The 283,278-nt window shown below is 46.3% G+C and overlaps 7 protein-coding genes and 1 long non-coding RNA gene across 15 annotated transcripts; 5 read left to right on the forward strand and 3 right to left on the reverse strand.

Moving 5' to 3' along the window:
• Positions 1-2,307: 2,307 nt before the first annotated feature.
• B4GALT1 (beta-1,4-galactosyltransferase 1) lies at positions 2,308-32,242 on the forward strand. Its single transcript, XM_055699280.1, has 6 exons — positions 2,308-2,645; positions 15,180-15,415; positions 22,651-22,838; positions 24,235-24,357; positions 28,240-28,344; positions 28,948-32,242. Exons 1-6 carry the CDS (start codon positions 2,372-2,374, stop codon positions 29,081-29,083), a joined length of 1,062 nt encoding a protein of 353 aa, XP_055555255.1. The 5' UTR covers positions 2,308-2,371; the 3' UTR covers positions 29,084-32,242.
• A 16,185-nt stretch (positions 32,243-48,427) lies between these two features.
• Positions 48,428-57,166, reverse strand: LOC106631462 (uncharacterized). The gene is made up of 3 exons (XR_003561921.2): positions 57,028-57,166; positions 49,626-49,762; positions 48,428-48,957 (listed from the first exon to the last, which is right to left on the reverse strand). It is a non-coding gene; the product is annotated as an uncharacterized LOC106631462 (long non-coding RNA).
• A 3,178-nt stretch (positions 57,167-60,344) lies between these two features.
• Positions 60,345-72,920, forward strand: SMU1 (SMU1 DNA replication regulator and spliceosomal factor). 2 transcript variants are annotated; one of them, XM_055699537.1, is made up of 12 exons: positions 60,345-60,485; positions 60,806-61,016; positions 61,124-61,276; positions 61,809-61,919; positions 62,823-62,951; positions 63,983-64,102; positions 64,220-64,336; positions 64,536-64,663; positions 68,820-68,946; positions 70,154-70,321; positions 70,610-70,762; positions 71,414-72,920. In XM_055699537.1, exons 1-12 carry the CDS (start codon positions 60,364-60,366, stop codon positions 71,510-71,512), a joined length of 1,638 nt encoding a protein of 545 aa, XP_055555512.1. In that variant the 5' UTR covers positions 60,345-60,363; the 3' UTR covers positions 71,513-72,920. The 2 variants fall into 2 exon arrangements, with proteins under 2 accessions (XP_055555512.1, XP_055555513.1); XM_055699538.1 differs by having other exon boundaries at positions 60,353-60,481.
• Positions 72,921-79,524: 6,604 nt separating this feature from the next.
• Positions 79,525-87,865, reverse strand: DNAJA1 (DnaJ heat shock protein family (Hsp40) member A1). 2 transcript variants are annotated; one of them, XM_005432943.3, is made up of 8 exons: positions 87,623-87,865; positions 87,300-87,477; positions 86,068-86,172; positions 85,743-85,970; positions 84,220-84,334; positions 82,237-82,352; positions 81,549-81,649; positions 79,525-80,798 (listed from the first exon to the last, which is right to left on the reverse strand). In XM_005432943.3, exons 1-8 carry the CDS (start codon positions 87,752-87,754, stop codon positions 80,580-80,582), a joined length of 1,194 nt encoding a protein of 397 aa, XP_005433000.1. In that variant the 5' UTR covers positions 87,755-87,865; the 3' UTR covers positions 79,525-80,579. The 2 variants fall into 2 exon arrangements, with proteins under 2 accessions (XP_005433000.1, XP_055555276.1); XM_055699301.1 differs by lacking the exons at positions 87,300-87,477; positions 87,623-87,865 and adding an exon at positions 86,794-86,816.
• Positions 87,866-88,062: 197 nt separating this feature from the next.
• On the forward strand, positions 88,063-100,569 carry APTX (aprataxin). 4 transcript variants are annotated; one of them, XM_055698609.1, is made up of 8 exons: positions 88,063-88,202; positions 89,344-89,480; positions 90,443-90,489; positions 92,947-93,282; positions 95,856-95,915; positions 98,720-98,946; positions 99,799-99,902; positions 100,206-100,569. In XM_055698609.1, exons 2-8 carry the CDS (start codon positions 89,351-89,353, stop codon positions 100,358-100,360), a joined length of 1,059 nt encoding a protein of 352 aa, XP_055554584.1. In that variant the 5' UTR covers positions 88,063-88,202; positions 89,344-89,350; the 3' UTR covers positions 100,361-100,569. The 4 variants fall into 4 exon arrangements, with proteins under 4 accessions (XP_055554584.1, XP_055554586.1, XP_055554585.1 ...); XM_055698611.1 differs by lacking the exon at positions 88,063-88,202 and adding an exon at positions 88,252-88,437; XM_055698610.1 differs by lacking the exon at positions 88,063-88,202 and adding an exon at positions 88,495-88,634.
• Positions 100,570-105,056: 4,487 nt separating this feature from the next.
• ELP1 (elongator acetyltransferase complex subunit 1) lies at positions 105,057-136,888 on the reverse strand. Its single transcript, XM_055698608.1, has 36 exons — positions 136,659-136,888; positions 135,072-135,224; positions 133,266-133,347; positions 131,211-131,291; positions 130,783-130,868; positions 129,493-129,592; positions 128,510-128,600; positions 127,906-128,029; positions 127,157-127,247; positions 126,451-126,681; positions 125,977-126,147; positions 125,296-125,395; positions 124,465-124,647; positions 123,565-123,671; positions 122,958-123,061; positions 122,077-122,130; positions 121,887-121,992; positions 121,131-121,243; positions 120,330-120,403; positions 119,630-119,708; positions 119,285-119,364; positions 118,251-118,391; positions 117,093-117,178; positions 116,387-116,535; positions 115,420-115,543; positions 114,855-114,952; positions 113,457-113,658; positions 112,041-112,102; positions 111,497-111,559; positions 111,319-111,379; positions 110,408-110,521; positions 109,632-109,743; positions 108,346-108,473; positions 107,791-107,945; positions 106,713-106,791; positions 105,057-105,771 (listed from the first exon to the last, which is right to left on the reverse strand). Exons 1-36 carry the CDS (start codon positions 136,806-136,808, stop codon positions 105,704-105,706), a joined length of 4,002 nt encoding a protein of 1,333 aa, XP_055554583.1. The 5' UTR covers positions 136,809-136,888; the 3' UTR covers positions 105,057-105,703.
• Positions 136,889-137,047: 159 nt separating this feature from the next.
• Positions 137,048-158,635, forward strand: TBC1D2 (TBC1 domain family member 2). Of its 3 annotated transcripts, none has more exons than XM_005432941.4 (16): positions 137,048-137,405; positions 137,557-137,757; positions 139,202-139,380; positions 141,043-141,545; positions 142,207-142,339; positions 143,223-143,361; positions 145,452-145,588; positions 146,190-146,377; positions 147,459-147,845; positions 148,663-148,773; positions 149,651-149,838; positions 151,034-151,504; positions 152,639-152,759; positions 155,648-155,833; positions 156,475-156,596; positions 157,307-158,635. In XM_005432941.4, exons 4-16 carry the CDS (start codon positions 141,138-141,140, stop codon positions 157,506-157,508), a joined length of 2,793 nt encoding a protein of 930 aa, XP_005432998.2. In that variant the 5' UTR covers positions 137,048-137,405; positions 137,557-137,757; positions 139,202-139,380; positions 141,043-141,137; the 3' UTR covers positions 157,509-158,635. The 3 variants fall into 3 exon arrangements, with proteins under 3 accessions (XP_005432998.2, XP_027667461.2, XP_055555415.1); XM_027811660.2 differs by having other exon boundaries at positions 137,048-137,311; XM_055699440.1 differs by lacking the exon at positions 137,557-137,757 and having other exon boundaries at positions 137,048-137,311.
• A 6,156-nt stretch (positions 158,636-164,791) lies between these two features.
• On the forward strand, positions 164,792-227,103 carry CORO2A (coronin 2A). Its single transcript, XM_055699652.1, has 12 exons — positions 164,792-164,885; positions 204,753-204,953; positions 210,178-210,294; positions 214,928-215,077; positions 215,632-215,811; positions 216,488-216,604; positions 218,345-218,449; positions 218,786-218,882; positions 220,691-220,803; positions 221,916-222,006; positions 222,304-222,569; positions 223,992-227,103. The coding sequence occupies exons 2-12, from the start codon at positions 204,753-204,755 to the stop codon at positions 224,121-224,123; spliced, it is 1,569 nt and encodes a 522-aa protein (XP_055555627.1). The 5' UTR covers positions 164,792-164,885; the 3' UTR covers positions 224,124-227,103.
• Positions 227,104-283,278: the final 56,175 nt, after the last annotated feature.

The following is a 283,278-nucleotide window of genomic DNA, read 5'->3' on the forward strand; positions in this document are numbered from 1 at the left end:
GGTTTGCTCATTGAAGGACATAATTTATGAGTTGGTCCTTAGCTGAACGTTGACTGAGAATATCAGCAATGATGGTATTAGTGTCATGGACACCAGCATTGTCATCATGATGCTCACAACACCAGTTTTAACCAAAGCACAAAGTGATTATTGGACTGACTTGCAAAAGGTGTCAGAAAGAACTGAGAAACATGTAAGTCAACAGAAAAGAGGAAGCAGATACCTCTGGTCATGCACGTTGACTCAGGATAACTCTTTCTCCTTGAGCTTCCTCATGGTGAAAGCAATGCCCATCTTCCAAAGGAATTTTGAAGTGGTTAGTGGAAGCCACTTGGGGAGGGCAAAGAGACACTGAGACCTGAAGTCAACTCCTTAGCCTGCCAGAAAAAGGAAACTCCTTTGTCCCAGAGCAAGGTAGAGTTATCCAGATTCAAGATTGCTGCCGGAGATCACTGACCATTTCAGTATTTAAAGATGAGTGCAGACTCTCCCACTGAAGGCAACAGCCATACTCCCTGGGCACCGTCTCCCTGTTTCCGCTCTCTCAGCACAGCATCTCAAACCAAGGCCATTCACTGCAAGTTTTCACAACAGCCAGTAATAAAAAAGCACGTGTCCTTGCTTGTGTGTAGCACTGAACAGCTATAGTCCATGGGATCAGATGACAAAACATTTACCTGGTGAGGTCCAGCTGGTCCAAACCTTAACAGAAACCAAGAGGAATAGCCACTGCAGCATCTGATCTCACAGAAGAGTGCCCGCCTTGAGACTAAGAAACAGCAATGTTGTTGGACCTCAACAGATAGGACACAGTACACTTCTTCGAAGTCTACAGATGGCGTCTTAATCTGGAAGAGTGTCTGCGAGCAGTCATTGAATGAGCATTGAAGGAGCATCCAAACATGTCGAATGAGAGCCCAGCTCCACAGACCAGGACTCTGGCGGCCCACCAAGCAGCACCAGAGGCTGCTGAAATCAGCAGACCAAGAGAGCTGAGGGAAGTGGGAGTGGTGTGTGTGTTGGGAAGTAATTTTAACCAATGAGAAGAATGCAGATTCACTTCTTGCAGTCACTTTTCATGAGACAAAGTAAACAGTAACATGAAATAGTAGCATTAAGCACTACTGGCAGGAGTTACTCATTGCACTTGAAAACCACTTGAGTATCACCCGGTGTCCCTGAAGCACTCTGAGGTTCATGGGGCTAACCAGATACACACAAGTCCGCCAGACTACCAGCAGGATTTTGCCTGGTTGGCTGTCAGCCTGTTACCCAGTGAGTCACTGATGCCCGCTGTCTCCTCTCCAGCCAGCCGTGAACAAGGCGCCTGCAGCACCCACGAGAACAGCAACGTTAGTGCCTTACACCAAAGGGCAACGCTGAGCACTCCCACCATCTCTGCTGCTGGCCAAGACAAGGCTAATGGGGCAGCTCCAAGGAGGTTTCTTTCCAGGCTCATGGACCTGCCACTTGTAAGAATCACATGCAACTTTGAGGGATGTTGGATGGTGCCCAGACCTGCTTGCCCAGGCACTTCTAACTGGCTTGATGATGGACATGAGGAAACTCCCTCCTCAGAAACGTGGGACCGGGCACCAGAGGGGTGGAGATCCCCATGCGAGGCAGCTTTCAAGGCTCTGTGGGATAAAGCCACGGCTGACTTCACCTGCTACTGGCAATATCCTTGCTCCAAGCAGGACATTTGGCTGGAGACCTCCAGAGGGCCCTGCCACCAGCACTGCTGGGGTAACTCATGCAGTAAAAAGGTGGTCCTAGCCTGTTTCGCTTTGCAGAAAACGCGCTGAAACCATCTCCACCCAACGAACAGAAAACGGGGGTTTACGCTTGGTCGCGCCAAGAGAAGACCACCTGCAGCCTCCTAGGGGCATAAGCCCAAATGCCGCATGGACTACCAGGCAGCAGCTCGCAGCTGCCTCTTACGCCCTCTGCTAAAGCCGAGCGTTTCCGCACGCTGCTACAGAGACCCGCACGGACCTGCGGCCACGGTTACTACGCGGTGCTACGGAGTAGTGCTGCAAGGGCAGCGAGAGGAAGAGGGCTGCGCTCCGAGGGCCCGCCCCGCGGCGGTGCGGGGCAGGCGCCGCGTAGCCGCCGGTGGCGGAGGCGGGCGGGATGCCGGGGGCGCGGGATGCCGGGGGGGCGGGATGCCGGAGTCAGCCGGCGCGGGGGGCAGGGTGCCGACGGGGGGTCCCGCCGGTGCTCCCGCGGTGGCGGGCGGCTGTGGGCGGGGCGAGGGGCGCGGGGCCGGCCCCCCGCAGGCGGAGCCGCCGCGGCCCCCGCCCCGTCCGCGTCTCCCGTCGGCGGCGCGGCGCGGAGCGGAGCGGGCGGCGCTCCCCGCCAGCGCAGCGGCATGAAGGAGCCGTCGCTGCCCGGCACCTCGCTGCAGCGGGCCTGCCGCCTCCTCGTCGCCTTCTGCGCCCTCCACCTCTCGGCCACGCTGCTCTACTACCTGGCGGGCAGCGCCCTGGGGCCGCCGGGCAGTCCCGAGCCGCCGCCGCGCCGCCCGCCGCCCTCCAACCTCTCGCTGCCGCTTTCCCGACGACCACCGCCGCCCACTGCCCGGCCCCGGCCCCCCACCGCCTCGCCGCCGCCGGGCCCCTGCCCCGAGACCTCCCCGCTGCTCGGTGAGTGCCGCCCCGTCGGGGTTTTGGGGGCGGGGGGGGATGTCTCCGCTCCCTCCCCTCCTGCCGCCCGCTGCCCGCCGCCGTCCGCTGCGCTGGGGCCGGGGTGGCCGCCCCGACGGCAGCGCCTGCCGCCAGATCCCGCCGCCGCGCGGTGGGTCCCGGTGTCCCTCGCGGGGTGCCTGGCCCCGCGGGGCGGGGGCGGGTGTGACAGCGGCGCAGCTGCCCACGCGTGCGGCCGGCCGGCCGGCGCAGCCTCGCGGCGCCCGGCGGAGGGGGATTGTGGGAGAATCCCCGGGGAGCCGGCGTTTGGGGGACCGGGGGCGGATGCTCCCGCAAGGCAGGCAGCGGCGAGCGGAGCCTCGGCGCCTTCGGGGAGCGCGCCCTCCCCGTCCGGCTGGGTTTCTTTCTGGTCGCCGGCGAGGTTGGGTAATTTCCTCTGGGAACTCTACCCGAAATACTCGCGCAATCTCACAGGAAGGATCAGACGGGCTGTTTGTGCTGTGCCGGCTTTCGCAGCCTTTTGTGTACGCGGACCCGCTCGAGAAGCGGCACAGATTTGCAAAGTGCTGTGAGGCAGGGTCATGAATACAGTTGTTACGCATCCCGGCGGCGCTTCCCACGAATTTGGTCCTGTGATGCAGTATCCTGATACGTGGCAGCCTGGCGTCTGTTTTATCAGCACTGGAACTGTGCTCCCCACAGGCTTTTCCCAGGACTGCTTGGGTGCTGGGAGGCTGGCAGCTCTTTGCGGGTTTGCAGCCTGCTGGTGGTCTCATTTTTACATGATCACCTGTAGCTGTGTTGATCCACTGGCTTTGTCACAAAGCAGAGGTGGGGGCAAGGTGAATTTCATCTTTTCTCCTCCCCTTAAAAGGCTTTCACCCAACTTGCTGTCTGGAGTGGCTGCTCCTTGAACAGATCCTCCTGTGGTGTAGGTGGAGTTTGTTACCGTGACCTGCTGGCATCCCAGTTGTTAAGTCACCTGCGTACAAGCTCTTCGAGCCCTGGTGCCTGGGGATCAGCTCCCTCTTCATCAGCGTGTCACGTGTTAGCGTGGGCACCTTTATTAGCAGAGATCACCGTGGGGGAAGAGACTTTTGACAAGCTACCTGCAGTTTTCAATTTACAAAACAGAGACAGAAATCAATAGATTCTGTGGGTGCTTTCTGGTCACCTGTTTAGGAAGGCAGTTTTGAGGTCATCAGAAGGAACTGTGCTATGGCTTTTTGTTGGTTTTGATTAGTATCTTTCACTTCTTTGCCCCTAGATTACTTTAAGTTGAAAGTAGCTGTGCAAGCCTGCCCTCACAGAGTGGATGTGGAGCCCTTTATGAATATGGCTTTGCTTTAAATGTTCTCCACTTACACTGATCCTCTCAGGAGTGAGTCATGTGCTTTTGAAATGCCTGGAGTTTAGAGAAACACTGTTAGTGTCCCCAAGATTCAAAGCCTTACCTGAGTCAGCCACTGAAGGTTCAATTAAAATATTTTAGAATGGCATTGTAACATCTTCAGTGCAGTTTTCTGAATCTGCCAAAGGCTGAATGAGGCTAGTGGAAGTGGTTACAGATGTTAAGAGGGGTACAGGTCGGTAGCTTTTTACAGTGCAGCAGGCAAATGGTTTCTAGCAGTGCTACCTTCAGTACTTGTGGGGTGGTGCAGTCAGATGCAGGCTGGCAATGGTATGGCTTCAAGGTTTGTAGCCAGCATGTAGGTGAGAAACCTGATGGGTATTTATTTTTTTCCTGCTCTTCTCAGGTTTTGGTAGCGAACTGAAACATTCGTAAAACAATTCTGTTGTGTGTCAGATGCTGGCCAGAGCTGAGTTGGCCCTGATCAACATCTCGTGTACCTCTAAAGCGAGGGGGGTGTGTGTGTGGTGGTAAGAGAGGTGTACACTCCACAGACATTTCTGACAATTATGTTAACACACCCAGAACTAAAAAAATCCTCTTCTTTTTGTGCATAAAGCTTCTTATTGGTATGAACTTTACAAGCAGGAACCAGCAAGGACCTTCCTGTGATTCCCACCTTGGCAAAGCCATTGAGAGAAGTGCTTTGATGGGAACAGGTAGCACCAACTACCCTGTTCCCTCAGCATAAACCTAAATTTATTGAAACACACCTCATCTTTTTTTTTTTTTTCCTGCCCTCCCTCCCCCTTTGTGAAGCATGTGATGAATCACACAGGATATGTGTGACTGAGCTACTCAGGCTTTTTGAATGGTCTAATAGTCAGGTACTTGTTTCAGAGGCCCAGAGTTTTCTTCCTAGTGATATTTAGAGAGAGTAGTTTACAATCTGCTGTCTGGCTCTGCAGCAAATGCATTAGCTGAGTGAGGTTTAATCTCTACAAGAAGTTGCCAAATTTAAAACGCCTTTATGGTTCACTTGCCTTTATTTGTAATTTAAAGCATAAATCGGGGCTGTGAAATAATACTGTAATTTGATTTTGAATTAAAAGTCCTTAATAGCTATGAAACTCTCTAATACAAGGTAATATAAGCATTTTGTATTTATGCTTCAGTTTAGAGCTGTGTTCCAATGAGTATCTTAAATAGGGTGTCAAGAAGCAGCCCAAAAGCAAGTAAATCAAGATATATCCTGCAGGTGTCCATTCCCCAAACTTGTTGGTTTTTAGGAACTGTAGAACAGTAATAAAAAAAAAAAAAGTTAAAAAGTTGCTCTGTAGAAGTACTATATATATTAGCCCAAGTGCTTTCAAAACAGTCAAATGCTTTTCCTCTACCTTTTCCATGAGGCCTGTGTGTTTTGGTGATGGGGTAGTTCTGTGCCTTCTGTTTTCAGGAGGGAGTGCAGAAGGGGGCAGTTTCTTTGGTGGTAAGATCCGTCTCCAAAGCTTGTTTTCAAACAGCACGTATCTTTCAGTGCCAGAAGTCTGCAAAGTAGAATCTCATGGACAGGCTTATCTACAAGGATGTAATTTTCAAGTCCTGCATGATCGAGAGCACGTGTTAATTATGGAGGTTATTTTAGAATAGAGCTGTCTCCATAGCCATTTTTGAGCCCTGTTTAGATACCAGGTGTGGCCGGTAAGGGCTGAGCTCATGTGCTCAGCCCCATGAGCCATCCAACCTGGCCTTGAATGCTTCCAGGGAGATGACATCTGCAGCTTCTCTGGGCAACCTGTTCCAGTGCCTCACCGCCTTCACAGTAAAGAATTTCTTCCTAATAATGTGAAGCTACCCTCTTTTAGTTTAAAAGCATTACCCCTTGTCCTGTCACTACAGGCCCTACTAAAAAGTCTGTCCCCACCTTTCCTATAAGCCCCCTCTAGGTATTGGAAGGCTGCTATGAGGTCTCCCCCAGAGCCTTCCCCAGGCTGAACAATCCCAACTCTCTCAACCTGTCTTCATAGCAGAGGTGGTCCGGCCCTCTGATCATCTTTGTGGGCCTCCTCTGGGCTTCTCCAGCAGGTCTGTGTCCTCCTTATGCTGGGTCCCCAGAGCTGAATGCAGCACTCCAGGTGGGGTCTCAAGAGTAGAGGGGGAGAATCACCTCCTTTGACTTGATAGCCACGCTTCTTTTGATGCAGCCCAGGATTCAATTGGCTTTCTGGACTGCAAATGCACATTGTCAGGCTATGTCAGGCTTTTCGTCAGCCAACACCCCCAAGTCCTTCTCCTCAGGGGTCTTGGGCATGCAAGAAAAACAACTGTTTCTTCAAGATGCCAAAGTCCTGTACAGAAGCTGATGCTTCCCACTATTAGCGAGGCATGTTTGAAGAAACAGAGGATTGAGAGAAAGAAGCTCCTTTGGTGAGCTTGTGAGTGAGTGAGCAGCTGTCTCTCATTTGGAGGGTGGAGGATCTCTGGCATGGGCTTTCTCTTTCAATACACTGCTTCTGGTACCTGTGTTGTCAGTGCAAGCAGTTGCCGTAAACTGTAGATGCTGAAGATAAGCGATGAACGTATTCTGATGCTTTGAGGTCTGTTTGGAGGAGACAGAGGTAGCCTGTCAAATTGGTGGTGATGCTTAGTGTCGGTGTAACACAAGTTTTTAGAGGTTATGTGCTGCCTGAGGGGTCAGTGAATTCATGAACTAGCTTGAGGCCCTCTCATGTATGGATGTTGCGTGGGCTGGCGTTAGAGGATGCTTCAGCACTGGCAGCATCCTAGCAGAGTGTAATTTGGGGCAAGAAAATTAAAACTTAAGAGGTGCTGAAAACACCATTTTTAAAGACTTCTGGTGGTGACTGTGCTGGAGGGGTTTGGTAGGCTTGGTGTACCCGGGATCTGTGCCCACCTGCAATCATGGGCTCTTGTCTCCCTGGGGGGGGGGTTCTGCCCCAGCAGCTCAGGGTCTCTGAATCTGTGGGGTCACTTAAAATACCAAACGTTGGAGAAAGTGTATGCTTTATATGCAGGATCTCCCCCTCCTCTCAATCTGAACTTAGTATTGTCTGCTTTGCCTTTTTCTTTTTTTTTTTTTTTTTTTTAACCTTTCTGATACAGCTGCTATTTCCACTCCCTCCCACCTCCCCCACAACCTGGGTGCTGCGGGCCACAAGCTGGGGTTGTGCTGTGTCCCTTTGCTGCCTTGTTTCAAAAAAGTAAAACAGAAACTCAAAGAGAAGAGCATGGAGAGGGCTGGGGGAGGGGAAGGTAACACGTGGACTAGTTTGCTGGAAGTTAGTCTTTCTTGGCCTGAAAAGAGGGGTTGAGAAACTTCTCCAAAGAATATGTTTAAGATGTTTGGCAGGGAGCAGATGCGTGATCCTGGCAACACTGCCGACCGCTCTGCAGCTACCCGTGTGGTCAGGCGCACATCATACCTCTGAAGCACAGACTTTGTGGGCAGGGAGCAGCCTCTGTGGTGAGAGCATCCCTAGCATCCTCTTAGCTGTTCAAAGTGAAGGTCGAGGGCTATTAATGGGGCTTGCGAACTAACTTGGAAAGGTACTGTGCCTTCCTGGAGAGCAGCTGTTTCAGGGACACAGCACAACGGGCAGGATGCGCTAGGGAGAAAAGGAAAGTTTTCTGTCTCATGCATCTAGTGTTTTATAATGCGCTTGTTTCTCTGCCAGCATTGATCTGAAGCAACAGCTAGCTGCTTTGGAAATTTGTCCAAGTTTGTGTTTGGGAAGAGACAGACACTTGCAGCTTCCCAAACTGTGTTTGGATGCAGAATTCAGTTAAGCTCTCAGCAGATGGTGGAGGACATTGTCGCTGTGTTGAGCAACCCCCACCCAGGGTAGCAGCATGCTGGGGTGCACGGTCCTCAGTAGGGAGGTGCTCTGGATCTGGTGGCCTTGTGAGCAAGCCCGAGGCAGTGGGCTGCTGGACTCCACCACTCGCCTCCTCTCCTTGGTGGTGGACTGTCCTCTCCAGCCACCATCCTGCAGCTGCTGCTCCCCTCCCTCCCTCTTGCGCACTCTTCCCTGCAGAGCAAGAGGAGTTTTGGTTGCAGAGCTTTTGGCGACAGAACTGGTCAGTCTGCAGCAGTGCTGCACTGGTGGGACCAAAGATCTGGGGGTTTCTGGAACATGGGTAGAGCAGCGTCAGTGTCCAGCTTGTCCCTGTCTCTCTGGGCAGGAGAAGGTCTCACTACTCAGCGCTGTCCCCACTGGGACAGACTTTTCCCTTGTGCAAATCGGTGCTTAGAGGCCCTGCCTGGAAGGAGAGGTGCTTGGTGAGCCAGGTGTGCATTACCACCTCCGGACAGGCAAGTGGTGGCCGTGGCTCACCGGTGATGCTGTGGCACTGCAGATGCCTTTCCAGCTGCCTCCCAGCTGTGGCTGAGTTGCAGGAGCTCAGGGCAGTCCCCATGCCCCTGCAGGTGTTTGTCGGAAAGAGGGCTGCTTTTGTCACGTTGCCACGCTGGGGTGTCACTGGTCTCGCTTTGAGGGCACCTAAGTTACAAGTGTGTCTTGCTGAAGCAGGAAACAGCCCCGTAAAGACTTTACAGAATGGGTTTCCTCCAACCTGTGTGCGCCAGGGCAGCGGGGTTTCAGCAGCTGTTTCCCCAGGTGTGCGGGCTTCCGTCCTCACCTCCCGCGCTCCCCGCCGGCAGCAGCACCCCGTGCTTTTGGGGGTGCACAAGCGCTGGCGGAGTCTTGGCCAGACCGAGGAGCCTCTGCCCCACCTGGCACCCTGCACTCACCGCCCTGCCTGGGGAGCGCCCCGGCCCCGGGGCAGCGCTGGGATCCAGGTGCAGAGCCACCGGCAGGGTGGGATGGGGATGGGGGGGATGGGGGTGCCTTGCCATTTGGGGCTGCCGCGGACAGAGCCACGTCCCTGGAATGCCACTCAGCCTGGGAGAGCTTCTGTCCACCCGCCTCACAGCAGGGTCGGGGGGTTCCTGGCAGGGGGGCAACTCAACCTTTTTCTGATCCAGGCTTTTCTGTTTGTTTGTTTTGAGTTTGCTGTTTGAGGGCCTGGAATTTAATTTCACTGCGGCAGCGAGAAGGGCTAATCGCATGCAGATTGCGAGGCTCAAAGGGAGACAGTTCAAAGCCGCTTCAGTGGGCGTGGGCTGGATTTGAGCCACTGGTGAGGACTTTGCTTCTCCTAGAAGTGCCTTAACATGGAAACGACAACCTTTTTTTTCTTTTTTTTTTTTTGGAAGGTGCCATGTGCTAGTGTGAGACTTTGTGTTGGAACAGGCAGTGTTTGGGGTTGGATTAAGACTATTTTTTCTCTCAATATATTCACTCAGTTAATCATGCAAACCTGCCATCATGTAGACCAAGTGTAGCCAGCATATGTGATCCATCCTCTTTTTTTTTTTTTTTTTTTTTTTTTTTTTTTCTCCCAGCCTGTTTCCCCTTGGGGTCCACAGTTGCAGATGGCCAAATGCTGTGTGATGCCCAAGACAGAGCATATGCTGGTGTAGCCGGCTCAAGCCTTGTGTTGGCAGAGCTGACATCTGCCAGGGGATGCAACTTTGCAAGTGTAGAGCAGCTGAAGAAAACATCTCAGTCCTTGTGAAGGTGCTTTTTTCCTCACTGGGAGCCAGACCCAAGATATTTATTTTTTTTTCCTTCTAGAAACTATTATGGAGGGGGAGAGGGCTGAAGGCAGCAAGGGGCAGCAGCTGCCATCCAGTTTGCAAGAAACAGGGATGTCCCCCTGGCTGTTTTGGCTACTAGGTCATATGCCAGGACAGGGGTTTGCTCAGGGAACCCAGCTGGGCAAGTGGTGCTGGACCCCATCCAGTGGTCCTGTCCTCCCACCACAGGGCTGAACCCCAGCTCGAGCCTGGCGGGTGCTGCCTGCGTAGGCACTGGCACAGCTCTGAGGCTTAGCTGATTTTAATAGGAAATGCTTGCTTTGCTGAGCTGTGGGGTGCAGCTACCTGCCTGCTCTGGAGCTGCCACGTTGGTCCGGGGGCTGGAGCGAATGCTGCTCCACAGCCCCATGTGGGGGGACTTGCCCTGCGTTTCTGGGGTGGAGCTGGCTTTGTTTTTCCCAGCCAGGGCAGACTTGGTGTGGCCGATGGACCCTTCCCTTTTCTGCTGGGCCCCTGCAAAAGGAGGTTATTTGGGTTTTTTCCTGCCTGTGAGTTCTGCTTCTCCTTTCCAGCTTTCCTTTCGCCTGAGGTTTGTCTAAGCATGGCAGTGCGGCTGTGCACATGGCTGGATGGATAGAGAGCAGCACCCGGCTCTCGGCCAGGGCAATGGAAACATTCTTTTCTGCTCTGTTTGGGGAGAGATTTTTTCCACCCGCCGTGCTACATGCTTTTGCTTTCATTCTGACTAAATTATCTGAGATTTATGCCTGGCTTAAAGTGTGCAGGTAAGTTTTGCTGGTTCTCCCAGTGAAGTGCCTGGGAGGGTGATTCAGTCTGTTGGATCACCTCTCCCAGCCTCCTCATAAGCCCAGCTACCCTCCTTCTGGTGGGGCTGTACTGCCCTCCTGGGGAAGTGGGTTCCCCCTACCCTTCCCACCTGAACGCCCCCAGGACTGCCCATTGTAGCTGGTGCCCCATGTTGTGTCACCTGCTACCACCTTCTTGGATGGAGTGTGGCACTGTCCCGTTCACAGCCCCCCTGGGAATGCTACAGTACAGTTCTGGCTCTGTGGGGCATTGCTGCTTGAGTTTTCCCAACACTTCTAATATCTGTGGTCCAGAGAGGCTGTAGCAGCCTCTAGATTTATTCTAGCATCAGGCTGAGTGGACTCTGGGCTATTTTGTGCAAGGGTCCTCTCGTTTGGGTCAGCAGGATGAGCACTGGGGAGGATGCGTGCTGGCAGCCTCACGCAGCGGGAGGTTTAGCTGTTGTGGCAAGCGTGGCTGGCTGTTAGGAAGCAGGGGACCAGAAGATTGCTGAGGCAGTGGGCCAAGTTCACGATGCTGGAGCATTGCGCTGCCGCTGGCTTTTTGCAAGCCTCACCTTTTGCTTCGTGTGAGAAGCTGCTTCCTGTTTGTGTGCACCACGGTGTCCCCTGTCGCCTGTGCCTGCAGAGCGTTTTTCCTGTGCACCTTCCCTTTGAGCAGAAACGCTTCTGAGTGTTGGAGATGGGGGGCAGGAAGGGGCTGGCTTTTTTTCTGGTGTACCCTACCACTGCCAGCTAAAACCTCCTTTTTTACAGTCTCTGGAGTGTTAGGATGTGCTGCCATGCTTTGCTGTCCTTTGCAAGCTTCAAAGTGTTGCTTAATTCATGTTTTTAAGGTTTTCTTTTGTTAGAAGAGTGCAGTGGAGGCTCATGAAGCTGCTCTGTTGGAGCTTTGTAACTAAACCCAAAACGTGTCTGCCCACAAATCCGGGGCTGTATGCATGACTGGAGTTACAAGCCCACATAGCTCTCTTGATGCCTGGGTGTTTTTAGTAGCAGCTCAATATCCAGTGGCTTCTATGTCAGGCAGTCGCCCTGAACAGGAGTAGAAAATAGTGAATGGGCTGGAAAGTTTACCTAGTAAACATGGGTAGGGATAGGGTTTTGGCCATGGGATGGCTCTCGCAGCGAACTTCACGCACATTCTCAGCATTGGCAGATCATGTCCTGGGTCAGGATCGTTGGGAGATAACAGCCGTGGGACTGCTTGCTATCCAAGTAGTCAAATTTTGGTTGAAATTATTTGAAATTAGCAACCGGAACCGGTTGGAAAGCCTGCGTTTGCAGATTCAGCTTTAGCCCTGTCCTGCTTGGGAAGTGAACTGAAAGTGTCAATTTGCAGCGGGTGGTGTGTTGCTGCTCCTTTGTGTCAGCCATATGGCTTTGTGAAACATCGCGTGAGCCATTCTCTACTTGAGAACAGCCTAATCAGGTTTTTTACTTTTTTGCATTCTCACTGATGCCTGTGTGTGTATTAAGTGGGTGATTTGCATCAAGCCTGTCTGGGAAGCAGCTGCCTTGCTGTACATGTACGGTGCCAATGCCTAGGGTCTTCTCGCTGACCTGCACGGTGGCTGCATCCCTTGGGGCAGCATTTACAAGAAGGTGTGCTGCCTTAAAACTGATTTGATTAACTGGAGATCAGAGCAGTACAGATCATTTCTCACCAGTGTCCTTCAAGACCCTGAAACTGTTAAATCCCCGTCTTCAGCAGCTGGTTTTTATCATGAATGTGTTTTCCTCTCCCATCTTTTCCTTGCTGATGTTCCAGCCTCCTGATAGCAAACAAGAGCAAGTGCTGGCACAATGAGCGGTCCACGTTTGACCCTAGGGAACTGGCAGGTGGCAGCCTGCAAAAGAGCTGGGCTGGCAGTGTCCAAACACTTGTGGCTGTCCTGGCCCTACTGGAGCTTACACGTCACCAGCGGGAGATTTCCCCTGTAAATTCACCTAAATGGCGAACTTTCATTTCCTCCCCGCTTACTCCGCTCAAGACGTTAAAAGAGCCTTTGTTTGTTAAACCAGAAAGCATCCCCCAGGCCCATGGGGCTTGCAGCTGTTTCTGAGGAGCAGCGATGGGGAGCAGGGTGCGCAGCCTGCCCCGGCAGGAAAGGGCTTGCTTGTTGGGACGGCAGCCGCCCGGCGCCGGAGCAGGACAGGCTGGCAGGGCCCCGCCAAGGGATGTGCTGCTTCCTCCCACTGCTTCCTGCAGCGCCCTGCCAGCTCAGGCCGTGGCCGGTGACGGGTGCATGCGAGGCAGGAAAATAATGTCCCTGGGCACCCATGGCCGGTGTAATCCCGTCCGCTGGCCACAACCGGTTAGGTGAGCCATGCCTCGTGTAATGCCCTTTGCTGTTGTAAATGCACAGAAGTGTAGCATCATCCTGGCCTGTGAGTGCTGGTCTCCTCATGGAGGTGGTACTGGCAGGCAGAGGGGTGGGCAGGGGGAGGCAAGCGTGGAGGTGGGTTGAGGCCAGAGGCTGTTCTGGGAGAACGCTCGCCACCATGGTGGGAAGCAGTACCCAATTTCGGAGGAAGTGATGCATGCTCCCCCCCTCCTGCTCCAGCACCAGCCCCTCGCCCATCCCATTGGCACTGGGCTGACTGTGCTTGGCCCCCCTGTCCTGCCACTGGTCCTCGTCATCATGCCCATGCACGTTCCTTCCTGCCCCAGTTCCTCCCATTCTTGCCTCTTCCTCCTGCTGCAGAGTGCCCTCCAAGCTCTCCCTGCAAGCCGCTTTTCAACTGGAGAGGCTTTGGCCCTGGACCTGTGGCCGCAGGGCAGGTGTCTGCAGGACCCAGCTTGCACTGTGGGGCAGAGAGAGTAGGAAACCAGGCAGGCCCATCAGGGGTGGAGCTGGGAGCTGCCGAAGCGCTGAGAGCATTGGTGGACTGATCCCAGTGCCTGGAAGCTGAGAAACCACTGCTGCTTTCTCCTGTGAGAGGGAAACATGCAAACTTGCCCACTTAACCTGCACAAAATGTGGAGATGAGGAGGCCCTTTGCATCCTGCCTGTGATGCCTGTTTCTGGAAGGTCTTGCCTATACAGTGCAGGCAGTAAATCAGGCAGGAAAGCTTCCTCGCTGCCTCTGGGGTACACTGAGCACTTCTGCTTGGTCAGCTGGTCTCCTTCTTGCCATCTCTCCAGCCCGAGTGAGCACAGGTTTGTGGAGCAGCACAACCCAACTAAAGTAACTACTTCTAGGTAAATAACCAGCAAATGAGCTGTGAGCCTGGAGCATTATTTGTGCTTTTTTAGTAATTGCATGTTGGGGTATGCACAAGGTTGATCATGATGGCCACTGTCTTTTAGAGCACTAAAAATCGCTTGTTGTCCTCAAGGGGCTGCATAAGTGCAGTGCACACACCACGCATGCCCTGCAAGGGGCCCGGGAGTCTCTTCAGCAAATGCAAATCAGGGACAGTAGCTATAAGACATGTGTGCAGGTGTGTGTGTGTGTGCACACGTGTGTGTTCACATCCAGGTGGAAGAGAGGGGGAGGGTACAGCAGCCAGATATTTACTCAGTTATCCCCAGCTCAGTGTTTACGATGGAGATCACCTGCTTTATGCACAGGGGTGTCAGCATCCCCACCTGCAGCAGAGGTTTCAGTGGGAGCTGGGTGTGTGTGCAAAGCCTGGTTTATGAGCTTGCCATTGTTGCGAGCAGGACATGGCAGCCAGACAGGGCCTTCTGCAGGCAGCTACTGCGCTCATTAGGTTTTTGCAGCCAGTCTGTCCATCAGGGCTGGATTGGCTGGAAGCAAATACTGTGGAAAATCCAGCCTGGATGTTAAGAGAGGGCATCCGCAAAGGGGCTGTGGTCAGCGATGCTGTGTTTAGCTCTGGACCCATGTACAGCTGTATGGGAGGGAGGGCTGTGGAGCTGGTGTGGCAGGGCAGGGAAGCCCTGCCAGGCAAAGCGTGTTTATGCAAGATGCCTAAGCCGAAGTCTTGCAAAGTAGGTCTCATCGGCTGTATCAGCGGCAAGGGCTGTCACTGCCCTTCCTCCTCGAGCTCAGCCTTGAGCAGCTCAGAGGCTGCCATCCTCTCTGTGGTGCCAGGGGGTCCTCCTAGTTTCACACACCAGTGTTGGCACCAATTATTTTGGCTGTTTCAAAACCTGGCACTGGTGAAACAGTGCATGGGAACTGCCAGCCTGCATGCAAATCTGGATGTGGTTTTTTTAGCAGTTCTAATACAGGACTTCTAATAAACAATGGGTATGAATACAGAACACTGGAAGTATCTATAAGAGAGAAAAAAGAAAGGCAAGACGGGGTTTTTTTTCTCTTTGCACGTGGATAGTCTTGGTGTAACGCACAACATCAGTAGGAGGGCAGGACTAATTTTGGAGTGCCTGACTCTCATCCTGTCTGAGGTGGATGAGGGCACAGAGGGCAGTGCTCCTCTCTAGGCTGGTTTCATAGTGCAGATGCCAGTGGGACACAGCTGTTGGTTTGCCACGCAGATAGGAGGGTTTTCAAGACTCGTTTGGTGTCAGCGACTTGGTTGGGGTCTGATACCAAGAGGCTACAGCATCTGTGGCTTTGCTTTGAACAGTGGTATGTGGTTGCTCTTGAGTACAGCTGGACCAGCTTCAACACCTCCATGCACTGCTGGGATTTTGTTTGGATCCAAACCTCTGTTTTAAAAAGTCAAGCACGTAAAGGAAGTGTGCTCAGACAAATAGATTATGTGTGCTAATTTGCTTTGTGCTGTGCCTCTCTTCCAGTTGGTGCACTACGTGTGGAGTTTTCCCAACCTGTAAACCTGGAAGAAGTGGCAAGAAAAAACCCAGAGGTCAAAGCAGGAGGTCGTTTTGCTCCAAAGGACTGTATAGCACTTCAGAAAGTAGCAATAATCATACCGTTCAGGAACCGAGAGGAGCACCTGAAATACTGGCTCTATTACCTGCATCCAATTCTCCAAAGGCAGCAACTAGATTATGGAATTTATGTTATCAACCAGGTAAGATGCTAGAGACACAGGGCCTCATGACAGTATCCATGCTGAACTGCTCTCGTAACAGTGCCTGTGCCCCCTAAAACGGAGGAGGTGTTGCTTTATCCTCAGTGGCAGTGGGCTGGCAGGAAGGGATAAGGTTGCTTTAAAAAAAAAAAAACATAAAACAAACGCCGAAGCAAAAAAACAAAATAGCTAAGTGAAAATGAACATGAGCAATTTTGCTTCAGTGATTTTGATGGAAAACCTGAGGTGTCCCTTCTTCTGGTCAGGCATGATTCACACCAAAGAGCTCCTGCTTAAAGAAACCATTTGGTAAGGAGGGGGGAAAAAATCCCTAAGAGCACAACCCAACCTAATATCTCTTTCCAAATGTTCCTTTTTCCCAGCTGCTGCAGGAGTTGAATACAGAGATCTTTAAGGTGACAAGGTAGCATTAATGCCTCATCTGGCATTGGGTGTGCCATAAAGCGGTAGGATTTCACTTACTTTCTTGAGCAGCTTCCGTTCATGTTAGTAGTAGTGCACAAAGTGTTAGAATGGAGAAGGCAAAGCTGTGGCAGTGGAGCAGGTGAGTGATTGTCTCCAGGTGAATAGAACAGAAAAGAAACAATTAGTTGATGGGGAGGTGGTGGGGGGGTGGTGCTTTTTTTCCTTCATATCTGATGGCCTTAGACCTGTCTTTAAAAAAAAAAGGGGAGGGGGAGGGGGGCAAACAAGCTACCGTAACAGCGGTTAAGTAAGTCGGTGTTGTTCACACTTGGAAGAGCTTAAAATATGAAGGCATTTGCATTGGCTGTAGCGTGAAGGGGCAGATGCTGTTCTGAGAGCCCCAGCAGAGACCGCCGGCTGGACGGTCAGCACAGTTTCTCTCTCTTGGATATGCATTTCTGTGTCTTTTATCAGCTCTGTAGAAAGTGAGATGAAATAACATGCTTCTGTAAATGTAACTCTTTAGATTTGCGTATCAGCTGATGTATTTGGGCATATTGAACACTGTGAATATTTAAAATGGTCACCCAAGCGATAAATTTCCTTGCAGAATTGAAAGTAAGGGGAGACCTTTTGCTAGAGAGAAAACCAATACTCTGTTACTACTATTTCTCTTACTTTGCTCATTTCCAGGGTGCCAGAGATCTGGGCAAAAATGATATGTGGGGAATTAGTGGTAGCCCCCAAGCACGGCAGCAGCCAAGATGCTCCCATGTCTGTGGCCAGCTGTGCTTGTGGCTTGGCAGCTGCATTTGGTGAGGGCACAAGGTGTGTCTGCAGCATGCATACTGGCACGCTGTGCCCTGAAATTAAGCCCTGTAAGGACACCCTTCCCGTGTAATGCAAAGAGCAGCTGGTGCCATTGTGGTACAGCAGTGCAGGGCCAGCCTCAGCCCCTTGTACTTCAGGCTGCATTTCCTTGCACATGCAGTGTTTGCCTGTGCAAGTTACTGGTGCCACTAGGTTGCTGGAGCCACGGTCCCCACTGGTCACTGGGTTGCTGGTGGGTGAAGGTGGCAGTGCAGCGTGCCTCCCTTTTCCGAGCGTGGCTCAGAAGCGAGGGTGTGATGCCACTTCCAGCAGTGGTCTTGCTATGTGGGCTGCTGCTTTCCCAGCCAGGCGTAGCTCACTGGCTGGATCTGTGGAGGATGGGGGAGAGCTGCCCACCCACGGTCCAGGGGCAACGCTTGTGGGCAAGCAGCCATCTCCATTGCAAAAAGCCCCATGCAGCTGGGGCCGGTGTTTCCCCATCAGTGGTGTTCAAGGTTAAGGGAAAGCAAGAGGCATGATCACATGGAGCTGCGCTGGCACCTGTAAGGGCAGGCAGTGTCCGAAGCCCGGTTGGAGTTCCTGCTGCTGCTGCAATGGTGCATGCTGGCTTGCCTTGCCCTGTGTTGCTGGCTCCCCCTCTTCTCTGGTCCTGTCCTCCAGCAGTAGGGCTGTCTGTGTGCTCTGAAGTTAACCCTCACAAAAATTAGTGAGGGTTTTTTTTCAGATGCATCCCTTGTGCAAAGTGGGAGTGGGAGTGACATGCAATACACAGGGTGTATATGTCCCGGACATGTCCAGCAGTCAGATGTATGTTAGCAAGTAAGACTACTTGATTTGTAAAATAAACATGCTCCTACTGCATACCTCTAACAACCTGGAAGAGGCAGAGTGGTCAGTAGTAGTAAACCCACTGGATGCATCTCTCAAGGGTGAGAGGGAGCACTGACTAGAGAGAGTTGCAGAAAATTTATTAATTCTGCCAGAAGTACAGTAGGAAAAGTCTTATTTCTCTGCTGTCTTGACAATTGCTTTTCTCTTTTTCTTGTCTGTCTTTCCCTTTGCATCTGCCCTCTTTTTTTTTTTTATTTTATTTTTCCTTCTAGTGGGGAAATATTACCTTTACTTGTTAATCCTGTCTATATCAAAGCAATCACTGAAGCAAGGAGAATTACTGTGTGATCTGGTTCTTACACGCTGCCTACGTGCTCTTCTGTGCTCTGCATCTCATAGAAAGAAAGAGGAGCGCTGAGCCCTGCTACTGCTGCACTGGTAATGTCAAACTTCTTCCTTTCAGCGCAATGTATTTCCCTCACGAGTCTGTTGTGTCTCCACCATGCTGTTCTTGCGTGCCTGAATGCCTCAGAGTAGCACTCAGCTGAAGTCAGGGGGGATGATGTTTGTAAAAGGGCTGCTGTGTCACAGGAGCCAGTGGAAAATACATATTGTGTGCACCCTGTACATTCCACCCCCAGCAAAACCCAAACCCAACACATGGAGTAGGAGTTGTAGGATATTTGAGGTAAACCTGAGGTGAGGACACACAGCTGGGCGCGCTTTCTGTAGCACCTATTAGATGCCGTGCAAGCTTGACTTCAGCAAATGAGGAGGCCAAGTAAGTTTTCTCACTGTAGCTCAACCTGTGCAAATGCTCGTGCAGACAGACTGCAGTTTGGGAAAGGGAGGCTTAGCAGATTCCCTGAGAACTGTGCAGTTGTTCAGCTGTTTTCCACTGGCTCCTGGCGTTACCTGCAGCATCCTCAGCAGCAGTTTCCCAGAGTGTGTGTGTGTGCACGCGCGCGAGAGTGCAGAGTGGTTGGGGCATCACACTTCTTCCTGTTATTTTGCAGGGGTTATGAGGAACCCCCAGGTATGTGGGCAAAGGAGGGGGTTCTGCTTGGCTCCATCTCACCCTCGCAGTGGTGGGAGAGGCGAGTTTCCCCTCAAAATACCCTCTGAGAAAGAAACGGTGAAGTTTCTCCTGGTGTCTCTGTACGGCCTTGGAAATCTGTTTCTACCTGCTCAAGACCACTGGAGCGTGGACTTTTAGGTGGACATTGTGTATGTGGTTCAGGCTGTCTTGGTGGATCTCTGCCTTAGCTAACAACTTCCCGTTGGAGGCAAAGGCTCTTTCCTAGCCGGCCAGAAGCATGTATCCTCACCATTACCTCCCTGAGACCTGGTGAGTTTAGGATCCAGGTGAGAGATGCAGCCATGGGCCCTCTGCACTGCTGTGCTGTCTGCAGGAGGAAACACAAGCCGCCTACTATGCAGAGGTGGGAGGCAGGACAAAATTGGGACAGGTGGCTTCTTTCTGGTTTGCCAGCCCTTTAGCTTGAGGGACAGTTCCAAAACCCTCAGTTCTATCTGCCTGGCACTAAAAAAAAGGTAGCAGCATCCTTTGGTAGGTCTGTCTGAGCAAACCAGATTCAGCAAAGGTACAGGATGAGAAGTAAAAAAGCCTGGATGTTCTCTGGCTGAGGCTGTGAGAAGGAGTTGGTGTCAGACCCTGCAGGACTGAGGCAGCAGGTTGTCCCCCTTCAGCCAGTGTCTTGTGCACCAGGGAACGGGGCTGGACTTGAACATGCTGAGAGAGACAGGGAGAGTAAAATCAGGAGCCAGAAACTGGGTGCTGGCCGTGAGCCCTGAACTCGATCATGGGTTAAGTGTCAGGACAGGTGAATAGAAGAAAAAAAATGTCAGGAAAAAAACCTAAAAAAAAAAAAGACAAAAACCTGCTTGGACTACATCTTTTCTGGTTGAAAGCCTAGGAGATAAGCATGGAGTCTACATCTGCATCTTGGCTGCATTGTCAAAGCAGCAGTCCCCTGTGCACTGCCTAGCTTCTTCAGGATGCTGCGGTTCTGTCCAAGCAAGTACAAACCGATCCATTTCCTTGTGACAAATTACAGGGAACCTCCATGGGATGAGGAGCTGCCCAGCAGAGGTGAGGAGGGCTAGAGGTCTCTGCAGTTCTGCTTGTCTGCTCTTTCAAGGGTTGCCTGTGATACTGTGGCCTGCACTGACCTGGAAGGGGCAGTACCACAGAAAGACTTCCCCAAGTATGCTTCTTCTTTTTCTTTCAAAAAGTTGGGGATCAGTCAAAGATGGAAGCCTGCAGCACCTTTCTGAGTTTTGAGAGAGTTGAATCTCAGACAACGGAAAGCATGCCAGTGCTTCCACATTGCCTTAGGTAAAGAAACAGCTTTCTGCAAAAAGCAAAACCTCTTGTCAGTTGTTTTGGTTGTTTTTTTTTTTGTTGGGTACATGCTGTAAAGCCCTGTGTTCCTCCTGGGACAGAAAACCAGCCTCCTGCCCTCAAAGGAGTCACAATTGGTAGCAGCACTGCAGGGGTTTCTGTGTGAGCTACTTGCTTGCTGTAATGTTACTGAAAATGGCTTGGAGAAGGGTTTCTGTTTGCCTTTTTGTTGTGATTTCCACACGCACACGCAAGGTTTTTGGATGCCACAGCGTGAAGCTCTGTGGCCACCTGGGAGGAGAGTGGCAGTGCCCATGTGAAGGGTTTGGCATGTCTGGTCCCTCTCTGCACGCATGGGCTCTGCCAGCATCGGGTGGCTGGGGCACCAGGAGGGTCCCACGCTCTCGTGGCCCAGTCACTGTGCTGTGCTTTGGGGTTTTTCAGGGAGAGGTTTGAAAACTCAGCTCCTTGCAGCGTTGTTAAATCCCTAGCTGTCACCCAGAGGATCTGGAGGCTGCCTGAAGGCACGGATTAATTACAGCTGAGCCTCTGCCGGTAACAGAATGGGTGTGAAGTGCCCTTTGCCTTGAAATTTCATTACGAATAGAGCAGCCAAGCATGGTAAATGAGGACCCAGCAGGTCCTTTGAGGTGTGAGCACCTTGCATTTCGCACCAGCACAAGGAAAAGTTCCCTTTGGGACTATGGACCCAGGCTGGGGTTTGGTGCCGTGGGGCCTGAGGAGCGTTCAGCTGCTGCGGATGCACAGCCACCTTCACTGGGGGAACAAAACCCCCCGATCCCATAGCCTCAGCCGTGCCCTCTCCCCAGGCTCTCTGTCTGGCTTCCCTTCATTTTCTGCACTCAAGTTTTCCCTGCTCTTGCTTACGCATGATGGTGATCATCTTCCCACCACCTCAGTTACTGTGTGAACCCTTTTGTTTCAGGTGAGGATGCTGAGAATTTGCTCAGATCCTCCTCCACGAAATCTCGCTCCTCCCTGTGAAGTCATTTATGCCCGAGGCAGGTGATGAATGCTTTTGAAAACCTTGGTTTGACACTTGCTTGTTAAAACTTTCATTTGAAAAATATTTGTGGTTATTTCAAGAACCTGTGTTGGCTCTCTAGCTGCAGGCCCATTAACCAGTCTGGATTAAACAATGTCCAAAGTGATTATTTATTAACCGAGTAAAGCCATTTGGGAGGAGGTGATGTTTTAAGCTGCTGCTCCTTGAGCACAGTATTTTATCTGTCCTTGATTTGTGTCCCACACTGGGTGTGGGTACCACGGGGCTGGGGTTGGGGGGGGATGGTTTGCACAGCAGAGGAGTCCCTTGGCTCAACACTGCTCAGCGGGTGTGGAGGGGGAAAGGTGGGATGTGATAGAAGAAAAAAGTTTTATCAGTCTTGGTTGCCAGGCTGGAAAAAGAACCTTCAGCCTCTTTCAGCGATGTCCTATCAGTTTCCTTCTGCCTGCTCTGTTCCCTGCACACAGCGTGGCTTTGAAACTGCTGCTGCAAAGCTGGGTCCTGGATCGGCAATTCTTACTCTCAAACTGCTGCTATTCCCGGGTTTGGGGGTATGATCATGTTGGTTTTTGAAAGTACTCGAGCAGTTTGCAAGCCCATACTTGTGCTCAAAGCCACATGTGCTTTTGAAACGTTTCTGCCTAAGAGAGGCCAAATTTATTCTGTTCAGGTGCCTCATAGTTTGGGGAGGAAAGCAGAGATTTTCCTGCCTCGCTTTGTGCAGGTCCTCTCGTTAACTGTGCCTGCCCTGGGATAAGCGTGCCCTGCTGCAGTGTCAGCTCATTCCAGGTCCTTCCCATCATGGTGACAGCCCTCCTGGTTTTGTTTTCCCGGTGAGGCCCCCGGGACGGACGGTGGGCCATGCTGTGCTCTGGCTGGCCGAGGAGCAGCGGGGAAGGGGCTGTGCACCGCAGCAGAAGGCAGCACCCGGCGTGGGAGCCGCAGCCCTCGCAGGAAGCAGCTTGCACCAGCCTGCCATATGGCGAACAAGGCTGTGTGTCACAGCCACGTGCCGAACCAGCAGTGCCCTTCCAGGGCGCAGGGAGTGTCCCCTTGCCGTGCCTGCACAGCTGTCCCGGGCTGGGCATGGGAGCAGGAGCGTGCGTCAGAGCATCAGAGCTGACATCCTGGGTCCTGCAGCTGGGTTGCAGCAGGGCTTGGGAAGAGGTGCCTGAATCCTGGCCACAGAAAGAATTTGGTCCATGGTCCTTGTCCTGGCTGTAAGCTAAAGCACTGCCAAGGTTTCTGTCTGTAGCAAGGGTCCCTTTTTCCAGAGGAGCTTGTCTCTTTGCTTTTCTCTGCTGCTTCAGGAAGCCCTGGCTGCTTGCCCCAGTGGTCCGTACAATTTTTTATCACAAAATTCCATTCCAAAATGGCAGTGTGTGCAGTGGGATGGGGGTGCCACTCAGCATCAAACCTGCCTTCTTGGAACCTCCCACCGAGAGAGGGGGGGCTGAGCCGGGTCCAGCCTGCCCTCAGCCATTTTGGCCACCCTCACAGTTTGCAGCTGGCTCGAGTGGCATTCGGGGTGATGGCATCACCCTGTGGGCAGCATTCTTGGGAGGTGGGGGGTGGGGGGCTCACTGTGGACAATGTGTTGGTGCTGCGTGGGGAGCGCTCAGGATCAAGGTCAGTCCATCACAGGCACGCTAACCCAGTGTGGTGACACCGGCGTCCGGCAGCAGGTAAGAAGCTGCTGATGTCAATTCTTAAATTTAAGTCACTTACCTGTTTTTTTATTTGTTTTTAAATTAGGATGGAGAAGAAGAATTTAACCGTGCTAAACTGCTGAATGTAGGATTCGCAGAGGCTTTGAAAGAGTATGACTATGATTGCTTTGTGTTTAGTGACGTAGACCTCATCCCAATGGATGACAGGAATACCTACAAATGCTACAGCCAGCCACGGCACCTCTCTGTATCCATGGATAAGTTTGGATTTCGGTGAGACACCTTTTGGAGGGAGCACTTTGTTTCCTAATAGTGCCATTAGCCTAGCAGGCCAGGCACAGCGTTGTATATCCCCACCCACCACTGAGAGCATGGGGAAATGTCTCTTGCGAAAGCCTGTCTTGGCGTGTGCATCCCTGCAGGGAGCGGGTGGCAGGGAGCGGGATCAGCTGCAGGGGAGGAAGGGGGAGAAATGCAGCTGAGTAGTTTAATTAAAATTCACAGCTTCTGGAAAGTGAAATGTAGGGCAAGGAAAAGCTTAAGAGCCTGTCGTTTTTCAGATGCCTGTGTATCCCTTCTTGTGTTTCAGGCTGGGAGATGGAAGACAGCTAGTGTTTCCACCCAGTCTGAAAAGTGAGACACTCTCACACAGTGAGAATTATGTGCAGCTTTAAAAAGGCTGCATCAGACACTATTTTAAGAGCAAAATGAAATATTTTTGGCTGTTTGGTTTTGGTCCACTGAGGGACCTGCCCTGGTATCGGAGAGCGACACAGAACGAAGTGTCTCAAGCTGCTGTAAACAAAGATGTGACTTGCTTTTTTGTTTGCTTTGGTTTTCCTATCCCAAATGACCAACGCGGGGGTTAAAAGCACATCTTTAAAGTGAAAACCAGTCAAGACCCCATGGTGGCCAGTAGTGCTAAAGGTACAGCAGTGATGTTTGTGACAGGACCCCTGCATGTCTCCACTCCAGACCCAAGCCCTGCTCAGAGCAGGACTGTCACCAGCACCACAGCACCTGCAGTTTTTTCTTGCAGCTAGGGGAAGCTTAGAGCAGAAGTACAGGCCCCAGGGGTTTCTTCTGCTTGTTAAAACAGAGACAGGGTCTGCAGGAAGTCCTGCGTGGGCCCTGTCCTCATGCTGCGGGTCTGAATTTCATCTGTCCTTCATCCCCCAGTGAAGCATACCCTGTTTTGAGTGGGAGCTGGCTGGCTTTGCATGTGCAAGGTCATGCTGCCAGCTCAGTTTTGGGCTGTGAGCTTTCCTCAGAGGCACCTGGGAGCATGGAGGCGAGTGAGGCTGCAGAAGGAGCAGGCTCTGCAGCACCTCCAGTGCCTTGCTGAGCTCTTGCAGGGCACACGTGTCACCCATATGTCCTTTGGCAAGGTGATGTACATCTTAACCACCTGTCCTTTGAGGACAGAGTGCTTCATAGGGAAAGGCTGCAGCCATTGCCAGTTGCAAAATACTTCCCAACTGTCTTTGGGACCGAGCCACCAGCTCCCTCTGCCTTGGCCAAGTCCAGGGGGTGAAGTTGCAGGGAGGTGCCTTGCTGGGGGCACTGGCTCGCCCTGGGCTGGGCTGGAGGGCAGCAGCAAGCCCTTTTCAGGTGGGCGGACTGCTCCTTGGCTAGCACTTCTCTAACGTCCTTTTCTTCCTGCTTCCAGGTTGCCTTACAATCAGTATTTCGGAGGCGTGTCTGCCTTGAGCAAAGAGCAGTTCACAAAGATCAACGGCTTCCCAAACAATTACTGGGGCTGGGGTGGTGAAGATGATGACATTTATAACAGGTAAATAAATACCCTCTTGGCACCCAGAGTGCCTCCAGGGCAGGGATGAGCACAGGCCTGCCGCTCTGGCCCAGTTTGGGGGGGCGCAGGGTGCCTTTTCACCCCGACCGCAGGAGCCTCCCCGGGTGGGGTATGGAGGTGCTGTGTGGGTGTCCTGCTGGATCAGCAAAAGCATCTTCCTGCTAGGTGCTGGCACACCATTTTGCAGCTCCCAGAGTGTGCTGGGGAGAGGGTCCAGTGGGAAAAATCCCACTCCTGACCCACATATGCATTTCTCATTCACTGCACAGCCTTGCAAGCACCTAAGCCAGTGCACGGGTTGGGGTTGGAGCAGCATGCTTCTGGGTCTTCCAGCACTGGCCAGAAGGAAGGGGATTTGGGACGTGTGGTGGCGTGGAGAAGACCTTGACCCACCTAGGCCAGCACAGCCTGAGGCTTGCCTGGATCTGCAGCCTGGTAGCGGATCCCATTGTTCCCAGGAGAGCTTCATTTGTCGGGCTGTAAGTGGCTCAAAATAATGCCGTGAGCCGTTGTGTTGCTTCCTGGCTGGAAGAAAGCCAAGCAAGGCTCAGAACTGCAGGAGAGGAGGAAGGTGTTTGCACAGGGCAGACTTGGACTACCCCTGCCTGAAGACCAAGGCAGAGGGTGGACGTGCAGTTGTGCTGCCTTTACAGCTTTGTATTCATGTTACCGAAATCTTGGAATGAAGAACTTATCGAGACCAATGTGATGGAGATAAGCAGACACTTCTTTATTGATGGCCAGGTGCGTGAGTGAGTCCTCTCACGATCAACGCACACCAAGCTTCAAAATCAGACACCATATATAGAACTTACTCATACATATTCATTAAGTATTCATGCATAAACATAATACTTCCTGAAAATCATCAAGATACTCTCCTCCCATATCCGATTCTGTGCAGTAAAGATTAGAAAGATCTAGAAATGGGTCTGGGGTACTATTTGGGTAGTTGGTACATGAGTCGGTGGTCGCGATCTTCCACTGCCAGAATTACCTTTTACTTTCTTGGCAGGTATCTACGCGTTGTTCCAGTCTACCCTCCCCAGTTCCCATTAATTCTACATTTTGACGTCTCAATGCGTTCTCCTACGTAAATACTGTATCCAATCATCTTTAATCTTAAGTCTGTTATCTAAGTTCTCATCATTCCTACTAGGTGATTCTGACCTATTCTTTCGGCCTTGGTACAGGGCTGTACAAAGGATTTCATAGTAGCTGTCAGTTGTTGTGCAAATACAAAGCTCCACTAAAATGTTTCTTATAATTTTATATTCCTATTAAAATAACTCTATAAGATCAAATGTGTTTCAATATAATTAAATGTGGTTGCTAATTCTAACTAATAATGAATCTGTAACATTTCCTCCCTTTGAAAGTGTTGAAAATTATTTCAATACTTTCACATTACTTACATAGCATTTGTTTCAGCGTATTTTGGTGCTGGATTGTATCCTGGTGGAATAATCGGTACTTCTCTCATGATCATGCGATTAATTGCGATTCTATTGGTAAATTGTTTCTTCAGATAAGTATATAGCAACATGATCATCAGAAAGACAATTAGTAACAGAAACAAAGTTTTGATTATGGACTGTATCCAAGAGCTTAGATTCCATCCTAATTTGCTAAAAATTTTTCCTAGCCAATCTTCTGACATATTTTCTCGAATTGATTCCGTTTCTTTTTCAATTTTACCCAGTAACTCCAGATCATATTCCACATCTTGGGTGACGTTTGGAATGTGAATACAGCAGTAGTCCAGTTTATCTTTGAGATATCCACATAACCCATGTTCTTTAAGTAAAAGCATATCTAATGCCATTCTGTTTTGTAAGGTTATCCTGGAAGTCGCCTGTAACTGTATATTCAATTCCTTAAACCCTTTCTTGGTGATGTTTGCTAACTTTTCTACTTGACCTGTTAACTGATAAAGCCATTCTCTGTTTCTATATGATGCTATAGGATTCAAAAGTGATTCAAGAGCCCAGCAAATTTTTACTCCGGTTGATGGTTTGTTCCAAGTATCATCACCTGTTTCAGACCTCTTGGTTCATTTTAATTTCAAACTTTCCAAGGGTCCTTTAAATGGTGATCTTTTCCAAATTGGACACAATGTTGGCATGCCTAAAAGTAATTTGTTTCACCTTACCATCTAATGGTAAATGAGTTGTCCAGGTTCCGTCACTTAATGCCCAAACTAAGTGTCCTAGACTTTGAATAGTAGATTTTCTGCAACTGAACAGAGTTCCTCTTCTGGGTGTAAAGGCACTGGTTAAATTGAGAGTATTTTTAAGACCTCGGCAAAAACAACCATATTTTAGAGCAGCTGCCAAAGGAGGAATTATTTGAATTGTTAAGTCTGCATCACTGCAATCGTACACCTTTTCACATTTCCACTATGGCACTATTTTATTCTTCTCTCTCAATGAAGTTGCTTTATCATCGACTGAGGGTAAAACTGCAAAAGCTTTTCCATCCCAAGTAAAACACCAAGGAGTTCTGGCCATGTACTGGAATTGAGAAAATATGGCCGTGGACCATATTGAGTCCCATTGTTCTACATTGCGTACCTTGGCCAGTTCGGTTACACTTCCACTCCATGATACTTTTGCTCACATTGGTTTTAAGTTGTTCATCACAAGAACACCATCCCACAGTCTTGTATCTCCCTACTTTGATAAAAACATAATTTAACAGTTTTTCACAATCAGCCCTACTACCTGGAGATTTCCACTGTTTTCTGATAACCTTTATTTGTTCATACCATTGAGTCACTGGCCTTTGTTCACAGTAAGTGGTCTCGGTTTTGTGTTCCAAATTGGTCAGATTCATAGTTAAAATTCCCCCTAAAATAGGTTCACCCTGGAATAGATTGTGAGAGGACTCACTCATGCACCCGGCCGTTAATAAAGAAGTGTCTGCTTATCTGCATCACATTGGTGTCAGTAAGTTCTTCATTCCGAGATTTCGGTAACACTCCCAGGGCAGTCGCTGTGAGAAATCATCATGGGGAGCTTGGATTTGGGAAGCCCTCTTCACATTTCTCAATGGCAAAACTACTCTGCGTGGTCTTTTCTCGGGACTTTCTGAGCTCTTCTTGGCTTCAGGAAGGGTCTTCCTAGAGGTTCAGCACTTCTCTTTAATAAACCAAGCAAGGAACAACCTTCCAGTGGGGTAGGGCATTCAGAGCAAGGTGGCAGCCCTCTCTTTTTTTTGGGCACTCAGGTTTCAAGGAGCAGAAGATGCTATCTAGAAATGAAAAGGGAGATGCAAAGAGGAAGAAACAGGGTACTTTGCCAGCATCATGAGCTGCAGGTGCCTTGCAGAGAGCATGCAAACAAAGGCAGGCTGCCCCTTGCCTAGTGGGGCTGCTGGGGCTCTGACCGTGTGACCCCCAACATGCTGCTTCTCGATCTTTCACTTCAGTTTCTACCAGCACCACAGCTTTCACATCCTAAAAAATTAATGCTTTTCTGGCTCCTTTCCAGATGCATTAAAAACTAGATGCCTCCTTATTCAGATTCCAGTCTACAGACTGGAGCAAGGGGTGTTGGGCGTTGGAGGAGCTGGTGGTGCAGGTGAGGGTGCGGTGAATTAGCAGATCCTTGGTGGCAGCAGGGGGATGTCTCTCTTTCCCAGGCTGATGTACCTGCACAGAAAGGGACTGGCTTTCCCCATTTCTGGTGTCGGCAAGCCTGCAAACACACTAGGAAGGTATAAAAAAAAAAAAAAAAACCACCACCAAAACACAAATAACACGGCACAACCCCAGAAACCAATGGTCATTTGTGGAAGGTGTGGCAGAGCATCCCACATCTGTCACCTGTTACGGATGTTTAATGTACTTGCTATTTACAGGCTGGTGTTTAAAGGCATGGGGATATCCCGACCAGATGCCATCATTGGGAAGTGCAGGATGATTCGGCATTCACGGGACTGGAAGAACGAACCCAACCCCGAGAGGTGCGTCACCCCCTGTCCCATAGCATATTCGAGGGGCACCACCAGCCCTTGCTGCTCTAGCTGCTTGGCTTTCTCCTTGCTATGCAGAAAGCCTGCAGCTATCTCCTCCCCTGCTGACCTCTCTATCCTCTGTGTAAGCTGCCCCCTTTCCCCTCACCAATTTATTATCTTATTACACACCTTTCCCCCAAAATTTCACTGTGGCACAACACCTCTCGCTTTTTTTGTTTCCATTTTTGTTTTAAAGGCAGCAAATTAAGGTCCAATCAATTGTTTCCAGCTTGTCTTTGGTGTGTAAAAACTGCTCTAGAGCAGAGCTGGAAAAGGACCTGTGTGATTTAAAAGCTTGGCTGCTTTTTCCTGGCTAAAAATTGACCCATAGGGATGGCTTTTCCCACTGCTCAGGCTGGCCAAATCTGGGAGTTCGTGGGACCTGTACTGATAACACAGGTTGTTCTTAAAACACCGGAGATGCTGCCTGAGAGTCTATAAAAATTTCATGTGAAGTTCTGGTTGTTTAAACTTTTTTGTTTTTCTTTGTCGTCTCTCCTTCCTCCTCTGGGCTTGTTCCTCTCCTTCCCCCATCCACCCCCGCTTCTGCAGGTTTGACCGAATTGCTCACACAAGGGAGACAATGAGCTCTGACGGCTTAAACACACTATCCTACAAGGTGTTAAGAACTGACAAGTACCCTCTGTATACAAAGATCACAGTGGATATTGGCTCGCCAAAGAGCTAACATCAGAGACACAAGAGAGACCTTCCGGATGTTGGCCAGGACATCTGGCCTTACTGATGCTTTTTATCTACTGGTTTTATGATGGTTGCAATGAACAAAATACCAAAGCATCTCCAAATTGGTTGGACAACTGCTTTTTAATTCTTTTGAATTCCAAACTTGACTTTACACAATTTTCTAGCTCTCCATTGCTTTAAGTCCAAAAGCTGTACATAAGAGTTGTAAATATTTACTTTGCCAGAAAATGTTTAATCTGATCTATTCGCTACAGTGCTTCCCATGTTGAGTTAATTGCTGGACACAAATTTTACTGATTACAACTGTGATGCATTAGCAGTTAGTGCCCATGATATCTAATATTTTAAATGAGGTGTATGAAAACGTTCCTCTTAATTCATTCCTGGTTTTGCTTTTATGAAGGACTGTAAAATGCTGCTAAAATTTTACAAGTTTACACTTTGCATTAGATTTTATTCTTTTTTTTAAGTGGAGACAATACTTTTTTTTTCCATAGTGACCAAAACAAACATCTTCTCTGTGTGCAGAGCAAGTGTTGAACAATCAAGTCTGGATTCAATGAATGTTATTATTTCTTCTAGCCTCAAAAGAGGCTTTGAGTAGTGACCTGAGCCAGAGTTTGCCAGAACTTCCAGAGAGCTCTCTGCATGGGGTGGGAGCTACACAGATGGCACCTGCAAAAACCACTGGCTTCAGATAACCTTACTTACGGATGTGACAGTGACTTTTTGCTTCAGCCCAACACCACCTGGAGTTTTGGGGGAGGGCGGGGGGGCAGAGTGGGATGACTTGGTTTTATTTTTTTTCCTGAAATAAAGAATTAATTTAATTGTGCGATGAAATTATGGCCTTAAAATCTGCAGATTTGATTCACTTGTTAACAGTGGTAGAAAGTTACCACGCTATTGTCTGAAGCTTCCTAAAACCACAATTTTTCTTGCAAGATCATGCATAAAACTTGAATTCACTTATTACTTTTTTTGTTGTAACATTTTAATTACTTTCTAAAGTAATTTGTATATCATAAGCAGTATATTTAATACCAGATTAAACTAGGGTGCAGCATAATAGGGTATGATTCAAGGCTTCCTTTATCTTCAGAATAGTAGGCTTTTTATGTGTGTCATTATATATAAGCCATGTATTGTATTTGCTCTGCATATTTGTCCATGAAATCTCCTGCGGTGCTGAGATACTCACAGCAGGGCAGACATCCAGTCGATTTTCCTTTGCCTAAAGCCTGTTGCAATGTGTGTCCTCTATTGAGAAATTCACTTCTGATTTTCTCAGGCTTTGAAGGACATGCATGTTTTGGAGTACTACTTTTTTTCAGTGCACCAGGGCACCACCTGTACAGACACCCTGCTTTTCCTTCCTGTGACCTTATGATATGAAAGCCTCGAGCGCTGACGCCCTCGGAGCTGGTTTAAGTGATTTAAAGCTTTAAGCCAGAACTGAGAACTGAATTCCTTCTGGTGAGTATTTTGCCACCAGCTCTGACCACAGCAATTTGCACTTCCTTGGCCTGTGCTGAAGGCTGTTAAAATCAGGGATGCTCGTTGTATTGGGGATCATCTTCAGCACTGCCTTTTTTTTTTTCTTTTTTTCTTTTTTTTTTCCTTTTTATCTTTTTTGTTTTTGTTTTAGTGTTTGGTTTGGTTTTTTGTTGAGACCTGAAACTTTTGCTGAACCCTTGCACTGCAGGGGTGGGATCCTGCAGGCGCTGGGGGACAGTGCTTTTCTTCTTAGGTCAGCAGTGGCTCAAAGTATGCATGGAGACTGATGACTAGGGAGACACGCAGGTGCCTTTTCAGACTTGTTCACCCCCTTCGCTTAAAAGCTGTTGCCAGCCAGATGTGCTGCCACAGTCGTGCTGGGAGCTGAGCACGCATGGAGCAGGAGCAAAGCACAAAGAAGCAGACTTAAGAGCCACTCTCTTGTGCTTACCATTGCATTGAAAGACTCCTTTTTGGTACATCTGGCTCCAGCTGGTGCAGATAGAAGGGGGTACAAGAAGAGGATGTATTATGGAAGTCAGGTCAGATGTTGACCTGTAGAACGACGGCATAGCTGTAGTCTGTACCAGTTATGGAGACAGAGGCGAGGACTTTTTATTTTTTTCAAAGATGCCTTAGAAGCAGGTCTCCGCTCCCACAGGTGGCAGATAGCACCAAAACCCATCAAGGTTCCACTGGAAATGCCAGGTCTCTGCAGAAAGCACCTCAGTTTTGTGCGGAGCCTATTGTAAGCTGGGGAGTTGGGACCTTCAGCTGTAGTGGTGTCTATCTGCTAACAGGCTATGCAAAGGGGCTGCTCTTGTGATTCAGTGGTAGGTTTTTTAGGGGTTTTTTTCCTTGCCTTGGGATTCTCTGAAGATTAGAAGAAAGTCAGTGTAACAACTCGTTTTGCTGTATGCTGGGATAGTTGAATTTCACAGAGGGGGTCTGAGCACTTGTTTCTGGCTGCAATCAAAATTTCTACACATGTGCCTTGAAAGAGGGGAGAAATGGAAACTGGAAAACCAAGAAATCTGACAACCATTTTCAGCAGAGATACTAGTGCAAGAAACTTGCTTAGTTTCTCTTCTACTGCTAAAGTCACAAGCCATGTTAAAGCTGAAACTGTCTTTCATTGCTTATTTTGTCCTTTGGTGCTGACACCTGATTTCCAGATCTCATTGTTCCTGTGTAAACTGTATTGGTCAAACTCACAAAATGCTCGTGACTCGACCTGGCCATGAAATTTCTCCCCCTGAGACTTTCAGGGGCTTTTTCTACAAACACTTGTATTGCACAGAAGTGAATTTTGGCCATGACCTGTGGTGGGTGGTGTTTTTCCTCTCCTGTACTGGTAGCAACACTCAAAAGTGATAACTGTGTGTAGCGGTTGAAACCCAGAACAAAAACAGCTGCAAAGGAAACACTCAGGCTTGGTTTCTTTGCGGTGACAGTTTGCTTGTTAGGATGAGGGAGCATCCTGGTACGCAGCTTTTCTCCAGGATGTTACTTGCGTACAGAACTGCTTGTGGGTTTCCTGTAGATGGTTTTGCTTTTGCATTTTTTATCATTTATATATCAAAGGATGTATAATCTGACGTTCCTACTTCACTGTTGATGTCGAATAAAATATTTTCACATATGACACCTGGCAGCATTACTCTGAATTACCCCTCTGGCTGTGTAGGTTTCTGACTGATGGGGTGGACTGGGCCATGCCTTAGCTTACTTGCGTGAACTTCCTCCAGTTTGTACCCCCTTCTGCTTGCCTCCTGAGTGAATTTCTCTCTCTGTACTGCAAAATTTTTACTGGCATTAGAGAAACGGGTCCAAGAGTCCCCAGATGACACGAGAAAGCCTTAGGGTGGTTTGTTTACCTGTGGGTAGGGGGACAGCATGCAAACCCCGGCTGAAACCAGACAGGAGATGCAAGCCCTCACCCAGGCTGCCAGCTGCTTGGTGGAAACGGGCCACTGCTTGCTCCCTGGGTGCTTGTGGGTTTGACTACAGTGTGGAAATGGAGAAGTCATTCCTGGGAAGCTGATGCAAATGTTTGCCTATGTTCCTTGGCACTTTTTCATGAAAACATTTTCCGTGGAAGAGATCTTTCTGGCTGCAGGACTGTGGCTAAGGCCAGGCAGCTGGCATGAGGTCCCAGTGCTTTCCAGGGAGAGGTGGGCTTGTTCCTAGCTGAGGCCAGCTACCATTTTTCTGTGGCCTGAGATGGCATAGTGGGCAGGGCATCCCCAAGCCCCTGCAGTTGCTCAGAGGCATGTTCTGAAGACCATGTTGACAGAGGGCTCTGGAAGAGGGCACTGGCTTCTGCCGATTTCACCCCTCCAGGGCTGGCTGCTGGCACACTGGGAATGGTGCCCGGAGCATCATGGTATGGAAGTTGCTAACAGGCCAGGGTGCAGGAGAGGGCTTGGGCAGGGACACAGTGGGGGAGGGTAGGTGGTTCCTGTGGCTTCTTCTGTTGGCTTCTGGACCCTGAAAGGCATTGCACAGGAATTGTGGACATTTTCTTCTCGTGGTTCATCTATGGGCAGAAAAATGGACCAAGAGGAACATTCTACTTTCACCTGCTTCTCTCTCCAGAGTATTGTGCAGTTCTTCTCTTCTGCTTGGGTGGGTGAGGAATGGGCAGAGTCACACAACTCAGTGGCTGGAAGAAGCCCTGTGTGGAAATTTTGTCCCGTGCTGAAAGCAGCAGCTGAGAAGTGTCAGTAGGATTTTACTCTTCTCCACACTGGTTACCAAGGCTTCCCTGGACCAGATCAGCATGTGGCTTGTAAAGGATCCCTACTTGCTCTAGCAGAGCCGGCTTTCTGACCTCCAGCTCCACCTGCCTGCCAACGGCCAGGATAGGTGAGCAGAGGTCTCCTGACATTTATCCCACATGTCTGTCCTGCTACACCTTCCCATTCTCCAGCCCATGGGAAAAAAGTAACCCAACAAAGAAAAGACTGTTGTAAAAAGGCAGAAAAGGACTAAGCTGAAGGGTGCTGACCCCTTTCGCTCCCTTGGAAGGAGTCTGAAGTGGGTGTGCTTGCCCTTTGCTCTTGCTCTGCGTCTTAGCACAGCAGTGCAGACACTGGATCTGTTCTTATTTGCCTGCGTCCCGTTTGCAGGATCTGTGCACTCAAGGACAATGCACTCGTACAAGGCCTCTGTTTTCTATCTACCCAAGGCAGCAGCCCCCCGCTCCTGAAGCCTGTTTTCTTCTTCCATCCACTGCTCTCAATATTACTACCAGCAATGCAGATGGGCACACAGAGATGAGATCTGTGCAGAGTCGGAGGGGACTCGCTTCTGAAGCCTGCACTAGATCTTGCGGTGAGGAGCTGAGTGAGGAAAACAAGGGGCTGGGGTTAAGTCCAAAGCCTGGACCTGTGGACTCTTCCTGGTTACCTTCCTGCCCCTCACATGCTTGAAAATGATCTCCAAGAAGTCTTGCTTCATGACTTTTTGTAAGGATGGAGGTAATGCTGACAGACTGCTATTTCCCAGATCCTTCTCCTTGCCCTTCTTAAAGGTGGGCATAAGATCAGTCTTTTCAGTCAGCTTTTTCCCAGTTGCCATGATATTCCACCATGACTGACAGCAGTTTCATTCACACCAGCCAGCACTGTTAGCTCCTATGGGTGAGTGCCATCCATCCCAGTGGTTGCGAGTATATCTGGTTTCTGTAAGCGGTCCTTAAGGCTCATGTTTGACCCTCCCATCTCTTTCCCGAACTATGCTGGTGAATGCAGAGATCTGGGAGCAGGCTTTGCTTGTGAAGGCGCTGCAAAAATCCATTGATCGTTGCAGTCTTTTCCATATTGTCCAGCACCATGCTGTCTCCCCCACCCATCACTGGACATGCATTTTCCCCAACCTGTAGCATGCCTGTAGAGTCCTTGGCCTACCCTTGATAATCCTCACTAGTCTGAGCTGTAGGTGGTCTTGGACCTGCCTGATACCACCTTTCAGTATCGAAGCAAGCAATGTTTCTTTTGCTGCCTATTGTCTTTCCCACTCTAACATGCACCTTTTTTTTTTTTTTTTGCATCTTAGCACAAGAAGCTCCCTTTTTTGTCAAGCAGGACTTCTACTGAAATTCCATGTCTTCCTGCAGAAGGGAAGGCTTGGGACATTCAGGATGGGGACTGTGAGAAATGCCTTCCCCAGGATGGTGATGCAGCCCTGGGATGGCACACCAGGGTGGCAGGGAGTCTCCATCCTTAGGAGGTTTCAAGGGCTAGTCAGCAGTCCCCAGCAGTGTGACTGATACAGCAATAAACCAGGCCCTCAGGAGCACCAAGAGAGAGCCAGTGAGGCAGCAGGAGAGCGCAGTCCCTGTGAAAAAGGACACTGCTGCTTTGGTGGCCAGGAGCTAGGGCCATGGATGACGCCAGCAAGCCTGAAGAACCCTGCAAGGCACTGCCAGGGGAAAAGCATGGAGCCAAATGGTTGCCTTTGCTTTCCAAACCTGCTTTACACTGTGTTTCAAAAGCCAAAACTCAGCGTGGTATTTACCACTGCGAGCATCTGCCCAGCTGCAGGAGAGAAAGGGAGGAGCTGTGAAGCTTTCCACACTTGGGTCCGACTCATCCAGAGCTGGCAAAGGGATGCTGAGCCCATGTCTGGGAGCATTTCTTCCAGGCGTCTGTGGAGGTGCTGGCTGCTGGCATGCAGGACACTGCAATAAGAGCTCACTGACTGGGTTTTTTCACACCCTCCAACTTTCTCTTGAGAGGGAGAGAAACAGCTTGGTCCAAAAATGCAAAACATTGGCAGGCTCCCATGTGAAACAGAGACAGGCTGAAAAGTCATCCCTCCAGCAGCACCCCACCTATCAAATGCCCCAGTTTTCTTTTACCAAACCACAGTGTGGAATAGAAAAAAATCTCATTTGAAACAAAATTTAAAAAGGAAGGAAAAAAAAGTCATCATCACCGTATCTCTTTCCTATGGGATTTAGTGGCCACTCTAAAGGAAGTGCACTGACAAGTTCTCACAGGGAAGTGCCATGCTGATGAAGGGAGTCTGGTGTCACAGCATCACTCCAGGGGTAAAACATGTTCCAGGAGCAGACATCTCTCCAGCATAACTATTGTCCTCCCCAGAAATATTTCCAGAAATACTCTCAGAGATCTGTGAGCCCAGTGAAGTGTGTGATGTGCCAAAGAAAAGACTAGAAGAGAACTTCAGCTTTGAAGGGAAAAAGAGATTATTTTTCTGCTGGTGGTCCAATTTCTTTGCCTTTCCAGCTGCATATGACTGGGGCAGATGTGTTCTTACAGAAGCAGCAGTGCTGAGCTCAGCCCAGGCACTGAGGTCTGCTTGCAGTTGATGCATCCACTCACTAAGCATCAACACCTGAGGACATATGCTTGAGACAAGGAAGTGCAAAGGCTATGTGAGGACATCAACAGCACAAGTCAGATGGGGTCTGGAGCTGAAACAAGTCCACGGATACAGTTGTCTGAGAGTGTCTGAGCCCATTTCAGGTAGAAAACACTGACTTTCCACCGATGGCTGTAAACTCACTTTTTCACCCAGCTGCTAAAAGTTTGCACCACATGTTTTCCAGGTCTGGCCGGTTTTCCAAAGCTTGTTCTAAGCAGGAGTCTGACTACAGAGCACAGAGCTGAGGGGATGGGTCAGGTGTCTCTGGAGCAATAGGAAAGGGAAGACTACAGCTTCCAACTCACCTGTACAAACCCCTGGGTGACCTAATGTGAATTCAGATTTACCTCAGCTTTGAGCAAAGGCATTGAGCAAAAGCTCTTCAGAGATCCTTCCCTGCCTAAACCATTCTAAAACACCATCATTCCCTTAGAAAACACAGCTGCTGAGGCAGCAGTTGGCTGTGGTTTGGTTACCTCTAACCTGCATGAACACTGCGGTTCCTCTCACCAGGAATCCTACAGAAACAAGGTCCCAGCATGTCTTGTTGATATAATAATATATGGGCAGATAACATGGACAGTATGAGTGGAAACTGGGATTACTCAGGGAGGCCCACCTAGCAGCCCTCCAAGCTGTGATCTCACTGAAATGAGAATTTTTGGTGGACAAGAAGCCGGTTGATTGCAGAGGTGGTGTGAAATCGGTGAGAATACAAACCTGTAATATGTAAAGGGCAGCTGAACATCAGTGTCAGGGATGGCATCGGCAAACTGCAGGGCTGTGCCCAGCTGATGCAGCACTCTGCCTGGGAGTTTGCCCTCTGCAAAAGTAGCTGCTTTGAAAATCAGCACATCTAAGAAACACTGCCACTGGCCTGCCATTGAAGCGTTTTGCTAAGAAGTGCTCTGTCCCACAGGTGCTACATTATAATGCAGCCCAAAGTCATGGTTAGACACATGGAGTTGATACATAATAAAACTTCACTGAGGACTGGAGTATTAGATTGGAGAAATATCCACAAAACCTCTTGGTCAGATGCACTCACAGCACCATGCTCCATCCTGGGTGACACTGGCATCTCAACAGGGTTTTGTCAGTGCTTGCAACCACACAGATGGTAAGAATCTCCATCCTTGGAGATGTTCAAATGCCATCTGGACATGGACCTTGGTGACTGGCTCTGTGTGGCCTTGCTGGAGCAGGGGGGTTGGACCAGATGACTCTGCGGAGGTCCCTTCCAACCTCAGCTGCTCTGTGGCCATGTGTGGTCCCCAGGAGAGCAAGGCTGCATGGAGCAGACGCACTCATAGCCTGGAGTTGTCCTGCAGGAGTGGTTCTGGGGACAGCACCCTGCAGAAACACAACACATTCAGCATCCTGGCACTTCATAAAGGTGTCTTAGTTGCTAGACAGCTTTTAGCCCTTGTCCTCCACCCCCTTCACCGCGCAGCACAGCGGGTGTTGCTTTCCCACGCCACAGCAGACGCCTGACCCTGTTGCTCAGATGTGTTTCCCATTGCACAGCTGCTGCTCCTTTTCTTTGGTACACTTAACACAGGTTTTTCCCAGCTTTTGAGGCTGCACACCTAATCGACTGCCAGCAAGTTATTTATAGTCCCGTACCCTCTGCTTTTGACCTGTTCCAAAACGTCCAAGGCCTCTACTCCTCTACCGTTATCACACTTATATTGCACATTAATAATGAGACACCTGGTACTGCCAGCCAGTTCACACACCAGGCAGCCAGGACAAGCTGGCAACAAGCATGACAGGCCAGGCCAGGGTCCTGGTGTGGTGAGCATCCACTGTTTTAGTGTACTGCTCCCCTTCTGGGAACCATTAAGATGCATTTGCTGCTTTTTGTTCCCTTATCAGGATGCTTTTTGTTTCCAATCCTGTTCTCTGCCTTCTGAACACTATGTTTAATGGCTTCAGTATAGCCTGCTTTACGCTGGTGTATATCTGAGACCATCTGTGGTTTTGGGGTGGTCTGGAAAGCAGTATGACCCCTGTAACGAGCTAATGCAGGCGCTGTCCATGGCTGCCTGCCCTGTGGCTGCTCCTGACACTTGCTCCTGCAGGTGATATGGAGAAATAGTGTGAAATAGGGACAGTGGACATCGATTGTGACTGTATATGTCTGCCCAGGAATGTGTGTATGGTGACTGGTCATGGGTGTGGTGTCTGGTCACATAGCCACACAGCTTTGAGGAGACAACTACCCTTCTTCCTCTAACAAAGGGGCTATTTATAAAAAGGATGAGAAAAGGATGAGAGACATTCCAATGTTCTCTAGAGGAAGAGAGTGCTAAGTCTCCTTGCTGGAGAAGATCAGATGGTCACAAGGACATGAATCACCTACAAACCTGCAAGACCACCACATTCCAGGCAAAGGACTGATAAGCTAATTAACATACGAAGCGAGAGGAAGTGGGTTTAGGTGACGAATATGTAGAATATGTATAGGCGTTCATTGAATATTCATTTGTATTATTGTATAATTGTGAGATGGTTGGTCACTTCGGGCATGCACGCTTGTGGAGGAGCGATCCCCGGTGCATCTGCGCGCAATAAACATACCTACTTTATAACTTTTGAGTTATAGAGTTTAATTCCGTACGTCACAGGTGCTCCTGTACCCATGCATTCTCCATCCATACTAGTCAATATTTTCATTGCAGTCCCTTACAGAAAAAGAAAACTGTGGCACAGTATTTCCATGAAGGTAAAACAAGTAAAGGCAAGGGAACAGCTGGCCACTTATCCAAACGGCAGTTTGGTGCTTGGGATCAACAAAGAGGCTGCAAACTGCTATTGCAGTCAGCCATGAGGCACAACACTGTCAAACAAATTTTGGTTTCTTCTATTTTTCTGCCTTTAAAAAAATAAAACAGAACCCAAAACAGCACAGGACCATTGCTTCAGTCCAATGAAGGGAACCGTGTTTCTGTTAGGTAACTGGATTTCCTCAAAACATTTTTGACCTAGTATCACCCGATGCTTTGGTAAGATTGATGCCTCATGCAAAAGAGATAGAGCTTAAAAAGTAGTTTGGTGACTTCTCAAAGAGTAGCTGTCAGAAAACCTTTATGAAGTTTGCAGATGGCAGAAACATGGTGGCATAGCAAATAATTGCTCTCTGTTACAGGAGGCTCTGGATCTAAATAAATCATTACGGTCTGGTGAAATTAACTTTAATAAATAAATTACAGGAACACAACTTGAGGCCAGTAATGCCAGATGTGAGATCTGCCTTGCAAAGGACTGTTATAGAGACTGAAGTGTATCTGTGCGTAACACCATGAGCTCTTTGTGCTGCAGTTAATAGGGATGATGCAACCTCCAGCTGTAAGCAAGTGGGTAATGGCATTACAGAGGGACCTTGCTTCTGCGCAGAGACCTGGTAGGAAAAGCACTCAGTTTCTGCCTGTCCTTCTAGGGGAACAAGGAAACATGCATATTCAAAGAGGCTGCAGAAATGAGCAAGCAGTGATACAGCAGGAAGATTACCTTGTGCCACACATCTGAGAGGGAGAGAGCGTCTCTGAGCCCTGTCCAGAGGCACAGCGCAGCAAAAGGGAAGGCTCTGTCAGTCCCCTCTGGCCTTCAGTCTTTCCATCAATAAAGTTTCTGCTTTGCTCCTTTTTATTTTTTCCCCCTGACACTAGGTATGTCACTGGGGAGGAGGCATTGTCAACTCTGCAGGTAATGTCGGTGGCTCTGTGTTGCGACAGAGACTATAAACTAGGGCTCAGGCTGCAGAGGCGGTTACTTGCAGGGGTCTGGAAGAACATCCCCTTCCCTGGCTAGCTGCATTTCCATTTTAAATCCTCACAATTGTTTTTACCAGAGATTAAAACACTGAGCAAGCTTGGCACAGCAGTGAGTTTAAATAACCAGCCTGTGCAGGATGCTTAAACGGCACAGAGTGGATGAGCAACGCCGCACACACCTGCGAGCTGGGACAGATCTGCACAGCTGAAGCCTCTGAGCAGACAATTTCACCTTGAAGGGCTGAAATGTTTAATTTGTAATCTTGTCTGCACCGGCTCTTGCCAGATCTCAACACTCAGGGCATCCCCTTCGTTTCTGGGTACACAGCATGAGCCCTGTGACTTCAGTGTGCCAGGGACAGTGACATGCAGAATCGAACTCTACAACTCGAGGAGAGTTATAAAGCAGGTATGTTTATTGCGGCGCCGGGTGCAAGGGGGATCGCTCCTCCTCACTTGCACACCGTTTCAACAAGCAGCTGGGTATTTGTTATACAAAGTCATGCATATACATAAGGTTTCCAAAAATTCAGAATCTCGTCCCTCTGCCACGTCTTCAAGATGTACTTTTCACCTTCTTGGGCAGTTACCTAAAGTTCCTGTTTACCTTTGCATACATTAGCAGTCTTTGTTGTTTAGTTTCAGTTATCTACTAGAGTTCTTTATACGTCATCCATTATCTAACTTTTGTTCAAGTATATAACATCTGCTAGCTAATGACTAGCCCTTCCTTATTGTCCACTCTAAACATGTCAAGCTAATACGTGCCCACTGGGCTGGTTTTAATCTACGTCAGCATGATCCCCGGGCAGGGAAACCACCCTTTTCTGGGTGGGGTCCATTTGAGTAGGAAGTCCCTGATCTCCTGCTACCACAATTATTTTACCCTAGTTTGTTTTCTTCTGTATTTTTACAAAATTCTTCTGTATTATTACAAAAATGTAAATATGGAGCCTTCTGACCAGGACATGCAGCAGTTAGCACATCCTGGTCAGAAGGCTCCTTATTTACATTTTTGTTGAGTTTATGTACATCAGTACTAACCGTCCCTTCTCAAAGTGCTAAGCGCTACGCTCCAACCCTTCTCCTTCGCTCTTTCTGGGGTGTTAATGTTTCTGTTATCTATGCAGCTTCTGTCTGCAGCAAGAGTTTTAGGTTTTTCATGGTTATTGACAGCTAGGTGAAAGCCTTGCACCCACCTGCCCAAGTACTGCCTGTCCATCTTCTCTTCTGCAGGCTGTCCAGCCAGTGATCCTATTTTCTCTTACCATTTATTTGTCAAGCCACAGACCTGCACAGTCCTGGGAGAGCAACCATGGCTGTAGCAAATTCCTTACCACCTGTCAGTGACAGAATAGACTCTCTGCAAGCATCAGGTGTGAAAGCCGCAGCGTGAGGTCAGCGAAAGTGGATGCAGACATCGTTTTTTAGCAAACCAGTTTGTCCTGAACCCTGAGCCAAAAGCAATGCAGCTTTTTCTCTGTCCCTGGGAGGAGGGGACTAGACCCCGGACCTCAGATGTTTTCCAGCAGAACATTTATGCATGGCTTTCAGCAGTCTGCCAGAGAAGTGCCACGTGGCCAGAGAGATGTTAAACAGAGCTGATCCCGAGGGGACCAGTGGTGAGGATGGGGGAATCTCGGCAGCCAAGTGCCACACAGCCCAGGAGAGGCAAGAAAGCAGATAAACCCCCAAAAATCCTGCCGGGAGGACAGGCCAGGACAGCTGCACGGTGCTGTGAGGAGATGCTGAAAGCCGCATGTGCCAGTAGTGAAACGGATCACAAAGCCAGAGGGAAGTCCAGTAGACAGCTGCCGAGGAGAGGAGCTGGGGTGGCTCAACACACAGAGGGAAGTGGGGATGGATGCCACCCTACCGCCCCAACCCCTCCAGTCTATTTCTTTTTTCCCTCCATCTGCCCCAGGGCTGCCTCCCCAGCCCCCACCGCCAGAGCTGATGTTAATGCTACACCGGCTGCCCGGGGCAAGGGGAGGAGGGCTGCAGGGCCCCATCCTGACCCAGCTGGAGCCAGAGGAGCTGGCTTGGTGCAGCTGTCAAGTCGACTGACTTCTCCTTATCTCTGTTGTGATTATTTCCTCCCCCCTGCTGCATTCCTGAAATAGCAACATTCGTTTTGGAAATTCCTCTCCAGAGTGTTTCAGGCTGGAAATCTAGGGGGATGCAGGAGCAGGATGGGGACAGAGGTTGCACTTGCCCTGGTCGTGTGTGGCAGGCTGCCTGTGTTTACTCACGTTGGACCCACTGAGGCAGCGGGGGGGAGGGGGGGGGAAGCAATGCCCCCAGTCCCGCAGCTGCTAAGGATGTGGATTACGTTGTCCCATCACTTACAGTCCCTCTGTGGTTCAGCACTGCTGCAGTGCTGGCACAGCAGAGCAGCTAGCTCACTCCCGTCGCCCCTGCCCCCCCAAATCCCAGCCTCTGCCCTGGCTTCAGCACTGTGCAAGCCAAAGGGGACAGCTTCCTATAGCAGAAGGACCACAGCTCAGCAGAAGGTATCTGGTAACAGCACTGCCAAGCCCTTTGGCATGTTTTGCTCTGATGGCCAAGATATTCTCTTTCCTGTTATTGCCCACTAAGACATCCACAGCTGTGCTGTTCAACAAAAGTCATGCAATAACAGATGAGTGTAAGCATGGGTATTTTGGAGGGCTGCTAGTCCTGAAGGGGCTCTTGGCCTGTACTTGAGCACTCTGAGTGGGGCGGACCTGTCTTAGGGCTGAAAACTGCCTCCTGGGAAGTAAAAAATCAAGAGAGGGAAAGGGGATGTGGCATGGTTGTACACTTTTCACCCGCACAGCTGCTTGGAATTCTGGCCCCCTCAAGAACCGCAAATCAAGTACACCAGGAACATCCTGACCCAAGAGGATTCAGTGAAGGAAAGGGTTGTTGGCACCGAACTGAGCAGCTATGCTCTTAACCTTAGCCTGGTGCCAGCAGTAACTTCTGACTAGAGAGCAGATCACTGTCACAGATCAGGGGTTCATTGGCCATGTTTCTGGGAGCAAAAGACACTCAAATGTGCTTATGCACAGGACAGAGCAATGCCACAGAATATACAAAACATCTCCTCACCTCTGAAACCCTGGGCAGGCTGAAGGAGTGACATCCAGGTCTGTCACTCTGTGCATGCAATGAGTGCACACTTGTTGCCAGCAGTCTATATGCAGGTGTCTATATGTCAGGCAGCCTGGAAACACTGCTGTCGGGACCCCCAAAATCTGCCTGCTACAAAGCTGTGCTGCTTCCAGTGGGCTGTGGGCTTTTTCTTCAGCCACAGAGGGACTTCATGCACCAGGAAGGTCCTTAAAGTAAGGGCAAGTTCTTTTAACTGCAGATAGGCTCCGTTGAGTGAGCAAGAGAAGGGAAACAGCCTCTGCAGGATGCCTGAAAAGCCAGGCAGAATAGCAGTGGATCAGAGGCTGAAAACTCTTGGTCATGCCCACATGCTCACCTGCCTAAATATTGCATTATGCTGTGGGTCTGGAGTAATGTCTGTGTGCATCTCACCCTGGATCTACCCTACCTGGCAAAACATCACCCTGAGGATCATGTATGCCTCTGCTCATGTATGCATTTGTGCAAGGTCCTAGTATACAAAAGGGCAGCAGAGACATCTTGCACTAGATTACAGGGCAGAGAATAAAGCTGCTGAGCTAGGGAGCTGCCATTTTCATGGCTCCAGGCAAATCTGGGTAGTCGTGGAGGGTCAAACCCCCACATAGGAGGGCCAGTCCTGTGAGTCAACACATGGAAGAAAAGCAGCACCCTGCACAACACCAAAATCCTGTGGCAGAGAAAGCCTGAGTTGGAACGTTTTTTGAGCAGCCTCCAGGAAATTAGCCTCGCTTCACTGCAGAGATTTACAAACATACGGCGAGAGAGCTGATGAGGTCCTGGGACTGCGACTATGCTGGGGAGAGGAGCTCAGGCTGTCCTGGCCCCAGGGGCAGGCTCCGCTGTTGTGTGGGGGTCAGGGGTCCACTGCATCTGATGGTGAAAGGAGGCTGCTTGCAGGTTACAGGAGTTCGAAGCAGTTTGGCCACAGCCATGGACACAGGGAAGTGTGAAACCAGCAGTTTGAGGGCAATGGTCTCTCACAAGGGAGGTGTCAGCACGTTCATAGCAGAGAGGGACAGGGACGACACAGCCAAGAAGGCTGGCACGGGGTGGGGGGCAGCAGTGCCTTGGGGGATGGACGGGGGACAGGTTTTTCCACCTCACACTTAATTTGGGCTGGTGCTAGCAATCCTGCGATGCACCTGGAGGAAGCACACGACCTTTCTCAAAGGAGTTTCATGTTTCAAGCCCAGCTCTCTCCTGGCAGACCAGTATTTACACAGCACTTACTGGTCGCAAAACAGAGCACTTAAAGAAACACTGGGGGACTTCCCTACATCTTCACAGCACCATTTGTCACCCAGACCTGCTGTCTAGGTGGGGACAATGAACTGGTAATCTGAATCTGTTCACAGTGTCTGTGAGTGTGAATACTTCAGCTCTCTCCCAATCCTCATTCCCACCCCGAAGAAAACATACTTTGCCACACATCTAAGACTTAAGCCTGCCTTGAATGCCAGAAAGGTTGGCTGTGCTCCTATGACTAGTGATGCTATGCCTTTTCCTGGCCCAGGCAGGGGGAATACCCTCTCCATTTCTTATTGGCGTGGCTTTGGCTCTTTTCACATCCTGAACAGACACCCAATCTCTCCCGGCACACAAACCCCACACAGTAACCTCTGAGGATACTCGCTGGGTGCACAGCCTGGGCAGGGAGGTCCAGCATGGGTAAGTACATGTTGTGGTGAAGTCCTGCCTTTCCAGCCTTTTTCCTGACCTTCCTGTTCCCTCATTATACGCAGATGCTCACAGGCCAGGGCTGTGTGGTGAACCGCCTGGGAACTTTTATGCCCTCTGACTCCCAAGGATGCAGAAGGTAGTTTGCATTGCTGCTGCTAATGGTAACTGCAGCTCCCTCCCCTGTGCAGGGCTTCAGCTGCAGTGGGTCACATACAGAGCATGTAGTAGTGCTTGGCAATCCTTCTTCACACTGGTGGCTCCTGGTCTTGAGTTGCAGCTGCAAAGGGAAGGACCATGCTTCAGCTCTCTTGTTGCTTTTTTCCATGGGTCTGAGCCAGCGTGTTCCTGGACACAGCATTTTGTAGGCTTGCACAGCCCCAGCCAGCACATGGCAAGAGCACGAGCAGGCATGCTTGGAGGAAGCTAAGAGGAGCTTGGAAGCTAAGAGGAGCTTCAGGCTAAGCAGAGCATGCGTCCTTCAGGTGGGCATGGGCAATCCGCATTCTGCAAAAGGGATCCCCATACTTAGGTGGCAAAAAACCTGATTTGATCCTCTCTGACGGATTTCCTACTGGCAGGGTAGCTCAGGCCTTACACACACTCCCCTCCTCTGCCCCAGCACTGCCTGTTTGTACGCCATGCCCGGAGCGAAGCCGGGGAGAGGCAGCTCCGGGCGCTCCCGGCCACCGCGGCAGGGAGATGCTGACTCACGCCTGCGGGTTGCCATGGAAGCCGCAGCCATCACGCCTGCAATGCCGTCATGCTCCCTCCTGCCAAGCCAGCCCCTCCAGTCCCGGAAAAAGCCGGCCGTGGCTGCACCACCGCCCGGGGGGCACGGCTCCAGCCCGCCGCCCGCCGCCCGGACCGCGGGAGGGGGCTCAGCCGGCACTGCTGCCCCCCAGGGCTGCGGGCGACCCCCTGCTGCGCCGCCGGCCCCGCAGCAGCTGGGCAGTGCAGGGGGGCAAACGGGGCAGGTCTGGGCGCCAGGACCCCCTCCCCCCCCCACACCCCCCTCCTCTTTCGTCCCCAGCATGTTGTCCCGTAGGCGGGCTGGTTGTCCGGGGCGCAGCGCCAGCTCACCACCCGCCCCACCCCGTTCCAGGCACTCCTTGGCTCTCCATGCCGGTTTGTGCAAAGTGGGGAGCGAGGCGGTGACCCACAAATGCCTCGCGCTCCCCGTGTCAGGACTGCACCATCTGCACGTGTCAGCAACGGCACCAGCCTCGCTGGCTGCGTTACCCAACTCTTTCATTAGCACCGTTTCCTACGTGTCAGGGAATTCGCTCGCGTCCGGTGTTAACTAGTCCCTGTGCTCAGTCTCCATCTTTTTGAGCCGGTGGTCAATGGGTCGGTGGTCGCGATCCCCCCCCCCCCCCCCCCCTTCCGGAGTGACCTTTCCCCTGGTTTTGCTGAGCTCATCGCTCGTGATGAGCTTTCTAACAGCTCATGGATCTTGGGGAGCCGCTTCCTTTGTGAAATCCCTTTTCTTAAACAAAGGGATTTGCTGGTGCTTAACGAGGCGCTCGGCAGGACACACGACGTGCGTGTAACCTGAATTAACCCTGAACCACTCCCTCCCTCGCTCCAACCGTCTGAAAGTCAAAATGCTAACAATGAATTAAATTTTATTAATGATTTGATACCGCCCACACACATCCTCGGGGGCTGCGGGTCCTTGCCGCATCCCCGTGCAGTCAGACAGCACGTAGCTGCCTCCCCCTCCCCAAGGACCCTTCCCCAAGGACACCCCCACTCCCCACCCCCAAGGACCCAGTCCCACCGGGCACATGTTTTCGTGGCCTGGTGTCTCGGTGCTGTCCCTGCACGCCCAGAGAGGAGGATGCCCATGGGGAGGTGGATGTACACAATTACTTTACTGTCCTCTGGGCAAAGGGTTGCCGCAGGGGAAATGCTGTTTGGATGCAAGAAGCTGCTTGCTTCCCTGCGGGAGGAGCGTGTCCAAGGACCAGACAGCTGGTAGGGTCTCTGGTCCTGGGCATACCCCAAACCCAATTTGAGAAGTCTCAGAACAACCAGACCTGATGTTGGGGTTGGCGTGCTTTGAGCAGGCGATGTGTTAAAGAGCACTTCAGACCTCCCTTCTGATTTAAGTGTTCCTCTGATTTCCTGCTAGTATCAGCCAGGTGGTTAAGTCTTGCAGGAACTCTGAAGAATGTGTCCTGTGGATGATCCACATTCTCTACATTCAGGACCATAGTTTGCACAACACCCAGCTGAATCCCTCCCACTGCGGTGACTAAACGTGTAGGCCACTTGTGCCACCTCACTACTGCCAAGATGCAGGATACATCCCACTGAGTGACTGCTCTCTGGTGGCTGCTGAAGGTGCCAGTCACAACAAACCTACCAGGAGAGAGGGCCCCATGAGGGGCCATGATTTAGCCTGATGGCCTTCCCCAGAGAGACAAATGAGAGACAACAGCTAATGTCAGATGACATAACGTTTCACCACCCTATGCAGATGTGGCCAAGAAAGAAAAGTGGCTCACAGTGGCTGCAAAAGCCCAACATGCAGGTACCCCCTGCTTTAGGCCCTGAGGTGGATTGTTAATACCAGATCTATTTTGTCTTGGCTGCCTCTGGCAAGAACCCATGAATGATCTGCAAAGGCGAGCGCGCAGGAAGAGGCAAAAGGCCACAAAATATACTGCCAGGGGATGAGGCTGTGCAAAGGCAATGTAAGTACCTCCCACAGACAATTCATCTCAGATGTGGTCCCAGGGTAGATTGAAATCCCCACCCCCCCTGGCTTCTGGAGGAGCTGTTTCCTGCATGAGAACACAGGAGATGGGCAGAGGCAGCACTGGGTGAAGCCCTGTCCACGTTTCTCTGCCCTGTTTCCAGAACGGTGGTCAATGGAAAGTGGTCTGGCCCCAGCAGGGTCTGGCCCTTCATCTTGGTGTGGCTCCCATTGGTGTGTCCCAGGCTGAACCTGCAGCACCCCCCACCCCTCTACCCCACCACAGGTCCACCTCATGCACCAGACATGTCTGGGGCCAGAGACCCAGCCCAGCCTCTCCACCCATCCTCCAGACCTGCTCAGCCACTGTGTAATGTCTCCCTGAACCAGCATTTCTTCCTGCCGCACCTCCTACACTCCTGCTGTGCCCATGTGCCAGCCACTCTGCTCCAACTCACCAGAGCTTTATTCCCTGCTGGGAAGCTGATTTCTCCCTGGCCTGCCCCTGGTTCAGCCTTAGTCTCAGGAATCCTGACCCAGTCCAGCTCTGGGCTCCCAGGGATGCCCGAGCAGATGGAGGCACTGGGTGTTGTAATTCATTACTCATGTTGATCATGCATTCCTGTTTGACTGGCATCCCCAAAAACAAATGCCCGTCTGTGTTCACATTTAAACACAGAAATGTTCTTCAGACCTGGTGTTAATAAAGGTTACCGATTAGTGTTTGGGGGAACAAGAGAAAAACTGAAGAGGAGAAAAGGAGAGGCGGTTCTTGAAAAAGCAAATCTTTCTGTAATAAAAATGCCTGGATAGCTCTTGAGTCTTCTTGGATCCAAGTCCAGAGAGGAGACAGATGTTGCTGATGCTCTGCTGTATTAGCTGTTGGACCAAAATTTGTGCCTGGACCTGATGAAACCGAAATCCTTCCCTTATATCTTCTCCAAAGTATTCCATCTATGGTAATGTGAATGCACTAGACAAATGAGTTCAAAGAAGAAAAATCCTCCCCATTCTGACATGTCTGGACTAGGAATAATTACCTACAGGAAAAACTTCAGACCAAGGTCCTTATTCTAAGACAAAGTACCGTATCTTCCATCCCCCCACTGGGGCTGCTTGTAAGTGAGAGCAAACACAGAAGTCAGAACAAAGGGAGAAATTTAATTACTTTGTTTGGGGAATTTTGGTTGGGAAAATAAAAAAGAAAGGAGTTCCTTTGCTAGCAGAGGCTAGGGCTTCTTTTGTGAGCAGCTTCCATGTGGTTGTTGGTTGCACATGAGTAAGTGATTATCCTGTTTCAAGTAACGTCCAGGAAACTCTGAAAAAGCACCAGACATAATGACATTGCAATGTCTTAACAAATCAAATTTCTAACCCCTGCTGTCAGAGTTACAGTATTGCTGGGACTACAATACAGAGTAAGGGCAGAGCTATAAGGATCCTCCTTTAGGGGAAATAAGTAACTTCTGCTAATATTTAACTATGTGGGCTGCTGTTGCACCAACAGCTCAGGGTGGAGACTGCTCCAGCATTTCAGCAACCCCTGTTCCACCAACGTGAGATGGTACGATAGTCAGAAATCCACCCAGCAGAAACCACAGTGATATCGGCAAAAGCAGCACTGGAAACATGGTGTGGCTGAGGATCCCAGGGCTCCAGAGAAAACAATGCCTAGCAGAAGGGAAACAAAAGAACAAGCTGAAGACCAGCAGACAATGCCAAAACCCCTCCCATTTTGTCTCAGAAAGGAATAGGCTGTGTCACAAGACTCATTCTCGCCCTTGCCTTTGCAGCATGCCAGGTGTGATGGCCCCAGGAGGAAGCGGAAGGGACAGTGTTGCTGGCACCCTGCACCCCAGCGTGGCTCTCAGGGCTGCCCCATCCAGGCAACAAGTTATTTAGGCCATGTCAGCAAGCTGTATAGTGTTCACTACAGTGCCTAACACACAGCAAAACATCTTACTTGCTGTCTTCTGGCAGCATGTCTGCCCCCTTTGGTGTCCCTGCCAAAACACTTGGGTTTCTGCTGGTCTGAGAATCTGTGACCTCAGCAGGTCCACAGAGGCTTGCAATCTTTCTTGCACTCACCCATTTCTCCTTACTATAATGCATCATCTTGAAGTGCTTTTACATAGCAACACGAGAGCCTCCAGCACTACTCCACTGGGCTGGCCATGGTCCTCCTCATACAGCCCAGTAAGCAGTTTGCATTATTCACAGTAAGAATTACTTTTGGCCCATGTTCAAGCTCATGTTCACAGTTACTTCTGAGTCCTATTAAGCAGCTCCACCAGTCACTTCCCAGCTTGGACTGATGCTCAGGGTTATCCTTCCCTCACCTTTGTGCAGCAGGCACCACTGGCACTTGCTGGGTTTTGTGAGCATTCTGGTGATCCAGTCCTCCCATTTAGAGACATCCCTCTAGACTGGGGCTCTGCCTTTCACCATGTCACCCTCATAATAATTACATCCAGTACTGTAAAAAGAAAAAAGGATATTAGTTTACATGGAGATACATGTGTCTGTATTGATATAGTGAAAAAACATAAAACTGCTGCAGACTGAAACTGCATAGGTAACAGAAACATTAACACCTGAGAAAGAGGGGAGGGCTGAGCCACTTCGAGAAGGGACAGTTAGTACTGATGTATATAAGCTCAACAGAAATGTAAATAAGGAGCCTTCTGACCAGGACGTGTTAACTGCTAGAAGAAAACGAAGATAAAATAATTGTGGTAGTAGTAGATCAGTGACTTCCTACTCAAATGGTCCCCACCCCAAAAAGTGTGGATTCCCCTGCCCGAGATGATTAAAACCAGCCCAGTGGGCATGTATTAGCTTGACATGTTTAGAGGGGGCAATAAGGAAGGACTCATGGTTAGCTAGCAGATGTTTTAAGATTACAGAAACTAAATAACAAAGACTGCTAATGTATGCAAGAACTTCAGGTAACTGCCCAAGAAGGTGAAAAGTACATCTTGAAGAGGCGGCAGAGGGACGAGATTCTGAATTTTTGGAAACCTTATGTATATGCATGACTTTGTATAATAAATACCCAGCTGCTTGTTGAAACGGTGTGCAAGTGAGGAGGAGCGATCCCCCTTGCACCCGGCGCCGCAATAAACATACCTGCTTTATAACTCTCCTCGAGTTGTAGAGTTCGATTCTGCAAGTCAGTATATATATACACATACATAAACATGCAAAATTCTTGTTTTCTAAAACTTAATCTTTTGTCTGCAGATATGTGTTGTTGCACTTCTGTTTTTTAATATTCCCTGGCAAAGGAAGACTTTTATTAAAAGAAATAAAAATAGAATTATTAAATCTACAAAAGACAAGAACAACAGGAGCCGGAGTTTTCTTCAGGGTCTTGCCTGTAGGCCCCTTGTGACACAATAATTTCCCTGACTAGTCAAATGTTGAGTAGCAGGGTTTGTCCCAAGACATAATGCTGTTGGCAATTTATGTAAGCAACTGAAAGGCAATGAGGTTAATTATTTGTGAAATGGTTACCATAATAATTTTTGTAACGTTTGCTATCATGCACCCTGAAGCCAGCCTGTATCTGAGCAATGTCATCACTGGATGCACGCTAGGTGGTTGGTTGTTTTTTTTTCTAGTTTGTTTTCATTTTTACCCCACAAAGGTGTCCACAGAATTTCTCCAGATGAGGGATGGTTGCTTATCTGGGTCTTTTTGTTGCACTCATAAAGGCTCCAGTAAAAGCAAAGCAAACTGATGCCTGAAGCTGAAATGTGCCTTGAAAGAAGTCATACGCCTGTCACAGGGAAGCACAGCCAGCATAGGTTATTTGTTGTAACGTTTTTCTTGATTTAGGCATGTAAATGAGAGCACAGCACTGCCCTCGGAGAACAGTCAAGCATCTCAGTTGTGGAGAGGCCTTCTCTGATTCCTGGGGCACAGTTTTGGAGCGTGGGGTGCTCTGTCATAGTGGAGCTTACAAGAGGAACATTAGGGTGGAGATGGTCCAAGCCCAGTTTTCCACACTCCCCATGGCCCTGTGGGGCAGGGCGGGAAGACAGGCTCCCTTTCACACATGTACCACTGCAGAGGTACAAACCTCTTCATTAAATGCCAGTAACAATTCTCTAGGAGCATCTTTGGATACTCTGCCAAGTCCATGGCATCTGTGTGTTAGACTAGCGCCAGGACCTGGCCAACAAGTCCAAAAGACCCAAGATGGTGAAGGGTCTGACGCTGGGTGGCAACCTGCCCTTTTGGTATAAGCCTGGAGAAAGCTCTTCTGGGGCAGCAGTTAAAGGAAAAAAGCTCTGCACAGAAGAAGGTTGTCACCACAACAGTGCTCGAGCTACAGCAAATTTGTTTTCAACACATTCTTGTTTAGAGGAATGAGAACAAAAGCGAGGCAAACCTGCAAGAACAGCAGAATCATGGGAAAATTTATGTTGGGAGGGACCTCTGGAGGTGCCCAGCTCAAAACCCCTGCCAGCAAGGACAGCTTCAAGGCCTTGCACAGCCATGCTGGGAAATCACAAAGGTCTCCGATAGGTCTCCTTTCCTCATACTGTGATCACCAGACCCACAATCAGCACTCATTGCATGGTGTGCCTCTGCAGATACCCTCAGCACAGGCAAATACTGCGGGTGTGTTTATTGCCACTGTTACGAGCACAGGAATCCACCACTTGAGCCACCACAATTTGGATACAGGGTGAAGGTCTCCATCTTTGGGGGGCATCCTAGATATGGCTGCACAAAGCCACAGCTGTCCTGACCTTGTGCTGTGGAGAGACCTGCTGCACGCTGGGGCTGGAGACCTTCAGAGGGCCCTGTTGGCTCCTGTGCTGCTAGGTCCTGTGCAGCCCTGCATGTAGTCCTGGGCTCAGCCCTGTCCCCCAGCCATTCTGTGCACAGACCGGTAAGAGCACAAGGTGGTGTGCACACACCGCCTGAAACACAGCGGGAGCTGCCCCGGGGTGCTCTCCTCTACTACCCTAGGGCCATCTCCAGCCCTTGCCACCCATGAGCAGAGCTGCTTCAGCACACTCAGCCCTGGACTGAATGTGGGGTATGAACTGGAGACCCCAGAGTGTCCACCACCAGCACTGCTGGGGGTCCAAAACCAGTCAGGTGAGGCAAGTTAGTCATAAACTGCAGTGACTGAAGGTGCTTTAGTAAATTACTCAAGCGCAAAACATGGTCTGTACTACATAATTGCAATGAAATCACTAAGCCATGCCTATAGCTTCTCACATTGCAACAAATAAAAGGAAACCCTGATTAGGTGCAAATACCTGCTAAACTGTCTTTGTTACAAGACATGGGTACAAGCTGACCCACCCTGGCAGCTGTGGTGTTCCTGTCTTGGCTTAGAGGGTATTTTGCAGGCAAAGCCAACTCACGAGTTTTCCTTTTTCTGAATGTCCAGTAGCTCTCTTTTCTCTCTTCGCCAGGAGGAGCTGGGCTTCCCCTCACTCAACTTGGCGTCCCGGCTATAAAAACAGGAAGGGGGGGGGGGGGGGGGGGGGGATAGGGGGGGGTTCCTAGCAAGTATTTCCAAGACTCTCAAACTTTGCTTCAGCCCCTGTGAGCTGTGTGCTTCTCAGTGACAGGGACAGGATACTTGGGCATCTTATCCACCCACTCTGCTGCATGCTGGTATTACAGATATTAATTAACCCCTCCCCAAACAACTCAAACACAGTTTTAATGGGAAAATTCTGCTTATCTCCAAAGTGTGCCTTGTCCACGCTGTAGTTTGTTATGGTCAGGCTACACGCAGAGCAGCTCCCACAGTGCCATCCCCCCTGCACAAGCCCAGCAGCAGTACTGGCTGCTGGAGTGCTCTGTCGCAGTGGCAATCCCTCCTGTTAGCCCAGTGCTCCCTTGCCAGCTGGGGGAAAAGCCTGGCAGGTTTTCCCCCTGCCCAGGCTCCCACAGACGGGTGGGAGGAGTTGTGGCAGTCCTGCACCCACTTAACCTGGTAGAAAGCACCCTCCTCCAGCAGGATGCTGCCTCATTCAAAGGGACAGCAGCTGGTGCCCTGCACTGCATGCCCAAGGGACGTCCAGAGGCAGAGACACGCCAAACGAAGGGCAGGCAGCTCGGACATTTTGAGGCACTGAAACTGCTTTTGTTCAGTGTGTTAGGGAGGAACGGCCTGAAGAGAGAGCTCTTGCTCAGGCTGCTGGTGCCTGAAATCCCCGCCACCTGGATGCTTTCCTGCCATACTGCACAGGAAAGTACAGTGGCGAGCATGTAACATCAAATCCCAGCCCTCCGAGTCCACAACCTGGGCACAGATGAGCCTCGCCACACTGTCTGAGGGTTTGTTTTGCTCCAGAGCCAAGCCTCAGTCACAGGCAAAGGTGTTTCACACTGGTGACAGAGAAATGAGACTACTGCTCAGCAGAAAGCAGAAAGTGTCTTGCTGGTGCTGACGATTCCCTGGCAGGGATTGGGAGACTAGGGCTAGCCCTGAAGAAAGGCTGCCACCTGCCAAGCCATAAGCATCATTCCCTGACCCTTCCTTACTCCTGCTGCTCATGTTATCACATCTCACCTCATTTGTAAAAGCATCCAAGAGCCCAGCCCAAGATTGCCACTTGGAAATACAACACAGCCTGCAAGTTAAATATACTCATTCCTATTCAACGTCACCAGGAAGTGTCGTTATTCATGATTAGTCTCCAATTACAGAGAAATTCTTCTCACAGTTCTCCCCTGCCTGCAGTCCTTGAAAGGCAAATGCCTTGAATCAATTTTTACCTGTGAATAACAGCCCTTTCAGCCTAATTTCACTTTAACCTTGAAGCAGTTTTGACATGAGTCACACATTAAAATCATTCCAACAGGCTGCACAAGGTACCAGTTTCAAAAATAAATCCATAATGTGGTCTCCCCCTCCAAGATAATACAGCCTAAGTACCCCATGCCATGTTTTGCTTTCAGGAGGCTGCCTCTGCTCTGTATGCACCCAAATAAATGCCAGGCTGTCCTCATAACACAATTTGTTTAGGACTTCAACAGCCATGCAGGTGAGAAGCATAGTGGGCACCTCCATGAAAACTGTGCAGCTCTGCCTTTGGCTCTGTTGGTTTGATGCACCCCTGTGCCCTGCATGAGTGCATAGTTGCATGTGTGGCTTCTGCAGACACTCTGTGCTAATTGCATGCCGAAACACTATAGGGCTGGAACCCAAAAGCTGGCCTTGGTGGGAACTCCAGCAATGCCTGGCTATCTGCAAGTTGTGTTGGATCTCCCCTTGCTCCTCAGCTACTGCCCCTCACTGCACATGGCAGAAAATTGCCCTGCACAAGCCAGTGCTAGCATTACCTTTCCTGGCCTCCTCCTTCCAGCGTGCTCCTTCCCTAACCAGCCTTAGGTCAGCCATACTTCGTAGCCTGAGGAAGGTGCCAGTGCTTCCAAGATGCCCAAGCCAGAAGTCAGAGGGCTGAGATGAAGCTGGTAGGCAGTCTGTTAATAGACCTTTCACATGTGACTGCAGACCCCTTTGGATCCCAGGCACACAGGGGGAGCACCAGGCAAGCAGACACTCCCCACCACTAGCTGTTCACCTAAAACAGAGCTCAGGCCCCGCTGTGGCCAGATTTGGTCCTCATCCCTGCAGCAGTGGGCTAGGCTTGTTCTGAAAGAAGCTCAGGGACTACAGGTGGCCTGACACTGAATGTAGGTGCAGAAAATCTCCAACCACACTTAGGCCATCCTTTTACCTCTCAAAAGGTAGAGTGGCTCCAGCTCTAACCATACTCTGTGCAAGTCACCTCTTGCAGCAAGGCCACCTTCCAGGGAAAGAGCAGTTCCCATGACTCACCCTGGACACCCAGCCAAGAGAGGAGGAAGCCCCAGGCAGCTCTCAGGGTGCTTGCTGACCCATTGCACACACATCTGGTGGAAATTTCAACCCATCCCAAGAAAAGTTGAGAAAAAGCCCGTAGCTAATATCAACTGTGGGAGCATTCACTATGTTTTAGGAGGAAGGCCTGCTACCTGCTGTGATCTCAACAGTCTGGAGGAATGGGCCAGAAGCAACCTCATGAAGTTCAACACAGGAGAGGTGATCCTTCCTCACCACTTAGCGCCACTGAACACTCATCTACGCACTATATCCAGTTCAGGGCTACGTAGTACAAGGAAGACACCAACAAACGAGACAGTCCAGCAGTGACCATGAAAGTGATGGTGAGGCTGAAGCACAGGCTGTATGAAGAGAAGCTGAGGGAACTAGGCTTCCCCAGCCTGGGGAAGAGACAGCTGAGGGGTCCTCAAAGGAGTCATCCACTGCCTGAATGGTGGTTATGGAAAAAAACGAGCCAGACTCTTCTCAGAAGTAGAGAAGAACAGGACATGGGGCAACAGGTACATGCTGCAGGATGAGATATTCCAGCTGGGCATGAGAAAATTCCTTCACATGAGGGTGGTGGTGCATCTCACAGACCAGATCCCTGTCCTTGGAGGTGCACAGAACTGAACATAACAAGGCCCAGCACTGCCTGACCTAGCTTTGGACCAGGGAGTTAGACTACAGACCTCCAGAAATGCCTTCCTAACAAGACCTCCTGGTGATTCTGCATTACAGCGGGACAGAGGTAATATGGCTGGCTTTCCTTTACGGTTTTTCAGCTACTCACTACTCTGAAACATTCCTAGTGGCCAGGACAGATCTGAGACTGATCCAACAGATCTGTGCCTCTCCCTCACCATGCCTGGGCTGTTTTCTTCCTTGTGAAATTAGGGAGGGAGGATGTTTCTCCATGTGTTTCTTCATGATCTGGCAAAGCCTGAAACCTGTGTGTCCTAGCAGGTTTGCCTGGAAGAAAGGTCTGAAAATGCAGGGCTGAGCAGTCACTGCTGTACTGCATGATGCTGTGTACTTCCAGCCAGCCCAGGAAATGACACAGCCGCTGCAACTCAGACCTCCTAACACGGTTTTGGAGATCTTTTGTGCGACCTCTTCAAGGAGTATTTCTGCCTGTGGATCTACAGTTTTACTGATGCAGAGCAGTGACTGAGCAGCCAGAGGAATGAGACAAGAGAGGAAAATGACTGCAGGCATGTATTAAAGTATTCAGCTTGTCCAGCTGAAAGAGATTTCTGCCAAACAATTTTATAAGGAATGAGGCATTTTACAGGAAAAGCAGGGCCTCTCCTCTCATTTCCTTTCCCCTCTTCTCCATGAACTTCAAAGAAAAGAGGGGTCAAAACAGAGGCCAGGCAACTGGAACTGAGCTCCTGAGCCCTAGAGCCTAATTAGTCAAAGATACATTTCATTGGATATCTCAGAGACAGGCCTAAATTACCAATCCTCCCTGCCGTGCTGCCGAGGGTTGGATAAAGCCAGAATGTGGTCTGCTGTTCACAGGGCCCCAGCAGCACCAGGGCTTTTGAGGGGGGTCTTGGCCTCACTGGTGGCAAGGCTCTCCTAGCCCTCCTGGTCTTCTGTGGCCAGAGCTAAAACCCCCTTTCCAGGGCAGGGACTGTCCCCACCTCCTTGGTGCCTTTGCCCCAAGGCTGCTGGTGAAGGAGTTGTGCCAACTAAAACCTCCCAGTGCCACGTGGCTCTTGCCCCTAACTGCATCAGCTAAGGCTACCAAAGAGCCTTCAGCCATTTGCAACTGCCCTTGCAGCAGTTCTAGGCTGAGTTAAACCCCTCTCCTGCCTCCCCTCAGTCAGGTGAGCCGAGCCCAGCTCCTGCAAGGTCTGCCTCCAGGCTACATCCCCCGTGCCCCTTCTCACCTTGGAGCTGTTTGCTGGCCTCCTTCCAGCTTATTCACATCCCTCCCTTGACCTGCATCTCCTTGCCTGGCCCAGCATGCAGCCTGGCCTCACCAGCAATGAGAAACAAAGCCTGGTTTTGCACAAGTCTCTGGAACCACATGCCTATGTAAAGTCACATGTCTCCCTGCAAGATGTGGGTATTGGGGTGTTTTTTTTTTTCTTTTTCGGAACCTAAAAAAGTATTCTCAAGAACAGAGACAGACATGACACAGCCTGTTTCCGCTATGCAGCCTTTCTTAAGATGCTGGCCTCTGAGGGGTGCATCTTATTTTGAAACTACAGAACATGCACTTCGACGGAAGGACTAATTTCCGGCCTTGTGGTCTAAAAGCTGAGAAAAGCAAAACTAGAGCTGAGTCCGCAGCTCATGAGCAGAGAAAGGACATCAACACCATAAGCTTATGTGGCCTCCTTGTGCCGCAGCTCAGCTCTGGAGTGTAGGAAACTATGTCTTGCAGCTTGTGAGGCAGCAGACAAGTCACATATGAAGCCAGACAGCTGTCTGGCAGAAAAAGTGAGGTCCTCAATGGTGTACAGCTACCTTAAGCTGCGGGCTGTGATTCTGCACCCCGGCCAGCACCTGGATCCAGCAGCTCCCCAGCAGCTGCAGATGGGTGACTTGGTCAGTGTAAGGCATGGCTCACTCCTGGCTTGGTGCTCAAGCTGTTCTCCCAGCAAAGAAGGAAGAGAGCAGGAAAGATGCAGGAGGGTAGTGCAGAAAACCGACTACTTCTGAATCAGGAGGGATCTAGAAATTATTTTGTTTAAATTTCTGCCAGGAAAAAAGGTAAACTTCTTCCCTTAAAATTTTTAATTCCAAGGCACTTGCTCAGCTCACTTAAAGAGCAAGTCTGGGACTGACAAGTAGTGGGTTCAGCTCTTTTTTATGGCAGTTATCTGTGCTGCCTATCTGCAGCAAGAGTGTTTACCTCCCTTTGCATCCATTTCCCAGTGGAGCCAAAATATAAAATGGAAACACTTCCTTCTGTAATGTAATGCTCTGCCAGAGTTGGCATCCTGCAGGTGTTGGATGGAAGGACCTCTGGAGGTCTTCAGATGCAGGTCTACTGCCAGCACCAGATCATGCTGGCCACAGCTGTGTCTACTCACAAAGCCAAAGTCTGCTTCTTATGTGCTTGCGCAGCACGTAGTGCGTTGGGACTATTTTCTCGGATGAAGTTCATGGAGAGCTCTGACTCACCGCACAAGGAAGTTTAGCTGGAGTGTCCGTCTCCCTGTGCAGCTATCAGGGAAGGAAGGTCCGATGGGGTATACAGCACCAACATCTGTCCAGTCTGTTAGCATGTTCCTGTGCCAGTTTCACCTTTCAGAAAAATGCCACCCTGACGACTGTTATGGTTCAGGACCAGGCAGCCTGCCTATTTGGATTTTCCTGCTAGAAAAGCAGGCAGGAGGGCACCAACTGCATTTATTGACCTATTGAGCCAGATTCCTGCATGCTGCCAGCACAAAAATAGCAGCCCTCTCTGGATTTTATGTCTTTGCTTTGTTACAGTCTGGATCACACTTGTTTTCAAAACAACCTTCAACAGACATAAATACACCTGTCATCGGAAACAAATACGCCTGGAATGATTAACTGATACTTCCCGGCAGTAACCCCCATACCTCTGTAATAGCACTTAAAAAAATGAGCAGGGATCACAGAGGGGAAACAACAGCATGCAAGACATTAGCTATGTGCCTCACTCACTATTTTTTCAACTTTACACTAGTGGATTACTTTCTTAAGCACTCTGGGGACAGAGACAGCAAAGAACAGCTTTTGTTGGCAAAGGCAGGCAGTTTCTCACACATGGTTCTATTTTCCATGGCTCATCCAGCAAATTGTATGCTAAGCCTAAAAAAACAGCAAGGAACAAGTCCATCCAAGGGGGGGCTGAGTAGAGCAGATTTCACATCCCTGTGTGCTGGCAGTCTAGCAATGGTGTTGGGAACTTGACTAGGAGCTGGTGGGAAGCGTCCCATGCCAGGGAGACATGAGCAGCAAGATCCTCAGTGCTGCCCAGGGAGTGAAGAGCCCCGTTCCCGGCCAGGCCACCTAGGCCTACACGCAGCCAGGAGAGACACAGTCAGCATTATTAATCTTCCAGCATGAACTGAAACGTCAAGACTTTTGGTCTCGGCCAGAGTCCAGGCAGCACAGATGAACTGCCACAGCTACCCTTTGTGTGTTTAAAGGACAGCTGTCTCACGTCCCCCCTCACCACTGGAGGGCTCTGCCTGCTTCGTATTTTTCCAATTCTTAGTCCGTAATTAAGGCAGTCAAGACATCTATTAATTCCCTTACCAATGAAATATTACTTTATGCAGTGTCATTCTTTCACACACAACGACACTGTTGAAATACAGGGCTCACAATAGCTTAAGGCTTGCAAACAGAAGGTAAGATCCCTGGTTTGCATCTGCAAACCTGCTCGTGCAAAGCAGGCCAGGGAACTGTTCCACATCCATGCCGGGCCAGACCAGCAGTCCAACCTGTCTGTGCCACTGCAGGGAATCTCCTGAGATCCCGATGAGTGAAGGACAGTAGGTGGACTGCAGCTTTGTGGGAAGGCAGCTGGAAAACTCTTGAGGTCTGTATTCAGACTGTGAAATGCTCAAACGAGGGTTACGCTGGAGGCACAGACCATATTTCTAAGACACTAGAAGCTCTTCATAGACTGAAAAGCCAGCTTGCAGAGTCACTATGCAGGTTAACATACATTAGTGTGCTTGCCTTGACGTTACACTTACTGAGGTGGCTGCCCTGTTTCAAGTGCGGCTATTTTGAAGGACACAACATCCCCTCACTCCCTTTAGTTCCCATAACTAACACCCTCTCCTGAGAGAATACTGGTCCCAATCTTTTTGATGCTTTCTCCCTCAAGCGTTCTCTCAGCCTTCCTGGCCAGGCCAGCACTGTATTTGGTCATCAGTAATTCTCCTTCCATAAAGACTGTGTGAGGCTTGTGCTACGTCACGGGCCGTAAGACCAGCACCCGCTCCAGCCCACCCGCCTAACGGGCACAGGCAGGCTGCCGGGCCTCCAGCACTGCCGAGGCCGCGCTCCCCGCGCCCGCCGCTCCGGGGGCACCAGCTCGGCCCCGGTGGCTCCGGCCGCCCCCCAGCCTGCCCCGGCCCCCCAGGCCGAGCCCCAGGCCGCAGCGCCCCCCCGCGGTGAGGGCCCGCCACGGCCGCGGCGCCCCAGTGCGCACGCGCGCCACCCGCTCCCGCCCCGCGGCCCGCCACGTTCCGTACGCCTGGGCCGGGAGGGCGGGGCGGCCCCGAGCCATGTGGCGTGGACCGGAAGCGGAAGCGCGCAAGGTCGGAAGTCGTATTAGAGGAGGCGGCGGGTTCTCCCTGAGCGGTAGCGGCGGATCAAGATGTCGATCGAAATCGAGTCCTCCGAGTGTGTATGGCGGCGCCGGGGAGGGGTGCCGGCCCTGGCCCCGGCCCCGGTGTCGGTCCTGGTGGCGGGGTGGTGGCGGGAGAGGACGGGGAGGCCAGGCCGCCGCGGGGGCCGCTGCGGGGGCCGCTGCGGGGCGGTGCCGCCGTGGGGAAATGTCTGTCCCTGAGGTGTTCTGGGGATTGGGGGCCGTCGCGGGGTTGGCGGGAGGGCCCGCTTCTCCACGGCTGGGCGCCTGGGCGGGAGGAGGCTGCGGCAGCCGTGGAGGAGGACGGGGAGCGGTAACCGGTGGGGCTGGTGCCGTGACTGCCTGCGGTTCCCCTGCAGTGTGATCCGGCTAATCATGCAGTATCTGAAAGAGAACAGCCTCCACCGAGCCCTCGCTACCCTTCAGGAGGAAACCACTGTATCCCTCAACACTGTGGACAGTATTGAGAGCTTTGTGGCTGACATCAACAGTGGGCATTGGGACACAGTGCTGCAGGCCATACAGTCGCTGAAGCTGCCCGACAAGACTCTTATTGATCTCTACGAGCAAGTGAGTGAGGGCAGGCTGTGTATGGACTTTTCTGATCTGGCTGGAAGCTCCCGTCTGGGGTTTTCCACTTACCCTTGGCTAATGCAGATGCTTATCTCTTGATGCAGGTTGTGCTGGAGTTGATTGAGCTCCGGGAACTAGGTGCTGCCAGGTCTCTCCTGAGACAAACAGATCCCATGATCATGCTAAAACAAACACAGCCAGAGCGGTACATCCACCTCGAAAACCTTCTGGCCAGATCTTACTTTGATCCTCGTGAGGTATGTTACGCTCTTGCTAGAGACTTTGCAATGCTGCCTTGCATGGCCCCGAGCATTGGTCCAGGTTGCTAATGGCTTGTGGCATCTTTTCTTTTCCATACTGGGAGTGAGACTGCAGCTTCCCAGTTTGATGATTTTACAGGCTTTATGAAGGGTTTGGCAAATGATGTGTAACACTTGATGACAAGGCAGCAGAGTAGTGGTTTTGAAGTATACTTCAGGTGGAAATTTGGGGATTTATACGTGTATCCTGCCACAGGATCTGTGCCTTGCTTTTCCTGTCTTGTATGTGGAACAAAATGTGCGTTTTGTAAATTAAATTGCTGTTGTGTAATAACAAGGCGTTATTTCTGGTTAGGTCATTTTTAGTGAAAGCATATCCCAAATGTTTCAAGCATTCATGTTTAAAGAGAAGGGCAATTTTGAAGGCCTGATAAAACATTGATCTGGAAGGGGCTTCAGTTCAGAGCAAAGAATGTTTTAATGGAAAATAGTTTAGAAGAATCACTTAATAAAAATAATTTCTCTCTAGGCATACCCAGATGGAAGTAGCAAAGAGAAGCGGAGAGCTGCTATTGCACAAGCTTTAGCGGGAGAAGTCAGCGTGGTACCTCCATCTCGTCTTATGGCGTTGTTGGGACAGGTAATCATTGAAAAATGTTTTAGTAGCTATGTCAGTTTCTGTAGATCTTCGCTGTGTGAAACTGATTATGATGTAGTTCATTCTCATGGTCTATAAAAGTAAAGATTAGGTATTGCACATTTACATGTGATATAGTTAAAAACTGTATTTTCTCTATGTGGCATGGACTTAGCCATTGCAGGAAAAGTCAGCACTCCAGCAGTAGATTTTTTCCCATAGAATAAATACTTGGTGCATAGAGAAGGTTATTTTCAAAATACCTGCTAATATACACTGTTTCCATTGTTGTACTTACAACATCTTTGGTTCTGAAAGTGTAGTCATTGATACTTTCTGCAGACAGTGTTTCCTGTATTTTGCTGGTTTATGGTTTACATCTTACTTTTAAAGCTTTTAAGTACGCCAAGTAAATACTCTTGGCGTAACAGGTATGTCCTGTGACTGAAGACAGCTCTCTGATGAAGGGGTTGTATAACATTCCGTCTTTTGATTGAAGTTCACTTATGCCTTCCAAGAAAGCTTAGATGTCATTTTTAGTTTTAATGTATACAGTTCTAAGCAAATAGACAGTAGGTCAGCTAGTTTAAATCAACACGCAACTGAACCCACACTATGTATGTGCTGTATACTGCATACTGAAGGTAGAATGAGTAGGGTGGGCCTGAGTCATTCTCACTTTCAGAAAACATTTGGGGATAATGTTTTATTCTGTTTATGGTGATGAGTTAGGAAGAGTAATCTGCTAAGTCTTGTTTCAAGTAACTGCAGTCTATTTGTCTCAAACTGTACAGTTAGTAAGGGTACAAGAAACTGTTGCTGTATTGTGTTAATTAGAAGCAAGTTTTGATGAGGAGGATGTATGTTAACTGATACCTAATGATAAGGCTTTCAACTCCTCAAAAGGCACTGAAATGGCAGCAGCATCAGGGCCTGCTTCCTCCTGGTATGACGATTGACTTGTTCAGAGGCAAAGCAGCTGTGAAAGATGTGGAAGAAGAAAAGTTCCCCACACAGCTGAGCAGACATATTAAGGTGATGTTGTGTTTGCTTTTGTGTATTGCTGCAGCTTCTGCAGCTTGTTCCTTCCTGTGCTTTATGTTGGGAGAGAAGAGTAAACCTTCTGAATCCTGTTCTCTTTTTTTATAAATAATTTCCCTCTCTTTCCTGGCCTCCAAAACCGCTTAAGTTTTGATCATGAACTACTGCATACCAGGTCTACTACTGTGATCAGTATCTCCTTTTAAAGGATTTTCTTGTACATCTTTCAAAAGAGAAAGAAAACTGTGCTGTAGTGACATAGTTGTCCTGCAGAACTCACAATTTGCAATAGGCAGTTTCCTTCTGCGAAAGCTTTTCAACTTCACCAAGCAGTTCTGTAGAGTGAGAAGTGTTAGTTAGTTCACTGGCTCTACCAGTTCCCACAATGAACAGAAGATAATGTTTTTCAGAAGTCGTAATTAGAACTTGTGAAATCAGTTTGTTGCGTTCAGTAGCAGCTTTGTAAAAATGCTTTATTAGAAAATATTTTGTCTAGCAGCACTGATCTTTGGATTTTTTAGTTGATTAGTGAAAACTTTTCTATACTTAGTTGTCATGGTCACTTGTATTTAAAAAAATTTAAATAAAAAATTATATATAAAAATAGCAGATATTGTCTGTGAAAATTTTAGTGGAGAAACATCATTCCAAGTGAAGCAACTTGTACTACTTCAGAATTTTCTGATGTCTGCTAGGTGTATATGTTGGATGCTGGAAAAGAGTTTGTTAACATACACAACTCACTGCAAAATACAACAGTCCCAACTGTTTCTGTAAGCATGGAATGTTTGATGTAATTTGCACAGATATTATCAGATCAAAAAGAGTGGGGTTTTCTTCTTGTTTTTGGAGTGCTAGTATGTAGGTATTGACAGGTATTTTTATATCTTAACATTAAATTTGTGAATGCAGATCTCTAGAAAGTACTGTATTTTTGCCACCAGAATGAGACTACAGTTTTGTTTTAATGAGTTGCTGCTTTAAAATTGCTTATTAGGCTTATTTTATGTTCTTCTATAAAACAGTTTGGGCAGAAGTCACATGTGGAATGCGCTCGCTTTTCCCCAGATGGACAGTATTTGGTTACTGGCTCTGTTGATGGTTTCATTGAAGTATGGAACTTCACTACTGGAAAGATTAGGAAGGTAAGTTGCATCTAATTTCACACAGATAGCTCATTGGCTGCAGCATCTGGTTTTATTCCTTGAGATTATTTGTTTGCATTTCTCATTTTGACTGGTGGATCTTTTGCTTTCATTTAGGATCTGAAGTACCAGGCACAAGATAATTTTATGATGATGGATGATGCAGTGCTGTGCATGTGCTTCAGCAGAGATACAGAAATGCTGGCAACTGGAGCACAAGACGGCAAGATCAAGGTACCGATCTTCTTGTACATTATGTTGCTAAAGGTGTTGACCAGAGTCACTTGTGATTGCAATAACGTTGCAATTCCATATAAAACTAAATTAAATTTAGCATGGCTCAGAAACAGATACATATTATCTCTGTTTTTTAAGACTCTGTGATCTCATAACAAAGTAACCACCTCTGTTTCATTCGCTGTTTCCTCTCCAGGTGTGGAAAATCCAGAGCGGTCAGTGTCTGAGAAGATTTGAACGAGCACACAGTAAAGGTGTTACATGCCTCAGTTTCTCTAAAGACAGCAGCCAAATCCTTAGTGCTTCTTTTGATCAGACAATCAGGTAAATAAACTGGGAATGTGAGCTACAGTGTAGGAGAAAACAAAATTTTCATATTAAGCAGTTAAAGTTTTGAGTACAGGTTCATTTGATGTTGGATTCAATCTTTTTGCGTTGAGTTTTAATCCTAATAGGGGAGCGTGACTGCTGAGGGTTGGAAAGGAACAGTTTGAAAGTTTGGCCTTTTCACCTTGCTTAACTTGCATTATGCCAGGGCTAGAGGCCAAGTTCTTCTTCTGCTTTATTGTCATTTATGTTGATCTTGCACATTTTCTTTATGGGAGACTCCTAGCTTAACAGTAATCTCAATCTTCGAATAACATTTTTTATAATAAGCTTAGGGTAGAAAAGATCTGAGATAACAGTTTGATGTAAATTTTTTTTAAACAGGCTGATCATACTGACTAGCTTTAATAGATGACATGGTAGTTGGTTCCATCCAGTTTATTTTCCTTGTGAAGCACTATCGTGCGCTGCTCTTGTACTATCTGAAGAAATCTTCTGAGAGCAGCTTTAAGTATTTTGGTGTGTCTTCTCTCTTTCCTCCTGATAGTTGCTGAAGAGCACAAAATTTCCCAAAGTTCCCAAAGTGCACTTGAGAAGTTCCTACAAGGGACCTCCAGGAGCTGAAATTCTGAATGTATATAAGGAAAAACAACTTTTTTTCCCCTTGAGAAAGAAACAGTGCTTGGACAATGCTGAGAGAGTTGGGTCAGGCAGGGGGTGAATCTCAACCCTTGAAGACTTTCTTAGACCACGAGTGACTTGGAAGTTGATGCTGCTTTGAGGAGAGCGGTGGAACAGAGATCTTCTGAGGTCTCTTCCAGCCTATGTTATTCTGTGGTTCTCTGACATGTACCGCTGTTCTTGGAATCTGTTAGAGAAAAATCATGTGTCCAGATGGTTTATACATTTACGCTGGCGAAAGAAAAAAATTTTCAGTGATGAAAAACAGCCATAGAAATAGGATCATTTTTCTCTTCAGTCCCTAAAGGTAATTCCAGTTTCTCCACGCTGTCTCTGCGTTCTGCCTTTGGGCATGGGAATTCTTTCCCTTTTTTATGTGAATCATCCCTTGCTCTGTAGCACCAGCACCATGTCGGGCTATGAGCTGTGGGGTTTTTTTTTAAACCAATATGTAGTTCAATTTCCCAGTGTCTGTGGCATTCCTTTTGGGCAGTGAAACTGTTCAGGATGATGAAGACCCACAAGCTGAGATCTTGGCAACCCAGGAAGGGGAGTTGAGTCCTTCTACAGGCTTTGAGTTGCTTTGGAGCACAGTCCAGTTACCCTACCAACTTGCTGAACTACAGTTTTTAGCTCAGTTACAGTGGTTGGATAGGAGGTCTGTCTGTGAAAATCCAAGGAAGTACATCCATCTTAATGTGGATGGGCTAAACTGAACAAACTTCGCATTACCCGACACTTCCCATGTGCTAAGACTTACATGCGTACAGTTGCTGCAGCTTTTCTGGTGTGCAGATCATCTGTTGAGCAACAGCATGATAAAGCAATGGATTGCTGTGGGAGTATGAAGGTGGTTAGGCTTGCATCTGTGCTTTGAGAAAGCTCAAGTGTCTGGGCAACCTGTGTAAGGCAGACTAAACATAAATTATAAAGTATTTTAGAATGTACCTCTAGGGTGTTGCGACGGAGGGAAGACACAGTCACTCAATATGAGTGAGCAGCAGACTTCGTTTATTGTACCTTACAGTCACCTTTTATGCCTTCTTATAATTAGCTCATACATATTACAAAAGTTAAGCTCATTATTGGTTAGTTGCCTAAATACCAAGCCCGCCCCTTGTTTCTCTTCTGTAGTTTTCTGTTCCCACCTGCAACATTCTTTTCCCACCAAAATCTTCCTGTTACTGTGTAACAAGGACAGCCAAAGACAGTGTATTTTGCTTTACTTCAGATAAGCTGAGAGCGATGTGCATTTTTGTCCAGCCAGCTGGACTATGTCTATGTGACCCTTTTCAGCTAGCCAGTTATCCACACTAGGGGTCTTTAGTCTAGTAATCTTTACAAAGCACAACCAACCTTTTGGCTAGGGCAGCTTGCTCACAACCTTGTCCAGATGAGCTCTCAACTTCTCTGGGTGAAGACTGCACTGCTGCTCTTGGCACCTGTCCTAAGCCTGTGCAAGCCTCTTGGAGAAAATCCTGTTTGGATTTGGAAAGACATTTTGGTTTTGTGTTTTTTTTACTTTACAACCTGTGCCCTTTGCCTCAAGTCCTTTAGCTGTGTACCTCTGAGAAGAATCTGATTCCACTTACTCTGTAAAAGCTAGCTAGGTGATGATGTTAACCCAAGAGTTAGAAGTTTTTCAGGTATTTAGTAAAGATTGAGATAGCCTCTTTTTTATTATTATTTTTTTTTTTTAAATTAAGGATCATTGCAGGGTGAATAAAAGCAAGAATGAAAGTTCATTGTAACTTTCAATACTGGTTAATAGTGACAAAAATACTCAAATTCCGTTCTAATCTAAGCTACCAGATGAGTGGCAACCTTGTCAAACCCTTGTTCCTGCAGTTCTTAGCATCTGGAAAGCATTGCTTAACATTTGTGTAGTGCAGTAATGACGCTGCACCTATTTGGTGTCTTGTTAACTGAGTGGAATTTGCTTAGTGCTGGGCAGGTTTGGTTTCAGACAAAGCTCTTCTGTTGCTATGCAGACACATTGGTGCAGTTGAAAGCAGCTTAGATCAGTTCTGACTAGTTTAGTTGGTTTTCTTCTTTGGCGTTACTGTAACTTAATAATAACTTGTTTTGTTTAACTTTTTTGTCTACAAGGAAGACAGCAGTTAGATGCTCCTGAACTTTCACTTTTCTGGGGTGAACACACCTGGTCCTTTCAGCCTCTCCTTCTGCATCATGTGGTCCAGCCCTCTGGCCATCTGTGTCCAAAACTAGACACAGCCCTCTAGAAGGGGCTACACCTCTGCCAAGTAGGGAAGAACCTTGATCTGCAGACTGTGCCTCTACTAATGCATCTGGTGTGTGGCTGGGTTTCTGCAATGCCACAGCACACTGCTGGCTTTCACTTCATTCTCCCCAGGGCCTGCCATGTTCTTTAGTGCAGATCTCTGCAGCTGGTCAGCCCCCAGATGATTCTGATGCCTGAGATGGTTCTGCAATCTGTTCTCAATATCATGAGGTTTCTCTCAGTCCATCAGTCCAGTCCATCAAGGTTTCCAGCTTTCTAATCTGTCTTTTCAAAACTTGAGTTGCAGTATATGGGACTTACATTGGGAATCAGTTTGATCCACTGCTTGATAACTGTATGCTTTATGTTTAATTGAATGTAATATGTTTAATAGCTCTAGGCTCTTGCCTGTACTGTAGACCTCAGTGGTGCTGCTTTAGATGATAAAGAAGAAATGTGTGGATCTGTAGGCAGCTGCACAGTTGAATAGGCATTACAAAACATCTTAATGAGAAATGTTAATCTGTTTAAATTATGTTATATATGAACTATAGCATAAGCATTTTAATTGAAATTATGTAAGGTTGGATGTTGAATCAAGGACAGCAAGCTTCAAATGGAATAAGGAATTTCATTCTCAAGGCTGCAGACATGCTTGAAAACCCTATTTCGGTAGCCAGTAGATACTACAGTTTAAGGCTGATACAGATTAGCAGTATAATTTCCTTTTAGATGACTGAGCAAGCTCTTTGCAGAATTGCACAGTAAGAGGCAATGGCAGCAGCTTGTAAAAGAGAAAAAAATCTGGCTGAGTGTAAGAGAATTTTTCTTAAGTCATCTGGACAAGGCCTTAGTTAAGGCCCTGAGCCAGCTGACCTCAAAGTTTAAGAGTCTGTTGGACCAGAGACTTTCAAACTTAAATCTGTAATTTTTGGTTTTTTTCAGCTTCATAGTTTCCCCTTTCGTAGTCCTATCTTTTAATATATACAGTGTGTACTACATACAGGTACTTGAGGCTGAGGATTAATGGTATTTCCTTAAGCTTTTCAGAGTAACACATAATGCCTTTGATGGAAGGGGCTTGTGATAAAGACTTACAGCTTGTGGTTTTTTTAGCATTTTATTTTGTTGCCTGTCAAAGAGTATCACAGATTTAAAATACAGTGAAGCCAGGGGGTGTTTCAGACTACCTCGGTTGCTTACTCGTTTGTGACCTCTGTTGTGTGACAGGATTCATGGTTTAAAATCTGGGAAGACTTTAAAGGAATTCCGTGGACATTCTTCATTTGTTAATGAAGCTACTTTTACTCAGGATGGCCACTACATTATCAGTGCATCCTCTGATGGCACAGTGAAGGTAAGATAGCATTTACCCTTTGTAAATAACACATTCAGACTCATTCAATGTCTTTCTGCTTGTGAACTTTGCTGTAGATTGGTGTAAAGGAGAACTGATTAAGTTTCATATTTTGCTTACAGACTGCTGCAGAGCCTGTTTCTGCTGTATTGATGAAAGGAGAGCATCAGTGCAGTACTTACCTGCCTGCTCCTGCTTTATTCTAGAAACAGAATTGACTGTGACACCTCTTGTTCTAGAGTGTGGGAATTCCCTTGTCTGAAGCAATGGCTTTTCTTGCTTATGGTGTATGGCACCTGTCTGTTTACTGGTGCATAGGAGTGCCTCACCATGTAAATTGGGTAATACAGCATTAATGATACTGGTTGTAGAAGTGATAGGTTTGGCTTCTAGTCTTGGCAAAGAGTGGAATTACTCCATGTATAGTAGTTAAGAGGAATAAATCGTTGTATACAGGGCATTTCTGAGTACTAATAAATAAATTAATATAGAGACAGCTACATGAAGCAGGGGATCGATACAGGGCATTGATGCAGTGCATGGGGAGTGGGTAAACAGATCTGGTTTATATACGTGGCCTAGGAGAGAGTGATAGATTTTGCTCATATTAAATGGGGCGTTACTTCAAACTTGCACTCTTTGCTAGACTGCCCCAGTCATAGGGATAGCATAAGAATGTGGTATATTTCTATTGTACTAGTACATAAACAGCAAAAGTATTCCACAGAAGGTGAGTTACATTTAATTTTAAATATTAATCGGGCAGTTCCATTTGCTGTTTCTAACAGCTAGAACAGCCTAGTGTTAAGCCTGAAGCAGCTGTGAGCTAGAATGTCTCTCCCACTAATACCAGTGAGGCTTGCTTTTTCAGCAATTTTTCTTTTTTGGTGTCTGTCTTGTGTAAGGCAAATAGCATGTTGCAGAGGCTGCACATATATTCATAGATGCCAGCTAAAACCAGAAAGCCAGTCTGGACTCACCCCTCAGGGAATATGCTTAATGAAAGGGAGCCAGGCTGAATTTGGATAATGGAAATTCACTTTCAGTTCAATTATAGTGAAATTGTTCATGGTGTCCACATGTGAAAACAGATGTGATAAGTAATTTTTCCCTTCAGGAGCCTTAAAAAATCTGAATCCTGTTACTCTGAATCAGCTAATTTTTGTTTGATTTTTTTAAAGCTAATTGGTTTTATTTTTCATACTAGGTTTGGAATGTGAAGACAACAGAGTGCTCAAACACCTTCAAATCTCTTGGCAGTACTGCTGGGACAGACATTACAGTGAACAGTGTCATTCTGCTGCCTAAAAACCCAGAACACTTCGTTGTGTGCAACAGATCGAATACAGTTGTCATTATGAATATGCAAGGACAAGTATGTGATCTTACTGGTGTCCTTTCAAGTCTCTTTCTGTCATTTTAAGAGTTCCAAAAATGTAGTTAATAACATACCATTGGGTTAAACCTAATTTTTCCAGTTTACTTGCATGACAAACTATCATAAACCCAGGTTATAGAACAGCTTGATTGCAGAAAGCAATTGCAGCTATGGAGAGATGCTGTGTTCTAAACATAGTTAGTACTGCCTAAATATTTGCCCTGATCATAGTAATGATGTACTGCAGTTTAATCATGCCAAATATTTTGGGGGGTATCTTTACAGATTGTAAGAAGTTTTAGCTCTGGTAAGAGAGAAGGTGGTGACTTCGTCTGCTGTGCACTTTCACCTCGTGGTGAATGGATCTACTGTGTTGGTGAAGACTTCGTGCTCTATTGCTTTAGCACAGTGACTGGCAAGCTGGAGAGAACTCTGACTGTAAGTTCTTGGCTTTAAAACTCTGCAAAAGCTAAACACAAGGATGGTCTAATTGTTATTTACAGAGTCCATAAGGATAAGTCTCGTACCAAGGATTTTCACCTCTAGCAGCCATGATTGGTAATGAATGCATTCCAGAACACTTGGCTGTAGCATGTCTCTAGGTTTTTTTAGAACCATTTAAATTTTAAAAGTTATGAAGATGTTAACCTGCCATGCCAAGAGTGAATTGGTTCAAACTTACTTGAAATAGAGCATGTCTTGACCTGGGCTCCACCTGATGTAGAATCTGACCAATTTAAATCAGATTTAAAGCTGTCAAGCTTAAATTTGCCTTGGATTAAACTAAGGAGGAATAGCAGCTTGAATGTCCACATTTAATGGGGAATACTTAGATCTCATGGATTTCAGTGGATGTCAACCTTCACTGAACCTTCCCTTGCCTAGCAAAAAGCAACTGCTACATCACAAAAATTGTTTGCAACTGGAACTTAACATTGTGTGTGTGGGTACCTTCCTCTGCTTTTGCTGTATACACAAAGCATGCTGAACCTCAGTCCACCTTTCCCCGGGTTCTTGTTTGAAGAGGATATTTGGCTTGAATCTGCTAAAAGAAGAATCTCCTGATGCATCTTTCTGCTTATTTGCTAGGTTCATGAAAAAGATGTCATTGGCATTGCTCATCACCCCCACCAGAACCTGATTGCCACTTACAGTGAAGATGGCCTCCTCAAGCTCTGGAAGCCATAGCTTGATTTTACAAGGACTGAAGAAATGTGCCTGTTAGTTGCAGGTTATTGGTGTTTGTGCTTTAACAAGGTCTGAATGCACAGAGTGTGATATTTGCTCCATTTTCTGTTCAGGTTTCCAGAGAATGAAATTTTTACTACTTGATCTAAGGTTAGGTAGATTTATGCTTAAATATAGCATCAGTTAAATAGTTGTATTTTTTCCAGAGTTGCTGAAGCAACTTCAGTGACAGTTTTTTAACTGTCTCCTGAAATCTGTTCTCTTCCAACAGTAGTGTTTATAAAAGTTGAACAAGCTGGGAACTATACGCACTTACAAGTGGTTGCTGACTTCCTAGAATACAGTAAAATGCTTTTTTTGAGTGAATTAGCTGAAATGGGAAAGCTTTCTCTTTTCCATTGCTGAAACAAAATCAGAGTTTTCCTGGAATGCAGATGAGGCTTTTCTGTCCTCAGCTTGAAGGTAGAGTGTTTTCTAGTCCTGTTGGTTTTGCTGTGTTCAGATTTCACTGTAATTATTCCGGTATTTTATGTATGTATTAATATACATACATAATACATGTCACATAGCTTCCTCAGAATGAAACTATTCTTCCCCATCTCCTAGTACTTCCTGCTGTAAACCTGCCTAACATGGCAGTGAGATGTAGGGTGGTTTTTTGGGAGGCAGGTTGTTTGTTTAATTCCTAGTTTTTTTACTTCCTTAGATATGGCAATAAAGTTGTTTTTTAGGTAGCAAAGGGGGATTATTTTTTAGGTAGCAAAGAGGGATTATTTTTCCTGCCTGAAAAGACACAGGTGTTTCAGAAACATTTGACAGTAATACATCTGACAAGCTCCACTGGCAGGTAGTTAGTACTTTTGATACAGGAGAAGATCTTGACAATTTTTTTTTAATATTATTCACATTGCTTTCGGATTACACATAACTACTAATCCTCAATGTAAACTGTATCTTACGTTGTTCTTTAGAAGAAGAGTAGTTGTAGCAAATAGAACTGTCAGAATCCTGAATGTTTAAAGATTGAAATAAATTCTGCAGCTTAAAACTGAGAAAATCTGTCATTTCTTATGCTTTTTATTCAAGAGTTTGAGTTCCTTGCATCAAGTACTCAAAACAAAAACGCAAAATGTGCTATTACTTACAAACAGGCAATGGTAAAACTTAACTCTTGGGCTGCAGCTGTGATTTGTAAAATAGGTAGCAGGTGGCATAAAAGTACAATGGTAATCGTAAAAATGTTATTTTTTTTTTAAAATGTGTTGATCTTTTATAATGTAATCTAGGAAGACATGTTATCTCTGGAGAATCGGCCAGGTATTACACCACTGACCTGTATGTAGGACTTGAACAAGGCAACATCTAGTGCTGTAACTAATCATATTAAAGAGAACGTTATTCACCTGTGGGCCTTGCTTTATTCTTGAATTATTTTGCTTGAAGCTGTTGAGTTCTGTCATACATGGAGGAGTGCAGAACGCTTTGCTGGGGGGAGCGCCATGTAGTGAAAGTCTCATGGGTCAGTCAGTTCATGCTCCTGTTTCTGAACTGAGGATCAATGAGTTTCAGCCTTGCTTGGGCAGAATCCAGCTCCCTGTCTGTGTATTTTGCAGAATGTATGTGAAAGAGCTACTGCTATTGCAGCATAAAATGAGTGCCCTTAGGTTTTTGCAGTTACGCAAGTGGTGGATGTAAAGTCCTTTTTTTAATGTTAGTGGAACAGGTGCGTCTGTAGATGCAGGATATAGTCTTGCTCTGATATCACTACCTGCTTGCCGTCTGCAAGGGAAAATCAAACCCTCCCTTGAGTCCTAGACATAGACTGACCAACTGAAAACTGAAGACTTGATCTTAAAATGAAAAGATCCTTTGTGAATGTCTTTGTAAAGCAGCCAAATTCTCATGAGGTCTGAGGAGCCTAGGCATCTCCATGGGTGCCTGCCAGCCCCTATGAATCCATGATTCTGCATGTTGCTGAGGATTTTGAACCATGACCTCGGGTGAGGGGACCTGCCTCTGATTTATTTGCAGCTTGGTAACACCAGTGTTCAGTCTGTGATAAGAAGAGAAAGAAAATACGTTGTCGTGGTTTAACCCCAGCCAGCAACCAAGTACCAGACAGCCACTCGCTCACTCCCCCTCTCGCAGAGGGATGAGGAGGAGAATCAGAAAGGAATGTAAAACTCAAGAGCTGAGATAAGAACAATTTATTAGGTAAAGCAAAAGCCAGGCACCCAAGCAAAGCAGAGCAAGGAATCCATTCACCACTCCCATGGACAGGCAGGTGTTCGGCCATCCCCAGGGAAGCCGGGCTCCGTCACACATAACAGTTACTTGGGAAGACAAATGCCATAATGCTGGATGTCCCCCCCTTCCTGCTTCTTCCCCCAGTTTATATACTCAGCATGGCGTCACACGGTATGGAATATCCCTTTGGCTAGCTTGGGTCACCTGCCCTGGCTGTGTCCCCTCCCCATTTCCCGTGCCCCTCCAGCCCTCTCGCTGGCAGGGCCCAAGGAACTGAAAAGTCCTTGACTTGGTATAAACATCACCCAGCACCAACTCAAACCATCAGTGTGCTGTCAGCATTGTTCTCACATCAGAGCCAAAACACAGCACTGCACCAGCCACTAGGAAGAAAATGAACTCTATCCCTCTAAAATCCAGCTGAAACCAGGACAGAGATTTCTAGAAAAGGTGATGCTAAAGTCCGTTATAAATGCTCTTCAAGTACAGATTTTCTTCACTTTCTGTAGTGTCTACATGGGTTTTGAGGGGTCCTTCTTAAGCATGGTTGCTCCATCTCCAGTTCCTGTTGATGATGCAGGCTCCAGTGTGTTCACTGGATAGCTATAAATAAATCCTACAACCTTCTGTATTATGGTGACTTGTGAGAGACAGGGTGCGCAAACTTGGATCTGAAACCAGAGGGAAAAGCATAGGCTTTAGGTGAATCCTGAGGAGAAAGGTGGCTAAATGCTTTACTTCAGGGGCAGAGGAGGAATCAGATGGGGGAAATCCTTGGCTCCTGATGAAGCAAGATACAAGGAGATAGATGCTGCTGAACTTTTTTCATAACAATTTTACCAGGTGCTGCTTGCATTATGAAATGGGGTAATGAAGCACTCTTCAGTTTTTGTGTGTCCCTTAGCCTATAAAACTGCTCCTGGTGTAGAAACAACTGACACTGCCTCTGCTTTGTTGGGAAGGGAATGGCATTTGCTTGTCTTCCCAGCAGGCATGTGCTGCTGCCAACTAGTTAAGCCTTTCCTGTCTTCACAAATTAGAAGCTTTGTAAGCCAAATCAACAAAGAAGCATTCTTCCAAGTTTTTTTCACAGAACAACAGGATGTCTGAGGTTGGAAGGGTTGGAGGCTCCATCACCTCTGGGCAACCAGTGCCGGTGCTCAGTCACCCTCACAGTGAATAACTGTTTCCTGATGTTCAGAGGGAACCTCCTGTGTTTCAGTGTGTGCCCACTGCCTCTGGTCCAGTCACTGGGCATCACTGGAAAAAGCCTGGCTCCATCTTTTTGCATCATCACTTTGGGTATTTATACACCCCTTGAGCCTTCTGTTCTCCAGGCTGAACAGGCCCAGCTCTCAGCCTTTCCTCATAAAATAGATGTTCCAGTCCCTTCAGCCACTGGACTCTCTCCAGTATGTGCATGCCTCTTGTACTGGGGATCCCAAACCCAGTACTCCAGGTGTGGCCTCACCAGTGCTGAGTAGAGGAGAAAGATTACCTCTGTCAGCCTGCTGGCAACCAGGATACCATGAGCCTTCTTTCCAAAAACAGTACATTGCTGGCTCATGTTCCAATGTGCTGTCCACCAGGACACCCCAGGTTCCTTCCCTGCCCAGCTGCTTTTCAGCTGGGTAACTCCCAGCATGTACTGGTGCCTGGGATTATTCCTTGCACTTCCCATTGCTGAGCTTCAACAATGTTCCTGTCAGACCATTCCTCCAGCTTGCTGAGGCCCCTCTGGGTGGTAGCATGACTCTCTCTTGTATGAGGTACTTCTCCTAGTTTTGTGGTGTCTGCAGGCTCATGGAAGGTATATGCTGTCCTATCACCCAGATCATTACTTGAGATATTTAACAGGACTGCAGCCAGTACTGACCACTGGGATACACTGCTATTCACTGGCCTCCAACTAGACTTCGTTCCACTGATCACCACCCTCTGGGCCTGGCCATTCAGCCAGCTTTCAATCCACCTCAACCATCCCATACACCAAGCGCTTCTCTGTGAGTATCTTATGGGAGACTATGTCAAAGGCCCTACTGAACTCTAGGTAGACAATAGCCACTGCTTTCACCTCAGCTACCAGGCCAGTCATTCCATCATAAAAGTTTATCAGGTTGGTCAAGAATGACTTCCTCTTGGTGAAACTGTGCTGACTACTGTTGATGATGTTCTTGTTGATGTGTTTGGAAATGTTTTCCAGGTTTAGTTGTTCCATCACCCTCCTAGGGATTGAGGTCAGGCTGACAGGCGTTTAGTTCCCTGGACCTTCCTTGTATTTCTTGAAGACAGGAGTGACATTTGATTTCCACGTGTCTTTGGGCACTTTCCCCCATTACCATGATCAATCAAAGATTACCTGAGCGGCCTTGCAATGACATCTGCCAGCTGCCACAGCACTTGAGGGTACATCAGGGTCCATGGACTTAGGTATTATTTAAATATATCTATATCTATATATCTATATCTATATATCTATATCTATACCTAAGTATAACTTAGGTATATACAGGACTTAAGTCTTCCCTGACCTGATCCTCTTCCACCAAGGGTATATTTTCCTTGCTTCAGACTTTCCCCTTGGTCTCAGGGGCCTGAAGGCCAGTGTTGCTAGTGAGACTGAGGCGAAGAAGACATTCAGTACCTCAACCTTTTCTGTGTCCTATGTAATCAGGTGCCCCATCTCATTAAGCAATGAGCCCACATTTTCCCTAGCCTTTCCCACCTATGTATTTATGGAAGCACTTGTTGTCTTTGACATCCCTGGCCAGATACAACTCCAATTGAACTTCAGCTTTTATAACTTTACCTCTGGATGCTTGGACAACATCTTTGCGTTCCTCCCAACTTACCTATCCTTGCTTACGCTCTCTGCATGCTTCCTTCATGTGTTTGAAATAACCCAGCTGTTCCTCGTTCATCCACACAGACCTCCTGGCATCTCTTTGAGCACTATAATAGTGCCCATGTTACCTCGTAAGAGAACATGGAACCTGGCATTTATCTGTGGTTTGGGAAAAGGATGGCTTAAATCAAAACTTGCTTCTCCCAGTGTGACTTACTAATGATTTAAGCACCAATCAATCACAAATGGAAACAGGACCATGTCTTCCCGGATGAAGTTCCTAATGAAAAAGTTGTAGGACAAGTTGCTTGCTTGCTTGACCTTGTGTCACGCTGCAAGTTTAAAGCAGATTTGGGGTCACTGAGTTTACTCCCCTGGGTGGAGCAAACTTCTTGCATTACTGCCTGGTGGTGGGTACACAAAACAGAGGGAGAAGAGGACTGTTAGGGCTCCAGAGTCTTACAGGCAGAATCAAAAGCAGCAGGAGAAGCAAAGTAAGTGTTACCCAGCTCCATGCAGTGCTACAGGCTGGGGCAGAGCAGCTGGAAAGGGCCTGGTGGGAAAGGGCCTGGGGGTGCTGGGTGACGGCCGGCTGGGCAGGAGCCAGCAGTGTGCCCAGGGGGCCCAGGCGGCCAGCAGCACCCTGGCTGGTGTCCCCAGCAGTGTGGCCAGCAGGACCAGGGCAGTGACCGTCCCCCTGCACTGGGCACTGCTGAGGCCGCCCCTCGAACCCTGTGTTCAGGTCTGGGCCCCTCTCTGCAAGAGGGACGTAGAGGGGCTGCAGCGTGTCCAGAGACGGGCAGCGGGGCTGGGGAAGGGGCTGGGGCACAGGTCTTGTGGGGAGCCGCTGAGGGGGCTGGGGGTGTTTAGTCTGGAGGCTCAGGGGGGACCTTGCTGCTCTCTACAGCTGCCTGACAGGAGGCTGTGGGCAGGTGGGGGTTGGTCTCTTCTCCCAAGTAAGAAGCGGTAGGACAAGAGGAAAGGGCTGCAAGTTGCAGCAGGAGAGGTTGAGATTGGAGATTATGAAAACTTTCTTCACTGAAAGTGTGGTGAAGCATCTGAACAGGCTGCCCAGGGAGGTGGTGGAATCACCATCCCTGGAGGTGTTTTAAAAACATGTAGATGCGGTGCTTAGGGATGTGGTTTAGTGATGGGCTTGGCAGTGCTGGGCTAACAGCTGGACTCGATGATCTTGAAGGTCTTTTCCAACATAAATGATTCTGTAATTCCATGATTCTATGAAAGATGAAAGCAGGCTCTTAAGTGAGGCTGGAGTGGGCTTTCTCTGTTTCACAGCAAACCTGCTGAATAGTGGAACTGCTAGGTATCTAGGAAAACCCTAAGTTCTGCATGGCTGGCACACAGCAGAATGAATCACTGTAATAACAAGACTATGAGCTTAATGATATGAATTTGGTGTTGAAACTGAAGCACTGGAAGTAATTGCAAACATCAACCATCAGCTCAGGTTATGATAGGTTCGATTACTAGGCTGGTAGTTATGGAAACAGCTATTTTGTGCTACTGTTATCCTCAATTTCTGCAGCTTTCCATTCAGTTCATTCCCCAAAACAGGAAAATGTATCCCACATAAAGCAACAAGAAGTCAGAAAAAAATTGCCTTTTTCCAGTGCTGCAGAATATGATTTGCTGCTTGCTGTAGCTGTATGGTACTCAGAATATCATGGGAGAGCTAAAGTCTGGAAGAGGCCACCATAAATTGTACTCGGTGTCTTGCTTGAAGGTCTAAGAGCCAGCTCCTCCTTCTTGCTAGCTCTTGCCTTCACTTGCTAGTGCTTTTTGCTGAATGCTCTACTGCTGCATGTATTTCTTTGGGACATAGCTTTTTGTGTCAGTCACTAGCTCATTTCAAAACAGAATGATAAACTTGTCATGTTTCCTGATTCATTTGTAGTTAGCATCTTTCCCTGGGCTGTTCTGCCAAGGTTTCTGGAGGCTTTTAGTCAGCCTAGAAACTAGACCAGGCCCATCCTCTAGACCAGGCTGTGGCATCATCAAAGCATGAAGCAGAATTGGCCATCATAGTTGAGAGGAAGGTCAAGAACAGAAACATTACCTCAACTGTGCTGATGCAGTTGTGGATGTGGTGACTGGCTATGGAATGTTTTTTTATGTAATACATAGACATCTGAAGCAAAACCAGGTCCTGTCACCATCCTCAAGGCACTGCACTGAGCTTGGTTTGCCCTAGCTGTTTTGGTCAGTGGTTAAGGGAAAACAAACACGTGCCTACTGAACTGAAAACAAATGGCATATTTTAGCTGTTTTGTCTCAAGACAGTTGTGCAGGAGTTTCAGCCATAGCCAGAGGTAGCATTACTTTGTTACTCCCCCTGGGTCAGGTAAACTGTGCTACTGATAAAGCAAGGGGTTCTGCTGGTCACTTTTCTACAGCTCACTGATGAGCTCAAACAGAATTTACGAACACACTTTGCCTACAGGTGAGATGATGGGGCAAAAAAAAAAAAGGGGGGGGGAAAATCACCATTCTGTACCTGAAAGAGAATTACATTTGAGGTAAAAAAAACCCCCAGTGGTACCATCTGTCTTTATAAAATGAAACCTAACACACCTGAAAGAGCTAGAGATGTTTTCTAAGGAGACTTTCCACTTTTTCCAGGTTAGAACATGTATATTGTCACACAGCAGCTATTTCCAGGAAGAAAACCCAAGTTCTGTTTGTGACACTTTTGCTTCAAAACAGTATGAAAAGCATAAGCTCTGTTCCAAGCCAGGTGGTAGAACAAGACTAAACTAACACACTAGAGGTTAAATCTGGACCTGTCTTCTCAGCATATTTTCTGGAAGTTCTTTGCTAACATTTTTCTGTGAATAGCTGCCTAAAAAGAAGGGGGTGGTGTCTTTAAGCCAACATCTGGTCTAAGAAAAGAGGCAATGAACAATTTTGTAATTATATTGGAAATGCTTCATCTACAATAATTAGAACATTCATACAGCATTTTCAAGAGTCAGCTTAAAATAATGCACACAATATGTTAATTTCAGAACATTCTATATGCATCAATTGGTTGTATTCACTGTTTTTCTTCCTCTGCAGGTTCACATATGCCCACCAACAGGGCTGGTACTGCTTTCCATGACACACCACTGAGGGGTATCAGACTTCAGTAATCGAGGTGGAAATTAAGCTTCACACACCAGCAGGCTGACAGATTCCAAACCACATTCGATGAAGCCTGAAGGTTTTTACTCATGCACAGTAACAAAGGAAGCTCCTGCAGCAGCCAAGCAACACTGGCTCTATAGGCAGTATGGTGGCAGACAGCAGCCAAATAGCAGTCAGCAATGAACCAAAGCAAGCTTCACATCTAGCTCCAGGGTCAGGACTAAAGCTGGCAGAGGAAGGGACTATTTGACCTCAGGTGCAACAGCTTCAGAGAGCTTGTGGATCACGTGACTTTAATGGGCCTGTGAAGATCGACCACATTCCTTGTCAGCCTCCTGTACCATGTGGTTGCATTAGAGCCAGCTCCTATTTAACAAACACCAGTAGAAGCCTGAAACATTAACGTGTTATCCTAACTGGTACAAAACTTAACTATATCTTACCAAGAATTATAAGTACTTGTGCATACTTTGTTAACAGAGTATAAGATCTAGAATTCCTAAAAAGAGTATCACAGAATCTTAGTTTAAGCCTGGGCAATTGCACACATACAGGAATTACAAGGCTTGGAATTAAGGACAAGCAGGTAAGGAGTTTTCTTGACCAAGAGGCAGGGGTGAAGTGCAATCAAACTTCATTTGAGCTTGCATCCTGGAGCTTTATACAAATTGCAAAGTCAATTTAATTACTTTATTTCTTTATGCTTTTAGAAACAACTATGGCTGGATAGAACAACAAATAGCAGGAAGTGAGGGTGAACTGTTTGTAGTCCTTCACTCATCCACTAATGCATACAAAACAAGCTTCACAAGTTATTTACTGGCTCATTTACGATGTCTGACATTGAACACCACCTCTAGGGTGATGCTCGTCATCTTCATAGACTTCTCCATTATAGTGGTGTTTTCTTTTTTGAGATGGATCAAAGTCCACTAAATCCACTTGTTCCATTTCTTCCGTTTCTTCTATATCCTGCCTTGTAGGCAGAAGTTTTTCAAGTAAAGATAGCTTATCTGAGGACAGAAAACCACTCTCTGGGAAGTTCACCTGCAATCAACAAGAACTGGGGTTACTCAAGTCTGCCTGAATTGGCCCACTACAGGTCAAATACCTGCCAGGGTCAGCTTTATCATCACAGATTACGTAAACCCAGTGTTCTGAAGCTAAAACAACACCCTCCCCTCCCCCCCCCCCCGCCCTCCCAACACCCAAATCTGTCACTAAGCTATTTTTTAATGCCTGCAAGAAGTCAGCTACCAACTCTGGCAACTTCACCAAGTCTTATCCAACATTTATTCTGCCTCAGGCTTCCCTCTAAAATCACCCTAGAAGAGAAGTACAGGATATAACATTAGAGATAAACTCAGTCTCCTCTAAAACTGCAGCAGACAGAGCCTGCTGCCACAGGTCCCAGCATTAGCTTTTCTCCAGACAGAAAATTACCATTTTCCAGCCTACACCTTTGCTCCAGCACAGGGCAAGTTACTAATCCATCCCTCCTACAGAAGGATGGAAACTGAAGAAAACTGCCAAGCAAATGGAAATTTACAAGTTATCTGAAGAAATTCTTCTGGTACTTAATGTACTTTCAGCACAGAATGCTCCAGAAGTTTTCCCTCTTCTTCTGAACTGTAATTCTGTTTGGTGGGCTACATGCTCTCACCATTGTCAAAAATAAATACTAAGCCAGGACACCAGATAATCTGTATCTCTTCTGGATTGAGGTAATGCTTAGAGGTTAAATTTTGTAGATACTCAGTGCTGAACTGTGCCATGGAAGTAAGTTGATCCACTTACCCTGAATTCTATGATCAGACGTCCTTTTTCATATGGTCTGCGATAAATTGGCATACCTTCATTCAACACACACTTAATAGCCCCATGCTTGACAACCTGGCCTAAATAAAAAATAAAAGCACAAACAAAGAACACCAAAAAGCACCAAACCAAAAACCAGAAGAGATCCATGCAGGCAACAGAAGCAGCTTTATTTTTAAGTCCCTTCAACATTTATGTGACCACCTACACTGTGGTTAGCCAGCTACACCAATAAGTAGTAGTCTTAACAGGGGCTTACTGCCTGGTTAACTTCCAAGTAGGAAAGCAGGTTTCATGTTTACAGTAAGTTCTTGTAACCTTGTTATGCTTCCCAAAGGAAGCATACTTACAAATTTATTAAGTGCTCCATCAGTTCCAAGGCGGAAAAAGTGGTTTTCAGAGACCCATTGCCTTCAATTCTCATGAAGTATCCTCAGGATACAAGTATGTCCATGAGGTAAGGTCTGTTACTGTATCATGCAAAGAAAGTTACTGCTGACTGCTATCCAAAAATCCTGTTTTCTTTAAAGATTTGTACTGAAAAGATTAGGAAAGAAGGTTTGTACACATCCCTTGTACACCAAGGTGGGATGTTTCTGTTCCTTCAGGTTTCTGCTTACATTCAATGTATGCTTGGACTTCTACTAGAAAGCAAAATAAGACTTACCAGGATGGGAGGTAATTATAATAGTTCTATTATCCAGTGTTGTGATAGGCTTTTGAAAGCCACATAGTGCTTCAACCAGTTGAATATCCATAGACATAAGAAGGTCTTCATCTCGTCTAAGGCAGAACCAATCAAAAATAGTCACAGAGAGGAAGCAGCAGTGAAAGGATCATACCCAACTTCAGCATTTAACTTGGCAAGGGCAATAAAGCTGTAATTTTAATAGAAGCCCAGGCAATTAAAAGAATACTGAATATTGAGGCAGCACCTCAAGTCAGCAACTACAGCAATGACACTGATGCCCAGAGTTGTTATGATCAAGTCTAGCTATCCAGAGCCTAGAAGTGTTTACTGAAAAGAAGTAAATACAGTAAGGTTCACTTACATCCAGTTTCACTGCATTGTTCCTTCCCAATCTAGGAAAAAGTTCACTCAGCCTCCTAAACACTGCAACTGGGACAACCAAACCCTTTATGTAGGTTAATAGTTTAAGAACATCAGCTAGCTCTACATTATTCTATCACACTTGCTTTCTGAAGATCTGTTACTATGGAAGTTTGAACAGATGATGGCCACTCCGGGTTATGCCGGAAGTACCTTCTAGAAAGCACCAAGAAGCACCTGGAGGAGATAATGCCATTTTTTTAAATTGCCTATTCTGACTCCAGTATGGCAGTACTAGTGATATCCGTGTGCACTCCATGTTCAACGGGTACAAAACCCTCCAGACTATTCAAATAACTTCATGATTTCACTCATCCTGTTTTAAAGGTCTCTGGAAGGAGGCTTGCCTGAAAAGTTAATTTTAGACTCTGACAGAAGAGGAACATTCCGCTTGTTCCAGAGCATGACCTCAGCATAACCCCACAAGACCAGTAATATCAAGGATTATCTAAGGACACTAGAACTGAAGGTAGTGGGCAAAAGATGGACAAAAATAAGCCAGCAACAGGTAACCATACAAACAGTTTGGCTCAGATTGTCCCTTTGGCATAGCCTATTCAGTATCTGGTTTCACTAGAAGTTAAGAAAAAAAATAACCAGCTGAGTATGTTTATCTAAAGCAAACAGAAGTGATTCTTAACCTGTGAGCTCAGTGTTCTTTGGCACAGCATTCTGACACCACCGTCCAGAGCTCAGTACCATACATGACAATCAGGCAGACCACTTGCAGGTTTGCCAAGAACCTCTGGCTCACCATTCCTATTTACAAGTACAATGTCAGTGGCTGGTGTTGAGACAACTGCTTTCTCTAAATCCATTCATTCCATTACTACTGCTGTGAACAGCAGCAGTGAAGATACCAAGTGCAACACATTCTGCCAGATGACCAGCACTGCTTTTAATCAGACCAAAACATACTGGACAGACTCATTCCAGGAACAGTAACTCAAAACTAGGAGACTTGCAACACTAACTAGTACTGTCTGGTAACACTAAGTACTTTAGGTGTGGTCAATACCGCTTGAGTCACTTTTGCTTTCACAAGAAAGAACAGACAAGACTGATTACCCTGCCCAGTGCACTCAGGCAGGAAATGAAGCGAGGGAAACTACCTTTGGTCAGAGGGGTGCATGCTATATTCACCAAGTTTGTCGTAAGATCCCTGAGCAAAAGTGAACACACTAGAAGTCTTCTGTGTCTTGTGGGCAATGAACACATGTTAACTTTCTGAGCTAAATGATGGAATGCTATCCCAGAAAAATCAAGGAAATAATCACAAATATTGACATCTATTAAACAAAACCTCAGTGTTTCAAGAGCTCTTAAAATTCAAGATTTGTAAACTTAGCAACCATAACTGGTTTTGTTTGCTTTCCATCCCTTCCACTGCCAAGATTCACACATTATCTCAGCCACAGGTGATCTTTAGCCACATGATGCTATTCACTGATATCTCCAGTAGAAAAAAGGTGAGTGGTAACCAAGGAAGCACGTGGACAAGCATCTCATAAGTTAACACAACAGAATTACAGTTTTTACCTTGTAAATACAGAGTGGTCTTTTTGATCCAAGACAATAATTATATCCCCTGGCTCCAATCCTGGCTCTTGGTCCCCTTCACCATGGAAGGTTATTTTTTGACCATCCTTCATTCCTATCACAAAAAATAAACAAATATTTTTCACCGTTTTAAGTGAAACACAGCAATAAGAAATATTTTTGTAGGCACAAGCTGGTACTGGGAGAGCTGGATCTTTAAATTAGAAGATCAGGGCCTTCCCTTGAAGCATTCCTCATGTTTTTTTTTAATCTACTCACATGTCCAACAGATTTTAATGGTGTCAACCTGAACTATGTCTCAAGATCATTAAGCTTCACTCACTGTAGTGCAAAACAGCCACCTGCCGAAATAAAGTTCTTAAGGGAAATATTATCAAAACAGCTTCTGTTAAATGCACAAGTACTAAAATGAAAACAAATTCAGAGTACATTTTGAGAGTAAGTGACCAATCAGCTTTGCCAGTTTTATAAATGTATGTGGCAGAGCTACTTACGAAACATGATCTCTGTACCTGCCAAGTGCAAGCAGCACTCTCCCTAGGACTGTAACTGCCACGTAAGAAACCCATTTTGCCCATACAAAGGTCTTTACCATGAATTGTAGCTGCCTCATGCTAGCTCAGTCTGTTTTTCTGTAAGGAAGGGAAAAGAAACTTTTTTGTGACTTCACTATTTCAAATGTCAGCAATATATCCCTACTAGTCCTTGTATTTAATGTTACTGTAGGATTTTTCCTGTTAAAAATCCAGGCATTGCACAAGGTGTGCTTACACATAACAAGAATTGCAGGTGATTATCAGGTGCAAGACTGTAGAAGCCACGTGCTTATCAGTTTGCTCCACCTTGCAAGCTCCACTACTCCAGAAGACTTCTCCCACCAACTTTTGAGCAGCCTCCTCAACAGAACTGCATTTGTCACTCAAGACTGTTGCAGCCTCACATCACTGCAAGAGTTTGTGTAGAGTTCCATTTTGCCAAGCAAAGAGTACCTGCACTGAGCAGCACTGTCAGGGTTGCATAGCAAACAGAGTTCTAAGCATGAGGCTTAGCACTGTCTCTGCACCCTATTACTATAGCAGACCTGGTTCCCCTTCACACTGAAACACAGCAGAAGTGATCGGAGTCTGCAGGGTTTCCCCATTGGCAGGGAAAACTCTTTAGGCAAGCTTGGCCAGCAAGTGGTTGAGTTTTATTTTCATCATGCCAGCTACCTGATCAAGACTCATTTTTGAGCAATCTCCTAAGCACAACCTACTGCTTACAACGCAGCAACTTTCAGAATTCGTTTAGTTATGTACACAGGTATTAGAACATAGAAGTAATGAGACCTCCCTAAAACCAGGTTTCCTACTTTTTAAAGGCAGCAACAGGTGATTTTACCATACGTACATTCAGCAGTGTTACACACCAAATCAACACTACGCATTTATTAAACCATCTGGTTTAGTGCTGCAAAGTCAGTATATCCAAGTTCAATACTTCATCTTAGTAAGACACCTCACCTTTGTCAATGTGAACTTCCAGTATCTTCTTCTCTCTTACAATTTTTCTGCCAGTGCAGCTCTTACACCGGTCCTTGGGGCTGATACGCTCCCCATGCCCCTGACACTCCATACACACAGACTGGATTTGTTGCACCATTCCTGGCCCGATCTGGTGAATTCTGATCTGCATGCCTGTTCCCCTGCAATTAGGACAGCATTCTACTGCACCTTTCTTACCACCACGACCTGAAGAGAATAAAAGTTGGAGATGGATGGTTATGTGCTGCCAGAAAAAAACCCACCCCACAAGCTTCAGAAGGAACTTGTGTTCAATTTCAGTTACCTTCACATTTGTCACAGATAACATTCTTCTGCAGTGCAAGTTTCCTCGTTGCACCGTTGTACATATCTTCTAAACTTACTGACAACTGATGGACTACATTTTTGCCTGTAAAAGAGAATGTGTATTTACTCAAGTTTGAAAGCTTTGTCTCCAAATAACAGTAAGCTTCCCACATCACTATGCTCAAGTCACAATAAACCAAGTCTATGAGCTTTAATGTAGCTTTATCTTGTTTTGCTGTTATCAGTCAACAGCACCTTCGTACCTGATGTCAAAACGGTTCTAATGGTCTTGTCAAGACTCTTCCATAAAAGCACAAAAAACAGCAAACAAAATGCACAGAACTATAGACATTTAAGTTTTATGATGCAGGAATTCAGTTTTAACAAAGTGACTGAGCATGTCTCCTAAAAGGAAGTGGGCAATGCTGTCTAGAATTAGCAAAACAATTTTTTCCTCTTAGGAGGGGACTTTCTAGAAACTGACCTGAGCAACTGAAGTTTTACACTTCAGAATGAATTAGAACTTCAGCTACTGCAGGCTTAATTTTGTGAAGGACACCAAGTTCTGGCTTAATAGAAACACTTTGATATAACACTAACATTTTGATGCAAACCCATTGTTCTTCCTTTGTCACCAGGTCTACATTAAGAAGTGACAGGGTCAGCACTACTCTTACCCAGTTTAATTAACACTAGAATCTTTCCCAGAGTGATTAATCTAGACCTTAATTTCTGAGCAGCATTTTAGTGCAGCTTCCACTCAATTCCACTGGACAGCACAGGAAAATGGGCTGAATTCGATTTGGCTATCTTCCTTAGATATAGTTACCTGCAATTAAAGACCAAATTCACATTTAGACACTACGTAGGGTAGCCCAGTTCTAAAGTAATTTTAAGGTATGTCACTGCTCCATTTCCTATTCACCTTAATAGCAGCTAGGCTTACTCTGAGCCAAAGGCTTGCGAGACTCAAAATCTGTTTAGCTATTAATATGAGACAATACACAAGAGACCAGACTACTGCCGTACAAACCAAACGCTGTCCCCTGCTTGTTTCAGGTATTAGGAGCTAAAGATAATGTTTCCTCCGACTTTGAGTCCAATCCCATAACTTCATTTTAGCGCTACTTGAACTCTTACACCTACAGCATTGTCCTCGGAGACTTTAATCCCGTCTACCACAGCGATCATGCTGCACAACCCAGGAAAGCGTCAGAAGATGCACGTTACCTCGTCTCTCTCTCTGCATCCTCCCGCCACCGCCAAAGAACATATCGAATATGTCCATAGGTGACCCGAAACCACCACCAGAGCCACCCTCCTTGATGGCCTGCTCGCCTCCTTTGTCATACAGGTCCCTCTTCTTCGGGTCTGACAGTACTTCGTAAGCTTGGGAAATCTGCTTGAACTGCGGGAGACATACAGCGTGCCTCAGACACCCGGGCCTGGAGACCCCAAGCAGCCCCCCAGCGCGCCCGCGGCGCGCCAGGCCCCTCCCGCCAGCCCCTCGCCCTCCCCGCCAGCGCGGCCCCGACCCCCGGCCCGCCGCCCACCTTCTCGCCCTCATTGGGGTTCTTGTCAGGGTGGTACTTGAGCGCCAGTTTTCGGTAGGCTTTCTTTAGCTCCTCGGCGGAGGCGTTGGGCTTCACGCCCAGCACATCGTAGTAGGTAGTCTCCTTCACCATGGCGGAGGGCGACCCCTGAGCACCGAGCGGTCCCGCACCCCGCGGCGGCGGCTGCCCGCCCAGCGCCGATGGCGACTTTTCTGGAAAGTTCCGAGCGGGTCCCGCATCCGGGCGCTTTTTGAGTCGGCAGCGCCCCGCCCCGGACATTACGCCCCCACCGTCCGCCTCGCCCCCGGAGAGCAGGCAGCCAATAGAGGCGAGGAGGCGGAGAGCAGTTGGCCAATCAGAGCCGCACCTCGGCGGCATAGCTCGCCCGCCTCCGCCCCTCCCGGCGTGCACCGGCAGAACACGGCAGTGCGCAGGCACAGGGTAGTGGGCGCTAGGCGGCGAGCGGCGTCCGCCTGTCAGGGACGTGTGTGTGCGGGACAGGCCCTACCCCCAGCAGCTCTCGCCCTAGCGCTGCCGGCGCGTGGCCGTTTCTGGCAGGGAGGCACCGAACTGCGGCCCGGTACGCGGCAGCACCTATCCCGCCGCCTTTCTAGCCCTGCTCCGCGCCCCCCCCGCCGCGGGCCGGGTACCGCCGGGCCGGGGGTTACCGCGCAGGCCTGTCGGCGGTCCGGCTGGCCCCGCAAGGCGCGGGCTATAGGGCGCCTGCGCCGGGCCGCGCGGCGTGCCCGCCTGCTGGTCACACGGGGCCGCTCTGCAGCAGCTGATTGGCTGCGCCGCCCGGCGGCTGGCGCGCGGTAAGGGTGGGGGGCGGTGTTGCCACGGTGACGGGGCCCGGCTGCCCTTCTGGCCGGTGCCGCCGTGGGGGAGCGAGAGACGGCGGGGGCCGCGGGGGCTGCCCGGCGGCTGCGTGGTGCTGGTGCTCGTTCCTATGTGCCGGGCCCCCGCCCCGGTGGTAGGGCACCGGGGGTCAGCGGCGGCGCCCTGCGGCGAGGTGTGTCGGCCGCGGCGAGGGGGCCCGAGCCGGGCCGGGCAGGAGGTGCGGCCGGGGGGCCTGACCGCCCGTCGCGCCAATTGAGCGTGTGACGGTGCTGTGGTTCGCATAGAACGGAGGGTTGCTTCCCACCGGGACAGGTCCACCGCAAAGTCGGGAGGAGGAGCGCCTAGCGCCGAACACCAGGCAGGGGGGAGGCTGCGGGATCTTTGCTGCCCGGAGTCAAATTGGTTTAAACGTGAGGGCCCATTTTCGTATAATGGTCTGTCTGCAGACGGTCGCTGGATGTAGCTATCCCACTCTCTTGTCCTCTCTGTCTTCTACCGCTTTCTTTGTTTTGTAGGTAAGTTAATTTCCCAGATCAACTCTGATTCAGTGGGAAACAAATAACTTTTTTTGTGAGTAGGTTTTTCTGTCAGATGGAACTGCTGATCCAGTTTATTTTTTCCTATGTGATCTGTGGATGTGAGAATGTGTAGTGATGTAGAAGGAAGGAAAATAGGATTGCCCTTTCAACAGGAACTTGCTTTTAGGTTATGCTTGTATTAATACTGTGCCTTGCCTTCGATTTCATGAATGTGAGCCCGGTTAGCAGTAGTGACTTGGCTAATGAATGGGCTGTCAGCAGAATTCGTAGACCCTGTTCCCTAGGAGTGTGACCCATCAGGAAGCTGCATGTTAGTAACATACTGTTTGTTTTGCTGTATAGCACAGTGATGCGTGTGTGCTGGCTCGTGGGGAAAGAGAAATGCAGTCAGCGGCTGAAGCTGCCACACTTGGAAGCAGTGATAATTGGGCGTGGCCCAGAGACTGGGATAACGGATAAGAAGTGCTCACGGCAGCAAGGTAAAGTTTAGCTCAAATCCTGCTTTCTACATGCAGCAGCAACCAAACCTGTGAAGTATGTAAGATAAGCACTCGTACATTACTTACTACATACTCGTAAGATAAACTCGTGTTTATCAAGAAACATCATTCTTTTGTTTGGCTAAATTACATGAAGATAATGGACCAGTGTTTTGGCTTAATTCATAAGCCTGCTTTGGGCAGGGTCTAAGTGAGACGTTGCAGTTTTTCCTTGAAATCTAAGCAGGCTTTCCTTAGGCTTGACTTCTGCACTCACCAGTTTATGGTCTCCTTTCTCTGCATGGTCCATAGTGTTTTTTGATTCTTGAAGTCATCAAGCTTTTTTTATAAGCACTTAACGGAGACTGCTGGGTCCTAAAAATCGGACAAGACACCTAATGACTGGAAGTTCACCTTCATAAATTAAGGCATTGAACCTTAACATGAGTCCTCAAGCCCACAGTCAGGTTCCACTGCTTGCACTCTTTGTGAATGGCACTTCATCTCCCTAGGCTTCCACTAACTGATTTTTAGTATCATTTGTTATTTTACAGATGTGCCGGGAGAATATATCAAAATATCTGTGATCTCTAAAATACTCCCCTTCACACCTTCCCTGCCTTTTCTGCCCTCTGACACAGTTCTGCTCCATGCCTTGTCACAGAGGGCTGGTGAGGATAGAAGGACATGTAGAAGACTTCCACAGATTTCGTCTTTATTCTGAAGTAGTTTTGCTGATCTGTGATATGAAACACTCAGGTGTGACTCTATGGGTTGGTTCTGTTTTACCTGTGGTCCTGGAAGCGGGATGAAGCAGAAGTGTTCTTTGCATCTGTTCACAGAGATCAGAGTCAGAAGGTAGCAGATCTTAAAATACAGGAGCGTTTTTTGCAAGGGTGGCTTGGCAGAGTTCTGGCCTTTTTTTTTACACTGTTTTGTGACACTTTGTTCTTTCTTTCCAGTTCAGTTAAAAGCAGACTGTAACAAGGGGTATGTCACAGTTAAGCAGGTATGTTTTTAAATGGGTGTATGGTATTTCTGTTACTTATGGGGCTGGTTAGTGTACTGAAACTTCACAAATGTGGCAAAAGATGATTCTGATCGCCAGGTCTGAAGGGGCTGAAGCTGTTTCATGACCAAGGAGAGCAGAGCAAATGGACCTCAGAGGGAATCTGTCTGTCCTTTTTTCTTTTTTTTCGCGTGTACCTCAATGGAAAGACTATACTGTTCCTTCCAGATATCTTACCATCTCATCCAGACTTGCAGCATCAGGAAACACTGCTGTGAACCCTCAACCTGTTTTTCCAGGTGCTGCATTTGGGAGATTTTGGAGTTCTTTCTCTAAACTTGCTGATCTGCTTCCTGAGCCTTAAACTTCTAAAGCTGAGGCAGCCCTTCATTTAATGTCAAATTGATTCTTGTGTTAATGGGACTGGGCAGTTGTGGAAGGTTTTTGTTTTGGTGGCTGGTGGAGCCAAAGGTGTCATCATCTCTGGGAATGGATGGGATGTGAGACGGCACTGAAGGCATTCTCATGTTACTAACTGGATGGATGTAGGCCTGCTCTCATATACTTAGGAGGAGCAGTATCCCTGAGATAGTTCAAAGGAGAAGTTCTCTGACTTCAGGTGCTGAAGCATATATGTACACCTGCAGTATCGGCATGTGTGGACAACACATCAACGTGTTCTGTCTACTGAGGAGTAATGTTTTCTGTCAAAACACCTCCGGAGCTCAGTAAGCACAGGGACCTCACCAGTATCTGCTGAATCCGGCAAAGATTTCTCAGACAGTTTTTCACAGAAGCCAGCCTTAGCCACAATTTGAATACCATGTTACTGGAATCTCAGGGTGGGCAATACTTTCTGGTGGCAAGTGCTAGTATGGTTTTGCTGCCTGCTCTAGAGTTGCTTGGCAGGTGATACGTCTGCAACATATCACGGGGTTCCAGTGATCAGTTGTTTGTCAAACATATCGGCCCGGCGGATGTGCAGTGTAGCTGACTTGAGTGAAACCATGGAACTGTAGACTGAAAAGATCCTGGCTGGAATCAGGCAGGTGCTTCATTGTAGTGAATACCAATTGGTGAGAGGCACAGTCCCATCTTGTGAAGCAGGCAGGTATCACAGTGACAAAGCTAAAGAAACATTCTGTGACAGCGTTTATCAGTCACAGGGAAGAGCTTGTTTCTTAAAGCTTGTTCCGTGCATAAACATTAAACAAAAGCATTTTGCTGAGGTTCAAGACTCCTAATTTCCCTAGGGTCGCCCTCCTGATCAGGCAAAATCCATCTATCAAGCAGTCACTGTAGGTTGCCCTCACCACTTGTGTTATCAGTTATGTCTGAGACAGAGGAAAATTTATTGCTTTTCAGTTATCAGCTAAACTTCAGGTAACTTCTTGGACTTTAAAACACTGTTTTGAGGGGAAAATTATTTTAAGAGTTGCATAAAGCTGTAAACTGATGCAATGAGAGAAGCAGGTAAAAAATTCACCTTGCGGTCCTCATTTTCTGCTAGAACAGAATAATGGAGTTGGTTTTGTGGAAGTGTAAGATGCAAAGTGAAAATAAAAGCAGTGAAATACAGATAGGCTGGTATATACTTTGTATAAGCTGATATAGACAGAGAGGTTTAGCCTCTCTTGAAGGAACAGGCAAGTGTTGTCACTGTTTGAACAGTCTTCTGTGGCCTGGAGAAGGGTTATTGCATTTGGCTTGGGAAGGAAAAGACAGGAGCAAGTAGTGTACTCTTCTGAGGGCTCAGAGAGACTTTTTTCCTGATTTTTCTTTATTTTTTTGATTTTAATTTTTTTATTTTTGCCTACGCAGGAGGGAGTGTGTTGCAAGTGTTAGCAGTGGGCTACGCTTGGTGGGACAGTGGTTGTGAGCCTGAACTCCTTTCCCTCTTGAAATAAGCCAGAAGAGTATGCTTGCATATTTAAGGGCAGATTTGTGGGGCAGCAATTGGTAGAAACAGAAAACAGAATGTAGTAAAAAAAGAGAAAAAAGACAAAGTAAAATAATTTGAAAAAAGGAAACTTTCTGGGGATGATTGGACTGAAATAATTTGTTATCACTACTATTACTCTTCAGAAGTAATTGTTACTAAGGCCATTATTATTTAAACAGTTGTTTAATAGGTTGTTAATTTTTTTGAGCAAAGTGCAGCATAGGTCTTGCTGTAACTGTAGCCAGCTGCTACAGAACTGTCAGGTCCTTATGACACCGTGTCCCTGAGGTTCGTGTGCTGACAGCTGTGATTGCAGGACTGGGCCATAGAGAGTTGTCTCCAGCGCTGTACTTTCTTGATCCTTTAGAGTGGGTTGGTGTGGGGAGGGGGTTCAGTGAACACAAAACACATTTCCAGGATGGTGATATTCCATTACTCCATAAGAATGGAGTGGTAGTTGGCGATTCCAGTTATAACACCATTTACTATTTTTTTCCTCTTTTTCTCCCTACCAGATAGGTGTCAACCCAACTAGCGTTGATCTTGTGAATATTGGCAAGGACGGAGAGGTAAAAATCAAGCCAGGCCAAGTTCTGCATATTGTGAATAAACTTTACCCCTACACAGTGCAATTTGCTGAAGAGTCAGGGAAAACTGTTACAGAAGCAGAAGAGAAAATACAAACTGACAAGACATCATGCGAGGACTCCTGCGATGATGATGATGATGATGTGGAACTTGTGCCCAGAAAAACAATGAAGATGGAGGTAGTGGATACACAGGGGAGTTCTGCAAATCCCAAGCGAAGCAGTACTGGTGTATCTCCACATGAAGGAACTTCAAGCAAAAAGGCAAGTGTAAAGTTATTAGTACTTGAGGTGTTTGTCCTGGGGTTGTCTCCTCCATCAGGCTTTGGTCTGTTGCTTTTGTACTGCTGATGGGGAAGCGTCTCAGGTGAACACGAATCCTGGGAGTACTCAGAACATGTGAGCTGAGGTGCTCAGGCAAAGACTGCTCCTAACATCACCCAGGTCCTGAGAAAGTTACCTGGGACCCATTCTGACCTGAGCTGAGGGCGTTTGTGTGTGTGTGTGAAGGGGCTTGCTTGTATCCAGTGAGGATTTAATATCTCGTTCCTTCCTGTACTTTCTGTCAGAAGAACAGTCCATGTGAGGTCAGCTTAGCTTAGTGGAATCACACAAGGGATGCTGTGCTGGCTCTTGAGATGAAATCTGCAGTGTTAGAAATACAGCAGTAGTTATCTAAAGGCTTATGCATAGAGAATGGAACAACTTGACCTTTTTTTTTCAGTTGCATTACATTTTTCTCCTGCTTTGGTAATTTCTTATGGTAGAACCATGTTTACATGAATGAATGTTACCAACCAAAATCTTTTGAAAGGGAGTTTTTAGCCCTGCTGATGTGGACAAAATAAAAGACTGCTTAGTGCATCTGGAGCTATAATAATGCCATTGTTGGAGGAGAAGGCACAGAAACGAAGACCCTCAGGACAAAATTTCAGTCCCAGATTGTGCTGGATTGAACACTTTCTTCATTTGTGAACTCATGCTAGTTATATTAGGGCCAGAATTGTGGTGGTATAAACAGGGAGACCAAGACAATTCACACTGTCTCTGTTGGCAGTATAATAATGTTTGGTCATTTTCCTCTATAAGAATATGATGGACATCATCGCTGATTATCATGATAGAATCATAGAATGGTTTGGGTTGGAAGGGACCTTAAAGATCATCTAGTTCCAACCCTTCTGCTGTGGGCAGGGACATCTTCCACTAGGTCAAGTTGCTCAAAGCCCCATCCAGCTTGAACACTTCCAGGGATGGGGCATCCACAACTTCTCTGGGCAACCTGTTCCAGTCTCTTACCAGCCTCAGTGAAGAATTTATTTCTTCTATCTAATCTAAATCTACTGTCTTTCAGTTTAAAGCCATTACACCTTGTCCTGTCGCTACAGGCCCTACTAAAAAGTCTGTCCTCATCTTTCTATAAGACCACTTTAGATATTGGAAGGTTGTTACAATGTCTCCCTGGAGCCTTCTCCAGGCTGAACAACCCCAACTCTCTCAGCTTGTCTTCATAGGAGAGGGGCTTCAGCCCGCTGACCATCTTTGTGCCCCTCCTCTGGGCTTCTCCAGCAGGTCCGTGTCCCTCTTATGTTGAGGGAGAGCTGAATGCCATACTGCAGGTGGGAGTCTCACCAGAGCTGAGGAGAGGGGGAGAATAATTTCCCTTGACCTGGTGGCCACACTTTGATGCAGCCCAGGATTCAGTTGGCTTTCTGGGCTGCAAATGCACATTGTCGGGCCATGTTGACCTTTTTGTCCACCAGCTCCCCCAAGTCCTTTTCCTCAGGGTTGCTCTCAATCCATTCTCTGCTCAGCCTGTATTTGTACCAGGGGTTGCCTCAACCCATGAGCAGCACCTTGCACTTGGTCTTGTTGAACTTCATGAGGTTTGCATGGACCCACCTCTTGAGAAAGCCTGTCAAGGTCCCTCTGCGTGGCATCCCTTCCCTCCAGTGTGTTGACGGCACCACTCAGCTTGGTGATGTTGGCAAACTTGCTGAGGGTGTGCTCAGTTCCAGTGTCCATGTCACCAACAAAGATGTTGAACAGCACCAATCCCAGTACAGACCCCTGGGGAATGCCACTTGTCGCCACTCTCCACTTGGACATTGAACTGTTGACCACAACACTTTCAGTGTGACCATCCAGCCAATTCCTTACCCACCAGGCAGTCCACCTGTCAGATCCACGTCTCCCCAGTTTAGAGATGATGACTGTAAAGTGATCTGAACAGATAAAACATTATCTCTTTTGAAAAAAGTGCACTTGAGGCACCTTCTACTAGGTAACCAAGGTAAGAGATACCTGCTTGTGTTGTCTTGATGTTCCTGTGCCTATCTTGTTTTCTGTACAAGCCACTCCTTGCACAGTGTCAAAAAATAAGTACATCTAAGAGTAGGGCCACACACCACAACCACTTCTTTCTTTTGTGCACAGCAGCGTGTGATGGGACAGTTAATGGAGATCCCTGTACTTCCTTTGGTACTTCCTATCCATGAAGCAGAGGATGTTTTAGTAAAATAATCTGTCACCAATAGTAATGAAGAACTGTGCCATAACGTGTGTGCACATCATTAAATTCAAACAGATCTACAGCCGCCTGTTGTTAAATTTATAACATTTGAAAAACTTAACTTTGAACTTCAACAGTGTCTTGTTAAAAGTTTTCAAAAGTAGCTTTGTGGGGCAGTTGGAGTAGGTGTGTTGGCATTTATAGAAAGGAAATAATTTAGCTGTTATTTTACTGTTGTATACTAATGAAAGTACTTAACTGAATGCTTTAAAGCATAATTGGATCCTTAATTATTTTATAAATTATTTTTTCTTCTGTGCTTTAGGAACATTTAGGACACTGGAGTCAGGGTCTGAAGAGCTCCATGCAAGATCCAAAAATGCAGGTGAGAGCTGTACACTTGTATTTTACTGTAGTTTCTGTCTAACAAAGTTAAATGAGCCTTCTGTCTTCCTTCTGCAGTTTAATGATCTAATTGACCAGTGGAGTACTGCATAAGGGCGGAATTGTACTTGCATCTCTCTGCAGTAGCAGTAGTTTGTGAGTCTCGACTATACTGATCTTGCAGAATGTCATTATCTTTAGCTCTCTACACTGTCAAATTTGGCCAACAGATTTGGAAAAGCTTGTTGGAAGAGCAGGCGAGTGGTGCAGTTGCTTTGTTTCCTCAGGGAAACCAAATGAGATAGGGGTGTGGTTTGAAGCTGAGCAAGTAGGGGAGGTTCCTGTTTTCTGGTGCCAGCACTGCCTTGTTTCCAAGCATGGTGCTGTTTCCTGGTTTCCAGCGAACTCTTAAATGCAACATTTCTGTGTTAGCTGACAGGATATGACCCCTGGCTCCTCCCCACCCAGTTTCTCTGTGCCAACAGAGGTCTCCGGAGTGGTTTCATTTAACCTTCTGCAAATGCACCAGATGCACCTCCCTCCCTCTGCTTCCCTGTGGCTGCATAATGGCTTTACTTCATCTCTTTTTTTTGTTGTTGTCTGCTGCCTGTTTTCAGGGAGGTCAGACTTAAGATGCAGAAATCTGAGAAATGGCTTTTGTGGCTGCAGTGTATATGCACTTTCTTTTTACTGTATTCTGGGAGAGTCTTGAAAGAATCTTCCCTATCCATGTATAGAACCTACTTTCTTTTTAAGTTACAGTAAATAGATAAACTCCTTCTCAAAACCAAGCTTTTTAGCTCAACTCCAAAACAGGGAGAATGGTCTCCATCAATACTTCAGTCTGACAGAGTAAGGCCTTGAAGCTTGGGTGCATTTTAGGTAGGGGTTTGGTTGGCTGACTGCTGCATGGCGGTGTTAATGTCAGAGATGTGTTCTTCCCTTTGTACTTCTCAGCAAGAGTATGTGTTTAGGAGAATGGATATCGCAGACATCTGTGATGCTTGGTTCTTGAAATCATGGGAAATTTCAGTTGGAAAAAACCTTTGGAGGTTCACCCCATCTGACCACTTGCACTCAGGCTGACAACCCCAGACTTTGTCTGTTTGAGTTGAGATAATCTCCAAGAGCAAAGATCCCACAGCCTCACTGGGCCCCTTCAGGTGGTAATCACCCTCAGGCTGAAAATAATTTCCTTGGTAACTAATCAGAAGGTCCCTATTTCTTGACTGATTTTTATTTCGTGGGGTTTGGTTTTTGGTGGTGTTTTTTTTTTTTTTAAAAAAAATTCAAGTCTAAAGTGTTGAACTGCATAGAGTTGTAGGAGAACTGGATGCCAATTCTCCTGGAACTGCCAGCAGTTTCAAATGAGGAATTTCAGTGTTACTATGGGGAGTGATAGAGCTATTGAAATACTTGCTTACTTTTTAAACATGACACTTAATCTTTATCCCTTAAATGGAATTTGATATAGCACTTACCAAGACAGTGCTTTCTTAACCCAAAAGAAAAAAAATATTTTAAAACTATTCTTTGAATGTTAGAACATAAATATCTGTCTATGACTTAGTGTTAGCTTTATTAGTTGTGGTTCTGAACTAAAGACATAAACAATATATCTGTTGTCTTTCCTTTTTAATCAAGTATTAAATAAATTGCAATATTTCTTCTGAAAACACTTGATCCTGATTCCATTCCAACTGGCTGCATATGCAGACACTAATGCATGTCTATAAAAATACGACAGCAGCAACCAGTCTTGCTGCCGAAAGAAGGAGTCCTATGATTTTTGTGCTGATAAAATTTTAATCTTCCTTCCTGTAGAGCAGGACTGATCAGTTCTGCATATAAACATATGAGAATAATTAGCAAAGATGACAGACACATCATCCATCTCTCACTCATAGATGTGCTGCTAAGAGATCAGAGACACAGCACAGTTTCTGCTTCAGAACCTGACACATTTTCACTGCCAGGGCAGGTTGCCCCCCCCCCCGTTGTCCATGTGTTTTGCTGCTGTTTCTCTTATCAGCTGCATCAAATTGTTGCAGAAGGCAAAAAAAAAAAAAAACCAACAACAAAAAACCACCAAAAAAACCCAGGGGAAGTAGGGCATGATAGACAGGAATCTGTTTGCCTTTTTGTGGGTGATCTTACAAAGTAAGATAGCATGAACTGAAATAGCTTGGACTTGAAGGTTTTAATCTTTGTAATGCTGGCGGCAGTCTGCAGTGCTGAGGATGCTCTTTGTAGCACCTCTGAGATTTGTGTTGTGCTCCAGAACTCTGTGAAGGATGAGGCAGTCCAGTGCATTCCTAGGTGCTCTATATTGAGCACAGTGCCATGATTTTTGTTTCAGTGATCACAAAGCTTGAAGGTAGCCTGGTGGAAGTAGAGTTTCCTAGACCTCACTGGTATCTGAGTCCAGGTGATTTTTCCATCTGTAGCAATGGTTAACTTACTGCTATTACAAGAATAGAAACCTTTTTCCTTCAAGTATATGAAGAGGGGTGTGGAACATCTCTCCGTGGCTGCCTGGTGCATTGACAGGGGAGAGGGTACATATCCTGGACCAGCTTAGTTCCACCAGAAGCCTTACTTGAAGTGGAACGCTCTGCCTGCTTGATACTGCTCCCCATCTAAGTAATCTGTTCTGGCTCTTTTCCTGGCACTCCCAATTGCACTAGCAACACATACGTGGGATATGCACATGGGTAAGATCTCAAAATCCACTAAATGTAGTGCTTATAGGAATAATATATTTAACTTTTAATCACTAAATAATCTACTTACTTGTTTTGCAAGGTTTACAAAGATGAAAAGACTGTAGTCATCAAGGATAAATATCCCAAAGCACGTTACCACTGGCTTATCTTACCATGGGACCCCATTTCAAGCCTGAAGTCACTCACGAGGGACCACCTTGAACTCCTGGAACATATGCATACAGTTGGGCAGAAAATGATTGAACAGTGCCCTGCCAGAGAGAGTCTGGAGTTCAGACTGGGCTACCATGCTATACCCAGTATGAGGTAAGACTTAGATGAGTCATCTTGGGGGGAGCCTGCCCTGGTTATACAGATTTGGGGCTGAATCTGTAACGTGATCTGGCATTGCTGAAGAAGAACTAATCCTCCAGAACACTGCAAACAGTTTGGTCTCCAAGTCCTTTGGGTGCAGCTGTGTACTTGCTGTGTATGTGCTGATGAGCCACACGGGCATCTTGGGTCTGGTGGGAAATGCCTGTGGGATTCCCCTGGCAGAAGTCTGTCACTGGGGCTACTGTATGCCTGTGATTCAGTCCCAGCAAAAGAGACAGCACTGCCAATGCTAGTGCTAGGGCATCCCCCATCCCAGGGCACCAATCTGGGATCAGAGAGTGACTCTTAGGCCTATCAGGTCCTGCCAGATCCTGAGCAGGGATCTGAGTCTTGTGTGTAAGGCCAGCTCTTACAGCGTCCAGATGCCTGTGTGTATTGCAGTCTGTGTTCCCAAGTTGTTCAGTTCTTGAATGAAGCTTTGAGTCCCTGATCGAGTCCCATTCAGGTACTCTACAAAGTTTAAACCTTTGGTTTATTAAAACCCCTGTCTCTGCCTTTTTGGAAGGTAGCAGGGATTAGGCTGTAGTTAGGGGCCACTGGAATATGCAGGCTAGTGACCTTGGCTGTTTAAGTGACCTTGATGCTTGGCATGAGACAGTGCTTCCAGAACAGATCAGTTTTCTTCTGTAGCAGGACTATGAGTCAAACGTAAGGCAGACCCACAGTCCCAGCATCGGCTGGCAGTCCAGCCTTGCCTGAATTGTGTTTGCAATGGATACTACTGCAAAAAAACATCAAGCATTAACATTATTCTCTCTTATCTCCACAATATATTTGCTTCAGTCAGCTACATTTGCATGTAATCAGCCAGGATTTTGATTCTCCGGCCCTGAAAACCAAAAAGCACTGGAACAGTTTTACCACAGACTACTTCTTAAACTCTGAAGGTAATGATTAGAAAAGGTATTTCTCAACAGGTAATCCTGCTTGTGGGTTCTGGCTTTGGGCTTTTTTTCCAAACAAATGTGTAAGCTGTGAATTCTATTCTAGTAGGTGATAGGTTTTGTGTAATTTTAGATATTGGGGGAATAGCACTAAGTAGAAGTCAACGGAATTTTGTGACTGGTTTAAATTAGAATGCAGTGATGACATGCTGTGCATGCAAATCAGTGCACAGAGATTCTGCAGTGTCATGTGTTTCATGATGCCACATGGTCCCAGTACCTCTGATCTGTTTACTTTTTTTGCAGATGTGATAGAAATGGTAAGAAGCAAGGGAAAAGTGATGGTGAAAGATCATGCCTCTGAACTTCTCAAATTGCCCCTCAGATGCCACTGTTGCAAACAACAGCTGCCCACTATCCCACAGTTAAAGGAGCATCTCAGGAAACACTGGCCAAAATGACTTTGCAAAAAAACATCTTACAACCCATCTTCAGATTTCAAGGCTAAAACTAAGACCTGGAAATGCTAGTGGACATGTATGGTTTTTGTTAACTGGAATGACTATACTGTGGGAAAAAGTACCCTGGATGAGGCAGAATACTAACTTTGTAATAGCTTAGCCAAAAAACCCTTGTAACAACCCAACATAAAGTGACTTTCGAAATTCAAGGTGTGTTTGCAGCTTTGTGGTACAGCCACACTGATCTGTACGTGAACCAAACTCTGGAAGAAGTGTTTTGTTTGGGTGAAAGGATTTATTTTTATTCAGAAGCTGGAGGTGTTGAGCCTGAGGAAAGAGACAATGATTTAGAGGTCTTTCTCTTGATGTCTTCAGCCTATCACTGAAATTTCCTTTGAGTGATACGTTGCAGAGGCTGCTGTGGCTGACAGCAAAACTGTAGAAGGGGAATGTACTGAGGGAGTATGGGTAGGATCATCAGCTACAGTGTGCCACTTTGCTGTGCCACACCATGGCTTGAGATTTCAGTGCTGCTGAACTTCCCTGTAGCTACGGAACAGACACCTCCCCTCACCAGGGTGCCAGCACAGTCACTGCTCAGGCTTTAAGAGGGGCAGCCTCTGTCATGTACAAGGATTCTGATTTATATACAAAAATACATGTATAATACACAATGACCAGCTTTACTGCTCCCAGAGTAATAAACTATCAAGGCTTGCAGTTACTTGGCTGCATATGTTGAGGTTGGTACAGAAATTGTGTGGTTTAATGCTGCCCTGTTTCTCCACATTGGGGATTTTGGTGAGCCCCTGTCATTCAGTTGTTGTCAAGATGTGAAATCCCAGATAGGCAGCAAAGCAGGAGTAATAAAAATCTGTTTCATGGTCCAGAACTAGTTTGTAGGGTTCAGTTTCATTCGAAGCTCATCTTTGACTTGTTAAGCAAGATGTCCTCTGGTGAAATGACTTCAACAGGAAGAGCACACAGACCTTTTGTTATACAAGGAAAACACTGTTTGTAATTCTTGGTAATGTGTTCTGTGGGTAGCAGGCGTCCTCTTCTGTGCCCCCATAGAGCTGCATGTTGTTGCGTGCACTCTGATGGTAAATACTGACCTGTTGCTGCAGGAAAAGAACAAAGATGTTCCTGTAGTGGAGGGGGTGGACAGTGAGGGTGGGGGGTTGGCTGTGGCCTAATTCGAAACACCAGTTGCACTTTAGTTTTTCCTGATGTTAGTAAAATTATGCCTTAATTTAGAAAGTAAAATTAAACTAAAACCCCCACCCATAAAAATGACAATTGCTTTGTTTAGGGATTTGCTCTTGACCCAGGCAAACCAGGGCTTCACTTGGCCCCGAGGTGTAGTTACGCTAACGCTTAGCAACAGGAATTATTTTGGGCCAAGAGCAGTTGCAAATGCTAGAGAACTGTGGTTTTCCCCACACGGCAGACACAGGCCAGGCAGGAAAGCCAGGCTGCTTCACAGTTACATACGCTGTTTATGCCCCGTGGCCTGTCACATCTGCGTGGGGGTCATGTTCTTTAGTTAGTACCTCCCAGAGCAGGTGAAAGTGAAGCACAAACACTGCAAGTCACAGTTGTCACACACTTGCACGCGGAGCACTGGTTTCTGAGGGGCCACCATATGTATGATGTCATAAGTCAGCAGCATTGGCAGAACTGCTGCCATGAGTGCCCCAGGCGCGCATCTGTTGCTTGCATTGACCCTGGGAGGAGTGGTGGCAGGGCAGTGGTAGTAACAAGTGTGTCCAGCACTCACTGTATGAAGCCGTAGCTGCACAGGAAAGGTCTGCAAAACAGCCGCAGCGGCCACAAGCGGTTTGAAGCCTATAGGAGACAGCCACCTATCTATGACCAAGGGTAGCCTCAAGGCCATGAAGAAAACTAAAATGGTAGCTGTAGACATTGGCACAGGTTACTTCCAGTGTTGCTTTGCAGGGGATGCATGGCCTTACTACACTGCTTCATCTACAGGTGGGAAGCCCATACAGGAGACTGGGAACAATCAGAAAGAAACCTTTGTTGGTTTCTTTCTGTTCGCAGCATACCTTTTTAACACTCATCAGCCCAGTAAGACATGGCATACTGGTGGATTGGAACCATGTCTGAGATACTTTGGAGTGTGTCTTCTGGAGATGAAGACTCAGCCAGAGGACCATGCTGTTCTGGTGTCAGTGCCTCCCCTGTGTTCCATCACTGACAAGGAGAGAGATGCTGAGATGATGTTTGAAGGACTGCATGTGCCTGCCGTCCACATTGCCTACCAGTACTGTTTATCCATGTACTCTTAGGGAAAAATGTCAGCTCTTGTGGTGGAAAGTGGCCATGGTGCTTTGCATGTGGTTCCATCTATGAAGGTTAGATTATATGTAGCATCACTGGGAGAGGAGATTATGCTGGCTTGGACATCACAGGTTATCTCATGAATTTACTAAATGAGTCTGGAAACGTGTTCACAGCTCAACATCATATAAAAGAGAACTGTTGTTACACTTCTCTGGATCTCACACAGGACTTGAGTTTGCCTGTACAGAAACAAGTGGATTATGAGCTGCCAAGTGGACGTGTTGTCACTGTAGGCAAGGGGAAATTCCTTGGTGGTGAAGCGCTCCTCAAACCAGCTGACAGCAGCAAGGGCTTTTGCAGCTGATGCTCACCTGTCTCAAGAACTGTGATGCTGATGTCAACAAAAAAATGATGGGAAACACCCTGCTGTGCAGGGGCAGCACTATGATGGACAGCTTTGCTGACCACTTCCAGATGGAACTGGCCAGGATGTGACCCAGTGACCACCTCGTCATAGCCACATCTCCTCAAAGAAAGTCTTGTCTTGACTGGTGGGTCTGTTCTGGCCTCACTCCACTCTTTCCAGTAGCTCTGGGTTTACTGGAGTGAACATGGAAGAACATGGTCCTTCCCACATTTTTAAGTGCTTGTGAGTAAGACACTGGGTGCCTTAAAAATATCAGTGTCATCAGCGTGCCTGAATCAAATCAAGAGAACTGCCCTTCACCTTTTGCTGCAATTAAGAGATTTCTGCTAGAGCTGTGTTATTTTTGTGATACAGTGTGCCTGAAATAGTTTCTTTCTTTTGTAATTTGTATTTAATGAAGCTTGACAGCAGACAGGTGAGAGAATGAGGCTTCCATACAGCCATGTTTGTTCAGGCATTGGGAAATTTCTCAAGTGAACTCTGTATTTCTGCATTAATGGCTTACTTTAATTCCTGGTAACTGCATCTGTTTGTAAGAGCTTCCACAGAGCTCAGAAGAGCAAACTCAATGCGTCTGTAAAGACAGCAGCTAAGGCAGAACGTATTTCAAGATGGCACGCATCACCAAGAAAGTAAAAGAGCATCCCAGTAGAAATCAAGGGAAAGCAGACTCTTGGCCACTGCTGAAAAGAAGCTAAGGCTCAGCAACTGCAGGAGCAGGAGGCAGGACACCCCTGTGGAGGCTCACACACACTAGGTGATGCTTCCAGCTCCACTGCTGCTCAGTCAAAGTTCACTCAGGAGGGAGAAGGGTCGCGGAAGCCAATGGAGTTCAGTGATGAATTACCATATGCATGATTTAGAAGACTGGTCTTCTGCCTGAATGGCAGATTTAAAGTGATTGTACTGTGACAGAAAATCAGAAAAACCCATATACATACATTAAAGGAACTGCTGTGTTTAGGCACAGGCATGAAATCTCAGTAAGCTGGCAGTAGTTTTACCTTTTCTTGGGTCCTTTGAAGAGGGAATCTCTTTTTAGGCCATAGATCAGACTGCGTAAGACCTCAGCATTTCCTGGCATCAGGAAATTTAGCAATGTCAGGAATTAGCAGCGTCAGTGTCACATTTCAGTTGCAGGGCCAGAGCCTTCCATACCTTGGAGAAGACTGCAGACTCCATCATAACCACTTTCTTCAGGTCTGTTCAGACTATGTTCTGCTGCCATTCTGAAGACCCAGATCCACTAAAACACTCCTACCCTGTGCAGCTTTTCATGTGTTTTGCCATCCTGGGGCTTTACTCTTGGAGTATCTCTTTCCAGTGTAGTTATGGTGCTTGACAACAGGCTTAAGCCATACCCACACCGCTCAGAATATGCAACGTAACTCAGGACAGCTGGAAATAAACCCACTCCAATGCTTCATGCAACACCAACAACTACGTATACCGCTCTGCTACAACAACCCAAAGCCAGTACAGCACATACAGTGTGAGCCCACATGGCCATCCCAACATGATGGAGTTCCCGCATCACAACAACGAAGATCTGCAGCACCAGGCACACGCAGCGGTGAGCACACAGCCCACTGCTGTGTCATTGGACACCTCCAACAGACAGGAAGTGCCTTGCTTGTGCTGGCATTCTTCCACAGCACCTAACTGAAATGGCTTGCACTGAACACAGCAGCTGCCAGGTCAAAATTAACTAAGGGATGGTTTCCAGTGTCCCCTGCAGAGCTTGTCCCCTTCCTCTCCTCCCAGGACTGCTGCTGTTACTTCCAGAGTCAGGTTGCAGAAGTATTCTGGGGTAAAATCAAATTCTCAGGTATGAGGTTAGATCATTTCCACCTGAAACAGTTCTGCAGAAGCACATAGCATAATCACAGTACAGCTGCTTATCTGTCAGTGCCATACAGCAGCATTAGCTGATCTTTAAACTCAAATAATTTTCTGTGACACTTGACATCCCCCCACCCCGCTTTTATTCATATTTTCCTCTATGCAAGATCTTCCTGGTGCGAATGGGCACACTTCCAGGATAGTAAAAGGCTGTTGGTACTGCAGGGTTCACTCTGATCTAACAAAGTGATTCTGATGAGAATCTGCTATTACCAACACCCAGCTTCAATAGGGAAAACACAACTAACTTGTTTAGTAACTACAGCAATTTGCTGCTCATACAGTGATATCTCTAAACCAGGCTGAACAGCTTAAAATGTGACCTGCCATCACGGCAGTTACCACCCATGAGAGGGAGCGATGGCAGAGAAGATAGTCTATCCAGCAACACTGGTGGAGTTGCTTCGTCCAGAAGAGAGGGAACAGTGGTGGGAGATACTGGATTCAACCAGCAGCAGAGCTGCACATGCTGTTACTGCCCAGCCTCACTAACCACCTCTGCAGTGGGATATGAGTGGCTGTCCCCATTGGCATGTTGCCATACAAGTCACAGTCACAGCTGCATCAGGTGGAGGGCCCCTGAACGTGCACAGTCCTAGGAACAGTGTATCAGAAATGCCAGGACAGCAATGGTTTCTGTAAAGATGTAATGAAATAATATGAAAAGTTAAAGAGTTCAGAGTCCACTGGGGTTCCTTTGCTTCTATTTATTGGAGAAGATGCAGCTTCCATTGTAGATTTTTATTGAGTTTTGGTGGAATCAGTAATTCTGGATCTGCAAGGCAAACAAGACCAGTGTCATAACAGTGGGTAACAGCAATATGGTTTCTTTAGAAGCTGTCAACTACTTTGTTTGCTTTTCTTTACATCAAAGGACACCGAGAAGTCTGTGGCACAGCACTTCCCTTTAGTAACTGATGACCAGCCTGCACGGCAAAGTGACCCCAGCAGAACCACTGACAAAAATAAGTTTCTGGGGCAAATCAAGTCCCCCCTCTGTTAAGTGTTACCATTCAGAATGAGAAGGCAACCGTAAATGGCAGGAAGCAGAACTCTGTCAGGACTGGGACATCATACACAACAGCCAGCTGGTAGTGTTAAGTATCAGTAAGAGGCATGTAGTTTTCCTCGGAGCCAGCCCTGGCAAGTGGCAATAGGCAGGTCACATCTAGATGTTTTCTCCATGCAACTCCAGTACTAGTAGGGGAAGAGACTGTAGGACTAGTGGGGAAGAGGGAAGACAGAAGGGAGGTGTGACTAGCCCTTGCTGCACCTCTCAGTCCTAAGTTTGTATTAAGTGCAGGGACTTCAAGATGGCAAAGCACCACGACAGATGGTAGCCTGGCCTGGTCAAGAACCTGGCCTAGCTGCCAAAGCCAGACAGAAAAATTCAGTGGGTAAGTTACAAGCAGAATTATCTAACACACTCCCTAAGAAATCAGACTTCCAATTCCCTCACAACAGACAGGCAGTACACACACAGGAAGCCAGAAACACAATTCAGACCATATTGGCACAGGACTCCAGACCAAATAAAACCTTATTAAGAGGGCTGCTTACTTGCCACAGGGCAGTAGGATACAACACAAAAGCACGAAACTCCTACAACTGACCAAATGCTACAACTGTTGGCAGGTAGCAATGCTTGGGAAGCCTCAAAGCCCACTGACAGCATTGACATTTCACACCCACACCTAACTCAGAGCCTCAACTAACCTTGTACAATAGGAGTCATCATCCTTTTCTGCTGATAGGCAGCCATAATGCTGTTTGCAGTTGAATTGGGTCCCAGGACCTGTGTGAAGGAGCAATACCCATGTTACAACTTGCACAAAGCAAGGCTAAGAGCAGGGATACCTACAAAAAAAACTCTGCTGTTAGGTCTCCAAAATCAGAAGCAGCTGCCTGCAGGAGTGAAAACACTACACTGACCAGGAGTATGTGATCAAAGCCTGGTAATGTCTCAGAAAAGTTAGCACAGAGGCTGAAAGAGAGAACTACTTTCGGACAGCTTCTCAGGATGCAGAACCCTTACGGCAGCACCTACTTCTTCACAGTACAGTAAGTGTCATGACTCTGGACTACTTTCATTACAGTGCCAGCAACACTTGAAATTAGTCACAGCTGAGTCTGTGTGAGTCTCAGCTCCCTATCACATAGAACAGTTTTAATCTGTCCTTAGGGTCTTGCTTATCAGTAATTAGGGAGAAGATACTAGGGACTATCTTGTGTTCACCATGAACACTCAGAAATTTGTGTTATAAACAAAGACTTTTCCTTTGGAAGGGAACTAAGTGCAGTCATGATTTCCCTGTTCTACATTAAGCTGAAGCTTAGAAGGCTGACATAACCCTTCTTTTTGAAAAAAAAACCAAACCTCGTTACGATATGCTGGTTCAGACTAAATTGACCAGTCTGGGTAGCTTGTTACTTCACAATACCAGGTTAGACAACCACTACTCCAATACGTAAAAGCTGTGCTAACACTTCAACCATCACACTTAAAATAGAAAACAAGTGTTCCTACGTTCTACAGATTGCTTAAGATACAGCTTACAAAAAGAAGTCACCACTAGGACAAGGTAACACAAGCCTTACGAGACCTCTACATGTCCAACGTGGCTTTCAGTACAAGGCACACAGCAGGCTACACCTGTTGTACATATCTAAAGTGTACTGACTTGGTCTGGCAAGCCAGGGAAGGATTCTGGACTCTTTGCTGGAGAACGCAAATTACTGCTGAATACTTGGTATTGTATAGCAAGTGTGATAGGTATTGCAGATGAACACAGACCTGGTTGACACAGCTCTGCTGCAGGTCTGGAGTCCAGATTTCTGGGATTGAGGTCTCTATCAACTGCAAAACGTCTTCCAGGGCTTGCTGCAGTGCCCCAGCTTGTTCATCGTAACCAAACAGCACAAGCTGCTTCAGAAGGATGTGTATGTCTCCTGCAGGAGGGAACAGAAGCACAAGCAATAGCAATTAAAACAGGTATGCTAAACAAACAGCTGTATTTCTCTGGTATCAGGGCACAGGAATGGGAGCAGTAAATTAGAACTGGTTCTGTCCCTACCCAGCCCCTACAGTGCCTGTGTCTAAATGTGAGATAAATCTGTCATGGCACTGACAAGGTCTCATTTCTCTGCTCCCAAACTTAAAATGTGGAGAGAACGCATTATTACATGTTCTTCCAGGCACAGAGGCAGATCAACTAAATCAAGGTCCAACACAGATGGTCTTATGAACCAGGCAGCTTCTCTCCCCAGCACACCCATTCAGAACAAGAGGGGGCACACTGCCTCAGCTGTCCTCACAAGCTGTGGAGCGGATTAAGATCAAGTGTCCTACCCTTCACAGTCTCAACAGCACGAACATTTTCTCCCAGGACTTCCAGAAGTGCCGTATCTTCAAAAGGACTCCCCTCCTTCAAGCTGTATCTCTTGCGCTCAGCTTTGCGCCGGTTCTTTGAGGATCGTCTGAAAAGGAGGATGCTTGATTATAACGCGCACAATAGGATTAGCTCTAACAGGGTAAATCTGAAGGAACATCAATGGTGTGCATGAAATTTGTTACTCAAGTCCTTACTCTCTCCAGTGAGAGAGGATTGCATATAACTCTATGTATCTTTGTTTTCAATGCTACTCAACCAATATCCTTTGTGGTCTGAAACCCAAGTCAGTAGTTGGTCTGTTTCTCTGCTATGAAGTAGACCGCTCTATGTTCCAGCAAGGTTAAGGCACTGCTCTAAGCTCAAAGTAGGGTAAATTGTTTGGCAGTAGTCACTATCAGGCAAAGCTGAGCTCCACCTAAAACAATTTGGTGCTAGGGTCTGTGTTGCCTGTGCACAGTTTAATTTCTGCTATCTCCACAAGCTGTGCACTAATAAGGCTCAGCTCCTGCCCACTATCACAGGAAAGCAACTGCTAATCATAGGCCAGTACTAGTTGCATAACGTCCCCAAACAATAAGCACACTCTGACACTGGTATGCTGAATACTATGGTCGCATTTTCTTCTTCTTTTCATCCGGGCCACAGAAAAAGCCCTAAAAAGTCCACACTTTTCGCACAACTGTATTTTTCCACATTTCAGCTATGGAATTCAGAAGTGATCCCACAGACTACACTGGCCTCTTAACACACCGCACCTCACACGCAGCTGACATTCTCAAGAGCACTCAAAAGCAACGCAGACGCCCGCTGGGGGAAAACATAGGTATGACATATAGTAGCAATCTCCACCCATTGAAGTGCAGAAGAACACCCCTCAAGGACAAAGAGCACAAGCCACATGCACAAGCTGTTAATGTTTGAGGAGCTCTGCCCATATTCTGTGTCAAGCTTCCTATCGCCAGCTTCTCTGGCAACATGCCCAACACCCACAGAGCCAGCTCCTGTGCAAAGTCTGTGTTCTCAGCTCCTCTGCTGGGCACTCAGTTCCTGTTGCACTAGTAGCTTCTGGCATTTTCTGCTCTCTCCCTCCTGGTAAGAGTTAGAGTAACCACAGAACGCCTGTAATTAAAGCAGCTTCAAGGCATGCACAGCTGCAAGGAGAGGCATGCCAAGTATGAGCAAGCTGCACTCCCAAATGCTGATGCCAGGGCAGCCACTACCCAATTTGGAGGCAGATACCTACGCTGATATTCTTGAATTGCTGTGTGAATATTTGCTGTTCATGTCACTGGCTGTCACAACACTGCTGGTTTCAGAAAAAAGATCCAATTCTGGGCAATTTGGCGTTTCATAATCTGCAAAACATGTTAACAGCTGTCACAGTATGGAAAAAGGTCAGTTTTCCCAAGTTTCTCTCTGGGCAATCTCTGTAGCTTGTTGGAGAAGCAGCGTGGGCAGATTCGTTTACCTGCTGGCATTTCACAGCCTTAGAAGCTCTCAACCCCGCTCAGCCAGCACACAAGAAGGAACAGTAACTGCGAGAAGAATGCTCCTCTGCCCTGGTGAGGACTGTGATATTAAACAGCACAATGAGAGGGATGACAATCTCAGTGCAGCAGATCTGGACCAGGACAAAGCATTCTGCTTTCAGAAAATGTCCCTGAGCCTGTGTGAGCTGGCAGGTGAATCTGCACAAAGGACACACTGAGCACTGTCTGACCCAGCCAAGCTGGCACTGTGGAGACAATGCTGTGTCATTTTGAAGAGCTTTCAGGTGCATTTTGATCCCATGAAAGCTGTGACACAGCTAGCACTGAAAATAAAGCTGTCTTTACAGAATAAGCAAGGTCAATCTCACATCCTAAATATGGTGTGAGGAAGGCATGAGAAGAATGCTGTTCTGCTGTTGTAGATACCACCTGAGCTAGAAGAGAGCACAGCTCCACCAGGGCAAATGGAAATCACAAACAAAAATCAGTTACTTATGCAGGAGAAAGTCATACGCATTTCAATACCAACCCTGCAGGCTCTCACAAGCCTTCTCCTTCAGCTCTCGGACCACTTGCAGACGAGTCTTATGGTGAAGAAATGCTGTTTTCTGAGAATCTAGGAAGATCATCTGACTTCTCTGAGCTGCTCAGTAAGAAAATCAGAATATGAACATTTGTGCAAAAGAACCAGAAAAGCGTATTTTTTACATAAGAAATTGGAAGGAGCACAGTCCTTCAACAAGCTCAGAAATCATCAGGTGCAAAGCACACAAAAGAACTCAAGTGGAAGGAAATTCAAACCTTGTAATACAGGAGCCCACTGAAAAAGATACACCTGGATGTGGACTGAATTAACCTGCCAGAGAAACATTTTCTAGAACAAGAGTCTGTTTCTGATACAGGAAGAACAAAAAGCTCTGTGGCCAAATCTCTTTACATTCATTAGGTCCAAACTACAGAAAAAAATCCCTCAACTCATAACGCCTACTGCCCATAGCATGAAAAGCGAAAGCAACCAATTGTAACCAACCATCCCTTCTGGACGGAAGGGATAATACAGCTATCAAATCATATTTTTCAAAAACTACTCCTGCTAGCCATTTTCTTAGCCCATAGCTTTCTGCCACATGTGCTCTGGAACACGGACTGTCCTGCTTCTTCATGGACATGCAGACACAGCCACTTTTGCAGTTTGTGACTGTGTGGTCTGAAGAAGCTCAAACAGGGCTTGACTAAGCTAAGAGTCCACGACACTGCAGGGCTTCAAGCTGCATCGAGCAGAGCCAAATGCAGTTAACTGGGCAGCATCAGTTAGGCAGAATCAAAGCATCCTTTCATACAGCTTCCAGTACTGGACAGCTGTGACTTCCTACAGACCCAGTAAAGACCTTCTTCAGCCTCTACAGCACCGAGAAGTCTCAGATTCTTGCACTGATTCACCTTCTAGAATAGCAGGTCTGAAGTTGGTCTCCAAGATATCCAGTCTACCATACTTGTGAATCTGGATCAGGGAAAGGAAACAAAGTACTGTTTAAGGATCTAACTCAGATCCTACCCCTCTGTTCATGCAGTCTAAGAAGTATTTCCACTCTGGTTCTTGTGCTTTGAAATGTCTTACCAGTCTTAAAGCCTCTTCCCAGAGAGCCCCTTCTAAGAGCTGGACAACAGCCTCCTCATAGTCCTAGAAGGAAATAGGCTAGCAGGTTAGCAATACACGTTCAGGTAGCACCTATTCAGATGCACATTTCTATGCAACAGTACCACAGTCAGGACACAGCACAGTACTATGCCAGGTACTCTGACGTGCTGACATAAAACCACCAAACAATGTTACTTCTCCCATGCTGATGGGAAATCCCTCTGGAACTTCACCTTCCTTACTTCAGCCCCATGCTCCATCTCTCCTAGACAAAAAAGCTTTTTAGACCAAAGCAGAGGCAGCTTCATGAGTGGCAAAACTCAGGGACACAGCATTCACCCCCACCCTGATCACTGCATCACCCAGACCTGCTCTGCCCTCCTGAAGAGAGACCATGGCACACTGTTTTTCTGTCAGCATGTGCGTAGTCACATGTGCCCCAGGAGAACAGAGAAAACACAGATAGTGCATCTCTCTGAGAGAGGATATTACTGGGGCACAGGCAGGAGGGTGACTACATTACCTGAGTGTACTGCTCCAGGAGTATGGCTGCCTCTGCATGCTTTCTCTGTTCAGCCAGTTTTCCTACAAGAAAAGGTGGAATTCAGCCTTTCAGAAGCATCTGGATTTTGTGCCACACAAAACTACAAAGTAGAAGAAAAACCCACTCACTGAAGCACTTTCTACCTGCTCACACACTTACTTAATCTGCCTGGTAAAAAGAAGGGCTGCCTTATGCCAAGAAATCAGTAACTTGCAACATCATCAGCCAGGTGCTTGTGAAATTGCTGTTGCTCATCCGTAAAGGCCAGCTGGAGAACATTCACCCCCCAGTCTAAGGCAGAAATAGTGAGAAGTCTCTTGAGTGGAGGGGGGCAGGATGTAAAAAGGAAACCTCTCTTCAAAGCTTCAGTGTATCGCAGCCTTGCTGTCTGCAAGGAGCACTTTGCCACCTGCTTGCTCTCTGTGGTATGGACAACCACTGAGTTTGTGGGATTCAGGGCTTCTAGTCTCCTTAAAGTCAGAACCAGCTTTGACAGTGGTTAGTATGTTACAATGCAATGTAAGACAGCAAGTGATACACAATATCAGAAAGAGAAAGCAAAGCAATCTCATCCAAGACAGCTTGTGTCTGCTCATTTTGCTAAATCACAGTTGTGATTTAAGATGGGCACCAGAAAAAGGCAGGACATGAAGGATCTAAATTGCATTAAGTGACAGAAAAAGAAAATACTGGACTATCCACAACTCTGGAAGACTACAGTCCCAGAGGCCATATTCCCACTGCGTAAATAAGCCCTTCAAAAACTCTGCCTCTGAGTAAAGAAGAAGTCAGGATGATGCTCCATTTCTCATGCTAAAATTTATGCCAGCTCCACTATACATCTCACAAATGCAGTCTGGTATGTCCTAGTGAGCACAAATTCTGAAAACAGCTACTTTTTTCTCCTGCTGGTCCTAGCTGCTAACAGGCTTTAAGCAGAAAAAAGTAAGACACAACTCTGAATTATCCAATAGCCTTTGAAGTCTGTGACTAGGCATAGTACTTATGTTAATATCTAGAGACCTCAGTCATGTCAGACACATAGAAGAGTCTCCATTCCCTGAGGTTAACCAAGGAGACAATTTGGAATAGCAGTTCAGCAACCAGCTGCAAGGAAAAAGTGCAAGAAACAGTCAGCATGGGGCAGCCAAGGCCACAGCTAGCTTGGCAACTCCTGGGTGCCTACCAGCTCAGCTCCAACATCTCTTGGTTCCATTGAGAAACAAACGTGTTGTGCAATTGTACAAACCCTTGGGAAACATGGGATCTTTGTTCTTCCTTTAAGAAAAATGCTGCTGAAGACTGAGGTTTTCACTAAATTTTATGGAAAATCAAATGAACCAAAATAACAGCAGCCAGTTTTGCCCTGCACGCTTTGATCTCCTGAAGGCCTACCTGCCATGCTTTGTGCCAGACTGGACACCTTATCCTTCGTGTAACCAAGCTGTGATGCCATGCACAGGGCTTGCTGCCAGCTGCCACTGTTCTGAAAAGCATCAAGTGCTTTTGCAAAGATGCCAGCACGAGCAAATATCAGTGCAGCCTGTTCATGTAGCTGCTTCTGAACCAAGTACTCCCCATATGCATCACTGATATCCTGCAAGAAAGTGACAAGAGAAACAAGAAATCAGCTGTAAAGCCAGTAGCAGTCCTCCATTAGCAAAAATTAAGTGCCCATCAACAAAAGTCTACTTCCTCCTCCCCCAAGGTACTCCAGCAAAAATGTTTCCACTTTTAACTTTGTGTCCAGCCAAGGGCTGATGATTAGCACATGGAGACATTTCACAGAGCTGAAGCAAGAGACACTGGGTGGTACCTATCTCCCCACACTAAAGGCTGGGTAAACTACATACTGCAGGAAACCAGTTCCTTCTTCCCCACTCACATGAATGGTTTTTCGTTAGACAGTTTCCCTGACCCAGCTTACTTCAGCAGTTAAATACTGGCACAAGGGACTATGCAAGTCCTGCAGCTCTCTAGGCACACAAGCTGCTGTGAATCAATACCCTGAACTTCATTACAATAGGCAAAGCTCACAATCTCTATCAAGAAGCGGCAGGTGGATTTGACTGGAAACAAAGACTCCCAATGAGCCAGTTGGGAACAGTCCTCCCCCATGGGGAGAGTCATTTCTGCTTTCACTGTGTTGCAAACAGATTGAGTTTCTGTATTTCTCCTCTTACTTCTTCATCTACTTTTTACAAAGGCTTGTGTCTTATTTACAATATCTAAATCAAATTACATTAAATGCATTCATTTACATTTTATCTCAGCCTTGAGCAAGCTAAAGTTCTTCATTAATACTGAAACCAGTAGGGGGACAGTATGTGCTAGGGAACAGCACATCTTAAAAGTGTGCCAAGCTCTCCAGCACTCTTCAGACTAGTTTAAAGCTAACAAAGTGTCCTCATACAACCTGCAAGTGCCAGACAGAAAGCTGGTATCACAAAGGTGAAGACAGGAAGAAAAGTGTTTCTGTGGTTAACAGGAGTTCTCCAGCACACCACAGGACAGTGCAGCAGAAAATGGACTCCCAGGTGTTCTGTGGGTCACAGGATCAAACGCCTAACAGCCACTCCTTTGATCACCAGACCTTGCAGGGTTAACGCTGAGAGTCATTCCAGCTATTATCTCAGAGGAGGGTCTCAGACAACGAAGGAATAGCAATGACCTGCAGAGCTTGAACACAACCAGCTGCTGTCTCATTCCCACCCTCACTCAAGGTGTTGACGACATGCAAACACACACCTGAGACTAAAAGTGTGCACACTGCAGTGTCACATGCTTACAGACCTTGTACTCCTGCGTGCTGGAGGAGTACAGCTTCAAGGCTTCACAATACTGATTCTGATCCTTCACCAAGTTCAGAAGTTCGGAGAAGTGTTCAGGACCTGCAGAAATAATTTATTTTTCATAGCAATAAAAGAGAAAGCGCAAGTCTCTCAACAGTTCCCTGCCAGTCTGGGTTCACTGGATCAAGAAGCAACTAGAGGTGCTTGTGTGGAAGAGCACACAAGCACCTATTCTGCTATTGTAAAATCAAGGTATTCTCTTCCTTGGATTTGCTCCGGTTCTGCCAGCAATATTGACTGGGGACAAGTCACCTACCCCAGGAACAAAACAAAATTTATGCTTCGCAATCACAGAGCAGTACACATCCTTGCTCCTTTCTGCCCATGCCAATGTACACTACAAAAAACACGTAACAAAAGTAAGTTAACCATCCGCTATCAGGAAGTAAGATGACCTTGTGCAATCCTTCTCTTTCTTCAGCTATTTCCCCCTAAAGGCTCTCCAAAACGGAAATGTTCCACTACAGAAATTCTCCTTAAAGATGCTGCATGTGCAGGACACCTACCACATCTGCTGAGGTGCCCAAGAGCTTTTTTGTATCTCTTCAAGTGCCTGTCTATTGTATATCGCTGATAATTGGTTTCCATTTTCCGGAGGGTATTTAAGAAGGGCAAATATTCTTTTGGGTCCTGCAAAGAATAATAAAAACTGGTTGAGCTAATCCAGTAAGATCCTTATTTGGCCCCTATCTTCACCAAGAGACAGTCCCGTATTTGAAATTGTACAATAATACACTAAAAAAGCTTTTTATTTTTTTTTTTAATGTAAGCCATCTCAAAGAATCAATTCTGTATATGTACTGTTGCCAGGAATAACTAACTTAAATTACCAGGATCTCACATAGACTTCAGCAGTATCTAAACACTGGTGACATTTAAAATGCAAGACTATGTATCATTACCAAATACTGTTTTCTATTAGCTATTATCATCTATAAATTTGCAGCTATAAAGCTGATCAATTTCCCCACAACAAAGGTCATAAGACCTGTTAACATTAATAGGGTGTTTTAACTGATGGACAGCAGGCTCTGCTGCAACATTAGGAAACTCTGAAGATCGTGAAGGGCATTTCCAGTCAGAGATTTCAAATTAAATCTGCTGGAAGATGCACACTATTATGGCCACCACCAATTGAACAATAACCAAAAGTGTACAGAACTGGGAATGCTAAGGCATGCAGTCACAACACTTCTGACTGCAGTCCCTCCCTTCACCAGAGCTGCTCTGCCGTGTTGCTCTAGAAGAGCTCTATTTCACCCTGAGCAGAAGTACTAATTTGCTAAAGAAATATTAATGGATGTAGAGACATGATCCCAGCATCATCCCAAGCACACACAGCACTTCTGAGCAACTGAATCCTGCCTGGGTAGAGAGCTGTGACTAATAAAACATGTGGGCTGATCTGCAGACTACAAAGAACCTTTGGGAAAGCAGAAAAATAGTTCCCTGGCTGGAACTATAAGCCAAGACCTTTTGAGACTTTTCTGCCACCATGATGACTAAGTCAAAGTCATATGTCCCCAAGGAATAATCATACAATTCATTGACATCCACAAGGAAAAGCAGGTACTTCAGTGCTTCTTCTGCACTCACAGCTTTGACATCTTGAGCAATGCTTTCTGTAACAAGATAAAGTGTACAATCAGCAGTGGAACCCTGCTCTGAGGGAGGACGTATTATCAAACACATCCTTGACACCAGATAGGGACCATCAAACTAAAGGCTTATGCAATCTTCCAAGAGGGGTTACTTTGCATTTCCTAGGCTACTTCAAGGACCAGCTCAAGCATAGTAACTTGTCACTTGTTGCATACTTAGCAAGTCAGAAATATCAGCACAGAGTAAAAGCAAAATTTGCCAGTTTAAGATATCAGGACCCAGAATGGGAACCTCCTATTCCATGCTGGGGAACCAGAGTTCTGACTGGAAAGAGAAAACAGCTCCAACTCTGGGCCATCTGCTGACACACCTAGATAAAAGGATGAGTTGAGGGCATGTACAGCAGTGTATCTTACAGCAGATATGTTGCTGCATTAACATACAGCTAGTTTCAAGCACATTTTTCTGACTCCATGAACAGCCACCTTTAAAATAGTTTTCAGGGTGAACCATGTTAACAATGAAAGCTCCTGCAAACCACCCCATTTTCAAAACTTTTGAGTTCCAGATACAAAACCTCGAAGATCATGAACCTTCTGGAGAGCAATTTCCAGTTCTGGAGGACTTTTTTTTACATGTGCTGTCAGTATTGATAAGCAGTATCTGAAGAAAAAAAACCAAAACAACAGCAAATGAAAAAGTGAGAAGGCAGAAACGCTGCTCATTCCTATTTTAGCACAGTTTGTGCAAGTTCTAGCTTACATTTCATTAAAAAAACCCCCAAAACAAACAAAAAAACCCTACTCAGGTATGTCTATCTTTTTACAGAATGGCAGGAAAAATGGGAAGAGAACGGAATATACCACAAAGGTTTTCCCTACTCAACATGTCTTCCCAAACATGTCACAAGACTGGAGGTGTGTTCTCAGCAGAACGAGCTTCCTTACCATGCCAGCCAGCATAATGGAGAGAGAACACCTCTCTCTGAAAGCTCAGGTAGCTGGACACAGTTTTCCAATTGAAATTTGGCATGAAAATGGTCTTTTTATAAGATAAAAGCTTTCTAGATTATTTCCACTTTCATACATTGCACAGGTACTATTTCAAAACAGCTTTCCCAGCCAAGGGGATGCTTTGTTTTCCAAAATAGTTTGCTGAAAACTGTGCAAGTTTTCAGGGTTCAGCAGCAACACACTGTTGCCCCTCTATCCACTGTTTCACATACAAGCTGCCAATGGTTTAACACTGCTTCACTAACCACTATTATTATCCTGTTTTCCCACACTTTATCCTTGTCCACTGTTGATTCATCCAAGGCAGATGGTTAATAAAAAAGTACTAATTCACAAATATGCAGAAGATTTACAGAAGTAATTCAGTCTCAAAATGGAACAGCTGAGAACTTTCTGAAAGACCAGCTGCTCCAAAAAGACAGCATCTCCTTGAGATGACAATCTTGCCCATGTCTCTCTGTCCCCTACACCACACAGATGGCTCCTAAATTGAGTGTATTTCTTAAACTCTCGTAAGCATCCTGCACCTACTAGTTTAATTCTTGTAGTAAAAAGTTGTGCTCATTGGATGTTGTGGTTTTCAGGACAGCATCCTCAGCAGAGGAAAGGTATGGTGGTGTAAGCTTTGTGGAGCACAGGCTCACGTCAGAGGCCCTGAAGCAAAATAACTGATGTTAAGGGCAGCTTCACCTTCTGCAATGAGAAAATAAGAAGATGCTCACTTTTGAGGGTCAATGTGTTCCATGGCAACTCTCATCACATCACAAATGAGGTTTATTTTTTTCTGATCAGGATGTTGGCGTGGTTGAGCATTACTGCTACCATTCAGAGATGGGTACATAGTCTTTGTGAAATCTTCTTCTCTAAATAAAAAGAGATGCCATGAATACCAGCATGGTCCATCACACAGCCCAGCACAAAGAAAAGAACATTAAGAAACACAAATATATGCAGAAAATAACTACTCAACAATGTAGCTCATATGTCATTCAGTACTGATACACAACCTGCCACACTACTAGGAAGTTCTCCAGTGTCTTGCGTCCACCCCAACTGATTCTCAGCCAAAACAGGCATTGAAAAGAACTGGTCAGAGCAACTACTTTAGCTGTACAAATAATCAGAAGACAAAACTTTTCAAGATACAGTTGTTCTACTTAATTCATTACTGAGATGCTGAGCTCACAGCACTTCTGAAAATTAAGCCATTTGCTTTTATTTCTAGACTAAGATTTAAGGTCAGGTCAAAATTTAGAAATAAAACAGAACAGCTAAGTGATAGCTCCAGTTCCTAAACAATTACTTACCTCATCAAGCTTGGGAAGTCCTGAAGCTACCAAGGCCATAAAGCCTCTTGTCACTCAACCTTTGAGAAAGAGGTCAGGGGACCTAAATTGGGAATCTAAGCAAGTACCTTAGCCTCAAGGCTTCAGATAAGCAGTGCTGTCTTGCTACTTTATGAGGGAACAATTTCTCTGTTCACATTTATCCCTGTACAGCAAACCAGAAGACAAGTAAAAGCAGTCAGATGATGTACTAATCCCTTGCTGGAAAGGTCTAATAGGTGCCTGCACGCTGGAATTCCCAACAAGACACACTGACAGTCTCTGAAACTACTGAGCTTACTTGAGTCTTGATGACCCAACATGCCAGTTTTCTGACTCCTTGCAAGCACGCTGAAGAGCTGCCAATATTTTGACAAAATAATGTACCACCACTGATTACACGTATGCTTCCATATACAGATTATACTCACTTCAGTTCTGTGAAAAACAAGTTGATATAGTTCACAGAATCTATTTGCTTGATAAAGGTTTCTGCATTTTCCAGAAATACCTGAAATGAACAGAAAGTACTACTACTGTTATTCTGAGTAAGTACATTAAGGACAAGAACTAATTCAAAGACCTTCTCTGAATGTACAAGATGAAGAGATGCTAAATATGATCTGTGTGCAGAGGATGCAGCACTGCAGAGCAGCCACCTCTGCTCAAAGCAGAACCGACAGCACCACCTACTCTTTTAAGCCCACTGTCCAATTTCAATGGATTCCAGGCTAGGTGGATATGGAAAATAACGCAACAAAAGTGGGCATACTTGCCTTGGGGTTGTGGTCATAGAGAAGATTGAGGTTGATTCGCAGCTTCCTCATACATTGAAAAGCTTCCTTGAACATAAGCCTGGAGGAATGAATCAAGTGGGACAGTTTACATAGTGATAGGTACAGTATTTGCAAACAAAGGCAACCGACTACAGGTAAGCACAGACCCCCTGGGAAGGGAATATCCTAGGCACTAAACTGTATAGATTGCCTTTCAGAAAAAATGTGCAAGCTCAGTCTTGTTCATTGCCAGCCTCTGCTGTGGGACAGTCCAGCATACCAGGTTGAGGAAGCAATACAGGCCATGCATTATTTTCTTCTCTTAAAACAGAGAACTAAATTTTAATCTAATGGACCAACTTGTGTTGCAGAAAACTTTAATGTAAATCGATTGAACAAATGAAATACAAAAACCAGCAAGCTTCAAGTGATTGAGATGTCTGGAAAATGGAGCAATTGAAGATTTCTCCCACCCACACAGTCTCAGCACACATAAACCCTTCAGCGGTGAAGTGAGGGGCAGCTTGGACTGCTGAAAGCTGGGCTTCTAGCTGGTAGCCCCAGAAACAGTTTCATTCACACTAACAAATTCCTTTGAGTTTAGCCTCCCCTTGTTCTCCAGCACAAAAGAACTAGCCCAGCCAGCCTCCAACAGCTCAGACTGAGGGAGGGAAGACCAGAATACACCAGCGACATTTACCTGTCTAGCCACTTCCGAATCTGGGCAAGAACCAGAGCTCGGTGGTGAATAGTCTCCAGATTTCCTCTTGGCATCTATAATGCAAGATTCACACAATTTTTTATTTGTAGTTACTCTGCCTACACTGAAGGCAAAATGAGGACTGGCCCATTTTCTAGGCCTGTCTGCTACTTGCACGTGCATGAGCCTATTTGCTCACTTCAAAGGACGTGCAATTTCAGCAACTGCGGAAAAATATCCAGAAATTCTCTCAGCTCAAAACCATTCCTTTCTCAGGAGGCTGGACTCCACTCAACCAGCAAGACCCAGAGCAATCTGATCAAGCTTTCAGAGCCCTGCTTTGAGGAAGATGTTGGGCTGCACACCTCCAGGAGGTGCCTTTCAAATGACAGCCTCCTCCATTCTGTGAATCTCTGTTGGTTCAGAAGAGGGAGCTCAGCACTTCACAAAAGCTTAGCTTTTACGCCAAGGCTAATGGAAGGCTGGTAGCAAATACAGCAAGTAGTAAGAGGTGAGTCTGAGATTCACTGTGAGAGGCCACAATATGTAGCACTATGCTACCTCAGCCATTAGGAATCTGAACAGCCCTTCCCTCTGTACACACCCAGCTGCCTGCGCTGAACCAACTCCCACAGGCACGCTCAAAATCCCTCCGCATCCACCCAGGCAGCTGGAGATTTGTGAGGTGCTGTGCTGCAGCAGTACAGGGAAGCAGCTTTGCAGCAGTACACACATTGCTTGCAGGTTGGCCAGCTGCCCACCAAGATGGCCCCCCTACATCCCCTGACAGCAGACACTGACCTGCAGTATGACCTTTGTGTCCTGGGGCACAACGGTGACGATACGCGAACCTCGCTCCACCTTGCACAGGGTCTCACTGTTGGGTGCAGCACTGCTCAGACCGGCCTGAAGGGCTGAAGACAGCATATTTATCAGCACACATGGCACGCCACAGCACAGTGCCCGAGTCAGGCTTTCCTATGTGGCCCTGAAAAGTCATACTGGACCAACCGAGTCAACAGCAGTGATCTTCAACAGTTCCAGAAAGGAAGAGGACCTCTTAGTGCTAAGCACTGCTGTACACAAAGTAGAGACATGGCCTCTGCACAACGAGATCACAAAAGGTCAACAGAGCAGATGAAAGAAGTGCTGAAAGGTGTGAGGGACTAGTAAGTTCTTATCCCGCCTTTCCCAGGGTCCTCATACCTCTCATAGCCAGATGCCACCAGAATCCCTTCTCTACCACACACCCTCAAACAGCACATGGCCCTTTCTGGTTTTGGATGTGGAGGGATGGGAGAGAATGCAGGGCTAAGCTACTGAAAACAGTGAAAAGACAACTACAGGACAAATCCTGCTCCCTGGAGGGAGCATGTGATACACAAAGTCAGTTCCCCATGCTCCTTGCTCTCTGACAGATTTCTGAAAACAGCTCTCTTCCTCCATCTCTTAAGTGACTCAATACAGCAGGTTTAGATGTGAAAAATGGGATCATCTTGTGGTTACAAGAAAATGGCCATGAGCTGCCAGCAGCAGGCAGCCAGAGCTGGCACTTACCTTTCACTGATGTGTTCTTCAAGCAGAAGCAATGACAGGTGTGGGAGTTGGTTGTCACCAACAAAAACTCATTGCATGTTGCAAATGAGGTGATGTTGGAAGCGACCTGTAGGAAAATGATGAAGTTTATCACAGTGGGACAGGAAAGTTGTCTTTGGCAGAGGAAAAGGAGGGGCAAAAACTTTGGTACCTCAACATCATTAACAAAAAACCGGCATCGATCTGTGAGGCCCAAGATCACCTCCTGTGAATAAAAAGGATGACAAGTATAAGCTATCAGAGTTCACAGCCTTCAACGTGTTTCACAACACTGACTAGCACTGGATTGAAGTACCTTATAATTAGGTACTCAGTATCTCACATGAATTACTTGGAGAAGCTGGACAAGAAGTCAAGCAACCTCTATACCAGCAGGGCTTTACTTAAGAGTCTTTACACACTTCTGGCTGGAAACCCAGCTTGGTCTACCCTGTAACAGAAACTGCACAGTAACAAAATAGAATCAGAAATTTAGTTTTCTATTCAGCAGTGTCTGGTCCAAGATACCAGACGAAAACCATAGTACAGAGCAGAGCAAAGCAACTCCATACTGCATTCACCTGGATGTATGCTGAAGGAAAGAAACCGTGAAACTACCAGAAAAATAGCTTGTCATTCCTTAAGCTGTTGTAACTACCAAGAAGCCATCACCAACAGGGAACATCAGAAGTAGGAGATCTGCAGTAACCCAATGCAAGCCATATTTGTTAATAGGGTAAGTTCAGATAAAACAGAGCAAAAAGCTACTTTAAAAGAAGACTAGGGCAGTGACTGCTGGAAATTTTAAATCTGAAATTTTTCACTCTTCAATGACATTCTTCATTGTATTCATAGAATGAGGAGATAGGGTGTTAACTGCAAGCCATCAGAAATGCTCTAGAAGACAAGGGAATATATGCTCTCAGCTCTGTATAGGGCCTTATGAAGAATGCCATTAAGAAGTATCATTGGACCCTGGGCAGAGGATCATTGTGCACAACTGATACAGAGAACAACAGAGTAGGGAATTTTATCTCTCACAGTCTTACTTACTTCATCACTGATCCTTGTGATAGAAGTCTGCATGCAAGGGTAGGGGAACCAAACCGCAGAGCCACTGCTAGTTTGCCAGGGCTGAAGGACTGGAACAGAAGCCTCTAAAGAGCAAAGAAGATCAAACCGTTTTCCAGCCAGTCAAAGATTCAGACATTACAACCACATGACATGTATTTCAAGAAAACTAGAGCTGGCAATAAGCTACGCTATCTGACAGAGAAGAGGAACGCTGACACAGAAGTCCAGGACATAGCAAACAAGAAGGTGGTAGCTTCTAGGGGCTCAGCAGCACATTTATTCCACTGTGGAACAAAAGAGAAGTGCTGAGGATGTGGCAGTCAGTCAGCACTTCTGAAATCACTAAACCAGTCATCATCTTTTCAAACCATAAAGCCTGAACTACCATTCTCAACAACATGAACAACTTCTTGACACAAATCACTAATTTTGGCCCATTTCTGGGAACAGAGGGAGCATGAAAAGCAGAACCAACTACCAGCAAGAGTCACCCGTATCCCTGAAAGACAAATCATCTCATTAAACCTTTTCAGAAATCTCCAATAACTACGTCTCAGACCAGGTACTTTAATAGGGCCCAGCTTACCCCACAGGTATTTCAGGATCTGTCCATCAGCCAGCTGGAGAGCTACAGTTTTGGTCACTGGACTGCAGCACAGGCTGATCACTTCTCCATGTACAGGCACAGACATCCTGAAGCAAGACACAGAAGACAGAGAACATCAGCCACAGGAGATACACTTTAAAACCTAGAGCCTGCATTTCTTGTGGCCAGATGGACGGATGCGCACCTCCAGCATGGAGGGATACCTTGCTCACATAAGGATTTTCTGCAGTCTTTTCACACCTAAGTCAGCTGATACTGGCACCACAGAACACCAGCAACTCCAACCAACAGTCATTTGCGTAACTGTGCTAGTCACTGCACACTTAAGACACACAGCAAAGCCCACACTTCTTTTGTTCTAATCTACAGTTCATATGCAAATCAGCCTGTCTTTGCTGTGTGAGTGCTACAGAAAGCAACTCTCAGGATCCCTTTGGGAAGCAGATTTCTGTATGCCAGCTGGCTTTCTTTTGTGATCTGGTTCTAGTTGAACTGATCCCACAAAGCCCAGCAGGTGAGAAGAAGATGGAGTAACAAGCACTACCAGTCCCCTTCTGGACATTGATAATGGTGGACAAAGGGTAGAATGGAGGAATGCAGTTCCCTTGAGCGCCTGGAATTCAGAGGAACAGAGACATCCTGTACTGACACAGGCAATGTAGCATATACTGTCTTGTCAGGCTGCATGTAGGCACTAGGATTACAGGCAGGTGCTGACCAGTTGGCAGGTTCGTGAGCTGTCTGATTCTCCTGCAGGAAGACAGCAATTTCCCCAACCCACAAACTCCAGGCTGCATGTCTACTGAGAGACATGAATTCCTTCTAGGCACTGTCCAGAGGGGTTGTCAGACTTCACCCACAACTGACTGATCTCTGTACCTTAAATTCAGGCACTCTTCTTTGGCTCCAGCCCCATGAGGCACTGCAGTCAGATGATGAAGGACAGACTGAGCAGTATGCTGACCCTGACCAACCACCAGGAAGCTGTCATCTGGCAGCCAGGTGAGAAATCGCAGTCCCAGAGGATTCATCACTTCGTTGTAGTCGCTGCCCACATCAACTCTGTCACAAAATAAAAGAGACTGGGAAGCAAATAAAATCTGATTTCAGTAGGCCACCTCATGGGAGAGGCAAAGGTGGTCTTAGGCACAGCCTGGCTCTTCAGACACACAGCCTGGCTAGGAGGGCTCCAGTGCACAAACACAGTCACCCAAAGCATGAATTCTGCCACAGGCTGGGCTGGTGACGAAGGATGAGACCCAGGGAGCACCATTTGTTTTTCCCAGGCAGTACTGCTCCCATGCCAACTGTGTATAGGAACAACTACAGAACAGGGTGGGGGTTTTTTATTTTGTTATTGTTCCTATGCCACACAAGCAACTCTGTCACTCAGTGTGCCATGATCATGGGCCTGGGCACTGCACAGCCATTCCTTTCGCTCTGGGAGGAGCACAAAATCCAACACCACAATGCCAAGAGCACCAGGCACAGTAAAGGCTATCAGGACCAAGACCTCATTCAAAGGCACTTCTCAAGATAAACTGCCCACTGTGTCGTCCAGTCCTTAGCACTAGTTGCAGCCACAGTGTCAGCACAATGAAACCCCTTTATCTGACAACCTCTTCAGAATCTTGAGACAACTGGTCAGAGGGGTGACCTCTAAAACATCCAGCCAGACACTACTGTTACAGTGTACTAGTTCTACATTACCTGTAGGTTTTATCCAGATATGGTGTTTCCATAGCTGTTTTAAATCCACTTCCACCCACAGCTCCAAATCTGACAGTGGGGTCATTCACTAAGCTCTGCCCTAGCAAACACAGAACAAAGCAGAGTTTAGAGATTCTGTCAAAAAAGCAGACCCCCCCGCCCGATCTTCATTCTTATAAAAAAGTAGATGTTACAGGAAACTCCTATGAAAGTCAGAAAACACCATCCCTACAACAGCCTCATCTCACAGCACACTGAGTATTACACTGTATACAGCACTGCTTTGGGAAGTGCTGGCTGCCTCACATACACTCTAGGCAGCTGCTCTCAGACATTTCCAGTGTTAATCAGTAACATGCCATCCAAACAGAGTACACAAGATACCACCTGCTGCACTTTACTCAAGCCAAAGCTGGGCTGGGGAATATTAGCAGCATAACCACATATGCTTATGCGCTGAATGCTGGCTTCTCACAAAGCCAACACGCCACCAAAATACTCCTCTGCTACCAAAACTACTGGAGATAAGAGAACTGAGCTTCAGCACATAGCTGAACCAGATACATCTCACTCCTGACTCCTAAAAGCTTAAGCGACCATCACCCTACTAGTCCCCCAGGGTACTGCTGTCAGGGACAGAAGGCTGGCTGCCTTTAGCAAGACAGTGCAACATGCTCTCACCATATCTGTACACAGAGATCTTGTTATCAGCATCCAGGACAGCCATGTCTCCACTACGTTTGGGATCTGTGTGAAATGCAACCTGATTAACAGCCTGTTGGAGCTGGAGCTCATAGGTACACATGGGTGGAGGCACCACAGCATGTCGGAATGCTGTGACAAGCACTTTATCTGTGGAATAAAAAGAGAAAAAACCCACCAGCTGTAACACAGTCCAAATGCCAGCGATGCTTTTGTTAGTAGGAAAAATTGAAAGTAGGAACAATGTCACAGGAAAATACAGTTGCCGTGCTTTTAGCAGTTAACTCCATTGAACCACCTCTGAAGCTTCCATCAATTACATGGTGTCCCTCATAATCAGCTTTGTAGATAAAAGAGCTAACAGAAGAACTACCAATAATCCCATCCAGACTGCATCCAAAGACTACGCCACCTCTTCTGACCCTACAGCTGTAAAGCAGTCTCACTGCTTACCTCCGTCTATGACAGCCACATTTGCCACATGCTGGCTGTTCTCCCCCATCCCATGGTCTGTGGTCCAATGCCAGTCATAGAAGAGGTAATGCCAACCCTGGCAGAGTAGATACAGTCTGTATGGGTTCTCTCGGTCCCACAGCAGCGACACCAACTGATTCTTCTCCAAGCTACCAAAATGTAGACTTTGCTTCAGGTACCAGTGATAGTTCCCTGTGGTCCACAGCTGAACTATAGAAAAACAAATGGTTACTACAGACTGCTACTTGACATCCATCTCAAACCCTCCCCACCACCACTGCTCTTCTAGGGATGGCTTAAGTGCAATGAAAATAATAATCCTAGCCTTCAGCACCCAATCTGTGTCATACAGCACCCAGCAAAGCCCAATAAGAAAACTTAACAACAGACTTAGTGCAAAAGTCGGTCCTAGAATTCTTTGAGCTCTCCTTGGGAAAAGGTACCCATGTTTTACCAGAGGCTCACACACCTTTAGCATCCCATTAATACCTCTTCCAGTTATCCAGTTATAGCAGCCTGGAAGATGCTTTGAGCTCAGGCTGAACTATCAATTCTTCCTGACCTGCACATGCATCTCAAAGCTGTAGGTAAGCCTCCCCATTGCCTCCTAACCTGCAGAGAATACCCACTGCCAACCACATCTGCAGGCAAGTGTAAGAGCCAGAGCCTCACACAGTGATCTCACCGTAACTGTTTGGGTTGGAGTTTTCCACCTTCAGGTCTTCCAGCCATATAGCCAGGATTGTAGAATCTGCATTCCAAAGCAGTTCATTAACCTGCAGAAACAAACACAGCTCTTAGTGATACTGTTGCTTCTGTGTAGGGTGGGTATGCTTGCAATTGATTTGCAAGACCATGAGTTGCTCCTTATTTTTAGTAATGTAAGGTGCATGAATTAATATACTAACATAGCCCTCATGTACTGCAAAGCTCCCACTTGAAGCAGAACCTGTCACAGTGGTTCCACACAGCTGAAGAGGTGATACAACTACAAAAATGACAGCAGTGTTCTCTTTGCTTTCCTTGGCGCTCAGGAAGCATCTGCCAAAAAGGCCTCTTGGCATCCAAACACAGAAACTGAAGTACACCCTAGCAGTATTTTCTCACTTCCCTTGTTTGGAATAATGTATTTCACCTTACTCTTGCACCAGCTGACATCCTGAACAGTGTTTTTTAAGCATTTGCCTTGTAGAAAGTATACCGAGACCAGAACAATCCCTCTGTATTGTCTCTGAATTAAGGGCCTGCAGAGAGCATTGCATATTCTCCAGAGGCTTCTTCACTGTTCTCTTTTCAGGTAATTTTTTTCCATTAGGACCAGCACTAAGGGTTAAGTTAAAAACTTCCTTCTAGAATCTGGAAAAGATCTAGTCCTCCTCCCCATTACACTCCAATTAAATAAGTTAATAATAAAAGCCCAGACACAGCACTTACTTTAACCTGCCCTTTCTGGAACGGGAGGGTGAACTCCCCATGAAGAAGTCCGTTCTTCTCAAAGAAAACCACATCATAGCTGTTGTTTTTTTCTTGTGTGGATGCTATCAGGTTTCCAGAGGGCCTTAAAAAAAGAGCCAAATGAAAAGTGATTGTTCACCTAATCACTAGCTGTCATTTTAAAAACACCAATCATCTTGCATTTTCTCCAGAGACATGAAGAAAAGGGCAGCACTGTTCAGACAAAGTCATAGGTCCAACACAGATATTTTCCAAGGCTCATGATATGGTCAGGTGAGCAAGTAAATGTCAGCACTGGGAAAGGGACCTGTAATATTCCTCTTTATACAGTTGAGTCCAAACCTGCTTGACAGTGAGATTTTGCAAAGAATCTATCCCTTCTTCCCACATGAAATGCAAGTACAAGGTTTCTCAGGGTGTAAAGGGCTACCCTTCTTCATGCTGGATCAGGAGGAAGCCTTCTGCGAGTTTTGGGAAAAATAAAGAAACATAGGAGAAATGAAATTGATGTTGACCAAAGACTGTGACCAGGGAATAAAAAGCGACACACTGTGGCCAGCATGCAGACTGCTTTGCTACTTACCTCCAGGACAATGCTTGTTCTAATCCTGAGACAGGCTCACTTGTTGACTGCAGCACAAGCTCTCTGTTCCATACTCGGACCTTCCGAGCACCTACAGGTTGAGAGAGCAATGAGACAAACATCTAAGAAAGCACTGGGAAGAGACTTTTCTAATTTTATGAGTAGGAGAGCAGATTTTGATGCACATGAATAAAAAGTTTTCTCTTGCACACCTTCGGGGTAAAAACTTAATTCTGTCTCAGGCACTTCTCCCACAGTAACTCTGTGACTCTAAAGGAACTTAGTAAGAATTTCAGTCTGGTGTGGCTCAGTCATAGCTGTTTTCCCCTCCAACTTTCACCACAGAAATGTGAAAATCAAGTGTAAGATCCTCTCTCATCTGAAGTACTGAAGGCAAAAACCCAAACTACTTAAGGGCAGTGCAGTCTCATGCAGGTCAATGTGTTGACCAATAAATTTAAAACTGTTAGGTAGTATTTATCATGGAAGTCACACAATTGCAGCCTTACAAGAAATGTATGTGCTCATCATCTCTTTGGCTTTAGGGCAAAACCTAGGGAAAAGTATTACCGGTACCTAAACTAAGATGTGCAAGGCCAGACTGCTAGGATGAGGCACAGTGGCTACGGCAACCGAAACAGATTCATCCATTTGGCACTGGGAGCCCATCAGAGACTGCTTAGGGTTTAAGCAGTGATTTAACACTGGTGAATGAAGAGTTCAGGTAGTAACTACCCAGTAGTAACCTCTCCTCGCTTCTCACTGGACTGAAAACCAAATGGCAAAGAAAGTGTTCAAAAGAATGTGCCTGTACAATGCCTCTGAGAACACCAAAACAGATACTAGAGCAGTTACCTAGCCGAACTCATCCTTGCTTCAAGTGGCCAAGAGACCATGAACACCAGCCAGTTCTTGCCTTGCCTAGTTTCTGCTTAAGAAGCCTCTGACACATATTGGCATTTCAAAGAAGTTTGGTCCCATACCTGTCTCTGGACAGACAGCACTCACTGCAACAAACTGCCCATCCCCTCTCCATGTCACCCGAAGCCTGCCGTCATCCCAGGATGAAGTAGGTGACACTTCCTAAAGTCACACAAAAGAAAGTTGCATCAAAGATTGGGAAGGCAACTGCTGGTTTTGTCTAAACAGACTGTATTGCTAAGCCAGCTTTTTTAAGAGCCTTGGCATGAAAGTAATCCATTAAAAAAATCTTAAGGCTGCAAAGTTAAAAATTCATTACTCAATGTTATTTTAGGAAATCCTACAATTAAAACTGTAAATCCAATCTGCTCCTCCTGCAAGTGCATATGACTGTCTTATTCACATGATCACACACTATCCTTCCCCTCCACCAGGGTCTCTGCTTATAAACCAGCTGTGCATAAACTGGACCCAAGGGTGAATCAGGGTTCATGACTGATGCCTGCAGTCACATCCCCTAGGAAGGAGAAAGGCATGCCATCCAGGCAGTCTGTATGGCAAGACAGAAGCTGGGATGAGAAGTAGTGATCTTCCAAGCAAACAGGTTCTTCACAGAACAACACAGGAAAAAAACAACTCAAAACAGAATGCACATAAAGAGGCAGTTGTTCAAAGAAAGGTTTAACTTTGTCAAACTAGGCACATTGTCCCAGATACAGCCTAGCCTCATCCCGTTCCTACTAACAGTAAAGCTGGAACAGGCCACATTTCATGTCTCTATATTCCAGCCTGCCAGGTTTCAGCAGGACAGTTTTAATTTGAAACTTAAAAGACAGTGGAGTGTTTTAGCTACCTGATAAAAGTGTTAGACAAAGGAGCGAAGAGCCAAAATGTGTATGTCCATGGAGCTGCCTCACATGACTGGCGATGCTCAGCAGCCCAAACCCCTCTATTCTTGCCTTTTGGGAGCTCAAACTACTACTAATTCTGCTCCTCTCAGCCAAACAGCATGGTATTTCTCTTGGTCATACGAACAGTTCAATACATAGCACACATTCAGCAAAATCTGTTCCACCAACTCTTAAATATGGCTTTACCTCTGCAAGCACTAGTGCTTGCAAATCTTTCTTTCAGCTCTGTACAAACAATCATAAGTACTCTCAGCTGCTGCTTGAATAAGGAGAAGGACAAACCCGCTGGATTTCAGATAACAGAAACAAACAGAAGAAGCTTATGAGGACAACTACCAGAAAGGTGCTGGCAAGCTGGAACCACAGGAATAACAGAAATTCCCTTTATACATGTTTTCCCAGAGACAGCATGGACCTAACATAAAAGAAGGAGTACAATACCGTCTGTTTGCGATGCGCTGCCTGTTTTCCCTCTGATCCATGAAACTGTGTTTCCTTTTTACCCCAGCCAAGAGCAACAAACTTTCCTGAAAAAGAAAAAATCATTGTAGTGGAAGATTTACAGCACTACCCTGTACCATGTAGTAAACACTACCACAGCTCCAAGACAGCCACAGCTTCCATTGATGTTTAATTCTGAAAACCTGCAGGAAATTCACATAGCCCAGGAAGTCCTCTAGTTCAGGAAACTTCCCTGAATTTACACTGACAAGTAAAATATTAGGGTTCCCCCATAGCTGCCCAGCAGCATTAGTCTAAAACGTCTCCTGGGCCCTAGTAAGTGCTCAGCTCCCTTTCTTTACTTTCTATGTGCTTACAACACACCAATGACATCAGTTTGAACAACTTCATTTCAGTGCACCTCTCACCTTCCCCAAACTCATCTTGGTGGATCTGCTTCTCAGTAATTGGTTCAAAATCCCTTGTCATCATGATGAGTGTTTGCTGACCTGCAGGGCAGATGTTAAATACAGCATTGGTAATGGTATCTCCAGCAAATAAAAACTTGATGTTCTCCTATTGTTGTGTCATGGACTTGAATATAGAAATATTTCTAATGGTTATATGATACTGAAGAGAACACATCCTTCAAAGCAGAAAATCTCAAACTGGAACAGAACACTTTCAAGTCTCTCTCTTCAAAAACATGCTTCCTGGCCTAACCTTAAAAAGTTCTTTCCACATTCAAAATAAGCACCTGGCACCGTTAAACATTTTCTCTCAAGATATGAAAGACAAGGTGATTGGGAGCAGCTGGCACGGGTTTATGAAGGGAAAATCGTGCCTGATGTCCTGATAGCCTTCCACAATGAGGTGACTGACTTGTGGACACGGGGAGACCACTGGATGTCATTTATCTTGATTCTAATATGGCTTTTGATACTGTCTGCCGTAACATCATCATAGACAACCTCATGAAGGACAGGATGGATAAGGTGACAGTGAAGTGGACTGAAATCCAGCTGAACTGCCAAGCTCGAAACCTTGCTATCAGTGGCAAAAATTCCAGCTTGAGGAATTCCATCAGTGGCATGCCCCTGGACACCAGAGCCAATGTTTAACATCTTCATTAATGACCTGGAGGATGGGACCCTCAGCAAGTTTGTAGATGACACAAAATTGGAAGGAGTAGCAAGTACACCAGAAGGTTGTGCTGCCGTCCACAGGGACCTTTTCATATAGGCAAAATGGGCTGTCAAGAACCTCATAAAGCTCAGCAAGGGAAAAAGCCGGGTCCTGCACCTGGAAAATAATAATCTCAGGCACTAGGACAGATTGGGAGCCAAGAGGCTGGAGAGCAGCTTGTCAAAAGAAGTGGCCTGTGTTTCTTGTGGGACACCAAGTTGAACATGAGCTAGAACTACACCCTTGCTGCACAGGTGGCCAACCGCATCCTGGGCTGCATTAGGAGTGTTGCCAGCAGGTTGAGGGAGGTGATCCTTCTCTGTTCAGTGCTGGTAAGATATATGTGCAATGGCAGCTCCAGTTTTGTGTTCCCCAGTACAAGACAGACAAGGACATAAGTCCAGCAAAGTGCCACACAGTTGATTAATGGCTGGGAGAATCAGTCACATGAGGGCAGGCTGAGAGAAGTCAGGCTGCTCTGGAGGGAACACTAAGGGGGAATCTCATCAGTGTGTATAAATCTCTTATGTGGAAGGTGGGGTACAGTGAAGGACAGAGCCAGACTGTTAGTGGTGCTAAGGACAGCACAAAAGGCAACGGGCACAAACTAAAATACAGCAAATTCCATTAAAACACAATAAACCAAATTTTTACTGTGAGGGTGGTCACAGACAGGAACAGCATGCCCACAGAGGTTGTGGGGTCTCCGTCCTTGAAGATACCCAAAACCTGACTGTGCATGGTTCCCAGCGACTTGATCTAGACTTGATCTAGACTTGATCAAAGAATCTGCTTTGAGCAACGGGGTTGCAATAAGTGATCTCCAGAGCTTCCTTTCAACCTCAAGCATTCTGTGATTCTGTTTTGCTTGAGGCTAACTTTATTTGCTAGGTGAGACACATCTGTAGCCGAGGTGAGCCTGTGACGTGTGTATTTCCTACAAAAGGATAAGAAGTAGGTTTTTTTACTAAGAAATCAAATGGGGATATAAAGCAGAAGCCTTTTATGTTTTAGAAGCAAGATTAAATATACTTCCTTGGAAGGTCTGAAAGACTAATTACGGTTCTGTAAAACCCAGGTTTTTGGGTCTGAATAGCTTCTGCCTGGACTACCAAAGCACCTCATGAATCATTAAATGGAAACTCACATATAGGATCAGGTGGGGTTTTTTCTCTAAGCCCGAGTCCAAATTTCATACCTTTGCATTTTGTCTCTTCTATGTTAAACTTAACTGTGTTTTACATTTTGGCCATAATTTGACTCCTAAAGGCAGAAAGTTTACAGGCTGTTGTTGATACCTGTTGCAAGCAAAACAAGCTCTTGGTCAGGACTCCAGCTCATGGTACTCAGACCACTGTCCACACTTCCAACGCATTCCACCTGCAAGACCAAAATCAGATCACAGAAGTGCAGAATACTAGTGCAGCACCATCCCAGCAGAAAAGCAATCAGTCACCAAGGCAGGGAAATCCCTTCCTGCTTAGAAAAGTCACAAGTCTTACTTTACCCTTTGTGTTAAACGAAACAAAACAAACATTTCTACTCAAAGATGGTTCCAGAATGTTTACGTATGACAGCCCAGGTAATCTAGAGATTAGGATTTTCCACGATACACAGTTTTAGTAAGAGCTCTGCTCTGCAGCTCTCAGTCTTATGTCAGTATGTATAAAGTTAACACTAGTATTGCTGAATCAGGTCTGTGGTTACATTGGTAAACATACTTAAATCACAAAACACAGACATAATAGTTCTTTCCTAGAGAATTCCAATGGGCAGGTAAGGGACACTATATCCATTAAAACTCTGACCAGCTTGCATGCGCTGAACTTGATAACTGTATATAGCTGCACTAACTTCAAAGTTCATGAAAAACTGGGCCAGTTTTACTGGGCCATTGTGAGTATATAAGCAATAGCAGTGAGCAGAGAACTTCTGTCATGCATTGTTACCCTGATTTGCGAAAGGCACGGAACAGAACAATTGTGATAAGACAGCCAGATGATACCATTCAAGGAATTAAGCTTCAGTGTCACAATCTTTACAGGTAAACAAAGTGGGACTGAGCACTGGTGGGCACAGTAACTGTCACTCACATGCAAAATGTTTCAAAACAAGCACAGTAACCTTCAAGACTTCTTTCTTGGTGCTCAGATTGCACCAGAAAAACTTTAAAATTGAGAAAGTAAGCCAAAAAGGCTTGAAATAAAGGATCTCAAGTTAAACCTCAACTCTGACCCAGAAAGACTGCAAGACAATTCTCAGGTACCACATCTTTTGTTAAACTCTATTCCCTTATGACAAGTTTTAAGTTGCAATACGGGATGCATTTTTCAGGTACAGCTGATTGTCTGTTTAAGTGGTATCTGCAAATGAAACCCAAACAAGAACAAAAACAGGTGAGCTGCAAATAACCACAATCTGACAGCTAACCCAGACAGACCACTACCATCTCATGCCTACCTACACCTGCACTGTTGGGCTGATGCAGATTTCAGAGGGTGCTGCTGTGGTATGCAAGAGTCTTGCTGAAGATTGTACACATCTGACACTGAGGAAGGAAGAGAAAGCAAGGATCTCAGTTCCTGCCATGTTTACTCAGCTAAGATATTTTGCTTTCCCTTTGGTGTTTTCTAGGGCTTTTTATTCCAAATGTTATTCAAATCACAACACACAACATTTTATCCTCTCTTCAGTTAAGGCATGTCAGCATGATGTTCTGTACTGACCGATAATAATAAACAAGGTAGCTACACTATGAGTTATGAATGGATTACTTTATTCTGTACCTAGTCTCAGCAATATCCTATTTCTGAAAGACTGTCTAGTGGAGCATGTGCTGCTGGGTGTATGCAACAGACCCCTGAGCAAACATACATTACTAGGGCTGTGGACAGAGAAGTCACCATTTCAGTTCTGGTTCTTTTACAGAGTGTGTATTTCGTCCTTAATCCTGCTCAAAGCTCCCACAAAAATCAGCTCATCTGTTCAGAAAAGGGAGACTAATCACAGCTATGTAATATACAACCATCCCCTGAAGAAATTAAAAAGTGTCATCCTTCCTTTTGAAATCCCTCAGTATTGTTGTGTCCTTCCTGCCATGTTACCTGCTTTGTGCTGAGATTGCACAGTAGGATGTCTCCAGCTGCTGTAGCAACACACACACACTCCTGCTCTGGAAGATCTTCAATACCCACGATGCAGCCACTTCCATCCTTGGGCATGAAACCCTCCGCAGTCAAGGAAACTTCTCTTGTCACCTTGACACAGAGAGGCCAATCACTTATTAAGTACATACCACTGGGATTTTTTCAGAAATGACAGAGTAACATCCATGAGTATATTTCACCGTACTGCAACTGCACAAAACATTACACAGCAGAAGTGACTATGCACATAGCACCAGGGAACAGACGATGTGCAAGTATGTATCTTCACTTTAGCACTGGAAACTGTGAAAGTCTTCTTACATTAAAGAGTGCTAGACAGACAATAAGAAAACTCAAATAAGGGAGCAAATAATAAATGGCAATAGTATGACCTCCAATTTGTCTTGCCATTGATCTTTCAACCCCTTTTTCAATACTTCTTCACACAGTGTCAACATTAAGAGGTAAATGGGTAGATGTCCCAGTACTTTTAAAGGGTCATTGAGACTTTACAGACGCAGCATAAAGAAATTAAAAGGAAAACCATTTGGATGTGCATTCAAGCACAGAACAACAAGAAAATTTTAGCTAAACTAGCTGTCTCTAGCTTAGCTGCATCAATGTTTTACACATCCAGTCATGTGGAAAAACCCCACAGTAATAAAGACCAGAAGTAATGCCCCCTGCCAAAACAGAAAAGGAAGCTGACATACTTAGCAACTTCAGATAGGCTTCAGAGGTTTGGTTTTTTTCTAATTCTAGAAAGATTTCAGTTGATATGACTTCACAAACAGACCACAATGGAATTTTCAGAAAACACTCTTTCTTAAAAATGAGATTCCAGGAAAGCCCAAAAGTTATTCTGTCAGCTAACTTCAGACCTGCACACACTGAAGGAGACGCCTCAAGAGTTGCATGGTGCTTCCAGAGAAGGCGCTGCAACAGTTCTAACAGGAATTCATGGCTCAACTGCACTTTTTTTCTTTAGCGATATGTTGGGGCTTTTTCCCTACAGCACGGTGTCAAAAGCTTCCTCACGTACTCTTCAGTAGCCCTTTGCCTGTTTGCTTCTATTTTGCGAGTTGTGTCTCCGTTTGCCAGATTAGGCTGAAGATCACCACAGGAATGACCCCCGTCAAACACGACCCCCCTCCTGGAGGCAGATTTAGCATTTTAAAAGCACAGCAAACTGCTTCAGCCACCCAGATCACCGCGCAGCCTCAGAGCCCGCTTCCCCGGCACCCTGAGGCAGCGACAGGCGCTGGAAGGAGCCGCAGGAGGCTCTAAAACCCCGCCACCACCGCTACGGACAGCGGGACGCACCCTCGGGCAGCCGCCACCCCCCGAGGCGGGCACCCACGGGCTCCCGCTAAGCGGGGCCCAAAGGCTTCACCCCAGCTTTGCAACGGGCGGAGCAAAGCCGCCCCAACAACACGTCTGCAGCGACGCGCCACAGCCGACAGGCACGGGCACGCTGCCCCGAAGCCACAGCCCTGACAGCGACAAGCGGGCACGGCCCCCGGTGCGCCCGGGGGCGGCTCTCACCGAGTCTCCGGCGGGGCCCAGCTCCAGCAGGCCGTACTGAGAGCCTACGAGCACCGCGCCGCGCTCGGCGCTGAGGCAGAAGCACTGAGGGGTGCCCAGCGAGGCGGCGGAGCGGCGCCCGCCAGTCCGCAGCAGCCGGAGGTTCCTCATAGCGGAAGGGTGCTGGGCAACGCCGCGCTGCTCACGGCGCCGCCATCTTCTCCACGGCCGGCGGGCGGGCTGGCGGCGCCAGGGCGCATGCGCGGGGCGGGCGCGGGGGCAGCCCGGCGGCGCGGGCTCGCTGCGCGGGGGGCGCATGCGCGGGGCCGGCGGAGCGCCGGGCGGGGGGCGGGGCTCCTGGGCGCGCCGGGCGGGGGGCGGGGCTCCTGGGCGCGCCGGGCGGGGCTTCTGGGCCCGGAGCTCCTGGGCCCGGCGGCCGCCATCTCCCGCGTTGTGCCGCGGGTTTGCGTCAAACACTCCTCAGCGGGTCCTGGAGGTATCAGAGCCTCCCTGGTGCGGGCTGGGGTCGGGAGGCACTGCTGCTGGCAGTGCTGTGCCCGGCAGTGCCGCCCGTGTTGGTGCAGATCGCTGTCGCCTGCTGCTCCCGCCAGGTCTGCTGGGCCCCTGCCCGAGCCGCTGGCAGGCCTGCTGTGTGTGCGGCGAGGGGCTGGCAGGTATCTACCCCTGTCAGATCCTCGTGGAGCAGGCGGTGTCCCGTGCTCCTCCTGCACCACCTTTGATGCTGGTCCTGCAGCCACCGTCCCCTTCGTGAGTCGTGCAGCACGTGCTGGCTCTGGGGCTGCGTGGGGCTGCGGTGCTCCGGCTCCTTCACCGGCTCTCACTTCCCTGTGTGGCTGTGTGGGGCTGTGCCACTGCCGGGGTGTAAGGTAACACTGGGAGCGGGATGGTTGTTTTGCAGCTGTGCTGGTGTGGACCAGTTGAGGAACTCCACATGGGACTTCTGAGGTTCTTCCAGGGCAGCCTACACATAGACAGCCCAGTGCTGCCCTGATACCACCCTTTTTACCACACTTGGTCATCTCCCTCCAGCTGTAGCCGAGAGGGAGGAGAAGGCAGTTCAGGCTTCAGAGGAGAGGAGGACTTCTTCATGCATCCACAGGTATAGCCTTCACGCTTTCCACATTTGCCTAGTGGAGCTGATCCAGTGTAATGGCTGGCTGCTGTGTAAGGTGACTTTGGGTCAAACTGGTTTTGGCTACAGAAATGTGTAGTGTTTGTGTGCTGTAATCAGTTTCATGTGCACTGCAGTTTGGGAGCTTAGGCCAGTGGAAGGATGAGCCACTGGACATCCGTAAACTTTTGCTTCTTGCTGCTCCGGTACTACAGTTGGCTAAAGTTGGTGATAAAAACTCTGCAATGTTGGCTAAACTCAGAGGGGTTTCCCAAGACCAGCGGAATGGTCATACCATCAAGGCTGAACTACCACTGCACGCAGAGAAAGTCAAAGCCATATAGACACCTTATCCTGGGGACAGGGTGTAAGAAGTGCGTTCTCAGGCCAGCCCAGTGGCCACCAAGCCCAGCCCAGCAGGGCCTGGCAGCACCGGCAGGAGGAGAGGCAGCTGCCGGAGAGGGTGTGAGCCTGGCAGAGCTGTGTGCCCTGTCCCCCTGCGCTCCTGGAGACCTGTGCTGCTGGCTTAGGGCAGTCTCTGACACCCCTGTTCCTTGCAGTACCTCTTTCTGAGGCTTTTTCAAAGGTCAGTTTAGACCCTTTGGCCTGGCTTGATCCTACTGGCCACCAATCTCCTGCGGTGCCACCATTTTTACCGTGTGAGATGTGTTTGCCTTACCCCATTTGCCCCAGCTGACTGCAGAGACCCGTTTCTCGCACTTGGGATCTGGTGACCAGCGTGTCCACATCCGCTGCCCCAGTGTTTTTGCAGGCCTGGGGTGCACCCCTGCTAGCAGGTGGGCCCTTGCTGCTCCCCTCCAGCCCGTGAACTGCCCCTCTCTGGGCTTGCTTTCAGCGTGCCCCGTCAGTCTGATGAATCATTTCCTTGTCGTTACCCGGCTGAAACGGCCCTTTTCCTTTTCCTTTTCCTTTCTTCCCGCGTCGCTGCAGCCGCCGCCCCCCGCCCGGCACGGCTCCTGCCGCGGCCCCGTCCCGCCGCCCCCCGGGCAGCGCCGCGCCGCCGTGGGAGCTCGGTGCGGGGCCGCTGCAGCCCGTGCGGCCGCAGCAGGTAGCGGCTGTCGGGGCTGTGGGACCCGCGCACCACTCCCCCGCCGCAAGCCGTCCTCCGGCCACCGGCCCGGACGGCCCCCGCTGCCCGCCCGCCCCGGGCTGGGCGGTGCCAGGGTCCGGTCGCGGCGCGCCGGGCAGCGCTGCCCTGTGCCAGGCGCCGGCAGCGTTCGCCTGCGGGCTGGCGCTGCGCAGCTGGGCTGGGAGGCGGGGGAAGGGGGGGTGGGGGCGGCAGGGGGGCTCCTTCTGCCGCTCACACCAGCAGTCCGTAAAGGTTTCTGCGGGGTTCACCCTGATCTTCTCGTTTTATCGATGATTCAGCGTCAGAGGCTGCTTTCAGCTAAATAATCCGTGTTTCATGCAGTTCCCAGGCAGCAACTCAACCGAAAGAAACCTGAGGCAGAAGTCTCTCTTGCGTTGCTGTTGGATTTGTTTTGGAGGCTGTGGTTACCTGCTTGGCAGCGCCTGCAGCGGTAGCACTGTGCCAGCAGATGCCGGCAGGCTGTGACTTCCCAGGGGCATCTCTCTGCTTCTCTTAAGGAGGTGAGATCTCTTCTTTGAAATGCAAAGCTGACGTGACTCCATATAACTTTGTGCTTGAATCCAAAATGCTTATTTGATCCTGTTCACAGGATGTCCAAGGACCATCATACTAGCAAGAGGTAGAAGTGTGATGGAGTCTTCAGATGGTACAGGAGGACCTTATGTTACTACAGCCATAAAAGCCCAAGGGTTTTTTTAGGGAGACTTGAGACTGCATCTTCTTCCTCATGATGGTTCCTTGCGTCAAACAAAACTAGCCTGAAAGTGAAGCTTTTGGGTGTTTCAGAAGCTTAGCTGAGGCAGCACCTTCGTGAAGGGCGCTTGTTTCAGACACTTGTGAATGCGTTCAGCAGCAGGATCCATGGTGTCAGGGGGAGTGAACTAAAAGAAGTTCAGCAGCTTTCCAAAAAGAGTGAACATTCATCTACGGTTGTCTGAACAATAAATGTGATGGGGCTCAGCCAGCACTAGGATAGCCAAGATTCTTTCAGTCACGAGGCTGAGTCATTCCTAAGAGCATGAGCTTGGGCAACATCTCTGTGTGCTCCACTGTATTAATGTCCATAAACTTGTTGTCACACAGCTGGCTGTTGTGTTCAGTAGTTTAGTGTCTGCAGTTGGATTCCCACTAACTTAACACTGCAACAATTTATTTGCTTATGCACTTGCTTCAGATATGTTAGTGTCTGAACTGAAGCCTCTGGTAGTCTTTCCATTTATTGATTTTTAAACCATGTTTTTACTTAAGAAAAAATGCAAAAAATTATTTGCAGATTTTTTTTGAGTGTTCTTAGCTTTCTTTATACAAGGGCCATGGGTGTCTGCAGCTCTGAGCAAAAACTTGCTTCTGCCATGCGGTTAAGCACTTTAAAAAATACCCAGAAATGTGCCAGAATTGCCATTCTTGCATATGATCAAAATTCATCTGAATGTGGACCTGAGCAGCTGGCTATGGCTTTGAAGTTGGCCCCTTCTTTGGGAGGGAAGTTGGTCTAGAGATCTCCACAGATCCCTTCCAGCCTTATTTTTCTCTTGGGAACCCAGCAGGTTACTTTGGCCACTGAGCAACCAGATCTCTTTTGCAAGGATCACAGAATTACCTTCTCTGGTGCATAATCCATCATATGAGGCCTACTGGACGGAGACCTAACAGGGCATGCAGATTTTTTAACAGCAGTCCTCAAGTAACACAAATGATTTATGAGGATCTGCATAAGGTTGGGTTTTTCTCCAGGCACCATGGTTTAAAATATTAGCTGAACACTGAGCGGAAATGCCAGCATACACTTACCTGAGATCCCTTGACCCCAAGTATGTACCCCCAGCTGAGCTTGTTATCTTGCCATGTTTTCTGCAGCTTTTACTTAACACTGTTGTCTGTGGCTTCAGATGTCCTGGATATGATATTGATTTGGTATGCCCATAGACTGTACTTATTTTTCACCCAAGAGGTTGTGGTACTGCTTCTTGACTGCTAGTCCAGGCTAATTTTAGGGATGGAAAAGGGAAAAAACATACATAGAGGTCATCTGAGCCAAGGAAGGCAGGGAGCAGTGACCAAAGATACAAGTCAGAGACCTTAGCTGGGGGGTTTGAAAGCTTTGGAATGTTTTGTTCCATATGCCAGATGTGAACTTATTCCTTCTTTTTAATTTGCTGCAGGTTCTGTAATGATGGTATAGTCAGGATCTGCTGTTACTTATTTACCTAGAGAATTTCCCATTTCAATCCGGTTCTGAGTGTATTTCCTGAAAGAGATGAAAAAAGGACCAGAAAGCAGAGCTTGTCCCCTTGCTGCTCCAGGTAATTTAGTGGAGTCAAATCTGGACAATAACAGCAGCAATGGAGCCTCAGCAAAAGAGAAAGACGTGCTTTCCTCTTCCCAAGAACTGGAAAATGCGCAGCTGAAGCCCCGCAAAGAAACATCCAGAAAAAAACTTTGTGGCTATTTGAACAAACTGGGCATCAAGGGACCAATCAAAACCTGGAAGTCTCGCTGGTTCTTTTATGATGAAACCAAATGTCATTTGCTATACTACAGAACTGCACAGGACATCAACCCTTTGGGGTCCATTGATCTCTCCAGCGCCAGCTTTGACTGCAAGATGGAAAATGGGGAAGGGGTTTTTGAGATCAGAACACCAAGCAGAGTTTTTACTTTGAAGGTAAGGGGCAGCATCTTCTTTTGGGGGCTGTTATGAAACATTCCCAATCAGGACAGACACATCTCTGCTAAGATACTTTTTAGCTTGAGTTTCACTTTAGTCCTCCCGGTCTGGACTGTTACCATTTGGACCTAAATTACTTGCACTGTTCTGACAAAACTGAGACTCCATTACCTGTGAGATGGTTGTTGTTTTAACAGAATAGGAGTAAAAGCTGAACTGGGTGTTACATTAAAATCATTGAGGAGTCCTTCAGTCCATATGTAAATTGCTAAACAGAAATGAGCTTCTCTGTCTAAAAAGGTTGCTCCAGCAGGAACCTTTGCTAGATTTTTATCTCTGTGAAAATTGCTATTAAAAAGCCTTGTGCGTGACTCCTGGCTAAAATGATTGTGACATTTCTGCTTAGCCTTGGAACATAGTAAACAAAGAAATGTTTAAAATGAGGTCAGCGATCCACTAAGGTTCTGTTACTAAGGCCGTGCTGAAGATTTACTCAGTCCTCTCAAATCAGTGTTAGGACCAGAGGATATAGCATAGGATTGACACAGCTGGCCTTTATTTCTGCTGACTTGTGCAGCGAAGTGGTGGTCCCCCCTTCAGGACGTGTCTCATGCTGGTGAGATTACTCCCCTCCCCTTCCTGTTTTGTGTTATGTCAGGCAATCAGCAAACAGGCAATGATGTACTGGCTGCAGCAGCTCCAAATGAGGCGTTGGGAATTTTGCAGCACTCAGAACAGATTTCCTGTGGGCAGCTCCCAACTTGTGAATGAACCTCTGGCTGGCAGAACAAGTAGGTGTTGCGTATATCAGTCTTTCTTCTGCTTTCAGCCCCCCAGTGATGAATGGTAAGTGGGAAGAGGTTTTGGCCAGGTTTTTAAATGCAGGTGCCAACTATCAATGGTTGGTCAATGTCTGGAGCTTCTGGCTTTATTATGGGTGAACATGAATGGGCTGTCTCCTAATGCACAGCAAGTGGTTGGAGATGCTCAGGTATCTTGTGATCATGAATTCTCTTGATTTTCCTCATGCATGTGAAGTGAGCACATTTGGTATATCCCCTTCCTCTTGCGAGGTCTGTGAAATTTAGAGCAAGCAACTTTTTTTTCAGTGGTGGTAGGATGAAGACGTGCATTCCTACCAGTGGATCAGGGGAGGGCACAAGCAGGGTGTCCACCTGTTTAGTTATGACTAGATGCACATTTTGTTTGAAGCAAATAACCCACTAGTAAGTGTCTGATCTAAAAGGTTCTGGGTGCCTTGGCATTTTGCTACAGCAGGCAGTACAGGTAGCAAACTGTGTTTGTGGAGTGTAATCTACACATTAAAGCTGCGAAACATGTTTGGAATGGGGAAAAGAACAGCACCAGCTCCCTTCCTTATCCTTTTAGGCAGTTTACGTTTTGATTGTTTACAGTTAGTTACTGTCATATACAAATGGTTGAAGTCACTTGATTGCCCTTGAATAGATGACTCTATTTGCACATGGAACCTTCCGTAATTTGACCTAAAACTAAGGAAACATGCTGTGCTGTCCTTGTTACAACTGGCCACTTGAACATGGAACGTATACCTGTAATAAAATGTTGTGACTCTCAAGTTACATGAAGGAGCTGAAGTCTAATGGAATTCTGTCTTGCTCACTTGTTTCTGTGTCCTGGTTTGTTTTTACACAGATGCTGACAATGATGACTTTCTGCCTCTGGTGAAAACGCCAACAGAAACAGTGGGTTTAAAGGCAGCGTCTTTGCCTGCACCCCAAACATCTACTGCTTTGCAGAACATCTCCCTTAAGCACCCTTGGACAGAGATACAGTAAGTGCGTGAGGAGAGCTGCAGTGCGGTTGCCATGCTGGCCTGCCACTTTGTGCCTTCCTTGCCTGTCATGTATTTTGTGAAATGGTACTCTTGCCTAGGAGGAGGAACTATGAAGCCGCTTTTTGAAGGATATTCCAGGTGAAAGTAAAATTCCTGCCAGAGGGTCTTTTACATCCACCTGTTCCAATGCATTTCACATCACCTAGCTCTCTTGGCAAAGATCCTAGTGGCAGACCTAGGGCTTGGTTAAAATTTCTTCAGTGTAGGTAGTGATTTGCATCCCTACCCAATGCATCTGCATGTTGCTCTTGGAAAGGCACATGGGCAGGTTGAGCTGTACTCTGTAGGCTAGTGACAGAAGGTCAGTAGCACTTCCCAGTGGTTTCAAAGGACCTTGAATGTAGTGCACTCTCGAAAGCAGGAACTCCAAGCAAAAGGCCTATAGCCTGTAATACGGCCCAACACCGCACAGTTTGTTACTCCTTGCTGAGTTCGTAGTATGTGAGTATTCCCACTGTGCCCGATATCTGCAGTTGCAATGTGTAGCTTGATCAGGGCTACAAGTTACAAGCCTCAGGCAGTTACAGTTGCACAAAGACAACCCCATCAATATCTCCTTAAGTGTGTCCTAGTCACTTATTAACATATAACCAAAAATGTGTAAGTTGCAACAGAGTGTGGTAGGTAGCTTGACACTTGCCAGATGTTTCCAGTGGGGAGGTTGGCTATAGTTTTTTACTACTACTCTTGTCACTACAATCTTACGCTGATAGGAAGAAAGATCCCCCATGGGACCAAAGAGGATCAGAGTCAGCGGTACTATTTTGCAGGCTATGCATTCTCTCTGCCTCACTTTATTAAAAATAATATGGTAATATTTCCTCCCCACTCCCCAGCCTTGCTTTTGCTAGCTTGAATAACAATTGCTTCTTTTCAGCTTCAAACTGTATTGCTCCCCTTGTTCTGTGAACATTTGTTCAGGCTCTGTCACTGTCAGGCTGGGTCTTAGTGAGAGTATCCTGTCTGATTTCAGCCAGGTTCTGCTTGGCTCCTCTGCTGCTGTCTCAGAGGAAAACCAGAGTGCAGCATGGGGTAGAGAAAAGCAGAAAAGTTACACTGGGTGAGTGCCAACTGCAGACTACAGGGTATGAAGATCTGCTGATCTTATATGCCAATATGTTCTCTGAGGTCAGAAATGTCTGATCTTCTGCTGTGAAGCCTTAAAGAAGCAAGGCAAAAGGAGAACAATATCTAAATGCCAACTTCATTTACAGTTAGGAAGGTGCTGACACTGAGTCTTTTGTGGACCTCAAAACAAGAGGCTTGTTTTCTTTTAGGTGATGGAAAACACAGGAAGAGAAAGGAAAAGACATGTATAGAGTGGCAACTGTCTCACTTTCTTGTGTAGGTTTTACAGAAAATACTTGTGCATTTGTGGTTCTGCATGATGCTGTATAGTCATCTCTTAGTGCTCCTGATAATATTCAACAGCAGGAGTTGTGACAAACTGGTTCTAGGTCTGACTTCAGTTTTGTTCCTGAATCTTGTACTGCATCGAAGTCTGTTGAGTTTGTAATGGCAAGATTATTAAATGGGGTTTGGAGCACAGGACCTGTGGCTGCTTCGGATGCGATCACTGTGGCAGTTTTGGCTGTGCTGGAGTAGCTGAGCTTTTCTTGGCACCTAAGGATTTCTGCTGTGTGCTAAGGAAAGGGAGAGAAGGAGGAAGGGAAGGAGAGAAGGAGAGAGGGAAGGAAAGGAGGGATGTGTTGGTCTGCTGTTACCTTTAATCCCTCTGTCCAGCCTGCTTTGTACGTAACAGGGCTCAGGCATGTGGGGAAAGATCTACATTGCTATGCTGGTACTGATTTTGTGGCACCTTCCTGATTTACACCAGTTACAGCCTGGTTTCCCTCAGATCCACCAGTGCTGTGAACAGTTAATTTTTTGAGTGCATGAAGGAGATACGTTTTGGGAAGAGGGGTGGGATATGAGGAGAACTGAGGCAGGGAATAGTTTGAATATGCACTGACTGCAGTGATCATGACTTCTGTTCGCTAGGCTGTCTTTATCTCTTCTTGTTTCAGAAACACTGTCTACAATATCTGTGGCTCCAAGCAGCTCTGGGGGAACAATGGACATGTCTTCAACTTCAGTGAATTCCAGGAGCATCCTGAGAACCTGGATGAAGAACAAGAAGCAGAGATGGAGGCAGGGTGTGCAGGTGCCTGTTTCTTGGCTGTGTGAGCTGGTCTGAGTATGAGGGCTTCTAGCAGGGAGTCAGACTTATCAGGAAAGGCAGGAAGAGGGTGACCAGTTGTTATGGGACGTGAAAACTCTGTCACATTGTCTCAGTTCCCTTCCTGTGTTGTTGGCATAAGACTGACTCCTTTGGCTCTGCTTCAGGCTGCATTTGTCTGTCTCCTACCTCTGGAACCTTCTGCAGAGCCAAAAATACGATCCATGGTGCCAGTCCATACAGGTATTTCTTTGAGATAGATGTTAAATTGCTGCACGGTCACAGGCTAAACTCAGCAGCTCCACTCCATGACTGGGAAGTTACCTGTTCATGGTGGTAACTTGCATTTGCTGTGTGCAGGATAGATGGGCAGTGGTGGGTTAACAGGTACCATCATGGCTTTATTCTGGGGTACCTATGGCTGATCCCTATGGTCTGCTTCAGCCTTGTGGATCCCAGCAGGCTGATTTTCCTTGTCCTGTGTGTCAGTCTTCTCTACTGAAATGTTCTGAGTCCTGCCACAGTAAGACTCAGGAGTCCATAGTAGCAACCCAGTTCTGTGTAAATTAATCCTATTTCCCTTCAGTTAAGGAGGGGACCCCGCAGGATGGGAGGATGGAGCCCAGGCTGAACTGGGTTAGGAAAGCCAGGTGGATGAACAGTGGCTTCCCAGGCTTGCACGAAGAACTGTCTAGGGAGAGGAACCCAATGGATAAAGTGAGTGTCCTGCAACAACAAATCCTGACACTTACAGAGGAAGTCAAGTCACAGAAGGTGAGTGTGGCAGAGAGTCTGCTGTTGCTAAGGTCAGGGCCCTGAGACTGGTCACAGTGACTGCCTTATATTTTGGTGTTAGTCTGAGAAGTACTCGGCAGACACTCACTGGGGACCAGCTGGAGCTGCTGGTGTTGCCCGTTTGTATGTGCCTGATTGTGCCCCGCACAAGGGAGAATGAGTTGTCCTTCAGTCATCAGAAGTGCAGCTAGCAAATGGGCTAGAAAAGAGGTAAAACAAATCCAAGTGTGCTCTGCAGGTGTCTTGCTTGTGCATCTGTATTAGTCAAAGTACGAAGTGGAGTCCTGAATAAGTACCGTGACACCGGCAGGAACTGCCAGGTTGAGTTATACTGTTAACAGCAGGTCATTCTTTTCAAACAGTGATCCCCCATTAAGAGGTGATTTGACTGTAGAAGTCAATGCATGGGTCACGGCAAGGGCTGTCTCTCCTGGATGGTACTGTTCTTCTTGAAAGGCATAGAACAATGCCAGGCTTTCCACTAATGATGCTGATAGCTCTTCCAGCAGAAGAGGCAGGAGAGCCAGGTCCCAGTGTGGGCAGTCATTTGCATCCTTGATTGGCTTCCTTAAATGGCTGAGATGGCAGAGCCTGAATCAGCATCATGTTGCTGGGGTAAGCTTCATGTGGGATGGAGAGAGGGAGGACTCTACTATCTTCTGGTACTAGAGACAGATGCAGACTGCATTATTTCCCTCCCTCCCATTTCACCACAGGGCTAGACCAGATCTCCATTTTCTCTGGTCTATGGTGGGCCTCCCAAGAATGATGACTGTAGAAAAGCCAGAATTCAGACTGTGTGAGCAGCAGGTTGTCTGTTAGCAATCCACCTTGAGTCATGTCACCTGTGGCCTGCTGCAGAGATCTTCCGCGCTCAGCCCTGAAAGCAGAACTTCTCTATTTGGGGAGGCACTGTGATTTCAAGGTTGCTGCATTTGGTTTTGCTTCTAAAGGAGTCAGTTTTAAGATCCTGAGGACTTTTCACTGTTCACCCATTACTGGTTGGATCTGTGCTGTCTGGGCAGCACTGTGATGTGATGGCTTTGCATTCCCTTTTCAGGAGCTGGTTAAACTTCTCCATAAAGCTCTGGAGGCAGCCCAGCAGGAGAAGCGAGTATCTAACATGTATCTCACTGCAGCAGAAGATAAGGACAGGCTGGAGCTGGTGCGTCACAAAGTGAGACAAATTGCAGATCTCACCAGTCGACTGGAAGCTCTTGAGCAAGAAAAGAAGGAGCTGGAGCAGGTACTGGCTCTGAGAGACAGCCACATCCAGGAACTCAAGGAGCATGTGCAGCTTCTAATGGAGAAGAACCATGCCAAACAGGAAGTCATCATGGCCTTGACAGAGCAGATGGCCAGAGAGCTCTCTGACTCATTGCAAGAAGCCAACACTATCACTGCAGAGACATTGTATAAGCAGCAGGAGGAGATTGAGCACCTCAAGGTTTGTGGGACTGCACAGGTCATTTGGAGGCTTCCATTTCTGTGCCCTCTGGTTTGGTGGGAGGGTGTTCTCTGTGGGAAGCACAGAATATACTTCTGCTAGTTGCTCCATCTGCCTCCAAACTAGAGGCAGGCTGGAAGGGCCTCTCCTGATAGCAGTAAGGCACTTAAAAGCATCTGGGTCAGTTTCAGCTTCATCTCAGAGCTTGTTTGACTTGGTGTCACCATTCAGTGCCTGCCTCTTTCTTTGCTCTTCTTTTGTTTCACAGGTGCAGTCTCATTTGCTGCCTTCACTACCTTTGCTCCTCTGTGTTTCCCTCTTGCAAACAGTTTCCCAATACACCCTGGTTCTTTCAAATCCAGCCTGTTGTGTGCCACTATATGCACAGTTATAATGACCAGTTAGTGTGGGATGGAGAACTGTCAAAAGAGCCACTTACTGCATTGTGGGAGAGTGCTTGTTTTTGCTGCTGCCCATGGGGCTGAGATTTGTGTCAGTTTTTTTAAAAATAGAACAAAACATGTATTTTCTTCATTTTGTTTAGGTGCTTCTCTAGCTTTATGTCACCTTGATGACTGTTTTCAAAGCATGTACAGGCAGCGCACTTAGCTTTTTCAAGTGTCTTGTCTACATATGACACTCCTATTTAATGTTGTGCCTTGATTTCCTTGGTAGGAAATATTTGTCCTGGGCAGTCTTGTCTTCTCCCCAGAGCATAAAATTATTGAAATATTTTCTTGCCCTGAGTTCCTGAACTCGGAGAGGACTCCAAGCCCCTCAGAAATTCTCCTTGTGTGTCTGTTTTGCTTTGTGGCAGGATGATATTGATGCATACAAAACCCAGAACCAATTTCTCAACTCAGAGATTCACCAAGTTACTCGACTCTGGACAAGCGTTGCTGAGAATGAAAAAGCCCTTCTGATGAAGGTAAGGCAAAATTACTTTTTTTCCTTGGTGAGAACTGTTACTAATTTCTTTCCAAAGTCAGCACTGGGATGGATCTTGGTCCAAAATGCACCAGGAAAAAGCCTTCTTCCCAATGTGTTTTTTTAGTTTTTAAGATCTTTTTTTCTGCTTTGTTTTGGTCCCAAATTAGATACGATCGTTTTCATTCTTCAATAAAAGCAAAATACTTGCAAACCTCAGTCTTAAGAGTGCTGAAACTTAACCCAGATTTCTGCACTTCAGCTATGCTTTTGGATACAAATGAAAAAACAACACTGTGTAGGGAATCAGAACATTTTCTTGAGAGCTGGCAGACTAAGCCCTGGCTTCACCTAGTCTTGATTTCTCTACCAGGCTTGGCACTGCCAGGTGGCAGCACCCTCAGTCCTGCAGCTAGATCAGGGTTCTTATGTTTTCTTAAGCTCTGTTTTTATTTCTAGCCTTGTAAGTGTGCATAACCTGGTTACTTTCAGAGTTGTGTAATCCTACCTTCTTGTCCTGAACTGCTTCCCCAGGCTGGTGGTGTGTGCTAGCATTTGTTTTGTGGGTTTTCCCTGGATTTTACTTCCCTGGGTTTTAAGGTGTGGTCTGCCTAAGGTGAGTGATGGTGTAGTATGTCTCCCACTCAATAAGCAACTTCTGTTGCATGCTAGCTACTGCAGCTTGTGCTTGTTCATAGACCACAGTGACTCATTCATGGCTACAATTCTACTGACTATAGAAGACTTCTGGATGTGTTTTCTGGGGCTTTGCTGTTCTGGAGTCTTCACCTTATGTGTAGACCAGGTCAGTAGAGAGCAGTGGCAACACAGGAAGAACCATCAATGAGCCAGCCCGTTCCTTCTTGTTTCCCCATCAGTGTGCCTGCCTGCAAGCACGAAACTGCCAGATGGAGAGCAAATACCTGACAGTCTTGCGGAAGCTGCAGGAGGCTGTGCCTGGGCTGCCTAGCTCCCATGCTGAGTTGGTGAGGAACCTCATCCAGGAAGCACTCCAGTGGGATGTGAAGGAAGAAGCAGAAGAAGGTTTTAATCTGAATCCTGTAAGGTGAGAGGCAAGAGCATGGGAATATTCACACCCTTGTAGGAGTCTGGCCATGGAGGGGAACGTGCAGGCAAGAAAGATCTGGGGACATTTCTATAGCAGGGACTCAGAGCCATAACTTAGGAGTGGAGGCTGGTTTAGGTTGGTGGTGTGGAGACCACGAGTATCTGTTAGCAGCGTATCACTGTAGGAAGGGGAAGTTGAAGACAGTACAGGTAAAGTTTTCTTGACAGTGGCAGACAGTATGACAAGTGACCTATAGCCATGATGTGCCTGGGAAGTAAACAATGGACATGAGGATAAATTCCTTCTGTAGGAGAGGATGTCACCTGGGAGGCAGGGGATCTCCATCCTTTGGGGTTTTCTAGTCCCAGCCACACAAAGCCACTGTTGCCCTGTTCTGGTGCTGGGGAAAATCCTGCCAGTGAAGGGTAGCTGGACTGGAGACCTCCAGAGAGCCTTGCCATGAGTGCTGCTGGTGTTGTTGCGTTTGTGTTTATGCTTTCCTGGCCAGTCAGTGCCCCAGTTCTGTAGCAGTTCTATTTCATCTGGTTGGTCAGATTCACAGGTTCTCTGGGTGGCTTTGGAGATGAGACCCCAAGGCCACGCTTGGTTTTTCTGTCAATAATATAATGTTAACTTACAAGTATCCCAGCCTGTGGACTGATGGTGCACAAACCCTCAATGAGCTGTACTGTCAGTGCTCCTCATGTCTTCCAGTCAGTAGGAGATTTGTGTTGTGTACAGGGGAGACATCAGAAGGGACTGCGGATCTCTGTTCTTTGGTCTGATGCCCCAAAGGCTTTGCAGTCCCTTCCTACAGAACTACCTCACACTAGGACATGTTAGGGAGAAGGTACACAAGTTGCGCTAGCTACTCCCTTGGGGGCAGGGGAGCAGGTGAGGTGAGAGTGGTCTGATGAGGTTGGGCTGTAGCTCAGAGCAAAGTTACACTCGAGTAATGTGTGTGTATGCCATTGCTGCAGACTCTTCTCTGTCTTCAAGGCTCTGAGACAGTGGGCATGGCAGGCTTTCCCATGCAGCTACCAGACAGGTGAAGGAGGACTACCTGTGGTCTGGCGTGGGTGACAGGGACCTGGCAGCAGGCTGTAGTTGGTATGGCCCCAGGCAGTGAATGACGCTTGACACTGGTACCAGCACTTTCCTTTGAACTAACTTCTGCCTTGTGTCCTTCCAGTGAGTACGATGAGTATGGGTTTATGACTGTACCAGACTATGAAGTTGAGGACTGGAAGCTTCTGGCCAAAATCCAGGCCCTGGAGATAAAGTCCAACAATCTGCGGAGCCAGGAAGTAGTGGAGAAGCCCCTCCGTGACAAGTGGAACAGTGTTGGAGAGCTGAGCCCCTCTGCAGAGCTGAAGAGCCTGATCCGAAGTGGCATTCCAGTGGAGCATCGGCAACGGGTCTGGAGATGGATTGTCAGCCGGCACTGCAGTCATCTGCCTGACCACTACCAGCGGCTGTTACGGCAGAGCAAGAGCACCGAGCACCCTGCCTGCCGCCAGATTGAGCTTGACCTGCCCCGCACACTGACCAACAACAAATATTTTTCCTCTCCCACTTCCCAGCTCATCCCCAAGCTCCGGAGGGTTTTGCTGGCATTCTCCTGGCACAATCCTGCCATTGGATACTGCCAGGGACTGAACAGGTGAGGAACCAGGTATACTGCTTCTTCATGGGATAGCGCTGAGAAGGTGTAGACACATACTCTAGGCTTTGTCTCAAGTAGCCCCAGACTCCTGCCCCTCTAGAGTTCTTTCCTGGCTCTAGGTATTTTTTTGTGGAATTCTGCATGTGGTGTCTTTTTTCACCCCATGTCGTTGCTGGGATCAAGCAAGCAACAGGATGCACTTGCTCGGCATCTCCATAGTTACAGAATAGTAAGGAGCAGCTACAGGAGGCAGAGTGAGGCACTCCCAGAATAACAGCATGAGGCTGGGGCTGAATTTCTAAGTCTTAATGTGCTCAGCAGAAGAACACCCTCATGATTCTACTTTTTGCTGAGAAGAGTTGGAGGACATGTTGGGAAGTGTTAAGAGTTGAGAGAATTGCAGCAAATGACATGAGAAGAGGCTGAGGAAACTGGGGTCATTCTGTCTGGAGAAGGTTCAGGGAATCTAAAAGCTGCTTTTCCTTCCCAAAGAAGACTTATAAGAAAGATAAAACCAGACTTCTTAGAACTGTGTCGTCAAGTAAAAGAGGCAGTGGGTGCTAGCTGCAAGAAGGAAATTTCCAGTTGGACCTTTTCACATGAGGAAAGCTTATGTAAGCTATTCCTGTTTTTCTTTGGATGGTCTTCAGAAAGACATTTGCCACTCTAGAGAGCCCTTAATATTAGGTATCATCTTTCCAGTCTGGCTGAAAGGGGGTAAGTCAGAGCTGAAGGGGGTAAGGGCTGTAGAAGAATGCATGGGAAGGTGAGTTATGTCACATAATATAGACTATCTCTGAGCGAGCTCTTGTATTGAAATAGCCAAAATCAGCACACTGCTAACTTTAGCAGATCTATAGAACAACCCATTAGCGAGGAGCCTGTCTTTGTCACACCTGTGTGCTTGATGCTTCCTGTTTGCTGGTGGAGGCACATGGGAAAGAAAATCACAGGCCCATGGTTCCTTCAGGAACATGCAGAACAGATGACTTGCTTCTCTGACCAACTGTTCTGCCACATTTGATCTGTTGGACACTCATGGAGTTACGGACATTTCAAGAGAAGTCTTGGATTCTCCAGTTCTTGTGCTGGCCTATGTTTCATTGCCTCAACATGTCTTGTCCATCACAGATTGGCAGCTGTTGCCCTACTGGTCCTGGAAGATGAGGAATTTGCTTTCTGGTGCCTGGTCCATATTGTGGAGAACATAATGCCAGCAGACTACTACAGTGACACACTGATAACATCACAGGTGAGCTGAGTACCCTCACATCTCTTTGGACCCTGATACAGTGATTTACAGTAAAAGTTTAAAAGAAAGCAAGCAGCTTGCAGTGTGTTTGCTTTCTCACAGGACAGTGATACCACCACTTTGCAATCCTTTCCATTGCAGAAGTGTTGTAGACTTGAGGGTATGAAACTGTACACACAGGAGCAGCAAAACTGATCTGCAGTGCTAGGAAACAGGGGAGCACTCCAGAGTAATCACTGCGGTCAGGTTAGTCAGAAGGAAAGTGCCCATTAACTGCACAGTTACTTATTTTAAGGAGGGCCTAGTAGAGGTGAAGCAGCAAACTCCAACACCTGTAGAACCAAATATGAAGAAGGCACCATTCTACAGCCCTTCAGATGTTTCTTTGGAAACTGCACCCTGTCTTTTCAGTGCCACATGCAGATGGAAGAAAATACAGAGATGTTTACATGCAGTGTGCTTGCCTCAGTTTGTGATCAAATACAGTGTGTGTTGTGGCTTTGCAGTTCTCTGCAGATCAGAAAAACTTCTGACCATTTGATGTAAAATGTTGCTCTGTGAGTAATATACCCTCCTGGTTCAAAGTTACTACATTTCAAGGTTTTCAGGATGTGTTGTCTTATATTAGAAATACTTCATCCTCCCAGGCAAACACAGAGCCAAAATAAATCTCATTTAGTTCAATGGAATAGTAATCGTGCCCATATGACCCAGTCTGTGAGCAGTGCCCAGTCTGGTGAGCCTGGCCGTGAGTTTTTGTCATTCTTTAACCCCAGCCAGCAACTTAAGTACCATGAAGCCGCTTGCTCACTCCCCTCCCCCCTGGTGGGATGGGGAGGGGAATCGGTGGGGAAAAGAGGGTGAAACTCATGGGTTGACATAAGAAGAGTTTAGTAATTGAAATGAAATAATCAGGATAAGAATAGTAATGAAAAAGAGAGAGCAAGAGAGAGAGAGGAATAAAACCCAAGGGAAAAAAAACCCAAGTGATGCACAGTACAATTGCTCACCATGTGCTGACCAATGCCCAGCCAGTCCCCCAGCAGTGATGGGCAGCTCCCAGCCAGCTCCCCACATCATACTGAGCATGATGTTCTATGGTATGGCATATCCCTCTGGCTAGCTGGGGTCAACTGTGCTGGCCCTGCTCCCTCCCAGCTTCTTGTGCACCCACTCACTGGCAGGGCATGGGAAACTGAAAAGTCCTTGATTTGGAGTAAGCACTACTTAGCAACAACTAAAACGTCGGCGTGTTAGCAACATTATTCTCATCCTAAATCTGGAACAGCACTGTACCAGCTACCAAGAAGAAAACTAACTCTATCCCAGCCAAAGCTAGGACACCCTCGTGTCTTTATTGTGTGTGGTCCTTCCAGGGAGAAGGGTGTTGTATCTGTGGGCCCACAATACATGAGGCTACAAGCATCAGTAGCTGAGAGGGGCTACACTGAATTGGTTGACTTGTGTGCTGGTGGAGAGGTCAACCCACAGACTGGGGAAGCAGCCAAATCACTGTGCAAATTGCAAAATGCCTATCCAGAGCAGGTAGTGTTAGCTGTGAGATTTTATAGGCAGTGCTCAATACTTGAAAAATAGTGATTGACAGGGTAAACATGGGAGTCTGAAGACACAGAGGCTCCCCTACATTCCGTGAGAAAAGACTGTTAGCTGAGGGAGCCTTTTTTAGAAAGACTTTCTGACCTTGTGGTTGATCTCTGGAAGTCTAGGCAAGACCCACATAAAAAGGAAGGCCTAGGGTGATGCTTTGTGGGTTGGTTTGATAAAGTGAAAGCTCTGAGTTGGCTGCAAAACTTAAGGTTTAGCTCAGGGGTCCTCAAACTGTTTAACCAGGGGGCCGGCGCAGATGCAGTGGCAGGCAGCCATCTGCGGCTGCTTGGTTTCCCACCCCCAAACCCCGGCAGGGGGGGTGGGGGGTCTGTAAATACCAGGGGCTGAATTGAGGACCTTGGGGGGGCTGTATCTGGCCTGCGGGCAGTAGTTTGAGGACCCCTGTTTTAGTTCTTGCAGATTTTAAAGACCAAGCATATCACCTCATCTGATTTATACCACTGGGCCACAGCTAAGTAAGCTGACACAGTTTGGGCAGTAGTGTGATAGTATCATAGAATCGTTGAGGTTGGAAAAGACTTTTGAGGTTATCAAGTCCAGCTGTTAACTCAGCACTGCCAAGTCCATCACTAAACCACATCCCTAACCCGGCCGTCACCCAGCACCCCCAGGCCCTTTCCCACCAGGCACTTTCCAGCCGCTCTGCCCCAGCCTGTAGCGCTGCGTGGAGCTGGTATGACCATGATATAGCTTAGGGGAAGACCTAACCATGATCTTGCTCCTTAGCACTTCCCCTCCTAAAGCCTTGGCTTTCCTGAGATGATGCCTTAATAAACCTGGTCAAGGATGTCACCAACTGCATTTCTGTGTCTCATGCAACTAGGAGCAGAGCACAGACAGTACTCTGACCACAAAGAGAAGCTGTGTGAGAAGATCAGGTCCTGCTTGCAAGTCAGAGAGATTCTAGGTGTTTATTTTGCTGGACCACTGCAGTCATTCAGACCTGGGCAGCTTTTCATCCCGGTCATTTGACTGGATGCTTGTGACACCACAGAAAATCCTAGTAAGATTGATGCAGGAAGAGGTAGCAGCATTTTCCCTCTTGGCTTTGAGGCTGGAAAGGAATATGATCCTCTGAGATGTATCTTGACCCTGTTTCAGCTCCACACTTGCACTGGGTACAGTGTCCACATACAGAGCTCAGTAATTTTGAAGAGCTGGGAAGAGTCAGCCACTGTCCTGTTGCACCATTTCTTCTCCTCCAACAACAGTACTACTCTTGACCAGGACTTCATTGTTTTCTTTTTTGTCGACTTTAGGTAGATCAGAGAGTCTTCAAAGACTTCCTGTCGGAGAAGCTGCCTCGCCTCATGGCTCATTTTGAGCAGTATCATATTGATGTCTCACTCATCACCTTCAACTGGTTTCTGGTGGTCTTTGTGGACAGCCTGGTCAGCGACATCCTCCTGCGAGTGTGGGATGCCTTCCTGTATGAGGGAACTAAGGTGCGACTCAGTCTAGGTCTTCCTCCCATCTGCGCCACCTCTGTGATGTGACGGCAGGGCCATGAACATACACACGTATTGAAGAGATGAAGGGTTGAGCCTCTTGTCCCATCCTGCCTGTTTGTTGGCAGGACTGATGCCTCCCAGCCTCTGGGTTGTCTGCGTACTTGCTGCCGGTAGGCAGATTTTGTCCCTGATGCTGTGCGCAGTATCCCTGGCACTTTTTAGCAGGTAGTCCTGCTATGGAACAGCTGTCTGACAGGCTGTGGTGTTTTCTGCTCTGTGACCTGGACGCAGCTGAGAGTATGACCGATACAGGGCGCAGAAGATAGGCAGAGAGTTAGTATCTGAAAATGTGAGACTTGCCTTGATCCTGTGCATAAGGAAGAACTGGAAAACCTTTGTGAAATCCCTGTGGGGTCCTTTTGGAGGATCTGGTATGCTCTGGGGTTGTAAATCAGCTTGCAGATGGTTATTCTCTTGGGACTAGCTCTGTGCTTCTTTAGGCCTGCCCTAACACAGCCTGTTGAGAGGAGGAGAAGCCCAGTGTCCAGCCTGTACTGCAGTGCTGTGTGCCCCACCCCATGTTTTATTCCAGAAGAGCCTGGTCCCTCAACTGCCTATACCTTTCAACCCTCCAGGTGATTTTCCGCTACGCTCTTGCTATTTTTAAATACAATGAGGAAGAAATCCTAAGAATTCATGACAGTGTGGAGATCTACCAGTACCTACGCTTTTTCACAAGAATGATCATGGATGGCAGGTAAGACTGTGGGTTGTAGGCAGCCTTCCATTCTGGGCTTGTACTTGCTTGCCTGTTAGGTCAGCCTGAAAAGAGTTGTGACCAGTCTGTTAAAAGAGATGCACGCATGTTGGCAGGTCTGTGGGACACAGATTGGTTTGTTATGTTTTTACTTTCCCTTCGTGGTGTTACTTAAAGTCTTTTTGGCTCGGGCAAAGGCATTCTACAGCAGAGCAAGTCACAAAGTCTGGGCCAGCCTCCTCTTTGCAGCAGCTGAAACTTGTGTTGCCACTTCCTGGGTTTCTCTCAGCTGTAGTTGGAGTGTTTGGCAGCACAGCACTACTGAGAACTTCTAATGGCAACATGTATCTGAGAGGAAGATCTCTGTCATCAGAAGAGCATAACTTTTAATACCCCGCGGGTATTGCTCCCCCAGGGGCCATAAGAATCGGCATGTGATCCACCGGCACGTGATCCACCCTTTCCCGACTGGTGGCTGCACGCTGGTACCTTAAAAGGTGGTGTAGTGTAAGGCTGTTTGAAGTGTGTGGGTTGGTGTTTATGTGAGAAGGAATTACCTATGATTCCTCTGCTGCTTGGTGACTTCAGAGCTCAGAGAGCTGAAATCTGAGGCCCTACTGTTTGCCTACACCGGGATGCACTTGCTGTATCTGTTGCCATCTGTTACCAGCCAGTAAATTGGTTCACCAGACCTGTCTTTGCCATTGTAGGAAGCTGATGAACATTGCCTTCAATGACTTAAACCCTTTCCCCATGAAACTGCTGAGGAACCGGCGGTCAGTGCACAGAGAAGAGCTGGAAACAGAACTGTGTGAGCTGGAACAGATCAAGGCAGCCTATGTAAAAGAGAGAGCAGAGCAGAGGCCTCAGGACCTGCAGGAGGTTGCCAGTGAAGAGGAAGAAGAGATTTAATGAAAACAGAGTTCCTCGTCACTTTCTTCTGCCTTGCAGGTCTTCAACAGCAACTGTCTTTAAGAGATGGAGCAGAGGGGGAGAGGTGGTCACAGCAGGAGTTCATCTGCCCCACACAGCAAAGATGTATGTACAAGACCATTTGGGGACCAAGCCAGACTTTGTAATGGATTGAAGGGTGTCAAAGGAGTTTTATCCTCTTCTGTGTTTCTCCCTGTTAAGGCCTCCCCGTGCTGTGCGGTTCAGGATAACAGCTGAAGGTCCATAGGAAATCTCAGTTTTGGTACCATGACAGAAGTTGACATGGTGCCAAAGACCCAGCTAGGCAGAGCTTTTCTACCTTTTCTGATGGGGGCTTGAAAGACACCTTTATCTATAAGTAAAATTACTGTAAATAATGAACTGAGAGCACTCCCTCATTCCTAAAGATTCTGAATTGGTCAGAAAGAAAACCTGCTCTTTGAAGGCATGGTGCCACCAGTGGCTAGGCTGCTAGAAGAATATGAGTGTAACACTGTAGTCACTGAGTCACGACAGTGTCTCCAGATGAGTGCTGGGCCTGAGGAAGTCCTGGGAGCTGGATGACATCTTCCCATGAGACTCAGGCTGGGACAAGTGAAATGGGTTGTGGGAGAGCAGAGTTGCTTCTCCAGTTTAGTTTGGTTCCCGTGGAAGTCCATGGGAGCACAAGATATGTCTCCCTACCTGTCTGGGAAATACTGGGAGCTGCCTCTCCTCTGTTTAGCTTTGACCAGAGCCATCTATTGGGTTGGCCTGGCCCTGGCAACACAGTGCCTTCCAGGGGTGAGTTTGCTCCATAGAGGAGCTCTCGTCTTGGTGTGCAACCAACTGCAGCCTGTGTGCAGGCAGGGCCTAATGTTATGGAGACTTTGATGACTGGGGACATCTGGGTCTTCTGATTGCCTCACACTTGGCCAGGATGAGTGTGTGGCCATCTCTCTCTGCCTCACAGTTATGCTCCTCCTGTGCTGGGTTTCTCTGTTGATATCCCTGTTTCTGTCTCCTGTTCATAGTGGGAGGGAGGAGGACTTTTCTTTAGGAGTGTCTAATACTGAAAGTGTTTGACCCATGGAGTGTGGCACTCTGGAGGTGAACCTGCAAACCACTTGGACTGGGTTACAAAAGATGCCTTGATATTCTTTAGAAAAAATACTAATTTCCCCTGAACCAAGGAGCTAGCCTCCATGGGTCTAGCAGACAGAGATGCCCTGCCTACCTTTGGGAATGGGGCCTGACAGCCTTCTCCCCTGCCTCCTGCCAGGCTCTCCCGTCCCCTGGGCTGTATGCCCTGCCTGTGCAGCTCAGTCCTCCACAGGCACAGGATGAGGCCAGTGCTTTAGATAAATACAACTGCTTTTCCCTAACATGGTGCCAGATCCTGCTGCCTGGCTTTGCTGCTGAGCAGTGCTTTATTCCAGCTGTACCCACAGCGCTGGCACTGACAGCATGCAGCAGACCCTGCTGTAAGCGGGACTCTGCTCTGTGGGTTGAGACTGACCTTGAACCCAAACCCATTTGTCCAGTGGATGATGCCACCTTTAAACATCTTGTGGTACAAAGTCATTAGTGCTTGCATAGGAAGGGAAAAGAAGCATTCATAGCCCGTACTGTTCTCAGCCAGGTGGGCTGTAGCCAAGGTCAAAGACTCTAGTGGAAACAGCACCAACCTCTGTTCACCTGAGACATGTGGTCTGCCTCAACTCTGCCTTAGGTGCAACTGGACAGATCACCCAGTTTCAGAGGACTGTAAAAGTCTGAGTTTGGAGAGAGCTGTGGAGGCCAACCACACAGTATGGAAGTAGTCAAAGTGGGCGTGAGGTTTTGGAAAAGAGTGGATAGATGGGCAAGAGTGAGGTAGATCCACTGGTTGTCACTGACAGCTGAACACATTCCAAGTGTGGGATGACAAGAAGATGTTACTGGAGTCTTACCTCAAAAAAATGCACTGGCTTTAAAATAATGCCACCTAGCTGGAGAAGCTCAAAAGACAGAAGGTTTTTCCTTACAGATGATACCACTAACCTAATTTACTCATACTGTTATGTGCATGGGTGCACACAATACAGATTTTTACTTACTGTTATGGACTTTCGGAAGGCATTATCTTTTAAATCATGACCATAGAAATTAGGAGTATACTTACAATTGTATTTTTCTTAGAGCCTTTTGAAACAGCTTAAAAGTCTTTTCTTCCATCCTGCCCTTACATTTTTTTAAAAAGTAATTTTAAATGTGCATTACGGGACCAAACCATAGCCTGATATATGTCTACAGTATATAAATAAACATTGGTTTATGTTGTATATAATGAACCATTAAAAAAAAAAAATTTCTGAGGAAGAGGACCAAGGTGTTATCCTTAGTGGGAAATTCTGAAAATAATTTTTAATTGAAATCTGAAGGGGGGGACATCTCAGGATTGTTAGAAATTTCTGTCCTGTTTTGTCTTTAGCAGCTCTTTGTTTTGCTCCACATGTGTATTCACTGAGGGCCATTTCCTCTGGTCATGCTGCCAACCAGTCATCTGCGGTCATTCTGTACTAAAATGTGGTGGATGCAGGAATATCTGCACCTTGCAGCCAAGCTAGCATGTCCTCATGGGCCCTACTCCCCTTCCTCTCTACAAAATTCAGGGCTACTGAAAAGCGCTGAGCTGATGTCACAAGATGCCAGCTGGGCCCAGAGGTTAGCATAGCCTTATGCCAGTCCCTCAGGCCTCTGCAAGACCTGCAGCGAGTATCGTCAGTGCTGGGGGTGTTTTGGACAGAAGTTACCCTTGTGTGAATTGCATAGAGATAATTTGTGGTGCCATGGCCAACAGCTGTGGTTGGAAAACAGTTTGACCTGGTTGTACAGCCCAGTAGGTCCCTCTGTCTGTGCTGGCACCTGTGGATAAAACAGGTGTCTTTCCACCCCAGAGTCAGCCTTTGCTGAATTTTGCTGTATGCATAACATTACTTGTTAAATTTAGCCTTCTGTCTCTGCATTAATATAACCTTGGGATACCAGCTCCAACCCTAAAAAGGACGGTCTCTATTTCCTGCCCCCCAAGAATGTGTAATTAACCTGTAATTACCTTTCTGCAGGACTTTGGAGCCACCAAGCATTTATATGGTTTTGAGAGGACAAGTTGGTGGGGGGTGGCCAAGCACACAGAAAGCCGCTGCTGGCTTCGTAAGTCCCTGAGCTCCAAAGAGGCAGAGGCTAGGAGGAGTCCCTTCTTCCCCCCTTTTTGGCTCTGAGTGGTATTGGGCTGGAAGGATCTTTGGTCTGAGCCACCATTACCTCTGCATGCTGTGGCTAAGCCCTTGCATGCAAGAGCTTACTACTGCACAGCATTGACACTTGATCCACCCCTGCACCCTGGCACGTGGCCCCGGAAAAGGCGTTCCTGGGGAGGTTGTTTCTGTGTTGGGTTAATGTTTATCCCAAGCTTGAGCTTCTCATGCAGGGTGAAGGAGAGAGCTAAGGGACAAGGCACTGCCCATGAGCGGGAAGCAACAGCACCCTGCAGCAGGAGTTACCTTGCAGTTCTGAGTTTCTGTTCCAGCTCGAAGGCTGGGCAACCTCCTGCCACCATTGCAGACACCAGACTTGGGGCTGGCTCTCTTCCCATTTAAGGGCTCAATTCGGTGGCCTGAACCAAAACGTGGACTTCTCCAGCCATTTCTCAGTCCTAAGAGCTCCTCTACAGAACATTCACTCTGTTTGGCCTAGGGACATGACAGGTGCACGAAGACAAACCACTTTCCCACAGCAGAGCCATGGCACTGAAGCTGTTGTAATTTACTGCCCTCAGGAGGAATTTAACCCCTTCCTCAAGTTCAGTGAGAGGCTGTGGGCCACACTGAGATGCTACATCGTGACCATGTGTCCCCACTGTGCTTGCTGCTCTGCTCCAGGAGCTCTCCAGGGATGAAAAGAGCTCACCAGGTCAGTCAGTGGAAGGAGGAGGTACCGCTAACCGTGGCGAGCACATTTAGGGTGAGGGGTCCCCTGTCCCGCTGCAGCCTGATGCTTGCCGTAGGTGCATGGTCCACTGCCATTGAGACAAAGTCCCCATTTCTTCCTGTTGCTAACTGACGGCTTCCTGCCAAGTGCGAAATCTGATTTTCAGATTCCAGCTGGTGGATCCGTATTTGCTCTGGTTTTAAGCTTACTTTTCATGATACAGAATCTCTTTGGCACATTCTGGTGTCAAGTTAGTAGGAAGCTTTGAGACTTCAGGCAACATTCAAGGTAGTAAAATTAAATTTCAAAGAAGTCCCTTGGGAAAAAATCAGGAGTCAGCCCAACATCACAGCCCCCTGCTAAAAATAATGCCTTTATTTTTTTTCTTTTATAAAGTGATTCTGTTAGTACAGAAGTATTGGTTATGGAGGCATTTTGCAGGGAGGAAATGTTCCAAAAGGAAATTAAAACCAACTGATATTTTTTGCTTCATATTCCAATAATTTAACATTTTTCAATGTGATAAAGGCTCTTGCACATGGAGGGGGAATGCTGATGCCACAGACTCTGAAAAGACTTCCAGTTTTGACACTGCCACCACAATGGTGTTTTAATCAGCCCCTGAAGCTGGTGGATGTTGCGTGGGCTCAGCCTCCACCCTACCTCTCCCTGCCAGCTGCCTCCATACACGTGGCGCAGTCAGTGATACTGGACTTTGCAGGGCTGGAACTAATAACACCAGGAGAGGTAGGAACTATGGAAGTTCTTGTTAAATATGATGCTAATAGGGTATAACTAATTAGCAGCTTCCTCCATGTGGCTCCATCCAAACCTACCATGGGCATGTCAGGCCCCTTGTCCTCAGCAGGCTGGGATGAAGCAGAAAGCTGTTTTCATTCTGTCTCATCTCATCTGCTGCTGCCACTGCTCCCTGCAAGGCAGGATCCTGCTCCCTGGGAGCTGCCCCAGCTAGGTGGGAGGTGCTTTGCCCATAGCTGCAGATGTCATGAGTGCGTCCACGCTGATGTAGCTCATACAACAGCAGAGCAGTCACAACAGGTGCCGGCTCTGCTCTTCCCAGTGGCTTGCTGCAGGCTGCAGTGCTGCACGCAGTTTCTGCCTAGCAGTGGGCCAGTGGTGGTGTTTGTTTGTGCTGCTGTCAGGCTCTCCTATGTAATAAACTCTGCTCGTCAGCAGTGGTACCTTTCCCCTTTTCATTAATTTGCACAGGCTGGGGAGAGATGTCCAGAGGTGACGCTAACCTGCCTCTGGCCAGATTTCTGGCATTTCAGGATGTGGAATGACAGAGAGTTACAGGGCATGTTGCTCCAACTTCTGCTATTGGATCCCAACAGAAAGCACCAGCGGTGTTTTCTTTGAGGCTGCTGGGGGCCTTTTGTACAGCAGGACAAGTGTTGTGCGGGGATGCTCTTTGCCACAAGCAACCTCCGTGGACATAGGCTGTCAGCAGCAGTTGGTCATCCAGGTCTGTGGTGTTGGATGACCTGTTGAGAAGTCCCAGGAAAGGAGACAGAGAGTAGATTTCAGCCTAGTCACCAAAGATGCCCCAGTATAGGCACCAGTCCCAGTCACCCAGTCTTAGATTGCAAAGGGGAATGGGCAGCAAACCCATCCACTTTGTCAGCACCTAAAACAGCTCCGAGGAACGGCACTTGTGCAGGGCTGGCATAGTTGGGTGCCTGCAGTGGACAGGGCTGCATGCAGCCGAAGTGTTTCCCACCAATAACCTCAGACAAAGACATCTTTGTCCCCCTCGTCAGTCCTGCATACAACCTTCTACAGCTCAATCAGGGCTGGAGCACAGTGTGTGTGAAAGAAAGCACTGGAGATCATCTGCGCATTGGTACCCAGCCTGTCTTGTACCTCTCCATGGTGAAGATGTAAGCATGTGCTGCAAGGGTCCTGAGGGATTCCAGAAGTCATTTTGGTTCCTGTAGGCAGGGTGGGTCCAGGACAGCTGCTGCACAAGCAGCCACAATTCATGTCCACAGCTGGATTGCTTCCTGCACTCCATCCATGGGCAGTGCTTCTCAAGAGCTATGTCTCATGCTCTTCAGTTGTCCAAGCCTGGCACCTGGCAGCCAGGCATGGAGGTCACTCCTGGGGCCTTCTGGTTGTTTCTGGAATTCTGCTCAGCTCCCTCAAAGGATTTGGTGGGACTGCCTTTGTGAAGGGCCTGCTTTTCCTTTCCCCAAAGGTCTTCAGCTGCCCTGAGGGACCAGCCGACTCCTGTCTCACCATCACAGAATCAAAGCAGAAACACCTGAACTGCAGCATCCCACTTGTGGAGGGCACCCAGTCTCACAGTCTTGTCAAACCCACTGGCTCAGCCCTGAGCTGCCGCTGCTGCCTGGAGACTCGTGGGACCAAAGCGTGGAGATGAGCCAGGTGTCTCAGGCTCTGCTCACACAGGACCAGAGTGGTATTAACTGAGCCGGTGACCTGGCCAAGGAAACATCCTCTGCCCTTTGATCTTGGGCATTGCTATCTACTTGCCAAGTGCCTCATCCAGGGTACCTGGTGGGCTTGTAGTGCTGCCAAGGTACCAACTAGCCCCAAAGCCTGAGTGTGTGCTCTGCAGGCATGAGAAGCTTTCTAGAGCCATTGGCCAGCAGTGGAGGCTCTGCAGCTTTGGGCCCACGTGGGACAGTGTCTCCCCATCTGCCAGGGATTGCTGAGCCAGCCCGAGGCTTCCAGCTAAGGCTGGCACACCAGTATGTGTTGCACGGGTGTGTGCAATGTTCAGGGTGCAGTGGCCACTGCTTGGTGGTCACACTGAGGATGTGGGAATGTGCTGCCGTCTCTTCAGCAGCTCTGCGAGCTGAGGTGAGGCCTGCAGGTACCCTCTGCACGGACGATGGCAAAGTCCTGATGCTGTCAGGATGATCTCCTAGGAGAACATACCCAGCCTTCACAGTGTACCTCCAGGTGCAGATGTGTGGGTGATGGTGATGGGGAGCCGCGCACACCGGCTCAGGCGGGCTGGCTCCCCGTGCCCAGGGACTGGAGAGGTGCTTGAACTCTGCTGGGGCTCTCCCCAGGGCAAGCGGGCACCGCAGACCCCCCACACTCTCCCCGCGGCGGCTGGCGCCCGGGGCTGGGCTCGGCCGCTCCGCCGGACCGGACCGGGCCAGGCCGCCCCGCCGAGGCGCCCCGAGAGCCGCGGGCTCGGGCTGCCGCACGGGGGACGGCGGGCACCCCCCGAGGCCTGCCAGCATCTCCCGGCGGCGGCGGCGGGCGCGGCGCGGGGGGCGGGCCGGGGCGGGGACCGCGGGCGGGCCGGGCCGGGCTGGGCTGGCACGGCGCGGCACGACACGGCGCGGCGCGGCGCGGCTCCCATGCGTACGGGCTGCGCGCTGCCGGAGCCCCGCCGCCAGCGGCAAGGTACGGGACCGCGGCGGGAGCGGGGCGCGCGGGGCCGGGGCACGCGTGGGCTGGGCGGCCGCGGCACCTGCCACGGCGCGGGGCCTGCGGAGCCCGGCGGTGCGGGCGGGCGGAGCGGGGGCGCCTGCCCCTCCCGTGCGCCGGGGCTGCCGCAGCCCCCGCCGGCCCCACCCCGCTTTGTGCGGAGCCGGAGCCGCCGCCGCCGGGGCGCGGACGGGCGGGGGATGCGGCGGCCGCCCGGTGATGCGGGCCTCGGGCATCCCCCGGCGTGTGCCGCGGGAGCGGGTGCGGGAGCGGGTGCGGGAGCGGGGCTTCCCCGCCGGGGCTGGTCGCGCCCTCCCCGGGCAGGACCCTCGCTGCCCGGCAGCGTCGTGCCCTTGGGCTGCTCCCGCGGGTGACTGCAGCGGAGGGTCCCGCCCCGGGGACGGCGGTCTGCAGGGGGCCGGTGCACGGAGCAGCGGAGCTCCTCGGCGGCCTGAGGCAGGTGGGAGCCGGCGTGGTGCCGCCTGCCCGGGAGGCTGCGCCGCCTCCCGCCGCCCTGCTTGCCGGTGCAACGGGTGGGCACGGCTTGGCATCTGCACAGCTTCCTTCGTGGTGGAGAGAGAAGCCTCTCCTATGGCTCTGTGTGTGCACGCCAGTGGCAGGATTTGGCCCCCTTGTGCTGGAGTCGTGGGGTTTTGGGTGCTTGGTGTCAGGGCAGGTCACAGCTTGCACAGAGCATGATGACAGTCACACAAACGGCATAGGGGCCGTACCCTCTGGCAGCGGGGTCTCCTGGTACCAGTTCCTCCTTCAGGGCGAGCCCGTGAAGGGGTCTCGCTCTTAGGCAGCGCAGCTTTGGAGGACTGCTTCCCTCGCATGGGTCTGGGTTTGATGCTGCAGCTCTGTCAGGGGCCGAGGCAGGCTGTTGCAAAGGGATATGTAATAATGACAGCACATTGCAAACAAGTCCCTGGTGGCCTGGAGAGGCCAGCTATGTGCAGTGTCTTGCTGAACATCCATTGTTCACCCTGCAGGGAGTGGTGCCCTCCTTGTCTTGCTCCGGAGCGTGGAAAAACAGCCCTGCAGCATCCTGGCTATTCGTGATCCCTCTCCCCCTGCCCCGTTCACTTACGCCTCCTAAGCAGCCACTTTGTTTGCTGCAGTCCCTTAAAGGGAATTGCCTGGAGAGGCATAACCTCCCCTCGCCTCTTGGGTGCTCAAGGGAAGTGATTTCTGCAGAGGATTTGAGGAACTCTTTGGGGGGAAGTTGGGTGTTGGTTGCCTAAAGCCTCCCAACACAGCTCCCCGGTGGGTTAACAAAGGAGCAGTCTGTGTAGCCCTGCTGTTCCCTTTGTTCTCCCACTGGCTGTGCCCTCTTTGGAGGGCTCTGATCTCTCCTGGTTTGATCACAGATAGGGAGCAACTGATGGAGGTGTGCAGGGACGTCATGTTTTGGTGTGAATGTTACAGGAAACTCTGGAGCAAAACTTCAGGAGGTAGGATAGGGGAGAGCTGGTTGCTTCTTAGAGACAAGGGAAAAAGGAGGTGTTTTCAACTATGCTGATGTTGTTTGGTAAATTAGCATTATTGCAGAGAAGCCGTAGCTTCGTGAATGAGAAGCATTTCAAATTCATTCAATCCATTAGCCCATAGCAACAAATCAAAACTCGTCATCTCTTTAGAGCTGCCATAGACCTGAGAAACACGAGGCCCAGGCACTGGAGATGTTTGGACAAAGAGCCAGACAATTCTGCTGCCTGTACCCAGCTCTGCCCCGAGCTGTGCCTGACCTTTCTTCCTCGGAGGCAAAGCAGCTCTGCGTGAATGTGTCATTTTTGCAAGGCCCCTCGGGAGAGGGAGCCTGCTGCCCTCTGTGCACCAGCTGCGTCAGCTTGCCCAGCAGCGCTGCTCACCTCCATCCCATTGATCAGTCTCGTTGCTGGCTGTGTCCGTGCAGCAGGTGGGTTTCCTGGTAGCAGGTCAGGGTATCTCCAGATGTGGTGGATTTCTCAGTCTCTTTTCCCCTGCTGGCTAATTTCTGCCTGTGTCTCGAGCATGTTGGCTTGTCCCATTTGAGCAGATTTTTTACTCAGGCAATGCCAGTAATGGATAATATTTTGAATGTTTCTATGTCTGCTACATTTGTTACTAATGGGTGATGGGTGGATTTTGGGTTGTCTGACTTTGCGGCAGGATTCTGGGAGCCTCTTTCTAGGTGGATTGGCACTGGGCAGGCTGTTGGTCTCTGGAACCAGTTTTGTTGTGCCTGTGCAAGGGCAGTTCTCTGTTGCCTTTGGGCTGTCTGGCTGCCAGATGCCCGAGTGCTGTGCGGATGGTGTTTTGTGGGTATATGCTCCAGTATGGAGCCGGTCCCTGAGCTGTGAGCTGCAGGTGCTCGGGGCCACATGTATGCTTCAGTGTTACAGAGACTTGGGGAGAGAAGTGAAGGCTTTGGCAAATCCCCAGATGTGAAGATGATGTTCTGGAGAGAGAGACAGCTGCCTCAGTGCAGGCTAAGGTAGATTCTGCACGTGACCTTCTTGTATACTGTGGTCAGTTTGCTGCCTCTGATGTTTGTGTATTCCTTGGCTCACAGTGTCTGCACAGCATGAAACCTTAATTCCACACTGGTGGGCCTTGATTTCCACAGCAGGGATTTCGATGGGGAAACTATTGGAGGGTGGGTTATGACAGGGTATGACAGAGACCTTCAGTGAAGAAATAGGGTGGAGGGGCACTGTCCCAGATCAGTTCCCCACCATCTGCTCTTTGTTGGTCCAAGGGGACTTCAGCAGAGTCCTGATCCTTAATGGCCAGACCCTGTCCTCCACCCACATAAATAAACCTTCTCCAAGAAAGTTTGCTTCAATGAAAAAAAAAAAACCAACCAATCAACAAACTCGCCACCTTATTTGAGTATTCCCATCTGCCAGTTAGAAACAGCAGCAGTCTTTTTTGGCAATAAACTGGTAGTCAGTATTACAGTTTGCCAGTGGGCTGACGTCTGCGTGGCTGCTGAGGAACTTGCTACTATACCTCCTGCTCAGACCCAAGGGGGACTGGGGACTCATCCATCGCTGGTGAGGCTGGACAGTGGCTAGGGCTGGCCACCTTGATGCACAACGGGGCCACAGAGGGTCTGGTCTCTTGCTACCTTGTCAAGAAGACACCAGTGGAGTGATGATGTGGTAAGGTTTCGCATGTAGTCATCACCTGGCTTCCCTTAAGTGCATGTTAAGCTGCTCTGGCTGCAGAGGGCTGATTGAGGCAAGCAGCCCGCAGCACACAGCAATTACGCTGACGCGCCTTTTGCCTCTCTGCAGGAGAAACAGGAAAGACCTTTACATCATCCAGGAGGCTGTGTGGGCTGAGGGGGTTTGACACTTGCAGGGTTATACTGGCCTGCAAGTAGGAGCCAGTCTGGCCTAGTATTTCCAGGGATTTCCCCTCTGTGGTATTACAGGCTTGGCAGCAACTCTCCATTTTGAAAATACACCTGCAGGGCTCTGTTAGGGTAATGCTGATGCTTATTATTTCCAAAGCACTTTGAAACTCACAGACAGGACTTTTCTGACCCTCAGCCAGACAAAGCCTTTTCTAAGCTTGGAGACATGCTGCTGCCCAATGACAGTGTGCAGCTCCAAGTCCTGTTTTCCCTTCTCCTGTTGATCTGCTCCCTGCTCTATTCCACAGTTTCACATTTTCCATAGCAGTGCCCAAAGTTTGGCCTCTCTCTCCCTCTCTTTTCCAAGCATCCTTCTAGGCTCTGGTTTGTGCAAAGGTTTATTTCCAGTCTGGTGAGCTGCTGTGCTCTTTATCTCTGTGCAAGGAAACGTGCACTCCTACCTGAGGAGAGGTCTTCTGCGCCGATGACTGCATTGCCTCACTCCCTTTGTGGGACAAAGCCACTGAGAAAAGTGATAAGGAAGATAAATCAGTAGAAACTCCCATTTTTATCTCAGAGATGGAGACAAAGTCCATGGAACCGATTAGATAGCCTCCAGGAAAGCAGGAGAGGCCAAACTCCATCTTGTTCTTCCTCCTACCGCTCTGGGAGGTGTGCTTAAACAGGAGAGGAGACAACACTGAGGGAGAACTCCTCCCAGGAGAAGGTTGCAGGGCAAGGCTCTCCAGGTCAGGGTTACACTAGTAAAGTTAGTATGAGCCTTGCTGAGTATGAGCTTGTACATAAAGTAGAGCAGGGGCAGTCAGAGAAAAGGTCCAGCAGGAATCAAGGTCAATACTTGGCCCACTCTTGAGAGTGGAAATTAAGAGTCCTTGCTCTACAGATACCATGATTTAAACTCCTCTTGCAGGGTGCCTGTGCAGAGGGCTGAAATGCTCCTTGGAAGAGTCAGAAAGCTCTAGATCCCATCTCATCCCAGGTTTTCTGGAAACCACTGGTGAGGTGCATGGATGGTGCTTGGTAGACAAGTGCCTTTTTCTCAGACATTGCCCTCTCCCCGGTCTGGGGTATGGACTGAAGCAGCAGGTAAATGACAGCACGTGCAAGCGCAGGACTGAGATCAGTGGAATTCTCCCAAAACTGCCTGTCTTATTCCAGCCTCGCCTGGGTCTCATTTAGCCAGGGAGCACATTTGCCTGCCTGCCAAAAGGACCCTTGAAGTGGTGCTGCCCCTGAATGCCACCGAGTGCCATTCTTACAGGGGCAGTCAGCACTGAATCCAGTCACAGGCTTTTCACCACCCTCTGTAGCACAGTAGCTCTTCTCCCATCAGGTGTCTGTGGAGTTTTGCTTTCCAGGCTGTGAAGGGTTCGGGTCTGCCAGTGCCATTCAGCTTTTGGCCACCTTCCACATAGTTACATGTGAGGTTATGTAAACCAGTGTTTCACAGTGTTTGTCTTGAGGAAGAATACACAAAACTTGAAAAATATAAACCATACTGCCTTAGAAAAGTGTAGATACTATTTTGCTTGAACTTCTGGCACAGCTGCAGTGCTCCTTTCTAAGGAACCTCACACTGATGCTAATGGGAACACTGTCTGGTAACGTGAACAGTGCCAGGAAGGACCAATCTTCCTTGCCGTTCCCTGGTTTCTTCCATGCCATCTGGCTCCTAAAAGGAACCTGCCTGTGTTGGCAACAGAATCGCAGGGTTATAGGTGCAGGGAACCCAGACAGCTCTGTAACTGCAATAGACAAATAGAAGAAGTCAAATATTATCTTGCTAACATCTACTTACATGTAATTAGCTCATATTATTTTTCTCTGCCATTTTCTCTAATTTAAATACCAAAATACACACACAGGGGAACAAAAACAAAATCAGAATAGCATGGTTGCAAGTTCCTGCTCTCATAATATTCAGATCCTCCTGCGTATAGAGGCTCTTTTCCTTACGGTGACAAGTATCAGGGTCTCTTCTGACCCCTCCTGCCTGCGGTCATGGCTGTGGCTCATGTTTCTCTTTGAATTTGCAAAGATATGATGTCAGTAACTTATGCCTGAAGTCCTAATTGAAAAGATTGAATTTGCTGATGATAGCCTGACATCCATAGAAATCAATAGGAGTTTTAAAAATCATGGCACTCATTTGAAGGCTTAATAGGGATTGAAGGGCTTGATATTACATCTCCTTGCATCTATTTGAGGCTCATGCCTCTGCTATGCATTAAGCCCTGTACAATAGCTATGGGTGTGATGGACCCTGCCAGGCAAACCAAGTCTTGGAGCAGAAAATCCACCTCACTCTGATTTTATAAGTAAAAACTCAAGTGGAAAGTTGACTCTTTCATCTTTCTTGGCATCCAGGTTGTGGTTTTGGTGAACTCTTTGTTCCTGTGGAGTTTAAAAGATCAGAAGCCTCTTGTATCTTTACAGATAATGGATTTTTCAGTCTAGCTGACAAACCAGAACAAGAGCCAGTAGCTGGAAGTAGAAGTTATTATTTGTCAAAATAATAAGGCAGTTGTGTTTTTAGCAGCAAAGAGGAGTAATCGTGGGAAGAGCTTCCTGGGATGAAGCATTTCTAGAAACTTGAACAGGATGATCTTCTAAATAATGTCATTCAGTGCAGGCAGCAGTGTTCTTTGGGAGCGGGTGACATCTCTTGGCCTGTCATTAGCCAAACAGCAGCTATTTGGCATCCTGCAGAGATTTCTTTCTCCCAAAGCATCCTGTCTCACCGTGATGGAGAGCATACACTCCTCTTTCCAACCTTTCAGCATGTTCTGCTGGGCTTTGCCTTTAGGGCCCCATTCTTGTTCCCCAACATGACAGCTAACTTTCACTCTTGAGTTTTGTTTTATCATCACTGGAAGGATGACAATTTGAAGGCAGGAGTCCTCTCAGCCACTTTGGACATTAACATGACTGTAAGTGGAGATGGACTTCACTGACCATTGGCTAGAGATCTGGAGAGGCAGGAGTAAGTTTCTTATCCTCATGGATGTGTAGGACCAGTACCTGCCTTTGCTGCTGGTGTGTATTGACTGACCGGGGTCACAGTTATTAGCCAGACAGGGGCTCAGCAGGATGGTTTGCTTGCCTGTAGTACCTCCACCTATGGTGATTTTCATAATTCACAAAGGCAAAGCTCTGAGAAACCTGGCCTGACTTAGAGGCTGACCCTGCTGTAACCAGGAGTTTGAGCTGCAGACCCCCAGAGGCCCCTTCCAGACTAAATTTGCCTGTGGCTTCTGTGATGATAGTAGAAGTGAAACTCTGTTAATGATATTAGGAACCAAAGTTCCAAGGAATTAAGCCAAGGAAACCCATAGCTAAAGTCCACCTGGAAGGTCTACCTTGGTCCCTACCTTCCATACTACTTTCCCAACACTGATGCCAAGTGTTGAACTTGGATGAGCATTGAGAATCTGCTTCTGCTGCAGCACACATACCTGCTTTATTGGTCCAGACAAAATATCAAAGGATGTCCTTGAATATATTGTGGTCATCCTTGAAGTTTCAAAAGATGTTTCAGTGAAGCTCATCTGGCTGTTAGCTTGGGGAATCTCTTGCTGTTGAGACCTTGGTTTTGGTGCCCAGCCCGCTGTGTGCATCCTAAGCTTAATTGAAAGTAGATCTGTTTGATGTGTAAAGAGGGAACTGAAGTGACAATTTCTCTACCTTCTCTTTCTTTCAATTTTTAGAAAGCAGTCATTATCTTTCATATGGTTTTGTGTATTTCAGAAGAGTTTTCTAGAGTCTTACCTATTCTTGCTTTCCTGACAGCATGACTTGCAACATGAACTTTTCTGTGATTTCATGACAGCTTGTGTTTTATGTATAAAAACAATACAGCAGTGTTTATACTCTTGTTTCTGCCTGTCTTGCAGTAAGGCTCAGTTGCAGGTGTTTGGAAGGCTAATGGCACAGACACCATATGTGGCACTAGAAGGGTTTCACACACCTTTCACTGTTGCGGGGTTCTGCTGCCACTGGTGCTACTAGCCACTGGCAGTACAGGCAGATGATTGCATGGTGTGCTAGTCTGTAAGTCTGGAAATCCGTCTCTTGAACTCCTGCAGAAAGGCAAGTCTTCCCCAGGAAATTCAGACCTTTATGGCAAGCTCTTTCTGAAAACCTTTCCCTTTCTTTACTTCCATATCTGCCTGTGTCATTGTCTGCTGTCCTTCCTGTGCCTGGAGTTCTCTGGCATCATGGGGCACCCAGGGCATCACTCAGAGCAGCACCAGCACTCACGCCCTCAAGTAGGCTTGGAGAGCCCCCTGTGCAACTGCTCCCAATTGCTGTCATCTTTGGCTGAGCAAGAGCTAGGAGCATGGTGCATGACTCTTCCCTGGCTTTGAACAAACTGCAGAAGCTTCCTGGAGCCTGAAGACTTTCTCTGGTACTGAAAAGCCCTAGATGCAGGTGTAATTTCATGAACATGTGTAAGATACCCAGAGAAAACTGCATATTCAGTCAGGTGCAGTGTGGCCCAGTGTGTCCTACACAGTGCTTTTATTCTCACTCTTCACACAGACAGTCTTTGTTTTTGCTGCCTAAGGCATGGAAATCACGCCCCAAGCTGCTTGGCCTGCATTATGTCAGGAGTGCAAATGCTGCTTTAGTTCACAGCCAGACTTCAAGGGCTGTGCTACCTTTCCTTTTATTTTTTTTTTCCCTTCCTTTTCCTTTTTATCCTTTCCAGTGGCACTGTAAAAAAGATCAAATACTTTCTGGATACATCTACATTGCCTCATGCAATGCTAGCTTTCTGCAACTCATTGAGGACCTGGTAATGCAGAAGAGAAGGCAGAGAGGGACAACTGTTTAGCTTGGAAAAGGTATGCCTGAAAAGGGATATGATATATGGCCTTTGACATGCGGTAGGATGATGGGATGGAGAGTTCAGATGGGGTGTGATTGTTCCTCTGTTTATTACTGCCCAGGAACCACAGGATACAGATAAACAGTGGAACGCATCGACACAGGATGTTGGGGATGTGGTTCAAGAAAAGCCATTAGATGAATCTGCAGGCGGAAAACCCATTAGGGCTGGCTAAACAGACAGATAAGCCTTCGGCTCAAAAAGTCTGTGAAGCACAGATGCCCAGACCTGACTCAAAGGCAGAGAAAAAATCAGTTTATTTGTCGTTGTGGATATCAACTATGCTGGAGGAGTAGGCTGGCATGGAAAGTAGCAGTGGTAGAGGCAGCAACTCTGTGGCAGGGAGCTTAGATGGGACATGGAGGTTCTGTTAGGGTGCTCCCCAGCTGGAAGGGTTGGAGAGAGGGATGGTGCAGAGGGACAGAGCTGGAAAACGATCAAAACTCATACTGGAGGAGATATGCAAAGAGGCTGGCAGGAATGACGTATGTAGGAAATAAACTACTATATGGGAGGAAAGACTGATCTTCATGGCTGATAAATGGGAGGTGGAGGTGGGAAGAGGGAGACTGGTCACAGGGGAGAGCAGTGATGCTGAACAAAATGATCAGAGATGGAGGAACACCTAAAACTAGTATAAGAGAACAACACTTGGAGGAGAGGAAGTAAAGAAAATAGTCTATCTGAAGACAAGCGGGGCTGAAGATCAAACAGAGAAGGAGGTCTATGGAAAAGTGTCTGTGCAGTGACTGCATCAACTCTCTGATAGCTATAGCCACATCTACAGTGCAAGAGGAGTAGACCTGTGGAGTGAAAGAGGTAGTACCAGGACTTCATATCCGCAGGCATTTTGGATGTTTTAATTTGACCCAGTTGGTTCCATTAGTGGATGGAGTGTACTCAGTTCTGATCCTGGAATGTTCTTAGTTTCACCTGGAGGGAATCCTGTCCGCATGCTCCAAGATGGCTTTGCAATGCAAACTGGAGTGCAGTAAATGTCAGCAATAAGGAGATTTGCTTTGGAAGTGTCCTTCCAGTCTGAACCAAGCACTGCTTCTGCACGTGGACCAATGGATCTGGTTCAGAGTGATGCCATTGGTTTCTCAGAGACTGTGCATTTGCTCTTGCCAAGCCCAGCAGGTGAATTAATGGACACAGAATCTTGTTTCCCTGGCAGAGAAAGTACAGATAGTCCTCCAACATCAGTGAAAGCCAGACTAAGAACCAAAAAGAGAAAAACTGAACCTCTGCTCTAAATGGTGAATCGATTTTAAAACTTGTGATGTGGCAGAAGAAAGTGTTGTCTGTAAAACCTGCCTTTGCCACACACATTCACTGCTTGTCATGCATCAGATAAATGGGGCCTGCTGTTAGAGAGCTCAAAAGCATGTTAAGAGTTTTCTGGAGAACAGAGAGATGTCAATTTTGATTTAATCAGGCAGTCAAAGAGAAAAGCCTCAACGGACATCATAAGGCAATTCCACAGGCACAGCATGCGTGTGAGAGAGCTCCCCACATTTCTGTTTTCTGTGGGCCCCTAAATGGTTTTGCATGCTGCAAGGGAGGTGGAAGAACTCTGCAGCTATGAGCTTCAGAGAAGACCTCTGATGCTGCCCACCACCTTTCAAAGAACAAGGTACTGCTGGTATTGCTTCCAGCAGGACAGGGACCATTTTCCTTTGCTCCAGGCTGATGACTGGGACATCCTCAACTGATTCTTCTCTAGTCCCTTGTAGTAGGTACCTGTGTCTTTTGCTGCCATACAGATTTATTAATAGCAGGATACAACTCCTGGAAGAGCAGTTACAGAGCCAGACTCTTCTTGGCAGTGACGGATAGTGTAACAAGGAGAAAAGGACACAAGCTGCAGCTGGAGGGAAGTAGGTCAGATATTAGAGAAAGCTGTATGCCCAGCAGGGTGGTACGGCCCTGGGACCAGGCAGGTGGAGGCCTTCATCCTTGCAGGTTTTGAGGGTTCCACATCTGCCCTGATTTAGAGCTATGGGCAGGCTCAACTGTGAGGCTGGACAGGAGACCACCAGAGGCAAGGTGGCCAAACCCCCTAAACCAGTGATGCTCAGCTTTGCTGCAAGGCAAGACTTCTGTACGGTAGCCTGTAGCAGAGATACACCATCTGCCAGATGTCTTCAGGCATGCTTAGACCTCATGATAAAGAGCAGTGGGACTAAGCGTCCCTGTCTTCCCAAACGACACAGCAGACTACTAAGACCTTGCTGAAACTTTTTGATGGGGAGCTGAACTTTGGTTCCTGAAACTCAGAAACCAGCTTGATCTTGAATAGCAGGAAGCTTCTTCCTGTGAAATAGGAGAGGAAAGCATGGTGTCCTGGTTTCAGGAGAAACTGCTGATCTTGCAGAGGGTCAGATGATTTTTTCAAGGCTGCCTTTCTGTCAAGAAATGTGGCAACATCTCTTAAAGTTTGTGCATTTCACCACTTCCTTTTTATAATGAGTTTTTGCAGGGTGGGGGGTAGAGGAGGCTTCTAGTTTTTATTGTTCATTGAACTGGGGTTGTGGTATTTGCTTTTCTTTCGTAACAGAGCATAGTATCTTGCCAGAGTAGAAAAGCCCTGTAAGGTGGAATTTGCCCTCTCATTGAATTGAGAAGCACATTAGTACTCACAAGGAAGTTGATAAGCAATAATATTTTGTTTGCTGCCCAGGTAACCAGCAGAGTAAAAGAGGGTATTGTCTCTGGAGAATGCAGGCAAGCTGGCTTTATCTTTCTGCCGGAGTACACAGGCTATCTTGGAAAGCTGGAAGTGAACCAGGAGAAGGAGGGGCATGCTCTCTAAAGAGGCTAGGGTGGCCCCATCCTCTGCTTCAGTCACTGCCTTCTGCCCTTCCTGGGAGCTCTGATAAGCCTAATGAAACAGTGCTGAGTTTCAGGGGTTTTGAGTTTTTTTGAGTTATTCCAGCCTTTCGCACTCCCCCAGCCCACTACTGTACTTCTTAAAGGCCATGTTGACTGAAGCCATTTGTGTCCTCAACACATCACCTTTCTTTCTGCCAGAGCTTGCGGAGTTGGGGCACCAAATGAAGCAGACACAGGACACGTGGTGAAGGGAGAGATTGAACTATAAGGAAACAGTGTTGTCATGGAGTGTGGGATCGTCCTTGGAGGATCCTCCTGTTCTTCTTAGGACATATGAACTGACTTTGCATTGACCGAGCATAAGTTTCTTCACACTCACTGGAGGGTGGGCTGTGCTCTTCAGCTTAATTTCTATCTGATACTGGCTTAAAAGTATTCAGGAGGCTGCTTCTTCTGTGGCCTGAGGAATTCATGTGCAGTGAAGTGGTGTTTCAGTGCCTGTGCCTGAGTGAGAGGTGTGAACCTTCAGGAAGTGGAGCTCCAGGCGCCATTGACAGCAGAATGGCAGTGGTGGTGCCACAGGTGCCTCAGGCTCCCTCGCTCCAGGGTGAATCACTTCGGTTGCTCATGGGAATGCAATCATAAGATGCTTGTCTGGCCACTGCAGGGAAGTCCGAGGTCTGGCAACAGAGCCTCCATGGGTACTTCCCAGCCCCTGGAATTCTTAAGCAACCTGGAGGCTCCCAGTCTGCTTGATGCCTCTCATGAGGGGAAAAACAGCCCCTCATGAACTTCAATAAAGATAAATGTCAACTTCTTGTCTGATTTGCAGCAGTCCCCTGCATTGGTGTAGGCTAGGTCTGACTGGCAAGAAAGCAACTCTTCAGTGAAGGCCATGAGGCAGCAAGTTTGACCAGAGTTATCTGGGTAACTTTGCAAGCCCTGCAGGCCAGCTGCAGCCTGGACTTCTCCGCAAGACGGTAGGCAGACACGTTTCCCAAGGAGGCTGTGGGATCTTCATCCTTGTTGGTCTTCCAAACTCAGCTGGACAGTCCAAGCAACATGACCTGCCTTTGTAGTGAGCTTTGCTGGGGGCTGAGGATAGGACTCAGGACTTTCAGAAGTGCCTTCTGGCCTAATTTTTTCCTGTCATTCTGTGTGCTTTGTTGTTGTAATTTATTTTTGCTTCTCCCACTTGCCTTAGGGGAGGCTCAAGTACACATTCAATGCCAGGTTTGGAAGTGACCCCAGCAATAAAATGAAGAACGGGTGACAATTCAGCCGGTACTACATGACATGGCTTCGCTTGACAATATTCTGGGGTATTTTATCCAAAATACTGTCTTGGGCTCCTTGTCAGGTCAGGTGGCAGGACAGTCTGAGCCTCTTGGGAGCTGCCTGAGGCTGTAGTCTCTGCCAGTTTTTTTTCTTTGCTTTCTTCCCTGCTCCTGGCTGTTGCTGCTGGCTGTACTGGGATGACCCACTTAAAAATAACCTGACTCAGCTATTTTTGTGAGGCATGTGTGCTCCCTTGTCCATCTCCCTTCTGTGCCAGTGTGACAGAAGAGCACAGCCATGGAGGAATACTAGGTGGTGGGGCTGTGACAATACCATGAGCAGTGTCACCATCAAGGAGTTTTTATGCTGGACCACGCTTGGCATTGCTGCCAGCCCTGGGGACTGCATTGCAGTTTCAGCTTTGATTGAACACAAATACAGTTGGAAAGCTCATACAGGATGGCCATTGGATTTTTGCCGTCTCAACCTTGCCTTGTGGAGAGTGGTCTTGTTTCAATCCTGGCAGCCCCAGGCTGCCCCTGGACATATGCACTTAAAATTATTTTGAGGTTCACAATACTTGGTGTATCTTCTAACATGAACAAAATTTGCACATCATGCGTTTTACCAAGTTTTGGGCTTTGGTATGTTCTTGGCTTTAGTGGGCTGCTTTGGGATCCCTCACTAGAAAGATGCTCTGAGACAATGTGGTACCATCTGGTGACAAAGTTTGTGGGATGCAGGGATGCAGTGGGCTGCTGGCATCAAGCCAAGTGTCTATGCAATGTTTGCCTTTCCTGGCTGAAGTGGATATCTGGGGGAGGCAAAAGTACTGGAACGCCTTCCTGCTTATGGTCCAAGCACATTATGCCTGTCAGTGGAGGAGCCACTATCTTGCCTCTCCTGGGGTTGTGTCCACCTGTTACTCGCTGCATAAGCTTTGGATTACTGTACTGAAAAGAAGGGGCAAGAGTGTCTGCTGTGCCCACTCAGAGAAAGGTTTGGGCTCTGATGTTTTGTGGGTGAGGAAATTAACACATTTCCATCTTGAGTGTCTCCTTCACCCCCTGCTTCATGTCCTTTGTATTTATGCAATGTTTATACTACGGGTAGAAGTATTTTTTTCACAACCTGCTTTCCAGGGCACTATATTTAAGTGTCTTTGCCATGCTGGAGAACTGCAAATATTTCAGAGTGTTATTTAGAGCTGAATTTTCTGATGAAAAATAACACACCTCTAGAATATGGTGTCTTTTGAGATCTTGCCCACTATTGATATTTTGTCCCACGTCACCTCTGCAGATCCAGTAGCACATCCTCCCTCAGGCAGCCAGTGGCCTGCAGGTTGTGCTGCTGAAATGAGGTGACAGAAGCAGTTCCCACAGCTCCCAGTGGATTGCCAAGGAGAAGGGGCTTTCGTGCTTCTGCAAAGGATTAATGTTCAAACTGGTGCAAGTGGTGGACATCGACAAAACACCACTTCCCATCACCTGCTTTGCTTCTGAAAATACAGAGGTTTGAGTCTATGACTGAGGCTTGATTTGGTGAAGGCTCTTTGCCCATTCCCCCACACTGCGGAAGGGTACTTTGATTACGAGGCTGCTTTACAGTGCAGGAGAGAGATGTGGCATGTGTGCTGTGTGGCAGGGCTACCTTGTCTCTCTCACAGGCTGCAGGCTGTAAACTGCTGCTTTTGTGGGGTGGCACATGTCTGTTTCTGAAAGTGGATTGAAACCTTAGTCTGAGCTCCCTTAATCTGAGCCCTGTAATGGCAAGCGTGGATTCTTTAGGGACAAAAGGCAAAGAAAGGCAATTGATAAAATCAAGGCCCATTGCAGGATGGTTGATTTAAAAGGTTGGTTCCCAGCTGGCTGCTTTAAAAGGCTTCCAGCTCTGGTAGCAGATAGGGTTGTTTTTCCAAGGATATGCCTCTGAGCTGCTGTAAAAAGGTCCTGCTGCCTGATAGAAAGGCGTGCTGAAAGGGTTTTATTTGCTACTGTGGATTGATTGGAGTACAGATGCTCTGGAAGACGTGCTGCATTATTCATGTGGCAGATACCTTTGCTAAAAGCTAATGCACAGCCTGAAGGCTGTGAGCAGTGGTACAGCTCTTTATGCGGGTTTTTTGTTGATTCACTGGAGAGCCTGGGCTACTCTCAAGCTTTTTTTCTGAATATTGTGATTGATAAAGCAAATCGGGGAATGCGAGATCACTTAGCTAATGGCTCTCCACCTCCTTTCTTGTTTTCTTGTTTACAAACTATTCCCAGCTTTTTTTTTTTTTTTTTAATGAATTGTTCGTACAAAACTGCTTGCTAGACTGGTCCTGTTTGTAATACTTCACCAGTAAGTCAGTTTTCTTGCGGCACCAACTTAAACTGCTTCTCTGGTAGGGCTCAAATGTCTGAGGTGCAATATGCATACCAACATGCGGTTTGAAAACCGACAGTTTGCAGTAACAGTGCCCCGTGTTGGATTCTCCATTAATGCATACTGAGTACATTTACCCATGAAGATTACTGCTGTTGAACGTAGGTGCTGGGGCACCCACCACCACCAGCAGGGCTGCGGGTGGCAGCGCCTGCATTTCTGCGTGCTGGCCACAGTGGGAGAACCTCTCACAGGGTGCCACGCTCTGAGATATGAGCCCTCTTTTTGTGGGAAGAGGCACAACTGCAGCATGCATGCTTGTGCCTGGACTTCCTGAGCCCCCACAGGTCCTCTTCTGAGCTGCTGGCCGCCGGCAGTGTGCTCTTCTGCAGAGACGGGTTTAAATTATATTGCAAACACCGGAGTCGGAGATGGGAAATGCTTTTCCTGCTTGCACCACATTTGTGGGGACAGGACCTTGCGGGACTCATCAAGGCAGACTCTGTTTCCCACTTGTGGCCACTCGCTGTAGTTGCACTATGTGGGCTGTATGCATACAAAAGCAGTCCGGGAACTCGTCTTTTAATGTAACTCCCTTTGCTGTCTTTTACCACCTGGCTGTCAAGAGACATGGTCAAGGCCATGGTCCAGTGGTCAGGTTGTCCATCTGAGGACTCCAAACCGACAAACCTCACCTCCAAGGCAACATCCTTGTATGCAGGATTTGTTTCTCAGTCTACGGTTGTGGTGGAGACAACTGCGTCTATTTGCCCTGCATTAGGTAGAACCAAGCTGTGAACCAAGAGGTGAAAACCACTGTATCCGTACCATTTATTACTCTTGTAACAATAAATCTGTAGCTTCTGAGCTTGTAGCATTGTTTGAGATGACACATACAGATGGTATTTAAAGCTCTGGGTTGCTGCATAGTCATGTTGTTTGGTTGACCTTGGATCAAAAGGAATTTATTACTGGTAATTTCTCCTTGATAAGTGTTATTACACAGCAGAAGTGGATTTTGGACAGTGAGTGCATATGGGTGTGTGTGACCTGCTGTCTTGCAGGTATGCCTAGAAGAGTGTCTACAGCTCAAGCCTAGTTTAAGCTCTCAGGCTTACGAACTGTTTGGTGTGGCAAGTTTGAGAGAAGCTGGACCAGAAACAAAATGGTCTGTGCTTATTTGGCACCCAACTCAGGAGGAGGCTGATGGCTGCTGACAAAGTTCTGAGAGCTCTGATTTTGTCTTGAAGCAATAGCTCAACACAAACTGTGATATAACACCTGTAAAGGGCAGGAGACTGTTTCATATGTGTGTGTCTTACAAATTGTAGGTAATACTGACATTCTTCTGTTTGCCTTCAGGGTTGCCTTTTTGAGGACATACTTGTATTACATTTTGAAACTTTGAGGATATAAGTCTGTAGGTAGATTTTTTTTAAAAAATGCAAACTCAAAAATGTAAACCTGAGAGCCTTGAATCAGTGAAAAATGTTGCCTGGATAAGTGTTGGAGTCAGCGTGCCAGCCTGTAACATGACTGCACAGGTCCGTGTGCTGGGGCAAGTGAAATGCCTAGTGTAGCTGAGCAGGGCCATATGACATAGCTGCTGTGTGCATATGCCTGTGCACTGACTGCGCTGCTGGGTGCAGGGAAACGACTGGTAAAGGGCAGTAGTCAGAGATGCTGCACCAAGAGATGGATGGTAGATTATTTGGAAAAGCAATCAGATTAGCAGGAATGCATGCATTTTCTGAAGAAAGTGTTCTCTGGATGCTATCCTCCATTGCTTTTCTGTGCAGGAATAGACAATTTATCTTTTGAAATTAAAGAAGTATGGCTGGAATAAAAGGAAGAAGGAGAAAAAAAAAGGAATTGATAGTGTTAATCTGCTGAACTGCAAAGTGTAAGCTGTGATTGCTCTCTAGATTTCTAGAGCTGTTGCTTTCTGTGTACTGTAAAGCAGAGACACCTTTACTTATCCTGTTACTAGCACTGGGCTTTCCAAGCCTATTTATGTGGGAATACTTTTTCAGTGGAAGCTAAATCCTGTAATTATATTAATAAAACCACACCAGTATTACTGGTCCAGCTTGGCATACAGAAATAAATACAAATGGGGTACTTTTCAAAAGGGGGAGGGTGAAGATGCTCTTCATCCCCATCTTGCCTGCAAATAAGCATGTCTGCAGAGGGGCATTTGTTGGTGTGCTGAGCAAAACGCAGTGCAGGCAGGGGTGTGAGACAGCCTGTTCTGCAGAGAGCTGCCAGGATACACAGCGCTGTGGGCCTGACTTCCCATAGTAAGAGCAGCAAGACTTTGTGCAGCCTGAGAAATTGTGCTGTGAAAAAGAGGTGTCCTGGACCACTGATTTTGAATTTGGAGTTCTAGGTGTTGCTTCAGAGCTCCAGTCACAGGTGAGAGAGGAGCTCTCCTCCTCTGCAGATAAGACTTTCCATGAGTGACTTGCTGATGACAGAGGTACTTAGTGTGCTGGACCTGGAGCTCAGTCTCATGTATTGGAAGAACCTATTTCCAAAGCCTCCTGAAAACAAAAGCTTGGAGATCCCAAAGAACTTGCACCCATGGTAGGCTGTTATGAACAATAAACAGTTTTCTGTCCTGCATGCAGTCCAGTCCCTGGACCCCAGTGGCTACAGGGGTTCTGGTTGCTTAGCCAGTGCGTTGCCACCTAGCAGGCTTGCATGCCCTGTGATGACCTCAGCAGCACAGTCCTGGCTGGCAGGGCTCACAGTTTCCAACTATATTGGCTTCTTGAAGTGAAAAATGCAAAGCCCTTCCCAAACCTGGCTAAATTCCTCTGCAACAGCAAGAGATGCTGAGTGGTAGTTTGGGCTACAGTGGGGCAGTGAGGTTAGGCAGTGTTCACGGCAGATGTATGGGGACCCCAGTCAGTGTGGGCTGCAGGGCACACATGAAGAACTGACTGAAATTAACTCAGAGCAATTAGAAGATTGCCATTGAGGATGCTGCAGCAGGTGGAGGAGATTCCTGAGCTCTAGACAGAGGGAAAGTTGAACCTTCTATAAGGAGAATATTAGAACAAGAAAAAGCAGAACACAATGGAGAAATAATAAGATGAAGGAGGCAGAGTAAGCATGGCAAAACCAATCATGCCAACACACTGTGATTTCCTCTTGCAAAGAGTGGTGAGAGCGATGGATGTTGAGAAGCAGATGTTCTTTACCTTAACTTTAGGAAAATGTTCAGTGCTGTCCCACACAATTAAGCTAAGGGAATGTGCACTAGATACACCTGGCTATGGTAAGGTACATGTAAATCCAGTGAGGGAACTGCACAGAGTGAGGGAACTGCACAGGAGAGCTCATCTGATAGTTATTTATCAAAATGTGAGGATTTATTGAGAAGAGTTTTGCAGTGCTCTTCCTGCCATCTGATGCTGTTTGGTATTTTTGTTAGTAATTAGGACAAAGGAATAAATAATAAACAGGAAACCAGGAGGAGCAGGAAGCCTGCAGAAGGACAGGGCTCTGGTTTGAAATTGCCTTGAAGAGCTGAAGAAATGACATGGGAAAATGAGGATGCAGTTCAGTCTTCAGGTTCAGGTCTTCAGATGACGTAGTACCATTGGACCTGGTGCAGTTCTGCAGAAAAGTGTCCAGGGTCTGCAGTTCGTTCCAGTCTGAGCACGACCCAGTGACATGCTGGAGCAGGAAAATAATAAACATGAACAAAGAGAGTGTCTGGTAAATTATCAAGGAAATGTTTGTTCATCCATGTCAGTAAAGTAGATGTATGCCAGTTTTAGGTGCACAGCTCTGAAAAAATACAGATCAGCCAAAGAGAGTGGAAGTAAGGAGGACAAATTTATCAGCTGTTGAGAAAATGTGGCTGACAGAAGGAGAATGAGGTAAAAGCTGGAGAAGACTGGAAAGCTGTATGCTAACTGCAGAGGAAAGCTTGCTGCTGGAGGAAGGTAACAGTCTTTTTCCTGTGATCTGACTAAATAAGAAGCAAGAGATACTGATTGCACAAAGGGAGATTTAATTTTCAAAGCAGGGAAGAGCTTTGTACTCATAAAGGCAGCTGAGTGCTGGGATACAGAGTGCTGGGATACATTTCACAGGAAGATGGTGGTCTGTTCATTACTGGAGAATTTTACAAAAAGATCCTTAGGGAAGAATGTAGAGAAACAAATGAGAAGAGTAGGAGAAAAGATGGACTCCCAAGACCTGTAATGATCTACCTTTGTTCTATGAGTGTATCCTTCCTGGGAGACATATAGGCATATAAAGAGGGTGCTGAGAGTCTGTTTTGAACTTAAGCCTGAAGCACTAAAAAAGTAGGCATTTCCCATTTTTCAAAACCCACTTAACCATTTGAGGACATTCTTCCTAACCTCATGCTGCATTATCTCTGTGGTGAGGAGCCACATTGTATTGGAAACTGGGTACGCTGTGTCACAGAGGTTCTGGCTTTTGTTAGGTGAGGCCTGGCAAGGGTTTATGTAAGCTGTGTTGACTCTCCATCTATCTCACTTTTATCTGTGTATCTGCTTTGTTCTGGTTTTCACTTCTTTGATGCCATTTTCCTTTCCCCAGCCTCCCCTGAAAACTTTCTGACATTGCTTTTTTGCTTTCCCCACGTGTTTGGATTTAAATGACAGAGTGGACAGTGTAGTCCAGCTATTTTTGTTGCTTTAGACCAGCAGGTTGCCACTGCTTGGAGCATTTCATTTCAAGGAGGACAACCAGATGTTCCTAACAATGAGTAAGTATGCTCCTGAGGATCTGGGAACAAGAAAATTCTGGAAATATAAATTTCCTGTAGGCCACAGGGAGGAGGCTATGCAAAGGCAAGTCTTGCTCACAAGCAAGGTGCTTGTTTTTCTTCCCCTGGCCATGGCCTGTCTGATGAATCCCTGGCAGGCAGTGCTATGTAACAGGAACTTCTCCCACCTCCTTTGTGCTAAATGTGCACAGAAAGTTATGGTCTGCTTTCATCTGCATCTACTTGGGATGCTCTCCCTAGAGACCACTGTGCAGATTTTACAGGGTCATAGCATGGCATAGGGTAGAGGCACTTCTGGAGATCTTCTAGTCCAACTGCCAGCTCAGAGCAGGTTCACCTACAGCAGGTGGCTCAGGGCACTTTCTGGTTGGGTTTTGAGTATCTCAAGGATTGAAACTTCACAGCCTCTCTCAGCAACCTGTGCCAGTGTTTAACTATGCTCACAATAAAAAAGTTTCTTCTTATGTTTAACTGCCTGATCAAGCTCAGGCTGAAGGGCCTGTGGTTCCCCATATCATGTGTCTTGCTCTTTTTAAGGTGACATCTGCTTTCTTCCAGTCCTCAGGGAGATCCCCCAATTGCCATCGTCTTTCAGAGAAAACCTTGCGACAACATGGGCCTGTGGGTGCATCCCATCAGGCCCTTGTGCATGTCCCTATGTCCACTGCACTTATGCGTTTTTGAAACACCTCCCATCTGTTTTATTGTTTCTTGACCTGATCCTCCTCCACCAAGGATGAGTCTTCCTTGACTTGGACTGTCCACAGCTCTTAGGAGCCCAGGATACCTGAGGGCTGGTCTTAGCAGTAAAGACCAAGGTGAAGAAGGCATTCAATGCCTCAGCCTTTCCAGTGTCCTTTCTCAAGTCCCCATTCCTCATCAGGCTCATGTTTTCCCTAGTCCTTTTGCTGATGATGTATTGAAAGAAACCTTGTTACCCCTCACATCCCTCAACAGATTCAACTGCGGGTGGGCTTTGGCTTTCCCAAGCCCAGCCCTGCATCTTTGGACAGTCTCTCTATATTCCTCCCAGGACATTTGTCCCTGCTTCTGCTTCCCGTGTGCATCCTTTTTATGGTTGAGTTGTATGAGCATGTCCTGGTCCATCCATGCAGGTCTCATGCTGCCTTTGCTTGTTTTTTGCATTTTGGGATGGACCATTTCGGACTTGCAGGAGGTGAATCTTGAAAATCTTGCTGTCGTTGTGCTTGAGAAAGAGTTCAGTAACTTTTCTGACATTTAAAAATTGTCCCTGTTCTGCTTAGTTGTGCTTTTCTGTATTAAATCTGCCTAAATGTATGAGCCACTTTCTATTTTCTTCATTTGGCTTCAACTTTAACCTCTCTTGCTCCTTATAGTGCTCATGACTATTTCCGTGCCACTTGCAAAGACAGAACTATTTTAGCTGCTTCTTCTATTGCTCCTTTGCAGCAAGCTTCCTCACTTGGGTTTGGAACTGCTTCCTGAGCCAAAACAGAGTTGCGGTTAATGTTTGGGCTTTCTGCCTTCTCTGGGCAAAATGAAAATGTTTACTTTAAGAAAGGAGCTGAAATGCTGGAGATCTGTTATGATACCTGCATCTTCATGGTAGGCCAGCAAGCAGCCTTCTAGGTTCCAGAGGACTGGAAGATGGCCCGTGCAGTACCGCTGCCTGGTGTTGGTGGTTGGTGGGGACAAGATAACCTGTTAGGTGTTCATCTCCATGGATAGTTCGTAGCAATATTTCCTCCATAGAGACAGCAGTGTATTTCACACAGCCTTACCCAAAACATTTCATGCCCCAAGACAAGGAATGCTTAAAATGAGGAAGGAAGCATGATGCTTTTAACTCAAGGTTTGAATGGCTATGTAAAGGTTTGGCTTTGATTTATTGAGGTACATTCTCTTGGGAAGATCTTGTAAATGAGGTGCCACTGAGCAGGAGAGGACAGGAGAGAGGAACAGTTGCCTTGTGTCATGGTTTAACCCCAGCTGGCAACTCAGCACCATGCAGGCGCTCGCTCACTCCCCCTCACCCAGAGGGACGGGGAGGAGAGTCGGAAAGGAATGTAAAACTCAAGGGTTGAGATAAGAACAATTTAATAGGTAAAGCAAAATCCACGCACACAAGCAAAGCAAAGCAAGGAATCCATTCACCACTCCCATGGGCAGGCAGGTGTTCGGCCATCCCCAGGGAAGCCGGGCTCCATCACTCATAATGGTTACTCGAGAAGACAAATGCCACAATGCCAGATGTCCCCCTCTTCCTTCTTCTTCCCCCAGTTTATATACTCAGCATGGCGTCATATGGTATGGAATATCCCTTTGGCTAGTTTGGGTCACCTGCCCTGGCTGTGTCCCCTCCCCATTTCCCGTGCCCCTCCAGCCCTCTCGCTGGCAGGGCCCAAGGAACTGAAAAGTCCTTGATTTAGTATAAACATCACCCAGCAACAACTGAAACCATCAGTGTGCTGTCAGCATTGTTCTCACACCAAATCCAAACCACAGAACTTCACCAGCTACTAGGAAGAAAATTATCCCAGCTGAAACCAGGACACCTTGTGAGACCTTAATCATAGGCAGTCATAGAATCATTTAGGTTAGAAAAGACCTTTGAGACCATCAAGTCCAGCTGTTAACCCAGCACTGCCAAGTCCATCACTAAACCACATCCCTAAGCACCGCATCTACATGTTTTTAAAACACCCCTAGGGATGGTGATTCCACCACCTCCCTGGGCAGCCTGTTCCAGTGCTTCACCACACTTTCAGTGAATTTTTTTCCCTATTATCCAATCTAGTCCTCCCCTGACACAACTTGAGACTGTTTCTTCTTGTCCTGTTGCTAGTTACCTGGGAGAAGAGACCAACCCCCACCTGCCCACAGCCTCCTGTCAGGCAGCTGTAGAGAGCAGCAAGGTCCCCCCTGAGCCTCCAGACTGAACACCCCCAGCCCCCTCAGCGGCTCCCCACAAGACCTGTGCCCCAGCCCCTTCCCCAGCCCCGCTGCCCGTCTCTGGACACGCTGCAGCCCCTCAATGTCCCTCTTGCAGAGAGGGGCCCAGACCTGAACACAGGGTTCGAGGGGCGGCCTCAGCAGTGCCCAGTGCAGGGGGACGGTCACTGCCCTGGTCCTGCTGGCCACACTGCTGGGGACACCGGCCAGGGTGCTGCTGGCCGCCTGGGCCCCCTGGGCACACTGCTGGCTCCTGCCCAGCCGGCCGTCACCCAGCACCCCCAGGCCCTTTCCCACCAGGCCCTTTCCAGCCGCTCTGCCCCAGCCTGTAGCGCTGCGTGGGGCTGGTGTGACCCAAGGGCAGGACCCGGCACTGAGCCCTGCTGAACCTGACACGACTGGCCTGGGCCCATCGCTCCAGCCTGCCCAGGTCCCTCTGCAGAGCCTCCTGCCCTCAGGCGGGTCAACACGCCCCTCAACTTGGTGTCATCTGCAAACTGACTGAGGGTGCATTTGATCCCCTCGTCCAGATCGTTGATAAAGATATTAAACAGGGCTGGCCCCAATGCTGAGCCCTGGGGAACACCACTTGTGACCGGCCGCCAAGTGGATATAAGCCCATTAACTGCCACTCTTTGGGCTTGGCCACCCAGCCAGTTTTTTACCCAGCATAGAGCCATTACCCACACATACAAACCATGATCAGCCAGTGTTTCCAGGAGAATGCTGTGGGAGGTGGTGTCAAAGGCTTTACTAAGGTCCAGGTAGACAACATACACAGCTTTTCCGTCATTCACTAGGTGGGTCATCCTGTCATAGAAGGAGATCAGGTTCGTCAAGCAGGACCTGCCTTCCATAACCCCATGCTGGCTGGGCCTGATCCCCCAGTTGTTGTTCTGCACATGCCACATGATGGCACTTGGGATGATCTGCTCCATAACCTTCCCCAGCACTGAGGTCAGGCTGACAGGCCTGTGGTTTCCTGGATCCTCCTTCCCTCCCTTCTTGTAGATGGGTGTCACATGGGCTAACCTCCAGCCTGCTGGGACCTCCCCGGTTAGCCAGGGCTGCTGATAAATGATGGAGAGTGGCTTGGTGAGCTCCTCTGCCAGCTCCCTCAGTGCCCTCGTGTACCCATAGACTTGCACATCTAAGTGGAGCAGCAGGTCACTAATCCGTTCCTCCTAGGCTGTGGGGGCTTCATGCAGCTTCTCCTCATCCCTGTCTTCCAGCTCAGGGGGCTGAGTACCCTGAGGGTAACTGGTCTTGCTATTCAAGCCTGAGGCAAGGAAAGCATCAAGTACCTCAGCCTTTTCCTTATCCTTTGTGGCAATGTTCCCCACCACATCCAATAAAAGATGAAGATCATCCTTGGCCCTTCCTAGCAAGAGCTGCTAACAGGATGCAGTGAGGATGGTCCCAAAGGGGTGGAGTAAAGGGGCGTCTTGGCAAAGCCTCCACCTGCTCTTACACAACAGTCTGACAGGGCAGTAATTCCCTTTCTGTTTTCAAAGGTATCCTCCAGTTTCTTTGCAGGCTATAAATGAGGGACTGCCTCTTCATCTGCCTCATGGTGCTGCGGACTTGGTGTTTATGAGTACCCCATATAATTAGTGACGCTGCCATTAAAAAACTTCCAGGCCCAACCCAGCAGGCTTTCCTCAGGCTGCTGGTGAGTCCTCTCTGGGGGCAGGAGGTGGGTGTCTCTGAAAGTACTCCCTGATCTGCTGTGAGCAGAAGTCCCTGCGGGTAGGTCAGCCTAAAAGAGGGTGGTGCAGGGCACCAGGAGAGTGAGAGGTTCTCCCTGCTGGGGGTTTGCAAGGTACAGCTGGAGAAAGCTGGAGCCATACTGATGTGTCGCTGGGGGTGGCCTTGCTCTGAGACAGGGGATTGTTCACCAATACCTGTGATAAAACTCCCTTACTGCTGCTTCTGATGAAAGGGGAAAGAGGAGGGTGGAAACAGGGTGAGGTGTGAAGAGCTGAGTGATCTGGTGAAATCACCTGGGAATAATATTTGTGTGGGCTAGAATGAATTATGGCTGGGCCAGACTGTGCTCCAATGGGTGGACTGCTCATGCCTGGGTCTGGTCCATGTTAACATGAGACAGTCTGTACTGTCTTCCAAAACCCTCCTGGCATGAGTGCGTGCTACTTGCAGAAAACTCTGTCTTACTACAATACTTGATTTAGCCAGAGGGACATGTTTTGCCCACTCTGATGTTTCTAATGAAGCCCTTTTTATTACCATGAAAGCTGGTGGCAAAGACACTTGAGATGGGAAATTGAAACCCAGCGCTGGTTGCTTATAGCTTGAAAGCGGCACCTGCAGACTGGCACAAGCAGACACCTTTCTCACTGCTTGCTTGTTTTGTGATCACTGTGCTCCTATCAAGGTTGCAGCCAACAGCCTTTTTTCTGCATAAAGCAAGAAGAAAGGGTGAGAAATATATGTGGTGTGAGGTTTAAAGTTTTAAAGCCATCTGGAAGTGACAAGTTCCTCTGCACACTGTTTTTTCAGTGCCAGTTACTTTGAATGCCTCTGGTTTAACTGCGGGAGCAAAAGTGTATTGAGCACGTGGCTGGCAGTACTGGGTCTCAGAGAGAGCGAGCTTTGCCCTGTAGGAGAAGCATTAGTAGCATTATTCAGAATAAATATAATGATGTGATGTATTTGTCTTCGCCAAAACTGTCCCAGTCTAGCTGGGTGGACCTGGGACTTAGCTGGCTTGGTTGGCTAGTCAACTGCTAAAAGCAACCATTTTCCAGTGAAAGTGCTTGTATGTGAGTCTTGCTAGTGTACCACATCCAGGTGACAGATGTCTTCTGCAGGAGGTGTATCAAATAGTGACCTTGCTGACCTGAGGTGCTGCACTGCTTCCCAGCTGTGCCCTGGTGCTGGATAGGTGAGAGAAGAAAGCTTTGGAGCATCCTGCTCTGCAGCTGTTCCTCTGCTGAGATTCAGTGAGAAGCAGGATGCAGCAACAAATGTGCCCCTCTCTGATCAGAAGAGGGGCTAACAGTCTTCTTAAAGTGGAGACACTGAAACCAAGGCCTTGTGTCTGTGTAAGGATTGCACAAGCATGGTTTAGGAGCAGGTAGCAGATGTCTTCCTGATTCAACATAAATCTCTTGTGGGGACAGCAGAGTGAGGAGTACTTAATTATGGAGTTCTTTGGTATGGTCTGTTCCGTATGGAGTTATGTCATGAAATTTACAGTACAATGTAGCTGGGTCTTTGACAGAAAGCTGGCAGTATTTCATGTATTTAACTGCGTCCTTTCTACAAATCTTGGGGTACTGGGAATGGGAATGTCTCTCCTATTTCCCGTACACAGCTTGGTATTCAGTGTAGGGCAGCGTTGAAGCTGACTTCATGTACATCTTCCTCTCGTCATCTGGCTCTAAGCTTTATCGAATTGCCGTTGAGTGAGTCTTCCTGACTTTTGGCATCAAGTTACATTATGCATTTTTGGATGGGAAGGGGTGAATTTTGAGAGGATCAGCTGTGTGGAAGAAAAGGAGAGGGAGGGGAGGAGAGAGGATTTAGCAGGAGAAGAGAAAGGTAAGGTGAATGAAATTGAGTTGAAGAGAGCAGGGGGAGAAGAGACAGGGGAAAATCGTGGACCTGGGCAAATTTTGCAAGTGATTCTTCTTTTGTTTGATTTTATTAATTGGCCCCGAGTGCATGTAAAGATTTTATTTCATAGACTGCTGATACAGAACTAAGAAGAGGAAGTGTGTCTTCTCTAGAGCCTTCTACTTGTGTACCCTTGTGCCAGTTTCACTCTGCTTATTAGCACGGAGTTGGAGGTTTGAATCTCTTGTGGCACTCCTTGGATACTTGTGAACAGCGCTCTCAAAAGACTAGCAGGGCTGCTCTGTGGGTTTTTTGGCCATAGAAACGTTACCTAAAAATGATGAGGTTGAAAGGAAAAAGGCATTACCTATGCAATACAAGTTTAGCATTCCAAAAGAGAATATGAAAAGGGAAATGTAAAGTTTTCATGGAATTTCAGATTGAAATGGTCATTGGAACTTTCAAAACCAGCCTTATTAGCATTTGCATTCTTTCCTTTCTCACCTTTTAATCTCTTTTTGACCCTGCATGCAAGAGAAGGAATGAGGGGTAAATTTATTTTTTTCTGTTGGTCCCTGTGCTTTCCAAATTGTTGCTAATTTTCAAGATATTGGGACCTCAGAAAAGTCCTTTAGAACTGTAAATTCTCTTGATTCCCTGTCAATAAGGACAGGGGAGGAAGAGAGTCCAACTTGCCAGGTTGGATCACCTGAACAGCTGAAGTGCTTTTCAGAGTGGCAGGTGAGGTATAGGCAGAGTTTGGAAACCTGCTTATGAACAATAGTAATCAGTACTTAAAAGTGTTTTGGAAGATTGTTCATGTTATGTGCTTTCCCCAGGAGCGCACTGGGCACCCTGTAGGCAAGGTCCACAGAAGTATGGCTGGATTTTGGCCCATGTTTCTCTATGCCAGGGCAGCTTTCATGCAGGAGTGCAACACAGGCCGCACAGAGCACAGGCCTCAAGGAGAAGGGAGGCTTCTTGTGTGAAACTGGGGGAATTTCAAGCAAACATAACAGTTACTAATTCATTGGTATGTATTTGTACCCTGCTGAGAGGTGAGCAGCACAAGAAAACAGAAAGCAATTTTTTGGTGAGGGGCATGTACCATCCACATTGCACCTGATGAACTGGAAGGCTCTCAGCCCAGGCATGGGGTGGGGAGAAGATGCAAATCTCTGCAGGAGATGCTGTGCCAGACTCTCATCTCAGAAGAGCTCAGGCTGTCCTTTGATCACTGTCCTGAGATCAGGGGCAGAGGCTGGCAGTCTGTTCTCCCCTTGCTTACCTGAAGGCAGCTGGAGAGCTTTCTGTTAGAGCTTACAAACTTGTTCGGCCTAGAAATTCTGTGTTGGCTGAATTGAGTGCTGCTTCTGCACTCCATGCAGCCTTTATGTGCTGTATTTCCATACCAGGATTGTCATACAGTCTTATGAGAGATCTGTCATCTAATAGGATGCTTCATAGGCAGTGATCTTGTGCTTCAACAGGCTTAGTTTGGATGAACTTGTAAAAAAAGCTTTGAATCAAGGTGATCTTATAGTAGCTGGTGGAGTAAGATGCCTGTTTGTATCACTGGAGTTAGCAGCAAGCCTCCTCCCTGTACAGCTTTGAGTCGGTGAAATATTAGTGTGCATTGGCATGTGGACAGAAGGGACCAAGGACTTGTGTCTTGATGGATGCATGTCAGGTTGATGCATGCTGGGTGCTGCCAGGCCCTCAGATGTGCTGTGCACAAAGGCAGAGAGAAGAGCTTAGATCATGTCTGGAGTCTGGTCCCACAGAAGATGGGCACTGGCGTGGCCTGGGGGCTGTTCGGGGGAAATAACCAAACTTTCTGTAGACAGAGACCTCGGACACCTTCCCTGAAGGAGCTGCAGATGACCTAGCCAAAATGAGATGTTTATTGTTCCCACTGGGCTTGTTCAGCTCCTTTAAGTTCTCCAGATGCTGTTTTGTGCTGCTTTAATGATATGTGATCTCTGCTTCTGCAGGTCCAACCCTTCTGCTCACCATCATCTTCAGCTCTGCATCTGGATGGGATGGTCTCTTACCTCTATGGATCCTTTTTGCAGTCCCATACAGTTGTTGAGGTTTTAATCTCAGGGAAATAGGGCCTGCATGTTTTCACAAGGGCAGTAGAGAAAGTTTCAACCTGAATGCTGCATCAGACAAATGAGCTCAGGTTAAAATTTTGGCTTTCATTTTCCCTTATACCACTCTTAATAGTTAGCCTGAACAATGGTACATTTGAAAGGAGCTACTCTGGCGCATTAATGTCAGGAATGATGGCCACTGCTAAACAGCTTGTCTTGCAGCACAGCTCTTGGTACCATAATGAAACAGATTGTTCTGCAGTAGCTGTATCTGATTCAGCTGTCTTGCCCTGGATGTTAAGAATTGCAATTCTGACATTAAGATTGCAATTAAAAATTGCTTAAAAGTGAGATACTGGATGCCCTGCTGAGGGGGTTAGTGCAGCTAGTACAAGCAGGTACAGCCTGCCACGCTCGGGACATAGCAGGCTTACTGCACATGAAATCAAATCATTGTGTGATTTCTCTGTTCCAGCTCTGTGAGTCTGTCTCCTGTCCAAATCAGGGTCAGCTGTAGCTCCGTTGTCATTGCTAGTCTTTTATTGAGTCTGCCTGGGAAACACCACTGATGGAGATTCATACATTTCCCACTCCTGTGACTCTTAGAAGTTTTACTGCTGCCTAATTGGAGACTTCTCTGATGCGGTTAAAACACATGGTTTTTTACTTTCTGTCTCCCCTAGACTTTGAAAGTGGACAATTTATATCCTCTTTGTGGCAACCTTTTCCGTGTTTGAAGCCTACTGTCATGGCTTCCCTCCATCATCTCCACTCTGAAGCTTTTAGGATTTCTTAGCAGGTCACACAGCTTTGATCACTTGTCCATACCACTCTCCACTGAATTCTCCTATCAACTGTCTGGCACCTTTTGCTAGAGCAGTGCCCAGAGCTGAAGGCTTTAGGCAGATGGTTCCAGCTTTGGAGTTTGCTGGTTCCTCGGGACTGGGAAAGAGCAGAAGGCTGGCACGCACTGAAAAGCATGAAATATAGGAGCTGAGCACGCTAAGTAGGATTTCCTGCCCCCAAACTTCTTGGTCAGGTTACAAACCCATCTCCCATCTGACCTTCATGTAGTCTAAATTCCTCCCTGCTCTGACTGGGTGCAGCACAGCCTGTGAGATGTGCATGCCTGTTTACAGGGCAATGAGACAAGGTCTGGTTCTTAGCTACCCCTCCTTTCCTGGGGTGACACTGTCATGCTGCCTGGCTGTGGTTCCCTGGATGAGCTGAGGGGATCTCATTGGTGTCAAAGACACTCCAATTCCCTCTGCTTCTACCTGTGATGTGACACCCATCCCTTTGTGCTCTGTTTTACCCACACCAGATACTTTTTATGATCTAATTCGCTCAGATGCCTTATTCTGTTTTTTTTTCTTTTTTTTTTTTTTTGTGTTTGTGTTTTATTTACTTATTTATTTTATTTCCTCCCCCACCTTGTGTTCATTTTCTGCTCTTTGAGCAAGAGAAATTGGCTCATAGATGAGACTGAAATTGCCAGAAAAACAATATGCCAGGGTGTGTGCTGGACAGGTCAGCTCTTAACAGTATGTGGAGCCACATCCAAGAGCTGGTATTTCCAGGAGATAAGGTGCCCATCAATCTTCTTTTAGACCTTCCTCAGGATTTAAAGAAATAACTTCCTGATCTGTATGCCCTCCAGCTCCTGGCACAATCCAAGGCACAATGCCAAGGATGTCAAAGCCACCAAAGATATCAAAGACTGTAAAAGGCAGAATAAAGTGCTGCCAGTGTCTTGAGTTTCCAGACTATTAGGACTGACCTGGCTGCTGTGACTCTTTCACAAATACTGTGCACCAGAGGAGGAAATGCTCTCAGTTGGACCGGTATTAGGCTCCCATATGTCTGGGTTTCCTCAAACAGGTTTCGCTTTTTTTATGTGGTTATTTTTTCCAAGAACAAGAGAAATTAATCCAGAATTCACAAGTTTCATGCACAGTGTAGGCAAATCTGTAATCCTAGTGTAAGTGGGATGCAACAGGGCAAGCAGGAACATGCTGGCCTATGGTGAAGCACATGTTCAGTCAGTTGGACATGCATATGCCTATTTGTTTTGTCTAATACTTCCTGGAGAGTAGCAAATATGCCACAGCATAACTTTCCCAAGACTGCTTCTGAGTGCTGCAGACCTTCCTAGAGTTCACAACCCTTTTAGGAGCTCACACCTTCAGTCAGGAGCTAGGATCTTTGCAGTCAGGTTTCATGGATGAGTGATGAAAAGTTAACTTTTCATAAACAACCTCATAGAAGAGTCAGACCTAAAGCACAGCAAAGTCCCTTCAGTGCTGCTGCATCGTATTTCTGAAGACAAGTGGTAGACCTGGATTATCCATCTTTAACTGTTCTTCAGAGGTCTCCTAAGCATTTCCATGTTCATGTCTGGTAAACATGAAAGGGCTGAGTAGGCTATGCTTGAGGGTATCAAAGTACTACAGTGGTTTTCTGGGCATCTTTTCAGGTGCCAGGAAGGAATCCCACCTGCTGTCAGCACTGGGCTGAGAATTGCTACAGCTTTACTGTTTTATCTTATATCAGACCCATGTTGCAGCCATGACCTCGCTTTCTCTGCCTCCTTCTGCTGTATTCTGGACCTTGGGCAAGAGATGAGAATCTTTTTACATTTGAGACCAGCTTGTATGATGGCTCCTCTGCTCTGTAGTTGAGGTTCTCCACACGATCAGATCTGTGTCTCAGGGTTGTCCATGTTGTGTCCTTCCTCATTCAGCTCAGAGCTGAGCACCCAGAAATGCCAGTTGTGAGAGGCTTCAGGGGATCATTTAAAACTACCTGTATGACCTTGCTTATCTCTTGCAGTTGCATTAACCTGCTTAGAGAGGCAGAGGAGCTGCTGCTTCTGTTTATGCTAGCAATGAGGAACTATGAAGCAAATGGATGCATTTTACTGTATTTGACATAAACCACTGCATGTTCTTTCATGAGATAGTGCTCCCCATGCTAGGGCTGCACAGCTTAATGGGCAGAAGCTGTCTAGCAAAGACTGTCCGTCCTGAAAAAGCGTGTGCTGATTGCCTACTGCAAAGTGGTAAGCAGAGATCTGAGTGGGGCTTGCAGGGATCTCTATCCTACTCCAGGACCCTTTGGCAGCTTCAGAAAAAAGTCTCCTTAATGTTCCTTGTTGGAAGAGGTGGCAGTGACAACCACAAGGTCCCAGGACTTTGTCTTTGAGAGCTGGGTGAGGGGAGGATAGTGCTAACCACATTTTTTGCATCAGCTGTATGGTTAGAAACACACATGCTAGTACAATCTGCACTGTCTCCCTCCATCCCAGTTCCCCCTCCCCCCACAGGGAGGCTTGTGATATTGGGAATTAGGGAATTAGGTCAGGATGATGGGGAGGGAAGGCAGGAGGCTGATTCTTGGATTGCAAAGGCTACCTTCCTCCTTTCTCCAGGATGCAAAGGCTTCTGTGCCATGCTGACAGAGGGCTGATGGTCCATTCACCAGTTCCTTGTCAGTTCAGCATCAGTCTCTGTGCTGATGGCACAGAGCCCTGAGTTGCAAGTGGGGGGAGATCTTCTACCTCCCTGATCAGAAGAAAGGACCCAGACCTCAGCTCCAGCTGCCTCTCAAGGTGGGGATGTGCTGCCATGGGCACTGCCCCGTGTGCACGGATGGTCTGCGTGCCCTTGCTGTGGGCATCCTGGCTCCTTGCTGTCCCACAAGCAGGTGAAGTGAGCTGGGGATCCCTGAGCTGTGGTTACAAGCCTCACCTGGTGCTGCACACCCAGGGTTTTCAGGACCTTGAGCTCTGCCTATGCTGACTCACCCTGCTCAGGCATGAATGTGCAAGGGGAGACTCGTTGTACACTGGGGGCCCTCCAGTGCAGGGAGAAAGCTAACCCCATTAGTCTTAAAAAAACACCCAGGGAAAGTATATTCTTAAGGGACTGTGCAAAACATATAATTTTGGGGCTTTATAAAATGTACAAATATGGTATTTTTTTTGAGGTGATAGCGCAAGTTTTTGCAGTGAAAAAACAGTCCTGTCGTGCTGGCAAAATGTTCTGTATTTTCCCACACCTTCTCCCCTCCATCCCTTATACCAGTTTCTATTTGCACAGTTATAAAAATGGTTGCCCCTCCAAACAGCAGTTTTTATGGAATGGGGAAGAAATGTGTTGTCATTGCTCCCTGTCAGAAGAACAGATGGGAGAGCTGAACCTGGAAGACAAACTTCAGGTTTATTGGGTTGAAAGTGCACATCGCATGGGCATACATCTTGGTACGTTGCCAGTGGCATTTTTAGGGCAGTAAAAGATACACATGGCTGAGATCCAGAGGCCTTAGAATCACAGAACAGTTGAAGTTGAAACTCGTATCTTGATGTCCTGCTCAAAGCAGGGTCAACTAGGGGAGGTTGCCCAGGACCATGTCTGGTCAGGTTTTAAGTATGTCCAGGGATGGAGACTCCACAACCTCTTTTGGCAGCCTATGCCAGTGTTTGACTAACATCACAGAAAAAAAGTGTTTCTGTGTGTTTAAATGGAGTTTTCTGTATTTCAGTTTGTGCCCATTGCTTCTTGTCTGTTGCTGGGCACCACTGAGGAGAGTCTTGCCCTGTCTTCTTTACCCTCGAGACCTCCTGAGGTGCTGGTACATATTGATAAGATCCTCTTGAGTCTGCTGTTCTCTAGGGGAACAGTCCCAGCTCTCTCAGCTTCTTTTCATATGAGAGATAGTCCCAGTCCCTTTAACATCTTCATGCACCTAGACTGGACCACTACATCCATGTCTTTTGTACCAGGGAGCCCAGAACTGGACACAGCACTCCAGGTGTGTCTCACTAGTAGTAAACTACTTCTGAGTAGAGGGGAAGGATCACTTCCCCTAGCCTGGTGGCAACACTCCTCCTTATGCATCCCCAGAGGCCATTGGCTTTCTTTGCTCCAAAGGCACATTGCTGGCAGCTTATGGTCAGTTGCTGTCCACCTGGAAACACAGGTTGTTTTCTGCAAAGTTGCTTTCCAGACAGTTGGCACCCAGCATATGGAGTTATTCCTCCATAGGTACACGACTTGGCTCTTTCCCTTGTTGAAGTTCATGAGGTTCCAGTGGGCGCATTTCTCCAGCCTGTCGAGGTCCCTCTGGTTGGCAGCACAACCTTCTGATGTATCAGCCACTCCTTCCCATTTTGTGTCATCCGCAGATTTTTTGAGGGTATACTCTGCCCCATCATCCAGATCATTAATGAAAAAGTTAAGCAGCACTGACCTCGGTGTCCACTCCTGGGGCACACCACTGGAGACTGGCCTCCAGATAGACTTCGTGCTGCTGATCACAAGCCTTTGAGTCCAGGGGTTCAGCCAGTTTACAGTCTACCCCAGGGTCTGCTTATCTAGTCTGTACTTCATCTGTTTGTCTATGAGGCTGTTATGGGAGACAGTGTCAAAAGCCTTGCTAATGCTGAGGTAAGCTACATCCAAGTCTTCCTAGTCTTGGACTTCCCATAGGTCTCAGGGGCCCTAAATACCTTAAGGACCATCTTAGCAGTTGTGGTGGATTGGTCCCGGCAGGGTGCCAGATGCCCACCACAGCTGCTGTATCGCTCCCCTCCTCAGAGCACAGGGGAGAGAAAATATAACAAAAAGCTCGTGGGTTGAGATAGGGACAGGGAGGTCACTCAGCAATTGCCATCACAGGCAAAACAGACTTGACTTGAGGAAATCAGTTTAATTTGTTACCAATCAAATCAGAATAGGATAATGAGAAATAACACTTTGCCCCCACACCTCCCTTCTTCCTGAGCTTAACTTTACTTATGATTTTCTCTACCTCTTGCCTCCCTTAATGGCATAGGGGGACGGGGAATGGGGGCTGCGGTCAGTTCATCACGTGTTGTCTATGCTGCTCCTTCCTCCTCAGGGGGAGGCTCCTCACGCTCTGCCCCTGCTCCAGCATGGGGTCCCTCCCACGGGAGACAGTTCTCCACCAACTTCTCCAATGTGAGTCCTCCCCATGGGCTGCAGTTCTTCACAAACAGCTCCAGCATGGGTCCGTCCCACAGGGTGCAGTCACTCAGACACAGACTGCTCCAACCTGGGTCCACCATGGGGCCACAGGTCCTGCCAGCAACCTGCTCCAGCCTGGGCTCCTCTCTCCATGGGGCCACAGGCCCTGCCAGGAGCTTCTCCAGCACAGGCTGCCCATGGGTCACAGCACTGCTAACCTCTATGGGCTGAGGGGCACAGCCTCACCATGGGCTTGACCACAGGCGGCAGGGGAATCTGGAGGCACCTCCTGCCCCTCCTTCTGCAATGGCCTGGGTGCCTGCAGGGCTGCTGCGCTCACATAGACTCTCTCCAGCTGCTGTTCTGCCACCGCTTTTTCCCCCTTCTTAAATACACCATCTCAGAGGTGCTATCACCATTGCTGATGGACTTGACCTTGGTCAGCAGCAGGTGCGTCTCAGAGCTGGCTGGCTTTGGCTCTGTCAGACATGGGGACACCTTCTAGCAGCTTCTCACAGAAGCCACCCTTGTAGCCCTGTGCTACGAAAACCTTGCCATACAAACTCAATGCAGCAGTAAAGGCTGAGGTGAAAAAGACATTCAATGCCATAGCCTTTGCAGAGTCCTTTCTCATCAAGTCCCCATTCCCATTCCTCAGCAGGCTCACATTTTCCCTAGTTGTCCTTTTACTGCTGTGGTACTTGTAGGAACATTTCTTGTTGCCTTCCACATCCCTTGTCAGATGCAGCTCCAGGTAGGCTTTAGCTTTCCTAAGCCTAAACCTGCATGTTTGGGCAGTGGTCACCTTTTGCCTGGTGTCCCTGCCTGTTGTTCTGCACTATGGATGGCAGCAAAGGAGAGGAGACTGGAAGGAAACCTAATGACTGTGATTGGCAAAATCTGAAAACAGAGAAGAGGGAAGTGAACATTTAAAAGTGGGAAAGAAGGACCATGCAGAGAACACTGCAAAGCCCCTTGGCAAATCTTGCCACGCCAGCATGGGCCTGGGGAGGTAGTGGATGTCCAGGGCTCTGTCTGGCATTGTGAGCAGCAGGGGAGCAGATGTAGCCCTGCTACTGTCAAGATCTCCTCATCCAGCTCCCTTTTCCTCTGGAAGCGGGACGCTGTGTGTCCAGGTCCAGAAGGTTCTGCAGTGTGGTGGGGCCTTGAATGGGAGGAGGTAGGTGGAAAGTACAGCCAGAGCCTCAGCAGCTTTGGAAGAACTAAATAAAGTTACTCATACACCAGGGTCTTCTGCTTGCCATGGAAAGATGGGGGAGAGGGGGATCCCATGGAGGTGCCTCTGCCTCCTGCTTTAGGTATGGTTTTGCAGATAGCTCCCTGTGGCCTGTGGGATTGGCTCTGATGCTGCTTGCAGTCCACTGCTGCCCCTGCCCCCAGCAGTGAGGAAACCTGCCTCCTAATGTTGGGGTGGCAGGATGGGCCACGGAAAGGTTGAGGCAAACGTGGAAATGTGTCAGTGTGACATGGCTTGAATGGACTAAGTTGATGTGAGATTAGCTGGAGTGGAACATGGGAGTCATGTCGGAGCTCAAAGGCTGTTATGTAGAAGGTGGCAGCTGCTTTGCAGGACTCACCCAGCACGGGAGAGGATTCAAGGTGGGCTTGCCTCCAAGAGGGAATGGCAGGAAATGCTGCTGATGACCTAAGTGGCCACTGCTGCTCACTGCCAGGAAACTGCTTCTGTTCTGTGAGGAAGCTGTTGAATAGCTGACAATCTTGCAGGGGTGGAGAATAAAAGAGGAAAGAGCAGTTACCTCTGGCTGGTACAGGAGGGCAGTGGATAACCTTACATTGCTCTTCTGAAGCAGGCACTCAGGAGCCGCTCAAGTACAGACCTGTAGTGAAGTGTTTTGCCCAGCCCAGCTCTTCCCAGCTTCTTTATCTGGGCTGCTGCTTGGCTCGCTGTGTGTCTCACTGCAGCTGTGTTTGGAAGTGGCATTTGGCACTTTGGCACCGTAGATGTGTATGGCACTTTGAGCCACACCACAGCTCCTTCTGGGGGTGGGAGATATATCAGAAACTGGCATCTCCTTGCACTTGTAAGCCAGGGAGACCCTTGTCTCCTACACAACATTTGCAGAGCTGGCTTCTCTGCCACCTGTGCAGGGAGGCAAGCCCAGCTTTTTGCCAGCTGCACCAGAACAGGTTCCTTGAGCCCTGGATGGGAGATACTGTGAAAATCATGCTTCCTTTCTTTGTCTGGTCATGAGTGTTTTTCACCCAGCTCTGCCTTTGTTGTGGTGCTTTCTTCTGTACTTGTTGAGAGGAAGGAGTGGGATGCCTCTCTACTCTCTGGTCAGTCCCCCTGCTCCACCTTCAGCCCTGGAGAGTGGACACAGCACTCAGATTGTCTCTCCTGGGAACATATGACATTGCATCTAGGAGAACAGAGTGGTAGTCAAGATGGTTGAAGTACCAGATGAGGTGTGATTAAACCAACTCCTTCCTTCCAGGAAGACAGAGGGAGGAGGGGGAGGAGAAGTGACTGGAAAACCTGCTATTTTAGGAAAAAACAAGGAAGAGACTTGTAGCTATAGACTGAGGCCACTTCTGTCCTGCCATGCAAACACAGGAGCTGAGCAGAGAGGCTGGGCCAGGACTGCTGATGGAAACGGGGGTACCAGTGACCTGTGACTGGTTCCTGCATTGTTCTGGCAGCAGTGGAAGGGCAGATCTGGGCAAATCACATGAAGGCAGACTGCAGTGGGGACCTGCTGGGGGGATAAATGTTTCTGTAGTCCTTTTAGTACCTATACACCCACCCATGCAGTTGGTATTAAGCCTGTATTTATACATAACACAGCATTTGGTGCATTGAGAGCTCTGATGGAGAATGGTGACCTCTTTTCTCTACAACGATCTTCTTGTATGCACCATAGCTTCCACTGTCTAATAGCTGAGATCTGTCAGAGCCCTGGCCAGGCTGTTCTTGTTAATAGCCAGCTGGAAGATCTCATCTCTTGCTGAGGAACCACATCTTGTCTACTGCATGGCTTGTAGCAGGCAGATTGTACACACAGGGCCTTATTTTACTTAGTGAAGATGTGAGCTTTTTCATTTGTAAGGTTTCAGTATGGTTTGGTGGCACCATGCCCTAGGTTTTCTCCAATTCAGCCTCCTGTTCAGAGCAGGACTATTATGAACATTTGAATAAGGAGAATATGTCTTTATCTAATGAAGTCTTGAAAGGATTTCCAGGGATGGAGACATATCACCACTTGAGCAACTTCCAGTGCAGAACACTCCTCCACACTCCTTCCAAACAAGTTTTTCTTCATGTCCACATGTCTGCTTTATTTGGGTTCAGCATCTCCCACTGTGCCAGATGCAGTCTGCTGATGCTGCACCTGTTCAGGCTGTTTTTTGCCATATTTTATTTAAAAAGCTTTTTCTTTTAATGTTGAGCTTTCTGCTGTGGCTGCAATTATGTCAGGAGGGACACTGTTCTGCTAGGATTGTCTTTTCCATTTTTATGATATTCCCAGTTATATATTGCCCTGCTGTCCAGGCTGTAGGTGCTTTGAAGTCCATTCCTGTGACAGCTGAACCTTAATTCTACAAACTGAAATAGGAGAGAGCTTGTTTCCTAAGCACTATCCAAACTTGGGCATTTAATTCCTTTTATTTCCTTTATTCCTTATTCAGAGTTACAATTTCACAGGTACTCTGCATGGGATGTTAGTATCTTGCTGTGTGTTCCTGCTCTCTGGTGCTGCAATAGTGAATATATTCTGTGTACTTGGTGACTCCTTTCTCCAGAGGAGCCTCGAACCTCCAGACCACACACTCTGTCCCACCTCAAGCGCAGTTTAGCTAGAAGTTCCTTTGAGCCAGGCAGTTAATTTCCTTTTGGAAAGATAACGTTCCTGCTGTAAGAAGGAACTGCTGCATCCAGACAGTACAGTGATTTCCCCGCCTCCACCGTGATGCGAGTAAACCTAACCACTAAAGCTGTAATGAGTGTGAAGGTGTTTGAGAATGCTGCACATCTTGGGCTGTTTGGGGAGCTAGTTAGCTCCATAAAACCTCAGCTTTCTTTCTGTCTGTGAATATCCCTTCTTCCAAGATTATTTTCCCAGGATCACTGCTTTCTTTTCCAAATAACTTGTGTGTCTTTGTTTTTGTTCAGCATCAGAGCCCTCACTGTATCAGAGATCCTTTGCACCTAATGTTTTCTGCACAAGAAATCTAATCAGCTAAGAATATGGAGAAATGTGGGTAAAACGTGCCAAGGTAAAAGCAGGCAACAAAAATGACTGTGAAAGCAACCGGTGATCTGCCAGGACTGATTTTTTACAGGCATATGTATTTGTCCAAGGTGGGGTTTGGTCTGAGCTGTGCCAGTAGATTGGGAGGAGGTGGGGAGTAGGCCAGGACTTGTGTCCTAGCACTATTCACAGCCCAAATCTTCCAGTGTGACATGAGCTTTGCAGATCTTTGTGTTGATGGATGCTTGTAAAGCTCCAGTTCAACTGCCCAGGATCAAGCAATACAGACTCCTGGCATTTAATAGTCATCCCAGGAGGATACCATCTTGTGCCAGCAGCAAGGACATTTTGGTTTAGAATTGCTTAGACCTCTGCTTGTTGGGTGATGATGCACTTGGGCTCCTGCCATTGAGTGCGTGCTTCCCTTCAAACACTTACCCTTGTGAATGAGCTAAGTCTTGCTGTAACACAAAAGGGGGAACTCTCTCAAACTGGAATATCTTTGATCCAGCAGCACTGATAATACCATTCATGAAATGCACATTCAGCAGATCAATATGGGGCAAACCAAGCCCTCTCCCAGTCTTTGCCTATATTGATTGTGTGGGGCTCTTTTTCACCCATAACCTTCTTGCCTGATGTACATTTCTTTTCCTTTGGGCAGTAGGATCTTCTCACCATCTCTGCCATGTCCCTTTTACTGTCTAGGTTTTGTGGATGGAGCAGGAGTTCATAGTCTGAATTGCCTTTTCTGTCCAACACCGGTAGTTTCCTATTTGAAATTAGTTGCATCAGTTCCATCAAGCTTCACTGCTCTCTGTGGGAAAGGATTCTTGTGGTTAGCATGCTTTATGTATCTCATTTAAACACCATTTAAAATGCTGTCTCTCAGAGGGCTGTAGTGCAGTTATAAACCAGACATGCAGAATGTCATTGTCAATGGGGAAAAAAACAAGAGGTGACTGTAATGATTACTATGATCTCTCAAACCTCTTTTTTTCCCTTCATGTGAGCAAAATTTAGACTAGCTTTTGGTCCTAAACCACCCGAGGGCCAAATGAAGCCTGCATCCAGACTGACTTGTTCACTCGCCATCTTTCAGGCTTTCCTCACCCAGAATATATCTTTCATGCTTCCTGAGTTCTGAGCTACCAGGATTCAATTCCTCTTAACGTTGCTGCCATGTGGCCCAGCCCCCAATGATAGCGATTGCTGGTGCATGCACAGGCCAGCTGGCTGGTGGAGGAGAGGGTTGTCTTTTCTCCCCTGCACTCTCTCCATCAGAGATGTGCAACAGGTGCAGAGGCAGGTCATGCCAAAGGGGTGAAGACCAGCAGAGAAAAATGTGGCTGCTGCTTTCTGGCTGAGGGTTGGTGCAAGGACCCCAAATGGGGGCGGAGGGGGGGGTGAGCTTGTTCTGGAGAGAGGGGAGTGGGGGTCTGCAAGCCATGATGGGATAGCTGATTCTTACGTCATGGGGTATTTGTTGTGTTTCTCCCCTTGCAGATGTCGTGGCACCCACAGTACCGCAGCTCCAAGTTCCGCCACGTGTATGGCAAAGCTGCCAGCAAGGACAAGTGCTATGACTGCGTGCCCATCACCCGCAACGTCCATGACAACCACTTCTGTGCCGTGAACCCCCACTTCATTGCAGTGGTGACTGAGTGTGCGGGTGGGGGGGCCTTCCTCGTCATTCCCATCCACCAGGTGAGCTCCACTGAGGCGAGCTGGCTTTTGAGAGCACATCAAGAGGTTGGAGGAGGGGTTTTCTAGGAGGCTAGACTGCACAGACAGTATTCAGTTAATACTGTTGCCCAAATTGCAAAATGATGGAAGGGCCGCAGATGCCTTGACAGATGATTCCCGAGATGTGTGTACTTAACATTGCTCCTTACAGTTTTTTGGCACCTTCCTTCATTTCAGATCTCATTTGCCTTTCTTGTATAATCAGCAGGAACTGTGCTGTTCAGATGTTTGTCTCCTAGGACAAATTGCAAATAAAAAAGCAGTTAGTAGATACAGAGGGCAAAAACTGAAAGTTGCTTTAGTGGCATGGCTTTAGCTGTGACCAGAGGGGCATGTGGTATGTTTTGCACTATCTTTTCCTTTGTGAAAGAATGGAGGCATGATTATCAGGCTATGAAGCTCTTAAGCTTCAAGCAGTGATGCTGGAAAAACTTCCCTTTCAGAAACAAATCTCATGTTTGTGGGTTTTGATGACTTAGGGATCTGATGAGAGGGAGGATCTGGCCATCTGATGTTTATTGCTTCAGAACAATTAGGCATGCCCTAATGTGGATTAACTTCTATATGAAATTATGAACTCTCTAGAATCAGGACAGAACAGATGAAAGGTAAAAGTTCAGCCTTTAATTAAAAGTTAATTGATAGTGTTATTGCAATGCCACTTTTTCAATGTATATTTGCTAAGGATGAAAGCGAACTGGCTATGCTTGAAGAACCTACACAGTTCCCGGCCCTTTTAGACTTTGTTTATTCAGCTCCTCACTGCTGGTGCTGTTCAGAGACAGTCGTTCTAAAGTTAACCACTACCCTGTTTTCCTTGACTGAGTCAGTTCTGCCCCCTCGACCATGATCTGTTGAGGCTGAATAACTTGTCTTTATCACAGAGTTGCATCTATAAGCAGGCAGCTGGTGACTGTGGGATGTGGGCTGGGTGGGACCCAGCTCTCAAAAGTGTGGGCAAAATGAGCTGAAGGTGTTTGCACTGCTTACTATTAATTCTTCTGTCTTCTCACCTTTCTCAGCTTGGCTAGTTTTTAGTAGCAATTCTTCCATTCTTAAGATCTGCTCAGATACTCCACCCAGATCTGAAATGCTGCCAGCAGAAGTGAAAGGCATGGTAGAATTAGAAAATACAGAAAAGGATAATTAAAGTACATCAATGAAAATGTGAAATTGCATTCATGTGAAGAAAGACTTCAATCAGTTTGGGAAAAAAAGACAAATAAATGAGATATATAAAACTGCGAAGAGGCTGGGGAAGAAGCATAAGGAGACATTCTCCTTGATTTGTGTGGTGAAGGGGATCCTGGAGACCAAGGAGCAGACTGTTAGCAGCAGATGTGAATGCTTCTGCAGTTCAGATGTGGAGCTCACTGCTCTGGATGCTGATAAGCCCAGAAGAATTAAGGGGTTCAAAACAGGACAACTTTGCTAGAGTTGGAGAGGAGCTGGTTTACAGTGTTCAGATGTAGGTCCCCTAGTTCAGGAAATCCCTTGAGGATTGACCTTTGGTGATGGATCAGGGAAAGGATATGTACGTGCTGCACTTCATACAGCTGTTCTCTGAATACCTGTTCCTTACTGATGCTGGGTGGGGGAGAGCAGCCTTAGTCACCCACAGAAAGAGGATCCCTGACTCTGGGGGCTGTGATACCAGTTACTTTTTTTCATGAGACGCTTGCAAACTGGTGCCACCTGGTAAAAAGCAGCAGCTTTTGGCTTGTGCTTGTGTTGGTGGTATTTGTGGCTGCCACCTCCTCCTGTGGTGGTGACCCATGGCAAACAGTGTACTGGGCTATAGCTATGCCCCTGGCTGCCAGGCCACCAAAGGCAGCCTGGTCTGGAGACATGTGCCTGAGACAGTATTGTCCTCTCATGATGTACAGCTGATCTGAGGTTACTTTTGACTGGATTCACAGATAGCAGATACATCAGAAGCATGCCACAATGTGGAGGAAATGCCCAAGAGCCAGGATGTCATGTTTAGCCAAAGTTGGAGATGGCAGCCAGGAGAGGGAGGGATGCACTTCTTGGGGAGGATGAACAACCTGCTCAGGGAGCTGCTTTTGTCCCTTCAGTGCCTTTTTGAGTTAGTTCTGCATGTGCTGCTGGAGGGACTGCCTGCTCCTCCTGGAGGATGTGCTCAAACACAGGCTCAACCTCACTCTGTTTAACTGTGCCTCCTTGCTTGTTTGTTGTGCTCCTCTCCTGCTGAGTCATGGACACCAAGCTCTCTCATCTCTCCTTGAATAAATACCACTTCTTGCCTTGTGCATCATTCTTCCTCTCTGAAAGCCTGGGGGTGAGGCAGAGGTTATTTAGGGAAAGAGCTCTTTGCCATAGATACCCTCCTTTCAGCAGGCCTTTGCATTCAGCCTGAAGAGGAATTAGTTGAATGTTTGCTACCACTTGGAGAATGGTCTTCAGTTGCACAGGGTGTGTCAGTTAGGTCCTCCTGAAGATGTGCCATTGAAGTCAGCTGGGTGAAATGGCAGTACATCTCACCAGGGAGGGAAGTGGCTTTGGCCACAGGGGCCGCCTGGTGCCTGTAACAGACAGAAAGCCGTTATAAATCCTGCAAGTCAGACAAGGCATGGCCTCAGCGACTGTAACTGGGAGATAAGATGCTTTCCCACAGTGTGACCTGGGTGTAGATTGGTGTCTGACACAGATGTGTTGGGGAGATGCATGAACTGCATGCCAAGGAAGGATCTTGACTCAGAAGGACAATTTTTTAGCATTCCTTTGAAAGACGAAGACCTGCCTTTTTGCTTCACCAGTGACCAGACTTGGTTGGCACTGCATCTGTCTGTTCCTTTGCAGTATAAATTAAAGGGATAGCAAAATGAGAACAAAGTCCTGAGAGACCGTGAGATATTTGTATCCAAGTCTTCGCAGTCTCTCACTGTGTCAGCACTGGGTGTGAATGGGAGGATGTATGTGTGATTGTGTAGATCTCCTAGACACAAACTCCACTCCCTTCTCCCTGGGGGTGAGGACTATGAAATGGATGACCCCTCAGGCCTTACCTGACTGACGCCAGATGTGAGTGCTGTGCTGTGACTGTGTTAGTGCCCTTTGGAGAACACCTGGGACGTAGGGCTGACCCATCTCACAGTAATCTACCCTGCACAAATCTGCTGGGAGAGTTTAACAGCTGTACCATTAGAAGTGGTTTTTTTTTTGGTCAAAGAACTCTGAGTTTGGCTATGTTTAAAAAATGCTGGGAGTTTAGAAAGTGAGTGGTTGAAAAATGACACATTTTCAAGCTCTGCAAATAATTGTGAACAGCAGGTACCTCTGCATGAATGACAACATATCTAGTAATTGAAATAGTTTTCGGTCTGTAGAATGCGTTTTCCCCCAGCATATGAAGAGCTTCATTTCCACATGCAGATGTGTGTCCAAGACTAACAGCCTTACCTGTCATATATGTTTGTTAGCAGCCTGGGGGTTCATGTGTTGTGGGTCCTGCTCTGTCCCAGGGCTGCAGGGCTGCACTGGGGCAGGTGAGACTGGTGGTTGGGAGGGCAAGGGCTCATTTTCCAGGGCCAGTTGAGCCTGCTGGGGATGTGGGGGTAGGAAAGCCTTGCAGGATGAGGCAGGCAGAGCGGGCTCAGGGCAGCCTGGAAGTCTCCCAAATGGAGTGGGGAGCAGACAGGCAGCCAGCTCTGGGAGGGACAGAGTTCCCATAGGGATCAAGGGATCCCTGTGGAGCTGGCTGCCCAGCCCATTGAGTTGTCAGCTTGAAACCAAGCGCTGAAGCCTACAAAAGGACACCGTGGGCGGGGGAACGCTGCTTATTAAAGGCCTTTTATCTCTCTTCTGCCTTCCCAAGTCACTTTGCATTGTTGCTGTTATAAAAGGGAATTGTTTTAGACTGTAGTCTAAAAAAGCACAGTCTTTTACATTTCAAAGCCCTCTAAGTGTTCAGTTTAAAGCAGGTTAGTCCTAGTCTATGTGACAAAATTTCCAGTGAAGCCAGAATAGTTACACATCGTGATTTGTTCTGCATTCAAAACTGTACAAATTTTCAAGGCTGGGAAAATTACATCCTAGCCACGCCACATCTGGGTTAAAGCCAACTCTAGTTCCCCTTTGCTGTGCACTCCTAAGGCCCGCCTCTGGAGAGGTGCAAGGGGGTACGCCAACAGAGGTGGCTGCTTTTCAGTAGAGCATGCATTTGCGTTCGTTTTGATTTACAATTCTTCCAGGTGGGATAAAAGTAAGCAGGTAAGCATCACTAGCTTGTCACCATGTCTGTCTTCTTAGGTGATTGAGCTTTGATCTTGAACAGATGTCTGGGATGCAAGGTGGGTCCCGGAGCTCTCCATACTTCTGCTCCTGACAGGAAGAAGCAAGTGCTGCTCCAATGTTAATAAAATCCTCAGCACCCTCCCTAGCACATAAAAAATGTACCGACTTGGCTTTGTAGCAGGGACTGCGCCTGTATGGGTTTATCCTGATGCAACACAGCCCCCATGTGGCACTAGGGCCTCAATACTCCTTAGTGCACTTTGTGCAGGATTTTTACCTCTGAAGATGCCACCCAAATATGGCATTTTTTTGGAGTCTGGAATGCTGATTGAATCCTGTGAATGGCTGGATTTCAACACCATCAGAGAGAAGCGGATGGCTTGCTGAAAGAAAAACTGCATTTGTAATTTGTGTCACAAACGTATTTTTGCTTAAAAAATATATGCTTGCTGATGAGGCCCCCCCGGGGCCCAAAAAAAGCTAAAACATGTATCTCCCTCCCAGCTCCCCGCTCTGCCCCTCGCTTATCAGAAATGTCTTCTGAGACATATTCTGGTGGTTTTTTCCTCCCAAGATATTTAAAAAATGTGGAAGATTCATCTAATTTTTCTTTCCCCTCTAAGTTTTATTCTATGGTGTCTGAACCAAATACTGACTTCTGACTTCAGCAGTCTCAATTGCTGCATGTGTACAGATTTCTTTATAGCCGTGTGTGCTCAGGAAGGCCTGAGCACTTTCCTTTCTTTTCAGTGGTGTCAAGACCTGCCTAGCAGGGACAGCAAAACCCCATTCTCAACAGATAGAGAGCACCCAGGGCATTTGGAGCATAACAAGCAGAAAGAGGTTTCTTACTGGAGCTAACCTGGATTTTCAATGTCCTGTAATTCCATGGCTCGCCTTAGGTTTGATGATATTTGTTTTTTTCCAGACAGGCAAACTTGACCCACATTATCCCAAAATATGTGGGCACAAAGGGAATGTTCTGGACATCAAGTGGAACCCATTCAATGACTTTGTAATAGCTTCATGTTCAGAAGATGCCACAGTAAGTTTACCAGCTTGTACTCTGTTATTACCTGGTGAATGTGCTTTTTTTGGGAAAGAAATGAAAAAGAAACCAAAAGGCTCACAGATGAGATGTGAAAGCTTATATATATTTACACTTATAAAAAAAGTCAAGTAAGAGGAAGATACCCTTCTTTCTCTTAAGGTCAGATCTGTGTGATCCCTTTCAGATCATATATGAGATCAGTGTGAGGAGGAAGATCTGTTTTGTGGGGGCTTGCATCTCTTTGGGTGTGTTTGCATGAGAAAAACAGAATATGAATTTAAAATGAAATGACCATTCAAGTTTAATTGCTATGAAACTATTCCTTTACTTCAGAAAAAGCTTCAGCACAATGTAATCTGGAAGAGCTATTTCAGATCAGTTCCCTTCAGAGCAAGTTTGAGCTTGTTCCTGTACTCATTTTCTCTGTAAAAGTCATGCTGGATTAGTTATGGTTAGCTGAGGAGTCTGGGTCACACTATTCTGCAATAAGTGGTTTGGCTGAAGTTAGTATAATTAAGATGCAGTCACATATTTTTACTCCAGTGTAGGTGCAAACTAGTAATAACTACTAATAATTGGAAGTTTCAATTCATGTTTGTAAGGGGCAGTTTAGCCCATATATACCCATTGAAGTGTCACTTTCCATGTCTGACAAAAGTGTGATGTTAACTTCTGTGAGTGAGGATATCTGACTAACTGCTGTGCTTTTTTCCGGAGATCCCACACGTGTTTTCTCCCACTGGGTATATTTACCCTCTGCCACACAGCATCAGGGAAGCTTCCCTAGTTATTTCCTCTAACCCTGGCTTGGTGCACATCCTTTGCCATTTCAGCTCTGCCAAAAATCACTCTTGAATTGGAAATCTAGGCTCTTTGAATTGTCCTTCCTGTTTGGTGACTTCCTTTTGCTTCTTTGGATATTCATGTCTTTTTTGAAGGCTTCTTTTGATTTCGGGGCTGCCTGTGAAGGTTTTATTTTATCTTCTAACCTGTATGCCAGGTTCTCATGCTGTCTCGGAGAGGATTTGTGGCAGGAAGGCACCACCATGACTTCTCTTTTGAGCCTCAGATGAGGAATGAACACCAGCTTTGAAGCCTTCTGCTGCAGTTACAGAATCACAGAACCATTCATGTTGAAAGGGAGCTTGGGTGGTCTCTACTCACATGTCCTTTGCGGGTCTGTGGAGATGAGTCTTGGAAACCTCCAAGGGAAGAAGATTTCACCACCTCTCTGGGCAACCAGTTCCTGTTCTTCATTGCTCCCATGGAGACATTTTTTTCCTTATATGCAGCCAGAATCTCTGCAGTGTAGTTAGGGATCACTGTATCCCATCCTCCCACCCTGCACTTCAAGACAGAGCCTGGCTATATTTTCTCAGTAGTCTTGTAAGTATTGAAGGCTTCTGTCAGTTTTTCCTGAAGCTGTCTCTTATCCAGGCTGAGCAAGCCCACCTCCCTCAGCTTCTCCTCACAGGCCAAGAGCTGCAGCCTCCTGAGTGTCCCTGTGGTCTCCACTGGAGTCACTTAAGTGTATCAGCATCTTTCTTGCACTGGGAGGTGCAAAACCAGATGCAGTATTCCAGCTGTTGTTTAATGATTGCTGAGTAAAGGGGAAAATCACTTCACTTGATTTAGTGGCTATCTTCCTGTTCCAGACAAGGATGCTGCTAGCTTTCATCTCTGCCAGGGCATGATGCTGGATCATATCTATTCTATTGTTTACCAGGACCCTGGGGTCTGTACAGAAAGGCTGCTGTCTGTCAGCTTTCTTTTCCAGTTTCCTACTGAAACTTGGCACTGGGTCATTCTCCAGGCTAAAGAACAGAAACACTGAGCTTGTCACTGGTCTCAGCACCAAAAGTTGTTCTAAGAAGTCTTGCTGTTTGTGACTGTATTCTTTTTTCTGGCGCCACCCTCCCATAATCATCTGGTATTAGGAATTGGTATCTCAGGGGTCCCCTGCATAGTGACACAGTGTAGGGACACGTCTTCCCTCCCTGCTGAGCAGTGAGGACAGCAGACTGCGTTTCTTAGTATGACTATCTTTCCTTGTACCTGGTAGCTAGACCACAGGGTGGTCACTTCATCCAAGCCCTGCTCAGAGCGGGGCAGTAGAATCAGATTGCTTCAAGCCTTGTCCAGATGAGCCGGGAAGATCTCCAAGAGTACAGGTCCCGTGGCCTCACTGGGCCCTTATTCCAGGGGTTGAGTACCCTTCTAGGGAAAACAGGTCTCGTCTGACCTCCAGGAAGTGTCCCTATTGCCATTTGCATCCATTACCTTTGGTGCTCTCCTTGTGCACCACCAGAGTCTGGCTCCATCCTCTTTGTGCCTTCCTGCAATGTAGTTGAAGGGCAGCCAGATACTGAACAACTTCTTTTCTTTCCAGCTCTCCTCAGATTTGCTGTGCTTCCAACCCCTCCTCATCTCAGTGCATGCTATTGGACTCACTCTTTGTGGTCAACATCTGTCTGGGCCTGGGCTGTGCTGGAGAGCTCAGATAGGACATACTCTTGGGACATCTCCATAACAGCACTTTCTCTGTCCTGAGAGAAGTGTGAGGAAATTTTTGGGGTCCCAGAGCTGTCCATCACTTACACTGGGCTGGACATTAGAGCTAAAGCCTTTCCTGAAGTCTGTTGTTAAAGGCCTGGTGCTCTCTGCTATTTCTGAGCATTAGCATAAGCCAGCATTCTGGCTTGTGTGCAAGGACACATCTGACTGGTCTTATTGGCTGGGTCTTCCTGGAACTTTTGAGGAAGGCCACAAACTTCTGTGAAGGTAATGGAAATTTCCCATCACCCACATTTCTTAGCGGTTTCTTGGCCATTACCCAGCCTTTCTAGAGCTTGCGTTGATGGTACCACAGCTATCTTTTGTGATGTGTAGCTGAAGCACACAGAGTGGTACTTTTGGGCACAGGAGGGGATGGATAGTCCCTGTGAATGCCCAGTGTCCTTTCCAGTTCCTACTGCTGCTTCAGACAGGCTTAGGACTGAGGCCAATGCAAGTGACCAAGGGCTGAGAGTTTGAACAGTATGGGGAGAGGGCTTATCCTCTTACACCTTCTGTTTCTTTTGGCAAATTATTGGGCATGTATGAATTCAGCTTGTTGAAGATCTTCTCCACTGCGTTAGAGGGGCAACTCTATGCATTTTGCTTTGCTTTGTCAGATTTTCTTCACGATGCAGCAGGCTAGACAGCTTGTGGATTGTTCCTGGCAGCTCTGGCTCCATGACCTGCTTCTTCTGCACACTAAGCACTGGCAATTTCTGCCATTTAATGCACCCTGAGATGCCAGCCAGGGGCTTTTCCCTGCTTTTCCCACCAGTCATTTCATAGCATGGGGAGTGAATGATTCATTCCTAGGCAGTTCTTCTCAGTGTGAACACAACCTATTTTTCCCTTTGCTGCTCTCTAAGCCCCATTCCTTTAGTGATAGTTGTTGAAGCTGTAGAGTATGATGCTTCCTTCTACTGCTGTAGAAATTAATTTGGAGGCTACCGGACCCCACAGTCCTTAGATGTCTAGTGGGCTTGATTCCTCAGTGGATAAACACCATTGAGAACACTGAGAATGATGCTCATGGTCTTTGCCAGCAGGTCCCAGAATTTGTGCCTCTTGTTCTTTGGCTTAAAAAGATGTGATCCTCATCAGCTAAACAATGGAGACTCAGGCAGATGTGACTAATTTCCACAAACTATCTGCTTCAACGAGCTTTTCCCTTTTACTTCAGAGTAAGTGCTAGAAAAGTTATGATAAGCATAGTGATTTTCATTGAGGTTAACCATCTGTTATCATCCTAAGTACTTGTGCTTGTAGGGGTAGTGTGAGAAAGACTCATTTTAGCTGCATAGGTTCAGCCCCTTTTGCAGGTTTCCTCTACTGTCTTCTGCCACCCCAGGATGACAGAGGACTTTTGTCTTCATGCAGCATTGTTCTAGAAGATCTCAGGGCTGCAGGTAGAGCTGTTACGGAACAGCACACCCTCCCAGTGTTGAGTGACTTCAGTGTGGTGGTGCCCAGTCTCTCTGCTCACGGCATCTGCCATGTGATCACCTGTGTGGGCTTCTGTGTACTCTGAGAAATGGCTGTGCCATTTACAAAGTGTTCAGCACTGGTGTAATTTTCTATGGGACAAACAGTACTCTAGCTGTCATCCGACCAGGGGAATTCTCAGTTCTTTTACCGGGTGGCACTGCGTGGATCACTGCTTGGATCAATCACTGCTGTAGTATCTTTTGGGACTCTGCTGAAATTTATTTCAGCTTTGCTTGTTCCTGTTCAAAGTTTGTTAGGAGGCAAGGTCTGCAAGATCTGTGATTTACTTCTTCCCCTTGGGAATAACATTCTGTAATTGTGCTGAAAGCTTGGCCAGGTGGAAGGGTTGGATTGACAAGTTAAAACAGACTGGTAGAACAGCTGGCTAAAGAGGGAGGGTAAAGAGGAGTCTTCAGGCCCCCCAAAAGTAAAGATACTAATTTAAAGGACTGGCATTCAATAAAGCCGGGAGCATTCCTATTCGCTACCAAGGGAATAGTAATACCAAGGGAATAATAGCTATTGGTAAGTTCCTGATTAGCTCCTTACTCAAGAATCTCACAAAGAGCCATCCTGTGCCATTCAGGTTAAAATCTGGGACATTCCCAAGCACTTGCTAACAAGAAACATTACCAGTCCGAAGAAGGAACTTCTTGGGCATGTTCGAAGAGTGGGCCTCATTGAATGGCATCCCACTGCTAATAACATCCTCTTCAGCTCTGGCTACGACTACAAGGTGGGTCTGTTCTCTGTGGAGCTTTCCTTCTGGGACACTCTGTTTGGCAGGGTGTTTTGAAATTTGTTTTAATTTCCAGCTGTATGATAATACTACAGATTTCAAAAGCCTTCTTCATGGGGAAATTCCATGGTGACCTCAAAAGCAAAAGGACATTGCTACAAGGTCAAAAGGACTTGTTGGTTTTCTAGTCTTCTGATGAACCTCAGTCTGCTCTGCCCTTCTCCTTTACTGGATTGGATACAATATGTAAAGTTATGCACTTTTGTTTGGCTTCATTCTTGTTCTGCTGCAAATATCTTCACTGATATTTTTTACATATCACTGGCCTTTTTTACATATAAAATGTGTCTGCAAAGAAAATTAGAATATTGGACTTTACGAGCAAACACTCATAAGGACCAGGAATTGTTTTAAATGGTGGAGAGCATCCACTTATGGTGCTAAGACCTGTACATGTAGAGAAGAGAAGAATAAGTGAATAGGGTACACAGAATCCCCAGTTGGCCAGGTAGCAAAGGGCTGATTTTTTTTTTTCTTTTTTTTTTCTCCAGATAATGATCTGGAACCTTGACACCAAGGAGGCTGTCATCTCAAACCCGGTGAAGGTCCTCGATGCTCACAAAGATGTAGTCCTCTCAATGTCATTCAACACAGATGGCAGTCTCCTTGCCACAGCCTGTAGGGACAGAAAGATACGTCTGATAGACCCTCGTGGAGGAACAGTCCTACAGGTAGGTTGGGTTCAGAGGTTTGTAGTGCAGCTGATCTTACCCCTTGGAGTGTTTCCTCTTCTGGGTAGATTCATTGCCATTAAAGGAGACGCATTTGTGCCCCACATTGTCCAAGGCACTGGATGGTGCTATTGTGTTCTGCTTTTCATAGAACGCTGTCATCATTGAAGAAAGGGTTTCTGCATCTTACTACCGTGCTCCTTACTGAGACCCTTCCTGGAAGTGCACTGTTTTCATAATTCTCTCCTGCAGTCCTCTGTGGGATGTCTTGGGAGGTCTTGTAGAGATCAGGTGGACAGGCGGGTGCAAGTGTACATTTGTCCCACTGCCACAGTTGTTCTTGTTGCCTGTACTTTTTTTCTGTTGGTGAGGTGAAGCCAACTGCGTTTCACAGGTATTTGCACACATTTGTGTCATAGAAAGTCTTGCCTACCATTAATAGGGATTGCCCTCTTAGAGATGTGTGAATTGATAGAGATTGATTGGGCTTTTGGGAATAGCCCTGAAGAGTTTATGCCACCTTTCCAGGATCCCCATGAAATCCTGCTCACTGTAGTTCAGCCCGGCTGAAGTAGGTCTTTCAGATGTGATTGAATCAGAGGTCTCATGTAACATTTAATGTAGCTATGCAACAGGTGATGTCTCTTACTCACATGTGTCCCTTCTTTTTCTATAGGAAGCCAGCTACAAGTCTCACAGAGTCAATAAAGTCCTGTTCCTTGGAAACGTGAACAAGCTGTTCTCTACTGGAACATCTCGGTGGAATAATAGGCAAATTGCATTATGGGATCAAGTGAGTTGGACCAGCAATCTTAACAATACCAGCTTCAGTTTTCTCTCTTTTGCTCTCGCTTTAACTTTTCCACCTGCCAAATACCCAAGCATTGGTTTATAACAGCAATTTATAAGTGATCTGTCAAATTCTTAATGGATGATAGGTCTTACTGCTGTGACACTGTTAACTGAATATGAGTTTCTGAAGAAGGTTTCAAAACTTTCAGCATAGAAATCCACCAGAACAGAGAGAATGCTGTGCCTGCAGCAGGAAGAAGTCATTCAAAGGACCTTTGAGTCTTCTCTGTAGCTCTGACTTAAAAGCAGCTCTTACTGGCCTTACTGGCAAATTGTTACTGGTAATGGAAAAAGAAATGAGCTCTAGCCACAGTATACCCAGGTGAAGCCCTTAATGGAGAAAAAGATGTGGGGTGTTTTTAATTTCTGATGATTCTTGATAGTAGAGTATTGAGGTAGCACTTATTGGTCACTTCCAAGACATGATCTCCTATCGTGATGGCTGCTAGCCTTATGAAACCCTGCTCTTCTCTACCTTTCTCAAATGTAGTGAGATACTTTTCCTTTGTCAGCGTCTAACTTTGTCCCTTCTCACCTTGTAGCACAATCTTTTGCCTTGTTGTGCTGTCACCCTTTGTATCAGGCAAAGCTGGTAGACCAGGTCTATGATTTGCTATTTGTCTATTTTTAGACATGGCTTCTTTGCCTATGTGAGTGGCAAAGTACTGTGCTACTGTCTGAAGGGTTTCCACAAACCTGAGCAGTGCTCTGACACAACACGAGTCTCACATCAGGGTTTCACTGCCTTCAGAGGTGCTGGAGGAGCTGGCCACACGTAGTTTGAGAACACGGTGGGAAGGCCTGTGAGGTCAGGTATGTGCAGCCTCCTTAGGGACAAGCATTGACACAGGACCTGCCCAGCAGGCATCTTTCTGAGGCCCATGTCCACTCTTGTCATCATCGCATCTAAACAGAAGCTCTGGCTTTCTGGAGCCTGCAGCTGGACAGTTCTGCAGGACAAAGTATATATTAACCCTAAGCTAAATACATATTAATGTGACAATAGCCACAATGGCAGCCATGGGACACAATACTCTGCCCCACTGGTCCTCCTGACATCGCTCTCTTCAGCAGTGCAGGTATGGTTTTGTATAAGACATGCCAGCCTTGTGTATGGTGTGGTGTGCTACGCCCTCCTACATGGCTTGCGTACAAAAGGCCGATGGGAGCTTTTGCCCTTGCAATGGGCACCTTCCCACTGAGCAGTTTGGAGACTGCTTGGCTGATGTAGACTGTTCTTGTGGTGGCTGGTGCACTGTTGTGGAGATACTGCCCTGACTAGAGGTAGTGAGGGAACACGAGTAATTCAGTGTGCAATGCAGAGGTGCCCCAAAGGCCCTTCCATCTCCCTGAGGCTGGTGGCCCACATAGAGGCAGGCAGTGTTTCTTATTGTAGCTACCTCTGGAATGTCATCAGGTGCCTGAGATGTTCTAGTGGTAGAAACTGATGTCCTGAGGTGCTGCACACAGTCAAGAACCAGGGACAGAGTGCCCATTTGCCACCCACAGAGCTTTGAAGAAGTCTGTGTGTGACCTCTGCTTGGGGCAGCTGGCCATGGCCTAGTATTGTTTTAGAGCTATGCTCATATGCTGCTGCCACATGGGATCCAGGTAAGGTGTCCCTGACTTGAGGTGATGGACAGGTGATCACAGCTGTCTGTTTTTCCTGTGTCCTGCCCAGAATGACCTTTCTGTGCCTTTACTGGAGGAGGACCTGGATGGCTCCTCAGGACTCCTGTTTCCCTTCTATGACTCAGACACACACATGCTTTATGTTGTGGGAAAGGTAAGTGCTTTCTGTGTCAGCAAACGCTGGCCTGTTTGATTCTTCTCCCTGCCTGGGTTGCACCAAGACGAACTCAAAGATGCTCCCGAAGCATGTTAACCCAAGGGTATGGGCTGATGAGGTGGGGCCTGAAGGCACTGCAGCATCAGGCCACTGCAGACGTACCTTGTTTAATATGGGGAGGTACACTGCAGAGCCCTAACCTTTCCACGAAGGAATTTGAGGGCTATATTTGGTTCATTCTTGACTCTGCATGGCTTCTGGGGCCAGGCATTCTTCTCAGACCCTCCTCCTGAACAGCAGAGCCTGGCTTATGTTCATTTTCTTTGCCTTTAGGGTGATGGAAATATACGGTACTATGAGATAAGCCCTGAGAAACCATACCTGAACTACCTGATGGAGTATCGTTCTCATTTACCACAGAAAGGAATTGGTGAGTGGCAGCATATGTCTAACATTACAAAAGGATGGTGGCTTTTTTGTTTTAGAGGCTGTCAGGGTCCAAGACTATCCAAAATAACATTTAGAAAAGAGAGTGTGTCGAATTCCACCGAGGTTTACTGGTGCACAACAGTCAGCTTGGCCCAGCTCACCTATATATCACAGGTGCTATCACAGGGTCACAGCTTGGAAGGGTCCCTTCTGACCAGCAGAACACGGGCTGGGAAGCTTTACTGACTCATCCCCTCTCACATACTTGGTCATGGTAGAAGGGAGGGTAGTCTGGATTTAAAGATGGAGCATGCTCTTTGCCCTTTGTGAATCTACTCCGAGATTTTTGGTGATGAACTCTGTTGACATTGTTTCCACTGTGGGATTTATCTGGTAATGGGTGGTCCACATCTTAATGCCTTCACTCTTATCACTTGCCTACCTTCTCCTGTACTGGCATTTCCCATTTAGAGATAGACCTGCTATGATTAGGTCACCTCTCCTCCACTGAAGACCCTTGTTTACTCACCTGTCTGCATACTACCCAGTTTAACTCACTCAGGCTATAGAATGTGGCTTTCAGCCCTCAGACCCTAGTGTTAGCCCTTTCTTGAGCCTTCTCCAGTCTACTCTGTAAGCCATATCCCTCTACAGACTGATGTGTTTTAGGATCATTTGCCACCCCTCCACAGTACCTGTGGACACTCTTATTCTTACAGAACATTGGCAGCGCTGGATTTTGTGCCTGCAGGGCTCCTTCAAAAAACCTGTTATTGGAAAGGAATAAATTATTTAAAACTTCACTGGAATATCTCTCTATTATTCTGCTTTTAAAATCTTTCCAATTCACAGCATCCTGATTTTACGTTGTCATAGACTCTTTTAAAAATCATTCCATGAAAAGGAATTGTACAAGTGTTTTTAAAAGCCTGGAGTGAATCAAATCTACTTCCTTAACTTGAGCTGTTCTGCTGATCAAACACACTGCTAAGGATATTGCACAAAAGCATCTTTCCCAGTATTGCCAAAACAAAATACAGTGCAGAGGAGTGGAGTTTAGATTCACGTTTAGATGAATGCATAATGTAAGGAACAACAGTCCTTCACATAGAATCTACTGTTTAATGAAGTCATTAGGTATCAGTAGAAAACAAAGCTCCTTGTAGGACACCGTGAAGCGAGGTCTACAAGGAGAGGTCATCTCTTTTGTTAAGGGAGTTAACATGGATATAGGTTTTGGACTGTACAGGCTCATGAGTGAAATCCACTGAGATTTCCAGATACTTAGAGACCCTGTGTGGCTTAGCCAGTCCCTGAAACACAAGTGGTGCTGTCTGACAGGGTAGGTGTTCACACCCTTCTCATAGTCCATTCTGCTTTGGGACAGTGTTACAGGGAGGATACTGGGCTGGAAGGGCTTTCAGCCTGACTCATATAGCTGTTCTGGTGTTGTTTAGGTGTCCTGAAATCCCTTCCTGGTGACCCTGATAGTCAAATCCTGTGGCATCACTTGCCAGTTCTGCTCAGTCCTGGTCACTCCATTTGCAGCTCATTTAGATAAATAAGAAACAGGAAGCTTAGCATGAAAACTACAGACCCTATGTGTAACTCAGTGGTCTGACAGAAGAAAAATGATTTAGTCTTGTCATTTGTGCCACTGAGCCAGTTTTGAGTGCAGATTTCATACCATGCTGCTGTGGAGCTGATGCTGTGACTCCTTTTGTTGTTTAGTGACCCTTTTTCCATGGTGGATGACATTAACTTCCCTAGTGAGATTTATACCCCTTTTGTTTCATGCTGTCCCACCAGGAATGATGCCAAAGAGAGGCCTTGAAGTGTCAGCTTGTGAGATTTTCCGTTTCTACAAACTGATCCCAACTAAAAGCCTGATTGAGCCCATCTCCATGATTGTGCCTCGACGGGTAAGTTAACCTCATAATGTTCACACCTGGGACAAATATCAGTGAGAAAGAGGACAATGTCTCCTCTCTGTGACTTTCAGGGGCAGAAGAGTAGGTAGAACAAGGCATTTTCTCCCTCTTGGTCTGAGGGACAAAGCTGGTCAGTTTGTGGGGCAACCCTGCCAACAAACCCTGGCTGAGTACCTCAAGAGTTAGGTCTCTGTGTAGTGGCTAACTTTCTAAGACATCCTCATTGATCTGCTGTGCTTTGTGCAACAAGGAATCTCTCTGTCAGGTCAGCCACCTGGCTGTAAAATTCCTTACTGACACCTGTTTGACATAATGACAAAAGAGAAGGGGGAAGAATTGGGATGATGTTGGGTGACATGAAAATTTCCTTGAGTAAGGAAGAAGAATGACCCTGGGACAAAGGGAACAATGGGTTCCCAGGTCTTTACCCATTGGCTGTAGCTGTGTTACAGGCAGTTGTTCTGCAGCATGTAAGATTCGACCCATTGCACTGAGCATGGTGTAGAAGTAAGTCTTAGAGCTGGTGTGGCTGGAGAATGACCCAGGTCATGAACCTGTAGCTAGCCAAGGTAGCTTTCATGTGACAGTGTGAGCAAAGGTTGTTGGAAATGCCAGTATGGGCCCTGTACTTCCAGAAACATCGGAAGGTATGAGTTCCTTGAATTTAGAGAAACAGCAGAGATAATGCTCATTGCAACTACCAATCAGGCATGCACCTCCAATGTTATGTCCTTGTCCAGTTTCTGTCAGCTGATGATCAGCTGGTGATTTGAGACTTGTGTCCATCCTTCATATTCACTTCATTCTCAGGAATGCTGAGTTCATGAGAGCCTCTGTAACCAACCTCCCCCAGTCTGTTGTCTGGGTGTGTAAAGACCTTACTGTCAGGAATTGAAACAGACCTTCAGGTGCAGTTCTTCTGAGTTGGGGTGAGGAGGAGAGAGGCTTGGGGCAGATGAGAAGATTTTATGTCCATGCCAGTGAGTGCTCATGACACTCCCTTGTGCTGAGATGGAACAAACTTTCTCTACCACAATCCGCTATGGTCCCTCTAAGCCAAAACATCACTGATACAGTGACTCTGAACTTCTGTTTGCTTGCAGTCGGAGTCATACCAAGAAGACATCTACCCCTTGACCACAGGAACCCAGCCATCGCTGACAGCACAAGAGTGGCTGAACGGAGTTAACAAAGGTCAGCACATGGAGAGCTCCCCAGCCCTTCAGCTCCCAGGGCTTGGGTAAGCTGCCACTGGCTCTCTGGCCTGTTAACTGCCAGAGAAAGAGGAAGGGAGGAAAAGGAGAGACATAACAAATATGGCTGTAAGCTGAAATAATTTGGTGGTGAAAATATTTACCACTGTGAACTCTGGAAGCTGTTGCAGTCAAGTGCCTTCATGTTTATCCCTGCAGGTTGTTTTCATGAATTGCTTACCGCTGATTTCTGAATGTGGTTTGTGAGTGATAACCTGTCACCTGCCTCCCTTCCTAGGGCCTCTCTTGGTATCCTTGAGACCAGGCTCTGGAACTGTGAATGCCTTACCACAGTTTCTTGAGCCAGAGCCAGTCATGAAAACTACTGACCTGAGCCAGCACCAGGGAGGAAGGATGCCACTGGAGGACATGCAGAAGCCAAGTGAGACTGAAGACAGTAGAAAACAGCTGAAAGTGGAGGAAAAATTGCTGAAAAATGAGCAAATGTGCCTCTCCAATGGCTTTGACATATTCGAGTGTCCACCACCAAAAACTGAAAATGAGGTGTGAACATCTGGGGTGAAGGGCTGTGGCTGTGGGGGGATGCCCAGAGTCAGCTGCAAAAGGATGGTATTCACAAGGTGAAAGAATCCGGGGAAGACTTATTTGGCAGACCTGGGCCAGTGTGAGCTCTTCATTCTTTGTGGGCACAAAAGCTCTGCATGCCCTGGCTGCCACACAGGGAGCAAAAATGTTGCCCAGTGGTACCCCAGCTGTGGGTGTCTGTAAAGGAGATAACTATCAGTCTTCCCACTACCTAGGCATTCTTGTGGCACAGGCCTGCTGATGGCTGGCTGGGGACAAGGAGGTTCTTGTGACCTCAAGGTTCTGGAGAAGAGAAGGGGGTTTATGCAGTCTAAGACTTCTATGAGAGCTGCATTCAGAGAGGCTGGTGAGGCAGCAGTGATGCCTGCAGAAGGAGTGGGTGCACCCTGCTGCCTTGGCCCATGGCATATTCACGTAGTCCTAAGCACCTAACCTGACTGTGGACCCTGACATGTGAAAGGGGCTGGCTCTGCCCCTGTCTTGGCAGCTCACTGCTGGGGGACAACTTGGCAGTGCAGTGCCATTGAGGCTGGCTGCTTGTCAGAGCCTGCTGCTGAGAATGGCTCCAGAAAAGGTCCTGGCAGCTCCATCATTTCTTCAGCCATGGCCGACACCATCCATGTGTAGTAACCAAAGCTTGTACAATGGTAGATCTCTGTGGTGATTTGCAAACTCCCTGTTGCTGCAGCTCAGGGACATTTTCGAGTACATGTGGCTTGTTTGCCTTTAGGAACCCTGGAAGGATTTCTTTCCTATAGCTGTGCTTAGGTCCCCTTTTTAGCCCTGCAAGGTTTAATAGGACAGGAATAGCCCTGCAGCTTGATAGGACAGGAATTTCCACAGCTAGATTTCCCTGTGGTGTGGAAAAGGATATGCTCCATGTTTCTGAGCTGATGCCCAAAGGTTACAGAAGCAGCCATTGCAGAGCTGGGTGCTGTGCTGTGTGTACAATTGAAAGGCCATACTAGTCCCTGGTCCCAGCTGGAGAGGGCAGAGCATGATCAACAGGAAAAAGAGAAAGGGAGTAAAAGGACTTGCTCAAGGTCAGAGTAGGAGATGTGGCACATCCAGGAACTGAGACTCCAGGTACTGTCTGTGTTTAGACTGTCTTTGAGGGATCAGTTGTATGAACATTATTTTATTTGAACTTTTCCACTGAATTAAGCAGATGTATCATTATAAAATGGTGCTGAGAAACACCCGAACTCATAGCCCAGGCTAGTGGACAGCAGGAGCACTGCTGATGTTCAATCTGTTGGTTGAAGGCCTTCTCCTTAGATACTTTTTCTCTCAGAAATCATGTGATGGGACTGATGGCATTTGACAGGTTAAGTCTGTGTTTTCTTAGTGTAAAGGAAATAAAATGTGATTTTCTCACAGCTTTTGCAGATGTTTTATCGGCAACAGGAAGAAATCCGTAGACTACGTGAGCTGGTAAACCAGAGAGATGTCCAAATTAAACAGCTGGAGCTGGAGCTCAGAAACCTCTGCATGGACACAGGCAGTTACTGAGGGTGCTGGCCTGCAGCTCTTTGCACCCCTGGCCGCTGGAGCAGAGTCCAGTTCCTGTGGATAACTCCTCCTAGGGTTTTTGCTGGGGAAAAATTGATGCTTCAGGCAGCATGGACGTCCCTGGCTTGTGGTGGTCACATTTCCCTAATCATCACCAGACAGTTTTTGATGGACTTGCTGTACTTCTTCAGGCTCCCTTTGCTTGCCCATGCACTTTGTGTCAGAAGCTCATGCATTATTGCCAGTGAGAGACTTTGGAAAATCTTGCTTTTCTGGTCTGGAGAAGCCACCTGTTAAGCTCTAGGAACAACCTGTTTTGCTGCCCCTCCACATGACAAGGGAATGGGACACTGAAGGCAGCTGCCAGCTTCTTTTCCTACTCCTGGATCCAGCAGTGCAGCTCCTGGGGCTGCTGCCCTCCTGCCCTGGGAGACCACTCTGCAGCTGAGCTTCAGAGGCACCTCTAGCTCCAAAGTGATCCTCATGCACCCCTCCTGCCTCGGTTTGGCCCCACATCTGGGTGGCTAGGCAAAGTCATGGCTACCCTGACCATGTTCTGGGGATAGTCCTGCTGTGAGTGGGAGGCTGCACTGGGGCTGCCGATGGCAGCACTTTTGTGATAGGTAAAGGGGAGTTGGTGTTTGGAGGTCTTACTTCAAAGGGGTGGTGGTGTGGACTGGTTCTTACCAGAGAAGCTGCAGGTGCAGTTTTTGGGTCCTTTGGGTCAGTGGCCTTCTTTCACTCCTTCTGCCAAAGACCAGCCACAGTCAGCTGGGGGCTGTGGTGCTGTGGTGCTCATCAGACAAATAAGGACAACATTTAAAGCTGCACAGGCTTGGCAGTGGGGTGTTTGCCAAGAGGCATTAAAAGGATGAGGGAAGAGTTGCCTGACCCACTGCAGACCTTTCAGCACTGGTGCTACAAGTGTGTTGTCAACCACAGGAGGATTGTAGGACCATGGCTGGTCAGGCACAGCCCTCCCCAGTTGCTGGAGTATTGCTTGTCCTTGTGCCTGCAGCTGCTGCTTCATTAGCTCCCAGGTGCCAGCGCCTTGTCCTGTGCCTGCAGCCACCTGCAGCTGCAGAATCCCTACTCCCAGCTGTGTTGCCCAGTTCCCTGCATCCTCCAGGGCTGCCCTGCCTCCCCAAGCCTGGCAGCCACACTCATCTGTGCCCTTCTGCACCAGCTCTCTAGCTCACTGCCTTCCCCAGCCCTTTACTTAGGGCAAGAGCAGCTGCAGGATGCAGGTCCCATCCTTGGCTTCAGGGCTGGCACCTGTGACCAGCTTTATGCAGTCTGTCTGCAGTGTGCCGAGCTGGGCCAGTGACAGCAACAGGGGTAGTACACAGACCTGCCTGCCTCATCCGTGCCTGGGGGGTCTTCTCTCATTTATTCCCACGGTGTGGGGTAGGAGCGCACTGTCGGTTGTCCCAGGGTCTGAGCAACACATCAGCACTGGAGGGGGAACGTTTTTCCTTGCCCCAAATGCACAGCTTAGGGAGATGTCTTAAACCCAACCAGAACAAGCAAATGCTGTTTAACCTGTAACTGTGCACCTCTTTTGTGACACATGCAGGAATGAATGCTATGCCCTGCTAGTTCCCTGAAGCCTGTTTCCCCAAAGTCTAAAAAAACCAACCAAAACCACCAAACACAAAAACCCTTCTTATGAAATTTCCACAAACAGGACTCCTTAGCAAGGGGACAAAAGGCTGTGCACTGCCTGTGCTCATGTGAGATGCCCCTCTGGTTATCCCTGAAGGCAATAGCCAGCAGGGAGCTCGTGGGCTCTAAATACTCGTGTATGAGAATCACACAAAGACTTTGTCATGCCTTTTGCTCTTATGCAAAGACTTCATCCAGCTTTCAAAAATATTTCATTCATTTCTAAATACCAACAACAGATGTGGGTGCTACAGTCACAAATACTGTCATTTCCTTCTGCAGCATTACGAAGAGGGGATAGTTGTTCATGTTCTTCAGGAAGAGTCCTTTAGCATCATCCACTTACTTAACACTATTCTTTTTGTAAAAAGAATATATTAATAACAAAGTTGTTGAAACAAACTTCAGCTCATTTCAGATCTTCTAGAGTGGACTTTCCTGTGCCCTAGGAACACTCTGCAGTATGCGGTTACATGCAGAAGCATCTCACCTCAGATACAAAGCTTTAACCCAAACATGAATCTTACACCAGAAGTGGTCAGGCTTTCTCACCAAAGAGAAGAGCTATGTAAGAAGTCAAGAAGCTCACAGTTTTTTAGCCATGTCAAACAGGCCTGACAGCTTCTAACTTCAAAGCCATTGTCACAGAGGGTAGCCCCGGGGACATGACACTCTAGTTTTCAAGCTATCATTATCAGAAGGGAGAGCACTTGACACAGCCTTGACAGTCCAGGGGATATGACACATCCTTGTCACCATATGTGTTTTATTTGCTGCATTTTTTTTCTTATTTTTCATACAGAATAAATTATTTAAATTATTTCCAAGTCAGAGTCATTTAGCAGGATTTTAAAATCCTCTTGTGGACCATTTCTTTGTTATCCTATGACTGGTTAGCATAGTAAATGGTCAGCTGCCATGGTTCTTATCTTAGGGTTGTGTTGATTTCAGCATTTCTGGAAAAGAAGTTGCTTTCATTTAGGCTTTGCTGGCAACATTTGATAAAGTAAGACTATTTAATCAAAACTTCTTTTTTAGACAGTATGCCCGTAAAAGTGTAAGCTGTGAACTGTATTTCAATTTGGAGCATAAATGCAACCATAAATCTTTCACACAGAGAAAAAATATGGAGGAAATGGAGTTATGCGTTAATGAACTGTGCCTAGATAGACTTAAGTGATAATTTTAATAGTTTCTAAAACTCCTAACAGCTTTGTAAAAAACTGTAAAACGTGGGGATAAAAACCAAATTTGTGCAATGAAAAGCAAATGTAACTGAATAATAAATATATTTAGAGTTTTACTTTTTGATACATGCAAGGTTGTTGGTTTCTTATTATTCTTATTGTGTACATCCAAGGTGTTGAACTACTCCCTAACCTGGTCCTCCCTCATCTGATATACAGAAGATATCCACCACAACAGTACCCATTTTTCTCTGCCAGCTTTCACTTGCCTTAGGTGTATGTGAAACTCTTCAGATTCTCACCGTGGCTACTGTGCTTTTGGAAATCAAAAGCCTGCTATGAACAGCAGCTGTGCGACCAGTGGTTCACCTATAGTATCTGTTGAATCCTCCTTGGGCCTGATGGAGAAAACCAACACTTGGGTGCCCATGCCATTAAGCAGTGCCCCTGGCTAGTCACACTTGATACATCTCAGGTCACCCTGGCAGAATCTTTGGTGCATACATGGAAAACCAGCACTGCATAGTACAGAGCCAGATGAGCCTTGATAGCCTCTGGACAGCATCCTTAATGAGAGCCCCAGGCAAGCAGCAAACCTCCCTAGATGATAAATCTGGTCAGCAGATACGGGGCTTCTACCCTTGTAGTGGTCAGTAGTCTCCTCTAACTATTGCTTGTCACTTCTCACTTCCTTCTAGTGGTCCTGAGTGGCTCATGTGCCTCCAGGAAATCCCCTTTTAGTTGGCCCTGACAAGGCTGGGACCAAGGCCACATGGCTGGAGCTACCACGCTTAAAACCCTGCTTGTCTGAGCTACTGACAATTGCTGATTTTGTCAGCAAAGAAACCTCTCCTGATTAAGCTCCTTGTGGAGAAGCAGAGAAGAAGTTTCTGAACTTCATTTTTCAGTGCCATAACATGGCTAATAATGCTATGCCCAGTTCTTTTCAAATCCCTATTTGCAATACATGATGCACAGTAATCTGTTTAAGTGAGTTCTTAAAAGGAATGTGTGCTTAAGTCAAGATGGTTTCTTCTCCTGATTTTTCTCTCCTCTTTTTGCATGTTTTTTCTTCAGTAGAAATTTGCACATCCAGTTACTTCTTATCCAACCACAAACAACCCTGAGGATCCACAGAGGAAGAGGCTTAAGAGCACATGGAGTTATGATTATTTTGCATCTTTCCCAGAACTCAGCCATCAGATATGGAAGGCATGGGTGAGGGGCATTAGAGGTGGCTCAAGTCAGTCCAGTTTTTATTTCCTTTAACAGGAGAACTTGGATAAGTGGTGCTTGTTACATTCTTCCATCCAGATTAGACGGGGTGACTGTGCTTCTGGCTACAGAACTTTTCTGCTTTGTGTTTTATTTGCTGCATTATACTTTCACCATCTTGACCCACATGGACATATTTGGTCAGATCTTGCAAGACCTTTGGGAAAATAGCAGCAGTACCTTAGCTCATCTTTGGGTGTATATGTTTTAAGTGCCAAAGTCAAATCTTTGCACTGGTTCCATATTTCAGCAGGACTCAATATACAAATGCATATGTGAGCAAACATGAGTAAGGAATAGAAAACACAGATGTGCGGAATAGTCTGTAGAGTAAAATCACCCAAATGTGAAGGTAACGTGTTTTGAATCAAACCTTACTTACTACTGATGGTCTTTAGAGAACCAATCAGCTTCTTTGGCTTAATGCAGTCTTAACAGCCTCATTTCTGTCAGCTTCTGTGCATCTTCTTTTGACGCAACATGTTTAGGTACATTTTAGCAGCAAGACTAACATGTGTGTGTAAGGGTGGAGAGTTCCAGAGGCAACCTGATCATTGCAAGAAGCTTTTTTTTTTTGCCAGGGGCTGGGGCCATGGATTCTTCTCTTCAGTTTTCACAAAGATGTTCCTGCAGATATTTTTTGTGTGATTTTATCTGAGCCTTTAAGAAAAAGAATTTTTAATTCCCTTTAATTAATTTAGTTTCCTGATAAAGTTCATTGTGGTTTTTTTGCAACCAATAATTAAATGAATCAAGCACAGAAAAAGTTGAAGTCGAGCATATCTGTCCTTCTGCCTGCCTAGCTAGAAGGGCATACTTCCCAGGCTCTGGGCAAATTTCCTGATACACTGTGAACATTTGGAGTTCACAGAGTATTAAATAAAACTTTCTGATATATAACAGAGACTGTGATTTACTGGACTATAGACTTTAGAGCTGGACTTGAATTTAGAGCTTTTGCTCTCCCCAGGTCCATGTGAACCTCTGCAAAGTCTCACTCTTTCCTTTCAATGAGGCACTTTTATTTCAAAGAGAGGATGCTTTCCATCCCTGGAAGCTTGCAAGACCAGGCTGGATGGAGCTGTGAGCTGTGAGTGGAAGGTGTCCCTACCCATGGCAGGGGGGTTGGAACTTGATGACTTTCAAGGTTGCTTCTAGCCCAAACTTCTCCATGATTCTAAGGGGCTGTTTCGAGCAATCTCTGGCTGGGGGTGTTTTGGTCAAGAGATCCTCACCATCTGTGTGGACATGGGTGGGAAGTGCAGGGACATGGCCACAGCATTGCAGCCTGCATGTGCCATCAGTCCTGGGTGAAGGCCAGCGATGGCCTCCCTGCCTGTGCGAGGCCCTGCCATGGCTTTAGGCCTGCCTGTATGGCCTGAGAAGGGTGACTGCTGTGCCATAGCCAGACCTGAGGCCAGGCCTGGGGCAGAAGTGAGGTGTCAGGCCCCAGTGCCAGGCCAGGGGACGACGGCGTTGGCTGTCAGGGCCTGCCCAGCCTGTGGGCCAGGCCCCGGGGGGCTTCGCCAGGTAGGTGAACGGAGAGAATTGGGCTCTAACACACTGGGAAGACAGACGAGGCGGGGCTGACGGTAGGCAAGAGGTGGTAACTGGAGCCCTCAGAGAGGCCTCCTGAGTGTGACACAACTCCTGCCCCTGCCACATCCAGAGGATCAAAGGTATTTTGTTGGGGGGTGGGCACTCTGTGTACCTGGTACAACCCAAAGGCACCATGTTGGAGCAGGGAGGAGGGCCTGTCTCCCAGGGCTGCGGGCGAGCAGGGACTGTGGTGTGGGGAAAAGGCAAGGGGAAAGGAAAAGGAGTGGAAGAGAAGAAGAATGACATGGAGAAGGAAAAGGGGTGGGCATGCATAGGCTCCCCGTCCTGGTGTAGGGGATGTTGCTTTTGCTGCTGCAGCCCTTTGCTCCCCCTGACATCATTGGGCCAGTACAGCCATCAGCAAAGGAGCAGAGTTTGACAGACGTCCCTTCTTTACAGGCTTGCTGGGACTGGTCAGGGACCCAGTGTTCCCTGGAGCACTTCAGGAGGCCAGCCTGTAATTCTGTGCACCCTGAAGTCCCCTGCCACTGCCCACCACCTGAGGGAGGAAGTGCTGTTTAGGGAACAGTCCCTTCACCCGCTCGCCCCACTGGAGACCCTGCCCTTGTCTGGGTGGAAGACCCTTCCTAGAAGCCACCCCGACCTCAAAGCCCATGGGCTCCTGGCCAGCCTCTCTCTTGGGATCTGTCTGCTTGGCATCTCCACTGAGGCAGCCCTGGCCAGAGAGACTTTCCCTGCATGGCCCCTTGGGGGAAAGCAGCTGAGGCGAGGCTGCGTGATAGCCACAGCAGCACCTCTCACACCTGCCCGCCCTCGGCTTTTCTCAGTGCACAAGGAAACCTCTGTGAAGGCTGTCAGTTTTCTCAGGCTTTCCTTGCCAGCCAAGACAAGAATCATGGAGGTCTGTGAAGCAAGGTTTGCCTGTGAAATCCTCTGTATGTGTTGTTCCAGAGGCGACTTCAGTACCATTTGTTTGCAAGATTGTGTAGCTGTCATTTGTCTTCAGCTACAAATTCTTCAGGTGTTTCAGCTCATCTGTACTGCATAATCTACTCTTCTGGGCTGCTTTTTGCGAACAAAAGCCTGGAACTTGGGAGAGATGCTTGTGCTCCTTTGCAAATTTGTTTCCTAATGCTTTGCTCAAGGTGGAGATGAGGATTGGTGTCTTTGAGGGGCCACTTTGTTTTATGAATTCAGGCCCTCAAGATTTTTCTGTCTTACCTTCTTTGTTTAGTGATTCTCCTTTCGGTGAGTGGTTATTTCTAGTGTAGTTTGTAGCTGGTCTTTAGTTATATAATCCATGCTGAGGTCCAAAAGCACGAGACATTGAATTAAAGACTTGTTTAAAATAAACTCGTCCTTCCAGTTCAGCAGTTTGTACAGTTGTGGTGTTTTTTTTTTTTTTTTAAACACTGAGAATTTGGGAGTCAGTGCATTCCAGGGAATTCATGTTTCGCTATTGATATTGTGACAGATCCTTACTTAGAGCTGTTGTACCTGTCAGTGCCTTCAGCAGAAATTGAATGCACACCCCCAAGATCCAATACTTCATTGATTTCTTCACCTCTCTTTCTTTATGTGCTTGACTTCTTTGTGTATAGACTTTAAGGATTTTCATGTTACTGTAAGGTTATTTAATTAGGAAAAAAACCCTAACCTCTCAGTAAACGTCAACAGGAATTCCATTCTGCAGCAGTTTCTCTGCAATAACTGCAACATTACCTCAGTCCAGAAGAGGGAACTATTGTTTCATGTATGGCAAGCCCAAGCAAATAGTTCAGAAAACATTCTCACATCTATGGTAAAGGTGAAAATGGGCTTATCTAATGATAATAAAACACGAGGTTTGAAAGCTGAGCTATTTAGAAATTTTAACAAAACAACAAAAGATCGGAGCATATGAATTCCATCTACCTTTGCTTTTAGAGTATTCTCACATTGGTGATTTATATAAAAATATGTAGGTTAAATGGAACTGTTTATCATAGAACAGGAATATCTTAGATCCTATTTGTTTTCTGGCATGTGAAATAAATTATGTTAATTAGGTTACTTTGGTGACATACCTTAATTTGATTTTTTATTGAATGTCTAAGCCTTTCTGGGGAACAGTAGATACCCTATTTAAAAAATCGCATCTTTTCATTTACAGCTTTCTGCTATCAGCTGTTGCCAGAAATCAGAAAGGAGGAGTGTTTTCCTTCTCACGAGGATTCCTTTAAGTGAACAGTCTGGTACTTAGAACTTGGGTGTTATAAATGCCTGAGTTTCTTCAAGAGTACCTTATTGGGAGTGATTTTCTTAAAAAAATTATTGTAATATTCAGTTCGTAGAAGTATAGACTAAGAATTTAACAGCCAGTGCTCTCATAGCTAATATTTGTCTTTGGAGAAGGAGCTCTTTCTTACATCTTCCTAGTGATGATGGTATGTTTCCATCTTTATCTATGTTGGTTTTAGCCTGTATGCCTAACATTAAACAAAGTATTTATACCCTGACATATTGCATGTTCCTGTCACCATGCATAAAATCATGCAAATGAGTGCCAAATAACAAATGAAAGCACAACATGAAGCCATTGAACTACTATCAACTTATTTGGAGCCTGGGACTAGTTATATAGCCAGGGATTGAGAATAGAAATGAATGCTATTGTAACGGTTTTCAGGCAATGTGTGGACGATACGTCCTAGGTAGGGTCTCCCTATCACTAGTGTGTACAAGAAAGTAAGCCTGCTGAACTTCTAAGATGCTAGCTAGCATCTATGATTAGATTTGAATAGAGAACTGAGGGCTACCATAAACTTCCACTTAATGGTTTGTCAGTTAAACCATGCCTTTATTCTCATTGCTGCTGCTAGACAGCAGGGTAATATATTCAGACCAATAAACCCAACCTTGTGTCTCTGTCTTTAGTCCTGCTGATTTGTTGCCTGATGCTGGCAGGTATATTGTGTGGCTTTCTCTGTTTTCTCACTTAGCCTTTGCCAGTTCATCTTGCTGACAAAAAGCAAACCTGATGTAACGTTTTTAATGGTGGCTATCAGGGAGGTGACACCATACAGTGACTTCTGGTTGTGACCAATAAACTAAACACATTTCTTAGGTAACTCCAGATAAAACCAGTGAGGCAGATTTTCAGAGGCTGTATAGCAACACTGCATTTTACAATAGAGCTGTACTGGTGTTTACAGTCTATGGCTAGGAAGAAATGGGCTTGGCCACTTGCAATGAGTTTGTTCTCACTTTTTCTGTGTTTTCTAAGTAATAATATCTACTTTGCATAGTTTTTGTCTTTTGTTCATCTTCCTTTTTATCAGTCCTTGTATCTTCCCACTCATTTTTAAATTTTTCCCTAGGAACAGTGACATAGTGGCAAGACAATTATGGTGGTTTGCCCTATGAACCATTAAAAAAATCACAAGTTACAATTCCAGCTCTTGAATCTAAATGATTGACAGTGATATTCCAAATAGAAAGAACACAGCTTAATTTGCAGTTAAGATGGCAAGACAGTTCACCAACAGTTTAGAGTAGCTCATCTTTTGTCAATAAGCTAAGCAGATAAGACTCCAGATGATACCTTGAGGCTATATTGTAATCTTTCTCCACATATTACTTGTATTTGCATTTACAGCTGTAATTTGCCATGATGTGAAATGCTTTGTAAATTATCTGTGTAAAAGATTTTTTGCTATACAAGCAAACAAATGTATTTCAGATTTAAAAAATCAAGCAAATGTGATCTGGAACTCACTGGGGAGAGTAAGTGTAGTTGACTCCAATGTGTCTTCCTTATTAGCTTATTTGGTTCTAGTTATGTATACAGCAGAGCTGAAAAGGACTAAAGGTGTCATCAATCCATGCCTGTGCCTGAGACAGGATTAACTGCACCTGTGCCATTCCTGGCAGGTGTTTGTCTAGCCTATTAAAAACTTCCAGTGATGGTGATGTGTGCCATCTGTAGGTGATCTATGCCAATGTTTTTCCATCATCATCCTCAGCAAGTTTTACACCAATGTCTTACCTGGCTTTTTCTTTCTGTAACTTCAGGCTGTTACTTTTTGTCCTATTTTGAGAACTATAGAACAGACTATTCCTGTTTTTTTTTTTAATTTATTTATTCTGCAATAGCTCTCTATGCTGCTAAAGATCACTGAGTCCTTCCTCTGTAGGTGAAATTACCCTCAGTACATTCTCTTCTTCCTTGCTGGACTAATCTTACTGATCCTATGGGTCCTTTTAAATTGGTCTCTTCAAATCTTGTGATGCAACACTGTACACAGACTCCCAGAAGACAAGGGTACATTCACAGGTTATCTTGGGTGTAACCCTGTTTCTGACAGCCTGTATGATGCTTGCTTTCCTACAGAAATGCATAAAATCATGCTCAGTATATTCACTGCAATCTGACCTCTCTTCCTGAAGAGTTGCTACATGCTTTCCTCCTCATATTTTTCAGATGGTGATTTCAGCTTGTGTGTAGTATTTCAGGCGTCTTTGTTAAAAGTATTTTCTAAACATCTTGAAATGAAAATACGCCTGAAGAGTAAGGAATGGGAGGTTAGACTCCATCAGTGTGCCATCAGAAATTAACAGATGAAAATTTTCTTCCTGATAGTTATAGTGCTATGTTGAATTACGATAGCTTGGAATCCAGCTGTTATTATCCAGTCTTTATTAGTGGAAAGCAATGAACAAAGTACAGTCATTCTTGCTCAACCATACTCAACAATGTAATCCATGGATTTGGGTGAGTGCCTGCCTGGCTCAAACTTTACTTTCATTTGCCCCTCTTATATTTGTTTATAAAAGGACTGCATACCTTGACATCTTGCTCCCTGGTAGAGGGTATGAGAACGCTCTCTTTGAGTATAGGGTACCATAGAATGGGATCTCTTCCTCATTATGAGGCCTCTTTCTTGAATTTTCAGTATAGACAGAAAGTCTTATATTTTCCTGTTGTAATGAACCACATGTAGTTCACATATAAGAAGAGTAAGTATAAACTACAAATATGCAAAAATGTTGGAGAAAAATCATAAAGTGCTGAGAGAAAGTGAAAATAGGAAAGGGCAAAATGCAAGTAAGTCTTCCTTTTCAGTTCTAAAATAATGACACCCAAATGACACTATGAAAAAACCGGCTGTGGTGAATTCCTTGTCCTGTGATGTCCTCAGATGATGACAAGGTGCTTATTGGATAATATTTTAGCTAAATGTGAGTCACTGGGCCCATTGTGAAAGTGCCTGGGTAAGCTTTTCTGGACTGGGTCATGTAGAAGATCAGATCAGACAGTTTAACAGTCCCTTCAGCCTTAAAATCATTGAATGAGCAAAAGATCAGTGAGAATACAGACTTAACGATGCCAAAGGCAAGTAACGTGGAAGGGAGACTAAAAAGGAGCACAGAAGATGGGACAAATTCAGTACTAATAGGCAACATAGCTTCTGAAGAGGGGAGAATGAATAACAAAGTAAAGGTTCAACTCCACCTTCTGGAGTCAGATGAAAGATTGCTGCAGATTTAAAAACTCCAAGGACTAGGCTCTTAAAATGTCCATAACTCATATGTGACCATTAAGTATATACACTAATACATGTATACACCCCACTCCCCCCTTAAGTAATTGGAGTGCATTTGTTTTGTTTTAAACAATTTTGAAGGATTATCTGGCAGAACTTGAAAATGGGGTTGTCTTCAGCCCATGAGTGAAAGATGTTATGACGCATAACACAGTACCAAGTGTAGTGATAATGGTTGGCTATTTTCTGTGCAGTTGTGGCTTCCTTAGAGATTAAATTAGGAAGCAGATTAAAAAAAAAAAAGTAAACTGTGTCATTTTCGTATTTCAGAGGAAAGCAACATCTTATGTTTGGGAACGGAGAAAGCAGCAGCTGTGTACCATCACAAAGACAACCTATACGCTTCCTGGTAAGGGTGTAAGAGTCATTCTGCTTGTGCACTGCTTGTTAATGTGCAGAGCCATCCTATCTATTGGCATAGGACAGAATATTTCAACTAAGCTGTCAGATGAAAGCACAAATATCTCTTCCAGAAATGAGAAAACCAGACAGCTTTGATAGAGCTTGATTTTACTTCTGACCTTTCAATTGGGGATATGGAGGAAAGGAAGAGAAGATAATGATTTTGATAGCAATACTTCACCATTAAACATGTTCAATGTTCTGGGTCAAAAGCAGCATCCGTCAATACTGCAAGATCACTCAGTGGAGCAGCTGTGGTGGTCCAGCATATGCAGGTTACAAACCATTGCCACATATTAGCCATCTGGGGATGATTGGAAATGCCTGCCATTATCTGCCTGGGGTAGCAATTTGTAGGAGCTACAATGCATTATGATGGATTAGCTCTGCAGCTGAAGGTGTCATGACCCATTTCTCTGCATCTTCTTTGGAATAACACTGCAAAGTAAAGGCTTTTATTGTTGCAGTTTTGGGGCAGGAATCTAATTTGCAGTGATGCTGTAGGACAGAAGAGAGGAAACGCTTAGATAGCCACTGTGCCTGTGAACTAAGCATGCACTTCAGTTCTGCCACTTGGCTGTTGTTATGCTTACCTGCTTCAGGGTATTCCCTAGCTAGGAATTGTTTACATATTTCCATGCACTCAGGAGCTAAGCCATTAACACCAGTCCAGGACTTGTTTGGCAGGGTGTTTCTTCAAGGGTTGGTAACCTGCTTTCTCATTTCCACCTGTCCTTCTCCAACTGTCTATGCTTTTGCTGACTTTCTCAACTGTCATCAGTCTTATGCTACTCTGATACCTGGCAGCCCAGTTCCTTATGGTTCCTCAGGGAAGGCAGAAGGTACTGTGGTACCACTCTACGACACTGGCTTGCACTGTCTTATAAGGAGTGTTAGCCCTCCATTATATTTTTATCCTTCATGAGATCCTTTCTGAGGGATCTCTCAGTCACTCTGACGGCTGCAGGACTGTTGATGAGCAATTGTTATGACAGTTTTTCTTTTTCTTATCTCATTTCTATGTTCTCTTACCTTCTTCTCATTCTGCCTCATTCCAGTAGGTTGTACAATGAGTAGACAGTTCTACTGTGATACAGTTCAAGGGTTTGTTACCTTTCTCCTAATACCACATGGAGAAATACAGATGCTTGGTTGGGTGATGAATCTACACAAATATATGCATATAAACATGTGTATGTATACTCTCATGCACATGTACACACACTAACACACACTACTGCCGATGCATATGTAAGTACTTTGGTAGTAGTTTGCTTTCAGTGTGGAGCTGAGCATGTTTACATCATTTATGAAGCAGGCAGCAATAGGAAGTTTTGTACTTTTAAAAAGAGCCTGGATGGTATGCCTTTTTATTTACTTTTTAAAAGCAGAATCATATCTGGCTGTTTGGATCCCAGCTACTCTTTCCTCCTCACCACTGCTCTGACCTCTGTTCAAGCCAGTTTCCCCAAAACATCAAGGAAAATACCGTAACATATTTATTGGATTGACTCCTCAGGCTGTTGCTGACTCTTGGCTGATCTTTCAGTCTCCCAGCTCAAGCAAATAACTACAGCAGACCCTCTGATTAAAAATCTTTCAAGTTGGCTTAATTTTGTGTAAGGAGGAACAAAGCAGTCTACAGCATGAAGCAGGGTGTTCCTACACTTCTGTCCTTTCTTTGGGTCAGGTGAGTGAGCTTTTTGGACAGAAATGCAGAACATCTGTGAGGATGCTTTCTTGGTCTCAGAAACTCCTTCAAAGTCCTGCATCTTCTGGCAGGTTTTGTCCTTCTCCCAAGAAACAGAGAACAGGTGATTTCTACTTTCTGGGATCAGATCCCTCTTTAACTTCTTTTGCTGGAATTTGGACCCGAACCTGAGCAGTGGTTAGTGTGCATTACCTTCCACTAGAGCAAAACAACTTCTTGGCTGGTTTATCTCATAGCACTTATACTCTCTCATGTTGACATTGGCATCGGTAACTGCATGTCTTCAGACCTGAATGATTTCCTCTGCAGTGACATATACCTAGTCCTATGCAAAAATGACAGCATTAGCAACAGGACAGCAGTTACTTTGATGGGGACAGAGCTGACATGGCTATAAGAAACCTGCTGTCCAGATGATTCTGTAAGAGTTCATACAGTATTCTTGCCCCATAAGACTCAGAAAACATTCTTAAGCTGCAGACTCCCTATGACAAGTAGATAGACTTTATATGGACTTGTTCTTTGAAATGTGAAGCATAATCTACACTTGCAATAATATTTACGCATCCCTATTCACTCATAACCTTACAGTACTCTTTCACAGGCCCCTTGAGAGGCTGACAGTCAAGATACAAATATAAAGTGCAGTATAGGTATCAAGACACATCTGTTTGGTGCTCCTGGGTGCTCGACAAATAATTGGAGATGTGAGATCGGCATGGGTGGTTAGCTGGTATATATAAGACAACCCAGGCATATTATGCAGGGGCTGAGAGATTAATGTTGTGCCTGTGACGCAAAGGGATGAGTTACAGATCAAGTACGAGCAGACTGGATACAGAAGACATGTTATGAAAAGAGGTAGATCTAGCTGCAACCCGCCTTAGTGGACACTACCTTGTGGAAACATGCTATTTGGGTAAGTCAGTAGCAAGTAGCCACAGACTGGTGGAGTCAACACAGTGCCAGGGGAAAGAAGTCCTTCTGTGGCCTTTTCTTCTTGCTAGAAGATTATGTGCCTGCAGCAGGACTGTTTTACAATTTTCTGGTGTGCTGTCTACCACAGTTTCGGTTGCATGTAATGAAGAACATCACAATTGAAAGAAGCACACCAACTAGAAATAAACTTCAGTGAAACTGCATGTGCAGAGCACTGAAGGCGGTGTCAGCTCTCCTTGCTTTAGGCAGTGACCAAGAAACTTATTCCTTTTGGTAAGAAATGGAAAAAGAAAACATCATTGTGTGTTATATGTAGGTTTGTCATTCCTTTTCTGTCTGATATACTTCACAACTGCCACTGAAGGCTGGAAAGTCTCAGAGAACAATTGGGTACTTTTACAAGGAGCTTCTAATGAACCAGCAGAACAATTTTTTTTCTGAAGTTCTATCCGAAAAATGCAGAAGAGGTTACCTGTTCATCTTGTGAAAGTGCAACTACAAGGCAGATAAATTCATGGGAGAAAAGAAAAAGAGTAATCTTAAGAGTGAAAAGAAAAAAAGTATGTTGAAAATGTTCCTTTAAAAAGCACAGAATTCCAAACAGATCTATGTCCCTGAAGGGTCAAGGGATGAGGGAGCACAGAGGACAGAGGACACAGATGGCTTCTGACATTGCTTTAAAGCAGCACTTGGGCAGTGAACATGCCAACATTCATGTCACAGCCAGGGTGGGAGTGAGTGGACTTGGGGAAGGGCTGTGAATGTTGTTTCCTTGGGATCTGCAAAAGAGACAGCACCCAAACAAACCTAGGCTTATTCAGGAGCTGTAGTGGTGCCGGTACTTTTCAAACCGTATTGAGATGATGACACCACAGGCTTGAAAGGAAAACCCAAGCTGTCTGCCAGAGCAGGCAATAGTGCTTGCGATTACAAACAGGTGGATGAAATATGTAGGGTAATTGTCAGGCTCAGGACATTTAAAAAGACATGGGGGTATTTAATATATTGGTGCCTAGAAAATGAGCTAAACATTTCCTCATATTATCTTAATCTCCTACTTATTGGGAGAGACCTTACATGCCTCTCCTGAGGGTTTTACTCTGGAGCATTGGCAGGGTGTTTGCTGGGGAGGAATGACAGTGAATAAGCAGGTAGAATCATGCTGTACCACTGCTCTCTACTCTGCTGTCCTGAAGGACATGTGACTTTTGGGTTTCAACTTGTTTAGCTCTAGACACCTCATACATGTACACTGAGCTCCAGACCAAAGACACACCAACTATGGAGTAAGTGAAAAAGCAGCCTGCTTCCAAAGAAGGAGGTTTTTGCCTTTGGTAGGAAAAGTCAGTTTCTCCAAATGGTAAAGTCTGTGCATGATGTGGGGATCCTGAATATGGTGTCACAGTGATCCTAAGGGATTCATCAAAGGTGTCATTTAAATACATCAGTCTCAGCCTTTATCTGCCTGAGTCTTGTAAGTAGACAAGTTTTCTTTGCCTACCTCAAAGGAATTTACTGAGGACAAAGACACTTTTGGTCCTCAGATATTACAGTAAAGTGCTGTAGGTACTGCAGATTTGCAAAAACCCATGAAAAGACATATGCAGCACTAATTGGCTTTTGCTGTTTCCTCAGAGCACCTTCTGGGGCATTCATTCCCGTGGTCTCATTTCAGCTGCATGGCAGGTATTCATCATTAGTGCTTCTTTGGCTGCTGTACAAGTTTTTTTCTTAGCATTTCGAAAAGACCTAATTTATTGTCATAGGGATGCCTCTGGAGAAGTTCTAGCAGTTCATGCTAGAGCTGCTTAAGATGTTGTGACCCTCAGCTGTCAGCAGCTGTTGCAGAGGTAGGACAATAAGCAGTGTGTCTTCCACCTGCCTGCCCAGGGTCAAGGACAAGGAGATTACAGTAAATTGAAACAAAATGACAATGATTCCAGCCTGAACAGAGCAGACCTCATACACAGGCAGACTTGGTGTTTTAGAGCTGTATTTGGTTGTGGTCCTTTTCATATCCTTCCAAAGATCAAAAAAAGGTTGATGTCTTTTTCTTTTCGTTTCTCCATGAAGGATGCCTCCATACATTTTCCTGCTTCCAGCTATATGGTATGATTCTCCTTGGGCCAAGACATGGGTACATTCTGAAGTAAGGTAGGAAGAGCTGGCTTAAAGATGTGCCTAAGCAGGGGTGAGTTAGGTGACAGTCATCCTCTAGCCTCTTCTCCAGACTTGGAAAAGTTTTCCGACAAGGTACTCAGTACTGTGATTCAGGGGAGCAGAAGATTTAGGGATCTCCCTTAAAAAACAAATGTGAGCAGTAACAAAGGCTGGCTAGTGCTATTTTTGTAATTGTATTATCTTCAGAACTGGAAGATCATGCCTTCTGTTGAGCAGTTCCCTCCTTTTCTGTCTCACATTTAACCACAGCAAAACCAAAATACATTGTTTAACATTTTGTACTTGCTGATTAACAGCAGCAACTGAAAGCAGCTGTGGGAGGTCATTACAGTGGAGTCAAGGGACCGGAGATCTGCTGTTGAGCTCCTAGGATTATGCAACAAAATATTATTCTGTAGTTGGAATTATATCATTTAGTGATTTCAGCTTTGTTTCTGAAGCTATTTATAAACAGAGGTAATAAATATGTGTTTACTGTGCTTACCTGAACAAAGTATCATTCAAGAGAGATTCATGGACCAACATACACAGAAATTCATTTTATAAGGCATTTATTGCAAAAACCTCTGTTCACATAAACTTCAAACTCTTTAGTATTTCAGCTATGATGATGAAATTATCAGTGTCTCACTGTGTCGTTTGATAACACCATAAACCTGTATAAATATACGCATGTACCTCACAAGCTAGTATTAAGTGTGCAAGGGCACAGATCATTTTCTTCACTGTGAAAACTATAAAAATTGTTATTGTGGACGAGACCAAAGGTCTGTCTGAGGCAGTGTTCTGTCTTCAGTAGTAATTAAAACCGGGGGAAAATAGGAACAGAGCAAACACACTTTTGTCCCAGTATCCACTTATTTTCAGTGTGGGAGCTCTTTTGTTTTGAACTGGCATCAGTTTGCTCTTCCAGCTTACTAAATATTCCACAAGTGGATGCAGGAAGGCAGTGGGTGATAATCTAGTGGAAAGGCTTTAAACCTGTACTGTGAAGACAATATCAAATCACAGAACCAGATACCACAATGGTGAGGGAGTTCAGAAAACCTGGCTACATATATAATTTTATGGTTAACATGTTTTGTAATGAAAGATGTGATTACTGGGTAAAATGATTAAAATATAGTTTACAATGTATAAAATGACTGAGCATGTGTTCTCTATGTGTCTTTGTATGTAGCTAGATGACTACTATAAACACTTTCTTATCTATGAGCCACTCCCTGTATTTCTAAATACAAAGCATTTACTCCAAGACCCCTTCCAGCAAGTTCAAATAAACAAAGCAACTGGTAAAGTCGTAGCTACCCAGGAGCGCCTTGGGAGAAGGGTGTTATAAATGCTGACAATAGATGGGCTCAATATATCGTTTGAGAAAGTTGTAGCTAGTGGCCTCATTCATCATAGTGACAGCAATACTGACAGCTCTCTGCAGTGCTTCATTGCGAAATGATGGATCAGCAACGAGGGCTGGCTGGCAGGAGACACTTGAAACATCCAGAGCTTTCAAAGTCTACCTTCCCTGTCATGCTTTATTTGTGCTGCATAATGGACAAGCACAGACAATGTGTTGAATTATAGGCTTGAGCCTTGAGATCCTGACCAGGGATAATTTGGCTAAATCTGTACAATTCCTTTTCAGATGCATGTGATAGCAAAGCCGGTGGCAGAACTGGGGAAGATCCTGGCCACTCAGAGCTAATCACATTTAATACATGGATAGGACACATAATCATGAAGAAGAGTTACTTAGGATGGAGGGAAAGGCCAGACTTCTTTGTGATTTGCTTTTGGAATAGAATTATAGAATCATTTACATTGCAAAAGACCTTTAAGATCATCAGGTCTAACCACTGACCTAGCACTGCTAAGCCCACCACTAAGCCATGTCCCTAAGTGCCACATCTCGATGTCTTTTAAATACCTGCAGGGATGGTGGCTCAACTACTTCCCTGGGCAGAGTGTTCTAATGCTTGACACTCTTTTGGTGAAGCAATTTTTCTTAATATCTAATCTAAAACTCCCCTGGTGCAATTTGAGGCCATTTCCTCCTGTCCTATCACTTGTTACTTGGGAGAAAAGACTGACACATTTCAGGTAGCTGTAGAGAGTTATAAGGTCTCCTCTCAGCCTCCTTTATCCAGACTGAACACCCCCAGCCCACTCAGCAGCTCCCCACAAGACCTGTGCCCCAGCCCCTTCCCCAGCCCCGCTGCCCGTCTCTGGACACGCTGCAGCCCCTCTACGTCCCCCTTGCAGAGAGGGGCCCAGACCTGAACACAGGGTTCGAGGGGCGGCCTCAGCAGTGCCCAGTGCAGGGGGACGGTCACTGCCCTGGTCCTGCTGGCCACACTGCTGGGGACACCAGCCAGGGTGCTGCTGGCCGCCTGGGCCCCCTGGGCACACTGCTGGCTCCTGCCCAGCCGGCCGTCACCCAGCACCCCCAGGCCCTTTCCCACCAGGCCCTTTCCAGCCGCTCTGCCCCAGCCTGTAGCGCTGCGTGGGGCTGGTGTGACCCAAGGGCAGGACCCGGCACTGAGCCCTGCTGAACCTCACACGACTGGCCTGGGCCCATCGCTCCAGCCTGCCCAGGTCCCTCTGCAGAGCCTCCCGCCCTCAGGCGGGTCAGCACGCCCCTCAACTTGGTGTCATCTGCAAACTGACTGAGGGTGCACTCGATTCCCTCATCCAGGTTGTCAATGAAGATATTAAACAGGATTGGTCCCAATACCGAGCCCTGGGGAACACCTCCAGCTGGTTGTAACTCCCTTCACCACCAATCTTTGGGCTTGGCCGTCCAGACAGTTTTTACCCAGCACAGAGCACACCCACACAAGCCCTGAGCAGCCAGTGTTTCCAGGAGAATGCTGTGGGAGGTGGTGTCAAAGGCTTTACTAAGGTCCAGCTAGACAACATACACAGCCTTTCCGTCATTCACTAGGTGGGTCATATTGTCATAGAAGGAGATCAGGTTCGTCAAGCAGGACCTGCCTTTATAACCCCATGCTGGCTGGGCCTGATCCCCCAGTTGTCCTGCACATGCCGCATGGCAGCACTCAGGATGATCTGCTCCATAACCTTCCCCACACCGAGGTCAGGCTGGCAGGTGTGTAGTTTCCTGGATCCTCCTTTCTACCCTTTTTGTAGATGGGCATCACATTTGCTTGGATGAATTGGCCTAGATGCTGATGACCAGAAAGCATTTCAAAGTTATAAATCAGTCTGTGGGCTGTATACACAGAGACAAATTAATGATGACATAAATCTAATGGCTCTTGTAGCTCAAAAAACAAGTGAAGTTATAGTGCCATGACAACAGCAGATGTACTTGGAGAGGATGTGAAATAGACTTTAAAATTTGGCAAAGATAGGTTGAATAAAAATAATATGTGCAGAACATGACTGAAATGCTCCCTGACAGCACCATGGTGCTTGGCTTTTTCTTCTGTATTGCTGTGAAGCTGATAGGTGACTTGTTAAGGCAGAACAGTAGCAGCATCTAAAGCTGTGTTTAAGTTAAGGGTCAGTGTCAGTGTTTTGATGATAAAACTTTTTCCTTCAGACAATATAGTACTGCAATAAAATCATTCATTCTGGCCTGAAAGGTGCTGCATGACAGTTTGGTCCTGGGGCACAAACAGACCAGTGAAACAGCCCAACTGAAAGTCAGCTGAAGTCAAGGGCAAGTCTTTGGTTTGCTTTCTGATCAGGCCCATGTAAACTGAATGGCTGTGTGATGAATTAACAATGCTGAATTTCCAGTGTCTGCAGAGCATGAACAGTGAAAGTGGTTGTTTCCCTACAGTGACTGTTGAGTGGGCACACTAGCTTTGTAAGATGCACATTAAGTGAGGACATTGCCAACACATGACACAGGTCTCAGCTAATAATTTCACGTTCCTCTTCCCTTAAAACACACACTTACAGCATGGGCAGGGGCCAGTCAGCACAGCTGCAGTTCTAGGGCATGGATGACAACATTACTTGGATCCATGGCTCCTAGCAATGGGGACAGGCTTGAGATATCCAAATTAGGACTTAGATCTCCATGTACTTGCTCTAAAGTCAGTGCAAAGAAAGACAATTTCCAAGGTGGGCTGTGATATGGAAGTATGTGGCTCCAAATTTATCATCTCAGTCCAGTGGCTGAAGTGAGATAGGGTCACAGAGGAGCTGCTAGTAAGGCTGAAAACATCTGTTGTCCTGCTGAGGTATCTCCCAGGTCCAAGTCCACCATCGCTTCTTACAAGGGAGTCCATCTGGGATATGTCCAGGTACCCTGTGGAGGAAGTTTTCTTCAGTCTTTTGAGGACTGAGTGCCACGTGTGTTCAGCATGTGTTTGGCAGGAGAGGTATTCTCAGCTTCATGAGAGTAAAGGGAAGATTCCTATGGTGTAAGCCAAGGACAAGTGGGTATTCATCAGTCAGTCAAGTCTTCCTTACGAAGTACAGTCAGGGCCAGAAAACCAGTGGTTTTCAATCTTCTCCAGTTTGTAGGTCCCTAAAATATATGGAGCTTGGAGATGCAGCCAGCTGTATACTGACTTCAAGCCAACAGACAACAGCTTGCTTCTCTTAATTGCCTATTTCAGATGCACTAGGTTCAGTCTGTGGGCCTTAAAGGGTGTGCAGATCACAGACTGGAAGTCAGCTCCTTGAAATGGGTATTCTAAAACAAATTAATTTTTCTTGGGTGTCATGATACCTGATTTACTCTAAAGCCTAATCAGGGTGAAGTAAATGTCAGCTTTAAAACTGGACATGAGCTGACAAGGTGCCCTTGCAGCCCAGAAAGCCAACTGTATCCTGGGCTGCATCAAAAAAGGGATGGCCAGCAGGGCAAGGGAGGTGATTCTCCCCCTCTACTCCACTCTGGTGAGACCCCACCTGGAGTGCTGAATCGGCTCTGGGGACCCAGCATAAGGAGGACACAGACCTATTGGAGCAAGCCCAGAGGAGGGCCACGAAGATGATCAGAGGGCTGGACCACCTCTTCTATGAAGACAGGCTGAGAGAGTTCAGGTTGTTTATCTTGGAGAAGAGAAGGCTCCAGGGAGACCTTACTGTGGCCTTTCAATACTTCAAGGGGTCATATAAGAAAGATGGGGACAGACTTTTTAGTGGGACCTGTAGTGATAGGACAAGTGGTAATGGTTTTAAAGTGAGAGACAATAGATTCAGACTAGATGAAAGGAAGAACAATTTTTTGAGAGTGGTGAAACCCTGGAACAGGTTACCAAGAGAGATGGTAGATGCCCCATCCCCAGAAACTTTCAAGGTCAGGCTGGATGGGGCTCTGAGCAACCTGATGTAATTGAAGATGTGCCTTCTTATTGCAGGAAGGGTAGACTAGATTACCTTTAAAGGTCCCTTCCAACTTAAACCATTCTATTAATATATGATTAGATCTCTCCCAAATAAATGAAGCATGCAATGTTACCTGGTTGTGAAGATCTGCATAATCTTGGAGTTGCAGCCTAATTTTGCTGTTTTATGAGAGCAAGAATTTAGACATGAGTGGTCCTGGGCAGCATGGCATGTAGCCTGTCCTGGTGCCTGTGTAGAAGAGCTGCTCCCTGACCTCCTGTGTGGTCCATGCTGCTGAGCTGGTAATGTCAGCCAGAAGTTTGGCACTGGAGAAGGGCTCCTCTCTTCATGGTCTAAGTTTAATTCATTACTTCATTTGAAGTAATTGCAACTACTAAGCCTTTGAAAACAACTACATCAGCTGGTTTTACTCACTGAAACTCCGTGAGCTGAACAGACATGGAGTTCAGACTGTGATCTTCCCATCAGAAGAGGCTACTTGTGCCCAGGGGTGAGGCATGTTTGTAAAATGCTGCCATGTAAATCTTCATGCTTTGACATGTGGGAAGGTTAGTTCTGTTGGCCAATTAATCCTTTTTCTGAATGTAATGACTTCTGTTTCTATGACAACCAGTTTGGCAGTAGGGGTATATTTCCATTCATCTGTATTGCTCCGTGTGTATTTTTAATCTGACTTTTGGGACTTAAAAGGGAAAAAAGTTCAGTGTGAAGTATTATAATTTAGGATAGTCAAGTTTCCAACCTGAAATGAGAAAACAGTTCCATGAAATTAACCATTTGATCTGTAATCCCTTTTTCAACCTTTGTGTCCTGGTATTTTCAGACCTACTGAGAAACTGAGTATTCTAAAACTACTGATGCATTTTGTGGCATTGGTTTGTGTATTTCTGTCACATCTTTGCTTTTACAAAAGCACAATTAATATTAATGAATTGCATTTTTATTTCCAGGGGATATACATTTACACAGACATTCTTTCAGCATGAAGTTTGCTTACTGCTTCATCATGCTAAAAGGAATGGGAAAGAGCAATTGCTAAATTAATCTAGTTTATACAGTAATTTGTCCAGACTGGTCACCCATACCAAACACAGTGAAGCCCTCCAACATTTGCTAAAATGTGCTGCTTGCCTTTTACTACGTTCAGGATTCCTCCAATGCACAGAACTGCTGGGAGGTGGACAAAGTGCCCCACTGAGAAATCTTAAGGCCATGCTTTACCTTCTAGATACACTGCTGCCATTGTTCTGTGTTGGAATTATGCAGACTTTCTTACTGGGATCACAGTCCTATTGTCAATACAGTGGGAAACTCCACAGAAATATGGTAAGAAACTGACTGATGAGAGGAATTTGACCCATAGCTGTGGGTCTGCTCACCTTCCACTGAGAACCAAGCATCCTGGAGCTGAAATTTGTCTTTTCTATCTCTAAATGAAATCACTGAACCTAATGAGAGGCCAGAGCATACTATCTCTTATAAATTCTGGTCTGGTCAGTTCTGAAAAACTAGTGCATTTTTACATTTCATTCCAATCAAACCAAAAGTCTGATAATTATTTAAAAAAATAACTTTTTTTCTTTAAAGTAAGGGTATATTCTCAATGGTGTATGAATGTTCACAACACAATTAATAGAGATTTGGGCAAAACTGTGGCAATATATAAACATTCACTACTTTTTTCTAGTACGTCCCTATGACATAAAAAGCAGCACAGCATACATCATTATCATTGGTATAGCTACTTACAACTTGCCTTCTAGTCATCAAACATTAAGTCATATAAGCTGCAAATGTGACAGCAATGCATAAATAAGTCCTAAAGTTGTACCTTGAAAATGTTAAAGGAATAAAGAATTCAGAAAGCTGAAAGAAACCACAAGCATAGCTGCTTACGGAGCCTAAATCCACTGTTTGTAAGTGTGCTTTGATCTTTAACCAGAGACCCACTAAACACTCCCAGTTTTCTTGGAGTCATTGGAATAATCAGCACCTCTGGAAATAATGATTGTTGTAGTTCCTGAATTGTTTCTCATAACAAATCTTCTAGGCACTGTTTTTAACACTTCAGGATGTGGAGGTGGGCTCTTTGCCAGAAGCCTTAAAAGAAAATCCCTTGCAGAGACTTTGACATTGGAAAGCCCCCTGTGTGGGGCATGGGCAGGCCCAGCTCTGTGGTTGCAGAATGGTGGAGATAAATCACAGGAGATTGGCAACTAGTGCTACAGGACGGCATATAGGGAAAACAGATGTGCCCCAGCTCTGCACAGCTTGCACATCCTCCCCATGATCTGTATTAGCCCTGAGTAGGTCTGTGGGGTCAGTAGGAGTCATAGTGCTGTACTGGGTAGCCACACATTCCCAGTTCCTTGTGAAACAGTGAGCACTGGGGTTTAATACAGGGGCTGAAGCCCTGGAAAACCTTTTGGTGAATCCATATCTTCTTCAGGAAATGGTGGTTCTGGGACACTTCTAAGATGTCCTATGGAGAATCCTATTGTGCTCCCTGGAGGGGTAAGAGAGAGGTGTCAACACTCTTGCTCACACCACAGCTTTGAGGAAACCTGAAATAACCTTCACACTGTAGTAAATGGCACACGTATGTGTATGGCTTCTGAAAAGATGGAACTTAGGAGAAATGTGGTAGCTTGTATGCCTGAGCATTTGTCATTACAGCATTTGCAAAACTTACATATACAAAAAGTTACTTTGGTTCCTGCATATATATACATATACTTTGTGTCTTATAATACACAGGCAGTAGTAGAGTCAGGTAGTATGTTTATGACCAAATGATATTTCACTGACAAACATTATTTCATGTTAAGGCAAGGAAGGAAAAAAGAACAAGAGATACTGCCTCTCAACAGCATTGCAGTGAGTGCAAATATGGAACATTGGAAATGTGTTTATGTCCCTCATCTATCTCATTCAGAGCTATCTGACATGAAAAATTCAGGCAGAATCCTCCATCTGGGATTTTTCCAAGCTTGGCCCATGTCCCAGTCAAAGACATGAATACTTGAATTGGAAAACCTGAGAATCTGATTTTAAAATACTGCATCTTAACACATTTCTGTGTTTACAAGATGATTCTGAGTGATCTTTTTCCAGAGGGGAACAAAATCCCCTTTTGAAACTGTGTATGCTACAAGATTGAATTGTTACCCAGGGGTCTGTCCCACTCCATGTTTTTAATAACTTTTGGGTCAGATTTTGATTACTGTAGCTTAAACCTTTGGATGTAAAAATTATAATTAACACAGTGGATTTTTATGAGGAATGATGGACAGTAAGTTATACATCCCAAAAGGTCTGTCCAAGGTGACAGCATCCAAGCATGACTACTCAAAAAGTAAATCATGTTTTCTTTCCATGAAATAGGCCAAGACATGAGCTGGGACACCGGAGGGCTAGCTAAGGTTTCAGGAGGTTTGGGCTCAGTTTGCCACATGTCTATGCCAGCTGCATCTCCTCGAGTGTGGATTAAAGATATCACCAATAGAGTCATGTGGCTTCAGCCCACTGATGAAGAGGAGGAAGTCACCTCTGTAACGGCAGCGATAAGGATCGGAGTGCTGCACTGTCCTCTGCCAGGGTTATGTTCTTTATCTATACATCTCAACTTCTGCCTCTTAAAGCAGCTCATCTCAACAGAAAGTCTTACCACGTGGACTTACCTTGGCTCACAACAGCAACTGCAAGGAGCACAGTTTCATTTATAACCTTCCCTAAAACAACTGCTGTGCTTTCGGCTGCTTTAAATTACAGGCTTCTGCAGCTGCCCATTTCAGGGATGCAGAAAGCTGGTTGTGTTCTCAATATTTCTTCTGATGTTAGGCAGCTCAGGATAAGATAAAATCGTGAATGCTCCTTGGGTTATAACTTGAATTTACAATCTTGACAGCTCTGTTCAGGCACATCGCCAAAAAGCTTTCGGTACATTTAAACAACGATAGGACGAAGTGATATTGTCTCCTAAGGGACAAGAGGAAACAACTTGGCCTTTCAAAAATGTTACATTGATGTGCTTTCCTAGGAACATCAAGTAAGTATGGCAATCTCCTGGTAAAGCATCTCCAGGGATCTCAACTGAAAGAAGGCTATGATATGACAAAACTGCTGGATGGAATGAAAATAAGGAAAAAGAATGGAAATGGGAAAGCTCATTCTGATAAAATAAACCTTAAATCTCAGAAATATTTTCTGTGTAGGAAAAAGGATTCTTTGTTCATTAAATAACAGTTTGAAGGGACACTTCTATAGTAATTGTTGCATCATACAAGTGCGTGATGGACTCTCAGTGTAATCTAAAACTTGTCATTTTCAGATAATACAAATTAGTTTGCATTCTTTATTTTGATAGCCATAATTTCTGTTTCATCTTGGGCAAAATAAATACCAAAATCTAGTCTTGTAAGTCATGCCACTGCATCAACAGTAAAAGGCTAAACAAAGAAAATGTGGACTGAATAAGGCAGACAGTTTACATGAAAACAGGCATAGGTAAGACTGAGGTGCTCAGTGTTGTCTTTGCCTCAGTCTTCACCGATGTGCTCCCAGGATTCAAGAAGGAGGACCACAACCAACAAGTGGATGAAGGCTGAGTCAGGGATTACTTGCACAACACAACCCATGCAAGGCTATGGCACTCCACAGGCTGCACCTAAGTTTGCTGAGAGAGATGGCTGATGTCCATGTAAGGTCACCCTCAAGCATCTTTGAAAGACTGTGGAGATTGGGAGAAGATTCTCAACAACTGGAGAAAGGAAAATATCAGACCTGTCTTCAAAAATGAGAGGAAAAATTATCTGGGAAACTTCAGGCCAGTCAAACTCACTTCATTCCCTGAGACAATAGTGGCATGCATCCTCTTGGAGGATGTTCCTGGGTACATGAGGGAGAGGAAGGTGATTGGGAGGTTGACCAGGAGTAAACCATGCCTGAGCCAGCTCATTACCTTGTGTGATAAATTGATCAGATTTGTGGACAAGAGGAGAACAGGGGATATAATTTAAGTTGGCTTTGGCAAGGTTTCCAACAGTATCCCAACAATGTCCTTGAATCCACACTAGAGGTTAGAGTCTAGGTGGGTGTTTTACCAAGTGGGTAAATACCTGGTTGGGTGGTCGAGTTCAGAGGTGGTGGTCACTAGGCCATATCTGCCTGGAGGCTGGTGCTTGTGGGGTTCCACAGCATCAGTTCTGGGGCCTGTCCTGGTTACTGCCTCTAGCAGTCAGCTGGGAAGGTCACAAAAGGCACTCTTTCAGGTTTGCAGGTAACACCAAGGCTTTGGGGCTGCAGTTGATTCAGCTGGGAGCAAAGAGAGCTCCAGGGCATCTAACAGCACCATGCCTATGGGGAGGGGATCAATGAGATGGGGACCGGGACAAGGTTTTTACTGCAGTGCCTGGCTGCATGCAGGAAACTCTTTTTTCTTTCCAAGGATCATAGCAATCCCTGGAGGAGCTTCCCTGAGGGCTCTGTGGACTCTGTCCTTGGAGGCTGCAAGCCCAAAAGCCCGGAGCTGAGCTCCTGCTTTGTGCAGGTGGTGAATAAGGGGCCTCCAGGGGTCCCTGTCCCCTGCCACTGCTGTGGGAAGCTGCTCTATGACTATGAAGCAGAGAACAATATACCATTGTTTTTTAAAGTGCAATTGAAGGTTTCGCATAAACACCGCTCTGATTAAGCAGTAAATGGAATTTTCAGTCTTTTTTTTTACTAAAACATTTTATCATTTTAGGCAATAAATGGGATGAATCAAATCTGTGATCAAAACGCTATGACTTTGCGTGAAGACAAGGGCAACCTGCTCCCACAGCCTTGCAGCTAACTGCAGTCTGCATGTCAGGTGCCATGGTCTTTGCTTAGACTCATTTACACCTCTGCAAAGCCATTGTAAAAGTGTTACTGCCCTGATTGCTTAGTGCTTTGTATCTAGTTTGTGTGAGGGGAAATCACTACTTAAAAATTGGAGTCCCATTTTGTTCTCTGCCAACTGTGAAGTTTTAGCAATTTCCAGAAAAAAATACCTTGTTGACAATTTTTTTGCTTGCTTAAGACTGAAAGAAGTATGGGTGAATAAACTTTTAAATGTCTTTCTGAAACTAGCCCTTCCACTTCTTTCAGACTTTGCCAAAGGTGTCATGACTGTTACCGATTTCTGAGTTGTTTCCATGGCAATATATTCTCCTTTATATTAGTCTTATTTTGAACTTGACTTGAACAAGAGTCAGTCTTGCTACGTATGTTGCTGTTCAACCTTATCTAGATAAAGACTGGTCTATAGTGCAAGGTCTGTCCATTTTGGTATACCCAGGAGATTTTACTGTGGTTGCTATCACACTGAGGAGCAGAGGCCAGCAGATTGATTTGCTATGGCAATAGAAAGGAATCTGATACCGATAGGCCTAACTGAAGGCTCATGCTTCACCCAGCAGGCTTTGGAATACTGCATTGTTATGTCTTTTTTTTTTTTTTTTTTGCTTAGAACAATGTGATGAATGACCTCTTGTCTTGCTCTGTTGTTTCTCTTTGCTCCATTTATTTGTTGCCACCATGCTTCCATGAATATTTTATCATTATTTCTGCAAAACATTGGCCAGCAGGTTACATGTGCATTAGTGTTTGAAAAAGTGGAATCTGTCAGTACTAAGCTTTTGAAGAGGTTTTCCATATATTCATAGCAGAGGGGTGGGAAGGGTCAGAAGAAGCTCACTGATTTATTGAAGAGTTGGAGGAGGAGGTGGTGAAAGAAAATTAAGAAAACCGGTCATTCTGCAAATTGTTACAGGCAATACAATACATGCATGCACACCATTCCCCGCCCCCCGCCCCCACCTTTGTTACTGTAATTGTGACACTGCATCATGTCTTCATAAAACACTCAGGAAAGACACTGCAGATTTGTTGACTTGGTTGCCTAAAACTTAAAGGAAAAAGGCTATGAAAAGAAACCAGCAGCAGACACTGTGCATATAGCTCGTTCAGCCCAGCTGAAAGCATTGTGCGTTGTGTGGCAGAGCAGTTTTGAAGAGAGTGAAAGATTGTTACAACAAGGATCTTGATGAGATCCGGGCTGTGTCGGTCATCTGCATGTACATTTTGCATTGTAGTGACTGACTGCAGAGTTTGGCTCTGAACAATTCCATTTCCCAACTTTCACACTCCCGAGGTGGCTTAGGGGCTGAATGTTAAAGTACATTGCTGAGAAAAAATGTTTTGTGAACTTAGTTCTGTGCTTTGTGAAATACTAATATCGCTGTATGTTGTGGAGGCTGTGGGTATTCATATATTCTACAGTTATAAACTGGCTGGCTTGTGGAGAAGCAATTTTGGTATGAAGTGGGGAAAAAGGGTAGAAAATTTGGTAAGGGTTAAGAAAAAGGAAGAATTTGAGCTTTATTTAAACAGAAGAATTGACAGGTAGCTGCATGTCAGTGTAGTTCTTTCAAACAGTTGCTGCTTTTGAAATGGGTAAATTAGTTTTGGTATTGCAAGGGTCAAAGAAATGTTCCTCAACAACAGGAGCTCCAGTTCAGCTTAAGTGCAGGAGCTTTTTGTGTACTTAGCTGGGATAAGTCCTAATTCTTCCCATGCCTGGTGTCAACATCCCATTTCTTATTCTTAACTCAGCAGGTGGATTCTCCTTATGCGTTTCTATTGGATTAGAGCCAGCCCTGGTGTCTGGACCTCAGCCTGCCACTGCCTCTGTGAAATATATGCAGTATGCATCTTCTCAACTTGCAGAGTATCTGCAGGAAGACCTCTATTTGCATTAATGTAAAAGGTACACGCAACCTTTCAACTCTGTGTGTATAATAAAGAAGTCAAACCATATACACAGCTGTTTTTACAGAGCAACCTTCTTCTGCAGACAAGTAAGATAAAGATAACACAAAATTACTAGGCTAGCTCAAAGAGAAGTTGAGTTCATAGGAGAGCTAGTGCCACTTTCAGAAATGCTTTATCCTCCTAAATCTGTGCCAGTTCTCTTCCTGCAAATATCAATCACAACCTAATACCTGACACCTGATATTTTAAATAGGTTAGTTGGGCTTTGGTGGTTTTGTGAAGCAAAGCATTCTCATACAACTAGTGACCTGCCTGTAGCCAAAAGACAAAGGTTCTTCCTCCCAGGTTTGCTACACAATGACAAGAAATATTTGCCCCTACTTCACACTGTGGTGTGGCTGACCCCAGCTCAGGTGAGAAGGCTCTTGGCTCGGTATCTGTATGCAGCTCTTTATCCTCCTGTGGCACCTTGCAAGTCAAGGCCAGATATATAGGGAAGAATAAACATCAGTAAAGCACAGCTGAAGACTGGTCATTGTCCCTGAAAGAACTAATTTTTCCTTGCACTGTCCCATCTATGGGGCAACATGGTGCTGGGCCTGTCACCACCATCAGGCAGTCCAGGCTTGGCAAAAGAGAAACTGAACTCTTCCTAGCCTGAAGTGAAGATTACAGGTGTGCTGAAATAGCTGTAAGGAGAGTGGAATGAGCAACAGCTGCACAGATGGAAGATACTGAATAGTCCCTTCAAAAAACATTAGTATAGAAAGTGTGGGATAAATCCTTCACTGGTGCAAAATGGTATAACACCATTTGAAGGCAACAGACTTCCACCAAATAGCTGCTGTTACAAAACAGATGACTCTGCTTTACAAAATATCTCTATTCTGTGGTGTCCTTCATGAGTAATGAGTAATTCCTCACAGTGGGTCCACAATAACAGAAGAAAGATGCTTTCTTTCCCACTTTTCATAGACCATTGTCTTAAACCAATGAAGACAGCAAAGTACACTCCTGATGCACTTATTACACTCTCCAATTTTACCCAGTTTTGAGACATTGTCAGTGTTTTGCCCCTTCAGCTGTGATGAAGAGTATTTTACTAATGCCACAGAACCTCACTATTTATATTCCCATCTTATGCCCAGCACCTTATTTGCTGCCTTTTAGAAATACAAGCAGAAAATATAATAATTTAGCTGACTTCTCTCTTTATCTCTTGTGCTTCCCATCTAAAAAACATTAATTCACTTGCAGCATATTAGCAGGATGCATATTCTGAAGCTTCACAGAAATGCAGCAAAGCACCTGGGCTCTAAAACCTCTGCCAATGGAATAGCTGAAATTTGTTGCCACATCCTTAACAGACCCATTTATGGATTAGGTGTAGATAATAAGAAAAGAGCAGATTCACATATCCGTTCTTCAAGATCACACCTAGGACCTGTGAGTAATTTTTGATTTATTGCAAAACAGTGGAAACCAGTGTCTGCAACTAGGAAGCCAGAGCCTCGAACGGGTTAAGTCAGTACATCTCTCTAATATGTGTGTGTATTTTAGACAGTCTTTTACACAGTATTAATAACTGATAGTGTTAAATGGAGCATCACAGAGCATATCTATATCACAGCTTCATCACTTTAGTTAGAATCTACATTGCAAAAGCTGAAAGATTGCTGACTCACATGTCCAATTAATTTGGTGAATTATTGTTTTTATATTTCCCATTCCTGGAAACAATGTGATGCCAGTCTCTCTCTGACCGGTGGCAGATCTAGCTAGGCTTGAAATCAGAGTGTTTTTTAAAAACATGCACAAGATTCGTGTTCAAATAGGTAGCTCAGTGTAAATACATTTCATTTGTCATGGTTTTATATAAGCTATTCTGTAGTTCACTGGGAGGTGAAGCCATAGCACTTTGTCTCACTAGCAACTTGACGAGCTTTGAAGAAGGTATAAAAGACCCCATGAGACTACTCCTTACCTACACTTCCTAGGGCAGCACAGCTTAAAGTGTTGTGGAAATCCTATTTATCCCATGTTTTTGGAGACCAGCTAATCTAGGGATGATGCAATCTGTTAAAAAGGTTGTTGGACTAGTTCATGGGGAGCCTAAGAAGGAGATACTGTAGAACACTGCAGCTGTGTAGCTGAAAGACGAGACAAATGAGACTTAATAGAAATAACACAGGAAATGCTGCAAACATTCTCACTGCTCATGTTTCCCTTTTTTCCCCAGAAGGAAACCTGGACATACAGGATATTCCATGGAATTGGACACAATATTTTTAAAGCGAGCAGAAAGATACAGTGGGTTTTTTTAATGATAACCAATAAATTAAATCTTGTGAATTCATAAATACAGAGTTCCCAGAAAACTTCGACTTTTTTTGGTTGTTACATGGAGATGTCTTTGGCAGCTGCTCTCTAGAAATTCCTGAAGTCTAGAAAGAGAGTTAAATTTAACCGAATGGAGTTAAAAAACCTTCCCTTAGTGCCAAATTATTTCATCACAGTGTATGTTAGAAGTTTATTAGTGTTCATCTGAAATCTACAGTATTGAGCAGGATATTGCTCTAAATATGCCTGAGGTCAGAGCCAGCATAACAACTTCTATAAAATTGTCCTTTTGATAAGTTTGCTTGTCCTGAGACTGCAAGATGAGAATTTCCTCTTTTTAACTGTTTGTTTTTAATTTCTGGATAAAAGAATCACTTTAGAAACTGACATGCACAGGAAAATGAAATGCATTTTTCTTGTGGCTGTTCTTTCCACTGCTGTTATGAAGGAAGAGGACTGAACAATTCTGTGGTGGAGCAATACCACACGAGATATGGATGCATATCTCGTCATCATAAAAATACATTACAATAACATGGTATTAACAATCCCTTCTTATTTCATATTTTGCATGGCTGATGTTGGTGCTGTTTCTACAGTGGTATTATCTACCTTTATTAGGAAAAAAAAGGCAGACACACAGGTTACAGTTGTTACAGCACAAAGATTCAGAAGAAAAATGTAATAGAGGCATGTTGAGACTAACAAGGCTTTTCTTGTTCCTCCAAATCCCAGCAGAATTAAACAACCCAGAGAGCAGATGCTGGTTTCAGCGTTGGCTGTAAATTAGCCACTATTCAAGCAGCATCTGAAGACCATCCTGCACCTCTGAACTATAATGTGTTTTAGAGTTGCAAGCTTTTTTTTTTTTTTTTTTTCCTCCACTTCCTAACTACCCTTTTTTTTGGAGACTTTTTGTTAAATGTGTTCTCTTGACCTCTCTGAACTGGCAGGAGGGAGAGGGTTTTACAAATTAGAGGAGACTATCATGGCTGTGTCCCTTCTATGGCCACTTTGTCCATCTTTGGGATGCCCTTCTTCCCCCTAAACTTAGCGGTTGATCTGTGCTGTGGTCAGTCCTGCCTGTCTTTTAGCCAACCCATGTATGAACACCAACCCAGAACCCAGAAGATCCTTCTCACAGCTTTGTTAATAGACTCATGTATAGAAAAACACACACAAAAAACCCAACCCCAACCCCAAAGCCCCATAATACAGGGCCCAAGCTGTTCTGTCTGAAAATGCATATGAACATAGTAGGAAGGAAAGGAGAGAACTTGTGCACCTTGAGTAATCTCTTCTTCTTTGAATTGCAACATTATTGGATGTCTTTTATTAGAGAAGTGTTTTGCGAACAGGCTCAGACTATACTTCAAAACGGCTTCTCTGCATGGCTCTCTGTACCATTTGTCTATTTATGTTTTGGGGAGACAATTACAGTGGCACTAAAGTGAGCAGTTGGAAAGGGACTGGAAGGATGAGGTCAGTGGAAGGGGTGGACTTGTTTATATGACTGTAAATCTTGAGGAAAGGCTACTAAATTGGAGGGAGGCATGAAAAAAGAAATCAGCTTCTGCAAGGAGTTCACGTCAATGTGTTCAGCAAGGTGCTGGATCCTTACGGATTTCAGCTGATTCTCTTCCATCTTTGGAACTTGTCCCTGAACCGCCTTATCAGCAGGAATCCATGGGATACTTTGGGAAATGTTTGGGGCATTTACTGTTCTCCTTTTACACATCCCAGCAGTAAATGTTCACTAAGCATTTCTGCCTTGTTGCAAAGCCCACTGAAGACAATGGAGAGACACCTGTCCACTTTGTAAGGGACTATTGACCAAGCTTCTACTTCATAAATGACCAATTTCCTCCTAGGGCTGCGCAGACGCTCTGTGTATTTTCTGTGTGCAGCACACACACTGTTTATTTCTACTGTATTCTTTTGTGTTTTAAATGGGGAAGTGGAAGGGCCAAAGAAGACAGAAATGAGAAGAGGCAAAATCAGAATTCCTGACAGGCAATACAGGATAGGCGCTTTTCCAGAGCAGTAGGTTATCTGAAAAGACTGCTGTTCCCACTGGTCCTGAAGAATCAGCATGACGCAGGATCCAGAAAATAAAATTGTTATAGCTCCATAACTGCATCTTTCACAACTTTGGTTTTGCACTGAGTCCTGTGAGCTTGGCAGCAAGCCCAGAAACAGATGTCTTGCACTACATTGACATATAGTGTGGTGAGACCCAGGACAGGAGTATAATTTTGCAGCAGGCATGTGAAATATTTTTTTGTGCACTCATTTTCTGCAATCCAAAGGACTCTATTTTGGGAGCAGGAATAAGGCTGTTTTGACACCTGTGAGCTCAAAGGACTTTAGACAAGGGTCGGGGCTGGATTACAGCATTCTGTGTCCAAGACCCATAGACAGGATCCTGGATGGAGTGACCACTGAAAAGTGTCCTAGCAGGCAACAGAATTTCTGTAAATCACTCCTCTCTTTTTTTTTTTTCTTACTTGGATTATAAACTTGCTTCTGATGATTTTAAAGGACAAAGTCTTCACAAGCATGTCCATTGATATTTCTTCTTATTTATGAGTACTGTGTTAACACCTGAAAGCCCTGTTAAGGTTCCAAGAGAAGATTTAGGTGTACAGATATCATGGCTACCGTACAGTGGGAACCCAGTGTGTTCATGGTAATAGCTGGCACTCCATTTACAAGCTCATACAGAGCCTGCATAGTTACATGGGCAGTTCTCCCCTGAACTGCACAGTTTTGCTTCTACTGGTACTGTATTTGCACAGATTGAAGGTGGCACAGGTTTGTCTTGTTTGCCTTGCCATGCTGCAGACACACCAGGAAGGCAAGGCAGAGTTCATGTTCCTTTGAAACAGGGTAAACCCCTTGCCTCCTGGCTAAGAAAGCAGTGTAGTTGGCCATGGCCACAGACCTGAATAAACTTCTACTGCCTCTAGAAAACACAGCTTTGCCCTTAGGTCCTTGTTCCTCCTCTTTTCCTTCATGCCAGCAAAAGCAATTGCATGGCTGCTTGGTGGGCCTCCCCAGTGAAGTGAAGCAGATTAAACCCCTATTGGCTTTCACCTCTTAGTTTTATATAAGACTTCCTTCACTCTGTGGTGTAAAAATGTTTGTACTATCATGGGGATGTGGAGGGCTAAAATGCTACCAAGCTAAACAGTCAAAAGTCAAGGAAATCACTGTTTATGCCAGGGATAAATAACAATGCGCACTTAAAATGATGGTGAAATTCTGGCTGAGGTTCATTCTTCAGTGCTGCCACAAGCTGCGTTACCTGTGACAGATAGCTTCTGTGATATAGGGATGGTGATGCTTTCCCCTTTTCCTGTAAGTTTTCAGTGTAAGTTTGAGATTCTGAGGGTAGAGACTGTCTCCTGTTAGGTACTTGTACACCATCCTGTGAAACAGTCCTGATAGAGGCTGGACGCTTGCAGACACCTACAATGCAAAGAATAGTAGCTAATAAAAAAGTGGAGGAAGGGAAGTAGGGCAGGAGAGCTGTGTGTAGTGCTGGGGAGGTCTGTGGAAAGATCACTTGTGAAGGCACATTTTTGCTTTGGTGAGCTGCGCTTTTCTCACTACCCAGTCAGGAAGGAGATGTATGTCACCTGTCCCATGTGTCCAAAGGAAATGTCAAGAAGTCTTCCTAAGTAGTACCCAAAGAGAAGTGATGTGGGCGAAACACTTCACACACTGGCTGCATGCAAAAGCACCGGCACTGGTTCACTAACAGCTTACTCATGCATTGCCCAAACAGGCCATCACTAACTGGCGCTCTGTTTCCAACATGGGTCAGCAGTTCCAAAAAGCTCGTGTGTTCCATGTGTAAGGTCCAGGCTGTCTGCTTCTGTAGGGAGAGGGTCACCATGTTCTTTAATACAGTGTAATATCACTTCAGGTATCATTAGTTCATGAAATCTGTTGATTATAAATGTGTACACTCATAAACTAATGAAAACAATGAGAAGGGTCAGGAAGAGAAGAGCCGTTGGTAAGGTTTTATTTATTTATTTTTTAACGTGATAATTCAGACTGCTAATAGGAGAAACAAAGACTTATCTGTACTGCTATTGGTGCATAAGTAACAATGTTAATGACATAATACTTCAGAATAATTGAGACCTAAGGGGAAAGAATGACAGAGAGAGATGTGGTAGGCAAAGAGACAGTGAAAAAAATCTTAAATAAGATTTACAAGCAATAGCATTTGATTATTTTTAAGGAAAAAATGTGAAATTGCTTTAATAAAATCTTAAAAGAAAAAAGAAAGCAAGCTGGTTTACACAGCTCAACATTTTTAGGCAGGCTTTTTACCTGCTAAAAGCTGGGGATTTGAACTGGTGATTGTTGTGGCTTGCAGCAAAAGCCTTATATTGAAAAATTAATGTTCTTTCTCAGCTGTTAATTCGATTTTAGTGCTAGTGAGCTGGCAAAGTGTATGTGTTGCTCTGCCGTGGTGCTCTGCAAAACAGCTGCACATCTGCCATACAGAGAACTGTAGAAGCTACTAATGTATAATGGATGCTGAACTGTAAACAGGTAGGTCTCCCTGCGCTTGAGAGTCAAGTCCTGCACAAGCTCTGTTCCTCATGTGTGCAATATGGGTAAATTAATTCACTTGCATCTTCCACTTCTCATTAGGTTGGCAGCTGGAGCACTCTTATGTGTCAGAATGTGTAGGCACCGAGTACTGCCTCAGTGGGGTCTGTGCTAACCTGCTGGTGGGTGCTGCTGTCAGAGGTGTCAATTTGTAAGCTGATTGATAAGGGGTGGAACAGGGTGGCATAGTCACCATGTGCACGATTATGGTGCCTGTAAATATATTCCCACTACATTTTCAGGGAGCGAGGCACTGAGAGACACCACCCAAAACATCAGAGGAGTGAGAAACCAAACATAGAAACCGACTTTCCTCCGTGGTCCTTGCCACAGGCCAAGAAAGCATCTCCTCTCATGCAGAAGGCCAACAGTCAGGTTGTAGATTTGCTGCAGACCTTAGACTGTCACCTGTTCCTTCCTGCCCAAGGTGCTGTGAAGGCAAATGCAACAAATCTTGTTGGTTCCTGAAGCAGCTGATTTTCACCAATGTGAACAAGACAAAAAACTGGTGGTAAATACAGAAGAGTGTAAGCAGTTGGGTAGTGCTGTTTTAGCCCTGCCTCCCAGCAGGAGAAGATACTTCATGCACCTCCAGGCTCAGGTAGCAGAGATCAGAGGCAAGCACAGGCTCTCGACTTGAGGTTTGTTTGCTTTGTGCCGTCACAAATATATTTTGACCTTTAACATTAAGGCAGTTTGCCTTCAGTGGCCAGTAACACAGGAATGTTTCTACTTATACAGAATAAATGCAACCGTTTGGTCATGCCATACTCATCTCCAAATGTTCACCTGTGCCTCCCAGCCATGCTGGCAGGCAAGTCTCCTGTAGGCTATGGCAGCCTGCAGCAGGGTGCACAGAAGAGAAGGCAGGCAGTTCCATTTCAGTCTCCTTTCTCCTATGCTGTCCCGTGAGGGGGTGACATTGGCACAAAACAGAGGTATTCTCAGGGCAGGAAGAGACATTTAAAAGGGGAAAAAAACCCCCAACACAACCATCCAGAAATGTGTGTGACTGAACAGGCATGTGTCTCTTCTTGTTCTGCTGCTTGATGCATTTCATGCAGACAGATGTCAATTGGACTACAGGGAGTAACTCCAGAGGGGAGAGGCTGGCAAGGTGGGAGAACACACCTGAGGGACATGTAAGTTGTGCAATGACTTCCAAATGGTAAGAGCTGGTGAAGACAGGACTGGAGAGTCCAACAGACCTGAAACTGGAGCCTCTGCAGACTGAGCGAGGAAGCAAACCCTGCAGATGGAGTTGTGTTTGAGCTTTACGTGGACTAGAAGGAAGGGACAGGAAAGCTACATGAGTGATTGCTGGGGTGTTCCTGTGGTGCCAGACACTAAACCAAAACTCCAATGGAAGCTGGCTTCAGCAGACTGTCTTCTCATAAGGCATATAAAACATGTAGACATAAGAGCCTGGAGATATTTTACCTTCTGCTGCATAGGGCTAAAAGACACAACCCCTCATAAAAGGCTACATGCTGCCACAAAACTTCTCAACAAAAGGAATTACATCTCAGGAAGCATAAATCCTGCTCTCTTAATCTCCAGAACTGGTAATTTCTTCTCAGCAAGCAGTGGTGAGGAGCAACCACGCACTCTGAGCGGCCACTGAGTTACGGATTGCAGCCAGGGCTTGCTCCATCCCTGTCCATTGTACGCTGCCTGCTCCTGGCAGCGGGTTAGAAGCACACAGCCCCAGCTATCTGCTGGTGGGGGCTGGATCGCAGCCCCAGGCAGCATGCAGGGATTGATGGAGGAATTGATGGAAGGACCTGCAGCCTAAATCACAGCCTGTGCCTGTGAGATGAGAGCCTGGCCAGGGTAGTGCCAGCCATGGCTGTGCTCTCTTGTACTGGTGAGTAAACATTTTGCAAAGCACCGCAGAGACCAAGAGGGAGAGGAAGCCTTCCACTCTTAGAAGGGCTGCTCGGGCAATGCAGGAATTTCAGAAGACCCAAAAGTCCAGGTAAAGCCTACTGCAGGGCAGAGCAAGCTCCTCTTTTGTTTCACTTCTACATTTCTACCTGTCCTGTAAGACTAGATGAGTCCTCAAGGAGATTGGAGGCTCTCTTGACCTTAAGGTCTTTCAGTATGACAGAGGTGGCGAGGAATAGGTGAAGAGTGTATTTAGCTGATGTGGACGGACGTGTGGACTTCAGTTCTGTAAAGTGACTGGAAATCAGCAAGAACCGACTATCACACAAATCCATTTTGTTTGCTTGTTTGTTTTGTAGCAGTTAGAAGACAGTTCAGAACACTGTACAGATTTCCCCCACATTTTTTTCCCATTTTTTTAAAAAAGCAAAACAAAACACCACAACTATTTTTAGTTTTGATCTAGATTTCTCCTGAAGCTCTCCTAAAATGTAGCCTCCTCTGGTCTGGCTGTTCACTTTCTTCACTCCTTGCCTCACTGCTACATACCCTGAGGCCATTTGTGATGGTTGGTTTTCAATTTCAAGTGATAGCTGCAGTGCAGAGAGGGCAGAGTGGATAAGCCATGCTCTACTAGCATCACTCTCCAAACATGACCATGGTAATCCAGTGCACACAGAACCATGCTATAATTAAACAAGGACTACCATCTTCAGAAGCTCCAATGGGGTACACAGATGTCAGCTGGAGAAACAAAGGACTCATTGTCCATCACTGTATATTTCTGGATCTGACATTTCTATGCGCAAAGCTCCTAAATATAGCTTGTTCCGGCCTTTCCTCCATGACAAATGACAAGGGCAACAGCAAGGGCCTGCTTTTATCAAGAAGTACTGACATTGAGTAAGATTATTACCTCAGGTTACATGGATGTTCACAGAAGCATTTTAGTTGCAACTGGAGTGAAAAAACAATCAAGAAGTAGGCTTCCCAGTGGGTTTTACCCTATTTACAGCAGTGCACCATGGTCAGTATAAATATACTCCTGGGAAATACCTTGGAGTAGAAATAATCTTGATTGACAGACATCATTGTTTAGCTATGCACAAGGATATATACAGAATAATTTTACCCCATGCACTAGAACAAATATGCATATTCTTGATTCATTTCAGTGCAAGACTCAATGAGACTGCCTTTTGCTATCTTCATCCTCAGAATCAGTTTAGTTGTAGCTGTATGTCAATTAAACTCAAAAACATTAATCTCATTGACAAAAGTCACTCTAGAGTGGCAGTGCCAAAGCTGAACTTTGCAGGGGATTTTTCTGCTGAGGCTGTGGCCAGGTGGTAAGAAGTGAGCACAAGCCTCAACACTGCATGTTCCCTTCTGTAAGTCAGAAATTTTATCACAAAAGAATTTAGAACAAGTGTTTTTGTGCTCAGATTTTTGCCTGAACTGGCAGGATGGTTTAAGGAGCAGGGATGTCTTCCTGAAATTTGTGGCTGCACCCCCACAGTGATGGAGAGAAGGCAATGCTATTCTTCTTTGTACACAGGGAACACTCTCTGCCTTGCTGTGAAGCCCTTTGCTCCAGTCTTTCCACTCTGCATTTTCAAAACCAATTGCACAAGAATCCCAGGCAAGCAAGTCTCTGACTGTCACTTAATTAAATTAACACAACAAAATTGAGGGCAAGATCTTTTGGAAGAGGAATGTGATATTTATTTGCAAAGTCTTTAAGCAAGCTGATTTTATGCATTCACTCTCTAACACTCACGGACTCATAAACTTCAATGCATGTGAGCCCATGTAGTCTGGACACAGAGGTTAAGGAGCGCTGGCTGTCAAGTACTCATCAGATGGTTGTGGTTGTTCTTGGTAGGAGACATCAAGCTAATTTTTGGACATTCCTTTTATATCTCTCACAAACCATTAGTTGTTACGAAGCAGTCCTTTGCCTGGGGTTTGTGCTTACTTCACCTTCCATAAATCTTACATCACGTTGCTGTCCATTGACTGTTTTTCCTTGTGTGAAATGCAAGATTTTTTTGTATTTGAGATTTTTGTTCCTGCTGGTCTGATGCAAAAAGATAGGTATCTAGTGTGCCACAGCCTTCTAGCCATCCTGCTGGTGTGTGGATTGCAGGGTCTGTGGGGTCGTCAGGAGCATTGGCCTGGGGTTGTGACAAAAACAGCACTTCCAGCAGTTTTTCTGCTGGGAATGGTGTTGTGGGAGCCATGTTTCTTCTGGTATTCACCTATAGATTGCGAACCATTCTTCACTCACGCCTTTAATATTTTTGCCATGAGTCTGTATGACATTATATTCTGTATAACTGAGCAATTATGTCGTGCTCTGGGAGTTTTTAGTAGTGGGTACGGCTTTCAAACCTAATTTTCAGTGATACAAGAATTATTTACTTCAAAAAGAAAAAGGGGGGAGGGGGAAGTAAATATCTATAGTGAAAAACCAGAAAGAATTTGAAAAATGGAGGATGTTAGTTAAATCCTTACAGACAGTTAACAAAACGTGGCCTTGGTGGAAGGAATTGACACCGTAAATATGTCAAGCTGGGGCGCAAGAAGATAAGCTCAAAGAGAACCAAATGGTTAATGAGAATAAACAGGAGATTATTGGAACTATGTATGAACTATGCTAATTGGCATACTAAGAGATCCACCCTGGAGCAAAGAAAACCCCCTACTAACAGAGCCCCCTCCCCTCAGAACATGCGTGGTGAAAAAAAAAAAAAAAGAAAAGAATGTTGTACCTTTAAAAGGAGATGAGGCCTGTAAGAACTAGGGAGAATTTAGTGTGAAAAACTGTAATTGTAAACAACTATTCAAAATGTATAAAAAGTTTTATCATATGTTAAGATCTGCTGGCTTTGTGAATGTACCACCCAGTGCCCATCTCTGCGCAGACATGCAACAAACGAACATCTCAGCTCTATGTGTGGACCGGCTCTTCCATGCTGGGTGAAGAACCCAGATTTGGGATAACATTAGTGGTCCCAGAGGGAAAGAACCTAGGAAAAACATCATCTGAGGTCTTCCCTAAACCTTGTTGAAGATGGCTGCACCAGAACCTTTATTGACTCCCTTGCATGCTAATTCCTTTCTGGAATCTATAAGAAGTGCTTCCCTAAGGAGTAGTGTCTGGGGACTGCTGCTGATCACAAGACAGGATGGGTAACTATGAGTGCATCCAAACCTAAGGTAAACAAAAAGTTATGAGAAAAATGCCATTTATTATTGGAGATGAAAGTTTGTTAATGTTCTCTCCCCAGATGGCCTGAGTAGCAGTTGAACTATTTTTAGCTGCACAAATGGTTGAACACAAAGGAACATGGAAGCAAAAATGAATCATGACCTTGTTCTGCAATGATGTTCTTGAATATAATACATCATACAGTTCTTTAAGTACCTTTTAAGACAGATCTAAAAGGTCTCTAAAAAACCTGACTTTTGAAGAGTATGAATCAGACAGATATTACTGGCAGGTAGAATTATATGCTCACAGGCTGCAAGTAGGTCAGAGTCTTTACAAGATCAGTATTGACTTTCCTATTCTTTCTCCCATGTTGCTAAAAACTCATTAGTATTGCAGCATTTAACCCATCCTTCCTCTCTGCTGGTTGTCAGCAAACTGGCTGGGAAGCAGGACTGCAGAAGGGGAAGGACGAGAATGAGGCAAAAAAGCTTGTAGAGGTTTGCTCACATTTATCCACCCTTCTAGCTGTTACGGCCTTACCTGGTGCAGCTACTGTGCACGTTGTTGGTTGTGTTAAAAACTAGCTTTCTATAGAGTGCTAGCCAAAGCATTTCCACTTGGCTGCAGAAGAAACAGATCAAGGTTTCTCAGACATCTAATACTTCCAACACTTCTTTTTGCAAAACTGTAATGACAAAGGCTTGACAAAAGACTGAGTTGTAATGGGTTATTCTCACCTTTCACTGTTGAACAACAGGTTAAGACTTCAGACTGTAGCCTGGGCTGAATTCTTGACGATATGACTGAAATCTTACAGGGCCTTCAGCAAATTTGGGTTCAGTCATGATGCCTGCATTTCTTTGCCAAGGATCATCAACGATTCTTAAAGAAGTTAGTGTTTTGTCTAAATGTATCTTCAGTGGTGATATCTGTGCATCCAGTTGTTAAGTAGGCTTTCTGGTAGGTTGTAGCAGTGTTGAACTAAGGCCATAAGAAAGGTTTGTAAAGAGACGTGTTGTAATTGGTTTAACTTGCCTAACTGGGAAATGCATGTAAGCTTAGTCCTTAGTGTTGAGGGAGACATGGAATACTTGGAGCTAGAGACTAGGAAAAGTAATTCCAGGTTTAACAATATTAGTTACATGAGTGGAGGGCAGTTACATCCTCCAAAAATGGAATTAGTAATTGTGGAAGACAAAGTTTATCAGATCCCAGAGGAAGGTGAGGAAGAAAAAATAAACATCTAGGGAGTGGGAGCATACCCTACATTCAGCTAACTCATCTGCTAGATAATTCTGGGATGATATTTCACTTTCCCTATTTTTTCCATCCATAAAATAAAAATACTAATGATTCAGTAAAGTACTGCAAATAGAAGAAGTTACAGAAGAACAATTTTCTTTCTTCAAGAATTCATCTGATTATTGAAGCTAGTGATTCAGATCTGTAAATGTGGGAACGGTGTGCAATGGCCTTCTGAAACACTGAGAACTCAATCACTTTATTGGAAAACCCCCACACCTTAATACTGGGTTGCCAAGAAGTGCTTCTACTTCTTTGATAAATTTTTAAACGTGTGGGGTTTACTTGTTTATGTTGCCAGGTGAACCTGTGAGAATCCATGTGAGTTTACCCTCTGAAGAGTTTCTGTTTAACTTGAATGGGCGATGATGTAAAAACTGTCAATCTTTAATAATAATTAAAACAGACTAAACCTTGTGTTCACATGGCTAAACTGTCTTTTGCTAGCCCCTTTACTGTATTTTGGAATTGTTTCTTCCTGAAATGATGCCCGAACTTTGCCTGGTCGGAGTTAGTTGTCACCAGAAAAAAAATACCAGATAATGTGTTGATGATGAAGTAGTACGTATGCCAGTCCTTAAGCTGACCCTTCACCCGTCTTTAGGTTACTGGTATGCTTTTAGCCAAAAAGACCAGGTTCCTGTAAATTTAATGGAAGCGGATTAGTTTGGTAAATGAAAAGACACCATCGATCCCTTTATGGAAAACAAAAAAAAAAAAAAAAAAAAAAGGTGATGTTTGAACTCTGCCCCTACTATGGGCCAGAGCAGGTACATCGGAAATAACGTGTGGGGCAATTTTTCAAGCCACTGGGGGCCTAATGACTCAGTTAGGGCTTCTTTGTGCTAGAGATATTCTGCTGCCTAATGGAGCATGGCAGAGCATGCTTCATTCAGAGAATTTCCTCAGTATATCACTGTTAAAACTCAGCCAGCTAGAGCAATCAAATTTGCTGGAAACAAGTCCCTGGGTTGCTCACAAGGCAGTTTATTGTATTATTGCATATGTCCAGATGATTTGCAGAATTGACTTGCCAGTATACAGTGGGTGGTACTTTCTGTCCTCAGAGGTTTTGCAGAGGGTGGCATGGAGGTGCTGGAAGTCAAAGCTGAGGCTGGTGTGGGTGCCTCGTCACTCATCTTTCTGTTTTTGCCATGCTTTTTCAGTCAGCCTGGCTGGACGTGCCAGGTGCTGCATTAACCCACCAGCATTGCTTAGCCTTAGAAAGTCCTGGGAGTTCCCAGGCATCAGGATAAGGCCTTGTCCACACCAAATGACCACCTCCCCGTCTCGCTGGCAGATCCTGATCACTGCACTGCATATGAGTTCTGAAGGACCAATCAATCCAAAACTTTGCCCCTGTTGCTTCAAATTGCATCGTCAAAGATGAAAGAGAACATTTCAGCTCACATTCACTGTCTTGCACATAATGCAAATCATTGCTGACTCCTTATGATCCAAAAAAGATTATTGCAGAGCAATTAGATTTGGAGAGAGCAATGCAGTTTTCTATAGCAATGTAGCAATTTCTGTGTCCTTACACAGATTTTGGCTTGTACACGAGGCTGTCCTGTTATTTAACCAGTCAAGAACCAGGAGGCCAGTATAATTATGTTGACTGAAAACTACATTATAGGAAATGGGGACAACTCCGTTGTGATAAATCATCCCCAGAGCCAGATAAACAAATAAGAGCTATTGCAGCATGTAATAACTTTAATATGAAAAATCACTGTAGGTAGCTGGATAATGTGCATCTGCTGCTCAGGATGACCTCCAAACTGTGCTTACATAGATGAGATTCTATTAGAAGCCATCATGGTCATGTTGATATTCTCAGACACCTAACATAAAATGCCATTTAATAAAGACAAGCATACAAAGCATGCCTATTTTGAAGGAGAAGTTACTTTATCTGTAAGAATTAAGACCAGAGATTTATCATCCTTGCACTATTTGGAAAAAAGTTTATGTTGCTTGCTTGGAGGAGCAACCTGAGCAAAATCTGTTAATCCTGATACTCAAGATAACTCCCTGAATTGTAACAGAGTAGCTGAAGGGGAAAAAAGATTTGCTTTATCATATAAAATCCTCCTGTCATGTGATAACTCTGTTTCTTCAAATGGTGGGGGATACAAGCACTTTTCCTGGGAGGTGAAACATTTGCTATCCACAAATTACTTAAAAGGCTCTATGAAAACCACATAAATCTTGAAGGAGCATGAGGTAATTATTTTGCTTATAGGAAAAGTAACAGCAGTCATGTAACCTTGGCAGTGTGGTCCTACCTTAGAGAATGTAATACCTGACCATACACTTAGATGTAATGGAAACATTTTAAAACAAAATGTCATACACTTTAGGAGACATGCAAGTAATAGGAGATTCAGTGACTGTCTGATAGCTAAGCCTTAAAGGTTTTTGGCAGAAGTTCAAAACAATGGTTATCTGAAGTTAAGGTGTTCGTTGAGATTGGAGGTGCTATATTTCTGAGCAATTTAGAAACATAAGCTGCTTTTGGAGCCTAATGTGGGCGTATTTGTCTAAATGTAAGTGTGTCAGGTAAGATGTGAACCATGCTTAGCTGTGACAAGAAGGAAGAAAAGGAAGAAACAAAAATAACAGAACTTTACATTTGATTTTTGGCTTTAGACTCCTTCATGTTAGACAATTCAGTCCTCCAAGGGAATGTCAAGAGAGTACATTTGGCTGATTACATTTCATACCTTTTTTTTCCTGGCTAACAAGACCTGCAATGCTGTGTCCTCCAGGGATTTCTCACTATTATGATGTGGCAGATTAGACTATATACTGTGAAACATAGGCTAGAATTTCTTCTACAGTGAAAGTTGCAGTGACATGTTTTGAACCTGAGTTGTAATTAAGTTTTCACTTGGCTTGGTATTTACCTTGTGATGAAGGCCACTATGTAAGCCAGGTTGGAAGAACACAAATAACCTTAGCTCATTAACAGAGTTGCAGAATTGACTTTCTAAAGTTTCTGAAGTATTTCCGAAAACATAATCTGTTGAGGCAGCAAGAACAAACAGAAATAGATGCATTTCCAGAATACCTGGAAGGTAAAGAATCCATACTGTGAAGACTGGTGATGTTTCAAAAAATGTGCACACGAAATGTTGAAAGCAGACAAGAGTCTGACTCTTTTCTAAGGAGAGCAGGCCTTAGGGTGTTGCACAGTGCTTGCTGCAGAAGGATTTAGTCAGACTGACACTTGGTTTGTGACCCTGGTCCACTGTCCTGAATCTCTTCTTGCTCTTGCTGTTTTAGAGATCAGATTTACAGGCCTGTGGGCAGCATGTTGGATGAATGCAGGAAGGCACCTAGGAGAAAAACAGACAGAGATATGAGTCATTATGGTGTGTAGTTTGTAATTTTATTTTTCTTTGCCCTTAAATAGAATTTGGCTGTTTAAAAAAAATAATTCATTTTAAGATTGGCTCTTTATTTTATGTGAATTACTGGTAGGTACATAGAGCCTGAACCACTGCTTTGCTACTAGAGATAGCCGCCCGGACCATACTGAGTAACCAAAGATGGTTAACTGGCTGTTTGTAAGGCACCTTGTACTTAAGGGAACTTTCTTAAGGCAATTCCCTGACACTTACTCCTATTTTGTCACACTGCTGCTGATCAAGTCCTCTGTCTAACTTTATTCCTTTCAAAAGGATTAATTTAGTTCTGATAATCACCTTTTCATGTTTAAGCTGCATTACATTTCCCCTCCCCATTTTCTTTCTGGACATGGCAAAGCTGCAATTAGTTTATTCCTCCAGGTAGCTTTGCGTATCACCTGCCAGATATCATGTCGAAAGGCTCCAGAAACTTTTACAATTAACAGTTGTAGCTGTTTAGCAACTGGCTATCATTAGTAGCCTCTGTGTTCAGCTTGCTTAATTAGTTACAACCAATTACCAGTAGGTTGTTCCTGTCTTCTGTGCAATTTGTGATAGAGTGAAACAGCTTTTCCCACACCCATTTGTAAGTCTAATGTGGATTGCTGTGCTTGATTGATTAATACCTGCCCGGTAGGAGATCCATGGCATGCCCCCGATCCTGCTGCAACAGGACTTGCTAGCAAGGTTTCCTCTGATGGCAAATAGACCAGGACCAGCATAGCTGACTTCACAGGCAGATCAGAGGGTGAGGCTCAATATGATGTACAGAGCCACCAGTGGGAGAGTCACCTTTTTGCCCTTGAACTGGTGTTGTTTTTTGATAAACCCAAGAACTTTATCCTCCCGTGCATTTAAAATAAAAATGACTTCAAACCAGCTGGTTAAAATGTGATTGTGCTGCAGCAGGAGCTGCATTTTTTCCTAAGCAGATTGAAAAGATCAGACTTACCAGATCTGGGCAGGGGCTACAGAGAGCTGAGACAGATGCCTCCAGGGTGTGGTCCTCCATGCCTCAGAAAGCTTGACAGAGGAGCAAAGAGAAGGCTCCAGGGAGACCTTACCGTGGCCTTTCAAAGAGGGCTTATAAAAAAATGGGGACAGACTTTTTAGTAGGGCCTGTAGTGATAAGACAAACAGTAATGGTTTTAAAGTAAAAGAGATTCAGACTAGATGAGGGTGGTAAAACCCTGGAACATGTTACCTAGAGAGGTGGTAGATGGCCCGTCCCTGGAAACTTTCAAGGTCAGGCTGGACGGGGCTCTGAGCGACCTGATCTAGTTGAAGATGTCCCTGCGCATTGTGTTACCGAAAACTGTAACCAGAAAAACTCTCCAAACCGTATTATAGTTTAGAAAGCCAACACTGATTTTTTTCAGCACTGGGTGCATGGAGGATCTTTGTTCCTAACATGCACACAAAATTAGTTGAGGGCACACATTATATACATATATAGTACTAGTACTATTATGTAGAAATAGAGTACTTCTATATACATAGTGCATTACACATTAATTTTCACTGATGCACAGGACTGGTTATAAGTTTCTTGCTTCTAATGCAAATTAGCACACATCTTCAGGTAGCACAACTGAAGCTTTTTACCAGCTATGCACCCTCCCCAAGCCGGGGTTTTGCTCTCTTTTATGGGGGCTATTTGAGTTGAGGGTCATGATGTCCTCTTACCACAATTACCTTTGTCTTACTTTCAACTAATTTTCTGTGGGTTGCAACACCTTGTCAGCTTGTCTCCTCTTGCAGTCAGAACTTCCTCACTTGGAGGCTTCTTTCTGCATAATTTAGGTATCAGTGTTCTTATCATGATCTGTTCTTTGTTTCCCAGGGTTGGCTCCCTTGATTAGAAGTCCTTTCATTCTTCATGTGTGATGACTTGGTGCGTCATTTGACGACTTGAGAGGCTTGACCTAAACTTTGTGCACATACTTGTATAACATATAGTTAAACACTAAACCACAGTTCAGTAATTCGGTAGTTTAGGCAACAGTTGCAGGACGGTTGGTCTAGATGACCTTTAAAGGTTCCTTCCAATCCAAACCATTCTATGATTCTATGATCATCCCCTCTACACCTTCATCACAAATTTCTCAGCTGGCTCGAGAAGACTATTGTGACCACAGAAGCCTCTTCCTGACAATGGCTATAAGGCCTGCCAGATTTATTTCTTGCAGGGAGCCTGAAACTGACTTTGAAATTGCTTTGAGAGGATGATATGCTGGCCTGAAGACGTCTAGCTCCTATCAGCTCATTTGGATTACTGAACAAGCCTTCCTTTTCCCTGAGAAACACTGATTCCTTCACAAAGCTGAAATTTTAGTGCTTTGAGTTTAACGATACATTTAGTGTGTAAACCTAGAAAAGCATTTTCTAGTGCCAGAAAATTGTTATGTAGCTCTGTGGTGGGACACTGTGGTCTGGAGGCCTTTTTCCAGGGAATGTTGCACAATAATGAATACTAAATAGAAATTATTTAATGCAGGTAAATTTTAATGAAAAGCACTTGTGGGCTGAACATATGTTGAAATGAATACATAATTAAAAAAGATTTGTTTATGAAGGTTCACCTGAGATTTGAACAGCAGCAATCTAAAATGAACATTGCTTTCTTGATATGTCCCAGTTTGTCAAGATTTCTGAGCACTGAGTGGGAAAAGCAAGGGAAGCTTGCTTTTACTAGAAAATACCAGTTGTATTAACTTGAAATAGAACTGGTGAAGATCTTTAAACCAAAGCAAAGCTTTGGAGAGAAGAGTGGTATTAAATAATTGCAAATGATTACAATAGGCTTTTTATGTGCTATGCCTATAGAAAGGCTAGATAATGTGCATTTTTTACCTCAAGAGGCTCAATACTTGACTAGAACCAAAGAAACATTGCTGTTTTGCATGAGGTGGCTTTCCAGCTTGTTTATACGTCTGTAGCCTCCTAACTTGCTACTTTGTGTTTTCCAGCATCTTATTTGCATGGTATCTGGCTTGCTTCAACGATTGTTTTTTTTGTGCAGTAAAAGAAGTGTTTTTTACTTCATACCTTGGATGCCGCCAAATAAGGTGTGTGAACTATCCCTGAAGCAAATTACGATGTTCAGATTAATTACCACGCCAAGAAACCGAATAATACATACATATAAATGTTTCTGGAGATTGAAGTCATGGTATGGATTGTAATTAACTTTTTCACCCATTTATTTAGATACAAAACAGAAGTAGTTTTCTGAAAGCACTAAGTCTATTTTAGGTTCACTTTGGAACAGTTTTGAATGCTCATTATAAACTGGGGTCAGTGCTTTCCATGCTCATACTGGAAGTGCAGTAACAACAGCAATTACTCCATGCTGTATATGATTTAAGCTGTAGGTTTTAGGAGTTATTTTCTAGCAGTATAGCTGGATCTACATGTAACACTTTGCCTGTGTTTTCCCAAGTGGTATTTTGCAGACACATTTAGTGATAATTCTAAATCTGTCCTTTATGAATTAATTAAGATGGTGTTTGTGTTTCCATTCCCCTCAAGGAAGAATATAAATGAAGTATATTACACTTAGAACATTATTGTTGAGTTCACTTGAAAACCTCAGTTTGCGAAGTGAATGTTGCCAGTACTGTTTGTCAAGAAACAGAATGTATTTGTAATCCTTTTCTTATTGTGTACTGAGTGTTTAAAAGAACTGATTGGAAATCTCTGTACATTGCAGAAAAGAGTAAAATAAATGACAAATATGTAAAATACATAAAATAAATAAAAATATGTAAAAACATATGTATATAAATTTTAGGTTGTATAGCTAAGTACACAAAAAAATCAGGAAATCTGAAAACTGTTGTTGAGTGTATAGCTGAACTTTTCACTTTGTATTACGATGTAGAACCAAGTTCTTCCATGGTGTGTTGGTTACCTACAAAAATGTGTGCTAGCGGCACACATTGCAGGTTAAACAGAAAGCAAGAGGCAGTACAGAAACTAAGAATGCAAGCGATGTCCTTCATACTTTTGCTTTTTCCTTTTTAGCCCAGAATAGGAACTTTTAATTCTTAATTTCTGTGCATCTTCCAGCCGTGCAATACTCAGCTAAAATAAAATGGATAATCATTTATTGAAGGAGACTGCGTATGTTCTGTGACTAGGTGATGCTTATGTTACGTTGCAGTAATGTAAAAAGCCCAGTAGCCTTGACACTGGGACTGAATCAACCACTTATATATGCTGTTGATCATTATGAAGTGATCAGTAATATAGACCCCTGCACCTGCACTCTGTTTTTCATGGGAAGCGCTCAAACATTTCATTTGTGGGTGAGTGTACTGTGTAAAGAGGGAGAAAACGGGACAGTGATTGACTGGAGGCTTTTCCAAGTAACCTGTGATTACTCAGGTTGCCATTCGGCAGTCCTGAGGCTATGAAGGTCCTACTGGTTTACAGTAGCTGTCAGCCTTGTCAAAACTTCACATACTGATAAGGTTTGCAAGTCAAAACGCATTTTTAAGAATCTGAGTAAGGAATGACCACCTAGATGCAGCAGCACACTAGCAAGTGTGAGTTTTCCTGTGTCTCAGGCTCTGACTGTTAATGAAGACGTGGTCCAAAAAAAGATCATGTAATTACATTACATTACAAAATTAATTACAGTAAAACTGTCTGTTTATGTGTAAGCCCTAGGTTGTCCTGTAGTTATTTTTTACTTTTTGATGCAGAGATGCCATCATATTCCTCCTTTTAACTCTTTCTCAAAGAAATCACTTGCATCTAGAAGTCTGAATATCTCTGTGACAGGCTACCTTTTAGCCTGACCCAAATTCACTCTTTTTGGAGCTGCTCTGCTGGAACAAGATGAACAAATGTCAATTCTTGTTTTCTGTTTTTATGGGAATAGACAAGAGTAGCTATATCTCCACCAATAAGATACAGAGGGTGATGTGAAATGTTAACATGCAAATTAGGTTGAGATGATATTTCTGTCTGGGGAAATAAAAGCTCCTCCATGAAATTCCCTCATCATTCCTTTCATTTTCTGCATATAAGCTGCATGTAAAGCTGTCAGGCTGATAATTAAGCAAATTGTATGGACCTTCTCATAAGAAAACTAATGCAATTTCCAGAGAGAATTTAAAATGAAGGTGCCCACAAGGAAGGCAGAAGTCTGAGCTCATTTTCCTTTATTGAGACTGATTCATAAATAACCAGGTTTTTCCCTATCTACCCTTGAGAGTGGCAAAAGGATTTAGAGTAGGACTTTGTTGCAGCAAATAGGTGTCTGAAAAATTCTTCCAGAAAGTAGTGTATTTTAACACAATTTAATTTCTTTGAAAATACTTCTGCTAACTGTGGTAAAATTGTGCAAGCTCTCTGCATGTTGCATGATTTTCATACTGGTGGTTTCATGAACTGGTGAAGGTTTATTCCAAAATCAGCATAGACTTGTGAAGCTTTCAGCAATCTTTCCCAAGGGTAAGTTTGTGGGGAAAGCCAATTATAAACTAGGTTTCGTAATTTGCTGCAAAATCCCTGTTCAGAGTTCTACAGACAAATAGAATTCCTCACGTTTCAGGGCAGGGGATAATAATAGAAAAGTGTGATCATCAGAATTTGTTCTTTTAAAAGAGAAGAATAACATTCATTAAACAGAGAAAAGAGTGCTCAGAAAAAGAAAATATGACAAACTAAGCAGGTAAGAGCCACCTCTCAAAATAATCAAGGAAAAAGTTTTGCGGTGGCATAGTCAATGAGGAATAAACAGGTGGTAATATAATGAATTAATTCAACTAATTTTTATAGTGAGAATTGTGTTGACATACTATACTTACATTTCCGTAAGGCATTTTGCTCAGTCCTGCATGATATTTGTGTAAAAAGATCAACATTTTTCAAAATCAGTGTATGCTGAACGAATGTAATTTAGAAGCAGTTTGTTGAAAGATTGAGAAAATTAATCCTGATGGCACATCATTCAGTTGACTATTCCTAGATGAGGTCTCCAGGGATTGATTTGCAATCTGTATTCAATATTTTTTTCATCAGTGATGTGGAAAGGGCCATGGCAGCCACCTGCCTCAATGGGGCTGTGAAGCGAGCACCCTGGCTCTGGGAGTCGACCTACTTCAGCTCTACTGGGCTGAGATGGAAACCCTCCCTGGATCCTGCAGCCCACTGGGTCTAGCTTCTTTCAACGACCATTAAATCATGTCTGCCAAAACTTGTAGGTTACGCTGAGGTCACATTTTAAGCCAGCTAGGGACTTTACAAAGTGACTTAAAGGCGTGTAAGAATGTCTGAGATTACAGGTACAGCCTCAGTTTACTCTCTCAGCAGACATGAGGTCCGGCACCTGGGATCTAGCTCACCAGCAACACCAGACGGGTGCTCAGAGGCACTAGAGTTCCCTGTAAGAATAAAAACTAGCCAAGGCTAAAGTCCTGAGGAGGAACAACCTCAGTCGTACTGTATTCATGGAAAGACAATTAATTTAGGTATATAAACTATTTAAGGCACCTCCCTTGCTTCTCTGCCCCACTTTAGAAATGATCCCCAAATCCTAATTTTGCTTCTGCAGGTATGGCTGATTCTTTTCGGTCTGTTTGTATGTCTGATAACTGCCTTTGTCCTCCACGATCTCCTCTTTGTGAAGTGGAACCTGGAAATGCAAACATCATCTGTTTCCAAATACTGGTCCCAGTGATCAGGCTGGGAACAACTTCAGTGTTGAATGGCAAATTGCCATTCATGCTTATTATATTGCAGTGAAATGTCTTGAGGGTGATTATGGAAACTAGGAAATCATTTGCTCATAAAACTGCTTGGAGCCATTGCTGGAGGCACAGAGCATTGTCCTGAATCTATTCATGAAATTGAACACACCATGTATAAAATAATCTGGCAAGGAGAAGCACACACAATTTGCAAAGGAAATGATTCATGCTGTTCTTAAACTTTAATTAAGGTTCAAACAAAATATTTAGTGACACGTTGGATTTTCTGTTTCCTTATTGCTTGAAGGGGTTAATCTCAGACCTGTCTGCAAAGTGTGCTGCAGTTCAAATGAAAGCTCTGGCATTGTGGCAGGGATCAGTGCATGAAATAATGTTATCCAGAGGGTAACATTAGATAGAGATATACTTCGCTCTTCTTTAATCTGGTGTAAATCCATGCATTTCACTGAACTGGAGTGATTTTATTTTGATAATTTGAATTTTGAAGATTGGTCCAATGACAAATTAATCCACCATTAATGAATGTGTTTACATTTCTGACAGCTCAGTCAATAAAATTAGGATGTACAAAATAATGCAACCATGACTTTACATAGCATTTTCATTCTTAGATCATTGGGTTTGGTGGTGCTTGGATATAGTGAAGTAGAATGTAATACCCATCCACAGCAGGGAGAAAGTTCCTATTTTTATATCTATATAGTTGCATGGATATTACACACAGCAACTCCCGCCCTGCCCCCTGCCCCCCCCCCCCACCCCCCAGCATCCCCTTTAATTCTGTTATCTTAACCGCCAAATAGGAAAGCCTTCAAGGAACAGTAATCCTACAAGCTTATGTTAGTAAAGTGCTAGTTTTCATATCACAACTATAGAATCCTCTCTTGATATTTTTATCCATTCAGTTGCTGAAGAATCTTTCTGCTCTACCACACATTTTCTAAGAGCCACCCCTGATTTCCAGGAGATCTGGATCAAATGTAATCTGTTATTATTACCAAGATGCTCTACCCAGCACAGGTTGCTTAACATGTGAGTGGGTGAGGCAGGTGTGCTGACAGCAGATCACAGATCTCCTTTTGCACTAAGGGAATAGAGAAGTTACCATTGGCTCAGTGGGAGAAGGTTCTAAGAGCATGGTTATATCATCTTGTCTGAGGTCATTGCTGTAAGTTACAGGCTGTAATTTTGGAACCTGTTGGTAAACTGCACAAGGCATCTCTAAGATTTTGGTGCTGCAAAAATGGGTCTTTTCTTAAAGAGAAGAAGAAAATGTAAGGGCATAAATTACTTTCTTCTCCTGCCCCATGTGTTCTTCTGGCTTCTATGGTTCACAGGGATGTACCAGTATATTTCCCAACCAATTTTATGATTAAAGCCTTAGAAATTATTTTCTGCAGTTACAGGATGCTCACCTGGGAGAAGAAACACCATTTTTGAGAATACCCAAGCCAGCTTTTGCTCTCTTTCACTGCTTTGTTGGGTGGCTTTTCATTTCAGAAGTGAAGCCTCCACTCCATGGCCCTTCAACCTGGACATCACACCAACACCCGCAACGTGGTGGCACTGTGTGGGCTGAAAGATGGATGGGCAAAGGGTGACAGTACCAGGTGACTGTGGGGCAGAGGTATGCAATGTACAGAATAACACTTGTAGTTCCTGGTTAACCTGCCTGTATACACAGTGATAACTGAATTAATTCTGCCTCTCCATCAGCTGGTGGACTGACCTCCCTTCTCTTCATTTGAACCTGTTTTCAAAACCTCCAACCAAACAAGGAGCTTTCTCTGGCTGCAGATGCTACCTTCCTCTGGGCTCCTTCAGCCCCTCCATGCCAGGTCCATTCTGTTGATCAAGATCTGCCTCCTCTGTGGTGAAATACTTGCAACTAAGTCAGACCTTATTAATGAAAGGGAAGAGGAGGGCACTGAGGATGGCTATCATCACATTGCTTACTGGTCAGTTCCCAGCTGCTAGGCTGTGCCCAGGTTTTCACTCAACAGCTAAACCAGCCAAATTCATCATCCACAGCTGCATCTATGTAATTTGTTTCGTATGTAGAAACACTGTGTGTCATGTGGGGAAAATGTTATCTTTTTCCACTGTCAGTAAATTTGGGAGGAACAAGAAAAGTGTTCTTACCTTAGAAATCTCTTGCTGTTTTCAGTAATTAAACCCCTTCTTTTCCCATAAAGGCTTACTTCCTCACCTTTGATGTGTGCCTGGGATGGGGAACACCCCTGTGCTCTGCAGTGGGTAATTATCGAGCCATGTTCAGCAAAAGTTTTGACGAGCGGCAATCAGATGGGAACAAGAAATGATTACAAATGACAGTGTAGGCTAAATGAAGTAGTGATGAGAAGTCTTTAGAAATCCAAAACAAGAAAAGTGATCACTCAGTAAACATGTGACACAATTAATTAGTAAGCATTATGTTTATTTTACTTGCCTGTGCTGGTCTTCTAGATCTAAATATTTTCTTTAATTTTAAATATTTTCTTTACTTGTATGACTTGACACATTTTCGTCTTCTGATGTGCTTTCTTATCGCAGCATTGCAGAGAGCCACCTTTACTCTCCCCTGTACTCTTTCCCTCCTGCTTGCTTTTGCGTAATTTTAAAGACATATTTGTTATTTCTACTTAAAGCAGTTCTTCAATGTATTCAGACCGTGTTTGACTCCGTGAAGAGTTTCTTTTGCCTCTGTGATTTCAGAAAGCCTGAACTCGTAGCAGAATATCATATATATATATTTGTAAAAATTCAGATGGGAAACTGCAGGGAGAAAGCTCTTTGAACTGTCGTGCTAATGTAATTTTATTTTTAAAGCACATTTAGAGACCTGACGTTCATCATTTTAATGCATTAGCTTTGCATTTGCTGATCTGGCCTTGGAAGCAAAGGAGTGGGTGGAAGCTGGCGTACATTTGGTGTCACAGCAGTTTTGTTTTGGAGTCCACAGATCTATAAGCCAGGTTTAGACCTGACTCCAGGACTACAAGCTCAGATGTGAAGAGTGTTGTGGATTCCAGCTCCCATTGCCAACTACCTGATTAAAAGAGCTGCCAGGTTTGGCTGAGATTGTATTCAAAGATGCGTGTGAACCTGTAGTGGGTGTAAAACAAGGTAGCCTTTAGCTGCCAACATCTACCACGTGATCAGTAACAGCAATGGGAAAGGAGTTAGGCACAGGCCAAAGAGTATTACTGTGAGGCCTTTTGAGCATATTCTCAGCTACAAAGAGGACGTGGAAGTAAATGTTCGTTCTTCCTCTCTGTGCATGTCAAAGTTAGATCATGTTGCCAGTCATAATTCCTTTTCTTGGTTCCAAGGAGAGAGGAAAACCTCTGAACTTCAAAAGGAAGGAAAGCCTTACTTTTGAAAGGATGTGTGGTCCTTTTGAGGATGGAGACAGCCTTGGAAAAGCAAAAGGCTGAAGAACAGTGAAGTTCTGCTCCCTTTTGGGTTCCTTGTGTCCTGACACTGCCATCTAGGTTGGGCTGTCAGAGCCAGCTGACAACACAAGGTTAAGAACTGTACAGCTTTGCTTGTGCCTGTGAGAACAGTGATTGCTCTGTGGGTTGCTCAGGGTCCCGTGAAACGTTCTCAGAGTTGTCACAGAAGTATTATAGTAAGATCATCCATGCTGAAGACTATAAGGGTTTTTCTTTAATAATTATTAGTTTGTGTACCTTAATTCAAGTATTGGTTTTGGGTGTCTCCCATTTAACGTGCCCTTGGTAACACTTGTTTACTTAATGTTTGATTAAAAAAAAATTAGTGTTCTAGATACACAATTTGAAAAGGAGTAAGGTGGCTAAAGCTGTGGACAGACCATGAAATTTCTGTTTTGAAAGAAGTCATGTGCCTGGGAGCTGATGTGAATTACTGTAGGTGTCTCATTGACTTCAAAACTCTAGGCTTTATGAGAGCTAACCTTCAAGGGCAGAAGTTAGGTGTCCTTGAAAAGTTTATTTGGAATTTTCAATTTAGGGACAGTAATTTTCAATGGTTTGGGACAATGAGAGAGCTGGGACTGTCTAGCCTAGAGAAGAGTAATCTCAGAGGGAATTTTAATGTATGTAAGTACCTGAAGGGGGCTGCAAATGGGAGCCAGGGTCTTTCCAGTGGTGCCTAGTGGGAGAACCAGAGGCAATGGGCACACACTGAAACACAGGAGGTTCCCTCTTAACATCAGGAAATACTTTCTTGCTGTAGGCGTGGTGGACCACTGCCACAGGTTAGCCAGAGAGGTTGTGGCGTCTCCATGCTTGAAGACATTTTGAATATTCAGGTTTTGAACCTGTCTGGATGTGGTTCTGGGCAACATGGTATAGGTGATTCTGCTTGAGCAGTGGTGTTGGACCAGATGATCTCCAGAGGTTTCTTCCAACCTCAACCATTCTGTGATGCTGTGATGCTGTTATCACACTTATATGGGAACTTATTAGCATTGTTATTCAGCTAGTCATTCTAGAGTGCTACAATGCTGCTTTTACCAATTATTCAGAAATCTATATCTAATTCTATTATATGTCTTAGTTTGAAACCATTCATATATCAGTGGCTTTCTGTTAAGAGAAGTTTGTCCCCTTGTCTCCAGTAACTCCTGATCCTCCATGTAGCCTAAGAAACCAACCCAGTTTCTGCAACAATGCAAGAGAAAGCTAAGTGATAGCACTTTCATTGTCACCCACAGGTGTAGTTTGTAAACCACTATAACCTCTTGTCTTTTTCGTAGATGAGGGATAAATTTAGTTTGCAGTTGTAAGAGTAAATCTCCTTTCTGTCAGCCTTGTTATGTGGTAAGTTGCTTTATTTTGCCATATAAATTGTAGGGTGTTATTTTTGTAAATATCATCTGGCTTTTCCTTTTCTTAGATGTTACATTTCTGGGGGCAATGGGTTAGCAGGAAGACTTCAGTGAAGACATTACTAATTCTGGGCTACTATATGTTTTCCCACATTGAGCTAGTCCGGGTGGGTTCACAGCTGGAGCCATGAGCACTGAGGTTGATGTGGGGCTCAGCAAGGCAGGGAGCTGAGGGACTGAACTCCCCACCAACCTACCCTGGAGAAAGACAAAAATGGGGTAGACCAGCAGAACCAAAAATACAACAGATTAAAAAATTTCGCTGACTACTAGGCATAGTCTGTCCATGTAGGCAGAAAGTCAGTAAAGAAATGTGCTGGACCAGTAGTTTGTACTGGTTGTTACTGCATGCGATGATTTCACGTGGTGCTTTTACACACAAAGGACTGTCTTTGCTGTTTTAACCCCATGCAACAGCACAACGTATCTGTTTGTTCCTTGCAATAGTGGGATTACTATGCTACAGATTCCTAATGCTCTGCTTCAACTGCCGTCAGTCCTGTCTGATCCAAAGGGAAATGTCTGAGATCACATAGAGCGTAATAATGAGAGGAACAACTCATACATCCTATTTCTTATCCACTGCCTTCAGTCAGTAGTATTTCTGTGTCCAGAAACCTTGAGGACAAGCATCCCACAGCAACTTTGAGTTAAGACAGCTGTCTGGTATTTTGCGGGTTAAACAGCCTTATCAGGAAGGGCTGCACTGTCTGGGAAGGGGTGCGGGTGGTGGGGGTTCTGGGCAGCTGCCAGTGCTCCTGGGGAGCCGTGCTGGAGGGCAGCAGGAATTTAACAAGGGGAAGGAATATAGCGCTTTAGTACAGATGCTTGTCAGGGAATCGAGTGAATTAAGCAAGCACACATGCACACAGGCTGAGGAGTGGGTTGAGAGACCCTTTGTTTATGAAGGGCTGCCTTCCTATCACACTGTAATTCACTCTGGCGCTGACTGCCCTGTGAAGGAGCAGCAGCCGCGATCATAACTGCTCTCTGAGCGAAAGGCAGGGGGGGGGGCGGCGTGCAAGCTGTCCTGGATTTCCATGTCCATTTTAACTGGATGGGTTTGGACATGCTTTTGGCTGTTGCACCAGCGGAGGGCAGGAGGAAATAAGGACTCCCCCGCAGCCTCTGCTCTTCCCTCC

Source organism: Falco cherrug, chromosome Z (genome assembly GCF_023634085.1).
Source record: "Falco cherrug isolate bFalChe1 chromosome Z, bFalChe1.pri, whole genome shotgun sequence".
Lineage (NCBI taxonomy): Eukaryota > Metazoa > Chordata > Aves > Falconiformes > Falconidae > Falco > Falco cherrug.

What these genes read in the sequence shown, in the direction of transcription:
- APTX (XM_055698609.1), top strand. Translation starts at nt 89,351, where the DNA reads ATGCGTGTGTGCTGGCTCGTGGGGAAAGAGAAATGCAGTCAGCGGCTG. An exon ending in AAGGAACTTCAAGCAAAAAG is followed by an intron (nt 93,283 to 95,855) that starts GCAAGTGTAAAG and finishes TCTGTGCTTTAG; the next exon opens with GAACATTTAGGACACTGGAG. An exon ending in CTACTTCTTAAACTCTGAAG is followed by an intron (nt 99,903 to 100,205) that starts GTAATGATTAGA and finishes CTTTTTTTGCAG; the next exon opens with ATGTGATAGAAATGGTAAGA.
- B4GALT1 (XM_055699280.1), top strand. Translation starts at nt 2,372, where the DNA reads ATGAAGGAGCCGTCGCTGCCCGGCACCTCGCTGCAGCGGGCCTGCCGC. An exon ending in ATGGATAAGTTTGGATTTCG is followed by an intron (nt 22,839 to 24,234) that starts GTGAGACACCTT and finishes TCCTGCTTCCAG; the next exon opens with GTTGCCTTACAATCAGTATT. An exon ending in GATGATGACATTTATAACAG is followed by an intron (nt 24,358 to 28,239) that starts GTAAATAAATAC and finishes TGCTATTTACAG; the next exon opens with GCTGGTGTTTAAAGGCATGG.
- CORO2A (XM_055699652.1), top strand. Translation starts at nt 204,753, where the DNA reads ATGTCGTGGCACCCACAGTACCGCAGCTCCAAGTTCCGCCACGTGTAT. An exon ending in CCATGATTGTGCCTCGACGG is followed by an intron (nt 220,804 to 221,915) that starts GTAAGTTAACCT and finishes GTTTGCTTGCAG; the next exon opens with TCGGAGTCATACCAAGAAGA. An exon ending in GCTGAACGGAGTTAACAAAG is followed by an intron (nt 222,007 to 222,303) that starts GTCAGCACATGG and finishes CTCCCTTCCTAG; the next exon opens with GGCCTCTCTTGGTATCCTTG.
- SMU1 (XM_055699537.1), top strand. Translation starts at nt 60,364, where the DNA reads ATGTGGCGTGGACCGGAAGCGGAAGCGCGCAAGGTCGGAAGTCGTATT. An exon ending in TCTTTTGATCAGACAATCAG is followed by an intron (nt 64,664 to 68,819) that starts GTAAATAAACTG and finishes GTTGTGTGACAG; the next exon opens with GATTCATGGTTTAAAATCTG. An exon ending in AGCTGGAGAGAACTCTGACT is followed by an intron (nt 70,763 to 71,413) that starts GTAAGTTCTTGG and finishes CTTATTTGCTAG; the next exon opens with GTTCATGAAAAAGATGTCAT.
- ELP1 (XM_055698608.1), bottom strand. Translation starts at nt 136,808, where the DNA reads ATGAGGAACCTCCGGCTGCTGCGGACTGGCGGGCGCCGCTCCGCCGCC. An exon ending in TGGGCCCCGCCGGAGACTCG is followed by an intron (nt 135,225 to 136,658) that starts GTGAGAGCCGCC and finishes CTCTGTGTCAAG; the next exon opens with GTGACAAGAGAAGTTTCCTT. An exon ending in TGTGGCTGTCATAGACGGAG is followed by an intron (nt 126,148 to 126,450) that starts GTAAGCAGTGAG and finishes TTTATTCCACAG; the next exon opens with ATAAAGTGCTTGTCACAGCA.
- DNAJA1 (XM_005432943.3), bottom strand. Translation starts at nt 87,754, where the DNA reads ATGGTGAAGGAGACTACCTACTACGATGTGCTGGGCGTGAAGCCCAAC. An exon ending in GATGCAGAGAGAGAGACGAG is followed by an intron (nt 86,173 to 87,299) that starts GTAACGTGCATC and finishes TCTCTTTTACAG; the next exon opens with GCAAAAATGTAGTCCATCAG. An exon ending in GACCACTCTGTATTTACAAG is followed by an intron (nt 82,353 to 84,219) that starts GTAAAAACTGTA and finishes GTTCTGCCTTAG; the next exon opens with ACGAGATGAAGACCTTCTTA.
- TBC1D2 (XM_005432941.4), top strand. Translation starts at nt 141,138, where the DNA reads ATGAAAAAAGGACCAGAAAGCAGAGCTTGTCCCCTTGCTGCTCCAGGT. An exon ending in GCAGAGTTTTTACTTTGAAG is followed by an intron (nt 141,546 to 142,206) that starts GTAAGGGGCAGC and finishes GTGTTATGTCAG; the next exon opens with GCAATCAGCAAACAGGCAAT. An exon ending in AGGAGATTGAGCACCTCAAG is followed by an intron (nt 147,846 to 148,662) that starts GTTTGTGGGACT and finishes GCTTTGTGGCAG; the next exon opens with GATGATATTGATGCATACAA.